We start from the raw sequence: 288,358 nt of genomic DNA on the forward strand, positions 1-288,358 counted from the left end.
TTTATGCTGGAATAGATATAATTGTATACTTCCACTCAAATTGCATGCTAAGTTCAAAGTCTTCTTTTTGATGTACATTTCTCTGTCAGGAGACAGATGCCTCATCTGGGTAGTGTCTGTTGGATTTGGGAGACAGATACAATTGCAAGGGCATGAAATCTGCCAGTGGCAAACTGAGGCATGAACATATTGGCCACTCAGGGCTCCCATAGGAATTCAAGCAGTTGGAAAGAAGTCTTCAAAATCACTGCAGGATATTCTCCTAGTAGCCTCCCACATCTCCAACTTCACTAGTTTACTATTTGCAGTACCTGTCACTCTGCTTGCTGCTGCTCTGCTACTCTGGGAATCTCCTTTCCCATGGGCTTGTGCACCTTCAGGTTCCTTCGATGGTCTCAAACCTGATCGTCTCCTACTACAGGTGGTTCTTCATTCTCCCAATCCCTGCCTTTGCCTTCTGTGACTTGGGCGGTGTGGCTGGAGCACTTGCCAGTGAAGACTGAGTCAAAAAAGTCACTGAGTACCTCAGCCTTCTCCGTGTTCCGGGTAATCAAGTCTCCCATTTACTTCCGGAGAGGGCCCACATTTTCCCTAGTCTTCCTTTTGTCACTAACACACCTATAGAAGCTTTTCTTGTTGCCCTTGACATCCATGGCCAGATTTAATTCTATCAGGGCTTGGCTTTCCTAACCTGATCCCTGGCTGCTTGGACAATTTCTCTGTATTCCTCCCAGGGTACCTGTCTTTGCTCCCACCCTCTATAGGCTTCCTTGTTTTGTCTGAGTTTGTCCAGGAGCTCCTTGTTCATCCATGCAGGCCTCCTGGCATTTTTACCTGACTTCCTCTTCATTGGGATGCATCGCTTCTGAGCCTGGAGGAGGTGATCCTGGAATACTGACCAGCTTTCTTGGGCCCCTCTTCCCTCCAGGGCTGTATCCTCCAGGTACTCTACCAAGCAGGTCCCTGAAGAGGCCAAAGCCTGCTCTCCTGAAGTCCAGGGTAGCAAGCTCGCTGTGCACCCTCCTTGCTGCCCTAAGGATCTTGAACTCCACCGTTTCGCGGTCACTGCAGCCAAGGCTGCCCTTGAGCTCCACATTCCCCATCAGCCCCTCCTTGCTGGTGAGAACAAGGTCCAGCACAGCACCTCTCCTTGTTGGCTCCTCTGTCACTTGGAGAAGGAAGTTATCATCAACACATTCCAGGAACCTCCTGGATTGCTTGTGCCCTGCTGTGTTGTCCCTCCAACAGATATCAGGGTGGTTGAAGTCCCGCATGAGGACCAGTGAACATGAGGCTGCTCCTATTTGTCTATAGAGGGTCTCATCCACTTGGTCTTCCTGGTTGGGTGGCCTGTAGCAGACTCTCACTGCAATGTCAGCTGTCCCTGCCCTCCCTTTAATCCTGAGCTTTCCCTCATCCATCCCCAGGCAGAGCTCCAGGCACTCCAGCTGGTCACCGACCTAGGGAGCAACACCCCCTCCTCGTCTCCCCTGCCTGTCCTTGCTAAAGAGCCTGTAAACTTCCATTCCAGCACTCCAGTCACAGAAGCCATCCCACCACATCTCCGTGATGCCAATAAGATCATAGCCCTGCAGGTGTGCACACATCTATCTCTAACTCCTCTTGTTTATTCCCCATGCTACGTGCATTTGCATAGAGGCATTTAAGTTGGGTCCCTGATGAAGCTGACGTACTGGCTGGAGTGGCTGAAATTCCTTTGTGCTGCTCCTCAGGTCCTCTCCTGCTGACCTGTGATCCCTCTTCAGGCTCTGGGCATCTACTGCTGGAACTGGCATCACACTGGTAGAAGTGGGATGGATTGAGGTTCCCCTGCCCTGGCAACTGTAGCTTAAAGCCGTCTTCACTGGCTTGGCAGGCCTATGGCTAATCATGTTTTAAAATCAGTGCCAGAAAATGTCTGTAATTCTGAAAATCCATTTTATTCAGCCATGCTAATAAAGAGTTTCCGAACTGTTGCCACCTTTTATCTTGTCTTTACAGTCATATTATCATGGACATTTAATACAAAACTATTGTGCTGCCAATTCAGTGCTTTGCAAACCAATTAAAAAAGGCCATATGAGGTATAAGTCAAAAAAGATGATGGTTCTCTATAGGATTGGTGTTACTTTTAATAGAGACATTAGTAATTCTGCCTGTCTTTGATTTTCAGTCAGGAGGCAAGAGCAATTTTTAACCATTTATCACAACTTTGGCATTGAATCTTTCTGCTGAAGATATAGAGACAAATTGTGTTCTCAGCCATGTTCGTGTAGATCCATTACTCATCTGATTTCACAACAGACACTTTGATTTATGCTGGTCTTATCAAGAGCCAACATTGACTTTGCCTCCCTGTCTAGGAGCATTTCTAGCAAGTGACCAGTTACCAGTTCCCCTTCAGATTTTTGGGAAGGATGTAATTCCCTCGATTCCACTCCACAAGGAACAGCTGCTGCTATTACCTGTGCACAAGGTTTCAGAAAGTTCAAACCATGGCACCCAGGGATTTTACAGGAAATGCCTGTCCGTCAGTCCTTCCCGCCACAACACATTTTGCCTGAGCTATGCTGAGGAGGCAGTTCTTACAATTCTAAGAATGGACAATAAAAAGGAGAGACTAAAGCTTATCCTTTGAAAAACGAATTGAAGAAAGAAGACTTTGAGGGAACTCGCACATATTTTGTTTCAAACAACTACATTACAAATATTTTGTGAAAGGGAGTACATCTCTGCAATATTTCATTGTTAATGTATTATCAACACACAAAATCTTCAAAATTGGTAAAAAAAAAAGCTTTTTATTTCACTAAAAGAAACTGTGTATCACCATTCTACTTTCAGTGACTGTGATCTCTTTCATGGATATGGGAATAAGTTAGTATATAAACAAAGTAATAACTGTGGCAATTTTGCAGAATGCTTCCTGCTTGATGGCAAGCCGGAACTGTTGACACGTGTTCTTATGCTAATGTTGTCTTTTATGTAGATCACATGCAGAAAATGCAAACCTACAGCTCATTTAAACTCAGAAATTTTAAATTTTTATAGTATGTCCAAAATGATGTGTTGTACCATTGTGGGACTATATGACAAAGCAGTAAATTACACGATAAAATAGCAGCCTGTTAGGACATTATGATATGACATTATTTTAAAAATAAAAAAATAAATAAAAATTTTACAGAATAAATAATGCCCAACAGTTTTTTTTTTTTTAATTTTGCTTTTCTTTAAATAGAATCATTGTTTTAGAAAAAAAATAATTTTTAGGGAAGCTTATTTGAAACTGATACTATTCTGTGCAAGAACCTTACAATGAATGCTGTTTGCCCAACATTTTTCCAACTAGGTCTGTGGCTATTTAACACTTAATCAGCTGGCAGAATATCTCACTTCGTTGAGTAGAGGCCTATGTTTTTAGAGAAGCAGACATTATCACAGTCAATACTGAAGTCTCAAGGAAAATGTCACTGTTACAGTAGCACAGATTTTATCCTGGAAAACCATGCAAACATAAAGATGAGCATACATATCATTATGCACATACACACATACGTATGAATATAATGGGTATATAATTTTTATCATATTTTTGTTTTGTTTTGTTGTAATTGAGAAAGCACTATTGTCTCTGTTTCACAAATGGGAGACTGGAATAATGATCCCTTATTCATTAGATCAAAGATGATTTAATGGAGACGCCTGAGCAGTCCTTTGAGTGAGGAACCTGCCTCGAGGAGGGGCAGCCTTAGTTTTGATCCCTGCTCAAAGGAGGGCTAATCACGAGAAGCCAGTCATGCTTCTTCTTGTGCCTTCCCGCCAAGGGAGCTCTGTGCCTCTGCAGCAGGCAAGGCACTTTCAGCTGAGGTTATAAGGAATCCTATATGTACCATGCTCACAACCATATAGAAAGGTTAAAGAAAACTACCATTCAAGAGCCTTATCCTGGGAGCCCCAAACTGAGACTAAACTGTGAAACTCTGGATATTGCAATGACAGCTGCTGCTGAGCTCCTGACATATGTATGCTGCAAAAATACTTAAAAATATGTAAGATGGGCCATTGGATGACGTGCCACATTTGGACATGGAAGGCTTGGACTGTGTTCCTGTTCTGCTACTATTTTATTGTGCCAGTTCTGGACAGTCATGTCATCTGCTTCAAATTCTTCATCTCTTGTTTCATAAAACGACAGACTCTTTGGGATAGGTTTTGTCCCACACGTTGTTGCTGCACTAGCCACAAAGACAAGGCAAAAAGTAAGCCTGATGTCAACAGTGGACTCCAGCTAGCCAGGGCTAACCATGGCACCACGCGTTCAATCACTGATGAATTTGTGAGTTTGGGACAAATACATTGCGAGTTAAGTATTAAACAGAATTAGCAATCATTTAGGGTTCTTCAGTTATGAGTGTACAATATAAACACTGTAGCACTAGCAAGGGAAGGCTTGGTACCACTCAATAATGAACACCGACCACTGGTTCATTACAATGATTTAATAAATTGTTTATGTGATTTTTTACATCCTATACAACAATGCAAGGCTTTTTTTTTGTTCTTTGTGATTAGTACTGGTGATGTTCATTATGTGAAAACAGGGAAAAACAGGCCGTCCATGATACGCTGAAACTATTCGGCAAGCTCAAGTAGGTAAGTCCAGTTTACTGTCAGCAGAGGGCAACATAGGCCTCATTAGTGAATAAAACCAAAAACGTATTAAAAAAAAAAAAATCACACCGACTTTTTACTGTAATTGAGAATAAACCGCAGCATACACCTGTACATTTGCTGTAGAGCCGAAGTTCTAGAAGTTTACAAAATAATTTGGAATGTCTATGTAAGATATATACGAAAGAGGAAAGCACTGCAATAAAGGCAATAATAAATACCTTCACTTTGACTGAACTACATCAACTTTTAGGTTAACTTATTGCATAATCTGACATGTGCAGCATACTTCATTATATCCAAAAGCTGTTACCCTATGAAGTACGTCTTATAATATATATCTTCTTTAACTCTCTGTATACCAATAGCTCTGTACGTCATTCAAATGACTAGTTGGTTATACCAAAAGTAATGCAGTACAACGTTGAAAACGAGAAGTTTTACAATGTTTTTTTTCTGTTCTCCGTTACCCTTGGGTATGGCACTTATTTACCCCACCAGGTGTGTCGCATTGTCTTTCCCCAGCTGTGTTTGCTCGAGAAGGACCATGTCACGACTGAGGTCAAAGTTGAAGATCACACGAATACCATCTACTTTTTCATCAGGCTCAGGGCCGAGGGGAGCCGAAGAGCTTTTCCAGCTTTCCCAAGCAGAGTACTTCCCAAAGCCCTGCTCGCAAGGCCTGTGTCCAGCTCCCGCCCCATCAGCACGGCGGGCACGCCGGCGGGACGCTGTGCCCACCACCAGGGGCCCCCGGGCAGCAGCCCGGTGCCCCTTTCACCCCACGGCCATGTCAGACGCCCGAAACGTGGTGGCAGCCTCAGCGGAAGCTGTGCCTTCACACCCGAGGCTGCTTAGGAGAGCAAGTTATCCCCACGGCTGGTGCTTTCTCCGGGGTGCGTCCAGCCTTGCGGTGGCCCCGGGGCACATCACAGGAGCTCACACACTGAATATGCGCCCCCCCGCCATGGCCGTGGGGACGTTACTCCTCTGCCCGGGGGCAGCTCCTGCCCCTGGACCCCCGGCCACAGCGGGAGCAAGCGGCGCTGCCCACGCTCCGAGGCGAGTGCCCGCCTCGGGCACAGCGCCCGGCGGTCACAAGGAGCCGCCGGCCGGAGCCAGCGCGCCACCGCTCCCCCCCCCCCCCCCCCCCCCCCCGCCGCAGTCCGGCCCGCCTGTTCCCGGAGATGGCGGCTGCGCGGCCCGGCGCGGAGCAGGAAGCGGGAGGCAGGCGCCATGTTGAGGCTCGCTGCGGAGGTAACGGCGCTGGCCCCGCTGCCGGGGGACGGAGCGGGGTGGTAGTAGCAGCGCTGTGTGTTTCGCCAGGGGCAGCGGGAGGGAGGCGCGCAGCTCCCTCCTTGTCGGTGTTGCCCGTCAGGGGATGCCGGTGAGACGCTTCCCCGTGCCCTGGCGCTGGGGGTGAGGTCCGGAGGGGCGGCGGGAGCGAGCGGTGCTTCCCCGCAGCGCCACGAAATGGCCCCCCGCGGCAGGCGGGACCCCCGTGCGGCCTCAGCCCCGGGAGAGACAAACCGCCCCGCTTCTCCCCAGGCCCGGTCTGCCCGTTCGAGCGGCGCTAGCCCCGCTCAGGCCGTGGGGGCCAAAGGGGAACGAACGGGTGCAGCGGTAACAGCTCCCTGAGGAGTCGGGTAGGGCCGTGCTTGCTGCTTCTTCTGCTTTGGGTGTGCCAGGAGTGTGAGGGGGGGGCGACACTTTGGATCGGACTTAAGCTAGATGGGTCCGAGGATGTATTTCTGTATCAAAAATAGCATGGCCAGCGGGAGTAGGGAAGCAATCGTGCCCCTGTACTCAGCACTGGTGAGGCCGCACCTCAAATGCTGTGTCCAGTTTTGGGCCCCTCACTGCAGGAAAGACACTGAGGTGCTGGAGCGTGTCCAGAGAAGGGCAGTGAAGCTGGTGAAGGGCCTGGAGAACAGGTCTGATGAGGAGCGGCTGAGGGAACTGGGGTTGTTCAGCCTGGAGAAGAGGAGGCTGAGGGGAGACCTTATCGCTCTCTACGGCTACCTGAGAGGAGGTTGTAGTGAGGTGGGGGTCGGTCTCTTCTCCCAAGTAACAAGGGATGGGATGAGAGGAAATGGCCTCAAGTTGTGCCAGGGGAAGTTTAGATTAGATGTTAGGAAAAATTTCTTTACTGAAAGAGTGGCCAAGCATTGGAACAGGCTGCCCAGGGAGGTGGTGGAATCACCATCCCTGGAGGTGTTCACGACACATGTTGATGTAGAGCTTCGGGATATGGTTTAGTGGGCCTGGTGATACTAGGTCAACGGTTGGGCATGGTAATCTTAGAGGTCTATTACAACCTTATGATTCTGTATGTAGGAGGAACAGACATGGGGAAGTTTTAATGAAGGATTTGGAGGAAAAACACGGAGCTGGTGTACACATGGCATTATTGAGTGGCGTTTTGGAGCGTAGTTATGCTGTGAACTGGCCCAGCCATTCTATGGGAGCGATTGCAGGCTGCTCTGCAGGTCAATCTCCACCTGTTTTTTTGGGCCTGTGTCTGAGGTGCAGGTTACAGGGGTGTTGGTCAGCTGCTGGCGTCCTGGGGCTGACTCCAGACTTCTTCCAGGCAAGCTGTCATCTGTGGCTGGCTTCCAGGTCAGGCAGAAGTCACCTGCTTTCAGAAAAATATATACAGCTGGGCAGCTTACCATGCTGATTTATATCATAAGCAGCTATAATTCCTACTTGCAGAAGAGGGTGACCTTCACAATTGCAGGATGGATATCTGTGATGGTAGTATTATGGGAGTTTTTTAGATATTTATTATATTGGTCTCCATGCAGCATTGATGTCTTGAGATAAGTCAAGTGCTGGCATAAACATAAAAAGAAATTAGAGAATTCACACTTTACAGTACAGTATTGTTTTTAAAAATTAAACATATAAAAATCCATTAAGTTTCAAGTGTATTTCACATCTTATTTCAACTAGTATGTCAGGTATCTTGATCAAGAATCTCAAATGTTTAGACATGTATTTTTGTATTTAAGTATTCTTGTTCTAGCAGAAAGAATTTTAGCTGACAGTACTATCTTATAAACACCCTTTGATTGTATCATACCCTTTCTCTGTAAAGGGGTCAGGAGCATATGTGCTCTTCTGCATACAAAGGATTTATTTTTAAAGGGAAAAAGTTATGTCATTTTTCAGTGGAAAACCTGTAAAAGAATGATAAAGCAATATCTAGTGTAAGTACATCCCAACAATGGAATGGCAAATAGAAATAGTATTGAGCCAAGGCTTAACTAGAAACTGAACATTAAAGCAATAAAAAGTCTATGTTCATCTGACAAATGATCAAAAACTCACAGAACATGTTTTTATTACTTACATGTTCCATTTTTATAATAATTTGTCAGCACAATTTGCCATAAAAAGACACGGCAGACTGAACATTTACTTTTGTGGGTAGCGTGCTAGAATTAAAGTCTTTGCTAGCTCTGTATGAATAATCTTTAAAGCTGTTTTGTCAAGGAAGTGTATTCAAGAGAAAGAATTGCTTGTTCCTTCCCAAAATGATTCATATTTTGTTTCTAAAGTATTAAGTGAACAAATGTACTTTGAATAGATACGTCTTAAGTACATTTTCACTTGATTTAGGCTCCTATCTCCAAGCCAGTCTATTTTGTTGAACTTCTGTGCCAATGCAAAAGCCTGCTGAACAGCAACAAACCTGATGAAGGGTCTAGAGCACAAGTCCTATGAGGAGCAGCTGAGGGAACTGGGGCTGTTCAGTCTGGAGAAGAGGAGGCTGAGGGGAGACCTTATTGTTCTCTACAGCTACCTGAGAGGAGGTTGTAGTGAGGTGGGGGTCATTCTCTTTTCCCAAGTAACAAGTGATTGGATGAGAAGAAATAGCCTCAAGTTGCACCAGGGGAGGTTTAGATTGGACACAAGGAAAAATTTACACACCAAAAGGGTTGTCAAACACTGGAACAGGCTGCCCAGGGAAGTGGTGGAGTCACCATCCCTGGAGGTATTAAAAAGATGTGTAAATGTGGCACTTTGGGACTTCAGTGTTGGGTTTGGCAGTGCTGGGTTAACAGTGGGACTTGATGATCTTAAAGGTCCTTTCCAACCCAAACGATTCTATGATTATATGAAAGCTTTGTTTAGATTGGGGCTGTCCAGGTTTCAAATCAGTACATCTGCAAGAGGATATAAACAGCATTTATGGAGACTGAAAAATAAGTGGACGTGCAAGAATATCAGATGAGATCTGTTGCTTAAAAACCAGTTTTGAATCTGCAGCTCAACAACAAGTTCTTCACTACAGTAGGTTTAAAAAACCCCACCCAATTAATTCTACCTAGGTAAACGAACAAGAAGTTCAAAAGAAAGTTAGAAAATGTCGGAGGAAAGCTCTAATACCAAGCAGGAACATGAGAGGTAACATCATTATCGGTGAATAGAGAAAGTATTGTCAGTCTTTTACAGTTACAATAGAATGCTCAAAACTGATTTTTTTCAAGTACTGGTCCTTGAAGCCATGTTGTACATGATAGTGTAATCTTTTTTTTTTTTTTTTTCCCCAATAATGTGGACTAATAATTTTCTCTGTGGAGGAAAGATGGGAACACTGGAGGCTTACAGCATTAAAGAAATGCAGAACAGCTCCCAGTTTTTTACTTTTAAAAGCATTATAGTCTATAAGCCACTCTCAGTGTATTGGGAATTTTGAATCATGATTTCCCAGTGTTTGGAGGACAGCATTATGAATGCTTCTTGTGCACAGACATTGAGCAGAGGGAGCAGTGTAGATGTCTGATACAATCCCAATGGTGGAGGGAGAGAGAGAAGCGCTTCATGAACTGGAACTGTTAGCATTGCCTATATAAGGCAATACAGCTGATGTATGTTGAAGAAACCAGCTTCCCCTTGGAAGAGGTTGCAGCCTTGATGAAGTTACTCTGCTGGTTTGCTGTCCTAAGTGATTGGAAATATGAATATGACCATTTGCATCCATCCGGATGAACAGTTTAGGAGACTAAACTGTATTGAAGTGATTTAATAGTAAATTAATAAATGATGACACTAAGTTGCTTAAATCCTGTTGGTATTGCCTGGTATGTTTCTTGAGCGAGGAAGAATATTTATGGCATCCTCTTGCTGAGGGAAAATAGTGAAATATTGTTCACATTGTCTTTCAAATTTAACAATAATAATAAAAAATTCTTTTTGTTTTAAAATCTGTTACTGTTGGAAAAACATGAACATTAGGAAACGAAGCAATCGTTTTACAAAGAACAAATATAATTTCACACAGTGCAGTTTTGGGTACTAAGGTAGGTGATGCTGTGGGAATGGTATTGGCTTTTCTGCTTGTCACAGGTTAAGCTTTGCTCTTTGTGAAGAGCGTTGTTGGGAAGATGCCCAAGCTTCTAGCAAGCTTGGAGTTTTTGCGCAGGTAGATAAGCTGTACTCTTTAGTTTGCAAGAGACTCCGTTAGTTTATAATGACAAAAATTACTGTATGATTTTTGAAAGATGGTGTGCTGACCCCCAAAAAGCCTGAACACCTCGATAAACTTCACTCTAGCAGGTCAGCTTAATTAGTGCAAAATACGTGTGTCACAATCTGTGTCCCTACCATAGCTAGGTAGCATTAATTCATGTCTGAATCATCTGCTAAAATTTCATTCAACGATATTTTTTTCCTGTGCATGTTTGTCACTTGTGGCCAAAAAGGCAGTTCGTGTTTTGAAAATGAACCCTGTGTGTAAAAAGCCTGACTTTCGACCTGCTGGAAGCTGCAGCTAGTACCTCGTACTGGCAAACAGTGGAAAATGGCCAAGAGAAAAGGTGTTCCTCTGCCAGCTTTGATAAGGCTTCGTCATAAAAATTTGAAAAAAAAGAGAGCCCAGTGGAAAATTTGTGTGACCTTGTGCCCAACCTTGAAAGCATGGTTTTGAATAAAGTTGATTAAGGCTGAAAAAAAATCTGGTGGAAGATTAGAGAAACCAAGTGTTTCTTTATGTGAAATGATGCAAATTTTAAAGCAAATAGAAGCACACATTATGTATACATAATTTCCAATGAAAATGGTAATGACAAATCTCTCTGAACCGTACATACATTTTGTTATTGCACCATTGAATTGTAATGTGGTGCATTTCACAGTGCACAATACTGTGAATCTGTATAGCTGTCCTATTGTGGAAGAGATTAGCTAACACCTCCACTTGACACATGCAATCTGTAACTTGTTACAACTAAATTTTGTCTTTTTTTTTTAACTCCTTAGAAGGATTTTATTTAAAAGGTGAACAATAACAATAGAAGTAAAGATTTCAAGTCAGTGGAATAATGCATTACTTGTAACATTTTCAGGATTTAAGGTGTTTGTCTAACTCAGCCAATTAGTTCAGTAGAAAAATTCACATGGGTAAGGCAGACAAGATACAGAAAAATCTAAAATATCTTCCTGTGAGAATGAGTTTAGTTCTAAATTAAATTATTAAAAGAAACTGTTAGTGAAGTAGCATCTCTGCTGGGATGTGTCTGTCCACTGTAACATCAGCTGGACCTCCTAGGACCCAAAACAGCTGTAGCCGTTCAATTTGTAAAGAATTTTCTCGGGTACTCTTTGCCATGAGACAAGTCAGAGGTGCTACTTGTCTGGTGTAGCTGTAATATTTTGAGTCTTTCCTGAGCTCCGGCTTATATTAGGAGGTCAAATGAAGCCAGTGGCTAAGCAGTTGGCGACAGTTTTCCCTATCTCATTAAATCCATGCGTGTTTGTTTGATCTTACTAGAAAAATGTGCTGACAACTGTACTTTGGGGTTGATCCCTGAGGCTTGATAACTTCATTATGCAGTCTATTGATTTTTTTTTAATGATTTTTAAAAGGAAATAAGAATTCTATTTTAATCAAAAATGGGGGATCTAGGAGAAGCAACTCCAAATCAGGATAAAAAATTTGCCTTGTAAAAGAGGCTACAGTGTGGATCTCCACATGAATGCTATGTACTCTGCACTCCCTGCCCTGCAAACTCCCTCTCTTGGGGAGAAAGCTGTGGGGAAAATGGTTCCAGTGAGGTAAACACAGGGTAGAGACAATATAGCTCCAGATTAGTTAAAAGCACTGTGGTTTAAGCAATCGCTGATGTAAAAGATGCAGGACAAAGCTATGTCAGACTACGGTCCATTATGCACAAACTCCTGCACCAGATGTTGTCCTGGAAAATTTCTTGAAACAATGTTTTAAGTAGTATTCTTAATTAACTTTCCTTTTCTTGCTCACTGTGTCTCCGTTCTGTTGTGTGCAGAAGAGTAAGAGATGCATTTTGCCTCTGGCACTACAGTGGATAGCGTTCTGCACGTGAAGTAGAGATTTTTGGGGAATGGTTTTGCAATAATCCTGAGCTCATGGACTCCGCTCCTTCTGGATCTTTGACCCAGAGGTGACTCTCTTGGTCAGTGAGGTGTCAGTGGCCATGGACATCTGGCAATAGTACTGTTGCATTGTCTCAGTTGTTATTGTGTTGACTTAGCTTTATTCTTGTGGCTGTTCTTTGGAGGTGAATTTCTATATAGTTTAGAAATTTTTAGGGGTGGAAGGCAGTCTTGTGAGGCAGGAAGAACTCTAATTTTTGCCAAGATGGAATGAAAGCCTCAGAAACTGATTCCTTGGTGACATCTTTGGTATGCACTCTCCCACTGTAGATAGGGCAAAGGAATGTTTTTGGGTCTGCAGGCTGGCTGTGAGAATTCTCTGATTTCCTCTTAGGCCTTGAGTTTAAAGTAGAATTTGATCATTTTCATTGTTTATATGGAATTTAGTTTGCCCAAAGCGAGAAACCTGGTGTTTCCAGGACTGTGCTGTGCACCATCTCTGCTAGAGCATTAACCACATTTTTTCCAGTAAATTTATTACACCATTAGGAGTACTTGGCTTCTTCTGATCCTTATCTTGGCTGTGGTCTGGATTTTCTTCTGATTACATAGAATTCCTTGGAGAAAAAAGTAATTACATCTGAGGTTGGGATGAGGGAGAAGAGGACTGGTGTTCAGCCTTCTCTACCCTTCCAAGACATTCATCCACGCCTACTTGGATGTGTTCTGGGTTTGTCTGGGTTTATCAGTGGGAGTTATCCACACCAAGGCAAAACAGGCTGTGGCTTTGTGCCAGATAAGGCGTATGGCAGACACAAGGCATTTACCCCAAATGGCTTTGGAGGGGGCAGTGTTTTTCCCTGGGGCTGGTTTTGCAGTTAGCAGCAAGTGTCATTTTACTGCTTAAAAAAGTTCTAATTCAACTTAGTATGATTACAGGATCACTGTATTTTAAACCTGAGGTAGCTTGACCTTTTTTTCGTTAGGAACAAACTGACTTACAAGATTTTTATTGATCACCATTGTTTCTTCTTGTATACACAAGTGAGTCATTATAGCATGGGGTCAGTGTGAGAGCTCCTAATGGTTTGGCAAGAAAGTACCTCATCAGCAGAGTATTACAGAGTCTCATTGTAAATACGAGTCAATCTCTACCTTGTAATCTTCAATAGACACCTGGAATTCAAACGGATGTTCTCATGCATTGCTGAAGTTAAGCAGGATGGAAATGCCTTGTGTACTTGCAGGAGGGATGAGGATGTTTATTTTGTACTGCACAAAATTGTGATACTGTCATGTGTACTTTTGGTCTTGCATCTCTACAATAACAAACAGACACTGTTCATTTCATAACTTAAGAAAAAAAATCCTTTTTCTTGGGTTTCTTACCTCTTGGAGCTAGGAAGACAACAAAACAGTGCTGACTGAGTACAGTTCAGTTAATTTTACAAAATTAATGTTTAAGCATTTGCCATGTAGCATTAGATCAGGTAGAAAAGTGGTCAAATTCCAAACTTAAAAAATGTCAAATGAAAGAGCAACAGGACAACGATGAATAAGGGATGCACTCTTTCCCTCCCGTCTGTATCCCAGTACCTTTGGACTTACAGGGTTTTTTTTGCCAAATTTAGGCAAATAGGTACCCTAAAAATGTGAAGCCTTCTGAAGGCCATAGGAAATTGTTTTGACTTTTTTCTTAACAGGCTGGAGTTTCTCATTATGCACATTTCACAAGACTTCATGGGTTTGCTATGCTACAGCTCCATCAAGTGGTAAAATAATTTCCCACTTGGAATTGCAGCTTGGTTTCTGTGAAACACTTGTCTTCAGAAAGTTTTGAGGCTTTCCCCAGCTTCCTCTCTGTTCTGTGTGTGTGTCTGTGCCTGTCCCCAAATGTTGAACGTTATGAACAGCTGCTTAGGGCTGTGGGGTTGTCAGAGAAGCAGAGCTGTGGGTTAAAGGGTTATGATCATGATCTTCATTGTGCAGCTGACCTGTTGAACCAGCTTGGGCAGGTCATTTCACCCTGTAAGCCTCACTTCTGCCATCTGGGAACTAGAAAGAATGATAAATACTGGTATTTTTTTTTAAAAAATAACTCATTTCAGTCGGTGATTTTGCTTATCTGACATGGCAGAAAACTCAAAAATCCTGTGTCAGTGGGCAGTCCGAGATTTGGCAGGCATCTCTGGTATCACAGACTTCCACTGTTCTTTCTACAAAGTAACAAAGCAAAGCGTAGACATACCTGCAGGTTTTGCCATCGTTCCACAAAACACCAAAACCCTGATTTACAGCAGAAACATCAGAGTTCAAGGAACAGGAGTCAGCAGGAAAAAACTCAAGGCTTGCCACACTTAGATTAGAAAATACACTCCAGTATTACCACTGCCTTAGTAATTTCTTGTTTCTCTCTGTAAGAACATGAAAAACATGTTTTCTGCAGTTGTCTGAGGAAATCATGTCTTGCCTTGATTGGAGAAGCAAAAGAGGTGCTTGACATCCAGACTTAATATGAAATGCTATGCAGATTCCCAGTATTAAAGAAGAGCTCTGCCTCATCCTTTGAAGGAAGCCAGCAGTAGTAAAACGAACCATTTCATAACCTAGTATGTTCTTCATAAGTTGAGAAATCTCAGTTTAATTTCAGATCCTGTGAAATAATGGACTCTGTCAAACTTAGTGATAAATCAAGTTGTTGCTTGATTTATGGGGCAACAAATGCAGAAACAATTTTGGTGGTCTTTTTTTTGTCCACCACGCTGCCCTTTGATTTGGAAGCTGAGATGAAATTAATCATTGAATAGTTAGTGTAGTATTTCAGACATATGTATTACTTTTCATCTTGAAGGATCTTAAAATCCTTTGCAAACTAGGTACACATAACAAAGCCAGTGCCATTCCAAGAATGCTTTCCCTGCAGAAACCTCTCAATTGTCACTGGTAAAGCCATGTTTATTACCTTTATTATTTATTATATATGTAGTTTCTCTGCTGGCTGTTTCTTGTGCTTCTGCCAGTTACCAGTAAACATCCCACTCCATTGAAGCAATTAATTATGGATTTGGTTCCGTTCTTGCCATATATTTTTGATGACTTATTTTTTTCCTGTTACTTTTACCTACCTTTGCTTAGTAAGTTTGAAGGAAGTCACTCAGTCCTGCTTCTTTGCTGTATGTTATACATGTTGAGGAAAGCATTCCCCTAGAAGTGATTGTTTTGACTTAAATGGGACTAGTCTGTTAGGTAGTTGAATTTCCAAAATTATTTAAAAATCATTGCTCGTATTTTGATGTCCATATTTTGTTTTCAGTTTATTTAACTGCTGCCACAACATTTATGTACTTGAATTTAGTGTTGCATAAACTTGAAAAAGTCAATGCATGACTAAAAAGATCTTAAAATTTCTAATAATTTAATTTATTGCCTTAGCGCGCGTGTGGAAAAAGTCCTAAGGTAGAACGGATGTACTGCATTTAATCCAATCTAAACCAGCCTTTTACATGTCTGGTAGAGGGTTAAAAAAAACAAAACCAGGTTGTCTTAGACCTGTCTATTAGAAAAAAAGCATCTTAGTGTGGGGTGATGATTGAGCATCTGTCAGCTCCTTCTTGGTAGCTGTAGGAGTCCGGTAAGTGTAAGGTAAAGGCAAGCGTGTGGCAGAATGGCTGCGTTCTTGCTGCAGATGCCGATGCGTGGGCTCCAGCTCCCCTCAGAGGCTTTGTGTTGTCAGCTGTCAATGCCGCTCACAGATGTGGAGCTGAAGGAGTCTTTCTCAGCTATGATTTTTTTTGTTGGTGAGACTGGCCGCAGAAACAGACACGTCTTCACCTTGCCACCGTAGTGGGCTGTGTAGGGTCAGGTGGATAACCACAAGCAAGGACCGCTACCGTAAAACACATGATATCCGTGGACTTCATGCACCATTTCTTACCTACAGATCCTCACCTTGCAGTATTGGAGAGGAAGCTTTCTGTGAAACATAGGCCTCAATGAAACATCAAAGATCGAAGTACCTCGCTTTTGTCGCAGGGTAAAAGCGTATGTATGGATGAATTATCAGCAGTTGTGGGCAGTGATTTCTTTGCATGTCCACAGTCCTGTATATTAAATATTGAGAATTCATGAATTCGTTTTGCATTTGGATAAGTGTATTTTATGGTATGTATAGCATAATACAATACATACATAGATAGGTACAAGAACTGAAGAAAATTACTTTTGGAGTATGCTGGAAGGAGCAGAACTGATTCTAAGGCATAGGGCGGTCATACTAGTTGAGCATATAACAGTGTCACCAGCTCTGCCCTAGATTGCATGAAAAACAGTGAATCAGCAGATCATCGTTTTCTAATGTCAGCTACTTAGTGTTCAGGAGACAGGGAACTGTCCTGCTGTAGCCATGGCTGCCCTGCATCAGAAAACACCTCTTTCCAGTCTCAGCCTCTGCATGTTCTTGCAGCAGAACAGATGAGCAGATGCAATTATCTGTGCTTTTCAGTGTGACAGTGCGTAAGAGTTCAGTATTTGAAAAATGCCCCTTGTTTCTCTGATTCTGAAACTTCTTGAGTGGGACATGAGTTTCCGCAATAGCCGTTACTGAGGTTTCGCAGGACTTCAAAATGTCCGGCAAGAAGGAGCTGTTTAAATACAGGTTAAGTGAATGCAGAGAGCGTTCGCTGTGGACGTCTGTGGTTCGGGATTATAGAAACAGATGGAGGTTTGTGCTCTCTTTCTCTGTCCTTTTCTTTTGTGTCGCTCTGAGGCCCTACCTAAAGTTTGAACTTACTTCTGTCATGCAGAAAACAGATTAGCTGGGCGGGTGGTCATGGAAAGCTACAGAGCGTGCAAGTTACCCAGCTGGGACACTTGTCCTTCCTCTCCCCCCATTCTCAGGAGATTTCGTCATGGAAACAGTGATGGTGCAAGAAGTCTGCTTAAAAGTTCCTTTAAATAAGGACACGTGTAGCTAGCCTTGTGTCAGTCTCTATCAGGTAGATGACTCTTTCTAGAGTAGAATCAGGATGTATGCAACTTCAGACAAAACGCTGGTTTTGTGCACAAATTTAGAAGACCAACCTCTAAGAAAAGAGGAAAGCTTAACACTCTCAACACACCATTCATTTCTGCGTTCTACATTTAACTCTCCTTTTCAACAAACAAAGGAGAATAACGTTAGTAGCATTAATGCTTCTTGTGTGTCAATTTTCACATAGGAATGCACTGAGCATTTTTTGGTCAAAGGGCTTGATAAAAAGGAATCAAAAGGAAATCTTAGTCAAGCCATGAGACTCTGCATTCTGAAATCCCCTTTTAATTTAACACGTCAGAATATACGGGAGCAGGCTTTACTACTGCTACGGCTGTAAGAAAATAGGTATTTCTTAGGATATGGAGGGATGTGTCTTTAACTTTTAAGAATTTCCAAAAATAGCAGTTGGGAGCTTGTGGCTGTCACTGTTTTGAAACTATTTTGCAGGTGCTGCTATTTTTGAGCTGCCCTGCCTTGATGATCAAACTGTAATATGATGTCAGAGCTAGCAAGGGAAAGGGTAGCAGTGGGAACCTCAGTTCAGTTTTACTAGTGAGACTTGCTTCTCTGTTAGCAGCTATAAAGGGAAACTTTTGGAAGAGATACAATGTGATCTCTTGCATAAGGAGTGAAAGGTTGAGGGTCATGTAGGAACCGGGATGGTGGTTTGGGCTTAAGATCCACGCAGTTATATCAGGCTCACTTAAACTTGCTGCAGAGTAGTCCCAAGCCTTGGCTTTGCAGCTCCCAATAAAATGTGTTCAGCTACTTACTGTTTAGCCATTGAAGAAATCCCTAATATCGAGTTCTGGTGGCATATAAAAATTCCTCAAAAGGCCTGAAAACTGACATCTTCACCGGATGCCTGAAAAAGTCAGCTAGGTCAGTGGCTTTAGTTCAGATACCATGCCCACATTATCTCGTTGATTTTATTCTTTTGAAGTAGCAAAGGCTTGAGGAAATGAAATGAAAAAAACAATTCACAGGTATCTCATCTGTCTGCTATAGAAGTTAATATTAACTAAAACAATGTGAGTGTGCAAGTTTTCTTAAACCTTCTAATTTTGTATATTTTATGGGTCATTCTCAATGCATATACCTAATTTCTGCATATGTCAATGATTCTCCATTATACAGGCTACAACATACACATGACAGTGGCAAAACCAAACAAACGTGTGAAAAACATAGCTATGCTACACCTTGCTCCCTGCTCCAAACTAGTCTGCTAATGCCAAAACCTATGTAGTTGATTTTAACTGAAGAGTTTGTTATGAGAATCCAAGTGGAAACTTGCAGATTTTATTAAAAACAAAACCATAGATAGCCAAACATCTCAGCATTTATTCTGAGGATTTGTGAAAAAGTCTTGGTAAGCCAGGGTATAGTTACAGGAATGACTGATTTAAAAACACCCCACCCCACCCCAAACCCAAAAGACCAGCTAAACACACAATCGCCCAAAACCAGCAACCAAAAAAAAAACCTTACGATATGTGGAGCCTTTGGACCCACTGTGATTTTTCTATTATTCTGTATCATTGCAACTTGTACCGAGTTCGTTTGTAGTCAGATGCTGGAAAACTGTGAAAAATGGAAAAAGAGGCTTAAATACAGGTTTTCAAAAGTTGAGACGTAATTTTTTTGAGGAGTGTTATTTTGCGTATGCATTCTGGAACGATGACAGCAGTGATCTCCCTGGGTTGGGAGTCTTGCAGTAAACTTCCATGTCATTGTGGCTTTCAGGTTAAATTAATGCAGTGTTTATTTACAAATCTGCCTTTGGAGATTGCCGGGAAGCTCTTACACAATGTATTCAACAGTGTGAGATCATTTTGTTACTCAAATAGCTGTTATAGCAGAAGGTCCCAGACATGGTTTTTAATAGACTTTAAATTTCTGTGATAGAAAAAAACAAACTGTTTCTAAAAACAGCATTCTTACTAACTTCAGTTTGTCGACACCAATACTGTAAAACCCCTACTAATATTTTTATTGTTGCTCTGTATGTCTGAGGAGCGGGAGGTACATTGCCTGTAAAGTCTCCTTTTTATTTTTTGGAAAGCACGTCATTTGGTAACAGTGTCTAGATCTCAAACGTCAGCAGGTGATCATCTGGTGCTTTTGGTGAAAAATGCTGAATTTCAGAACTCGTTGATTCTTAGTAGGCCAGCGGTACTAGAGTCTGCTGATGCACAAAGGCTGCCTGTAATCTCATACAGCAGAGTGGTTGTGTGGTTACCTGCCTTTGTGTAGGAGCCGGGAATCTCCCTGTGAACTTCTGTTGTGGCGTGCGTGTGTAGAAAAACAAGTACTGCAAACATTGTTATTATGCTAGCAGTGTCTTTGTTAGTGTGTTTTCTGGCAAGACACCATGCTTTGCCCTAAAAATTAGTGTCATACTCTATTTTTTAAATTGTTAACCCTACCCCAGCAGAAGGCCCTGTAGGTTCTCCTCTCCACCAGTATTTCCCTTGCACAAGTTAGACTAGCATGCCCACTTGCATTTTTCCAGGGCCCAGGCTCCTCTGCGTTTTGCGTTTGCTCCACTGACTCTACTGTACGCCATTTCAAGGAAAAGCTGGCAAAACCAGTGATGTATACAATAAAATAGTTTAAAATAACAAAATAAAAAGAAAACCTTGTGAGACTATACAGAAAATGGATTAATGTCGTAACTGCAATAAATATGATAAACATTTTTTTGCTTTCAGGTTTAAAAATGTCTGACCAGAAAAATATTGTTCACAGAGCCTGTCGTATTGAAAAACTACTGTCTGAGAACAATTTCCAAGATATTGAGGATCATCTTAAAGAACTTGAAGGTGTTGACATGACTATAGAGTATCTTCAGGGGACGGAAGTTGCCAAGGCTGTATACAGAGTACTCAAGAGCTGCCCTTCAGTAGAGTTGAAAAAGAAAGCAAAGCAGCTATTATCAAGGTGGAAAGCACTTTACAAGAACAATGGTGTTCAGTCAACACAAGTTAAAAAGTCAATTTCTGTGTATGTGAAAGAGGAAATTGAACACCTCGGAGAGGTCCCTAAAGAGCAGTCCCTGTCTGAAGGACCATGTCAGCAGGAGGCATTAGATGCCACTAGTTCTAAAATTTTGGTCCCACCACAAACTGTTAACAATGTAGTACGTAACAACACAGAAGCCAGCATGAATCAGCTTTCCTCTTTTGAGGGACAACATACTGATAATGAAGATTCTAAACCTCTTGTTAACGAAGCAAGTCAGCAGCAGGATCCGATGAGAGCTCTGAGGTGTAAATGTACAGATCTTCTCTACAAAGCTTTGGCCGGTTCTGCCAAAGACGAAGAAGAAACTGATAAATGGCTAGAGCTATATAAAGAAATCGAAGAACATATTTTTGCTCTTCATGCTAAAAATTGCAAAAAGTATAAAAATTGTATCAGAAGTAAAATCTCTAATCTGAAGAACCCTAAAAGTTTGCACTTAAAACATAACCTTATTTCAGGGACGTTGAGTCCAAAGGCTTTTGCCGAGATGACAGTGATGGAAATGGCTAGCGATGAACTGAAACAGCTCAGGGCTCTGTACACAGAGTCATCTGTTCAGGAACATCAGCTTCCACGAGTTATTAATGGCACACAGACAAACAAAATAAAGTGTAGGCGCTGTGAGAAATTTGATTGCACTGTCACTGCGATTGCCAGAGGAACTCTCTTTCTTCCAGGTTGGGTGCGAAACACAAATCCAGATGAACAAATGTTGACTTATGTTATTTGTAACGAATGTGGAGAACAGTGGTATCACAGCAGATGGATTTGTTTGTAATGCTGTCCTTCTTCAATAAGTGGTTTGAAACCATATATATGAGAAGGTATCTCTGTTGAAACTGTGTAAATTAGGGTTTGTATTGATACAACGTAGATGATGCCACTAAAAAGTGTGAAATCAGTTTTAAAAAATTGCTAAGATATTTTTGAAGGTTACTTGAATCTGTGTGTTTTTAACTATAGAATCATAAGGTTGGAAGAGACCTCTAAGATCATCAAGTCCGGCTGTCAACCCAACACCACCAGGCCCACTAAACCATATCCCGAAGCTCTACATCAACACGTTTTTTGAACACCTCCAGGGATGGTGCCTCCATCACCTCCCTGGGCAGCCTGTTCCAATGCTTGACAACCCTTTCAGTAAAAGAAGTTTTTCCTGATGTCCAATCTAAACCTCCCCTGGTGCAACTTGAGGCCATTGCCTCTTGTCCTATCACTTGTTACTTGGGAGAAGAGACCGACCCCCACCTCACTACAGCCTCCTTTCAGGTAGTTGTAGAGAGCGATAAGGTCTCCCTTCAGCCTCTTCTTTTCCAGGCTGAACAACCCCAGTTCCCTCAGCGACTCCTCATCAGACCTGTTCTCCAGACCCTTCACCAGCTTCACTGCCCTTCTCTGGACACGCTCCAGCGCCTCAGTGTCTTTCCTGCAGTGAGAGGCCCAAAACCACACACAGTATTCGAGATGCAGCCTCACTAGTGCTGAGCACAGGGGCACGATCCCTTCCCTACTGCTGCTGGCCACACCATGTCTGATACAGGCCAGGATGCTGTTGGCCGCCTTGGCCACCTGGGCACACTGCTGGCTCATGTCCAGCCGGCTGTCGACCAGCACCCCCAGGTCCTTTTCTGCCAGGCAGCTCTCCAGCCACTCACCCCCCACCCTGTAGCGCTGCATGGGGTTGTGGTGACCCAAGGGCAGGACCCGGCACTTGGCCTTGTTGAACCTCATAGCATTGACCTCGGCCCATCGATCCAGCCTGTCCAGGTCCCTCTGCAGAGCCTTCCTACCCTCGAGCAGGTCGACACTCCCACCCAATTTGGTGTCATCTGCAAGTACTGTCAATATGTAAAGAAATAAAGCAAAAAAGGGGAAAACTGATAACACTGTGTTTGAGAGGAGTATTCACTAGTAAATCCATTAAAAATATTCCAAGTGCTACAGTTGTTTTCCCCAAGGTAGTGAGTACTTTCATTATCTTCAGCATGAGTTCTTTCGGAGAACATAAGTGTCACTTACAGTAAACAAAACTGTTTCCAAAACTGCATTTCACATACTTGCATGCATTGCAGAACGTTCTGCATGGACTCACTCCTTAATTAAATCCCTTTTTGCAAGTGTTAGATTATTAAGTTGGTTTGAGAGGTAACATCTAACAGGAAAAAAAAAGTATGAAAAATAGAGTGTAAAAGGGGGAGAGAGCAGCTAGCAAGTAAAAGCGAAAATGAAATTCTGCATTAGCTTTTTCTAGCTATTAGGGGGAAAGTAGGACTTGTGACAATGTTACCAGTTTGCAGTTCAGACTCGCAATGTAAGATGATGTGTCCTGCAACTGTTAAGAAATCAATGCAGGATCAGACAATGGTTTATTTCAGAAAAATATGTAAATATATTATTAAATTTATCTTTCTTGAATAAATAAAGGCATGACGTTAATAGGAGTTAATCACTTTCTGAATAGGTATCCTTTCTTGAACTGGGACATCTGTCCTGAACTGAGAAAATTAATATTTTTAAATAGTGCAAGTTTACCTAGAAAAAATGAACAGAAGGAAATCTAATAGCTAAAGCTTTTATGTGTGTTTTTCTTCAAAAGGCATCAGGATTCCCACTGGCTGTATACCAGAAGCGTGTATTTATCAAAAAATACCACCTTAGTGTTCTTCTCACTCAAGTAATAGCCCTGTTTGGTTTTTTTCCTGGAAAACATAAAATTACTTCAGCTGTCTGAATGCTTTGAATGGAGCATTGCCTGTGTTTAGCTCATACCTGGGGCTAAACTATAGCAGTGATTGTATCACCTGATGACCCTAGTTGAGAAGGGGAAAAGGAGAAGAGATCTGAATGTTGAAGCAAAGCCAGATTTAGTGAAACAGCAAACAAATAAAGTATGCACAGTCATACTTGGCCTAGAATGTCTGACCCTCACAGTCCACAGGAATAGCCCCAACCAGAACCACCCCCCTTCCTCAGCAAACCTTCCCCCTTTATAATGACCACGACATTATGGTACGGGCTACACCCGCAGCTCACTCAGCTCAGCTGCCCTGGCTGACTCCAGACTGCTGTCAGCCTGCCCAGCGTGGCTGGGCTGTGATTCCATCCCTGCCAAACCAGGACAAGTATCTATCGGAAGTCAGGGAAATGTTGGTTCTCTGAACTGGGAGAGCCCCCGAGGATGGGTATTTCTCACAGCTCGCTATTGCTCTGTAAAAGATTATGTTCATGCTGTGTGTGCCTATATTGGTTTCTTCACTGTTGTTGAGTTACTGTGAACTTTTAAGTAAGAGAAGAGGCATCTTGCATCTGGTCCTGATTTTCCGAGCACATGAATGTGTCAGCTCACGGACCTAAGGAAATGCGGTGAAGAATAAGTCTGCCCTGCCTGAGAGGTTAGGGCCTTGCAGCGAAGCAAGAGTACTGTTTGGAAACGTAACCTTCATAATGAGTTTTCCTGTTGGAGTACGGGCGAGATGGTGAAATGGGTCAATAAATTGCCAAAGTCGTGCTTTAGGCACAGAGGGAAGTGTTTGGTTTCACCCTATTGTATAAACGCAATAAAACTGCACGCTTGGCATTGATGGAGATAACCTTTCACGAATGCACGGCAGGCATTTTGCAGTTCAAGGCTAAAAGGCATCAGCTGAGCAGAGAAACCTGGTGAGTATTTGCCGGAGGAATTAAGGACAGTTCCTGTGCCCACCTCGCTGTAACACAGCCGAGGCTGGTCAGCTGCTCTGGGCTGAGGCACTGCTCTGGAGCTCTTCGGCCACATGGCCTGTCAGAGAAAGGAGTTAGGGGCCGGAGATGAGAAAATAGCTGTTAGGGAACCGAAAGCCAGACAGGACCAAGAAAAGACAGGCCTTTATCTGTGTATGGTGAAAACGGTGCGTAACCTGATGTTACAAAGAGGCACTTACTATTGTTCTACTGGGGAAAAAAAAAAAAAAACAACCCACACAAGAAAAATCTTTTCTATTCAGTGAAGTGTTAACAGTTAACTTTCAGTGATTTACTGTGACATTACCTAGATTTTTATCATGTGAAAATGTGTTTTGTGTGGAGTTGCACTGATGTAAAACAAATACTAAAGCATTTGGCCAGACCCCACCCCCATGCAACAGCGTAATCAATCAGTTAATGTCTGACCTTCCCTCCCAGCCTTTAGCCATGTGCTGGAATTGATGCGTACAAGTAGTCCTGCTTGTTTAAGTAGAAGTACTTCTGTGTAAAGTATTATTTTTAGCTTCCAATGGAACTGTAGGAAAGCAAACACTTCTGTGTCACTGGCTCACAGTAAGCACAGAGTTGTGTGCCATCGTTTTGGAGGTCATGGTCCTGTTGAGGAGAGCTGTACGCCAGTACCGTGCTGTGTCAGAACACTGTGTAGCAGGAGACTTTATTTTAGCCGCGAACAACAGACACTTATAAATAATTTCTGCCTGCAGATGGTTTTGAAGCCATTCCAGTAATACACAGCTCATCCAAGTTTTGTCTTGGCAAAGGGAAATGTTACAAGGCATGGACGGTGGTTTTGGTAGAATATATTTCAAGGGTAAAATTTGTAGCCATAATACTGCCTACGCTTGTGACATATCGTGTAACATCATTTTCTTTCGAACTGCTCATCACTAAATGTATAGTGCTAAACTATGTGCCCCACCATGACTAGGATTTTCTACAGACCTGTATTTCCCAAGCAGCTAAAAAACCTGAACAGCAGATACCCTAAAACTTTTTTGAATCGTTATGCCAGCCTGCCTCGCTGCAGGTCTGAGCGAGCCGTGCCTGCAGCAGCAAGATGGTCATTTGGTTCTAGCCTTTCACATCTTGCCCTTTCTGTAAGATGCGGAAATAATAAAGTCCCGTTACTAACGACTGCAGTTGCAGGTTATGGTACGGAAACAACTGTCAGTAACCACAAATTGTCAAAAATGGATTGTAACCATGCCCCTTTTACAACTGACCCTTAACTTTCTGGCATCTGTTTCAAACCAAGAGCCATCAGAATTCTTAGGGCAAGTTCTTGGTGCCCTCGCAGTTGTAAACTCCGCCTTTTGAAGCAGTTTACCATGGTAATACGTTGTGAGCAGGTATTCCTCCGTTGCCTTCCTTCCCAGTAACAGTTGAACCTGAGAGCTGGCGTTGTAACACATCCAGTTAAAGCCAGACATTAAAAGCTGAGAACGTAGTTGTAAATTTTGTGAAATCCAGTAATCAGGAAAAGAATTTCTGTTGCTATTGAAAGAGATGGAACCCTTACCTTTATTCAGGAGTTACCCAGTCTAAGCTGCTAGCTGCTGGTTCAGCACACACATAGTTGCTAGGCTGTTAGTATTACCTGAAGGCCAGGCACAAAATGTGCTCCTGCTTGCCCAGATAGTCTGAGACAAGGAGATCTGGGAATACCGGCTGAAAGGAGCAGAAGGTGTTGTGAGGCAGGGAGAGTGAACTGGGCCCGCTCTAAGTATCTTGAGGGGACAAATCCATAGGGAATGAGGCTTTGTTGTTCCAGGGCTGGTGAAAAAGCTCATCTGGGTTCAATTTCACTTTATGCCTAATTCATGCTGATGGACATGCTGCCGCCACTTCACATTTAACCGTTAGTGAAACTACAAAATCATGAATTCTTTTATTACCTTCTTGATTGTCTGAGGCCATGGGTTATTTCCACCTAACACAGTTCATTACCACTTTGGCAGTTTTTCCACCTGTATTTGTATCCAATCCTTGTTACTTGAAAGGTTTCGGAGCAAGCAGATGTCGTCTGTAGCATCATGTGCCACTGTATATCAGAATACTCTACAGACATGAAGTGCCAAATTGGAGACAGTCATTCAAGTAAATCATTGCTCTTATTTAACAAGGTGTGGTCATAGTTTCACTCAGCAAAGTACTGCTCCAGGCTACAGTCTGTCAAAAGGTTATATTGTCCCTACCCAGATTGTGTAACTGCGCAGGCTTAAAATGTTTGACCGGATAAGGTTGTATGTTTTGGCTCAAAACAGCTCTAAAGAGTCAACTTGCAGCTCCACAGCGTATGCGCCAGCAGGAGGGTCTAGATCACTGCAGTGCAGGGAGTATGAGAGTCCAGAAACAAGAATACAAGGAAAGCTTTGAAAAGTGAGATTCTTGTATGTTGTTGGAGTCGTCTTTTTTGCAGTTTGTTCCAGATGGGAACAAGATCTCTTAACCTTTTTTAAGCAGAGGCAATTATTTTTGGTACAATGTTTAGCATGTCCAGGATGCTGCTCCACAAAGCTGCATGACGCTAGAGGTGATCTGCACACACACAGGACAAATGTATGCCAAATAAGGCTAAAGTCTGTATTTGTTTTCACTGGGTTTTCCAGAGATGCTGTAAATTCAGTTGCTTCTTGAATCCTATGATTTAATAATAACAATAGGGTCTTAAACGAGGCTTGCACTCAAATCTCAAGCAGCCTGTGGCTGCAGAACTTGTAATATGTGTCTTAAGAACATGAGAGGTAAATTAACAATGAATTTCACACACCTTTCAATGTAAAAGCAAAGATACTATTCTGAGAAGTGCCCTATTAATTGGGAGTCAATGTTGCTCCCTTAACTCCAGTGACAGAACTCCTTCTGGTTCCTGGAGATCCAGTGCCGGATCCATTTCATTCCATGCTGTTGAGGGCCTTTTGTATCTCCCTCATAACCCTCTTACTGTAGCACTTTTCAGGGTCGTACTCGGCTGCCATTTGTGTTTATAACTCTTTCTTCCTTTCCAAGCCAAAAGGAAATTTCTGCTGTTTATTGTTTATTTAGAATGTGCTCCTGTCAGTCTGCTGTGCTAGGTACCTTTGTTACAAAAGCCAAGAACTGCAACTCTTTAAACAAGCAAAAGGAAGCTCTTCTGGCAAAGAGAACAATTACCTGGTAACAGGCTGTGGTTAAGGAGCAAATATGTTGAGTTACAGTCCTTCAGGGAATCTTCAGGGTGTAGTGGCCCAGTTCATCGAGTGCCTGGAAGACAAGGAAAGAAACAAGAGCACTTTGGTAATTTCTCGGATTGTTGGGGGCTGGCTTGCTGCATTCTATAACAGAGCCATAAAGGCAGATGACTTCATATCCCCTTATTTTGTACTGCTGTGATTCAGCCAGGAGGTGACAACACCATGTTTTACTGAGGCCATGTCATCACTTGCCAGGATGGGACAAAGTCTCCTTGCCAACTGCAGATTGTAAAAAGCATTATTCACAAGCTCTATTATACTAGAGCTTTGCTGATACAGAACTTTCTCATACACACGCACAAAAAAAATGCCCTTTATTTGCCATTGGGATATCACTTGTGCCACTTGCTAGCACGTCACATAACAACAATTACCTCTTCATGAAGGCCGCTCTGTGAATAAAACCCTTAAGGTGCAAAGTCAGCTTTCAGATGAACATGCACGTGAGGGAGCAGCGAGGGTGGGTTGCTGCTCAAGAGGAGGCGAGCCAGGAGTGGAGGGCGGGCAACAAGGAGCACAGGGACAGTGACTTCAGTAAAAAAGGTCACCCTCCCACAGCACCCAAACGAGAAGTGCAGGGCAGGTCCGGTGACAACAATCAGTCAAAATTCCAGCAGGCACCAGACAAGTCCACAGGGAGGAGGCCGTGCTGAGGTGGGGCCAGCTGTGAATGGGGATTAGGGCACGAGGTGGGGTGCAGGACCGGGGCCACTGGGCTCGGACAGGGCTGGAGCTGAAATATGGCTCCCGCTGGTGGCAGGACCCTGAGGCAGCTGTCCCTACCAGCCCTGCCCCAGCCCTGCTCACCACCACTGGGACGGTCAGGCAGTGGCCTCGGGCAGGGGCAGAGACCACAGCACCCACCATCGGGACACTACGCTGTCTGCAGGCTTTAAAACGGGAGTGATTTTGGTGTACGTGTTTCAGACCACATCTTAGCTGGATGTTTTCTTCTGGCTGTTCCTAAGAACTGGCAGATACACTTCATGTGACCAGCCCTATCAGTGGCATTATTTGTTCTAGTTTTTGATCATTCTACATCAGCTATTGGTTTTGTTACACACATGAATAATAGTTACAGGGTGGACACAAGGGAACAGGGCCTTGAGTTCCTGATCCTCAAGCACACGTGTGTGTTTTAACCATAAGAGCAACTCTATTAATACTCCATGATGCCTATAAACTCATAAGCACAACAGGCCATGGTTACAGCGTGGTCCTTTTCTTTTATGTTCCGTGTAAAAGAAATAAAAATACATCATATCTCAGAAGTTTAAGAATTTTGTTTCTAACTAGAATTTTAAAAATTTGAGGGACCTGGACAACCTTGAGAAGCGGGCTCATGTGAACTTCATGACATTCAACAAAGCCAAATGCAAGGTCCTGCGCATGGGTCAGGGAAAACCCCAATATCAGTACAGGCTGAGGGATGAAGGTGTTGAGAGCAGCCTTGCAGAGAAGGACTTGGCGGTACTGGTGGACGAAAAGCTGTATATGACCCAGCAATGTGCACTTGCAGCCCAGAAAGTTAATCGCATCCTGGGCTGCATCAAAAGAAGCGCGGCCAGCAGGTCAAGGGAGGTGATTCTTCCCCTCTGCTCTGCTCTGGTCAGACCCCACCTGCAGTGCTGCGTCCAGCTCTGGGGCCCCCAGCACAAGAAAGACATGGACCTGTTGGAGAGGGTCCAGAGGAGGGCCATGGAATGGTCAGGGGGCTGGAGCACCTCCCCTGTGAGGGCAGGCTGAGGGAGTTGGGGTTGTTCAGCCTGGAGAAGAGAAGGCTCTGGGGAGACCTTATAGCGGCCTTCCACTACCTCAAGGGGGCCTACAGGAAAGGTGGGGGCAATCTTTTTAGCAGGGCCTGTTGCAATAAGACAAGGGGTAACGGTTTCAAACTAAAAGAAGGCAGATTTAGACTAGATGTAAGGAAGAAAAATTGTTTACACTGAGGGTGGTGAAACACTGGCACAGGCTGCCCAGAGGGGCGGTAGAAGCCCCATCCCTGGAAACATTCAAGGTCAGGTTGGACGGGGCTCTGAGCAACCTGATCCAGCTAAAGATGTCCCTGCTCGCTGCAGGGGGTTGGACTAGATGGCCTTTAAAGATTCCTTCCAACCCAAACTATTCTATGATTCTAAATTTCCTTAAATGTATCCAAGTGTCTGAGAACCAGAGTTGTCTCAAGAAAAAAAGATGGTAGGTTTATCCCACAAGGTATCAAGTGCAAAATAGAGCAATTATTTCCTTCATTTCTAAATGCAGATTTTTTTTTTTCTTTTTAAATCACAAAATAATGCCATAACTGACCAGAATTTATGTCTTGGAATTACCATCATTTAAAGAGGTCATTTTTCTACCGCTTGTATTTTACTTGCTTGTATTCTACTTACTTGTATTTTACTTTAGCATCGGACGAAAGCAAATCCCAGGAAAAAAGTGCTTAAAAATGTTAAAGTCCAGCTTTGTTAAATAAGAATGGGTCTAGTATCATCAGGTTTGCCTCAGGCATGGACTGCCTTTTAATAACCCTGCTCCTGTCAGTAGGAGGCATTTTGGTGATACTGAGATCTTGTTTTCCATTCCTTGGGCCATGTTGTAAATCTGCTCCAAAACAAGATGACTGCAAGTGGCAATTCCAGTCTGATTGCATCTCCCTTGTGATCGGAGGCGTGTGATGACTGCTTGAGCAGTGTTTGACGGGTGTTTCAAATGCTCTTTCGTTATGCCTGTCATTGCCTATTGCTCTCGATGATGTGGGAGCTTCTTCAAATACACTTAAATAACTTCTGCTTAATTACATTTTGCCCTGTCGTTGTGATGAATTGTAAGAGCAATGAATTCTTTAGACTTTTTTCCCTGTAATCTTGTTTAGTCATAGAATTATAGAATCATTAAGTTGGAAAAGACCTCTAAGATCATCAAGTCTGACTGTCAACCCAACATCGCCATGCCAAGTAAACTATATCCTGAAGCGCTACATCTACACGTTTTTTGAACCCCTCCAGGGATGGTGACTCCACCACTTCCCTGGGCAGCCTGTTCCAATGTTTGACCACTCCTTCAGTAAAAGAAACATTTCCTGATGTCCAGTCTAAACCTCCCCTGGCACAACTTGAGGCCATTGCCTCTCGTCCTATCACTTGTTACTTGGGAGAAGAGACCGACCCCCACCTCACTACAACCTCCTCTCAGGCAGCTGTAGAGAGCGATCAGGTCTCCCCTCAGCCTCCTCTTCTCCAGGCTGAACCACCCCAGTTCCCTCAGCCGCTCCTCATCAGACCTGTTCTCCAGGCCCTTCACCAGCTTCACTGCCCTTCTCTGGACACGCTCCAGCACCTCAGTGTCTTTCCTGCAGTGAGGGGCCCAAAACTGGACACAGTATTCGAGGTGCAGTCAAGTTGACGTTCTGAATTGGTACAGAAAAAAGTGCCTGACTACTCTTATTAAATAGCATAGTCCGTATTTTGGGTTGTTCCTTCATTGACCCATGTGTATTTTAAAATGTCCCTACCTGTAAATCGAAGCTGCCGTACAGCCATGAGTTCGCTTACCTGGGGCCTTTGATGCCCACACCACATGTGAGGCTACTGCCTTTACTAGGTGGTTCTGACCCGCAAATACTGTGTAACGGCGCTTCCGAGCTGCTGAACCCGCAGCGCCCCAGCGCCCACGGAAGCCTCCTCCTCCTCCTCCTCCTCCTGCAGTGGGGCAGGGCGGCTCGCCGGCCGTGTCACACCGCTGGTGGCCCATGGGGGTGCGGCTGGCCGTGAGCCCAGCCCTTCCCACCACCTGCTCGCCAAGGCCAAAACCTTCTCGTAGCCCCGCGGTTGAACAAACGCGCCCCCCTCCCCTAGCCTCTCCGGCCGGGGGCGGGGCCGCGAGGGGCGGGTGGGGCCAGCCCAGCCCCGCCCCTCCCCTCCCGAGAGGGCGGGGCCTGGTGCCCAGGGCTCGGCTCACGTGATCACGGCGGCCCACGCCCCCTGCCCGCTCCGCCATGTTGTTTCTTCGTTCCCCAGCGCCCGGTGGCGGCTTCGGGCGGTGGCGCAGCCGGGGCTCAGCGGCGGCGGCAGCAGGAGCAGCAGCAACCCCCCCACACTTCCCGCGGGCAGGTATCGGCCGGCGTGGCGGGATCGCCTTCTGCTCGCCGCGTCTCCTTCCTTTTCCCCAGCAGGCGCGGGCGAGCAGTGGCCGGTGTCCCGGGGAGGGCGGCCCGCGCCGGGGGCTTTCTCTTCGCCCGCCGTTGGGGCGTGAGGGGGTAGCTCTCTCCTGCCCCGGCAGCCTCGGCGGGGAGCGGGGCGGGGGGAGGCGGTCTGGAGCTGGCTGGGGTTTCGTTGTTTTCCTTCCCCCCTGACTTTCCGCTTATCGCTGCGTTCCCCCGCCGCTGGCCGAGCTTGCCGACTCCCGGGCCCGCTCCCCGGTGCTTGCTTGGTCACTGCGGGCCTCGGGGCAGCGGGACGGCAGCCCCGGTGGCCGGTCGCCCCGCGGAGCGGCCCGTGCCGGTGCCGTGGCGGGAGGGGCCCGCGGGCGCTCCCGGAGCCGGTGCGGGCGGCGGGGCAGTGTGGCGTGACCGGGGATCCCGTGACTCCGGGCAGGCGGCGCCTCCCGGGGAAGCGGCCTCTGCCAGGCAGTTCCCCGCCGGCGCTCGGCCAGTCCCCGGCTCCCCTGTGCTTCCTCGGCACCGGTAAACGGCCCCGATCCGTTTGGGTGAAGCTCAGTTTCGCACCTGTCTGCTCGACGCTTTTCAAACAGAAAGGAGGAAAAAAAAAATAAGGATCCGTTTCTTGCCTTTTCCTGTTGGTGCCTGCTGAAGAAGGGCTTCTGTGTTCCCAGGGGGACCCTGAGCGACGCAGTTCTTGGTTCTTCTTTTTCGAACCAGGGACTTGATTTAGCTCCTCCGCCACAGCCGGCTGCTTTTCCAGCAGTGGGAGGGGGCCCTGCGAGCTTGGGGGGGGGGGACACGACACCGAAAGGATGGGGTTAAGGTTGTGGAATCGCTTACGACTGAGTGGTTAAGGAGCGGTTGCCAGTGTAAGTATTCAATGTTAAATGTAGCTTGTGCAAAATAATTGAGTGCGTAACAGAATAGTGCAGGAAACCTGGTTTTACAGACCTGTGTTAGTGGCCTTTATAGCATGGGTACCTATAACTAGATGCATAGAGAGCTCTTAATTTTACTAACTTGGGTGGGAGAGGCAAGTAGGGAACTCCGTGGCTAAATTCTGTTTCGCAATGAAAACGCTTGTCTGCAGATAGCTGTCATGCAGCCTGCTGCCCTACATGCTGTTTTCCTTCTTGTCCGCAGTAATTTACAGCTCTACTAAATAAGCATGTGGGTTTCATTTGTCTTAAAGTGTTGTACAACACCGGAGTTGTCAGTGCTTGCTTCTCTTTTTTTTTTTTTTTTTTTTTTTTTTAAGAGCAAAGGTGGCTGTATGTGGTTGGGGTTTAGGGGGCATTTCTTTGTGGGTTTTTTGTAGCTTATACTGTAACAAGCTGCAGTGGCAGACTGGAGGGAGAGCTATTTCTCAGACGTACCCAAAATAAATACAGAACGTTTTTTCCTAGCAGTTTTATTTCTAGAGAAACCTAAATAAAGGATGGTGCAGCTACATCTGTGTTTCAGTGCTAATCTGAAATGTATAATGAACTGTTACTTTTCTGTGTCTTCTTTCAGGTCGTGTAGAGCTGTGTTTGTTCCCTTGATTTAAGTAAAGCATTTTCTGTTAAGTTAAAAATAGGGAGTGTGTAGTTAAAAAAAAAAAAAGGGCTCTAGGAGTCCTTGTTTTGCTTTTGAGTGCTCAAACAAACCATGTTTCCTTAAATTGAGAATAGATGGGAAAAAAAAAAAGCAGAGGGTCAAATGAGGTATTTAGATTTCAAGCTGTATTTTATTTTGAATGTAAATTTAGTAATAAATCGTGAGAAACAGATCTTTCAGCTCCTTAGGAGTGGAGTTTTATGTAAGTGTTTCACAAGGGATAAAAACTTCCCGGCAAAAAGGCTTGTAAGAATTCCCTAAGTTTTGGGGTTTTTTTATAATATTCATTCTCTTTAGTGTTTTGGTTTTGTTTTCATTCTCTGCCGAGCAGACAGTACATTGGCCTGGTACAGCGTAACCCACTTAATCCCTTAGGGGTGGGCTTTGGTCACACAAGTATTGGGAAGAATATGAATGCACAATACAGCCTGACCAGTAGAGGCTGCTACTGTGAAGAGTACCCGGAGGAAAAGGGAAACTAATGCGAGGGAGAAAGATGAGCACATAGGAGCAGAAATAATTGCTGGGTAAGTTATTGGAAGAGTGGAAGCAGTAACACAGAAGTAGGTTGCAAGGAGAATGTCAGTTAACTCATGAATTGTTAGAAATGTCGGACCAAGAGCAGCAGCACCTAAGGGTGTTTTGAAGTTGGCTGGAAGTAATAGGGTATTTATGCTGGGAGATGCACAACTGTGAGCTGCTGAGAAGTGTCAACTGATTAAATCTGAATAAGTAATAGTTTCCTCATTCTATTTGAATATGGGGAACAAGATGGGAAGTGAAGGCTGGGTTTCTGCAAGATTAAACTAGCAGAGGTCTAAATATAGGTATTTCTCCTGACAAGTTTTGCTGATTGAGTTGGTGGCTAGATGTAAATTAGAATAAATTAAGTGATTCTGGCAGTAGGTACTGGGATGATCTCATGATCCAAGGGTTATGTGGACTTAAGGATTCCTTCCCTTGGCTGCTGCTTCTTTTGTAGTCCTGAGTCACGCCAGGCAACTGTTTGAACTAGAGTCCTGAACTACATGGGAATTAAAAAGAACCTTATAAAGAAACACCAAAATAGAACTTTCTGGTATACAAATGAGTGGTGACAGCTGTATGTCAGCTCAGTTTGGATTGTGTTCATATTGCAAATCATTATTATGAATAACCTCTAGCGATACTCTGGTGTTAGATAAAGCATGTCTGGGCTGCTTACAACTGGAGGCAATTTTCAGATAACTTGTCATCAAAGTATCAAAGAGCTATCCAACAGAAAACACACACTACCTTCGTAGTGCAATGGTGAAAGCATAGATAAGGAAGCCTTGCAAGATGGTTAGGATCTCAGTAGGTCGAGCCATGTGATTGAAGGGTTTCCAGGCTTCTGGAGAACTAGGCAGCTAACAAATGGCCGTCAGTAAAGGGGTGTTCCTGATCCACAGCTCTTGCATTGGTGCCTCGTGGAGGGGAAGGTCAGCTTGAAGGCTGACTAATGTCCAAGCTTGTAAGGCATTCAAAAGTACAAAGCCTGTAGCATTGTGACTTCGTATCTGTATGTTTCCCTTTGAATTGAGAGCAAAATCTTTCAAGGTCAAACAGGCTTGTGGCCTCTTACGCACTAAAAAACTGTTCTTGTGCCACTTAATTGGCCGGGATGGAAACCAGTACTTTCTAAATACAAGAACAAGGACTGGCTAAGCAGAGAGAAGGGAGGAAAATTTGCTTCTGTCCTTTCTTTTCAGATTTCTGGAAACTTGCAGATCTGCTGTAGGTGACAAGTATAACTACTCTGTAGTGACTGAGGGCTGAGAGATGTAAAAACTCCACGAACAGTAAGTGTAAGTGTTGAAAACTACTTTATATAGTACTGGATTCTGCCCCTGCTCCTGCAACTGTGACAGTTCTTGGGACTTTGTTTTTCAGACATTTTAGAGAAGTGATTTATGTCACTTTTTGATGAGGTGCTGCAGCTAACAAACCCCAGGAAACAACTTTTTTCTAGGCTAGCCTGGTAAATACTGTCAAATGCTTTCTTGGTGTTAAGGAAAAAAAAATTACCAGTGAGGGAGTAAGTTTACATTATGTTATTGAAAGGCCGACATTTTTGTCAGACAAAATACTTGAAATGTTTGTGTGACTTTTTAAACTGTTAATGTCTCATAACCTGTGGCCTTAACAAAATAAGGTGGCTTAGCAAAGAAAACTGTGAATAAGCTTCAAACCTGAAATGGATGTCTTGTATATATGTGTAAATTTGAGGTTAGGAAGTTATGGAGCATGGTCAGTGTTACTGTTATGCTAGTTATGGAACTGCTAATTCTGCTTGTCAGTAACTTTGAGACAGTGTTTTTTCTTAAAACTTTTTAACAAAGGTGGCCCCTTCTTTAAGAAGTCTTGGCAGAAGCATATTAGGCTGTAAATAAACGTGATTAGTTGGAACAAACTTGAGTTTGTGTTACTTTGTATTTTTTTTTCCTTCTCCAATTCACATGGGTGCTCCTTAACTTCAGTTAAAGGACAGTGTACCATGTGTCTTCAAGGAAACCTTTGGGTTTAGTCTTTATTTTATATAGCAGGTGGCTGAAAATGGTGATTGAAATAAATTTTCTTGCCTGCTTCCGAGTTAGAAAGTAGGTACAAGTGGAGAAACAATAGTCTGGAAATTTGAAGTGTCCCTTACATCTGTTTCTTAAAGAATACTGAGGGAATTCAGTGCTATTGCAATAGACCCAGTTTTTGGTGACTTTTATTAAAAAAGGTGGGTAGAGCTGAGATTTCAATTGCTGTGTGGCTTGGTGCCTCTTTTTATGGTGTGCTGCTGTGCCTGCTATCAGTGTGGTAAAAGTGAAACTATAAATTGGTCCAATTGACTCGGTTTGCTTAATAGTTTGTGTGCTTGCTGACATCATAGATACAGTGCAGTTATCGTGTTGGTTAACAGTATTTTTCCACAGCCCTAACTTGAGTTCAGCACCCGTCTTCGGCCTTCAGTGCTCTGGTATAAGCAGGTCCTCCTTAATCTATTAAATGACTTTTAATAGCAAAAAAAGACAAATTCCTAGGCTGAGTTTGTGTGTTGCTGCTATGGTTTTCTAGACCAAATGAATCTTGTGTTTAGTTGAGTGCTGCTGCCTCAGTGCCTAATTGCACTCAAAATAAAAAGGCAGCTATGAAGCTGACGGTCATGGAATTAAAATCCAGATGGATAGACTGGACAAGGCACAGTGTTTCTCTAAGCTTTGAGGGGCTGGGAATCAAATATTTTGTAATGCACGCTGATTTTTTTGAAGTTGCTTAGCATGTTGTTTTTAGTCGGGCCAGCGAATGTTTGGGCTGCTAATGGAAGTGTTTCAGACTTGAAACTCACTGTTCTAGAGGGAGATTCTGGGAGGTGACAATTAAATTACTATTTGTATTACGGTTTAGGATCATGTTAGAAATGGCACTTAGTAGAAACCGTTCCCTCCCTTTAACAGGAGTGTTGAAGGCAGTGGTCTGAGAGCTTGGGTCCTTACAAGTTGGTGGAGGCAATTCAGAGATGGTTATCAAAATGGGCTTGGGTGGGGCTGCTTTTTATTTGCTCCGAGTTTCTTTGAATTGAAATGGTAGTGGAACACAAGGGAAAAATCTTCTCTTTACAGACTACTCTGTGTACTAGGTTGAGACTACTCTGACTGCGCTGCACAGTTTGGTGTCAGAGATAACTGGAACAAATAGTTACCTGTAATTCTGTGGTGTCTGGCAGTTCCCGATGTTGGTTAAAACAATCAGATGCACATTGGAAATAACGTTTTAGTTTTGTTTTCAGATGCTGAATGATGGTTTAAGCTGAAATATTAAGGTAATAAATCTTCAGAAATACGGTATCAGATGTTGACTGTTTCTTCCAAAAACATTGCCAAAAAGCACATTACACAGCTAAGTTCAAAGTATGTAATAGGAGAAATAACATTAATTCTCCAGCCATCTTAAGGATTTTAATGTTATGTTATTTGTTGGGGTATTAAGGCTTCATAACTTAGAAAAAAAAATGACAAAAATTGAGCTCTTTAAAAATCTTAACTGTAAGTGGAAAAAAATGCAACAACCTACTGAGCTGAAAACTACCATCCTAGTTCTGCAGATACTCAGAGACACATAATCAGTGGGGCTACAGATGAGCCCCTTGCATAGTCAGAAAAACTTCAGTTGTGTAAAGTCTTTGCTGCTTTCGAATAAAAATACTTCTTTATGCCTTTAAATATGCTGCTTTGCTGTTTCGGATACAGCAAGTATGTATTTAAATGGCTGAACATACATCCCATTTATTTTGTATTAAAAACTTTATGAAAACATTAACTACTAGCTAAGCATGACAGCTTCTGCTGAGGCAGCTGAATGTCCTGATGTTGCCTGCAACGTCAACATTGACATACTTGCTTATCAGTCCTGGGAATAGTGTTTCTGTAGCCTTTGTGTAGAAGGACCAGTTTGGTTCTGGTTGAAAAGCCACTTTCAGTGGTTTGTGGCTGATCTATAATTGTCTGCCCAGCGAAAGTATTTTTATGGTCATCAGTCTCCTAGAACCTTACTGTAATGGTCCATGTAGCTAAAATTGTGCAAATTAACTTCTCGGGTTCTGGATGTGGGAAAGTACTAGATACTGTTAACAGAGTTTCCTTACTTGTATGTTGTTTGAAATGTGGCTTCATGGAGAATTTCATGGTAACAACTGCAGTTCTTCAACTGTAGAAGCTAAAGAAACAAGTGTATAGTACCAGTCAGAACTATCCAAGTCAGTTCTTTATTCACATTGTCTTCTAGGGAACTTGTGATTTCAGTAGGACAGAAAAAATAAATAAATTGTAAATTGTTCCTACACTGAAGTGGAAGAACAGGGACACATTCAGTACTCTCTGTTCTCATGAATGCATTATTTAAGAAGATGCTACTATCTGATGGTGTAGCTCAAATAACTTACTTGTTAACCAGTAGTAAGAATTGGGGAGGTAAGACACTGGATCACTTAAAATATTTCAGCATGAACATGGAAATTGTGTGCAAGTAGGCTGGTGACTCTGATAAGGCTTTTCATACACGTAAGAACGTACGTGCTCATATCCCGAGCCATAGCAATTATCCCATAGCTCTGTGAGAGGTAAATGAACAATCCACTTGTAGCTTTTATGCAGTTCTAACGTTGTTGTGATACAAACATGTAGAAATATTAAGGATTTATAAACGTTGTTTTTAATTTTGCAGTATGAATGAATAAGATTCCTTGCTATGAACATATTTTTAACAGAAGCAGCCACTGTTCCTTACATCTTGAAATCTCTTTGTGTTGAGGCTTCAGCTGTAGATTGTGTCTAACAAACGTTCAAAGATGGAAAGTTAAAGACAAAAAAAAATCCTGAAATGTCTTGCTTCCAACTTAGGCCTTGATTCTAAGGCAGCACAGAGTCATATGACTCTCAGGCCAGCTTGTATCAGGTGTTAATTCCATAACCACGCTCTGCGGGTGACGTACTTGCCAGCAATGCTAATTACAACTAGCAAGACCGCATTCCTCCCTCCAGAGGAGGAGACGGACTAGGCAACTTATGACCCATTTGCATTTTAAACAGACACTATTTTCAGAGCAGCCTGTTTTGGCTGAATTACTTTAAGCTCTTTTGGTATCGGCCAGGTATAGGAACAGCAGTTTTCCTCATCCAGAAACTGAAGTTTGAGCTCTTTAAAATGAAGCTTTACCCCTAAGCAATTAAAACCCTTACAGTATTAGGTGCCACTACTGTAATGAGGGCACGCCTTGGGCTGGCACAAAAAAAAAAGAATCCTTTAAAATCTGGCAGTAAAAGAGCTTCATGGGTGCCGCTAACTCACCGTCCCTGTGCTGGCAGCCAGGCTCCTCACTAGCACTTCCAGGCTTTCTGACAGTTTTACCACGGGAAGTTGACACCTACTGACTGAACTGTCAGCACGGGCTGGGCCTCGGTATTTGGCATCTTGAGGACCATTTGAAGTAGCAAGGGTGAATTTGACTTTGTAGTAGCTGTAACAGTATTCCATTCATCGCGGCTGTCCTGTGAGGAGTAAAGTACTGAATGTTTTTGTACCAGTACCAGATCACCCGACACTTTTTAAAAGTACAGCATTTGCTCTGTAGATAACTCTGTTCCCTGTGAGTTGATCTAAAATTCTGTGTCTGGTTGCAGTTTTGGGGGAAGCGTGGCAGCTCTTCCAGTGCAACGGATAGTGAGTGTCCTGCTTTATTCTTAAAACTTCATTTTCACTTTTGTGTAATAAAAAAAATAACTTTGCTAATGAAACACAGCCTTGAAGTTCAAGGCATGTGCTCTGTAAAATTCTCTGGCTCCGCTTTCTTCCATGGATCTTTTTCAGCGAACATAAATGAATCTGTGCCCTTGTTGAACGTGATGTGATACTCCTTCCGCACAAACCTTGGAGGGTTTGAAGTTTGTAGGTGTTTTAAGTGACAGACCAGAACTCGTGCAGCGTGCTGCCCAGACTGCCGCACAGACTGCAGTCCGTGGCAGAGACCTCTCTTAAGCGCACACTGTTCTTGACTGGGTATTCTTACCGTGTTATCGATGCCTCACTCATTTAGCATAGTCCTCCTGCTTCTGTACAGCAAACTCAGTGTTGGTGGGCTTTAACGCTCTCTAGATACTTACGTGTGTAAAACTTTCTGCTCACAACTCCTTCCTTTTTAATGATTTTCTTAATCTTACAGGTCTAGGAAACCAGGAGGGTCTATTCCCATAACAATGGCAACAAAATCGTCACTCCTTAAAGTAATACTGCTTGGAGATGGTGGAGTTGGGAAGAGTTCCCTTATGAACAGATACGTCACCAACAAGTTTGATGCACAGCTGTTTCATACAATAGGTGTGGAATTCTTAAATAAAGAGTTGGAAGTCGATGGACATCTTGTTACAATGCAGATATGGGACACGGCAGGTCAGGAACGTTTTCGGAGCTTGCGGACTCCTTTCTATAGAGGTTCTGACTGTTGCCTGCTAACCTTCAGCGTGGATGACTCTCAGAGCTTCCAAAACTTAAGCAACTGGAAGAAAGAATTCATTTATTATGCAGATGTCAAGGAGCCTGAAAGTTTTCCATTTGTGATACTGGGTAACAAAGTTGATATCGATGAAAGGCAGGTGTCTACAGAAGAAGCCCAAGACTGGTGCAGGAATAACGGCAACCATCCCTATTTTGAAACCAGCGCAAAAGATGCCACTAATGTTGCAGCAGCCTTTGAAGAAGCCGTTAGAAGAGTTCTCGCCTCTGAAGACAGATCAGATCACTTTATTCAAACAGATACAGTAAACCTTCATCGGAAACCGAAACCCAGTTCATCTTGTTGTTGACTTAACTTTTTTTTTTTTTTTTGCCAAATTACTTTTGACTAGCTTGCTCTATAAAAGGACCGGGAAGGTGTAGTAGATAAAATAACACACGGGTTTCACTCTAATATTAAAAATCTTAATATTCTGCTGCTTTCTTGGGGGAGCAAAAGAAAAACTTCCATTCCTGAGTGACCCCTTACTGAATTAGTGACACTTTCTGGTTAGGAAGGTGTCAAGTAAAAACATTAATATAAGAATGTAATTTGCCAACTTTATTCAAATGATAAATACTTTGAATATAATTAAAACTTGAAAGTTCTAGAAGCACTACTTTGGAGAAACTGTTCTGGAATTCAGGCACAAAGATACTTTTATATGTGTATATTTTTATGAAATCAGCATTCCATTTTTGTTTCATTAGAGGTCAGTTTCTTAATGCTAGATATTAAACTTCAGTCTCACGACAATCCTTTTGCTGTGAGTGGTACTTCATCTCTAATGTGTTTATTATAAGTTAATATAAATTACCTTCAGGTCTTCTCAGATTGCCTAATGTTGCTACAATTTGTGTAGGTTTTTCAGTAGGAAATACATTTCCTTCAGGTCTTCTTGGATTGCGTAATGTTGCTGTGGTTTGTGTAAGTTTTTCAGTAGGAAATACGCTTCCTACATACTTAATGTCCGTTTTCCTTTCATTTACTCTTCTAATGCTGTACTAATTTTTCTAGCAGTTTAATGCAAGATACTGATTTATTAAGTTAATACTTGCCTTAAGTCCCATTCTAGCATGTTTCTGATAAAGAAGGTAAAAAATCTGAGTAACTGGCGTTATAACCATTTTCAGTTCTGAAAAAGATACTCTTTATTCAGTTGGCTTTAATAGCACTTGCAGGGATCCACGTTATGACGAATTTGTAGAAATTTTGTATACAGCCTTAAAGTTCCCAACTCCTTGCTCCTGTTAACCTGAGCTACAAATGTGTTTACCAGTCATCTCCGCACTGTGAAGCGAAGGACTGGCAATACATGGAGAACTCGGGAAGCTCTTGACTTACAGTAGATTGTGACAGCTTTCAGCCCTAATGCAAGTAAATACCTACAGCTAGTGTTTGAGCTGAATTTCATTTCTATTTAATTTGGTGGTTTAGGATATGGACTTACACATTTAACACAATATCTTTTGTATTACCCTACTCCTGAGACGATGGGGAACAGAAGCAAATACTGTATTTAATGGACAGTCTTTGTGCAGCAATGCAGATGAAACCACAGAAGGTGTATTTGAGGCTCTCCGTTGCAGCTGAAGGGCAGAATACTCACATGAGTTGATGTTGGATGTCGGCTCTCGGAGTACCCGCTGTCCTTGTACAGCACTTGGTAGCGCGCTACGGCTTCGGTGTGTAACCTGACTGCCAGCAGGCACGCCCATGCACACGTCGTGGGCTTCAAAAGGAAGTCCGAGGCCTGTGGGACGGGCCATGTTATTCGCTAACCAGGCTCTGCTTTCTGTACAGCAGCTGCTTTGCTCCAATAGAAAAGCCTTTCTTGAGAGTACAGTAACAGCAAGAGTTTTCACGTATCTGTATCAGGGGTGTAATTATTTGGAAGTAAAGCTTGCAAAACAAACCTTGTTGCTCTTTATACACTTTTTGGAATGTATTGTATTCTTGCTTGAACCTGTCCAGGACAACTTTACTCCATAGATCTGCTGCTCCTGCTTAAAAGTGGCATCTCTTCACCTTTTGGGCATTCCTAAGTCTGATTCAGTCTTACAGTCCTGCATGTACGGCAACAGAAACATGTTTTAAGTTTGTCACCTAACAGCTAAGTGTAAGTTGAGCTGCTCCTTCTGTTGTGTTTAATTTCTAGTCAGTGAATGAAAAGATATGTGAACAAGATCTTAGCTAAATTCCTCCTTAATCTTAGGATGAGAGAGCAAAAAGCTTTGAAAACAAAGATTGCTTGTGTTGGGGGCTACTAAGCTAGTGACATGAAATTGCTGTAAAACTACTACCTTACTACTAAAAGCTTCATTAAACATTCAGTTTAGAAGAGGTTGAGGTTGAAAGAAAACAGGATGAAGTTACTGTAACCAGGGTACCAGAGAAATGATTCTAAAAGGAACCAATTCAGGCTGAGAACCAGCGTGGTCTTTCTTGTGCCCAGTGTCCATCTGTGTTTTCCCCATCTGTCCTCTTTCCATGTAACATCATGGTTACCAAGCCTCCATCTGAGAAGCAGGTTTAATAAAGTTAAATAAAACTTAATACAATAGAAGTGTATTACTTGTGCCCTGGGAGCTGCTGTGCACACCTGCCCACTGATCACAGAAGGGGCTAGTAAAGATAAAGGGGGGTGGGGGTGTGGGTGGGTGTTACATGCTCGAGTAAGTAAGACAGTATAGGAATTCTCTTGAGCTCAGGATTTGGTCTCGGAGGGAGACTATCAAGTATTTGAAAGAAGCAAAAGTCCTGTGACAAGCAGATGTAGATGAGAGGTACAAAAAAAATTCATAATGCTTAATAACCAACAGACACTGTGTACTTTGTGGCAGCTTAGTATGTGTCATTCAGCGTGGAGGTATGGTAGGTACTTGTGGCTTATGCTCCAGTTCAATGACTCATTTCAGGTACTGGTGTACCTCAAGTAGTGGGGTTCCTGTTAGCAGTAGTGAGAGTTCTGTGGAGTGACAGCATACTGTATAATGTGTAGGCAAAGTTCCAGATGTCCTTTAAAATGAGGAGCAAAAAAATACTGTCATGGCAAATGGGTGGCATTGATGAAAGCTGTGTGCACTAGAGCAGACAGCAGAATGGGCAGGGGCAGAAGGAACCAGCTATGAGAGCTACCGGCCCACAGGACAGCAGAGTGTACAGGTGCTCAGCGTAGGACTGCCCCGGAACCAGGCTGCTTGCTTTAACCATTGCTCTGTACCTCAAACAGATCTTACTTTAAGTTAGGTCATATGACAGGTTACCTAAACAGTAACGGAACCTTGCAGAAAGTTGAGTCTTGCATTTCCAGCCTAGATTGATTAAGGCTGGTTCATGTTCTTAGCTTGTGCTGATCTTCTCATTTCCTTGTGCTTGATTTTTGTACCATCTAGGGTCATTCCAATCCGTTTAACTCAACTTTTTTTGTTGCCTTTATTGCATAATACAGGCTATCTACCTGCTGCTTTCTTGTACTGCAAAAGATTTCATTTGAATTCTTATTCCTAAGCCTCTGAGGTGGGACGTAATACTTGCAAAGGAGGTCTCCCGCCTGCCTTGTCCACTGAGGAGCTGTTCACTGTCAGATACGTGCTAGAACTGCACCTTTCAGGCCTAGAGCAGACGTGTGACTATAGTTGATCACAAGGTGGCTTCACCCATCACTTCCGGAGAGCAGTCTTCCAGCTTACTGTAAAGTCACAAACCAAAGCATAAACCTAAAGTGTTCCTCCATACACAGGGACGTCGCAGCCAAGGTCCTTCAGAATTCTGTCATGAGGCAGCGTTCCTCGCCGCACGCTCTATAATGGTTACTGTAACGAGTTAGCACATAATCCTCCCTCGCCTGTGGCCAGGTCTCTGTTTTCATAAAGCCTAAACAGGCGTACAAGACCGCGTTTCCCATTTACAATTCCTATACTCAGCAGAAAAGGGGAAAGACGTCTGTGGGCATCAGAGCAGGCACCGCCTGGCTGACTGCCTGCAGAGATCAGGCAAGAGAGAAAAATGCTTTCATTTTACATAACCCTGCTGTGTGCTGGCAGAACAGAACACAATCATCAAACAACCCACAGCTTCTAAAAGTGGTGGAAACTCTTGGCACTAATCCTTCATCTTTGCCAAAACTTTTCCTACTGCCACATCTATGATTACTTAACGTATTTCCTCAGTGAATCTCCACTGTTAATATTTGTCCCAACCATCGTGCTGCTGGGGAGGAGGCAGAAAACAGCACGACAGCTCTGACTGAACGGCTCCTTCTCATAGGAACGAGAAGAACGCTCTACCTCAAGTGTGTTTCTGTTGCATTCATGTATATAGCAAAAACCAAGCGAACAAACAGACCCCCTAGTTGATATACGTAAGATGACATGACATTATCAAAATGCATTTTTTATGAAATACTACTGCAAAGAGAAGTATTCCCATCTTCATGTGCCACCCCACCAATAAAGGCAGCCTTGCCGCAATCATCTAGTTTCCTCCTAAATCATTTCAGGTACTCAACAGGCATCCATACTGCATCATTCCACACTTTATTTAAGGTAAACATTGCAACCTTTATACAGTGTTCTTTTTCTCATGGAGTATTTTACAGTGACAGTTTAGCAGTAAGTGTAAATTACAAAGAAATCGCGACCGACTGTGCCTTTAAAGCACGTACGCACCTGGTCCCTTTAATTACACAGACTAGGCACAATGTACCTCCTAGAAGAGCATGCCGCTTCCTTTGGGAATTACTTTTCAGGCATTTAAAAAAAGTGGCCAAGAGGATGGCTTATACAGACTTGCTGCAGAAGGAAGCAGACTACTTAAAAAGAGTATGAAAGCAACCGAAATATTAGGGATGTGAATGCCCAATGACCCGTTTAAAAATTACTGGTTTGGAATGACGGCAAGTTTCGCAGAAGGGTCCCTAACTACAATTTACAATGGAATAGTAGCCAGACCGGCCAAATAATGCCTTTCTGAAACCTCAGTAGAGTGTCATGGTTCAAAAATCCTACTCTTAAATGCATTTTCAAAAATAAAATTCCAGGACTTGCAGAGATAAGGGAAAGAGGTGGGCTTAAACAGGTACGTTTAGTTTGGTTTTTCCATGTGTGAACTGGAATTGAAGTCAGGGCGGACACAGCTGTTGTGGTGTCCTTCATTCATTTCATGGATGCAACATTGCAGCTAAACATGTGCTGCACTAAACATCTGTTAAATTCGAAATTTTAAGCTTTAAAACTTTAATGTTTTTTCTCAAAACTTCTTGAAATACTGAAGACAGAGCATTGCTGATATATCCTCTTTTTATTGAGTACTTTATAATACACACACTACCCGTTACCATATAAGTACGACCTGATTTAATACCAGAAAGAGTAAGGTTAGTCTGGTTTGTCTGCAGAGTAGAAGTTCTCTAGCGAAGGACTGTTAAGTAGAAAAGCTTCTAACAAAATTAACCACTTAGGCCCAACAGTCAAGAATGCCCTTTTGCTCATATATCACATCACATGACAGAGATGTCTTCTGCGTTTAGATCCCATTTCCTCCCACCCTGTATCAGAGGCCTACATTTTGCATACGCATTGACACCCGCGTGTCTCAGTTTGTACCTATTCCACCCCTGACATTTTTAAACTTAGTTGTCATAGCACATAAAGGGAAACTTCTTAAGACACACGTGTTTTAACCAGAGAAGCTTGGCTGTTCTTATCTGTATCGGCCAAAAAAAAAAAAAAAAAAGCTGCTTCAGCATCCAGTTTGTCAATCTTCAGAAGATGAGTATCACACATGCTGAGAACTAACCAGAAGAACTACAGTGCACATCATCAGGAAAGTACAGAAAAAGCACTCAGGGAATTTATTTATTCAGCTTAAAAGGTGTTTCTTCCCAAGGAACTGCACTTTCCTTTCAAAGGCGCTGGATCGAATAGGAGAATTGAGTTCATAAAATGGATTCATTGCAAACTGGGGAAAGAAGAAAAACTCATCAATAAGCACAACGTCGAGCACTGGAAAAGGTTATTTCAAATGCCAATTACATCATTAGCTTTGACCCTATTTAGTGCCACTGCAGAGCACGGAGCGCCCAAACAGTCACTTGCTTTCCCGGCCCTTGCGTTCTCCCCATACCTGGGCACAGCCATCCCTTAGCACCAGCTCCTCAGAGCAAATCCATCGTGACACTGCTGGAAATCTCTGTTTTGGAAATCGGCGCCATTGGAGCCCCCGCAGGAGCCGGCATGGCCACCCCCTACCAGGGCGAGCGGGCGCCCCATCTCATGGGAGCATCGCCAGGCTGTGAGAGCACGGGCCACTCGTTCCGAGCGCCGAGCACTTCAGCCAGGCTTCTGTAGGCCGGTCCTTTGCTGTCATTATCCCCATTAATGACACACCACTGCCCCAAATCACTGGATTATAAAGAGAATAAATTCTGACAGACCACAGTTTATAATAATTGCTAAAAATCTATTCTGTAATGGAAAATGCAGCCTTTACATCACCCATTATCAACTGTGGCTAATGTGGACAGCGTGGGTGCTGCTCCACTGCCACGTAGGCCCCTATGAGAAAACACGCTAATACAGGCATGCCTGGGCATGTACACAGAACGCACTTAAACCTACTGCAGTGAGAACACAAGAAGCGGGTCCTTACCTTTATATACAAGTCATATACATCATTAAAGAAGTTCTTAATTCCGTCTTCTTGCCTTACATCATGAAGCATTATAAATCTCATATGTAAAGCAATTAAGGAAAATTCAACTTTTACAAAGAAGAGAGACATTTATAACATAACCCGAGATAAGAATTTACACCTAATTCTGTGTACACTTGCAATGTTTAGCTGTACACGAAACAGCAGTCACTATAGGGGGAAGCATAGAAAAGAAAGAACTGGAACAGTGACATTTAGAAAGCATTACCTTTATATTTTAAAAGTCCCCTATTTGAAAATAAAAATAATCCCCTCTCTATTCAAGGTTATTCTGTTTAAAGCTAGACAGTTCTGAGCGTGGGTGATGCTCTCAGCACCTCTGCCGTACACCCCAGAAGTTAAAATGACCTTCAGTGTTACTTCTATTTCTATGTACGACACGTTTAACTACAAACACTTCTAGAACTACCTGTACATAAGATCAAGCCTTGACACCACATTTGCAAGACTGACACCACGCATGTTTATCCCTGCTCCTCCCCTCTAGCACTACCAAAGGGATGGGGACAGAGAATCATCTAAGCTTGCTCAGACACTCTCCCATTATTCCCCTCTCATTCCTCTTTCCGTGAGCTCCACATGTCATTAGGCTATTTCAGCTCCTCCGAAAGGAAAAATCTGTCTTTCCAATCGGTCCCAATTTCAACAACCGCTGCGCCTCCCCACTTACTGCATCCTGAAGCTGGTGACACTCCAGCAATAATAATGGTGAACAGCCAGAGAAATCTGTTCCCAACTCATTTCACCTAACTTGTCCCTTTCTGGCAAAAGACTTTCCTATATAAGGAAAGAGAAGAGGGAAGGATATGTCCAGCTGTGACAAAAGCAGAAACAAACCATTCGTTAAACTTGTCCACAGTCTTCAGGTACATGTTGTTCGAAAGCCACATGTTCTCATCTACGAGGTCAAGAGCAGCATGGGCAATGAACTGGTTGAGATGGCGATGATCGTCCTAATGTATTTCAAGAAGAAAGAGGATTAGTAATTCAGTGAAAGGAGTGAAATATAAACAATAATTTGCTCAAGTTACTAAAAAAAACTAGTGCTCAAGTTATGTTACATATATAAATTTACATATACCCTTTTTTTCTGCCACATACAGGCCACCCTGTAATTAAATGAAACTAGTATATACTGTCACGATACTTGGTTTCAAGGGAGAAAAAAGGTCATAATAAAAAGGTCATCACAAAAACAGTCCCAAGAGCAGCAAAACAAATAAAGCCTCTATTTATAGCTCAGCAATGAATTCAAGCATGAATTCTTTTGTTTACCAATCTCCCACTGCAAAACAACAGAGGCCCTGATAAAAGTATTTCTCTCTGCTTTCCAGTCAGCTGTTTTTGTGACATTTACAGCAAGTTGGCATTTTTGGACCATAACGCCTCTGTCAAATTTGACAGAAATTGAACAACAGGTTACAACATGTAAAAGTTGGGGGACAGATGGGGAAAGCAGATATATGCAAGGGACAGGTATAGTGAGGACATGATCACCTTAAGATTCTGTTTTTTCAGGTTATTTGCCTAAAAACCATAGGATTGTTTTATTGTTTTGGGACTTTTCTTTTTCCTGAGAGCTTAGCACAGAAAAACATCCTGAAACTAGTATTAAATACATGCCTGCAGAGGTAAATTGCACCTCCTCCTCTTATAATAAACACGACCGGCCTTCATAAAAGTGATCACTAACACTACAAGAGCTGGGCAGGCAAAGAGCCATTTACTTTGCCTATGAACTAGAACACCGGAGGATATCTGCCAAGACGAAACACGGGACTAAACCACTGCGGTGGTGCAATTCCCCCCGCCGCTCCTGGGCCGCTCGGTGCAGCTCCCCCTCCCTGGGCCACGTCCCAACCCGGGGAATGTCAGGTGGGGATTGGGAAAGGCAGCGCACCAGAGTGTCACCCCGAAAGCACCTCCCCCACCCCCCCACCCCCCCCCCGAGTACCTGGCTCCTGCTTCCCCTATTGTCAGGGAACAATAATGACAATCAGTCACCCCCTGACAGCCCAGTACATCTGTACCTGGGTCATGGCCCAAGGGGGGCGATACCAGAACTCCAAATCTGGCAAGCTCTGGGCCTGCGCAACTGGCGGGAAGTCCCAGAGTATTTCATCACCCGAGTTGGGCTGGAATGGAAAAGTACCCGACGGAAGCCAATTGCCTCGGACCCCATAAATAGTGACCCCAAGCGAGACCCTCTGAGCTCTCCGGGATCGCAGCGGGCTGTGACCAGCACCGCCCCTGAGCTGGGACGCCTCCCGGGCACAGACTCCTCGAGGTTTGAAGACCGTCTGCTGGCAAAGGCAGGACTGGTGAGGGCGAGAAGTCAGCCTTCTCAAGAGGCTCAACCATCGCCCGCTGCGGAATGCCAGGGCGTTGTGAGTATTGACTCTGAACTGGAGAGGGGGGAAATCCCAACTACAGGCCAGCCTCTCCCACCCACCTCTCTGCCTATCTACCTGTTCGAGTACACACACACAGGCCTTCACCAGCGTGGGTGTCTAGATCTCCTTTCACTGGATCCAAATATTTCTGTCTGTCTGTCTGTGTGTTTATATATATATAAACTCTGATTTAGGACACCTTGTAGTAAGTTAGTGTCAATCTTGTCATTCTCCAATCTGTAATTAAGTCGCTGTTTTAATTCTAACATATTCTACTAAATCACCCTGTTAATCTTTAAATTGGTTAATGATTAAGTGCTGCTAAAATTCAACCTTTTGATCCACTTAGCACCATTAATAAATTTTGAGTTGCTGCTGAATCATAACGGAGTCAAAATATTTCATCCATGACAAATTGGTGTTGTCGGCAGGATCCTAAATCAGGATTCCCAACAAGTGATTTAAAACACTCATCTGCACAAATTGGCATAGTTGGCAGGATGCCCAGTAAAATCACCAAATACAAAAACATGGTATCCAACCAAATCCCACCTTCCCAGAGGATTTGGCTTGTAACAACTGGCATAACTGGGAAGCAGCAGAAAAGCAGTTAACTAATGCTAGAGGTTCAACTCAAGTTGGAAAGGAGAAAGGTGTAATTTGTAAAATGTAGGGAGGGTGCCTAAAAGCTGCCTGTCAGGAAAGAGGAAGACTTACACATAAAACACAAGACTTACAGGATGAGATTAAGGGACGCAAATCTATCAAGCTGTTGTTATCAATTAAAATAGAACAACTGCAAAAACAACTTAAGGAATCTCAATTAAGGGAACAAAACCTGGGAGAACGCATTGAAATGATGCTAATGCAATCTCCAAAATCCCCGAAAATAGTTCAAATTAGACAATTAATTCTGACTCCTGAAGACTGGGATGGTAATATTTGACAAAAGGAGCCCCTGCTGCACTCAAACCTTGTCTCATTGCAAACCAAGATGAAATCCAGAGGAATTTAAATCATAATTAACTAGTAAACTTAACACAGGCCATTAGATAGTGAGGAAGAAGAGTTAGAGCGAGAGGAGGTCCCCAGCTGGGCAGTGTTAACGCATGAAACTACAAATGTGCAAGAAATGGGATGGGACAAAATTCCCAGTGGAACGAAAAACACAAGTCGCGCTGTCAGGCAAATTAAACAATCACATCAGAACAGCTCTCAGGAACCAAAACCCTCTGACCGACAATTAAAGGGCCAGGAATGGAGAAATGAGCTATGGAAACAAGCCGCGATGCAGAGACAGCCTACCGACAGCCTACCAGCATCACTCGGAGTCTACTTCAAGTGTTTCAGAAACACAACACTCTGAATACTCCAACTCCGCTGCCGCCGGCTCCTAGAGGGAGAGAGAGAACCCTTTCTCTCCTCATAGGGATCAATTACAAGACACAAATCCCAAAAACTAATAGTGCCTGGATCGCAAGTGGGCCTGCCTGTCTGGCCGGTAGCAGCTTACCAAAGGCTAAATGAGAACGGCCCTTACATTTTAATTCCAGTTGGTCCTCGACAACAATTAACAAAATTTTTAGTTGATACAGGAGCACAAATTTCAATTAATTACACAACAGGATGCAAATCAGCTGGGCCTACAACCTGGAATGCAAAAAGTTAAAATTACTGGAGTTACAGGAACTCGTGTCACGTGCCAAACCACAAAAGGTAATTTATGGCTCCCTGGCGAAAAGCGTACGACATCTTTTCACTCCACAGTCACAGATCACTACAGAAATATCCCAGCTTTCGACCCTTTGAACGGCCGGACCTGGCGTCTGCCAGACGGCAGTTTGCGGTCTTTCTGTTGGAACGCCAGCCCTAACCCCAGTAAAAATGGATGAACTGCCACTGCACGGGTGCTGCGTGCAGCCCCAGTACTTCCCGAATCAAAGGTCACTAATGTCCCGCAGTATCCAACTTCTGCTGCGACACGGACTGGAATTTCTGTTGTAATTGCAGATGTAGAAAAATGAGAAATTATTTCTAGACCTCATTCCCCATACAATTCACCAGTCTGGCCAGTCTGTAAACTGGCTGGGAGATGGTGGTTAACATTTGATTATTGGCGTTTAAATGCCAATCCAGCCCCATTGATGGCTGCAGTCCCCAGTATGGCAACTTTGACAGCTACATTACAAGCCACCACACATCCTTGGATGGTAGTGCTAGATGTGAAAGATACGTTTTTCATGGTCCCCTTGCAGGACGAGGACAAAAGAAAAATTTGCTTTTACATGGGAGGGTATCCAACATACCTTTAATAGACTCCCACAGGGATATAAACACTCCCCCACAATTGCTCATGCTGCACTCGCTGAACTTCTACTGACCATTTCTCTCCCTGAAGAGGTACAACTATATCAGTATATAGATGGAGGAACTTCCTCTGAAAAGGTGGGAGAAGCGGGAGCAAGTTTTGGCAAACATTGCATGAAGCAGAAATTGAAATTCCACTTGAAAAATGTCAAGGACCAAGCAAAGACATGAAATATCTGGGCACTTGGTGGATTGCCAGAAGCACAGCAATCGCACCGCGCACTCTAAACAAAAGAGAACAATCACAGATGCCCCAACCTAGAAAAGAATTTACAACCACTAATGAGTTCTTTAGGGTACTGGAGAAAACATGCACCTAGATTCTCCACCATTGCCTGTCCACTGTGTTCACTTCTACGAAAGCAAAACCCATGGAGACGGGACTCAGAACATGAAGAGGCAGTCAAAACCCTAACATAAGAACTAAAACCATACCATTCTCTAGGATATGTCCATCCTCACGACCCTATTATAGCAGAATGGGGTTCCGCAGAACATGGTACTTACTGTAATCTATTTCAAACTGGTCCTTGAGGGACCAAAAAGACCTCTGCTGTTTAGCTGGACTGCATTTAAAAAGACAGAACAAAGGTATTCCGAATGGGAAAAGGGTCTTTTTTCTTTAGTCCGTGCAGTTAAACAAGTTGAGAAAACACGCCAAGAACACGCCGTTCAGACTAGAGGTCCATTTAATTTATTAGAATACTAAAAGGGACTGCTCCTCCAGAAGGAATTGCACAAAAACCTACATTCAGGAAATGGTGTGCCTGCCTCGTGGGAGTAGCAGATGAAATGCAGTTGACTGAAGGACCTACAAAAGTTTCTAAATCACAAATGCCTATCAACACTGACCCACTAGCATTACAGCCATTTAAACCTTCACCACTTCTAAATGCAGCCCCCTCACTGAAGACGCACCGACTGAGGGAATTTGGTTTACCGATGCCCCAGCAAAGAGGGTAGAGAATAGACGGTAATACAAAGCTGTCGCATCAGAAATCAAAACTGGTAAACAAGTTAACAAAGAGGGGGAGGGCATCACCCAAGTAGGAGAACTAAGAGTGGTTGTTTTAGCAGCATAGAATAAAGCAAAAATCATGTATGTGGACTCTTACACTGTTTGGGCAGGTAAGACACAGTGGCTTTGTCAATGGGAAGCCCTAAATTGGGAAATAAATAGATCCCAAATCTGGAGAACTGAAGACTGGCAATTACTACTAGGCACAGCCTGGAAAACACCATTCCAAGTAGGATGGGTGAAAGCTTATGCCAATGACAACAAACTGGCCACAAACTGGAACCAAAGGGTAGATGAACTGACAAAAATCAGGAAAATAAGAATTGAAGATTCTTTAAACCCCACATGGTATCGACTAGGAGAATGGTTACATCAAAAATTAGGTCACATGGGCAGTGAGACACTGGAACAGGTTGCCTAAGGAAGCTGTTGACGCTCCATCCCTGGCAGTGTTCAAGACCAGGTTGGATGGAGCCTTGAGCAACCTAGTCTAGTGGAAGGTGTCCCTGCCCATGGCACGGGGGTTGGAACTAGATGATCTTTGAGGTACCTTCCGACCCAAACCATTCTATGATTCTATGATATATTTCACAGCTCAAAGCCGAGGCTGGCTCCTCAGTAGAAAAACATGTGAAACCATCCTTATCGACTGCCCTCAGTGTAAATTAAAGTTACAAAGTGCTAAAGCACCACCGTTGCACATTAGCGAAGGAAAAACTTTATGGTCTACTTGGCAAATTGACTACATTGGTCCTTTAAAATCCTCTGCCAGGTACAAGCATACCTTAACAGCTGTAGATATAATATCTGGACTCCTTACAGCTACCAAATGCTATGGACAAAATACCATCTGAGGCCTCTCCTCATGGGTCTCAATTTCACCTGTTCCTGACTCCATCCAGAGTGATAACGGCTCACAGTTTATTAGCAAAGAAGTACAAGAACGGGCAAAACAAGAAGGAATAAAATGGGTATTTCACACACCTTATTATCCACAATCTAATGGTATAGTCGAACGAGCCAATGTGACTACTGAAAAAATATCTCAGACCACATTCGTGGCAATGGGACAACCATCTTTCTAAAACTTTACAACAACTAAATAATCAATAGGTCCCTATGGAAGTCCAAGTACTCCAGCCTTTTTAACGTCTCCTCTGGGAAAGACCCTAAACAAGAGGCATACCTGATCTTGAATAAAACTAGGACAGCCTGTGATGGTAAAACTACCGCCTGTGGGAACAATACCAGTAATGCTAATTAAACCACAAGCATCCCTAGCATGGGATACTACTGACAACGATGGAACAGAACAGAAATCAGTACCAGATGGATTTATTCTGTATCATAAAAGGGGTAACCAGCTCGGCTCTCTCTACCAAGACCTCTCTTTCTTTCTTTCTCTTTAACAGAAATTATGGATGCCACCAATGACATTGTGGGAACAAGTAACACATCTAACCATCCCACTATTAGCATCGTGAAAGGAGTCCTCATCTTCGACATCGGCATCTTCACAGCATCGTGCCTACTCTTTCTCTCCCTCACTGCTTTGATCTACTGGTATATACATCAATGGCAACGACGACGATGGCTATACACTCCTTCGCCACTCTCTCTTTCCCTGCTTATTGGGGTGAGTATACTCACAACAGCCCGAGCACAAGACCCTTGGGACCATGCACTACGAAGATACACTGGAAGCACTGGGACACCACAAAGCAAGGCAAAGCTAAACCTTTCTACTTTAGTTTTACATGGGAATAAAGTATACTCAAAAGATGAATGGGGTTGGGACAACTCTTTTCAGATGGCTCAACTCCAAGCCATGCCAGAAGAAAAAATACAAATTGGGTGCCGGGTAATTAATGGATCTACTTACCATAGGCCAACGAAAATTAAAGTATTTTATACCGATTTTACCAAACCAAAACACAACAATAATGACTGTTATAAAATAACAGAACCAAATTCAGATTGTTGGTATAATTTCACCTTTACCAAACCTATACTTGCATTTTGTATTTGGGGCTACAAAAACACAGACCTACTATTTGATTTTACAATTGGCACACGCAATATATGAAACTTGTCACAACAGGATGACCATAAATCCATATTCGTATATACTATAATGGATATACACCCAATACTTCTCCTGCCAAATCTCCAAATTTGTAGCGTTATGCAATAACTTTGCCTTCCACGTGCAAAAATTATTTATAAAAGATGAAGACTGGCAAATTCCATCTCTAATAGGCAAGAGTGGAGACACCATTTCAGTAGGATGTCGAATTGCAAACCTCACTGAGTGTGCAACAGCTTTACACATTGCTGTAGAATACGCTGGAAACAAACTCAAACACGATTTTGACCACACCCAGGCTTGTCCCTATGGACACGACTGTTGGTATACCTTTACCATATTCCGCTCAGCACTCATAACGTGTTTTTAGGCCAACCTCCAATTCCATTCCAGCTTGGCTCTCCAGTTCAGAATCAGAATTCAACAGCCATTTTTACCAACTCGGCCTCCTGTTAAACTGTCTCCTCACATCTATAACACAGGCCCTCACACAATTAAAAATACAGGACAGCAGCGTGTTCTTTTTAACCCAAGCTGGCCTCTAAAAAGGGTGGAGCTAGTGCTGCACATTAATGTGTCAGCAATTAAATCAGACTGTTCTGCCTTTTGGGGAGCTGCTCACACTGGCTGGCTAGCCTGGTTACATGGACAAGCTTTAAAACAATCCTGACGTACATGACGGGACACCACCGGGTTATTTGGAACGGGATTAGGAGTACTGAATAGCACAGACACAGAAGTTCTAATGAACTAAGTAAATAACTACTACTACTGACGGCTTAACCGAATTGGAATGCCCACTAAAGTCTTCTTTATCAGCCTTAGGAGCAAGTCAACGGCTCCTATCAGACATTTTACCTCATTGGGAACAAACTGAAGAAAACGATCATCAATTAATTACAGAACCAACCCAAGGTAATACCTCTCTTGCCTTGAGTTGTATCCAAGCACAATTGTGGATACAGTCTATAGCAGCAGCCATTATTAGAGAAGAAGAAGGAGAAGGAGGAACCCTACCCACTGAGCTTCGTAAATTGTTTTGGGGCAGCACCTCAGAATTTGAAAAGGAGTTTCAATCATGGTAGCAACTTCACGTATCACACTTGCTAAAAGCGCTAAGACTGTCGCCTTTGTCCTCACCATATGCAATGCTTTGGGATACAATATATACCCAACTATTGCATTAGGACTAAATCACAATGGAACCAGACTCTACCCCTTACAGCACAGAGTGTGGGCCCATCAAAAGGAAGGAAAGTGGCAAATAATTGATGTAAATGCATGCATTGTGTGAGAACAATAAGGTTTCATTTGTGAAACTAATATTCTGGAAGCTCAAAGCATCTGTTTGGACACGGAAGAAAACATTCGCCACTTTGAAATCCACCCAAACGAGGTTCCTGAAACTGTAGTCATATATGTTGGAAAAGGCTGTATCTGCATGTGAACACTATGTAAACCCTTATTGATAGACGACCTTATTCACAACATAACCATCAGTTCGATCTAGGTGTATGTAATTTATCTACGATTATCGATTGTGATTTTAATCTCGCTGTATCAATAACTACTCACAATTATTTACCTTTCGACTACACACTGTATCACGAGCTATAACCTACACCTATCAGAATGAATTTAACTATAATCAAACAACTCCTCCACCACCCTGATTTAATCAACCTTCTACAACCAGCACAAGAAAATGGACAAAAGACACTTATGACGGTCCAGCATGATGTTGAAGAAAACTGACTGCTAAAAAAAGTCAAAAAGGATGGAGAGCACCAATGGTGGGAAGTCCTGTTTGGATGGCATCCAACAGCAACTGGTACACTGAACCTGATGTTGCGCCCCATCGTGATTTTACTAACTGCTGTTGTACTGTTTAACTTGGTGTTAAACCCAGTTTTATATCTTAAGAGTTTGGAAAATGGCTGAAGAAGTTACACTACTGAAAAAATTTCCCCACATACATGCTTCCCAGTGTGTATATTATCACTTAAACTACATTCAATGGAAGTTTAATTAATTAATAGAGGCTAACCAAATACAAAATTTCCCTCAAATTATAACTGGATTATGGTATTATCGCTTTATAGGCATAGAGGCAAGAGGGAACCACACTGCCACTCTATGGACGAGATAAATTGACTTTAGTCTCAGGGCAGACTGCGGTGGTACAATTCCCCCTGCCGCTCCTGGGCTGCTCGGTGCCAGGTCCCAACCCGGGGAATGTCAGGTGGGGGTTGGGAAAGGCAGCGCACCAGAGTGTCACCCCGAAAGCACCTCCCCCCCCACACACCCCCCCACACCCCCCCGAGTACCTGGTTCCTGCTTCCCCTATTGTCCGGGAACAATAATGACAATCAGTCACCCCCTGACAGCCCAGTACATCTGTACCTGGGTCATGGCCCAAGGGGGGCGATACCAGAACTCCAAATCTGGCAAGCTCTGGGCCTGCGCAACTGGCGGGAAGTCCCAGAGTATTTCATCACCCGAGTTGGGCTGGAATGGAAAAGTACCCGACGGAAGCCAATTGCCTCGGACCCCATAAATAGTGACCCCAAGCGAGACCCTCTGAGCTCTCCGGGATCGCAGCGGGCTGTGACCAGCACCGCCCCTGAGCTGGGACGCCTCCCGGGCACAGACTCCTCGAGGTTTGAAGACCGTCTGCTGGCAAAGGCAGGACTGGTGAGGGCGAGAAGTCAGCCTTCTCGAGAGGCTCAACCATCGCCCGCTGCGGAATGCCAGGGCGTTGTGAGTACTGACTCTGAACTGGAGAGGGGGGAAATCCCAACTACAGGCCAGCCTCTCCCACCCACCTCTCTGCCTATCTACCTGTTCGAGTACACACACAGGCCTTCACCAGCGTGGGTGTCTAGATCTCCTTTCACTGGATCCAAATATTTCTGTCTGTCTGTCTGTGTGTTTATATATATATAAACTCTGATTTAGGACACCTTGTAGTAAGTTAGCATCAATCTTGTCATTCTCCAATCTGTAATTAAGTCGCTGTTTTAATTCTAACATATTCTACTAAATCACCCTGTTAATCTTTAAATTGGTTAATGATTAAGTGCTGCTAAAATTCAACCTTTTGATCCACTTTGCAGCATTAATAAATTTTGAATTACTGCTGAATCATAACAGAGTCAAAATATTTCACCCACAACAAACTAGCAGGATCCTAAATCAGGATTCAAGTGATTTAAAATGTTCATCTGTGACAACCATACTCTAAGCTTCTAATAGACTGGAAACATAAGTAGACTTGCACTGTTTCTCACAATATAGGGATGCTATTAATGCTACATTCACACCTCTGCACTACGTTTTTCCCCCAAATCAACTTTGTCTTAGAGCATTAACAGCTTTGCAAGTTCCATTATACCATACTGAGGAAAAGACTTAAGTATTGAAGTTTAAGGGGCAAAAGCTTGTGCTGAGGTACCACGTAGATTATGCAAACCACTTGTATCAGGCAGCTGTGCATCTGCACTGAATTCACTCTTAAATGGCATGTCTCAGAAACAGAAGCAATAGTTGCCAAACTTATCAATGTCTACTGGTTCTCCTTCAGTGTACGTCAAGTTCAGATTCCCTCTTAGGATAAAATTTAGTATTTCAGCCTCAAAGAAGCTTACCTGAGACAAGTTACTTCCATTAGCAGAATGCAGAAAATGAATTTTTCCACTGACACATCCTCACACTCAATACGTCTAGTCCGACTAGCCTTTTTTATGATCTTTTATGGGACATCAGCTCAAAATATAGATGATGCAACACTGTTCAAATCAGTGACAGCATATACTTTTGGACACACTCACAGACCCACATACTTCTATTCTAAAGTCTATTTTTTCTTTAGACAGAAATGTTATTTTCCCACCAGAAACACTCCTTATGGAGTAGCCTTACATTTCTCACATTTTCAAAATTGTATTTATCAATACAAGTTTTAAGCGTTTCTTACTTAAAAGCGAGTATGACTATTGAAGATGAGTAAAAACCAAGATTTTTTTAAGCATAAAAAATAAAGCATTGAATAGGGCTTTCAAATTTATTTTCCCTACTTTACCTTATTACTGTATACGTATGCCTCAAAATAGAGAATGCCAGTAAGAAGCATTAAATAATGAACAGTTATTATAAAAGCTCTACACACTAAAAGCAATGACTGAAGCATGACTAGCATATTTCTTCACCATACAGCATCAAATATTTAAGGAAACCACGTTTTATGCAGAACTGGTATGATCTGGCAAAGAATTTTTAAGAGACTCCAGAGTCTACTCCCTACGACAAAGTTTCTGTAAGGAAAAAAAGAAAACTAGATAGTAGTAACACTTTGAACAACATGCTGGTCATGCTTCTAAGACACTGTAAAATTATCACAGAAAATGCATCATAATTATATCATAGGAGTATCACAGGGGAAAAAACACACCTTGGACTCTACTTTTCCAGGAGGCAGAAATTCCATTTCAAATATGGGATTATCATGATGACCAACTATCACAAAGTAGAAACTTCCAGACATTCTTCAAGATAGTGCTCCTTACAAGAAAAGACAGACAGGCTTTACTGATGAGTCTACGTACAAACGCTTAATCCACCTGAAAATGCTCCTAAAAATCAGCCAACGTGCTTCCTAATCATGTTTGCCATGGGCAAGAGAAACACTTTCTTAAGTATGCACATTTACACTAAAAAAAGGGGGAAAAAAAAGCCCTTAGAAAGTGAAGCATCACCTGTAGGGGACTCTAGCTGCTACTACTACCTAACCCCCCCCACTCTACAGCTGCCTGACGACCCCCTGACAGCCCCCTCGGGGACCTGGACGGCAGCGGCCCCGCGAAGCACCGCGGCGTACCCGCCTCCTCCGAACAACCTCCTCCCCTGTCTCTCCCCGGCGGCCTTACAAGCGGGCAGCAGACGGCGGGCAGCGCCGTCCCTCGCACACAGCGGGCGTGGGGCAGCCCCACGGCCCTGCCCCATCCCCGGGGACTCCAGTGAACCGCCCACCCCCCCCCCCCGCCGCCGCCGCCGCCGCGCCCCGATACCCGCCCGGGGCTGCCGTCTCCAGGGGCAGTGCCGGACGCCGCGGGGGCTGCCCGCGGAACGGGGAGGGAGGGGAAGGGGGAGGGGGCAGTCCAGGCCCGCCGCGGTCCCGCCGCGTACCCTGCTCACCGCGCTCTCCAACGGCTCCGCGGCCGCCCGGAAGCGCCCGGCCCGGCCCGCCCCAGCATCCGGCGCCTCCGTGACGCCGCAGCGGCCGCCGGGAGCCGCCGCCGATCCGGTCCGCGCTCCCCGTGCCCGGCGGGGAGGGCTGCCGGCCCCGAGAAGCGCCCGCCGCTGCGCCGGCGGGAGCCGGAGGGTCGAGGCGCAGCGCCCAGGCGGGGGGCCGGGCCCGCCGCCCTCCCTGCGGGTAGGGGGAGGCTGCCCCGGCAGGGCCCGGGCGGGCGTGAGGGGGAGGCGGGGGCAGCTTGGGCGGTCGCCGAGGATCGAGCTGGGAGTCAATAATGTCCTTTTTTATTTATTTATTTATTTTTTTTTTTTTCCTCCCCCTGATATTGTATGGCAGGATGGCTTCGTTTGAAAGGGAGACGCTGTCCCAGGATGAACTCCGGAAAAGGCTCTATCAGACTTTTAAGAACCGAGGTGTACTGGACACACTTAAGGTGTGCTTTATTTTCAGCAGGTGCTACCTGTGATTCGCTGTGCTACTTAACATCGAAAGCAGTGAAAGTCATGTTTTTCCCACAGCCTAATTCATATTGAGGTGGTTTTTTGGGGTTTTTTTTTTGGCCAGGTAGTAGATTCTTCCTAAACAGAAGTGCTTTTCGTTGTGGATTGGTTGCACAGTCTTTTTCAGGAAGGTTAAAAGCCTATATCAGGTCTTTTAAAATTTCTGTGCTTGAAAAAATAGTTGAGCAGGGGAGAGAGGAATAAATGAGAGTACAGGATTGGAAAGGGTCTCTTAGGTCACTTACCTACTATAAGTAAGCACGCTATATGAATAATCTTCCTAAAATATTCCAGTTCTGTTTTAAAACTATTTGAGCTGTTTTCTCTCCATCTGCACCCTGAGGAGAATGTCTTAGACTGTGGTTGTGTTCAAGAGTGAAACTTTGTTCTGATTTGTAGCCTGGGTTTATTTACTTATTGTAGCCAGGTTGCTCTGGCTTTTTTTCTTGTGCTGAAAGTATCCTTCAATTTAAATAGCTCTTACTCCTCTTAATGATTTATAGGCAGCAGTCATACCTTTTTTTCAGCATTCTGTTGTATCCTGATAAGCAAGTCAAGGTGCAGTAGTGTCATTGCTGGTTAGCCCAGCCATCCCCTGCATCACTCTGAAGTCTTCCCCCCCACCCCCCTTTTTTTAAAGGAAGTAGGTCATGATTGTTGTGAGCTTTCCTGGCAAAGTTTAGAATGGTATTAATTCTTCCCTGTTTTGGTGGGAAAGGCTGTGGAAGGCTGCATATATATCTTTCTGAGGCACGTTACACTTGTAGTGCTAGTCATTGTTTGATTGACTCATCCACATCTTGCGTTTCCTAAGCAATAAATCCCTTGTGTTGTAGCAGAAATTCCTATTGGGCCTTAAGTGCTGAAATATTGTATTTCATGCAGTTTCAGTTTTGCTAGTCTTTAAACATCATCTGATGGAGTTTTTTTATGATGTCTTGATCTTTCTATTACTTCTATACCCATCTTTACATCACTGGCAAATTTTTTTAGGTCCTCCTTTTTATGTCAAATTAATTGAAGTCAAAAAAATGTATAAAAATAAAGTTCTACATTCTAAGAATACCATTGATAATCTTATGGCCAAGAATTACCTGTTCAGGACAACTTGTTTGTCCCTCAGTGATTTCCATACGAAGCCTGCAATTCTTGAACCAATTCTTTTCTTCTTTGACTTAACTAATAGTCTATCAGATGGCGTGCTATCTAAGTCTGTTTTTCTGCTTCGTTTTCCTTGTCTAGAAGATTATACACCACATTAAAGATTTTGTACCTTTTCTGAGCTGAAGAATTAATATGGGTTTCTTACAGGTTCTTAAGGATTTCTTACGGATTACATCTTCTAATGAGAATACTCTCAACTTTCTTGTGGTCTTATCTGACTGCCTCTGCTGGTAGGAGGCAGAGCGGCTCTGGAGCTACAGGTGTGCTGAATGCCAACATAGAACAACCTGTTCCTGCCTTCCTTTCCCATAGTAGGGATGGGCATTTAGCCCTGTGTTTTCCACCTGCACTTTGTCACAAGAAGTGTAAGAGGTTGCTGGTCTCGGCTGTTTTTGAGACAACGTCGACTCTGTCAAAGTTGGTTGAAACTGGACAAGTTCAGAAATTAAAAAGGAAAAGACTTCTTTCAGTTCTCTCTGCTTCTCTCTATTGCCAGCCTAATTTCTGTAGAAAGCTGTGCTAAAGTATCAGGCTAGTCTGATGATCTAGATTTGTTAAGTTTTCTAAGTATTTTGTCCCATTTTTGGTAACACACCTCGTCTTTAATCAATTTTGTCGCTGTTGCGTACCGGCTGTTGTAAGCTTAAAACACTATTTCTCTTGTGATCTTTTAGTATGCTATAAACAACGTGTATAATTATAGAATGAAAAGTATTATTTCTTCCTTTTACAGGAGGGAGACGTTCTGATTTTAGGTTACTTTTTTCTCTATCATAACTCTTGGAATGCAAATAAATAATAAAAAATGCAATTTAATTATTATTAGTGCCTGTAGGCTTTTTTGATTAGTACACCTTTTGCTTCCGTACAAAATAATTGATATTTAAGACATTGGATTTCCTGTTTATTTTCCCATCTGCATTTGCGGTGGCATTGGCAGCTTCTTGACGTGAGACTCAGAAGAGGACTAGTGAGTTTTCCAAGTCACCTGAAATTGAGGCCGCATCAGGCAGGCTTTATTTAAGCCAGAGAGGAGAACAGGAAAGCGGTGGTCTGAAAATGAAGCTGGGGGTACTAGAGTGGACTTCTTGACTGAGAACAATACTTCTTTTCAGTCCTACATTCGATACATCTTGAGGGAAAGTCGAAGATCACTGTAGTCATCATTAGAGTGTTTTGAAGAAAGGCACAGTGTCCCAAGCACTCTTCTAAATTTTGTCAGAGTTAGTCTGACCATTTCTGTTATGTGGGTTGTAATATAACAGGTACAGGTAAAATGAGATTCCCCATCAATTTTGAAAAATAAACCCTCTCATTGAGTAACATGTAAACTGAGAATGTAATGTCTTTTCTGTACCAGACACAGCTCCGAAACCAGCTAATCCATGAACTAATGCACCCAATTTTAAGTGGAGAACTCCAGCCACAGGCTGTTCCAAGTGATGACAGTCCACTTTTGATCACAGCTTCCAACAGTTTGGTGGCAGATCATCTACAGAGGTGTGGCTACGAGTATTCGCTTTCTGTTTTCTTTCCAGAAAGTGGATTGGAGAAGAAGAAAGTAAGTTCAGTAATTTACCTCTTTTAAGACTTCTAAGGGCTTTGCTTTCTGGGGTTTTCCGTATTGCAACAGAATGGAAAAAAAATCTGCTTTTGTGATAGTGAAATACAAACATGAGCACAGCTGTTGCTCATCTCCATAGAAGACTTCATTTGTGAGCACCATTGTCATGAATACTTTAAGCTGGCAATAAGCTAATGGTGCTGTTCTGGAAAGGCAGAGCACAAGCCTCTGAACCTCACACTTGCCTCACCTCTAGCCGCAGTCTGGCACGACTGTTTGTGAGGGTGTGTGGCAGGGCACCTGGGGGACTGATCCTGATCAAAGCCAGCCCCTTGTTTGGCCATTCAGCTCCCTGAAAGTGTGGCTCGTGGTCATCAGTTTCAGCTATTGTAAGGATAAGCTGTGGCTGAAAAGGGCCGTTCTTGCCCTCTTTGTAAGTGTGTGATAGGGTGAAGCTGATTCTAACTGAAAATTAATTTTTTGACCTGATGAGTAGTTAGTTGTTATTTGGGTTAGTGAGCTCATCTGGTTGGTATGCTGGATCAAGGAAAGTGGCAAGAGCATGTATCCAGGGTGGGGAGGAAACAGAACTCTCTCTTTTCACAGCTTCAGTTGATCATGAAACTATATACTGGCTGCCATATGTCTTCTGAAAATGGCCTTACAAGGCGATAAATAGATTTTTTTCCAATGGAAAATATTCTACAACTGTAAAATAGTGCCTGTTACGTATTTGAAATTATTTTAAATTAGTTAACCTTTTCTAACTTTTTTTTTCTTCTCCAAAGCTGTGGACTCTGCAAGACCTTCTTCAATTAATGAGGATCAATCCAAAATCCAGTCTTCACAAATCCCTGGTAAAGTTGTTTTGATTTTGAAAATAAGCTTAAATTACAGCTCTGATGAAATAGACTGGCCAAAACTCTTCTATTTCTTACAGACTTCGGGGACTCGGAAGGAAAATAAAGGTACGTGATGTTTATACGTGGTGCAGACAAGGTTAATTGTCACTTCATTTTTATTAGATGCGAGCAATAGAAATTCAAATTTCTTGAGTGTATATTGGTATGGAACAATACGGATTCAGTCAGGTTTTGAAACTTGCAGTACAGCAGGATGATGAATATTGTATTTCAGGATTATCCAACTCTTATTCGTGGTGTGGATTAAGTGTTAATTCACCTACGAAATAAATGACTAGAACATTAGAAATACGAAAAAAAATTACAATCGGGTATTAAATATAAAGCTCTTTGGAAACTTTTCACGCTAACTTTGGCAAACTCAGGTTTTGGTTCGTGTTTATAACTGACTGTTAGCTTGCGGAATGTACTTCAAAAACTAGTTAAAGATTTAATGGACTTCCCATTGTTTTGTATCAGAAATAATTCTTTATGTCTGCATGATGAAACCTAGCCATACTGTATAGCCTAAAGTAGCTTGTCTTCAGAAACCTCTGTTGCCTAATGACCTCATAATTAAAGTAGTAATAATCTGCTCTCTCAAATGACCTTGGAAGTCAAGGAGACAGAGAGACATGGATGAAAGGAAAAGTTGCAAAGGGACAGGTTTTGCAGAATGAGATGGACTGGATTGTGCTTATAATAAAATCTTAATAGTTTACTAATTGATTTGTACTTAAATACTTGGATCTTTCTGTAAATCAAATAGGTTTTGTTGTAGAGTGAAAATTACTTCATTAACTACAGCTCAAATTTGGTTTTGGTTCGACATCAGGACTAACTGATATATTGGATCTTGATAGGTTTTCTTATGCAGATTTTAATGGGACTTACAGAGCATCATGTAAGTAAGGAAACTCATGACACAGAAACTCAGACAACCTTTGTGCCTCCTTACAGAGAATCTCTTGGTAAGTGCAACCTCTGCAAGCAAGTCTCCCCAGATATTTTCATATTGCTAAATGGTATGGATTTATAAATTGTACAAATGGTATTCATTCATCGCTTGCTCAAATGCAGCCTGAAGTAATAATAAGTAAAGGTCATACCTGTTGCTAGTACACTGGCTTTCTAACCTTTCCTAAAATAAGGCAAAAGTCCGGTTATGACTTTTTGTTTATTTGTTTGTTTTTAATCACTCAGGTGTTTTCTTAGGCATTTGGCTAAGAGCTGTAACATCTTAGATGGACATTAAATGTTACGTGCTGAAATGTGTTCTGGAAAACATAACTGTAAATACATTCCTTGCTGCTCTTTCTGTGCTAGCGTTTCAGTGAAAGTTAGGCATAGACTGGGAGTTCTTGAAGTATAATACGTGTGCTATTAGTAATACAAAACCCCTGAAAGTTGCATGCAAAAGGAAATTCTTGTCCATCCGTGATAAAGAGGATGAATCACTATGTAATACCACAAATAGTGCCTGAACAGCAAAGTGCCTCCTCCTAGGTATACGGGGTGTGGCATAAAGCTGGTAAATGGCACTTCTGTGCTGCCTCTGCTCTTGTGCCACACAGGTCTTTCTGTGATAGTGCTACTTAAGTAAAATAAGGAACTTCCTACAGAGAGGCAGGTTCCTGCAGTCTTTGGTGGGATAACCGTGGTGACTGTTTTTAAATTATGGTGGGTATGTTGCTTTTTTTGTAGCTAAGAAGCTTCAGCTGATTGATGAACAGTTTGCAGACTCTTATCCCCAGCATCAGAAATACGAGTCTTTAGAAGTAAAACTTCATGAATATAGAAAAGAAATAGAGAAGCAGCTTCAAGCAGAAATGTGTCAAAAGGTATAACTCTGGTCATTGAATTTGCGGGAGACATATGTTAATTTTGACTTTGCTTGTTACAAACTTAAGGTAAAATGAAAGAAAAGATCTAGTAGTGAATTACAACAAAGGCAGAAGGCTAAGTTAATCCAGTATCAATTATTAATTTGATGATACAGCATGTGTATATTTTCCATTCCCCTTTTTTGTTAAATGTGCACAGAATGTTAACCTTTTTATTCTGATGTTAATTTGTAACACAACTTTTTCTTATTTAGGTAAATTTTATTTACTCTTTGATTATTTTGTTTTATGGAGAAATGTTTTCTCTGCTTAGTCATACTATTCATTTTGCTTCCCAGGTAAGATGTTGAAGCTTGAAATTCAATGTAGTGCATAGCAACTGAGAGGGGTGAATTGCTGCTGTGTGCCTTGACAGTTGAGATATTTTTTAATACTGATGAGAATTTGCATACTAATTCAAAACATTACACAGATACACTAAAATCATAACAGACAGTATTAAGAATTATTTCTGAGTTTTTTTCTTCCTAGAATTGAAGACAGCTCTTTTAGAGAATTTGCCTTCATTTTGGGAATAGAATTAGAATTTTTTTTGTCACATAATTTGTCGATAATCCTTATGTCCAAGAAATGGAGGAGGGAGAATATACTGCTGTTCATTTAAATACAGGGTTTTTTTCCCATAAATTTCTGTCAAGATGAACAGTTTATTTGGATAGAAAAAATTAAATTAACTGTAGTTCATTTAAATATGTGGTTTTTTCCTTTAATTTCTGTCAAGATCAATAGTTTATTTGAATATAAAAATGATAATCTGATAATCATTATTCCCAGACGCACTTTTAAAGGCACTCATCTGCATATAAACTGTTTGAGGAAATGAATTTAGTTATATTTATTCAGCTAGACAAGTAGAAGGATGGAGAGTTAAAATTACTAGTGTATTTTACCTTCATTTTTAATTTAGTCTTTATTCCCCAACAGGCACTGTCTTTTTAGAATGTAAAACATGGTAATTCGTGTGTGTCAAGTTTGTCTCACTTTGAGCAAAGCCGTTGCAACAAAGGAGATTGGAATCTTAACCAGATATAAATCACTTCTAAATTCAATTAACTTTACGTGGATTCCTTAGCAATGTGACGTGAATTGCTGTAAGACATTTCTAACCCAATTTGTATGTGTACAAGTGATGCCGCACTGTCTCACCATTTCTTTAGTTTTCCCACAAAATTTATGCCCACAGACCTGAATTCCTTGATCAGACATTCCTACTGTGCTTTTTCCCCTCTTTAACCTCGTTCTCTCCAGTCTCACAATTTTTCTATAATTCTCTTTTTATTCTTTTGCTCATTTTCTCACATTTTGTCTTGTACGCTTGATTTTCATTTTCTTTCAAATTTTTTTTTATATTTCTTTATAACGCCTTTTGTTCTTGCACATGTTGCACTTCACACGTTGTATGGAGGCATGTTCCCTACAAGTCTTCTGTGCAGTTGCAAGATGCATGCTTTCCTGTTTGTATGCGTTTACTTTTTTTTTTTTTCAGTTGTGCTGAGAAGTCTCTGAATCAGTACTTCTCTTTCTGTAATGCTCTTTATGTGGAGTTACGTATTCGGCATTTTTTTTGTATATTCAGCACTTTTTTGTGTCCAGGTGATTTTCTGTTCTTCCTGAGCGATTCAGGATGGGTCTGCTTCTGCCATTTCTTGCATCACCAGTCAAAAGTGGTTGTTTGGGAAAGGGGCAAGAATAGAGTCAGTGTCAGAGGGGGAATTAAAGAGTGTGGCCATTCCTCAGTTGCAAGCAGAGTGTCGCTCCTGCAGTGTGTTCTTCTTCATAGGCCTCTGTTTTCCTTTTGTCTAAAGCTATTAGTTTTGTGTAAGGTCTGCTTTGAGATGCCAGATAATGCCTGAAAACAATGTGAGACATGCAAATAGTATGTGCTGCTAAGATTCTTTTATCACAGTAATTTGTTTTCATGGAATTATCGTTTCCTAACAGTAATTTCTAGGTGAAATTTAGAGTTGTCTAAGGAGGGACTGTCTTTGTTGATTTGAAGATGGCCTTACTTAACCTTCTCTTCTTCCTTTATGGAAAAGCTAGAACATTTTAAAGAAGTTGAAATAGCAAAGATTAAAATGGAGGAGAAAGTGCAGACCCAGAAAGAAATCTCTGAGCTGCGTCGTGAATTAGAGAGGACACATCAAGCAAAGTGTGAAGCCTTGATTTCTCGTGAAAAGAATGCTATTGAGAGGCTTCAAAAGCAACAAGAGGTAAAGTTCCAAATATTTTTTTTCTTAATCTGGTACAAAATGGTTCAGTGAGTTGATTAAACTGTTCTTTTATCTCTGGAAGATATACCTTCAGATCTTCCTTGGCGTATTAGTGAAACTTTGAATTTACTTTTGTTCTCATAAATAGGGGAAGGCATTTAGCAACTGAAAGAATGAGTATGGGTAAACATCTAGGTAGAGTGGGCTGGAAAAGGAACAGTTCTGCAAGCCAGGATTGAAGGATTTAAGTGTAATAATTGCTTTAAAATCAGTTTTAATAGCTTTTCTGAATTCATTGAGATTTTTTTTTTTTAACAGAAAGTTGGACGTAGCTTTTAGTTTATAGTATGAATTCTTTCAGTTGTAATAAGGATTCTTAAGTGGAATGTGTGGTCTGTATGGTACGGATATGTCATTTCTGTATGTCATTATATGTTAAATACTATTAATAGCCACTGTCTGTACTGTAAGCTAGCATCTCATTTTGTTTCTTTGAACACTTTTTTTGTTGCCGAGTTACTCCTTTGGGCTGTTAACTCTTGGTGTTTTGTCGGAGTAGTAACTGTTACTGCAGGGCACAATAATTTGTATATAATTCTAAATTGCTTCACCCAATCTCTGTTACTTTGTGGGTTTTGGAAGAATAGTTTGCTTGGGGCTCTATTGCCTCTTTGCCTAGCCACCCCCCTGCTGTCTGTCATAGACCTTCCTATCCAAGTAATGCTCATCCATAAACGCTAATCACATTTTTGCTCTGGTGTGGTGGGGTTTTTTTTTTTGGTTTTGGGCTTGTTTGTTTTTTCCCCTGAGAGAACCTGGTAATCATACAGGTATCTATATAGATTGTTATGTACTGATCTCTACTGTTGACCTCCTTCTAAACTGAAAATTAAACATTTTATCACTGTGCTATGAATTTCTTTCATGGTTATGTCTTTAAAAGCTTACAAGAAAACCATCTGTTTTAAGCTATCAATCTTCTTTTGTGGGCATGAAATTAATTCAGTAATTAAAAAAAAAAACCAACAACCAAACAAGCAAAAAACCAAACCAAAACACAACTAGATCAACATATCCACCAAGTATTGTGTGTGAATATTTGGTTGCTCTTGTCAGTGTCTGTCTTTATTTACCTGGGGACTTTGTTGTTGTTGTTGTTTTGGGGTTTTGTTTTGTTTTGTTTTTTTTTTACAGAGACCAGGAGCTCTACTGAGTTAAAGTATATTTACATTAAAGCTAGAAGGTCATTTAACCCTTTACTAGATAACTTTATGCCCAGGAAATACAGCTTGACAAACTCTCTGTTTTTTTGCACCAGGTACAGCAGCTGAGTCTTTCAGCACTGTCAAGTGCACATGACTTGTGAACTTGATATGAGCACCCATACAGCAAAATCACAGTTTTCTTCATTTTAGGCAATTACTATTTATTTGGAGAGAAATAATGCCTTGTGTGCTTAAGGACAAGAACAGCTGTCTTTTTTATTAATAAGAAGATATGTGACTTTTGGCATTAGCGTGTTCGTCACTTGGAGAATCCCTTTTACAATTTCTTTGATTTCTGTTAAGTTAAACTGCGAAAACTGGAAGGCTGCTGATTGACATGTCTTATTGTGCTGAAATCATGGTTTATCAGGGTTTTTTGGCTTTTGTTTTTCCAATTTTGTTTTTATGAAGAACCTTCAAAACTATTGTTTTAAAAAAAAATCAGATGTTTGAACGTGCTTATTCTGTAATTTTTTAAAAACAAGTTTTCTTTTTACGTAAGTTTTAATCAGTGCTATTTCTTAAAAGTGTTTACAGGTAGCCAGTAGTCGCTCCATCTAAAGCATTTTTACTCAGAGTAAAAGGAGAAAGGGAATTAAAAAATATAATTACAGTCGATTCTGGATGTTACCTCAAATTATGACTATATAAATAATATTTATTGGAGTAAGACCAATACCTGAAGAAGATCCTTGAAAGTTTGAACGTGTTAAACAGTAGATACCTGTATGAATTGTGAAGTAAAACTAGAGATAATATTTTGTGATTCAGATAGAAGCCAAGGAAGTCTACGCTCAGAGACAAAGTCTACTGAAAGATATTGAAGTCGTAAGGACCAGAGAGGCAGAACTGAAGCAAAGAATTGAGGCATTTGAAGTGTAAGTTGCTGAAGGGCCGTATCCAATATCATATTATTGTCCTTTTTCTGGAAAGCACGCTTTGAGGTGTTGCTGCTTCTGTGACATCGAAGTAGATTATATGTCCCAGAAGCTGTGTTTTACATTTTGAGCAGTATTTTATCATGTCTCTATTAGCAGGCATACCTCATACGAAGAGATGTTTTGGGTGTTTTTCTATTCCTTCTCATCCAACCAAAACAGGGCAGCATCACTTTGGAGGCAAGGAGCCAGATGTTTGCTTTGAAGTGCTTAAATTCAAAAAAAAAAAAAAAACCAACAAAAAACCCCACCAAAAAACCCCCACAAAACCAACAAATCCCAGACAACACAGTATGTAATCATAACACTCATGAGGCATGTATGTAATGTTTTGCTTGTGTAGTCCTGGGTTTTTTTTTTTTTACTTGTCCTTAGTAAGATCAGTTTTCTTTGGTTAAATGAAAAAATAACTAAACCATTTTTGGTCAGGTTTTCAATGGTGCTTAATGCCATTTCTTTGTCATCTGTTTTCACAGCAAAATGAGTATCCTGCTAACAAAAACTTGTGGTTTTTTTAACAAGCCAGCAGAGGGTGCTGATAGAGTAGCATGCTCAGTACTGTCTCCTCTGAAGCCTTTCTGGTGTGGGAAACTGAGCTAGGGTTAACCCGGGCTAGCTGCATAATTGATTAGTACTGGATTTTAAATAGGGCAATTTAGTTTGTGTCACATCTCCTCGTTCTTAATGAATTACAATGACAAATTCTGATGATTATTTTAAATTGCTACAGTGTTCCAAGCAAGCACGTTACTCTTTGACATCTCTGAATGTTATTTTAAAAAAACAAACCCAAACTCTAAAGTTTTTGCTTTATAACTGGTCATTGTCTGTATGTTTATGGTTATTTCAGCACTCAAAAACTTCAGGAAGAGAAAAGTAAAGCTATTGATGATGCACTTCGACGTCGGGAGGTTGCTGTGAAGAATATAGAGGAGACATACGACCAAAAGCTTAAGACGGAACTCTTGAAGTAAATTTTTCTTTTGTCTCTAATAGGACACATGCTACTTCCTATGAAAACAGAATAATAAATTCTATAGGATTTATTTTGAAAAGTGTAACAAAGCAAGGACTTTGAAAATGTGTGCTTGTGTTTTTGTTTTAATCAGCTTGAATTCTTTTCATGATTGCTTAGCTCTTTGCTAGTAAGACAGAATGTTCCGTCAGGTTCAGAAAAAGCTTGCTATAGAAAATAATTCTCTTTTGATTATAGGTATGTTATTGTTGCAGTTTAAATTCTGTGGTGTTATCTGGGAAAGAGATGTGACATTAGTTGTATGTTTAGACAAGAGCAGCAGTATTGGTGACTTCCTCTGACCACAGTTAAAAGAAGTGCCCGTTTTACGAACGCGGAAAAGGCGTGGAGGGAAAATTAGCATTAGAGAGATGTTACATGTTTCTTAGAAAAAAGGTGAGAGGCACAGTAGCCCACTGAACAGACAGATTGGCTCTTCCTCATTTTTGCCGAGAGATTCTTTGTTATAGATCACCCTCTTTTATGGACTACCATCTGCCTGAATGTGGTTTCAGAGAATTTGCTTAGAAATGCTCTTTGAAAGTGTAAGGCATCATCTGTGACTGGTTTTGAGGTGTTGCAGCAGGTATATTCTAACTTTGCGATTCTACTTCCTTGGAGTGCCTTGGTCGATTGAGGGTTACTGGCCGCTTCAATGGGGGCACGTGCTCTCGGCCTGTTATTACTCATGTGCGTTGGATGGCATGAACCAGTCTTCCAGTCAGGCAGTTAAACCACGTGACTGATGTATCGTTACTCTTTATTGTCAGCCAATGAACAATAAGTATTATCTGTGTTAGTGTGTTTTTATTTAAATTACAGAGGAGAGATGCAAAGGGTAGATTTTGATAAGAATGATGCTGCAGCTGAAACTGAGTAGATTTGAGGGATTTGTCAGAGAACAGTGAAATCCAACTAATTGACCCGCTGTGGTGCCTCATTTTATCTAGTCCATAACAGATAGTTACAAATAATGCTTGTAAAGTGCTTTTGGTTCATGAGGAGAAGCAAATTATTTTAAGGGTGAACTGCTGCTTAGGTTATTTTATCAACATGCTAAATATTTTAGACATGCTGCAAATGCTCAGAAAGATAAAATCCTTGTCCTTTTGTCCCAAATCCTTGACGAAAAGTAGCAAGGAGCTCCTATTTATCATGTGGAAATAATGATGCTTGTTAGAAAAGGATTTTTTTTTTCTCTCTCCAGTAAACATTAAATGCTGTAATTGGGATAAGGGTCTGAGTGGTCTGGACCATTTGCAAAAATGCAGGAGAATGGATAAGGCAAGATCTGAAAACATTTACAATCTATGTCCCAGTCATGCAGACTGCTGAGCTTTCTTAGCTCCTGTAAATTCCAGTAAAATTGAATGGTAAAGTTGGATGACCGCTGGGCTGTGAACAGCGGTGCACCTGGGCAGTGCTCAGTGTCTAGCTGGTGGCTAGTGACGAGCAGAGAGCCCATGGGGCCAGTACTGGGACCCATACTGTCCAACACCTTAATTCGTGATCTGGATGTCAACACAGGGCATCCTCAACAACTTTGAACATGAGGCTTAATTAAGGGGAATGGCTTCCACAATAAATGGCAGTTTCAGTTCAGACAGACTTTGATAAGCTTGGGGATTGTGCCAGCATAAATCTTAAGAATTTTAACAAGGAGAACTGCAAAGCTCTGCGCTCGGGGCAGAATATCCCTATGAAGTAGTATAAATGGGGAGGAGGAATTGACTGAGGAGCTGAATTTCTGAAGAGGGCACGGGAGTCACAGTGAATGCCAGGTTGACTGTGAGCCAGCAGCATGCTCTGGCAAATAAGGCAAACAGCGTGATGGGTGACATCTGTAGCAGCATGGCCAACAGTCTGAGGGATGTTATTATCCCCTTCAGGTGCTGGTGAAGGCTGTGCTAGGAATACTGTGCCCAGGTTTGGGCTCCCCAATTTAAGAAAGTCGTGAAGAAACTGGAGAGGGCTTAGTAAAGGTCTGTGAGGATAGGGATGGGACTGTCAAATGTGACCTCTGAGTTCGTATGGCAGGGGCCATAAATTGTGGCTTGGGAGATTCAGCTTGGACACGGGGGGAAATTTTTTTTTTTTACTGGGAGAGTAGTGCAGCATTGGCACAGGTTGTCCAGGGAGGTGGTGGAATATACATCTTTTGAGGTGTTCAAGACTTGGCTGGGAAGACCCACAGCTGGCCTGCTCTAGAGCTGGCAGTAGCCTTCCAACCATTTCAGTGGATCTAATTTTGTCAATAAATAATTGTGTGATTATAGTTTAGTCTGGGAAAGACTGAAGTTCACACAAATGCACTTGCATGTGTGCACACACATACTTTGGGAATACATAATTCTTTTTACTTCTAGATATCAGCTTGAATTAAAAGAAGAATACATAGCCAGAGCCAATAAAGTCACTGAAGATGAGAAAAAAAACAAAGGTAACTGTCCCTCTGAGAAGTAGCTGTTTATCTCTAGAGCTTTTACTAACAGGTATCAAAATACTGTTGTTACTAAACAGTCATGGTATTCAGTAACAGCTGTGTAAGTGACAGAAAACCCCCCAAAATAGATTTTTGAAAACGTGTAGCCGGATCCAGTCGTGCAACTCCTTGCTGTTCAGAATGCAGTGGGAACCATGAACTGCTGCTTCACGCAGAGGCTGCAAAGCATTTTGCTTTTTTTGGTTTCCCATCTCCTTCTGAAGTTCTACTAGCTCATTCATTCTCTCATTGAACTTTGGTACAGTCTGGTACCCTGCCCTTGAATGGTTGCCAGTTTCTATATTTGTTGTGCACAAGATGTTTAATTGGAGCTTGAGGAAGAGAGCTGGGACAGATAACATGTTTGGGCTTTTAAGTTAGGGACATGTGAAAGAAATGATATATCATGTGCATATGAATTTGATTTACTTAATTCTAAAGGAGTGTATGTATGCGCGTGGATATATACACACTGTGTGATTTACTTAATTTTGAAGGAGTGTGACATTCAGTCGTTTTTGTCTTGAATTAAATTGAATGTTGGGTTTAGCAGCTTAAACTGGTTTTTGCTGGTACAGTTTTTAACTGTAATACTTTCTAATTTTAATTTGGCATTTGTAATCCTCCCTGCAGAGAAAGCTATGCTTTTGCATGAAGAAGCCATTGCTGTTAATTCAAAAAAGGAGGAACTCAAGCAAGCTGTATCACGCACGAAAGAGCTTGAGGTAATTGTAAACATGAATTTAAGGAGGCTGTATTCTAATCAGTGCATTTGTGGTACATTTAAAAAAAAAAAAAAAAGAAAATGTGAAATAAAATAATTGTGAAGTAGTATAGCAGTTCATAAGTTTCTAAACTCTTCTTTATCTGCAGCTGGATTTGGAGTCAGTGAAGGCCCAGGTTCTGTTGGTAAATAAACAGAATCAGTTGTTGACAGAAAAACTGAAAGAGGTATCAGACTATCCTTTGCTAAAGGAGGAGAAATTGGAGCTCCAAGTGCAGAATAAACTACTTAAGCAACAGTTGGATGAGACTCGCAGTGAGAACCAGCATCTTCGAGACAGTCAGTGTGAACAATTTAGTAATTTTGTTGTGTTTCCCTGCAAGTATTTGTTTAGAAATAAATTTTCATTAAAATACATTCTTTGTATTATGTTTACTAGTAGTTTGCATTAAACCCCAACTAATGTTTGTATAAAATGAAACAGTCTTTGGCATTACAAGTTTGTTTTCTTTATTACGTAGAAATCCTGAATTAAGTGGTAGCTATAATGATATCAAGAATATACTTTTCACCCTTTGAAAAAACCAGTGCAATATTTCTAACCATAGCATCAGCATGGTTAATAGTGGTAAAAGAACACTGCATTATTATTTTTAAGTGCTTGCTTGACTATAGTTATAAAATGCCGAGTAGTTAATGTGCATTTGAGATTGCCAGAGAGTAGAGATGTACACCCAGTTATGTAAGGTAGGGATACGTATTTTTCTTCCAGAGAGTCCGGGTCTAGTTCTTAAATGACTATGCCAACAAAAATGTCAATCCTTTGTAAAAGAAAGGAAAAAAAAAAATCCCCGAGTACTTTATTTAAACAAAGCCTTGTATGTTCCTAAAAACAGATCGGCTTTACATTTTGAAGGGGTATCGTGTAGAAAAACGCGCACTTGTTACTCTGCAGCCGAGTCTCTAGTATTTCTCTTTCTGGGTAGAGCTGTCCCAGCCCTCGGCGGAGTACCTGGCCTGCCAAGTGGAGCTGAGGAGAGTGGAACATTCTCGGAAGCTGGCGCTGGATGAGTTTGAAAGTCATAAGCAGATTTTGGAAAAGCAGCTACAAAGTGAGGTAAATTGTTCTTTCTATATAATTTGAATCCTTTTTTCTGCCTCTCGTCTTGTTCACGTTTATCTTTGTACGTGTGCAGGCCGTTTAGCGTGTAGTTACAGGGACTCTGCTCTGCTTATTTTTGTGTAAACAACCGTAAAGAAAACAAAACACCACCAAAAAACGAGAAAGCAAACTCCAACCCGGCATAACCAAAGTAAATCTCCCCAGGTCATGAAGTTGTCAGCACTGACTTTCAGTAGGGTACTATGTCTATATGGTTTGACTGGACCTGAAAAACATTTAGAAACAAGTATCCAGCCATTTGAGGTTTTTTTTTTTTTAATTATGCTGTTTTCTGTTTTTCTCTCAATCTATAGGTTGAGCGTTGTGCCCAGTTAAAGACCCAACTGTTGGACTCCGAAGCTACTGTCAGGAAGTTAAATGTGCAGGTTGAAGAACTGAAACTGCAGGTGAAACAAACACAGGCAGGTTTGTATCTGACACCAGAGCAGTCCTCTATAAAGTTCACTTACCTAACCAGCGTAAGAATTTCCAGAAGCTTAAAAAAGCTGCAGTTACATAGAACTGATACAGCACCAATGAGCAGATTTCAAGTTTAAAATCAAAATCTATTTAAAAGCCCAATTTAAAAACCAGGCTCATTACAACTTCCCTTCCTTTCAGAAAACAAACATATAGGAGGAAGGGAAAACATTCCTCACCGATTACTTTCATGTTTTTATTGTCTGTTTTCCCTCAGTACGAAGACATTAATGTTTGGTGATAACATAATCACTGTTTTCGAGGAGGCGAGTCATGTTTTGATGCGTTTTGATTCTTGAATGTTCATAATAAGACTAATCAATTTGAAATTATATTGCATACCTCGCAAGTTTAGATCTAACTTTTAAACAGTTGAGGTTGAGGCTAATAACTTAGGCACCTTGTATGGGCATTAGAATGAGAGAGGCACTTGCTTAAAGCCATTCAGTCTGCTGAAGAAATATAGTTCTAAAGATGCCTGTCTGTCAAATTGGTAATATCAAGTAGGATAAATAAAAGTTTGGGGATGTATATTTGATCTAAACATATGAAACTGAATTCTGCAATGATTATACATTACGTACAGCATGTGTTATGCTGTGGTTCAGTAGATGCAATATTTTATTGACTAGACCAATATGTACATTTTCATATATGGTACAAATATCAGTACCACTTGGAACTGGAAATTTGTTAGTGTCAAAACAGCAAATATATATTTTAATGTCTGAAAGTACTGCAGGGACTTTTATATTGCATCAGAATTAAGGATGTGAGCCTGCAGCCCAGAAAGCCAATGGCATCCTGGGCTGCATCAAAGAAGTGTGGCCAGGAGGTCGAGGGAGGTGATTCTCCCCCTCTACTCTGCTCTGGTGAGACCCCACCTGCAGTGCTGCGTCCAGCTCTGGGGCCCCCAGCACAAGAAGGACATGGACCTGTTGGAGAGGGTCCAGAGGAGGGCCATGGAATGGTCAGGGGGCTGGAGCACCTCCCCTGTGAGGACAGGCTGAGGGAGTTGGGGTTGTTCAGCCTGGAGAAGAGAAGGCTCCAGGGAGACTTTACAGTGACCTTCCAGTGCTTAAAGGGGGCCTGCAGGAAAGGTGGGCAGGGACTCTTGATCAGGGAGTGTGGTGGTAGGATGAGGGGTAACGGTTTCAAACTGAAAGAGGGGAGATTTAGATTAGATACTAGGAAGAAGTTCTTCACTGTGAGGGTGGTGAGACACGGGAAGAGGTTGCCCAGAGAAGCTGTGGCTGCCCCCTCCCTGGCAGTGTTCAAGGCCAGGCTGGATGGGGCTTGGAGCAGCCTGGTCTGGTGGAAGGTGTCCCTGCCCATGGCGGGGGGGTTGGAACTAGGTGATCTTTGAGGTCCCTTCCAACCCAAACTGTTCTATGATTTTATGATTCTATGATGTCATTCAGGAACCATTTATGTAGAATAAAAACAAGGTGGTCATTTTGCTGAGAAAGATACAGCCCTATAGATTGGTCTTTTGGGTTTGCTGAAGCATACAAGTGCAAGCCAGGAAGCAGACAGCCCCAAAACATTCCATTTCACTGACAGTTTTGAGAAGTACCTTTTTAAAAAACTAACATTATCTATGTGCTATGTTGTTTTTCTCTAAACTTCCTTTTTGATTTAAATAGAAGAAAACTGTTTATACTTGTGGCCTGCCCTGTGCCCTCACCCTTTAAGAGCATGATTGGATATAATGGGTCCAAAGTGGTGACATTCTCGTTTATATTTATATATTTAAACGTAATTTAAGAAATAACATTGTAGAGTGCATACTTGAGGAAGTTTTACATGGAAGCATTATATAGTTAAAAAAAAAAATTATCAGTGACAATTTGCAGCTATGCAGCTACATTAAAAATACATTTAAATCAAGCCATTAAATTCTCAAAATTTAAGCCAATTCCATGTTAAAATAATGGAGGGGGCAGCCACAGCTTCTCTGGGCAAATTTTATTAAATTGAAATTTAAATGTTGTGTTTTACTGTTTCTGTTCTGTTATGGCTTTCCCTCTCTCCCTCTTTACTCTCACTCGCTTTCCCTTGCTATCATTTAGCTCTGGAAAATGAAGTGTATCGGAATCCAAAGCCTTCGCTTGTCGATCGCTCAGTCCTTGAATTCACTGGTGACAGAATTGTACCTCATGATATTTATGTGGACAGTGCATTCCTAAAGAATCAGGTTATGAGTGATGTGATGAAGGTAAACGCCGTGCCAAGAGTCGGCTATCGTGAGCAGTTATGGCCACGCAGCGCTTCTCCGGATTCCGACCTGGAGTGTATGGCGCAAACCCGGGCTAGAATAAAAGAACTGGAAAAAGAGGCAGAGTATTTGGAAGAAGCCTACAGGAACTACCAGCACAGAGTCATGCAGGATGCGGCTGCAAGCAGAACGCCGAAAAAGATGCTGTCTCCTTCACTGCTACAGTGCGCTGTTAGTAGACCCCCCTTGACTACCCAGCATGAATTTCTAGAGGATAATCCCATCTCCCAGCATTCTCCCCTGAGCAGTCCAAGAGGTGAAAAATACCTCAAAAGAACTGGGCAGGTTGATACCTTTAAAAACCCCTTAACACCACCCCACAGAGGAATGTCTTCTTCGAAACGCCTTTCTTCTACTCCCGTTTCCAAATCGGAAAGAGATCTCGGGAACAAGAAAATGTCAGACGGTAAGTCACGATTGTTAATGTGGCGTGGTATCGGGCTGTTGCTTATTGTTCCTCTTGTGCTATGGGACAAGACAGATTTAGCAGTGATAGTCTTTCACTCATTTGTTAGTTGCTAAGAGGTAGGGGAAGTCAGAGACAAAGCATGGTAGCTGCTTGGAGTATTGCTTCTTCATGGAAACGAGCACTGGAGAAGTACATGGAGGGAGGCTAAACCTACTGCACTTAGTTCAGGTAGCTTTAAAGAGAAGACTATGCCATATAATTCACTAGGGGTATAACCTTATGATATGCAGACTTGCATTCAAAACTTGCTATTAAGTATAACTACTTTGCACCATTAATTGGAATTTCCTAGTGTTAATAACCCTCCCCCTGTATTCCTGTCCTTTCATTGAGCTGTTGTGGTTAACATGTGTGTGCAGCAGACGACTGCTTCGTTTGGCTTCTCTTAAATTGAGTTTTCCGATCTGAAAGGCCCAGATTTGCTTTTATTTGTTCTTTTTGCTGTGCCATCTTTATCAAATATTCCTTAGCAATTGTGAGCGGGAGGGGATCAGTGTTTGGTCATGACGGGAAAATTGTAATTTGCTGTTTCACAGTGTCTAATAATTATGGAGTCTTTTTTTTAAGGGGCAGTACTCAAACAAGCAAGCAAAATAGAAAATAAATTTAAAAACCATTATGTGATATCAAATCTTCAGTACATCTACTTCTTGAGTCATGCAATTCTTGTCACCCTAGCTGAAAATGGATTTAATAGGATGGAAAAAAAGAGATAGTAACAAAAAAAATTAAAACTATCAGCTTCTGTATGAAGGAAGGTTGAATACAAGAAGGGTAGCTTAGTTTGGAAAAGGGTTGGCTGAGGTGGGCTGGGTGTGGGAAATCTGGAAAGCAATGAGTGATGTGGAAAAGGTGAAAAGGGATCAATTAATCACTGCTTCACAGACCCCAGAGTCCTGTGAAAGGGAATGGAAAGAGAAGGAAGTACTTTTTCATACCATGACTAAGTTGTGGAATTTATAGCTTCTCTGACAACAAGTATAGATGCAGGAATAAAACTTCCCTGTCAGGAAGACCCAAAAAAGTATTGATTGAGGAAAGGTCAGGGTGGCTGTTCCCAGAAGTAAGATTTGAGTAAGTATTCTTTTTCAATTTCAGTTTAGTTTTGTTTAGTAATGGGCACTGTTAGAAACAGTCTGACCTATTGTGGCTGTACCTGTGTTTCTGCATGTAGAATATCATGCTCTGTTACTGAAAACATATTTGAAAACTTGCACTTCCAAAGCAGTCGTCCACATTTTAAGTTTCCCTGTCAGCTTCTGTATAAAGTACTGACAGACTATTTGTTTAATACTGTACGTGCACAAGATCTTTCATGAAAGTAGGGTTTTGTTGCAAAATTAGGAAATGTAAAAATTGAAGTTGTGTGCATAACTGTAAGAATCTTTCCCATCTTTGAACCTGTCAGAGGCTGGTTATGTGATGGCTGATTTGTTTTGTCCATTGGGTCTGTTGTTTGCTTAATGCGCTGGACTGACTTGTTCTGGAGAGGGATAAGAGTTGAATAACCAAGGAGGGCATTACCTGCCTTAGGTGTTACAGAAATTGAGTGGTATGTACTGTGGGAAACCAAGTTGCAGCAGGTGGTATGTTCTCAGGGTGAACTGGTGTGGTACTTGCCCCAGTAAGCACAGTAGCTTCAGTGCCTACGTGGAGTGATTTATCTGCTTCCAGTTAGATTGCTTCCCCACTGATAACATTACCTCTGTTCCAAGAGTCTTCAGAGAAGGAGTGCTTTTATACTGGTGTATATATGTTTATCCTTTGTGCTAGAGATGGCTGAAGCACCAGATGTGTTTTTGCTAGAAAACCTAAGTCATTCTGGAAGCTTCCATGGAGCTTTTCAGTGCTATCGAAGATGCCGGTCTGAACAGCTCAGGATAAGTTTTAGGAGGTAAAAGGTACCGTGCAGGTGAGCCTGCGATTTGTTTTTCCGTTAAGTGAGGTATACCTCAGTGACAACTGCAGCTCAGTTGTCAGCACCTGTCTGCGAAGCATGAAAGGAAGAAGAGTGTCCTCGTGTAAAATACTTGCACTTGGCAGATCTAGCAGCTGGTTTACCGCATGATCTGCCAGTGGAGATGTATGTGGTTTTCTCTGTTCCTTTAAATTGGCTCATGTATTTGAGTGTTTTCCTTCCCAAGCCCATGCATGCTGGACATCTTTCAGGCTTTGACTTTCTGCTGGGAAGGAGTAAGACCATTTCTTTAAAAGCAGCTAAAAGTAGGACAGGATCCTTTTTGGTTTTCCCCTGCTCGCTGTCTCTGGGCAGTAACATGGATCAAGAAATAGTTACTGAGAAAAAAAAAAAAATCAGCTTGCCATCTGACCCATGCTTCCTGTTGATCAGTACTTTTCACCTTGATCATGACTTGACCGAACTTCATACCTTCTGATGAGAAAAAGCGAGGTTGGTGAGCCTTGCAGACAGCCTACTGTGAGCCAGAGGCCTCAACTAGTTGTCTTCTAGTAGAAAAATCAGTAAATTCAATCCTAGATAATCTCTAAATAGTAGTAGTTTGTAGTAAATTACTGTATGAGATGGCTGGCGTGCCATCTCTGTCCCGACATGCGGTATGTGTTACACCGAGGAGGTGCATGCAGTAAGTACCACGTGCTGTTCTTGTCCAGTTGTTCTGCATGTGAGAATTTGACAAGTTATTTTATAAAAGATTGGAGGTGGGTGGGCTGAGGGTTCCCACCACGAACAGGTACTGCTGATACGCGAGTACGACGTAACTGCTGGGTCCCATTCTCTTAGCACTCAGCTTCCTTAGAGAGTGTTCGTCTGCGTTGCACGGGCGTAGGGGCTGTCTGGAGATAAAAATCCGTGGGCAATCCCCGAAGCATCCTGACATTTGCAGTGTGATGTGCACCATGAACAGGGTGCGCTTCTATACAACCACCTGAAAGAACTTCAGGTATGGGAGTGTTAATAATGGCTTTTCGTCTATCTCTTGAGCCAAATTAGCAGCGATTATGGTAAAAGTTGTTTAGTCAATGAAGAGAAGAAAAACAACAGTACTTGCTTATGGAGTGAATACCCTATCTTCTGGAAAAAATAATAATTTACAGCCTAGTAATGAAAGACCTGTGCAGCTGCATGGGAAATGAAAATTAAGATTGCAAAGCAAAACGTAACCCGAGCGCTGGACTTTGCAAGTGTGATTAAAAGCCTTTTTAATGCAGGGGGTTTGTTTTTACCTTGGTTTCTTAGGAAACTCAAGACTTCTCTAGTCATACTGTCTGTCTGTTTCCTTCCCTGGTAGCTTTACAGCTGTTGATAAGAGGATAAAATCTTGGAAGATTTTCTTCTTTGCTTCGTCACCCATTTTCACAAATCTGTAGAAAAGGAAACCTCCAGGTTAAATTTCCTAATGAAGAATGGCCTTTGGGAGACCTCAAGCATTATCTTTTGCTGGCTAGTAAGCACATCCCTAGCTTGAAATCCGGGTCCGTAACTGCTTCCTCTAATGCTCAGCATGGGAGAAATTATTTGGTGTTTGGCAGAGGAGCTGCAGTCTGTGGGGAACATGGATGTATTATGATAATCATAGCCTTTGTGAGGAGTAAGTTTATGATGGTGAAGGCTTACAGAGGAGCATTCCCATACAGGAGAGGTAAAAAAAAAAAACACAAAACAAAAAACAGTACAGGAAAGTTCATGTTAAGGTCTGGATATTAATTGCTCTGTAGTGGTGGTGCATGCATGGTCCAATTATAAATGTGTTGTAAAAACCAGCCTTGTCCCAGAAATGGTAGGACAAATAACTGACTAATACAACTTGTGGCATTTTTATTCTGCAGACATCAGTGGCTCATACCTTGCCTCTTCACAGCAGAGTGTTGACCAGGTGCTTTCTCCTATTTCAAAGCCACATCTACTTTCATCTTCTGAATCTGTTTCTTCCTCACCGTCTAGTCATGGCCAGAAAATCAGGTAATACAGTTTACAAAGCAACATTTTTAATCTGCTTTTCAAAGAAACATTTATCTAACTGTTCATGGCAATAGCTGCTTTTACAGTTCAAGTAACCCATTAATTTTGTGAGAACTTTTCCAAAGATGGAGAAGGATTTCCATTCTTAAATATCATGCCTCAAGAGAAACTTAGTTATAAAAAAACCAATCCCCCCCCCCCCCCCCCCCATCCCAAATCCACCTTTGGCAAATATGATTTGACATTTTCACCTCTGTTACATTTGTGCTTCCTTACAGTCCAGTTAAATACTTAAACCTCTAGTGCATTGGAAACTTCAGATGAATGCAGAGTTTTTTCAAAAAAACCCCACTGTCCTATGATTTGATTGATTTACGAAATGTTCTGTAGAGTCATTTCGCTGTTATAGTAGAGCAAGAATGAAAGGTTATTCTGAAGATTCCCCTCTGTTGGGGCAAACAGTAATGGCAGCACTAGCTCCAGAGCCCAAAAATTCCACCGCCATGGGAGAGTTCTAGGGAAGGCACTAGGCGAAGGGCTGAAAGGCCTGGAGAGTGAGAATGTGAGGCATCCTAAGCACGTGTTGGTTTGATGCAGATAGAGCAAATTGATAAATATCCATCACTGAACCTTAGCTCTTTAAACAACTCTTCTGCTGTTTAAGGACATTAATTAATGTTTAGAGCTGTGCTTCTCAGCACTTTCAGTCTGTGCTACTTCAGCCAACGCGTTGCTTTGTTACCATGTGTGGCTTTGAAGATGGGAGGTGGTTGGTTTGGTGTGAGCTGTCACCACTAGGGCACACCTGACAGGTACAAGTCATACAGAATTCAGATACTCCTGGGCTCGGTGTCAGGCTGGTTTACTTTGTTGGTTTTCAGACTGCTGTAGATAACTCCACAGATACAGCTCTAGGTTTAACAATAAACCTTTGCTTTTGCCCCTCTTTGCTTTTCTACTTTTTATGTGTCAATGTTCTGATAAACTTCTGAAAGCGAGTGTGGTGTGCGTTCTTGTATTTCAAGCGCTGCAAGTTCTGCAGCGCTTGAAATCTATTGTATCAGTGTAGACCTTCTGTTTTGTTGTATTTCCTTACACGGTAGACCACTTTCAGACAGCTGAATGAAACATTCCTTGTTAATAAATAAATATTCCGTTAATCGCTAATTTCAGAACGCAAAGTTTCCTAAAAAAGTAAACTCTGTTCCTAAAAGTGAATCTGAGTTAAACAACCACTGACTTGCATGCCTGTGTGTAATATCCATGAAAAAGTCTTTCTTTTTGAAACATCTGAGGAATGTATGCATATATCCAAGATATATCTGACTTTTCCTGGTGTCCCACAACTTTGGACCATATTGATAATTTAAACATTTAGACTGTATACATTTTTTGAGCAAGAACAATGTCTGTACTGTGTCGCAAATGGGAATGTGAAGGTACTACAGTGGCCAATTAACTGTTACTTGGCATCTGTTATTTACAACAATCCTATCGGACATCTCACCCTCGTATGAATTACCTGAACGTGAACATATTTTTAGCAGTTTGCTGTCATGAGCTCTTTTGGGACTTCCCAGTTTTGGTTCCTCTAGATGGCTTCTGTGCCATCCGTATAAATGTGATCCTGATAAGGCTAACAAGAACTCTTGCTGGTGTTGTAGACTAATGTGAGAACAAACTTCATTTCAGAAGACAGAGATGGGTCTTTAGAGGAGTGAACTTCATTTTTTTCAGTGACTTGAAGTTATTTTTCAAGAAGGTAAAACTACAAGCTCATTGCAAGTTCCTGTCCAAAGTGGTGATAGTCTCTTATCTTTCCCATATCGAAACAGGCCTTTTGCGTATGCTTGATGTTCAAAAGTGTATCGATACACACAAAAACCCTTAATAAAAAAAAAAAAAAGGTCACTAATTCGTTGAGCAAAGCTACGTCTCTTTTATTGTGTCTCTGTTTTTCACATCTGTGATAAACAGCCTTTGCTGATGGAAGCTCGGTGGTTTCTGCTGCCTGTTTGAGAATTTAAATCAAGGCAGTTGTACGTTCTCACTTCACTCATTAACAAGCTGTAATGCCAACGTTGGTTTTTTTTCTCTGAAGAGCACGTTCATGTGCCTGTATAACTGTTTGCGGAATAGGAATCTCCAGTCTCCTTTGCATCTGGGAATGCGATGGGTAGCAGAACTTTTTTCCTTTGGTTTTGTTTTAAGATCTCTTTTAAGTAAATGAATAACTTGGCAGAATTAAGCTGCATAAAAATGACTTCTCCTTCCTCTCTGTATCTCCTGTTTCTATATATGAAATTCTTCCGTTCTTAATGGTCACTGGTGCCTCCAGTCTCCAAAACCAAGAATCCTGAATAGGCGTCTTCAGAAAAAGCTCGAGTATTTAATTTTTAATGTTTCTTTCCCAAGAAGAGGCACTTGAATTGGCCTTAACCTGCTAGCTATCATTCCAGGTTTGATGGCTGAAGAAAGACAGCTTGTCCTGAGGCACCTCTAGCAGGCTTTCCTGCGAATTTCTTGTTTTGTTGTATCGAGTCCTCGATAAACATTTAATGTAGAGGGGATCTCTTTTGTGGTTAGAATTTGGGGAGAGCCTTTATGTTCTTGGCCTTGGAAAGAAGGTGTTGGGATTTCTAGGGAGGTTAGTTCCTTTAAGTGGCTGTTTCTTCTTTCCCTGCTCATTCACATTCTCTCCAGTATGTCTCAGATTTCCTGTATTCCTGTGACAGACGTTAGGAAGTGGAGGTTGGATGTTAACCTGCATGTTAAGGTGATATGGGGAAAACGTTCTAATCCGGTGAGGGACTGTACTTCTTCGATGGATGTTGTAAAGTCCACGCGGCCTCATGAGTGTGAGCAACTTGTGTTGCAGAGAACAGGCCAGGGTCTGGGCAGGCAGCTATGGGTTGTAGTTGCTTTCTTGGGTTCTGTGTGACAAAGCAAGGGTATGAGGTCCCAATAATTTTCTTGAACTCGATGCTTTCCCAAGACTTTCTTAAAGGGAAAACATTCTTTCATTGAGTGTTTCTTAATTTCTTGTGCCTTGGACTGTTTTTTGTTACATAAAATATTTGAGAAATGCATGTGTGGGCTTTTCCAGTTGTTTAGTCTCATTATTAGGCAAATGCCACATCATTGATGTGTATTGTGGAATTAGTTTATGACCTGTAGATTTTAAGTGGCAATGGGAACTTTTTTAAAAAGAAAGGAAAATACGCTGCTGTAACAGCAGTAAGCCATTGCAAGTCAGACCTCTGTCAGTGGGGAAGAACAATTGCTTCTGTGACTACAGGAGCTCCTTGTTTATTTATGTTTCAAGATATGAGTGGTATGAAGGAAGCCAATAAACACAGACAGGAAGACTGGAGTTATAAACCAGATTATTATCTAAACCTTTCCCTTTTTGTTTAGGGCTGAAGAAACCAATTGTGAGGATTGTTACTAGTTTTAGGCTAAAAAAATAATTTCGGACATTAACAACATAGTTCAGATGGTGGTGGTTGGTTTTTTTGTTTAAGCTTTAATGGTAATTTTAGGCATAACTCATGCAATTTGATAGTTCGGTGTTGGTTGGCACACTGGTACTGCTTTATGGAATATCGACATTAGGTACGGCCCAAGGTTTGGTTGCCAGCTTTGTGTGATGGAATGAATTTTGAAAACTGTTTGGAAATACATGTTTGCTCGTCTTCATGAGGCAGACCTCTTCAGTTTGCTGAATCTGAGGCAGTGTATTGACTGTCTTTCTAGCAGTGTTGCGGGACACAGTATTGAAGAAAGTGGCATGCATGTCCTTGAAGTTTGCATCCTTAAGAATTATTTAACACTTAACCGTTTCTGTGAAGGAAAGACTAAACCCATGAAGTAGACTTCCAAAACCTCAAAGTTCCATTTACTCCATCCTGTTTAATTTACAAGGTTGTTTTTTCCCCACTGACGTTACTGAACTGTCCTTCTGACAATGCAGATTTATTGGCTTGTTCCCAGATTTACTTTTTTTTATTGAACATGTCTTATTGTGGAGGTATGTTTTGTTCTGACCTGAATTCCTTAGAAATTTGTGCCGTGGTGAAGAGCACCAGCTGGTGTGAAGTAAGGTCCTTTATGAAGTGCTGCTGCTGAATTTCATTAGTGACCTGCACTCCTTTTGCTGTTCTGGTTCTGGTCAGAGTTTAGTAGCTGGGTCACGTGGGAGATACTGTTCTTTCACATTCTCTTTCTGATGAGATAAATGGGGATTTAGAATGAGGGCACTAACCCCATTTTTCATAGAACCCAGATTTTCACCCCTGTGTATGTGTTTTGCCAGACAGCTAATCCTAATAGGTTTCAATGACATCTGTTAAGATGACATCAAAGTGGGAATTAGGCTGTAACACAGAGCCTAAAAAGGCAAATTTCTTGATTTCAGTTGACTGTGTCACACTTGATTGTATTTCTCCTTTTTTTTTTTTTTTTTTCCTTACTCCTTTTTATGCCTTTTGAGAGTGTATTTTGTTTTAATATAATGCCTTTATGTCACATATAGGCCTTGGGGAAAGGCTGCAGGGAGATGGCTGTCAGGGAGCTGGAGCTGACTTCTGGTAAAAGTTGGAGAACTTTATTTAAATACTTTAACTCTTGAGTCAGGAAGTTACAGCATTTTGGTTGCATGGATTTTACGTTTCGTTTAGTCTGTTGCTAAGCGTATGAGTAATCCTTGTATTTAAATCTCGGATCACTGTTTGTTTAAAAGTTTAGCATTTATCTTTATTAAATTATTTATGCTCTTCCCTCTTCTTTCAGACTTCATAATCAACGGTCAGATAAACAAGATTTCAGTGATATCCCCAAACCAGAGAAACTAATGTACGAGGACCTTGAAGAACGCATTTCTTCTCTTGAATGTAAGTTTTAGTGCATTTTAGACAGTTTGTTTAACACCTTAGGGCTTAACGGTTTTAAGACAGTTGTCTTGATAGTTTAAGACTGTAGTTGGAGAGAAAAAATTCTGACTGATGTTGGAAATACGAACAACAAACTGTCTCAGATGATGAGGGAATTGTTTTCTTCATATTTGCATCTTTAGAGGAGAAGGGTATGTAGTAATAAGTAGACACTAAAATCTACTTGGTTCTGAAATTTGGGAACATGCTTTTGTTCAGAAATCTTCCATTTTGTTCAAAAATCTTCCGTCCTGCCTGGGGAGGTGGTGGAGTCACCATCCCTGGAGGTGTTTAAGAGACGGGTTGATGTTGTACTTATGAACATGGTTTAGTGGTGTTGGTAGAGCTAGGACAAATGTTGGACTTGATGATCTTGAAGGTCTCTTCCAACCCAAACTGTTCTATGATTCTATAACCTTGTTTTGATTAATGCATGTGGGTCTGGCAGTTGTTTCAGAATGCTGTTAAAAAAATCCTTCACTATTTTAAAGCAAAGTCTACCAGTAAAACTCCAAGGACTGTTCATCATGGACCAGTATCAGAGCAGTATTACCAAGCTGTAATTCTGAAGATAAGTGTCTACAGCCATTACATATACTCTTGTTGATTTTTTCCTTCAGCAACTGAGGCTTAAATAGTATCATGAATTAGAAGTTACTTTAGAAGTTGTGTAAACGTGTGAAGAACACTTGCAATTGTGCTGTCATTAATCAGCATCTCTGAGTAGTTTTGGAACATAGAGTTCAGTTACTGAAACATGAATTTTATCCTAATTTTTTTTGCCCCCCTGAGGTCAGCATTTTATTTATTTACGTTGCTGCTCTCTATTGATCGCAGGAAGAACTTTATCGTTATGTGGTGTTTTGCATTGCACGCTATAAAATGTTTCCTTCTCTCTATATGCTGGAGTCAAGCTTGCAGGGTCAGTTTCCAAAAGTTTTTGAGGTAACTAAGGTACTGTAGAAAGAGGAGGATACTACAAGTAAATGTCCTTTATAGCTATTTGTATATGGAGAGAGACATGGCAGTACAGTTACTGGCTTTATCTCCTAGTTTTTCAGCATTTGAGTGACATCTTAATGTTGGACCTGAGCGGCCTTATCTCCCATGAAACTGGGGGCTTAAAGGAAGGGAGATTGTCCCTGAGAAGGATGTGAACAGCAAGCTGAACGCCTTCCCCATTTCCAGATGGGTCTGTGAACAGAGAGACTGGTGGGGATACATCGTTGGGTGGTATAATTAAAGTCATAGTTGGTGAAGAGGTGGTAGTTACTGTGTGGGAGAGTTAGAATCGCTGATTTCAAAGAAAACCTTCCTGAGTGGTGTGTCTTCCTGGGTCCGGGACTGGCTTATTCTTTTGGTTGTGGGTGGGGTGTGCGGAAGCTGGAGCGATGCCCTGGCTCGCTCTCCAAAACCTGTGAGAATATGGCTTTCCGTATTTTAAAAACAAACCAACCAACCAACCAGAAAAGATACTTCAAACAGCGAATGCTCTGATGGCGTTTAGTGATAAGTAGCAGAAGCTGCTGACTTACCTATGCATTTCTCTGTGAAGTTTTACTCAGTACATTTGTTGGTTTTTAGTTTATCACATTTCGTTTTCTTTCTTTGGATGCATTATTGGAATGTGAACTGAGCCTGTAGCTACTAATGATTTCTACTCATCTCCTATTTTAATTAGATTTGGATTTATTTGTTTAATTTCATATTAGAGACTTGTAGGAATACATTACGTATTTCACTTTTATTTTATCACGTATGAGAACAGACTGGCATTTTCCTGGCAATTAGGCCTGAGTAGCTGCTGTGCCCAAGTTAAGTTGCCACTGTACCATTTAGTGACGTGTGGTAGTTAAAAGAGCAATTTTAAGAGTTTGCATATGCTGCTGATTTCTCAATCAGCAGTGCTTTAGCCGGGTCAGACTGCACCAAAGACAATCTCTGTATGTAGAAGGGAATCAGAATGGCTAAAAAGGGGAGAAGGTATCCCAGAAGAAATTAGGGGGGTGGAATAAGGGTGTAAAAATCTAAAGTAAATGTAGAATAAGATATAATGAAGGCAGAAGTTGATAGGAGTAAAAAAAAAAAAAAACAAACAATGAAGTGAAGGTGATACCACAAAATGTGGAAGCTTTTTTAATCCTACTGTGAGTGAGCTGTAGCAAGAGAAGATTGGGAATTCTGTTGGCAGTAACTGCTTTTAGTTGATGTGCTCGTCTTAAGGAAGTAACGCTTCTCTTGCCGTCTGCCCTTACGTAAAGGAGCGAAGGTGTACCAAGAGTTGTTACCTTTTCTTTCCTTTGCAGAATGGTTAATGTAAAGATTATTGTTTGGGGTTTTTTGTTTGTTTGTGTGGATAGCAGACCTTTAGAAGTTAATGTTTAACAGGAACCTATTTGTGAAAGGAATTTTTGGACTAATTCAGTGTTACATACCCTGAAACATATGGGTGCCTCATATGGAAATAGTGGTGGTGTTGTTGATAACCTTATAATTTAAACCTAAAATTGAAGAGGGAGGAAGAAACCAGAATAGATTTTCTTTTGAGTGTGGTGATAGCCCATTATTTTGGTCTTACATAAAACATATATATATAAAATTTACTTTCCTGGGTGAAGCTGGTAGGACTTCCTGTTGCTTTTGTAAGAAACTGAAAACGTTCTCATAACTTAGCTAGACTGACAGTCTGGCAGATATTTTCTGTGATGCTTTCGTCTATAATTCCTTTAAAAGAATTTTAATTTGGAGAGATTCAGACCATTCTGAGAGAGGGGCTGATCTGTTTGGGTGTTCTGTTTTTCTTCATGCAAAATATTTCAGTTTTATTATAAAGTGGAAAAGATAATATTGGAGGATGATAATATTTGAAAGATGGGAAGTTGATATTTTCTAAACCTTTACCCAAAACTTCAGGAGATATATAAGGTATCTGTACTACGTTACAGTAAATTCTTGGGAAAATGGTCCTGCATATTTCAGGTTGGCTACCTAGAGCTAAAGGCTACATCTGACTTTTTACCTCTTTTTGCTTTCTCTCATCAAATTGAGGTAATGGCAGTCTGCCTACTTTGCACGTAAATAATTACGAAGCAGTTGAGTATCATGGCAATGATCACAGAGGAAGTACGGTAATTGTGGTTTTGTAAATTTAGAGCCACCTTGCACAGGGAGAAGAAAAAATAATGTAGAATATCTCCGAGTTAGCAGTATCCATCCTGCGCAGTGAGGGAGGCACGGATCCTAGCAAAGACATAACAGCACGTGATCAAATAAGTAAAGGTTGTTTTATGTGCATAGGAAGGGTCAGCTAAACTTGAACATGTAATTTTTCTGTGACCTGTGTCTTGAGTATGTGAAGAAATCAAAACATTTTGGTTTTCTATTGTGTATTTATTCATGAATAAGTTTTGGCTTTGTAAACAGATGTGTTCCAATAGCTAATTTCAAAACTAACAGTTCTGTAATTAAAGAAGCAAGCCCAGCCTATAATAATTCTTACTCCTCAGGGAAATGGTCAAGTTGAAGGGAAAATGCTCAATTAGTGCTGATCTTTGTGTTCTGAATTTCAGCCATTCCCACACTTTGTGTCCATTGCTGTGCCTCCGCTATTGTAATTACAAAATAATGAAGCCATTGTTCAAATTTCTTCTCCAGATCAGGGGGACATTCCAGAGCTGTGCGAAAGTGATGCCTTGCATCCATCTGGGGACATCGTCAATGGAAACGATGTCACAGCCGCTGGGCCAGCAACAGCCGCTTCGCTGCAGGACTTAAGTGAGTTCTCAGCTCGGAAACAACAGTGAATACCCTTTGTAACTTTTTCACCCTGGTTTTGCTTCAAGTTGTTTTTAATTTAAACGCTTTTGCCACCCATCCCACCCCCCTGTCAAGCTTCTGGAGAGACAGTTTTGTTTTTTTCTTTTGTCTTTCAGATAGTTATTAAATACTATTTCTGCTCTTGATAGAAATAAGACTCGAAAGGGATTTTTGGGGAGTTTTTAAAAGTGTTTTATGTACTGCTTGTCTGGATTTTTTTTCATTTTTCTTGACTCTGTTCACAAGCTGTACTACCACAATGCTTTTTTAACTCTGGGGAGAGGAGGATGGTTTCAGTGCACCATATGCTGCTTTTCTAACTGTTCTAGATAGGAGCACTATGACTATTTTCTTCAGAGAAGAGCTTTCTAGCTTCTAACAATTCCCAGTATTTAGATTGCCCATCTAATTACTACCTGAACGCTGTATTACTTACACAGCTTTTCAGATATACCGGTCACATCAGCAGCGTGTCCTGCAGTAATTTTTGAAGGTTTTTTTTAAGTACTTTGCTTTATAAATATAAAGAATTTTATCCCACCATATTGCAGAGAGGGAGAGAATATAGCAACATGAAATTCAGGGTAATGGAGATTTAATGAGGAAGTCCGTGGTAGGAAGGAGCAGTGCCTACAGAGATTTGTCGACTCTCTGGCCTCTACTTTGGCTCCGCTATTTCACTCTTAGTGAGTCATGTATGAGACTAAAACTGTTTAGAGGTGGGAAGAAACATTACCAGATCCCCAGGAATTACTTTGATAGATGTATAAACAGTATGCCCAGTTGTTTTTCATTTACTGTTAACGTTACGCAGGAACTCGTTACGTATTTGTAAGCTCCCGTAGTAGATTAGTGAACTGCACACAACAAACCACAGATGTTGAAATAATTTTTCACAGCGGTGCTGGATCAAAGACAGGTTGAAGAACCGAATAGAGAAGTTGAGAAAGAAGAGGAAAGGAAAGCGAGAGAAGAAAAGAGAGAGAGAGAACAACAGGAAGCTTTGGGAAGAGAGCAAAAAGAAGTGGAAAAGCTTAACAAAGAGGTGGCGATTTAGTATTTGAATTTCTGACAGTAATGCAGCTTTGTAGTGCCGTGTATTTTAGGATTGCTCTGTGTGTTATTTGGTTTAAAAATTAGGTTTTATTCTTTAAGTGAAAGTAGTAGAGGCCAAGTTCTCTTATGTGCTTGTGTGATTAACCCTAGAGTCTCGCTAGAGTTTCTCCTTAGGCCAAGTAACTTTTTCACTGGAAGCAGATGCTTTTTCTTCCACGCTTCCTTTAACTGGAAGCTACAGTTTTATGGCCAGAGCTCAGAAGGCAGCTGTCACCACGCTGTTGGAACAAGCGGCACGTTCGCTGACCTTCTGGTCTGAACCGCTGCTGGTGAGACACCACCAGGACACGTTAACGTCCGTCCAGCCTGTGTCAGGGGTGCTTGCTTGCAAGTAGAAGTTACAAGGAAGGAGACCTTAACGAGTTTGCTTAAATCCTTAGGAGCAGGTGTTGAAGTCGTCTCCTGGACTTCTAGGAGCTGTATAAAAACTGGGTTTTTGCTCCCTCCCATTTTGTCTTCCCCTTCCCGCCCTTAAACCTTGGTGTATTTGATGCAGTGTGGTGGTACTCGTCAGACACGCTCACGCTACCCTTCGCACCAGCAAACCAGGCCCTTCAAGAAACTTGCATGCCTGTCTCAGCTCACCCACCCTCTCCCATCCACACGTCGATGTCACACATAGAAGCCTCAGGCCTCAGAGCTTCCCAGACATCCAGGCAGGGTTACAGTGGGATTTCTCAAATGCCACTTTCTGAACCGAAGCAATAAGTTCACCTTTCATCTTGAACCGCGTGCAATGAGTTTCATCCTGTTTAGGCTGGTGCGTTTTACCCAGGTTAACATGAAATCCTGCATGGAGTGCGGGTATTAAGGTATAAAGGTATTTTTCTTGAGCTGATCGGTATTTAATGTCGATTTTGTGTCTTAAAGTGGATCCAAGACTCAGTGAAAATAGATGAAGGAAAAGAAGATAACGAGGGGGTAAAATCTGAACACAGTAATTCTGCTGCTGAAGATAATGTAAAGGAAGCTACTCCAAATCCATTAGAAAAATACATGAGAATAATTCAGCAGCGCAGAGAGCAGGAACTGGCAAACAAGGTGATTATTCTCAAAAATAGGTCCCAAAAATATTATTGACTGAACTTGTGTCTGCTATATGCTTAGAATGAAAGCAATATTCTCGTTTGTTCTTCATTCAGAAGCTTTATGTAACAACCCGCAGAGATGAGTGTTTGGATTTGTATTGCAAAAATGTGTTGATTCAAAAGAAAAAAACCCTGAAAACTCTTCTGTAAGGGTGTGTTCTGGTATCCTGTGAGAGGGGGTTGGTTTGGTTGGTTTTTAGGTACTAGGGCAGAATTCAAATTTAAACGTCCTCAATTGTTAGTTTAAACTATGTTTAAATACAGTTTGAATCTACACAGGTCAGTTTGTGTTCCGCTAGCACAACTGATAGAATTTATTCTGGCAAAACGGAAAATTTGACCTTAAAGAACAGGTATGTACACGGGTGAACGTTACTTTGATGAAAGAATGCAGCATACTTGTGTTCAGGCATCATCCAAACCTGATTTTTCCAAAGCATCATTACGGTAGATGCAATGTAGTATTGCATCAATGTAGGGTTGCTCCTTCAGAAGGTTTTTATTTTCAGTCAAGTTCTTTGAAATACTGATAACTGTTATTAGATCACTTAAACCTTGACTTAAGAACCAGTTACAAAAAGTGGATTTTCCTTTTGGCTTCCAGGATTCAAAAAAAGAAGAAATAGGAGAAGTATCACTGACAGAGGGCCTTCCCTCTAGTGAAAAGGATGACAGGTAAGGCTCATATGTTACTATTAATCACTTCTATTACTCTATATTAATAAATAGTTATAGTATGAATTATGGTTAAGAGACACCTGCCTCCTTAAAAAGCAAAATAAACACCGTGTGGGATTCAGATCCGGGAACTCCAGTCCAGGAGCTGTTTCAGTAGCTGTAGCAATTAGAAGTTTTTATCGGCCCCTGAGCAGCACCTCGGTTCCTTCACAGTGAGCTGAAGTAGGAGGGGTTCTTCTTGGGTGATGACCCTGTGAAGGTTTGTCTGTCATTAGCAGTGAGTCTAGCTGTGATCTACCAGTAGCACTGCGGACTTCTAACAAATTCGTTCACGCACTTTTTCCAGTGCTTTTGGCTGCCTGCACTTAATTACCGCAGCTAGGGCATCTCCTCTGGTTCTCTAGATAGGGATAAATAAGGGTATGTAGTTACTGCAGAGGGGAAAAATCCCCTCAACAACCCTCCATCAAATCTTTCCATTTATTTGAAGATGTAGAATTGAAAATATATGTAAGCAAAAAATATGCAGCAGTTAAAAAAAAAAAAAAAAGCTCACTGTAACTGCAGCAGTGATCGAGCACTAGCTGGGCCTTTAAAGTGCTGTTCTACGTGCCAGACCCTCCCCTTGTGCTCCTGAGTTGGTCTCTGTGTAACGCTCTTGTCACTGTTTAAGCACGACACACGTCGTGGACACAAAGTACTGCTTTTTGATAGATCCGAGGTGGCGTCCTGTTAGTGAAGGCCCAAATCCTCACCCTTAAAGCCTTGCTTATTTCCGCCAGTTCACTGGAACAGCAGGCGAACTGCAGCATAGGCAACTTAATACTTGTTTTAAGAAGGTTAATATTAAAGAATTAAGGTAAGAAGCTACTTTGTATTCATACCCCTTTCTTAATACAGCACTGCAGGCATTTCTCATGGAGACGTGGATGAAAACTTCTGGTGAACAACAGCTACTGATTTTTTTTTTAATTATTATTTTTACGATTAAAATTTTTTTAAAGGGGCTTTCTGCCTGTAAAAAGTTGTATTAACTGTTAGGCACCAAGGTTGCAGGCTGTGTAATTATAAATTAATAAAGCTGAGCTTGAGCTGTTTCGTCACTTCAGTCATTGACTTCAGAGCGAGCCCTGACGTGTGTCGTTAATCCGGAAGGAGGCCCCCCAAGTCGGGTGAGAGAAAGAAGTGGATGGGTGTGTGCAGGTAGCTCGGCTTTGGCACTGAACCCCTATAAACTCTGGCAGCTTTTCAAGTGGTGCCCCCAACCCCTTCCCCCTTCCCCACCCCCAGCTGTTACAAACTGCAGGTCAAAGTAAATGCGCAGGCAACAAAAAATTCAGTCGTCAGCGCTGGTTTTTAGAGGTGTCCCGAGGAGACCCTGGGCTTGTGCCGTTCCAGAGAGCAGAGCGTGACAGACCCAAGCTGACGTGTCCCTCTCAGCGCTACGGCAGGGGAAGCGAACGCTTCTGAAAGCAGCTTTATCTCCTGGATCACCTTGTTCGTATTGACCGGCCCAGAATGGAGAGATTCAAATAAAACTGCTATTTAACTCATCTTTATTTAAGCTTTGTATTTTGTAGGTAGATTATAGGCAAGATCATTAAACTTTATTTACAGTATAAAATACAGTATTTTTTAACCAATGAAGTGATTTTGGGTGGCAGCATATATTACAACTTGCACCGCATTTGAGGCTGCTCGTCTTGACCTAACTACAGGAACATGAAGCCAAGTTTGACAGAATTTAGGGGCAAAATACCAAAGCTCTGTCTTGAATTCACTGGATGTTGAAACGTGACGTACCAAAACCGTGACAGAAACAAACTCTGCGTTTGGTAATTCAGCTACAATGTGATTTGGGGGCTAGTCTAATTTTACACGCCGCTTAACTTGGTCTGGCAGCGGCGCCGGCCTTTACAAAATTTCTGAGCGACTCCTTCTGTTTGGTGTCCGGACCGGGACGGAGAGTGCTTGTTGCGTGATGCTGGCCTGGAGCAACTGCCAATACTTGACGCTAGAAACACTCGCTGACTTCCCATGCTGAAGCGTTAAAACCTACGGGGCCTCCCTGCCCCTACAGCAGCGAGGGGAGGGAGACGAGGGAGCAAAAGGTGTTTCACTTCCGACAGAGACAAAAAGCACAGAGAGATGCGCTCGTGCGGAGCAGCTGTAGGTCTGTTTTCAAATAAGCGTACACAAGTGTTGGCTATTATCTACAAATATTTATTTTAACACTTGGATGTAACTACAGGAAGCCCTTGGCACTGATAGAAAATATTGATTCACTGTTAGGTTACAAAAATTTATACATAGCAAAATTTAATGCTCTTTACATAAAAATATTAGACTACTTAAACAAAACTTCAAAAACTCCCAGTAATAGCTACACTGAATTAGAAAAGAATTAGGCTTTAAGACACTGCCTCCATTATTATTACCCTTATGCAAACACTGGGCTAGAACATCACCTGCATTGCTGTAGAAATGTCTCCTTCATGCAACAGGTAGGAACATACACTAGGCTATTTTGTCATATTTGCTCTACATTGATCAACTGTGCCCCTTTTTCGAAACTGTCAAATGAGACTTCAATATTTAACAGAAAAAATTAGGCTTGAAGTTAATAACCCCCCCCAAAAATGCCTTTTCTTTTAATACTGACTTGAAGAAATTTGTGCTTCCTTGGACTTATATTCAGCAAACAGTCAAAACTATCAAACCGCACGTCAGCTTAACATGGGTATGACGCGAATATTTATTTACTTTTTTCAAATGACTCCTGTATTTTACTTTTTCCCCCCAACATTTATATATATATATATCATATAGAACAAACACCAAATATACCATCACTAATACTCAAGATATCACTGAATGCTTCTGAAAAAAAACAGTAATTAATTAGAAGGCAGACTTCTATGGGAAATTACTTCAAAATGGCACCGGTTTGTTGTTTGTTTTTTTTTTTTTCTGAACACCACGTTTTTCTTAATGTGCTAATTAATTTGTAAAAAGGAAAACACGTAAGCACTGACTATAAATTTGCTAAGCACCAAGATAGAGAAAGGTGGACATCCTGTATTCTGGTTTATGGCTGTAATTTTTATTGTTTGTGTAAAACTCTGCAAACTTTCTCATCCACTCGTTTGGAAGAGTCAGATCAGTGTCATTTTAACAAGGTAACACTTTTCACTTACTTAAAATGTAGGATAATGGTCTCCTGCCGCTATATAAATGCTAAGACATTTATAGAAAATAAATATTAAGGCAAAGCTGACATTTATTTTCAAAGGAGGGGATCATTATCCAGATCCGGGGACCTACATTCCACTAGTTAGTTAGGTAAGAAAAAGATTAAAACTCGGGACGTCTGCTCAACACTCAGGTAAGCTCAGGAGCGCGACTGCTCCGCCATAAAAAAAAAAAAAAAGCGTGGCACGGCAGCGGAGCGCTGTCCCTGCGGCCCGGCGGGACAGGCGGGCAAAGGCGGCCCCGCTGCAGCCCGGGCACTGCTGCGACCCCGCCGTCCCCTCGGCGCGGGCTGCCGGGAGCCTCGCGGGGGCAGAAACGGAGACACCGGCCGTAGGGCACGTGCCTTTGCCTCAGGGCTGCCCGCTGGTCTGGAGCCCCCGCCAGCGTTTTGTGCAGGACGTCATGCTGCAGGACACGTCAAATACCAAATACCGAAAGTCTCGAAGAAGAATTAATTTGGTCACTTATTGTGAAGTGTTGCCTTTTAAAATGCCTGGAATAACCTCCATGCTCTGTCTGAAAGGATGGAAGATTACCCGTGGGAAGATTTCCCTATGAATGTGTTCCAGGAGCTGGAATGTGAAGCTTTTGCACTTCTCTCTAATTTTGTTTGGTAGACACACACATCTGTACTGCAGAGCAGCTATTTGTTGATTTGTCAGAGCTACAGAATTCTTCTGCTGAATTACTGTGGCAAACATTTATGTGTAAGAATTGAGTTGCTCTTTTGACCGAGACTGGATATCCTGAAGCTCCTGCTCTTCTTTTGCTTTGATATCTTGGTAGGCCTGCATTTTGCTTGCATCCTTTAAGTAGGCCCAGTTAGAAGACAGTATCATGAGGAAGTGGATCTGGAAGAGAAGGGTGAGCATGATGGCTAGTGAGCATGTCAAGAGGCAAAGCAAGCTGCTAGTTAGATTAATAGACGCTCTTTAAAATAACGACCAAAAAAAAAAAAAAAAAAAGTTACTCTACGTTAATAAGCATTCTGTTATTCAAACAAGCACAGAGGCTATCTTCAAAGATCTCTAGAATTTGGCATGCTAATATTCCAGTTGGTTATTCACAATTTAGAGGAAGTTAGTATAACAACAGTAACAAAATGAGCTACAGAGTCGTACGGGTCAATTAAAATGCAGAATGGGGGGGGGGGGAAGCAGGAAAGAAGTTGTTTTGTACGTGGCACTTTATGGCATCTGTAAACCAGGAGGTGCTCAGAAGAACTGCTCTCTAAGGTGGTGGTGTTTATGCATAGCCAAGCCCGGATCCTGGTAATTCTTTTCCCCCGAACAAGCAGATGAGAATTCCACCCTCCCCCTGGAAAAAGCCTGAAACTGTAAACGGTTTTATTTACGTCAACAAGGCTACATTAACATATTGAAAAATTAAACAACAAAACATGAGTCCAAAACTAAGCAAAAGCATGCACTTTTTGGGTTAAGAAGTCTTAAATCGTATATTTTTATAACTACATTTCAAACTTCCATTGTCCAACCTCAGGTGAAGAGTTTTATAGCATAGGTAGCAACTGGTGCTTTGTTTTGTTATTATTATTGTTGTGTGGATTTTTTTCTAGTCTGTGCATTCCTCTCTTCCCAACTTCTTTTCACCATACTTCATGCAAAAAATCTACATCTGAAAACACGGATTCTCTTCTCTTTTTTTCTTTCTTAATCCCAACAGTGTAAAAAAAGTCTCTGTGATCTATGCATGGTTTTGCTTCCCGTGCAGTCATACTTACAGTTTTGAGATCTGGCTACTGAGAAATCAGTTACTAAAGTGCAAGCATTACAGGAACAGAAGCTATTTATACGCCGTTTCTTACTAGTTCAGGGTCCAAAAGAAAGAATGTGATTGTTTTACGCAGAGCTAATACAAGGATGTATTTCCTGCCAGAGAGAGCGTGATGTGGCAGGTACTTAACAATGAAGAAAATAATCAACTTTATCACCCGTGCGCTGGAAATACAAGCCAACTGATTCGTTATACCTGGGCTTCTGATTTCTGCCAAGAGAGACTGGCACTACTTTACTGTTCCTTTTCTTTTGTATCATACGTTTTGTATGCTCGGGGTGGGGTGGGGTGGGTGGTGGTGGTGGCAGCGTGGTATTTGGTCTTCAGGCTGAAGAATAACTGAATAATTCTGACCCTGAACTGTTCCAGTATTCGTTTGAGAGATGACTGTTAGAGAGCAAACGGAGACTCGAAATGGAAGCCTCCCATCTTCGGAAGGATGATTTATGAACACCCCCACAGTAACTGAATCCTCTCGACATGAAAAAATAGCCAGATCTCGTCCACATCATAGTTCATCATATACAAGAAGTCGTTTTATTAATCTGATGAGCTAAATGACGCTTACTGAAGCTATTTACAATTACTGTAACAAAATTCAGAGAGCTAGACTTTTAGCCTAGGGTGTCAGTGGTATTTCAAGCTACGCAATGCAGCTCTTTACTGGGCTTATACAATTTAGAATTTAGTGCAGCAATCTTCCCGACTCTTAAACTTCAAAACAGCATAGTTATATGTAGTAGCCATCATGTAGATCAGCTGGTGGAAGAGAACAAAATACAGGAGAGTAAGATACAACAAGGTGACGGCTCAAGCCCTCTTGGGCAACTGTCGACACTTTTAACACAGACGTTATTCTGAGCTTCTTCCAGGGTGAAGATGCAAGATAAATCACTTGCCATTTATCCGGGGAGGATAACCTACGTACAGACCTAAGGGTATTTTGTCAGCTAAACAGTGAGTATTACACCTGGATCTGGCTGACGTGAGGTTAGGAGCTGGCAGCTGGAGGAAGCGTTAAGACATATGAAGCAAGTCATCTTGTGTTAACGTCCCTTTTCCCAGCTGCTACCTGTAACTGGCGCTGCAGAGCTGCACTAGTCAAACCACCTGGGTCCAGGCAAAGAAACCCAAGAGGTTACAAGCGACTGATCAAATAAAACTACCAAAACGAAAAGAAATAGTGGACGTACAAACAGAAATCGTGGGTAGAAGTAGGGTTTTCAAAGGGCATGCGAAGAATTTTTGTCTAAAGATGGGGGGAGGCGGGTTAAGATGACTTCTGAAAGCAAAAGTTCGGGACCTGCTGACTTGTAATGACCAAGCCATCGCAGCAGATAATGGCGATTACAGCTCGCCCTCTTTAATGTCTAGTTAATCACTATTTTTAAGATACACAAATTTAAAGCATCTTAAACCTGAAAGGAACATGTTACACAATAAAACAACAAAAGCCACTACCCACCAGTGCTATGACCGTGGCACCAGCTCCAGCACAAGCCACAATGAACAGGTGGTAAGACATGTAGAACTAGAGAAAAAACATGTTAAGAACATTGAAGCAATCGAGGATAAAATGCATTTCAAGTGTTCTAGACAATAAGCATAACAAAACGATTTTTGTAGCAAGGTATTCAAAGCTTTACAAAATAAAAATGCTCTGAAATAATTTTCATTTTCTGGATGACCTAACACAGAATTATTTCGTTGTTGTGTTTAAATCAATCTCTTTATACTTTTAGTATTAGTTTTCTCCAAAAACTGTCATCAAGTTAGTTACTACATGGTCCCCAAGTGACTTGGAGGCAAAAGGTGCACACGGGTTACGCGTCTGTACCTCATTGGTGTTGCAGATGTTCTCTAAAATCGGGCCACAGGCTTTGCCAGGGACAGCATTCCAAGGGATAATACCTGCAATACCACAGCAAAAGAAACCACTAATTTTAGCAATCAACACACGCTTTCTGTTCCTCGCTCATCTTTTCCGCCCACTTGCCAGTTGTGTTCCCATTCTGGGCATCCGCACGTTGACCAGTACAGCTTCGAGTTGGCAGGAGGAATTACAACAACTCACTCAAGTTGTGCCTTCTCCCTACACCGAGGCTTGCTGCCAAGGCATGTTCTCAGATGTGGTTTTCCCATATGGCAGCCAAATGGTCGGTTGGTTTTGCACTTCAGGTCCAGTCACATACTGCCTACTCCGCCACTCAGCACTGAAAGGGACGATCTGCACCTCAGAGGTACTTGGCACCTGTCAGGACAGCACTTGCTTACTAGATTAAGTTCGACTTGAACGAGGAACTACTGTAGAAGAGTGTGAATATGGAGCTGGAGGGAAGAATCACAGAAGGATTTTTGCTGTTTTAATTCCAATAGGTGAGAAAGCCGTAAGTGAACAGTGCTACGAGAAAATTTGGTCTGCCGTAGCTCATGTACTCCCAATTACTTTTCTTACACGACTGAAAAAGCTGCAAAGTTCACAGGATCTAGGAGGTTTAAAATAACCTAAACTTTTAGGCCCGTTAACAGATGTAACACTTAAGCAAAAGCCATTTGAAACAGGAGAAAACCAGTTTGTCTCCCCCGTACAACTCGCATTTCAAACTCAGGCTGGCTGGAGTTGGCAGCTCCGTAAGGGGCAGGTCACTGAAATGATCTCAGGACGGTACAGCTTTCCAAAAGATCCCACAGGGTTTACTTTAAAGCCACCTTCTTCTCCGCAACTGCAATATACGCTTGAAGCCTTTTCGCTACCGCTTCCACCCAAAAACGCGAGGACAGTTCAGTGACGCAAGTTGCCTGCCGAGGACCTGCTCCCTCCCATCGCTCACGGAAACCCGAGAGCTTTTACTAAAGATCAGCGGAGCGGCACAGCCCCACAGGGCGCTCGTACAGCTGCGGAACAACGAGGAGAAGCAGCAAGGCAGAGGAGCACACCTTCTCCCTGCAAGCCGCGGCTCTGCTGCTGAAGAAAACGTCTTCCCGGCCTCGTGCTGTCGGTTGCTAAAACAGGGCGCAAACGTTCAACTGATCTGGGACTTCCCGCTTGTAATATTAGTCTAGCTTATCTTCTCCCACCGGACTTACGGCCCGGATAGGAAAGCAACCCCAGGCTTTCTTACCTTTTCAACTCTGAATTTGTTTTCTCAGCTTTGAATGACTTAGTCCAAAGAAAGAAACATTCCTGGAAAACGTTAGCTGAAACGAAGCTGAAAGTAACAGCGACAAAAGCTCTTTCTGCACAAGGGAAGCTGAAAGGATCAACTTCAGGAAAAATTCACCTTAAGGAATGAACTACTTGAAAAGCCTGACCCTATTTTAAGCTCTTGTCCCCACTCCTCTGCTACCTGCACCCCCCCCCCCCCAGATTTCTGCGTGTCATCAGAAAGCAGCGTTGTTAATGCTCATTAACAGTTAAGGCAGACTCTTGATTGGAGGTTTTTGGTCTTTTAACTGAAAGTAATTGTTAGAGGGGGAGTTCAGGTGTTAACTTCCTATTTAAATGTAAACCCAGCTTTTTGAAAGGAAAGAATGTAGGCGAATGGGTTCAAAAACCAGAACCTGGTTATCTGTTTCTCAGTGCTGTTTCGAAGCAGTTTATTTTGAGGCTGATCTATTTTTAAACCTAATATTACAGTATTGGAAACCACTACAAAATCATTTTAGATAAATGACTTGCCAGTTCAGTTAAATTGATTGCATCTGGAAAGAGATCAGTGTAATCTGAATTAATTAGAAAAGTAATAGCACAGTCAGAGATAGAAGATGCTTTTGCATTTGGTTCTTTTGATAAGGCTGACACAAAACCACTGAAGACAGACCAAGGAGAAAGGATAAAGCATTTAATCAGGATTAAAATAAGTACCGTATTGCCTGATATCCACGCAGATCTGGTCCCCTGGAACTGTCACATTTGTCTGAAGAGATTTGATGACTTCGCAAGTTGACCATATGTTATAGAACATAAAGACAGGCACAGCAGAGAAGCCAAAGACCCCAAGCCAGGCCACTCCAAGCACATAGGTGACGAAAACAAACTGGGCAGAGAAAACACAAGCACTTCACGTTTATTCTTTGAAGAGAGTACTTGAATTTTCCTTAAAAAAGCTTCAAAATAACCTTTAAGCATACTTTCAGAAATCAAGTAATAAAACATTTGATTTCCAAGCACAAATAAAATCAGTATTCTCGTTGCTTACAAATACTATGGTCATTTAAGTGCTACTGAGAAAGTAATTCAGACATTTCCTTTTTCATCAGCCTGCTTGAGCGAACAGCTTGCCCTCCTGAAGTCCATTGATTTCTGAAGATACTCAGCTAAGCACAGATGCTGGTTGCAGGCTAAAACCAATAAAATTCCAACAAAAATCAATTTAAGGAGGTTTTTTTAATTAACTGTAACACACTGGCACTTCTACACGACTTGCAAATCAAAACAGTAGAGTGGCTCAGTGTTCAGAGAGCTCTCCCATACTCCCTGATTTATTGAAATCAATTTTGAATGCAACATTTGAGAATACCTATTTTTGAAAACATACCACGACTGTTACAGCAGATCAGAAAGATTCAATTGATGTAATACACATTGACAAGAAGAAAATTAATTACTTCACCTTAGAGAATTATGGATTTTCCCAATTTGGGTTTGCTCTTTTAAAAAAAAACCACAACAGTTACATGCATTTTCTTTGGTAGGATTATACAGAATGGCACTTGTTGCTTTGGAAATCTCCAGCTTCCCCCTCCCACTGGACCTCTTCCCTTCTCCCTCTTCTTCTAAGTTTTACGGTGAAACAGTAGCCCTGGCATCAGCTTCCAGCTCCCTCCTCCTGGTGAGGCTGGGATTTGGACCCTACTGGGAAAGTCGGGGAACGCTGTTCCACCTGCTGTGCTCGCTTTTCACTGTTACTTAACTGTAGGTGGACTGGAGAGGCTGTCCTTCCAGCAGAGCGCCGACGCTGTACTATCTCACTTGAAACGCGTGTGCCAGAGAAGAACAGCAAGGATGGGGAAGGCTCTGAGGGGGGAGGTTGTCTCAGCCTGACCCAGGACTGACAGACTGAAGTTTAAAGGATTTCTATAGATCCACTACACATAAAATGCGAGTTTGCAGACGTGTCCGTGGAAGTGGGCACAAGAGGATGTACCCAAGGCCTTTAACTCCTAAAATAGCCAGGAAAAACCACACTCGCTCTCACGCTTAATGCAGTACCTGTGGGGAATGGCTATTCTGCATTACCACAGCCAACACAGATACTTTAGGAAAGCTGGAAGTCGGGTCTTCTGAAATAACCTTACGCAAGATGGAAGGGACTCCGCTCGGTAATGTAATGGAGGAAAAAAGCAGAGGAGCTCTTGATCAAAAAGGCAAAAAAATAAATAAATCACTGTATGTCCAAAAAGCTTGTTGTCTGTACCCATCTGCAGCTAACTGGTCTGTTCAGATACTGTTATCTCCTCACAAACTTTGTTCTAACCCGGGTGGTTTAAGCAGCTCTACCACTACGCAGCGGCATACGGGCATTTTTATGCCATGACTGTCACCACCAAACACTGATGCACCTTACCAGAGCTCCAAGCCACACTCAGCTGCTAAATTTTCTCCTTCGTTGTGGGGACAAATATGGGCAAACATGAAAACACATTTTTCTGTCATATTTCCATGTGTCACACTGGTATTTGTATAAGCAGCTGACAGTCACGTGCCTGCAACTACTCAACTGCACAAGCAATTGTCCACGCTAATGAGATGCACGTATGTGTATGTTTCTACCGTATTTTTGATCTTTGGAAAACACTGCTTTAGATCTAGTTTTGCTCCTCAGTGAAGATCATACTTGCTAGGAAAAAAGCAAGCAAATAGCTGCTTAACTGGAAAATAATCAGATGTCTTATTTTTATTAGCTCTTGAAAAATGCAGCGAGTATCCAACAGCACAGTCAAAAATGGTTAACCCTCTTGAAAATAAACATGCATCTCTTTTGTATTTAACCAGCTGAAAGTACATATTTTTTAAGTACAGGATATAGATTGTGTATTAAAATGCAACAATCACATCAAAAGCCTCTTCTCTTTTCACCCACACTCTCCCGTGGGCGATCTGTCATACTGCTTCGCTTCCTCCGTAACTACGAGCTTTGAATTCAGATTTTCAGAAATAGCTTTGAAATCCTGTCTCCGAAACATAGTCGTGTTTCTGCTCTTGCAGGGTGCGCCCTAGGGGGCAATGTGGGTGAGAATCTGAAGTTTTATTTTTAGTTAAACTTTGTTTAAAATTTTGTTCTAATACAGAAGTACACTGAAGGGAAGATGGCTTGGAACTTGAAGGCTTTAAGCGCTTCAGCTTTGTGAAAAAGACTCACTATTGTATCTGTATGCCTTCTGCCATCTGCAAAAGCAAGACAGCAATACCTGGTGCAAGTGCAGAGATGTTGCGCAGCTTCATTCGCTACTGTGTGTCTGAAGGACCCAGACATCCTCAAGCAGAACTGACTATGGAAGTCAGAGGCATTACAGTTCGTTATTTAACCACCTCTGCAAACCACAGCCATTTTACAGTCTGCCTTTAGGCATCACTAGTGTGGCTCCATGTTTAAAAGCACAAATTCCATTTTGTCTCGCACCGTGGTTTAAAATTAGCAGTCTCCCATCAACTTAGTTTAGACCAGCAGGTTCAGCTTTATGACAGGGGAGGCCACAGCAGAATTTGGATTTGACTGAGCATCCTCAAAATTCAAAGAAGGACCAGCTACAGGGATTGACCACCCATAAGGAGTCAAACAAAGAAGGCGGCAATACAGTGTTGTTCAAAACCACAGGAGTCAAACCAAACCCAAGGGCTCTTAGCAAACGAAGGCTGCTGTTTCCATGTCTGACGCTACTCACCATTCCACTGATGCAGCGGCCACAGGCTGTCGTTTTGAACTCTCCATGCAGCTCCTTCACAGCACTTGTTGTATAAAAACCTTCTGCCAAAAGGATTATTCCATATAAGAAGAAAAATGATGCGATGCCATAAATTACATACTGCATTAGCTGTATTCTAAAATGGAAAAGACAAAAGATATAATTAGATTTCAGTCCTATAAAAACAAATCCAGTCCTCCGAAATCATCATAGGTATGAGGTAACTCCTTTCCTAGAAACACGGGAACAAGGCTCCTTAATGCACTTGAAGCAAGCGGGCTGCAGGAGAGCGCCGGTACGACTGTCCCGCTTCTGCTGGTAAGCAATGCATGTAGTAGTGCTTTACACATGTATGCACCACTGGCATCTGCTCGAGCACCCCCCGTTTGTGCCGCAGTTCTTACACCGACTGGTGTTAGTCGCCAGGTTGAAGCTGCAATTTCATGCCTGCACTGTGGAGATTTTTTTTCTCCTGCTATCGATCCTGACACCTAACTCAGGGAATGTCTGACAGGGACAATACGTGGCTTTGAAATGGCAAAGGCTGGAGCTGAACTACTGGCTGAACTACCAGGCTCCGTGGTGATTCCTTCGGCTCAGGGAAAGGAAGCAGTCCTCGATATTCAGTTTCCACCTGTAAAACCCAGTTAATGTACGTTTGCAAAAACTTGTAAATTCAGTGATACCTGTCTGATCCGGAACTCGGCAAATGTGCAGTGACTTCTCCTGAGGAGGAATGGTTTGCTCTGCAGCCTAAAAGGGTACTTCCAAGGAGCAGGTAGCTTCAGTGCCTTAAGTCACGGCAGCGTTGAGCTCCCCAAAGTGTAATTAAATTTTAAAAGACTGAAATGTATATTCAGGAAATGCTTCCATTTGAGGTACTCTGGGAACATCCAGAAGAAGATCTCAGGGCACGTGATATAAGCACTTCCCCTGGATATTATTTGAGAAAGTTCTTGATTCCTTAAGAATCTACCATCTGCAGTGACTCTCTTACGGTATTTCTACTTTGGCTAGAATAGGTAAATGGAAAGAATAATTTCTAAATGTTATCAATCAGATTCAGTATCTGAAGCTAACTGGTTTGGAGGACCAGAATGTCAGATCTTCCATACACCACTACTTCTGGTCTCCAAAAGTCATAATTTGTTATTAGCACAACTTCTCCAGAACTTGTGCCTTCTTAAAAATAATTTGATTGTTGGGATGGTTATTTTGGATGAAGCTACTCACAGAACAGAGATTAATTTTATACATCCATACTGCCAATTTTCTAAGGATAAATATATTTTTCCTCAGATGTTTTTTTCAATTCTTACTACTCTCCACTAAGTAGCTGCTAGCGTAGATCTCCAAGGAGCATTTGCATGTTTTAGCTTAATTTAAAGAAAATTGATGACTACCATTTATGGAGTTAAATGTTATCCAGACACACAGCACATCCCTTGTATCAAAATAGGATAGTGCTCATTTAAAATTATACGTGGGAAGTGCTATGTTTGTTTTCCAAACTGATTAAAAATAACAGGATAAATCTGTTGCACCTGTGCTGTAAAGCATGAAAAAATTAAGTCAGGATTTGAGAAAGCATGGAAGAATTCAATTCACCATCAATAATAGTCTAGGAGAGACTCAATGCATGTCACCAGAACTTAGTAATACGAAACCCAGTTAAAAAAAAAAATCTATTCCAAAGGGTGCCTTACTATCATATTTTTCATTTATTTTATGTCTCTGTGGCCTTAAATTACTTGCCCCTTTCTAGCACCTCTTCTCCCTTGCCTTTCTTGTTATGCCTCTACAGAGTCCAAGACCTCAGCTGCTTTGGTGGGAATTAGTGTTCTGCCAGCTGGTAATGCTGACTCGACAGGAAACATTGTCAATAATTCTCCAAAATTTCAAACTTGCTGCTTGTTACAGCTGCTTCTGCAACTTCTTCTATTTTGCTCAAACAAAGACTGATACAAGAACAGAGTGTTTTGTTACTCGGTTCCTGAAGAAAAGCTGCTTACAGTTTCTTGCTCAATTTTGTGGCTAACTGCAGGGTCCTCAGGGCTCATACACTGCAGCTGGGGATGCAGTGCCCAGCCACAGCCAGGGTGTGAGGGTAGGTGGCACTGGGGTGGGGGTGCCCTGATGGGGTGCAGTCCAAGAGCCACGTGGGCACAGAGAGTCCTGCAAGGGGTTTAGCCCCTGAAACGGTGCTGTGGGACTGGCATCAGTGATCCTGGGGGACGGGAAGGGGTCAGTTGTGCATGCAAACTGACGGGTCTATGTCCATGAGCATATGACGAAATAAAAGAAAAAGAAAAAAAAGAGAATTAAGAGTGTTGGGTTGGACCCCGATACCAAAGCCTTCAAATAATGCCCTAAAAGCTGGGGTTTAGGGGCAGGTAAGCAAAACATGTGCACACCACATGGGCCCCCTCCTCACAGACGAGCGCAGCCTGCACCGGGACCCCTCCCCAGAGCCCTCGGGTGGCTTTCAGGTGGTTTCAGCTGCCCTTCCTTATGCCGCCCCCCTGCCCCGGGACAGAGATGTCTCCAGGGGCCAACTGCACATCGGCCCGGGGGCCAGTGCCGGCCCAACATGGTAAGCAGCCGGCAAGAGGCCGAACCCAGACCCAGCTGGCATCCCAACACCAGTGCAACGCCGCGTGAATCACGACTTGCACAAAATGCCCGACTGCCGTCGGACAAAAGCCTTGTCGAAGCCTGGCGGCCCAGCTGGAGGGGCCATGTAAGGCCCAGTGTGTTCGGACCATGGGCCCAGAGCCTGGGACCCACGTGTCCCTCAGCGCCAAGCGGAAGGAGAGGCTCACGCCGGTGGGGCTGGGTGCTGAGCGCGGGCCCACACGCAGGCCTCCAGGCCTTCCCCTGGTGTCACGGTGAAGCCTCGGGAACACAAAAGCCCCAAATATTTCACTGGTGGTTATTTCCAAAGGCTACGATTGCAGAGGCAAACCTTTAAGTTCTTTCCACACTTCTCTCTCTCTTTTTTCTCATTTGTACAATACCATTCCACCTTCTGAGGGGAGATGGACAAAACAACGCTTCCGTGTTATTCCTGTCATCCCTTCATACTTTGTGTCAACAACAAACACTAAATCTACCCTCTTTCAGATTAAAATTGTTACTTATTGTTCTGTCACTACAGGCCCTGGTGAAAAGCATTCTCCATCATTCTTATAGGCCCCCTTTAAGCACTGGAAGGCCGCTATAAGGTCTCCCTGGAGCCTTCTCTTCTCCAGCCTGAACAACCCCAACTCTCTCAGCCTGTCCTCACAGGGGAGGTGCTCCAGCCCCCTGATCATCTTTGTGGCCCTCCTCTGGACTCGCTCCAACAGGTCCATGCCTGTCTTGTGCTGGGGGCCCCAGAGCTGAACACAGCACTGCAGGTGGGGTCTCACCAGAGCAGAGCAGAGGGGGAGAATCACCTCCCTCGACCTGCTGGCCACACTTCTTTTGATGCAGCCCAGGACGAGACTGGCTTTCTTGGGCTGCGAGTGCACATTGCTGGCTCATATTCAGTGTTCCATCCACCAGTACCCTCAAGTCCTTCTCGACAGGGCTGCTCTCAATCCCTTCATTCCCCAGCCTGTATTGATACCAGGGGTTGCCCAATCCAGGTGCACGACCTTGCACTTGGCCTTCTTGAACCTCACGAGGTTCACAAGGGTCCACTCCTCAAGGCTGTCACAGTCCCCCTGGATGGCACCCCTTCCCTTAAGTGAACTAACTGCACCACTCAGCTTGATGTCATCTGCAAACCTGCTGAAGGTGCACTCAGTCCCACTGTCTATGGCTCTGATGAAGACAGTACTGGTCCCAATACAAACACATTAAGCAGGATACACACTCTGGTTCCTTGTGCGTGAACCCCAAAAAACCACTGAGTGCTGTTGGACAAACAAGCAACCTAATACTTGGGGATGGAGACTGAGGTTTGAATCCATCTCTACTCATTTAGCATGAGGGTGTTATGAGGAAAAATGGAAGTGGGAGGCATACTTACACTTCACTCAGCAAAGCATGGTCACTGGCAGTCGTGGAGAAGTGCTGCTCGAGGATAGACACGGTTCCCGTGAGCGCCACGTGGCCGCAGCCACAAAACAACGCTACCCCCGAGAAGCAAAGAATGGTTGCCACGAGCGAAGCATATGGCACTCCTCCTAGGCACTTAATGCAACATTCAAAGCAACCTAAGCAGAAGAGAGAAAGCAAAAGAAACATTATGAGCAAAAAAGCAAATTATGAGGAAAAAAAATATCCGTCCTCCACTTGGTAAAAGTCACAGGGACTAAAAGTACCCAGGCATTGACACGCTAAGCAAAAATCTATAGGTGGTGCAAGACAGCATCACCCTCTAAAGCAGTGACCTACAGATCTGTTGGTATGGACTCAAAGCCCAGAAAGTGGGCTGAGTGCTCCTGTCTTTACAGGATCAAGGGGAGATCGATGAGACAGCCTATGAAATGGAAAAAGGAAAAAAATCACTTGTCTAAAGTGATCCATTGCGATTCAGCTGCTCATACAGAGCTCACCACGTTTCAGCATTACTAATGGCAGGAGCACCAGCTACACTGGCACCATTCAGGAAGCCAGAGAAGCAAATACTCAAGACAATGAAGCCTTTTGGCAACGTAAGAGATACTTACAAAGTAAGAGGAACACATTTAGGTCTGCAAAACTTAACTACCCTACACTCTCCCATGGGTCCCAAGCATCTTTTTGCATAAATCCGTATGAGGTTATAGGGATACAGATATTTTACCAACAGAAAAATTGAATGAGGGTCGAAGAGTAGCAATTTTTATCGAGAGCAGTGAGATGAAGCTGTATTACACAGACAATACATTTCCAGCTTTATAGGATACACTGGATTTACAGTGATCCCTGAATACAGCCTGCAGTAGCATAATCACAGTTCTAATGAAATGTATCATTTAAGCAGTCTGAGTTAACGAAATATCCCCCCAGAACTGCTGTTCTACAAACACTGTAATAAGGAGGTTGCAGCTGAATTGCCAGGTTCCTCCCGACCGCGTGGCCTGAAAACCCATCTGCTTGCAGGGCTGGGAAATGTAAATCAGAAACAAACACAGCTTTTAACTGCGCTATAATGGTAATGGCAATCCATACCAATTCATTACTTCAGGGTGATGGCATTAAGCTGTCTCCATTAATGTGCATTTCATACAACTGCGCAAAACACAAGCCATTAAGGCAAGGCTTAATGGAGCGACCAGTGCTGCACGTCGCAGGAACAGCCCAACTGCTTCTGTGGGAAGGTGCTAAATGGACAAAGCATTTGAAAGCAGGGAGACAGCTGGCAAACACGTACATCACATCTTCCCGCCCCAAAAATTCCTCACAAAGATCAGCAAGTCTCCATCCGCCACACGAGGCAAGTTTATTTTTATCCCCCTCGCTTTCCCACAAATGAATGAGTTGCAGAGCAGGCACTTCCGTGAAGCACTGGGGAATAATATGCATCTGATAATTGAAAGCTTTCCCATTTCATAAGTGGGGAACTCTTCTTTTAGAAAGTCACTAGCAAGTATCCTAGTCAGGCTTAAGCAGCTATTGCCACCAAAATGACTTATGAAACACCACTTCACTAACTGCAGACAAGATTTAATTGTACAGAAACGAGCCTGGGAAGCTTTTATAGTCAAGCCCACAGCTGGAGTCCACTCAGGAGGAACTATCTTCATGACAAAAATGCTGCTGAATGAACAAACACTGCAGAGTTTAGCAGTGACGGGGCAAACAAAATCCAAAGGCACGCTATCAGAGGAAATCATCTCTTATCACAGAGCTCCAGAGTCAAGTTCAGACCCTAGACCTTGCAGAGCAATCCTGTGCTTTGGGCAAGCCGCCTGAATGCAGCTCACAAGCCACACACCAGACACAATGGCAGTCGTACACGTGAGGCTGGCTCGCCTCCGCAGCATCTGCTCCCGGGTCAGGCCCAAACCTCCGAGAGTTAATCCAAGAAACGCCTGCACCTGGTGCAGGATTAGCAGTGAAGGATTATCCAAGAGTAACCATGCTGTGATCCAGCAGGCAATGCTCCACACACATGTGGCCACAGCCCAGCACAAAACAAACGGCCTTCTGGGCCGCACTCCTGAAGGAGAAGGTGACTAAATGCTAGATCGTTGCTTGGTGTGGAGGATGTTGATCACCCAACCATGCTGATCCACAGACTGCTTTGCGGAAGGATCCCATCAAAGATAGGAAATAAAAATAGCTGGAAGCAAAACCAAGGGACTGACAAGGTCTGGAAGAAAAGCTGCCGGTTTCAGAAAATGGGAGCAGTCCGCTTGACAAAACTAAAAATTGGTGTTGACCCAGGATTGAAGATAACAGCCCCCAGCGAGGTACTTGTCCTCCCAGTATGGCATACCAGCTAGGTACTTGTCCTCCCAGTACAGCACAGCTGCCTTTCCAGGCCACTGGTAGAACATTTGCCCCGCAGAGCTTGTCGGATCCCTTACCCACACATGTGACAATATCTGCCACTAACCCACAGACCCTCAAACACAAGCCAAAAGTGGAAAACCCCCTCTCACCTCCCAGCTACCGGCAGCTGCATGTAGAGTCTTTGTACTCTTTATGTCTTCCTCTACAGCCCAAGTAAAAAGGCATCACGATATTTGGGTGGCCTTTATTTTACCAGTGCAGACCACAGCCAAGGGATGCCCTAAGAGGTGTCTAAAGCAACTACACTCTTTTGAGAGAAAACTGCCCAAATGTGCAACTGCAGTAACTACTCGCCCTTGCACGAACACTGAGGCAGGAAGCAGAGGGACTTCAGTTCACAGGGAAATAGCACACTGCCAGCTTGCGAGCACAGGAGGCATCCCAAAGCAGCACGCTTCCAAGAGACAGCATCCATCCATACATGGTCGTTCTGCACCCAAATCGACAGCAGAGCTGCACAGCCCCCTGCTAGAGGGTAGCTAACCGCAGGGCACAACCTCATCACGGTGCTGGGGCTGCCAGACCGCCCCCAGATCCCACTGTGAGCACTCTTTATGAGCAGCTTAAAGCCATGCCTAGCCTGAGCAATATAGCTGGTTTTATAATTTTGTTTTAAAGCAAATCTGAAGCAGTAGTGCCGCCAAGAGCAGCTTTCAAAACCAGCTAAAATTTGAAGCTCATCAAGCACTAAGATACGCTTACCAAGCTTCCCAAACAAGCACTGAAGCAAATAATTTGATTTCTGAAAAAAAAAAAAAAAATTAGAGTTTTCCAGGAAACCTGGCTTTATGATCTTTCTTTGTAACCCCAAGGCAGCAAGTATCTTCATACAATACAACTGAAAACCCATGATGATGTTTGCCTAGTTCATGTTCACAAAATAACTTGCTAACCCACTGGTGAGAACTGCAGGCTGAAGGCCTGTGAACTCAAGCTGATAAAAATAAGTACTATTAAAGTAAGTTTAGTTCCAATTTTTTGCTAGTTTTTACTTTCCATATGGCCAACATGCTGAACTTTTCAGCTGTATATCCACTTGCAACACACCAGTGCAAAACGATTTAAATATGAAACTGTACAGCACAAACACACATCACCGCACCCCTTCTTTCAATGGCCATTTTGTGCAAGGCATCACTAGAACCTTTTGTGCAACTCAGCAGAATAAAAACATTTTTTGTCCTCAGGCTGGCGAGCAGCAGTTGCCATGGAGGCAGGTTAATAACAGCCCAATGATTCGCCCAGAGCTGCCTGTGATCTTGGCTACAGATTTAACACACTCTCAGAAGGAGGCCAGCTAAAACAAGGACTGAGATTATTCTCTAGGGAATGAATGCTATTAAACACACACACACAACACAAATATTCTTGCTAAAGGACAAAAATAAAGAGAAGAGAAAAAACAGGAACCGGCTATTCTTTTAATCTCCTGGAAACTATCAGTCACAGGAAATTGGTAAAGGATGAACCTACATATGTACACAAATCGGCAACTGGTTGCTAAATGTATGAAGAACCATTATACAATCTACCCAGCAGTGTACAGGCTATTGCATACATGCAGGGGCTTAGTCATTCAATTTCCCATGTCAACTGGCAATTGTGTGGCTAAACCTTCTTTGGTACTTTAAGAACGGCTTTAAGATTTAAACTCAGAAAAGCAAGGTAATGCAGAATTAATGGAAAGCGGTCTTAGAAAAAAAAAATAAATAAAAGCAATTCTCAGACTCTAACTCATCCTACTAAGGTCAAGACGGAGTGGAACGACAAAATCTGTGCTTCGGAAAGGACAAAAGACAATGCAATGGGATCAGGTAGCTGTCTTGAGTATTCCCAGGCCTTGCTCTAGGAACTTCACACAGCAGCTCTTGAAACCCAGACTTGAAAAGCTGAGCCAGACACACGTTCACAAAGCTGTCCCTCAAAGCGAAGCATGGAAAATATGATGTAAGGGAGGAGTGTTCACACCTCCTGGACAGAAAACCAGCCTGACCTCTAATGTCCAAAACTCCTCCTAGGTTGAACTAGTGCCTCAGTGTATCTCAGGTACGAACCACTGATCCCATACTCAAGGTCACTAGGGAACAAAAAAGCAAGGAACAAAGAAAACCTGAAAGGAGGTTTGAAAAGTTCTCTATTTCAGAGAGCTAAACCTCCAGGCTCCTGCAGCCATTTTCCGAGTTAGTTCCTACTCTCTTCTCCTTAGAAGTTTAATTTCTTCCCCTCCCATAAATCTGTCTTGCTGTTCTGAAAGATGAAGCAATGGGCACCATGTTCTCTCATCACTAACTTCCTATAATTGTGTAATGCATTTTTAGAAATCCTGGGCATGTTGGACACCTGTCCAGTTAACACACGGTAGAAATTACATGGCATGTTCCACCACAGAACCACGGTCTCCGTTGGCTTCAGCACCACAGTTCAGGAAGCACATGTGGAGGAACTGTTTTAACAAAAAAGAAGGTTGCAAGAGACCCAAGGAAATAAAAGCACTAGATAACATCTTAAAGGAAACCACTAGATGACATCTTAAATGCAGCCATTGCACGTAAATCAGGCTCATTATTACACATCCATGGGAGCCTGGTGTTGGGAGCATTACTCTCAATTCACAAATAAATCTAAGAGGAAATCTAAGAGGAGAACTCAATACTTTACATTCACCTCCTGTTGCCCTAGTGCTGAAGATTACCCAATACTAAGTGTGCGTAGTACTGTCAGAGTCCTCAAACACCACGGATCTTTGTCAGAACATGAACTTTATGTCAATGAAAGCAAATGCCTATTTTACTTTCCGCCACCTATTGTATTTTTTAAAATCTCCATTCTGAACGGCTTATGCATGCTAGGATGTACATTTTCATACCTTACAGCATGATTGACAGCTACGGGGGAAGCAGTGAGGGATGCGAGAATACACACTAATACCTCAGAAGCAAAAATGGAATTTACCTCCTTTTTCCCTGTGTGAGAACAAGCCAGTGCCTGGCAGTAAGATAACTTTACTTCTCACATCTATCACCGACACGAGCAGCCAAGGGTCAGTGGCAACAGTACAATAAGATAAAACATTTAATCTTACAAGAGTAAGTTTAAAGCATGCAACAAATTTCTCTCCACACTTTAACAGGGGCACTAAAATAAAAAGGCTGTGTGTTAAATCACTTGGAAGTCTTTGTTGAAGCTCTATGCTTTCCTATTGCTGTTCATCAGAAATTTTGCTGATTTACAAGCCATAGAATCATAGAATCATTCAGGTTGGAAAAGACCTTTGAGATCATCAAGTCCAACCATCAACACGACACAAAGCTAAACCTCTGCTATTAATTACAATACACTTTTGGATTAAGTATATTAAACAGACTAAAGTGATGAGCTCAAATAAAGAAAATCCTTTATTTTCCTCCCACAAACCTCTTAAAGCTCTTCCACAGGAAACTTCCTTTCCGTTCCACCTTCCCTAATTTTGCCTTTTTGTCCTCCCCAAACCAGAAGTTGTGAAATTAACTCATACTGAAAATGCATTCTTCATGAGACCCAGAAAACTTAACACAAGGGTACTGTAGTCTAGCCAGATCAATCATCTCCCCCTTGCATTCACATGCCCCTCTTCAAGAGTTATTAATCAATAAATGCTCCTTCCTAGACAGCAGAAGACGACACGACCTTAGGAGACCACAGCCATCAGGGTTGCCACAAAGGATCAGACGTGAAATCCAGCAAGACCGCTGCTCTCATCCTTCACAGTGGCTAACACGAGATGCTTCATTCAAGTGAAATGCAGTGAGATACGGTGTAGACTGATCCTTCCACTAAGTCTCATCCCAATCTCTACCATTTAAGATTAGAGATTCCCTTTTGAAGGTTATCAGCATTAATTGCAACTTCTCCAGACATTCTTGATACATATATGAGGTATCTAGTTTCAGCACTGTCATACAGCTAGTTCCCTACTTCCGAGAAGGCATTTATCCTCTGTTATCAATTTTAAGCCTGGCATCTTTAAACATCATTAGATGATCCCATATTCTTCTGTAGCAGACAACTAAAAATCCTTGCTCATGCCTCCTGTGCTGGAACCGGCACAGAGAAACCAGGAGAACTGGTGCACACTAACAAGCATCTCACAGCCTGGAAGCATCATTAGGAGACCCCTTTTTAAATCCACAAAGCACCAAGTATCTCTGTGGTACACTATGAGTAACAATAATAAGATGCTCCTGAATACTCCAGCAAAAATACAGTAAGCATGGGTTTGAAATCAAGCACATTTTTTTCTAACATGATCAACGAAAAAAACAACCGAAAACAAACACCCTTGCAGAAGTTATCAATGTTCATCAACAGCAAAAGCTATTTTTTTTCCTTTCACTAAAGAAAACAGACATTCAGATTGGAGAAAAGGCTGTTTTACCAAGGAAAGACTTGTCTCTTCTGGATGCTTTTAAACGACACAGAGAAGACTCTATTCTTAGACAGCAGTCCCTCTTTTTTCTTCAAATCTCAGGCCCAAACCAGCACTTCTTATAGAAAAAACAATTTGCATTCCCACTGCAGGAATCAGACCTGTTTCATGCGAGGACAGATGACTTGAACAGTCTTTTACAGGCTTTATCTAATTTATCTTCCTCAAATTTATTGAAATACACACACTCCCCATCTATATCATTCCCAAGGCTCATTAAGCTCACAGGTGTTCTGAAGGCATCGTTTTTCAGACAGTGCAACCTACGAAATATGAATTGCTACATCCATGCTCATTGCATGCACCCATCCCATGCGGTTGCTGTGTGACAGCAAGGAGTCAGACCTGCAGGGGAAGAATGCTGCTGCCCCACGAGAGAGCGGGACAAGAGAACGGCTCCTGTCCAGCTTTATTGCTCTCGGACATAGGTCAGGCAGAACTTTGTTTATTTTAATTCATGTCTTCTCTGTTTTACTTTTGGCCTATGAAACAGTGAAAACCACAGCAGAAGAAAAATACCTAACTTATGCTTTGGAAAAGGCCTTACTTCAAACAGGTTTATATGGGAATCCCGGAGGATGGGTATTTTTCAGCTGTAAGCTACTTCTGCAGAAAAAAATAAAATCAAGTTGGTGATCTGAAAAAAAGGGACAGCTCAAGCAGTATTGATATAAGCTTTGGTGTTATTCCTCCTTGAGACTCGTTTGATAGTGTTTTACTATCCAAAACAACCATTGGGACTTTTGCACAACCTCAGCATGTGGAAGGGCTCATTGACACACAGAGCTCAAAGTTCAAACACATTGCACCAGCAAGGGCAGCCACTGGTCCAGACTGTGGCTGTAACTCTCAGCTGACATATCGACAACTCACCGCTCAACGTGCCTGAAGATGTTCCTCCTTCCTGCCCTCACCCTGACCTCCCAATCCTCGCTTCACCTATTTTTGCCTTCTGGAGACCTCAGTAGGGTCAACATGGAAGAACTGCTGCTTCAGTAGGTGCCAGCCCAGGTGATAATTTTGGACAAACTCAAGCCAAAGAGGCAGAACAGATGAAGCAACGGGCAGACTGCCAAAGCTACTCAAATGCCTGAAGGTCTAGACAAGTCCACACAGGGAAGTACAAAAGCACTTAAGCATTTCAGTCCCATCAGCAGTTCTGTGAAACCTTCTGTAAGGACATTTGTGTTTCCTTGATTCAACCATCCTCCAGAGCCACTTGTACTTGGCTGACATGATTTCTAAAGCTGACTTTACTTTAATCAAAGGTGAGCATCTTACCTGTAAGACTGGAGTTGAGACTCATAGCTCCACCCTTCTGGCAGCTGTAACTCACCTCACTCTCCATCAGCCTTCAGCACTCAGCACGAGAGCAAGACTTTAGCCACACTGGATTTCAGCCACCGCTACCGATCGCCTCCCCAGTTGACTCCTCCCTAGCTACAAAGAAGCAAACAGAAACACAACCTCTCTCCTAGAGCTGAGGGCCAAAACCAGAGTGTGTGTGTGGACTTCAGCCTGACAGTTGTAAGATTCGAAAGGTAAATTCCCCATTTCAGAGATAACTGAAGATGCCAAGATCTTACCAGACGTTTACCCAACTATGGGTTTACCCAACTATGGAACTAGAGGAGCACTAAGAAATCTGAACCACTGCTGCAGTAGTCCTTTGCCCTGCAACACCTTTCATGCAGGTATTTCCCCAATTGAGTCCCCACCACACCACTTTCAAAATTTAGGCTTGCTTCAGTAAGGAAGCAGGCTGATTCAGTGAGATACTCCACATTCGCATGCCTCTCTGCGCTCAAAAAGCAGCTGAAACACCTCCCAGCATCTGGAGGAAGCAAGCTAAGGAAAAAAAAAAAAAAAGCAAAAAAGCTTGCCATAAAGCAAACAACACCCACCCAGCCTGGAAGAGTGCCTACAGCTAAGCTCATGTCAAACAACCATTGCTAAGTTTCTCTTACTAAAGAAAAAGATGGTACTTTGCTTCCTGGGAAAAAATGGTTTTCGGCATTTTGAAAGGCTCATTAAGCTTGCAGGTGTTCTGAGGATGTCTTGGCTGCAGCACCACAGTGAATATCCCACGCTGACTCTTCCCTTGCTGCTCAAGTGCTGGATTAAAGCTTAAAATGTGGAAGGGAGATCATTGTCATACGTCACCCTGGGAGAAGAGGTGGATGCCATGAGGACTGTCACAGAGGTGCTCTCCTAGCGATGTCCATTCGGACACCGACGGAGGAGGCAAAACAGAAACATCCGTACTGCAAAGGCACCCAAGAAATAATGCGGCTTGTCAAAGAACCAGTTTATCTCACCACAACAGCCCATGCCACCCGGCAGTGGGGAGCTGTATGCCGGTAGAGAAGGGAGGCATGTTACAGCTGTGACTAGGTTGTGGAGTCTCCTTCTCTGGCGACATTCAAAACCCACCTGGATGCGTTCCTGTGTGATCTACTCTAGGTGGTCCTGCTCTGGCAGGGGGGTTGGACTAGATGATCTTTCGAGGTCCCTTCCAACCCCAAACATTCTGTGGTTCTGTGATTCTGTGACTGCAGTGACACCTTCCCTCCAATCTAAGGGAAAGGAGCAAAGACCAGTATTTTCACCATGGCTAATCCATCACTGGCAGACTGGCCTTACTCAAGACCTGTTCGGAGCAGTTTCATTGCTGCCCAAAACCCTTTTAATTTCTTTAAGTGCAGCCATTTAAAGCACCTTCCCTTGAATTGGCATTTCTGGGCTTTGTTGGTGAGGTTTTTTTATCCCATCAGCAAGAACCCTTTAATCTTCGACTCCTCCATGATGGGCACCACATTTACCCACATGTTATTTCAAGAAGATTCCCAAGGCAGCCTGAATAGGGTTCAGCTGCCGAAACAAGGTTTCTAGCACCATTTTGGGTGCCAGACTCCCAGCTGCTGTGGCAGAAGGCTGTACGTCTCCTCTGTGTCCTGGCTCATTCACGCCAGCATATATGGACATGTCTCATCACTGGGGACAGCTGAAGGGGCAGTATGACCCTGATAACCAGACACCTGGCCTGCTCCCTCCATGTCCTCCACAGCCCAGGAAGGCAGCATTCATGATCTGTCGCTCCTTCCTGAAGCATTTTTCATGTGTATAAAATACCCCACATGCACTCATCTGAAGTCCAGGAATGTCTTCTGGCAGCACCGAGTCTGTCACCCAGGTCATTTATCATAAAATATGGCCAAAATGAAAATTGATATTGAAGATGGAGATCATGATTCGCAACCTAAGTATTTGCAAAAAAGCACCCAAAAAACCCAAACCAAACCCCTCCAATTCTGAAACATAAACATTTGAATCCTAAAGAACAAACGAGAGAAAATATAATGGAAAAGGGAAGGATTAGGCAGCAAGCTTTGGTGAATATTTCTCTGCAGCTGCTGTTAAAGTCTCTGATGCGGAGGCAGGCATCTCCAGCAAACAAGCTGTCAAGCAGGCTTCAGTCAATCAGCTCCATAAAGAGAAGAGGATTGCTGGATAGAGCTAGCTGCAAATGCTATCTCTGAGCATTTATATCCTTCGCTGTGCTAACTCTCAGTCAGACTGGAATTTTCCAGTGAATCAATCATGTGCTTGATTTCAGGTGCCTCTCTGAGATGGTTCAAAAGTAAATTCCCCCTAAACTCTTAAAATGAAGCTCCAGGAAAACAAAACAGGATCTTTTTGAGGACTCAAGCCATACATTGAAAGGACAGGCATGTGGAATCACCAAACAAAATTTAAAGCCTCAGATAAAGTCCTCCTTTAGACTCTGACATAGGCACTTACTGCTTTTAGCAAGGGAAAAATGCAAAAAACCCCCATGGAATATTGTCTAGGAAGCATATTGTAGGAGACCAGTGTATCAGATGTGCTGTCACTGCTTTAGTGTCAATTACTGCATTTGTGCTTGATCAGTTTGATAGATTCACCCGCATGCAAAACCCATATTATGTCATCTCATCTGTAAACAGTTTTGAAGCAATCGGGCAGCACAGTTAGAAGGGAGGTGTCCCTCATCACACATTATTGTCTTTCAAGCATTAGCAACCAAATTTAAATTTATGTCAAGTATTCATACAAAAGAACTAGATTCCTTACAGCCTTAACAAAACAAGAAAAATAGAAGAACATTTATCTTAAATTGTTAGGACTAGTGCAAAGCATTAAGTTTATGCTACTACCGTTTCTGAACTCTCCATTTCCCTCTCACCCAGCCCTTTATTTACCTTGAATCCCCAAAGGACTAATATTGCCTCTCAATGCTGGCACATGATGGTACTGGTGTGGCCTTGAACTCCTGTACATCCAGTGGTACCTGCCAATTTCCATTTCTGGTCTGGTGATCACTGCCAATTTTAGGTGGTAAAAAGTCAGTGTCACCAGTAAGTTTTAGTTCAATACTTTTAGTCATTTAACTTTAAAAATAAGAGCCCAGAAAAACACGCTGTAGTTTCAGAACCAAACCAATATAACCTTACAGAGAAGGGAGGGGGTGGGAGGGATGACCAACAGGGAATGCTCACACAGGTGTTAAGAAAGGCTGAATACCTAAAACTCCACCTAGGATTTTAATTAAACACGTAAGGAAGGACTCTCTGTTCCTTCCCTTCACCCATTCTCTCATCTTCCTCTCTTTGTCCATGGAGAAGACCTCTGCTCCAGAAGTGAAGGAAGACAAAGTCATGGAAAACCACATTACCTGTTTTTTTAAAAGATTCTAAATCTGTCAAAGAGAATGGTTATTGTCATGTGTAGAGGGTAGAGCAAACACATGAGTTTGCGCCGTTACTTTCTTACATTAAAAAAAACAAAGTCATGGGCTTTGTTTCACATAGCTCTGCTCACGTCCAACCAAGTAAGTTAAAACAGATTTGTTCCAGGTTTACAATGAAGGAGAGCAGTTATCCTTCCCCTTGCCTTTTCAGAGGACAGATGAAGCTCAGCAAGCAGACCCCACGCACAGTAACACACCTGACCTGCTTCCACACTCACCGCACACTCATCGGCACAGGCCTTCTGAGCCCCGTGAAAGAGGTCACTGGCGAAACAACATCAAACCGCTTTTGACCCTACGTGCCCCCCCTCGGCACCGCGATGGCTTTGTCAAGGCTGTCAGGGGAAGGCATACAGATCTTTATTTAAAATGCACCAGAGTCCCACTCTGCAGGGGCTAAACGAGAAAGTAACCATCATCTCTGGCCAAAATAAATCCGATTCAGCAGCGTTTGGGCATGTGGAGGAAGCGAGGGTTACAATACTGAAAACCCATCTACTGTAGACTAGATCAGAGATAAATTTCAGGGGGCAGGGGGAGTAGGAATGCCATAAACTTCTGGCCTTTTAGGGGCTAGGAAGGTCTTGGAACTAGTAGTCTCTCGTGTGGTTTTGCTGCTGATGCAAGGAGGAGTTTGGCACAGTTACATTTGCATATGTCAAGAACAGAAAAAAAATCTTGGCCTTGAATCCAAATCTTGGATCTGGAGATTTGAAACAAGAATTTGTTCATTTCCTAAATCAGCAAATGTACTCCAATACGAAAACAGTCTTCCGGGTTTGGGATGCAAACTCAGCATCAACGGCTCTCTAAAGGATACTTTGTGGCTTGGTATTTCTCCCCTCTCAGCGACTCACACACAAACCAGCAAGCAGCTATCAGGTAGTGTATTTTTCCTAAAAGACATTATTCTGTTTTGTACGGCTTACCCTTCCTTCCTTTTAGGAAAGGAAAATTCCACATCTTATGAGCACAACCAAATGCAAAATGTGTTGTTCCAAAATGACTCTGCAGGCTCAGGATGACATCATCTCCTTCTGCTCACACAGGAACAATCCCGTCTATGAGATCACAAGGAACACCATAATAATTGATGCAATATTGGTGCAATAATTCCGTACAAAATGGAAAATAGCAGAATTCCTTGCTAGTACTGCATACTGCCTCCCCTCTCTCTCCCAACTGTCTCCCTCCTTTCTGAGGCTATTTATTAGACACTGGTAACGGTTAAGATTTAAAAATAAATAAATTAGAAATAACCCGCTGCAAAGACTTCCAGGAAGAAAAAGTTCTTCATTTGTACTGCGGCAGAATCTAGACCAAACCCTCAGCACCAAAAGGATTTTATCCTACCAGGCCTGAACCCACAATTTGACATTTCTCCTGCAGTGGCTACAAAAACTACTTGCTCAGAGCAGCAGAGCAGGCAGCTGCCTTTCTCCCTTCGCCTGGGGGGACTCTGGTGAAGTCACCACTATCTGCTGTGGGACAAATATCAAACCCTGAAACATGGAGATAGCATGTAAACATTGTAGCATCATTTCTGTAAGCGAAAATAGTCGATAAAGTTGGGATTTTTTAATTAGCAATTTCTGGTTTTGCAATAACAGGGCTCCTTTCATTAGGAACCGGTTCAAGCTCCATAAGGAATCTCAGTTCTCCCACTGCTCTGCAAAGAGCCACTTAGCAATGGCTGTTTGGTAGCCCTTACTGCATGCCTGGCACCACTTCTGAAGCTGAAGAGTATCTCTTGTCAACTTCGCTGGGACACACCCAGGCCCGCTGGTGCAAAATCACCAACAGGTCAAAAGCCCCACAGGCTTTGGTGCCGTAATATCTACTGCACACAGCATGTATGAATTAGAGTTTAACTCCGTACCCCAAATAGTTAGGAAAGGAATGGGGTTTAAACGACCTCTTTATCTTTTGCTTTTTGAGGAACTAGCTACGCTAAGTGCATTCCCCGGTCTAGGTTACCACGCTCTCCACGCACAGCCAAGCTCAGGCAGCTCAAGGCCTCCTCTCAGAACCAGGTCTTACTCGATCCCGCACAGAGGCAGCAGCTACAGAACCGACAACCTTTTCGTGTCACACCATGCAGGCACACTGACGGCGGCTGTGGCGTTCCAACGTTCAGCATCCTGCACGCCTGTAATAAAAACCCCAGTGCCCAACAGCCTCACGCTTCCTGCCTTTAGCATATGGTTTTAGAGGAAACAAACAGTTATGACATTCATCTGTCGCAGCTGACGACGCAGTCCACAGGAGCAAAGAGAGGCTCGTCATTTGGTCGTTCATGACCTGGCGAGCTGGTGACGAATACTGCATTAGGAGCAAGGCTGGCCAGAAAATGGGGAAGGGTCAGAGTAAACAGAGGGCACTCCCCTCGGCTTTGCTCCCCTCTTTAGCCCCGTTGCTCCCACTGCAGAGTCCATTGTGCACATACAGTGCCATCTGTGTTCCCCTCACACCCCCTGTTACCATAGCCTTTGGCACATATGTCTAGGTTTTCTGCTTTCACGAGGTCATTCAGACCAGTATGAGTACGTTCTCCGAGTGTTTTTCAACCCACTCCTATTTAGAAACCAAATCCTATTCATTAAAACCTAAATCACTAAGCCTGCCAAATTATTATCCCCAGAATATCGCGTGTCCCAGATTCTCCCTGGGCTAGACCTCTTCCTACAGTCATATTCTTCAGGGACTTATACTTAAAGCAGTTACTGTCTTCAAGGGATCTGAAACACCAATGAACTGCTTGAAATGGGAAAAAAAATACGCTGCTTGACAACTCTGGTATCACTGTGTAAGCGTAACATTAAGGGGGTACGTTTGAAAAATTTGGTTAATAACCATAATACGTATAAAAAGGTGGCAGTTTTTTCAATTTGCTGTAATGGAAAATACATCTATCTGTGATGCACCAAAATATCATAAGGTCACTGAATAAAAAGAACTTCACTAAAGTGAAATAAATCGCACATAAATCCACTCCTTTCTCACGTTGCACTTTAGCACTTTATTTACACTTTCACACACGGTTGTACAGTTCTGTTTAAGAGAAGTATTTTCTTTCTATTTTTGACTATATACTTGTGTATTTAGAGTTTAAAAGTTGAAAGATCGCTTCATATACAATGAAAATAATAAAGCTCACAGCCATTCCTGAGCACGAGGTCTTCTTTCATCGAGAGCACATTAGTAGGGAAGAGCCAATTAGAAGGAACCTTCAGTACAGCTGCTCAGGCTGGTTTTCATTATTCCTCAGCACAGCATATGCAATTTGAACGTCATGTGTATTCACATGAGGAAACTATATCCTAGTGCAACAGCTTTCTTCCATCCTCCCATGTGTAACCGGTGAATTCACTATGGTCACCCACGGTTGGGTTTTATTTTCTTTTGTTTTTAGAATTTTGCAACTTGGTAGTATTTCTCATAGCTAAATAAAAAGGGAAACTTCTTGTCTCTGTTAATGTGTATCAGGATCTATATCCTTCACTGCTGATGCAAAACGGCATTTCGTTTTTCTTATTTATTCCACCTCAGTAAATCTGCCTGCCCAGTCCTCACGTTTTGATTTAATTTAATGCCTGCAAGATAAACCCTGTCATTTGTAATAATTTGTAAACCTTCATCTTTAAAATGCATCCAATCTGTCCTGCAGCCCTGTAAAGTATCTGTTAAATATTTTGCTTCAGCTTGCTCATGGTGTTCTCCTCTGATAAGGGCTGCTGATACACAGTATAAAGCTGACTTATTTCTTATCTCCATCAACATGGGTGTTGTTCCATTTCCAATTAAAAAAACTGGGGCAGCAGCCACTCATCTGGGTGCAGAGAAACAAATGTCTGATAAACACTGAATCCATCAGCCGAGCAGTATCACTGCCTGAATCAGGCAGGGGATTCACAAAAACAAATTACTAAAACATAAAACTAGAATTCATATACAATTTAATGAACTTTAAAAAACTAAATGAGATCAATCATTTTCATTTATGAATCAGTAAATACCCAAAAAGCACATTAGCTTGTGTAAATCGTCTCAGCTACCCTGCAATCCAAAATAGCTGGCCACCCACATGTGCCACAGCGGGGATGGGACACACAAACCGTACCTATGCCACACCACTGCTCAGACCCGACTGTATTAGGTGCTCAAACTGAAAATAGATCTCGCTGCTCATCCCAAGTGCTTGGGCAGTATTGCTCTCCAGTGTTCTCCTCACAAGCACGGGGAGCCCTGTATATACACAGAATGTAAGTCCTAGCCCAACTTCCTCCAAGTATTTATTCTATACAATTACAGTAGATCACTGAGGAGGTCCTTGCATTAAAAAACACAACCCAGAAACCTGTCGTTTAAAATGTCTGGTAAAGGGAAAAAACCTCTTAGCTTAGAAGTATAATTTGCTATTAGTTAAATGCAGATACTTTCCCCAGATGTTGGCAGTGCAAAGCATACTGTGTGTAAACATGAATACCCAAAGTGAAATGCTCAGGATCTTCTCTTGCTCCATCTTAGCAATAGTGACATCCCCCAAACTCCTTCAGATGTTGGTTTATCTCCTTGGACTTTGCAATTGCTTTCGGGAAGGAAAAGTTAAAAGACTTTGTGATAGCACTTCCATGGCTTCAAGCTGCGGCAGTGGCCTCGCAATCACTGGATCTAGGGCATCTCATAAAGGACGGCCATTATACTAAGTCCAGGTGGGATTTCCAGTGAAGAGGCAAATGTTGCAAGCCTGGCAACCATGTCAGGCATAGCAAGCAGGATATCCAGTCCAGACAGTAAATGGTCACATTTTTGAAGGGGACAGCTTCTGTTTTAGACGCCAAAATGAAGCAGCAGCGTTTTCCTGGAAGTTTCTTCACACAGAGAAAAAGGTCATTTTTCTCCATGAGAGCTGCTCGTGAAAGAACCCTTTTGAAAAATCCTGCCATTTCAGAGGTACCTGATGCTCGCTGAGCCCATCTAAAAACCTGACTGGGCTCAACAGTCTTGGCACTTTGCAAAATCTGTCCCCCAAAACCAAACATGCCTCCTACATCACCACTTCAACTTTGCAGGGGGATCTGGGCTATTTATTTTGCTATTGAAACTAGGAGTAGGACTTTTTGAGCTTTCTGCATTTTAATTTGCTGTGAAATATTTTGGGCATTTAAGTGAATAGAAACGAAGAGCATAATGTGAGAGACCACATGTTACTTTCGGAAATTAGGGAACTGGCACGAACAAAGCCCTGGAGTGTTACATACGTATATACCTATGTAACAGATTCAAAGTATAAAATTAGCACAGAAAAACTAGGAAATGGTGGTAAAATTAAGATAGGAAGTTCCTCCACTTGCATCCTGTGAAAGCAACAGATAGCCACCTTGACTTGGTAACAGATTTACTGTTCTACATGTTGTGCTTTCATCCTTGCCAAAATAAAAGGGAAACCATAAACTCATCGTAAACACACTCAGCAACACATTTTGTTTTGCACAGCTGCTAATGAATATGGGATAACTTTCTTTGGTGTTTATTGCACCTGAGTTCTATCACTTTAAAAGAAACTCATCAATCAGAAGAAAAAATTGCTGTAAATTTTGAAGAATGATCTGTGAGTTCAAGGTGGGTTTATAGTCAAGGTATTTAGGACATTTTGTACATTACATACTCAAAATCTGCAGCGAGGTGGGTTATTGTCCACATACACTAATGGCTTTCAGAGTTTAATCTCTCATCAGTGGACCTCCTTTTGTGAAATCCCTAAGGGATTATGTAGTACTATGTCTAATCACTTGACAAATTTCATTTACTTGAAACTGAAGCTAGGTTTGAATTCTACAAAGCATGCAGAAAGAATCAGATTCAAAGCAGGAAAACAAAATCTGGCACTGGACAGTACCAGGATTTATTATTACATTCACATCTGAACTGTTTAACAATAAATGAAACAATTCTACTTGGGGAAATGTGTTAGCTTTTATCAGCTGTATTTGCCTGTGAGATACACAGAGTGCTCAGAAATGACACACAACAGGTTCAAAAGTATACGACTCATGTAAAAGGGAAGAGTAATTTTAATAATTTTGTTACTCCTGTATCATTCAGCAAAAAAATACTGCTATGATCTGTACAGCAGTCTGCTACACTGAAGAGGGACATTTATTTGTCGTAAATTATATGCTACAGAAACAAAGCAGTCCTTTGCTAGTTGAATTTACCCTCTGAAGTTCAGCGCTTCAGACCAAAGAAATCACCTGTAAGGCTGGGATGGATGAAGCGCTGTCTCCCTACCACAGCAGCACGACCACAGAATCGTTCTCTCCATTAAGCAGCAATTCTCAGTGATTAAGGCATCCTGAAACCTAATGTTGTGAAACTCATTGCATTATTCCTCATTATCATAGCACAGACAGATCTCTACATAGGCAAAATTCGCCAGACAACACCATAGCAAAGGAAAAGGAATTTAAAATTAAGAGTAGAATTTGGCACAGAGATAACTACACAAAGGTTGTGTGCTATTCTAATCTATTATATGTTATTGTAACCCAGGTCTCCCACACTGCACTGCAAACCCTTGCTACACGGCTAGGCTCAATGAAAACACCAGATTATGGCTCTGAAAATGACATGCAAACACACAGGCACACGCTACCTCTGGAAACCAAATTTACCGAAATCCAAAGACACAGCAATAGCAAGACTTCTTTTACAAATACCATTTCAGGTAGGGTTACGACAGATTCAGAGCAAATACAGACGCAGACAGAAAGATTGCTGCTCTATTAATTTGTTGTCAAGCCATGCAGGAAAGGACGGCTGAAAGCCCGAAGATGCAGTAATGATTGTTTAAGAGCTATTCGAAAAAGTGACAAAACTGGCCTAAACCTCTTTAAGCCCCCAGAATGAAAAGATTTAAACAGGCTATTGTTAGACCCCTGGGTACCTTTTTTCTCTTGGCTTTGTTCTGCATTTTCCTCCGCTGCAGTTTCCATGGCTGGCTTCATACCATCCACCAAAAATGCCGCCCCCCCCTCCCCCCCCAGCAAGCACTTTTTCTCTTCGCCTCCTTTCTCACTCCCTTCCGTCTCCTATTTACGGCGGCGGTGATTGAGCGGCTCTGTTCTCCCCTACAGTAGATTACAGTCCTTTCCAAAACGCCAGAAAAGTCTTGTCAGCTTCAATTTCGCTCTGCTGACTGGTCCACGAGGAGCCGTGCCAGCGAGCGCTCAGCCATACGTCACCATGGTCCCCAGCTATAAAATAGCCATCCTGCTCCCAACCGTGCCCCGGTTCGCCGCGTCGTGGGGACCAGCACCACCAGCTCGAGCCCTCTTCCCCTCACCCCCTCTTTCCCCCTGTCTCCCAAGGCTCCTGACAAATGTTAATCAATTCTCCGGGCGGTGAATGGATTGGTGACACCGGGAGGGGAGATGCAGGCGAGAAAGAAAGGAGCCCCCCGGCCACCATGGGGTGAGCCCCCCGGCTGCTGTCTCTAAGGGGAGTGCACGCCAGCACACAATCGCTAGGCTCCCTTTCCCATGGGACCTCGTTATTATGCTTTGCATTTTGATTTATTCCACATGCCCTCTGCTCTTTCAAGGGGCGGGGGGCCACGGGTCTGTTCTCTCTGTTTGCTTTCTTTGCTGAGTAAGTTCCGCTCACCCACAGCAAAAGACTGTGTGAGAGAAGCATAACAGCAAAAGTGGGTATATATATATATATATATATATATGTAGATGGAAAATTTAAATTCTTTCTCTTACTAGCAAGTATGATGGAAAAAAAAAAAGCACAAAAAAACCCAAGCCAGCAGAAAGGAAGCAATCTCAAGTGACCTAAAATCCACGTGCGATACTTCAAAGAATAAAATGTTTAAGAAAACACAGCTCGGGTTTTAAAAGGATGTCTGCCATTAGAGACCTAAAGCCATGCTTAGAAGCGAGAGCAGAGTTGCTGTTCAGCATGTGTTTGATCACTCCCCCTAAACCCAGATAGACTGCAGCACGATCTAACAAGCTGTGCTATCCTGGCTCTGGGAGCAAAAAAAACCAGGACATGTCTACGTTGCGCTGTGTGAGCTGACTTCAGGTGTCCCCAGCCCGCTCTGAGTGGCTCCGTGCTGGGGAGCCACAGAGCAGGGCAACACCACAGGGGGGTATTAATTCACCTTCCAAACCCCACGATAACTGACATATTTAAGGCTGCACAGTACCGAGGCTAATTAACCTTGCCTATCACTTTGCTTGTCTCAACGGCCTCACAGTGCGCCCCGCTGCACAGGGCAGACATGCCCAAAGGCACCCCTTTCTGTGTGTAGGATGATGGAGCAACCAGGGAGTAATGGCCTTTGCGGTCTGGAAGGCTTTGCTGGTCCAAGCCGCCGCTGCCGGTTCTGCAGGCTGCAAAGATGCCTAGCAGATTCAACAAATGCTGGGGATGTTAAAACCTACACGCTCCATGTTCCATATAACAGATTCAACCAGGAGAGTGGGAAGAGGGAAGCAGTCCAAAGATTTGTAGCTGCAATCCAGCCTCTTCTGGTTAAAGTTACTACACCCACAATTTTGCTGTGCATTTTTATTTCTAGAGATGCCTAGTGAAAAGCACAAAAAACCTCAGACCCAACCTTTAGAGAAAGTTCCCTTCTCTTGCAACATACCAGTGCACAAATCCCCTTCTCTCACCACGGTCACCATAGTTGTTACTTTGCTTTGGTCACTACTGCTCAGACATATGCTTCAGCCCAGCGGCCAAGAGGTCTTGGACTTATCCTAAGGTTTCATATCAGAGCATCAAAATTTGATGTAAGCATGTGCCTAAAAAGCTTCCTTGGAGCCCAGGAAAAGTCTGCAGTTGAAGCTCCCACCTCAGCAGAGCTTTTTATGAGCAGGATTTAGTTAATTTTTAGAGGAGATGAAGTATCCTCAGGAACCGACACGAGGGAACGGTTTGGATTTCTGAAGGCAATCAAATCAGCAGCTCCAACAGAGACCTCAACCCAGTTGCAAGGTGTGTTTCTCCAATCTCCTTCTCCAACGGCCACGCATCAGTCCATACACATATTGAAACCCCTGCCCGTCAAGACCATGTACTGCAAATGCATTCCCTGAAGGAAGCATCTGACGGGCTGGAAGCATCTAACAGGCTGGGAGACTATTTCCCCTACTTTCTCCCACGATAACCCCTTCCCCAAACAAGCAATGTAGAAGTCAGTGCACAATACCAGAATCAACTTCACACGAGCTTGAACTGAAGACTTCAGAAACCGTCAATCCCAACTATTCCAAAGTATTAACTCTACCTACTAAATCATCCTCTAAAAGCTTCATGTGATGCACGAGTGTAAAGTTCTCCCCCCTCCCTTCTTACTACTTTCCAGATTACTGTAATATATGATGGGTTTTAAGCACTTATCATCTTAAGCCATTTCTTAATCTCCAAACCTCTGTCCCATCTTTGATAAACACAGCAGATAAACTATATGCTATTTCCTCCAGTGCTAACATGGGCGCTGATCTTGCGCTTCAAGCATTAATCTCAGCCAGCAATTTGTCTCATCCAGTGCTCCCTCCCTTAATCAGATACATCCTTTTCATAATATGTGATGAGAATGGCAGACATTAAGACTATGCCTATGACAACATGGCAAAAGACAAAGCCACAGAGGCAGAAATTACAAAAAAGTATTTAAAGACTGATATTCAGCAAAAACCTGCTGTACAGACCAGGCTGATTATGACAACCAGCAACCAGGGAAGGTGGCTAGTTACATTTCAGGAGTTCAGGCCAGCATTTTGTTTGCAGACCAAAATAAAAATTAAAATGAGGAGAGGGGCTGAGCAGTAAGGGTTTCTGCTGCTAAAGCACAGCTCTGAGACTAAAGCCAAACCTCAGGATGAATAGCAGTGGAGCAAGTATGTGAAGGCACTGCAGACCAAGGCACATGCACTGCAAAAGTTTTTAAAAGAGAGGTTTTCATCTATTTTATCTAGGTTTTAAATAAACATTTAACCCATTTGCTCAGTCAAGTAAAATAGCACAATTGCACAAGTTAAAAAAGGTATTAAAAACCCAATTCTGTTCATGTGCCAATTCCTTTTGAACATCTATCTTTAATGTCACTGAATCTAGTTTACATTCCTGAAGGCTGAGGAGCTCAATCATAAGCTACAGCAAATTCTTCACCAGCTTTCAGGAGATGAATACACACTTGCCATTTCTACAAAGGCTTCACAGAGCTGTAATAAAGAGTGTTCTCACATACTTCAAGAGCAACTTGAGATCAGCCTATGAGATCCGAGATTCAGAAGTTAAAATACAGAGACTGTCCCTCAAACAAGACTGACATGTATTCCAAACAACTAATTTTAAGGACAACTTGTGGAAATTTTTTTTTTTTTTTTTTTTAGAAAATATGCAAAAATATTCAAGAGAAAGAACAAACACACATGCAGCTACTTGGTGCGTAACTGCTTATGTTCAGCCCAGCTTTAGACCAGTTACCTAAGACTTGAGTATAAAACCCAATCTGAATGCTTATGCAAAAGCAAGCAAATTTTCCATGTGGATAAAATCAAAGCATGAAACAAAGTTTTGGTTGTGCAGCATATACCTGGCAAATACTTCAAAAAAAACCTGGGGCCCGTTCTTTCAGGCATATTAAATTACTAGGAAAATGAAATCTAAATTAATGAACAAATAACAGTGGAAAAAACCTGCACTTTTACCACAGTATAAAACATAAGACTATTAAAACACATCAGTCTGCACTTGGATTTCTGTAGAAAGGGCAAGCGTGGATAGTGGTTATCTTTGCAACCAAAGGAAATCACTGAGTTAACTGATGCAGGTAAGTCCAGGGTGAGCACACCATAACAGAGTGAAGGTGCCAGTCCTGTGACCCCCTGATAAAGGCACATGAAGATGGCAATAACTGCTGCCAAGCCAAATGCCTGGAGGCAAGCAGGCAGCCAAAGTAGAAGTCGCTCCGTTGTTGGGTTTCATACATTCCTCTGGCCGGCCTGCTAGCTTCCAGCTGGACCACTGCTTTAGTCCGCTGCAGTCACGGCCACCGGCAAGAATCAAAGGCGATACACAGCCTAAATCCAGAACATACACGGATGGCTAACCTTTATTTGGAAAATAAAGCGGAAAAATAAAATCCCTTGAAGAGTGAATAGATGGTTCTGTACGGCTTTTCCAATAGCTAAGCCTCATCGAGTCCTAGTCTCAAAAAATGGCAGAGATGTGAAAGCTACCAAAGAAAAAAAGCCTGAAGAGCTATAACCAAAGTCAAAACGAAAGCAAAAGTTGACGATGTTCTTAAGCAGCTGGGAGGTCCATTTCTGCTTAGGAAAGACGGTGAACAGTGCAGAAGTGATTAAAAGAAATGCCAGATATTATTTTTTTAACCTAACTGATGGCTTTAGTAAGGTTTACCTGCGTGTGAGAAACTTGTATTTAAAGAACAGACCTAGGGAAAATAATTCAGAACCCTGACAGAACATGGTAATCTCAACCACACAGAAGACTTTTGAGGAAAAGCAATAAAAATTAGAACAAAACTGAGCTGGAAGCTACATCACCTCCTGCACACCTCTCCTGCGAGGCTGCCTGGAGTAGCACCACGCTCTTTGCAAGCCAGAAAGAAATATGCTGACAAATTGAAGCCCATTTTTACTACAGCTGAAAGACCATGGAAATACAGGAAACAAAAGCAAAACCATCCTAGCGTCTACCTCAGAAGCAGCTTTCATTCAACAAGCAATGTTCAGGGCACCAGCCCTGATGGTTGTCTTCAGCTTCTAATCCAGCTCAACCATTTTATGGCGGTATGTATAGTTCCCTGCAAGTGTAATGCACAGCACTTTTCAAATGCTTTAAATTTAAAATCAGGCAGCAAAACAAGGCTTTGAGTTACCCAACCTCATATACATTTTCTGTTAGCAGTGGCAACATGCTCACATAAATTACTAATATATGAAACCCTTCAACAGTGCTTCAAACGGTCCTCCATCATTTTAAGGGCTAGGTTCTTGGTTTTGGCACATACAACCGCCTTTTTTTTTCTCTCTCTGTCACCTTCACAACAGAGAGGAGATTCTCAGCTGTCATGCTTCTGTCTCCCGTCCTCTGCCTTGAGTCACTCATTTGGCAGAAGCAGGAACGCTGCAGTGCAGCAGGAAAACAGCATGCCCAGGTCTTTTGTCCTCATTCCCTTAATTCTAGGCCTTGAAGACAATCCAACCTACTTAGCTTTTGCTATGAACCCTCTTCTCCAATATTGTTGCCAAAGCCTACTGCCATCTCAGAAGACTTAACAAGAGTTCCTAAATACTTGGACATACTGAAATAGCATCCTAGATATTTATGTCACACTTGCTAGCACTTAAATAGAAGTGCCTCTTGTACTTGTAGAAGAGCTATTTCTGCCAGCATTTTAGAAGGCAGCAAAGGTGTTATCATAATACACTCCTGCTAATACAGCTGCTTAGTCTCAAAACATATGAGAGTTTGAGACAGGATTGGTATTGGGAGGCTACCTGTTGATTTTTTTTCTCTATCGATCTATAAACAAATTTAAACTTCACTGAGTTCAGCCTTGACACAAACTTACTCTTCTGCTCCACAGTCAGATTTAATCAGACAATCCTGTGTTAACTTTATATCCAGTTCTGATTTTCAAAATTGCCCTCCCACTCTTCACATAGATTTCAGCATCCCACCTACAATCTCTCATCTATTCAGTGCTCGTTTTGTTCTTCAGTCTTGGCCTCAGTCCAGTCTTTCCACAAAGCGTGGAAAAAAGCAGCGAAATATAAAGTAGTACAAAACCCTATAGCTCCCCAAAAAGAAACCAGGGGCACTCATTATAAAAAAGTACCCCACACTGGAAGGGCATGGGGAGAGATGGGGATGAAGACTCCTCCTGGATTTCATGAGAGATTCCACGCATAAATCACAGATACAGACGTGTGTGTTTGTGTACTCATGCAGAAAACATGTATGTGCGTGTATATGAATGTACATGAAGAAAACATATGCATATAATTATATACATATTTTTACTGAGAAGAAAACCTTACCAGCATCATTGGAACCACAACGAGGTATGCAAACTCATTTATAGAGTCATGCAATAGGTATTCAGTTTGATAGTGAACGCACGACTAAGGACCATCCCAGTGCTGCAGCCTCCTCCAGCTCAAGATTTTGGGGCCAAGAATCAAGCTACCCAGATTGGAGTTTGCAGCAGAGCTAAACCACACAGCAAGAGCACCATTTCTTAGGCACCATTATCCCCTCACCTCAGTATCCTAGGTTGAAAGGCTGGCCCCACCAATGCTAGGCTCAGCCACACGTCACCACAAGACCCACTCATGGATTACTGGGGAGATGTGTGTCAACATTTTGAAAAGCCCACTTAATTCAGTAGTCAAAATGCTGACATAAAAGAAAGCATCAAAATAACGATTGCTGAAAGGTACTGAAATTCATTGTTTAAAGTTTCAGCAAGTCACCATTACTGTAGCTGTTTCCCCGATACTGAAAATTCCCATTCCAGCGTAATTAAACTATACTTTGGGAAAGATCCTGGACCAGTTCTGTCGTGCAGCCCTGGACCCACTAAATTGCGAATATAGTTTCTCTTCGCACACAAGACACTAGTCATGAAATCCTCAGTTAAGACACTAACGAAAGGGTCCCCAATTAATCATTGTATTCTTTGCAAGAGCAGATATCCTCATTAGTAAAGCGGCAGGACATTAACAAGTTCCACTTTGAGGGTGTCCAATTAACTCATCGACTAAATATGTGCCAGGCAACTTCGACCGGCCTAGCTTTTCCAATCCCCTCTTTCTAGCTGCATCAATTGGGATCCCAGTCATGTATAAACTAGCGGTTCTTTCCGCGCTTTACAATGCCTTTGAGAAAGCCGCCGGTGGACAACAAACAACGGCCGCTGAAGTGTTTAACACGTCTTTTCACTCGCGTCCATAAAAAGTTAAGTGTGCACTCGGGGAGTTCGGTGCAATTAAAAAAAAAAAAAACCCACCCTCTACCTTATAAACAGGGGATGACTTAACCTGCCAACAACGAGCACGGTTGGAGGTTGGAGCTCCGTCTGGATCATGTCACGCCTCGATTTTTGCCGAACCTCAGCAGTGGGTGATCCTGCATACAAAGAGCTCCGAGACAAAAGGGCTATAGGGTGAGTTAAGGACAAAGTAGCAGCTTTCAGCCTGGATTCCCACATAGGCTGTCAAGTAAAATCCCTTGCCAGGGCAGGATTATTCCCTAGAGTACAGATTTCCAACACTGTGTCTCGCCTAATTTTTTAAGTGTCTCGAGCTTAGAACCTTTCAGTTGTTTCGCGGGAAGAGCCATTCTGCAGCCCGGCAGGTTTTGAGGCTTGGCACAAAGGAGGGCTTGCACAACGGCCACGCCCCTGCTGCAGTCAATGCAAAAGGAGCAGCTTCTCCGGGAGCAGGATCCCGGCCTCCTGTCCCGCTGCCTGAAAACCACCCAGACTCTCTTTTGAGTGATCCCACCCTGACACCGCCTAGTTACATCCCCATTTCTCTGTTTCTTTCCAAACATGACGTACACTTATTTAAATGGATGAAAGGCGTCGTTTCTGCACTGTCATGAGTCAGAGTGAAATTCATTTAGCATCTACTTTTCTTCACCTGTTCTTGTATCATTCCCATACCATTTTATTTCTGCTCTCTGGGTTTCGGCACATTTGTAACCATCTCTCTTGCACTCGGAGCTTCCCAAGTGTAAACACTAAGCGTTATCATTATGTGCTTGCTCTGGGGACCCTTGCATTCGTTACTCAAAATGGCACTGGCCATTTTTGCTCTCAGCAGTACTACAGACACATCTTGTGTATCTACCGCCTGATCTATCACTGACTCCTGAAGCACCATCACCTGCTCCACCCTTCGGCATCATTTTGGAGAGGAAAAGAAAGATCCTGAAGAAACAGGGAAAGGGAGAAAGGATGTGTATTGAAAAAAAAAAACCAAACAATAGAGAAAAGCACAAGGCAGAAACAACACCCAAGCCTCTGGCTAAGGTTCCTTCTTCGATCCGTAGGAAGAACTGTGTCTCTGTATCAAAAAAACGTACTACGTCAAGTGTGTGCTCACCATCCTGGAGCATGTTGCTCAACATGGGATAGAGCTCCTCTCATTGCAGATCAGAGATCGCCTACATGTTGCAAAAAAGAACGCAGCTTCTCGTGCCCAGCCAAAATCAACCAGCCTGATGTGCCTGTCCACAAGTTTATTAGCATAGGAAAGAAACCGAAGACCAACCACAGCTTTCGAAGTATTTCTACACACTTAATTCCAGCTATGGTCCTCAGAAATATTGAAACTAATTGTGTGTTCAAGTGCAGCACATACTTCTATTGCAGACAGAACATCACCAGATTGCAAATGCAATCAGAAGCCCATTTTCTTAGTTTAATTTGCCATTAGCACACTGCAGGTTTATAGCGCCAAACGAACAACTACAACTAAATTCTCATTGCCATTTCAAACCATTTCCAAGCAAGTATCATAGCAACATTATCAGAACCTCGAGTTCATTTAATCTGAAATTCTCTACCATAAAACAACATTAGCACCTGTTAAAAAGAAAACAGAAAATACAGTCCTTCTGGGTAAATCAAGCATCTTCTCAGCTCCAGATCAACCAGGCCAGACTCCTGAGACAAAACTTGCCATTTAAAGTTCTTTCATGACTTCAAAAAAAGAGAAGAAAAAAACAAACCCTAGGTTTTTACATATATATATGATGCCGTATTTAAAGAGTAGTGTTTACAGATTTTTAATACACACCAAACACTGATGAATGTATTTATTTCAACCTAAAATATAATCATATAAATGAATGGTAACAGACTAAGTAGCATTTCACAGATTCCCTTCTGTTTCATAACAGTGAAGAAAAAAAAACACCCCAATTGCAGCAGCACCCATTTCCCAAGCTGAAGGCACCTCTTTACTGAGGGAGCTCAGCCAGCAAGCACCACTGCCCTGCAAGCATCAGCGACTGGGAAAGAAAGCGACGGAGGCCTTGTCAGGGAAAATCAGTTATTTCAGCATAAACTGCGCTTAAAGTGAACAGAAAGTAGCTGTCCGCGTTACCCAGAAAGACATACTGGGTTATACGGCTGCAGGACGGGGGTTGGTGGCGGGCGCTTGCAAATCTTGACAGCAGCCCCTTTGCTCCTGCCCTGGCCAGCGGCGGGGTGGCCAAGGCGGGAGGGGACACGACACACAGACCCCTGAGGACCCCTGCCCTGGCAGCAGTGGCGGGGGGTCCCGGGGGCAGCCGGCGCCCATGGGAACCCGCGCAGCCCTGGGGCTTCACGGGTGACCGGGCTCGTCAGCCCTATTCAGTCCCGCTCCCCGCGCACAATAACCAGCAGCCGCGCTCCCATAATAGGGGCCTCCCCCTTCTCCCCGCTTTTATCATCCTTCATATCTCAACGATGACAGGACTGAAAGGGCTTCTGATGGGAAATGTGCTTCGAATTAGCATATTTCCCTCTGCGTACAATGGAGGCATTAAGCTGCTGCGTTTTGAAAGTCCAAACAAAAGCAGCCCGGGCTGTTTTTAGCAGCACTGTTTGAAGTTTTATTCCCCCTCTCTCTCCCGAGTTGCAAGCACATTTAACAAATTTTCACTCTTTCTGGAAAGAAGGAAGGCCGACTGATAAAATCTTTTTAGTAAATTATATTATTTGATCCCTTTCAGACTTTAAAAGGAAAAAAAAAAATTAAAAAAAAAAAAAGACAAAGCTACTCTTTCGATGTGGCAAAGAGTAACATGGTGCCGGGCAATGTTTCCACTGAACCACAGACTCAGGGTCTGCTCCCTGGTGAGCTTGTCTCGCTGCCCCCAGCACTCGCATGGACCCTGTCATCAAGAATTTTGGAACTCAAATACATTCACAGTAACCCGATATAAAGGGTCCTGTACCCACAGCTCCATTTTCCCCCATACCAGGATCACACTGATGAAAATATCAGTTTTCAACGAGAAACTAAACTGCTGTGATGCAAGGAAAAACAATCCAGCCACCCCCCACCCCAGGATTATCCTTGGGTTTAACTTGAGCGTTATGAACAGGGGAGCTGAACCTCAGAAGTACAACCTTTATGAAATGCCTTCAAATCAGAAAGTGAATAGCTGTTTACCAGGGAAAGGAGGGCAGGAGGAAGGAGATGGGAACGACAGGCGTTCAACACAGGGAGGAGAGGAGGAAAAAGCACTCCCGTATCAAAACATCTTTGAGCAACAGCTGCTAGGACGGCAAATCTACCTCTGCTCTGTGTGTTGGTCTGTAATTGCTCATTAGCACAGCTGGACCATTAGGAAGCCAATTTGTGGCCTTCTTGGTAGAGAGGCTTGTCTGCCTTCCTCCTATGTTAAACAGGAAGACATAAGATTACACCACCAAAATGTTTCTCAGAGGAAGGGTTTGGTGGTTTTTGGTGGTTTTCTTTCCTTCTTCTTCCCCCTCCCAAGATTTCCAAGGTATTTATGTAATCTTCTATATGCGGCACAGCTAAGAACAAAAATCACACTCCTTAACAACATGAGATTACAGCAGAAAAGCAGAATACCAATGAGATCCCAGGCAGGCAGCTTGCAAGTGAAGTAGATATAAAAACTGTTCAGAAAAAAAGCCTGGGATGCAGCCTGCAGAAGGAGTGTTGTAGGAGAAATGTCTGCTTTGTTCATACTCTTCTGTTCCATTTCAGGAACTTTTCCTGAGGATCAGGATCCATCTCCACTCCTTGATTTCTTTAGCAGCAATACTCAAGATACTCAACAGTCTCTGCCATGCACAAGCACTTCACTCTCAACCATCCACTTTCACCCTGCCATGTGCAGCGCCATGCTCCCTCCCGTAGAAGGCCAACCCACTGGTTTTTGCAGATCTGCATTACCTGGCAGGAGAGGCGTTTCACTTACTGATTTCCACCAGAACCAAAGAGCTCCTGGTGCTGATGCAGTAGGGTGTCCACGTGGCAGCTGTGCAGCACTGACTAAGGTCTAACCGTGGCCATATTACTCCCTCTGGCAGATGTTCTCACACCCTTCTCACTAAAACACCCCCTGCAGCATCAAGTGCCTACAGCCCAAGGGTCTGTCCGCTAATGACTCGCACTCTCCTCTGGTGCGCCAGCTCAGCCAGTAATGAGCCAACTTTCTGCCCAGGAAAGCTTTTTCATAGTCTCCAGCAGCCACACGTTCACTTTAATGATGTGTTTGCTGTACTTGGGACCATACATGACTAGATGGTGACTTTCTGACTAAAGGGGGCTAAAGAAATCTGGCTGGAGAGCACTATGAATTATTTGGCAAGATTTCTCTACCACCACCTGTAAATTGCCTTTAAAGGCTGGACAGGCATTTTCCCATGCTCTGAGGCACTTCAAAACTTGGTACCAACACAGTGGACAAGACCTTCACATGTTACCACAGAAAGGTCTCACGTCAAAGCAAAAGGAGGAAGGATTTATGATGCCTTTCAGAGGCCTTCATTCAGTTGTTAACAGAAGGATGACAGTAAGAAAGCAGTCTAGGCAGGAGACACAGGAATTAAAGACCAAAATGAAGACAAGTTTTCTCACTCATACTAGGATGAGAAGAACTCCACTTGGTAAGCACTCCTTCCAAGATGAGTCTTTGGAAGTGCTGTTCAATCAACTGCCACCACAGCTTGGCACAGAAAATGAAATAAAATCGATTTCAGCTCCCTTTACAAATGGATGTACTTGCACCGTACCAGTTCTTACAGGTCACAAGAAGGTGATGTTTTGGGTTTGCGTGTCAAGGTTTAGGTAGCAGCGGGACTACAGAGGTGGCTTCTGTGAGAAGCTGCTAGAAGCTTCCCCTATGTCCAGTAGAACCAGTGCCAGCTGGCTCCAAGATGGACCCACTGCTGGCCAAGGCTGAGCCCATCAGCAACAGTGGTAGCACCTCTGGGATAACATACTTAAAAAGCGGGAAAAAACTGCAATGCAACAGCAATTGCAGTGGGAGAGGGAAGTGAAACTGTGAGAGAAACAGCTCTGCAGACACCAAGGTAGTGAAGAAGGAGGGGGAGGAGGTGCTCCAGGTGCCAGAGCAGCAATTCCCCTGCAACCTGTGGTAAGGACCATGGTGAGGCAGGCTGTCCCCCTGCAGCTCATGGATGTCCACAGTGGAGCAGATATCCACCTGCAGCCTATGGAGGACCCCACATCAGTGCAGGCGGATGGGCCCAAAGGAGGCTGTGACCCAATGGGAGGCCCGTGCTGGAGGAGGCTCCTGGCAGGACCTGTGGACCCGTGGAGAGAGGAGCCCAGGCTGGAGCAGGTTTGCTGACAGGACTTGTGACCCCATGGGGGGACCCACGCCAGAGCAGTCTGTTCCTGAGGGACTGCACCCCATGTAAGGGACCCACACTGGAGCAGTTCATGAAGAGCTGCAGCCGGTGGGAAGGACTCACGCTGGAGCAGTTCATAGAGGACTGTCTCCCGTGGGAGGGACTCTACGCTGGAGCAGGGGAAGTGTGAGAGGAGTCCTCCCCCTGAGGAGGAAGGAGTGGCAGAAACAATGTGTGATGAACTGACTGCAGCCCCAATTCCCTGTTCCCCAGTGCTGCTGGGGGGGGGGGGGGGGGGGTAGGAGGGAGAGAAATTGGGAGTAAAGTTAAGACCAGGAAGAAGGAAGGGGTAGAGGGAAGATGTTTTAAGTTGTTTTTTTTATTATTATTTCTTATTATTCTACTCTGATTTGATTGGTAATAAATTAAGTCAACTTTCCCCAAGCTGAGTCTGTTTTGCCAGCGACAGTAATTGCTGAGTGATCTCCCTGCCCTTATCTCAACCCACGAGCCTTTTGTTATATTTTTTGTCCCCTGTCTAACTGAGGAGGGGGAGTAATAGAGCAGCTTTGGAGGGCACCTGGCATCCTGCCAAGGTCAACCCACCACAGGTGGTAAGAGAAATGTCCACTAAAAAGGCCCAGTAAACTCAGCAATAAGATTTTAAGCTTCTTGGGGATGGGATCTATGAATAGAAACTTCAGGTAAAACAGTCTCATAACTTTGAATTTAGATCAAGAAAACTGAAAACAAAAGCCCTCCAGTGATCAGGAGATATTAAGTCTCACCTGTGGAATTTTTCTTCAGGATGGTTGGGGTGTGGAGAAGAAAGGATATGAAAGAAGTCAGAGCGGGGTAAAACTGTGCCTTCCATGTTGCCGATGCCCCAAACGGACCTGACCTCAGCGCTTTACTAATCAAGGAAATATTCTCTAATTCCAGTTATTCTTCAGATTCACTAGATTCAGACCGACGATGAATACACAGCACATGCCGCCATCCGCTGTGGCGTTCTGGCACAGGGCAGCACCCTACCAACAATGGCACCACTCTTCCTTTCAAAAAGCCCCAGAAAGAGCGCTCTGTATTCTCATGTGATGAGATGGGCTTTTACAACTCGGATCACTACAGGCTATTGAACCCTGACAGTATTCCCACCGAAGGTTCACTTGCTTTTTCTTAGACCTGAACAGGTACGTATGATATCTAAGCTAAAATAAACGATCCTCATCACATTCATTCTGGCATCGTGAGTCATTATCTTGCTGAAACAAAACCATCTTTTCACCTCCACATTGAGTAAGTGCTATTAACTTTTCCAGTATCCCACCTACTGCTATATTCTTCTGTGCAAGTGAACAACATAGAAGTATCTCAGAATACGCTTCAGCTTTCAGCGAGGAGAGAAAGCCACAGAAAACATTCAGGGCATACTATGCTTGCTCCTGCAGACAGAATTAGTTTCTGGCCTTCTATATTAATCTCATGAAAAAAGATACCCCAAAACTACTGGCACTCAGAGACTGATTTGCTATGAAGTGGGACAAGTCCCTCATGTCTCTGTTCCTGTCCTTTTAACTCAGTCTAACGAAATTGGCTTCCTGGATCATTACTATTTTTACTATTTTCTAAACACTGCCCTGACTTGGGGAATCTGGCTGAAGGTATCAAGGCAGAGGTGATTTTCGGTCTTCTCAGGATATGGTAGAAATTTGCTAATCTAAAATTTCTGCTCTAAATGCAAGAGCCCCAGCACTTGTTCAAACACAGACATATGTTAAAGAAAAAAGCATCTTGGGCTCTCAAGGCTAACCTGGGACAGAGGAACAGGGCCCCATAAAAGAGAAAACTCCTTTCAAGTCAAGGCTGGAGAGCTGGGAACACAAAATACTGGAGCTGGGCCACCAGCCACATCGTGACCAAGACCAGAAGAGTAATGCAAGTAGGCACAGAGCAGGGCGAGAGGAGAACAAAGTGGTTTCCCCACATTTCATCCTACTCCATCCTAGTTGGAGTGCAGTGACTGGATGGAGGCCATCACTCACAGCACTGAAGTTTCCCACAGGGATCCTTTATGGTCTCAGGCATGCTGCACAAGCTGATCCCAAACTGGGGAGGAATATCCTGTGTCCTGATAAAGAGGGGCTTCCTCATAGAGATGTTACCCCTGAAGCATAACAACTCCAGAAACGCTCAAGTGTCTGCATGCTTAAAAACATAAAAACCCTTCTCTCCCCAAAAGCCATACTCCTCTTTCCTTTCTACCTACGTTATACCTGCAATATAATATCACCACAGATGTTGACAAAATTTCATCTCTCCTAAATATTTCAATGAGAAAGTGTTTGGAGCTTCGTACAAAAAAAAAACCCAAATTAATCCAAGATGTAGCGACCAAATATGTAAGATGTCCTACAGAAGTCAAATGTAATTTTCCCAGTTTTGAATCGTTTGATGTAGTGTTAGATGTGCTTGTCCATCCTGTTAACTATTGTTCGAGACTTTTCCTGAGGACACAAAATACCTACTAACAATACACAGAGGGTCCCACTTTCCACCCCTACAAATCGAAGCACTGTTACGAATATGGTGTTCAAATAAGCCCTGTGCAACCCCACAGAAAAAAAAGAAATTGCACACCTAAAGCTGAGCAGATATTTAGAACTGCAATAGAGAGGGAAGACATAAAAGCAGCTATTTCCATCTTGAAATATTCTTTATTTCTCTGACACAACTTGTCTTTTTCTTTTCAAAAAGCCTTTCCTTCTCAGTGCTGGTGTAAGCCTTAAATTTAGAGACATGGGGAAAGAATTTATATTGCTCTACAGGTAAGCATTATAGAATGAGTTTTTGTCTCCATCTCTCCTTTGGACCATATTTCAGCCTGAATTTAACCTTTCTTTGCTATGCAGAATAGTTGATGTGCTGGTAAGTGACTGAGATTAGAAAGGCAAGTATGTTTTTGCTTGGAAACATGCCATTACAACAGAGTGTTGGAAAATTACGTAGATAAACCAAATACACTGTCCTTTTTGTGTTTGCTGAGATACTTCACAAATGTAAGACAGGTGTATTATCCTTTTTAATGCATAAACTAGGCCAGAAAAATTGCTTTCACAAGCATTAAAATCACTTTATTGATCTTTCACAGTATATGCCTAGATTTCCAGATGTACTCTAAACTACAGGGGTCAATTAGATACAACAGTTATCTTTAAACATTTCAAGTTACCTGAACAGAAAATGTTAACAAATAAAATAGGTTACCATTCATGTGTGCTACATCTTTCAGGAGCAGGAAAGCTACTTTCAAGGAACATTTCAGTAATACTTCTCTGAATTTTTAGCTAAGCTATTTCTTTCTTTCACATACTATTTTTGAAACTTCATAAAAGTTTCCTAAACTCTTCATGCTAATTAGATTCTAATCCAATCCACCAGATGTGGGCAGTCATCAGCACTCTTTGCATTAAGGACTTGTGAGTCAAAAAAAACCCGAAGTTGCTTCAGTTCTTCCTTGTCAAGGGAGCGCTCTGCAGCATTTTCCTCAAAAAGAAGTACAAACCAGGGTCTGAAGTCAGCAACACGGGTTACACTTCTGCCTTGCACCAAGTTTCTCCTCTCAATAGCTTTTGTACCATTGACCATTTATTTATGTTTGTGCCTAAACGCAACATAGAAAGCACAAACTATTTTCAGCTGCAACAGCGGTATTTTCTCTCTCACCAATTTATTCCACTGTTCCTTTTTAGAGAGGATTTTACAGAGCCAGAGGCAAATGGAAATGCAGTTTTAAAAGTGAGATGGTTAAGACTCATACTGCACTTAGGAAATATCCATGCAGCAGGGACAATAACTAGCAATTATAACATTACATTTAAACACTGGTACCCAATACTTACTCATTAGCATCCTTTTGGAATTCTGCTCCTTTTAAGAAGTTTCATTCTTTTGCCTTCAAAATAGCTATGATTTGCTAATACATGATACGCCTTAAACCCACTCTGACAAGCTCTACTGACACAGTCATATTTTTCCCACTTGCATTTTCACATCGTTTGAATGCATGCCTTGCCAGCCTCCTCTGCTTCCACCTCTCCTTTCCCACATTATGCGCAGCACCCATTTGTTTCAGATTATAAAAAGCACTAGTGGATTCTGAAGCCACTAAAAAGAAGTAGCCGGCATATGGGATCTGTGGGAAATTTGATCCGGTAAGTGAAATGAGACTCAACTTTAGAAGTCACAGATAAATAGGAGAGAGGTTTCAAATATTATTACTATAGGATGGGCTGCCATCTTCCTTTTAAAGTTATACAGAAGAACTGTGGCCACTGCCCTTGCACAAAACTGCAAGAAACCTGTTTGGCTGGGGTTTTTTTAGGAATGAGGCAGATGGCCCTGGCTTCAAATATAGAAGACCTTCCTACACAAAATAGAGGTGCTGGCACATGATACGTGGGTAGAAGGATTTTTCTGGGTACTTTCCCAGGAACGTGTGCACCCAAGAGGTGAAATATCAGCATAGGAGAGAAAAGGGCGGTGGGGGGGGAAACAAAGCTGAAAAGGAAGAGGGAAGAAGGAAGCACCAAAGCAGCAGGCTCAGAAGGCCTGGTGACACCCTGTTTATGACAGAGGAAAATGCAAAAAGCACAGCTTTCTGAGCAGATGGGGAGTGCAAATGTACCTTTACATGGGGATTCAGATTACTACATCGATCACTATTTCTGAACAACTAAAGGGAACTTGAGATGGTGAGCACAGAAATGACTTTGGTTCAGATGCAGGAGGTGGCAGAGCTCTGCCAGACTCCATTCACCTCCCACACGAGTGGGAAAGCAGCACTCCAAGTCCTGCAATCAGGCAGGGTCGTGCCAAACCCATGGTGGGTTTCACTCTGTGACTGGACCACTTCAGGAACCCAAAGTGGAGACTCTCCCATCCAAACAGCGACTATCAGTAGTTACCTTCTTGCTCAGAGTCTTCCTCCCCTGTCGCCTGTCACAGCCGTGGGCTCGCTTTCTTTGTCTGCCTCCTGAATAACTCCCCCTGCTTTCAGCCTGTGCTTAATCCTCCAGGAAACCTCACTCTCCCGAGAAGAAGAGTGCTTCTGTACGTAATCTCCAGACAGCAGCTGTGACCCCGGCACCCAGAAAGGGGATCATTGTGCAGAACCGTGGTATCAGGGATGAACTTCCCCTCTCCCCCCCACCATTTATTTAAGGGCTGCTGGAAGCACGCTGTTAGTTTATGCACAGACACTGCCAGCAGCGATTTTTGCCAGCAGCTGTGGGGTGCTTGTCCCTTCGCCCTTGTTGCAAGCTACCCTCAGAATCTGCACAGCCATCTATTTTATTATTTTTTATTTTGCATTTTAAGGGACTGAACTTCCCACCTGCCAACAGAAGGAGCACTTGTTTTTTGCATTCGGTCCTTGAGGCTACGGCAGTATTACTGAAAAGTCACTTTGTCCATTTTTAATATCCAGAAATACAGAACATCTGTGCTTTCTTGTAGTCCTTTTGTGTAAGAGTAGCTCAGAGACAATACTAAATTCAAGGCTGCCAAGGCTCAGACCTGAACTGCCAGAAAAAAATGCCTTTTTTTTCCCCCTCTTTTTTTTTTTTTTTTACATTTTATACTAGTTCTGAAGACACACTATCCTACCAGCACCAGTCAGTAAAGCAACAGGTGTTATTTTAAGGCAGAAGAACTTCAACAACCTAATTCTTCATGGCAGGCTTATCAGCCTTTCAGCACACTCAGCTTTTATTATTCTGACACAAGATAAACTTACGTAACACCACAGAACGTACTAATTTATGAGATAACAACATGGATGTAGGGTTTGGAACACTGCACTTTTGTTTCAGACTGTGGATATTTCCCATACTCCTACGAAATGCATATGCTGTGCAAACACTTTTAAAAGCATCCAAGTGGAATTCAATATATTGAAAGAAGCTAAAGTACTCTGGAGTGATTAACAAATACGCTTCAGCAGAATGGCACAGAAGGATAAGTAAGCAATAAACCCACAGAGATACTAAGACAACTAAAGTGTCTCAAATTTCTTCTGCAATTGATCAGCAAAGCCCACTTGCCCATTGATGGTGTACAGGTCGACGTAAAAGTGGTTCCAGATCAGTGCAAGTAACTACAAAGCTTCCCATCTTCTAATGCAAATCCTCACTTTTGGAGGATTTAAGTGCTCCTGTTTGGAGACAGTAAGGATATATGCGGCCATGAAGCTGAACAATACTTCTCTGCCTCTTTCCTTGGCTAACATTTCTCCCTCATGTGCAGATGAGTGCTGGAAGCCATCCACCCAGGAGCTGGCTGCTGGCAGAGTAAGAGTCAGAGCAAAAATGGTATTAGAAAAACAGAACTGTTCAAAATGGCAAAAACGCCAGGGGGAAACAAAATTGCCAGGACTTCTTAGTTTTCCAAAATTAGCCCGTTTGACCAATCCTTCATCCCAGAGGATAAATACAAAACACCTCAAGGACAAAGAAATACCTTTTTTCCTCTAGGTCAATAAAAGTTTTCCAGACTCTGCCTACGCAATCCAAGACATCACCTCCTCACTGAAACAGTGCAACCCTCGTGAAAGGTAGATGGTCATCCTTCATCCTACCGAAATGGATCACAGCAAAACTATTTTCTTTGCTCCAGTCTTTCCCAAAGTCTCCTATTCGCTCCTTGAACTATTGTTGCTATCAAGTCCTCAAGCAAAAAAGAAAAACAACCAAAAAGCACCCACAGTACTTTCTCAAAGGCTGAGACAGATTTCCAGAAGTGATTTTATACTAAGCTACTATTTGCCCATCTTTAAAACACACTTTCCCTTTCCTCCTTGGAGAAAATTATACTTAAAAGAGGTACATGCATGTACACATTCCTGCTAGCTTTGGCACAGATCTTCAGGATTTGTGGACCTGCTGATGAAAAACACTTTGCTACCATGGGCTGGAGAAAATCTCCCAGCTGTAGCTCCACGTAGGTGAGCCCTTCCCACTTACACCTGCTTCCTTTCTTCCTCTAAAGAGAAGCACTTGCTTATACAGTGACATGGTAGCACTGCATGCACAGGCTGCTCTGAGTATCCAAGCATTTATACCACGATCCAGCCCTTCTACAGATGAGGTGCCTCCAACCAGTCAACAGGCCGAGGACCTCATCCCACAGTGACAAAACGCTGCAGGCAGCAATAGGCCACGAATATTCATATATCGCTATATCTGTTCATGTATCATTAGGGAGCATCAGTGCTACTTCAGGTGTCTGGCACCAGCACTGCCTTCCTCATCAAGCGCTCTGCAGTGAGTAAGCAGCTCTGAGGCAGATCCATAATCCCTGCAGGTGCCGTTTGCCTGTCTTCACCATGTCTACACAAGTGAACATACGGCCTTCTAGCACAAGGCCAGCTTATATAGTCATTAATTAGATATAATTTCAGCCTGTTCAATGTATCAGATACAAAGCCTGTCCTCTGGCAGGAATGCCCTTGCGCTGTAGAAACTTTCTCTCTTTGTGAATTGGCTCACCTGATGAGAAAGAGTTTATTCCTTTGCCCGTGACCAGATAAATTTCTGTTTATTACAAATGCAGGTATAGCAGCGCAAACACACCTGAACTTGCCAGTGGGTTTCTTCTCACCTTCTCTGGTTCTCACTACAAGCAGAAGATGGGTGCTCCCCTCTCTCTATCCAGCATGCAATACCTAAGGTATTCTCCAAAAGCAGCACCGCAGCCCAGCAGCAAGGCATTACGATGCCAGCAATTCAATCATGCTGCCAGGCTCAGACAGCTAGTCACCAAACTCAAGGAAAGCCCACAGAAGTAATCATCCCATATGTAGACACACCTCGTGCCTCTGTACACCAAAGCGGACCTGGTGAATTGCTGGAGTTTGCTTGTTCTTAAGTGAATAATCAGAAAGAGGATTAATTAAGGCTGAAGACTCAGAAAAGTTGGTATGCAAAAGACATTTTTGGTAAAAGAAAGTAAAATTTTGCTTATATTTTGTCTCATTGCTTCATTTTCTCACACAGCAGCACTAAACAGGATAAGGGACACACACAGCCCCAGGCTGGGCTGCGACTCAGAAGTAACCAGAGCACATGAGAACCTCACTGGGGTTTCCATGCAAAGGAGAACTTTAAGTCTTTAAGTCGCACGCTCTTCCTTCATCCCTCAGGGCACCGTGCGAAGTTCGCAATGCAGCACTGTTTGCAGAAAAGCATAGCAAATTCATGGGGTTTGTGAGAATTCCCTAAGATCAGGTGATGTGCAAACTGCCCATTTACAAGGAGAAACACCCAACCTACAGGCACAGCCTGGAGTTAATGGAGGAGACAACCTTCCATGTGAAACACAGGGAGTTCTCAGCAAAGCAAAGCAAAGCAGGTATTTTACAGAAATGAGTGAGGATTTAACAGCAACAACTAAAAAAAGGCATGAGGGACAGCATCCAATTCAATTACTCTTCTTTGATGGTACTGAACTATTCCTGAATTACTATAAAAGAACTTTTTAACTTCTCTGAGTAGCTCTTGATTAGACACCAGTTATAGGACAAAAAGGCCCCAACAATAGTGGCCCTTCGAGATACAGTGATGGGTAGAGGTGCTTTTGTGTGGAAACAGATGGGCAATAAGATCTTTCCTTTAGAAGGTAGCTGGTTCACTGGTTTCCCCTTGAACCCTGTAATGTTTGCATATGCTTATTTTTAGCTGAGCAAATAAACTTACTTGAAAGTGCATTGAACCCCTGTCTCATGTGAACCTTGCTAGCTTTAGTGAATTGTTTTGCTAGAGACACAAGTCTCTCACAGAGCTGAGTAGTCACGAACTACATGTAGCTACTGATTATTATGAGAGGAAACTAATTCTAACTTCTTTGTTTTGTTTCACTGCAATGGATTATTTTTTAAGACTGACTTCCAGTAGAATCTCAGCATGGTATAGAAATAATGCTGTGCTTATGTAGTATATTCATATTTTCTCAGTTCCTGATTTCCAATTGATTAGGATTTACTTAGTAGTCACTATTTTAATATAATTTTTCACCATCAGCTTCTGAAGTTGGGAATTGCTGCCAGCTGATCACTGTTGGCAAGCACAGGCATTTTCCTTATGCCTCTCTCCAGATGAGGTACCTTCAAGCAGAAACGAGGCAGCACTCGGTGGTCTTTGTACAATCTAGGATTCTTATTTTTACTTATTTATGTCCATAGACTGTATCAAGATCTCTACAAACTGAAGAGTTTGTAGAAGTGAAGAACCAGGGGAGGTTCGGGCTGGATATCAGGAAGAATTTCTTTACTGAAAGGGCTGTCAGGCAGCGGAACAGCCTGCCCAGGGAGGTGGTGGAGTCACCATCCCTGGAGGTGTTTAAGAGACGGGTAGATGTTGTACTTAGGGACATGGTTTAGTGGTGTTGGTAGAGTTAAGACAAAGGTTGGCCTAGATGGTCTTGAAAGTCTCTTCCAACCGAAACTGTTCTATGAGTTCAAGGTTTGTTTGACATCTTTGCCATCTCTATCCCGTCCTCAAAAGAAAGCTGCAAAGAGTGATGACAACAAGCTGGTAATGAAGAACCACTGAACATGATTGATATTCACATGGAAGGCTCTAGAGAAAGATTCATCACCTGGAGATCTCAGTCTGCCCTAAAAGGCTGGAGACAAATCACTGAACTGGACCAACACCTGGTGATAAAGTGCTATAGTAGGTCAGGGTGTCACAAGACAGGTAGGGGGGACTACACCAACTTCAACATCAGAAGGTAACTTTTTTATTGGCATTTAGTTGGAGGTAATACACACCACATAGAGACTTTCCAAGCTAGACAGAGTCCGGTACCCCCAAAACCTACAGGCCATACGCTTAAATAGTACTGCAGAGTAGTGAAGAAAATGAAGAGAAAAGATTCGGAGTATGAGAGATCTCATTTTCCCTTTCAACACTTGCATGGTCTACATTTTGCATCTCAAACCATGCCATGAGAGGAGCAGAGCCCCCAGGAAGTCAGGGGTCGGGAAAAGAGGACACCTAAATCAGCATGAGCTCAGCACCCATTTGGCTGTAAAGGACAATGATATTCAGCTCTGACACCTGCAAAAGGGCACGAGCCCCAAACTGGCACAGTCTAAGCAAAGAGAAGAAAGGCCTGCTGGGCAATAGGAACATAAAAGCAGACAAATCTCCCATCTCTAACCTTGCTAAGTCCAGCAGAAGCTACTCTCAAGCAGTGACACATACAGCTTCAAACAACTCAGAACTGTCAACAGAAAATACTACCCAATTTAGTAAGCTGCTTCTGAAAGTCTCCTGAAGAGTAGAACTTAACTGCACGTAAAAGCATCCACGATCTACTCTTGCCCTTTCTTCTCCACAGGGCACTGATCTGGATTTCTGATCTGTATTTTCTCTTGTTTCCTCCGATGCCCAAACAAATGCTCTGCTAGAACAGCTTAAAATGCGCATCATCCATTCCTGCGGTGAAAAGACTATGAAGCAAGCCCACATTTCCTTCCACTGCCAAGACCACTTAAACAGTTTGGCAATGTAGAAAACATTCTTTATGTTAACTGGCAGCTACTGTCTGACAGCTGTTCAGCAGCCTATCTGAAAAAAACCTGATGGCCTCACTCCAGTTCCTGACAGACTTATTCCAGATCACAAAGCTCCCAAATTTATATTATAGACCACGAGACTTCATCCAGTGAGTCCTCCATCATCTCACAGTCTTCTACCTTTGCTACAAAGCTATACCATTTCCTCCGGAGAAAGACAGCTAATTGGATGTCTTTAAAGACTTGGCCAGATGGGGAACCTACCAAATTTATGCTTTAGTTCTTTCATCAATGAATCATCAGCATAATAAAGAGTATTACTTATTAGTAGCATGCATTTTGTGTTCCAAATTCCAGACATCAAATCTTGTTATGCCACTGCCTTATGAATCATATCTCTCTCCACTGGTAGAATCACTCTCCTGCATAGAGATTGACCTGGCAAGATCTTAACCTTCTCTGGGATCAAAGCAAAAGCTCACTCTCTCACAGCTTTTCTAGACTTACTGTTCTCCTTGCAACTCTTGTGAAGGAAACACTTTTATGCAGTACTGAGTCCTCATCACTCCCGCAACCAGGGATCAGCTGCGTTCCTTTATCCAGTACTCTACACTGAGAGCTGATGTTTCGTTATCCATCACAAACCGTATGTACCTCTCAAACTGCAGTTCTTCCCCCTCTTGGATTGTGACCTACATTTGCTTTCTAGATACAATCTTTTCCAACTGTATTGATACTCTATCTTTATCAATAGTCTATTTCCATCACCTATGGCTGGTTGAATTAATTAAAAAAAGAGATTCTCCTCCCCCATCCACACCCCCAAAAAACCCATCTACTTGAAGCCCACTGGGTTTTTTTATTAAGCCATTTGATGTCGTGCATAATTAACTCACGATCACATTTATTTACTGTTTAAATGGTGCCACCAAGATCTTCTCATGCATTTTTTTTTCTTTATTGATTAATAAGAATGTAACAGTCACCCTTAATTCCACTTGTTGGACTATGCAGCTCGGGTACTCTATGGACAGCTAACACTGAATTACTTTTCCACTGCTAGGGGTGATGGTAGGGAGTAAAAAATCCAGGTATTGCTTTTTGAGTCACAGCTACAAAGATTTTCACCTCAGCTCAGCAGTGTGACAGTTTTAAATGGCTTCTGTAACTGTGCACAGTATGGAAGATACATCTCAACACTACTTAGCTGAGTTCTTCAAGAAAAAAAAAAAAAGATTCTTTAGAAGTATCTCAAAACAAGAGACTTTGTCTTTCAGTGAACATTGCCTAGTACTTTCTCAGATCTGTACTCTTTCTCAAGTCATCTACTGCTTTAAAAAATAAGCGTTAAGGACACCAACATGCAGAACGTGACAGGAAACCAAATTCTGTTACCTATCTCCTTCCAGCCTGGACCACATACATAACTGATTTAGAATTCCTTTGACACTGATGGCCCAGAATGTCTATGGACCCACATCAGGATAGCACTGACACATCCGTTATAAAGCTAAGATACCTGAATTAATGAATGACTTCAGAATAGCAAGAAAGGAAACATCTAGAACAGAGAGCACAACATTTTCCGGAAGCCATATTTATTTTCTGCTGAAACCTTTAAAGTTAGTTAATGCCAAGGAATTTTCCCTTTCTGACCTATTGGGTTGTGAAGCATCTACAATACCATGACTTTTTGCTCATCTTTAATCTCTCTGGCAACAGGCAATCAATATCCTCTCCAACAACCATAAAGTAAATCAAAAGGCTTACAGAGGATTAGAACTGGATTTCCCTGCTACTTTATGTGTTTAGTTTAAGCCATGTGAAAATTTAACATTTAAACATGTTTTGAAACAAGTACTTACTTGGAAAAAGTCCTGGAATTTTGCTGGGAGGAGACAGGTGTTTGAAATTGCTGCTATTTGTTTTTCTCAGCATTCAGAGACTAGCACTATGAGACCGGATTCTTCTAAACCGGTCCTGGCAAAGGGTCTATACTAAGGAAAGTAAAGCTATACAGTATGTCACAGGTTGAGGCTGGGCCAGCCACTAACAAACAACAGACGCTCTCTATTAACCCCTCTCCCCTCCCAAATGGGAAAAGGAGAGAGAACAAGAAAGAGACTTTACGGTTTGGAAAAGAAAACTAAAACATCTTTAATGAAACAGTAAGAATAAAAGCAAAAGATAATAATAAGAAACTAATGAAATATATACCATACGTACAAATATATCCAAACAGATACAAAACCAATACCAAACCCGACCTCCCCCCCACCCTGATGACGATACGTCACCACCGATGCTGCAGGGCTGGCACTGGGGCAGTCCCAGGCTGGACTCGGCAGCAGACTGGAACCAGATGCAGGAGCTGGACTCAGGCACCGGATTCAGGGATGCACGAGTCGGGATCAATAACAGAAGAACAGAGGCCTCCTCAGATGTTGGCCATCGAAGAAGAGAGATTGACTCTTGTGATCCCTCAGCTTTATACTGAATATGACGTCTGTGGGATGGAATACTCTGTTGGTCAGGTTTGGGTCACCTGTCCGGTTCTTTCCTCCCTGCAGGTGCGACCTTTTTCGAGCTTGTGTCCCTTTTCACTCCTGGCACCCCAACAGGGAGTACAAGATTTAGCAGTGACCTTGGTCGCCATAAGAACAAGTACAAGCAAGGGCCTCTCTGCACACCATTCCTTGGTACGAACTACAAACATCAGGCCTTAGCACTGCTAGGAGCAGTCACTGTCTGGAAATACATGCTGCTGTTTCAGAAAGTGCCGTTAGAGGAGACTTAACCGAAAGGTTAATGCACTGAAACAGAATTAGTTCTGGTTTAGCCCAAACCAGGACACAGTACTTCAAACTTACTATTTTCATTCACCAATGCATTTTTACATACATAACAAAAACCAATCCTAGGCACACCTCTGCACAGCTACTTAGAACATGACAATCCTCAGACAGTTTCTGAGGAGTAACGTACACACACACACCCCATTTCACAGCCACTCACCAACTAGTTGCTGTTGTAGAAATCTGATCTCTACCAAGATCATCCCCTCTCCATTTCTTTGCAGTTGTCAGCAATCCTACAGAAAATACAACTGTATAACAGAACGACAAACTCATGCAATACCATAGATATTGCACATAGAATGAAGATTTAATTTCACAGAATCATAGAATAATTTAGGTCAGGAGGGATTCCCAGTGGTTTCTAGTCCAACATCCTGCCCAAAGCAGGATCAGTTACAGTAGATCACTCCCAGCTTTGTTCAGTTCTGTACTGAGTATGTCCAAGGATGGAGTGTCCACAGCCTCCCTGGGCAACCTCTTCCTGTGCTTAACCACCCTCACAGGAAAAAAAGTATTTCCTTGGATCTCATTGGAAATTCCTGTGTTCCAGCATGAGGATGTGGTTTCTCATCCTAATACCATGCACCTTCAAGGTGAGCCTGGCTTCTTCTCCAAACCCTTCCACTAGGGCATAAAAGTCTATCCACCATGGAAAAAAAGAATATACTTGCTTTCTTTCCTCCATTTAAAACATTTTAGCCAAGTGCAAAACTGATACAGTCTTCAAAGCATTTTGCAATCACAACACTTTTATGGAGGAGCTGAAAATATTTGTAAAAAAGTACACTTTGAGACGATGCTTCAGAAAGAGCCCCATTAAAGACCTTATTCTGTGCATTCACTGATTTCAAATGAAAACTGACTACTCAGTATTGAAGAAAAAGCAGAGAAGAGGGAGAAAAATTTCCTTTGTTAGTGCCAAAATCTTCAACTCTTTCAAAAAAAGGAAATCACATCCTGTAGTTCTAAAAGCTGCAGCAAGAATCAACACGGTATTTTTTCTTCCAGGAAGAAGAAAGTTAGTTTCCCATCAGGCGATCACGGCTAAAACAATTCATCCTCATTGTGATTAAATGAAACTTTTAAAATGTACTCAAAAGCTACATTCATTCCTGTAACGAAGAATGACCTCCCTCATAATGAACTCTGAGGCTGGCAGCCAGCTTACAGAGGTTTTGTAATGACCAGTTTTGGCCTCAGAGTAGCTGGTAGCTTCCTTTTGCATGTAGCATAGCAGATTTGGAGGCCTGCTGAGACACTGAAGAACCAAACTCCAAAGTCTGCAATTGGGGCTGCAAAATACTATTTTTGTATTTAAGTAATATACTATAAACATCAAACTCAAATTTTATTTTAATTTTGTATCTTCAGATAAGCACTAGAACTGGATTACTTAAGGTAATCTCAAATGCTGAATTTTAAAGTAAGTGTGACATCAGAAGAAAGCTCCTGACATACTAAAGAACATGAGTTGGATCAAGGGATGGACAGCACCCCTGAATGCAGTTTGCCTACTAAAATCCTAACCCACGTAAGAGCCAAAAGACATCTTACCCGCACCAGAGCAAAAGGTTACCTGTGAGCAAAGCTGAGGAAAAGCTAAGGTGATGGACAACAAGACCAAAGAGTGGCACAAATCTGCTGCAGCATGGACCCGCTACGCAAGGCGCACAGCTGGATCTCTCCACACCCCACCACTGCGCAGCTCTACTCCCAGCACTGCCTCGCTGCTGGTAACACAACAAATTGAACAATGAAAGATGTATAGCTGCTGTAAATGGCTACCAGCTGCAGCTGGTCCATCCTGGCCTAGACAAAGCAGCAGCGCAACTTCTAGGTACCTGGCTGGATTTCAGTTCTTTGAGCTAGGCAGAGGCTCTACAGAAGATGGCTGTGGCATCCAGGCTGGCAGCCAGACTGGGACATGGAAGCATGATCATGCCACGTGACAAGAAAAGAACCTCGGCTCTAAGCTTTTTCAGATCTTAGGTGAGGACTTCTGCACACTCCAGACCCAGGTGCAGAAAACTCTGTCCAAGGAAAACTTCTTGAGAACCTCTCTCCCAAAACCTGCTGCCCACGTAAAAAGGCGGCAACGGTGGGGGTGACAGCAGTGGGAGTCACTCATGTACACAGCAAGAACACATGCATGCATGTGGGAGCACAGCCCGCATCTGGAGCTCTGCCTCTGTGCCCTCCTCCTCACCAGTGTTTTAGAAGAACATAGTGGCCATCAGTGCACGATGTCAGGTATCCAGTCTCAGAAACTCACATTCATAGGAGACGTGTAAACTCTCTTCTGCATCCCTCCCTGCCTTTGGTACAAAGGATCAGGATGAGGAACAGGGACTGAACTTACCCACAGCTCCGGATTTAAACAGGAGAAAGCTCCCTTGGTTCCCCTGCACAAAGATGGGGTCCCACAAGTTTTCTGAATTTAACTGGGAAGAGATTTTCACATTTGTAAATTTAGCCTTAGGTAGCTGAAGCCTCTTCTGGTGTGGGGTTTGGCCTGAAGTTACTGTACCTTACAATAACACTGCCCGCGCTGCTACAGCACCAGTTTTTTTTTTCAGATTCAATGTATCAGACACGCTATTGCTGCATTAAAATCAAAACAGAACATACAGAGCTCAGACATGAGTGCAGGCAATACAATTAAATGTTGAGAGTTCAATAACCATCCCATAGATGGATGCACAATTGGCAAAGTTGGGAACGCAGTTTGCTACTGAAAGACCTCTTTGAACCAAACCTCTGTACCTTTGGGATCAACATCAAACCAACAATCCTATGCCAGAGACCCTTTTAAAAGGATATGCTTGTTTAATCTTAATTATCAAGAGGGCATTCCATTAATTCAAAAAGGATGAGAACCAAAAAAGCTTTGTTTGCATTCTAATACTCATGTCTATGTTTGTGGGACTCCTGCTTACAACAATATAACCAAGGTAAGAACATAACACGAGTAAACTGCAAGGGGGGACAACTGGAAGAATTCATACTGACCTATACAGTTTTCATACCTTTTTCTCTTCTTCTCTGATGTTATTGTCAGAGGCACGATGGTAGCACAGGAAGACATGCCCAAATTAGATTCTCTCTAGCTAGTGTAGTTATTAACCACAAGCCAAGTCACAAGGAAAGAGATGCAAGAACAAGCTGTACAAATTCAAGTACATGGGCATTTCATCTGAAACGAAGAGCAAAACACCACAATTTCACTGCAGCCCCCATGAAACCGAATCTACTTTGAGTCAGTCTCGCCTGCATTTTCTCTACAGCCATATTCAGCTACAGGGATCACCACAGCCCTTCAGGCATGCTGTCCTTCCCTCCACTGGCCTATATCTGCATCTGTGTTACTAGTAATAGAGCACAGTCATAGAGATAAGAAGAATATAGGCCATTTTCTTGCCCCTGTAATTTAAATCTACTTCCAGGCTGCAACAGTCAGTGTATGTTAAACACATAAGCACTGTAAAAGCCCTAAGACTTAGCCACAATGAACTCAAGAGAAGAATGGGATTCTGCACTGGTACAGTATGCAATTACAACGACTACAAATATTTTATGCAGAAGATTTATTGGCAAACCTCCACAGGGCCTGTAATCCCTAGCACAATTTCCTGTTCTCTTATTAAAGGAAGATATCCTTTAGGCAATTGTTTTTTTATAAGTTGACAGTAATTGCTCATGATAAAGAGCATAATTACAGAAAGACAAAGCATTTAATTGAAGAAAATGTCAGCAAAATACATTCTGTATAACTCTTAATTTTTTAAATACTCAATAAAATGAAAAAAAGGTCTTAGATTTAGCACAAGAAAATATCTAACAAAACATAGGATGTGAGTCTGAAAACACTTTCCAGCCAGCTGCAGATAGCTAGACAACAGCGTACACATATTCGACTTTCCCTTGGGTCATTTGTGGGTTTCTTGTTGGAAATGGAAGTAACTGTGATATACACAGACTTCTAATGAAATGTTGTAATGGAGTCCTTTGTTACCGTGTGACTGGGACACTGCATGACCGCGTGCTTCACTTTACTCAGAAATGAAGCCTGAGGAATTTTAATCAAACACAAACGCAATACAACATAGAGTGTGGCCAAAAGTAACCCGAGGCATCTTGTCTTAGACAAATGCCATCCTAAAAAGTTAGCAGTTTCTAGCCTTGAACAAAAGAACCCCCAAACCCCACATGGGATAAACCGAGAGGCATACAAATATGAGGATTATGAAGCATGAAGGCAAAGATAGGCAACAACTGCTCCATGCCTGTAGGTGCTCAAGAGTTGCCACAGCAACACGAGATAGGCTGGAGGAGGCAGGAAGCAGTAAGGAGATATCTAGAACTGCATTGCTCACGCCCTCCCATCCCGCAGCTTGTACACACCAAGTGTTGGCAGTTCTGAGACATCTGAACTGCAGAGGAAAGATCACCAGGAAATACGCAGACAGACCAAAAACAACAAAAATCCAGCAAATATTAAGTGGACTTTGCACTGTTTTAACTGCTGCAAATACCAGCTCCTGGATCAATTTCTAGATACTTCTACGCACCAAAAGCAAAACATAGGGTTAAGAAAAGGGGCACTAAACAGCACACCTCAGCCAGCAGTTAAGCATGGATCCTGGCTCTGTGTCAGGTCGAGCTTTCCCCACCAAACCATACACGATTGCACACAGGTGCCATCAGGAGCACGCTTGCACAGAGCACCTGGGAGGGGGAGACGTGACATTGGAGTGACATCCCAAGGTCCCTCTTAACAAGGAAGACCAAGATGGATGCTTTGAACATAACTGGGCAGCCAGAGAAGTGACAGAACACAAAGGCTAGAAATATGGCGAGCTGTGACTTGTTTGTGTTCTGTTGCCTCTTAATTACATGTAGACAGCACACGCTAACGAAGCACTCGGGGCTCAAAGCCTTTTCAGGTAGCAGCAACTGCTGCTCCAGGGTAGCGAAACAGAGTAAAGCCAATCCATGTTTGTAAGCGGAAGCCCTAGGATGAAACAAAAACAAGCAAAGCAACCATATTGTTCCTTTGGCTGCAGGGAAAAATTTAAGAAGAAAAACTCCCTACAAAACAAGAAAAGTCAGGAACAGCGAAAGGTTAACTCATCCCAGAACAGGAGCTGACATGCTAAGAGCTCCCCACAGCTGACGACTACCTGCAGGGCTGTCAAAGAGAGTGAAACCGGCCTGACTTGGGAAAGCACCAAACTTCAGGGAAGTAAAGTCAAAATTACGCAGCCAAGATCTGTTTTTCGTTATTTAGATCCTGAATTGGCAAGGTGCGAAAGCACAAGAATAGACCTTAGACACTTCAGACACTTGGGTCAGGCATGTGCATAGGCCTCACCAGCAATGTAATTCATGCAGTAGTTTATGCAACACTTAGTCACAAATAGAAATACCACCATGTCCACTACGTATCCGGCTGACTGGAAAATTAATCTTAGGCACACCTAGAGGTAACAGCAGATGCAGACAAATGTCCCTTCCTGGGTCCCACTAAGACGAGGTACTTGCCATGAAGCGCTCATCACCCCAGGAGGGGTGCTGCTCCCCCAGGTCTGCCACTGCAAACCCCATGGGAGCCAGGAGCTCCCAGATGAGCCGCTGAGCGGAGAGTAACAAACATCTGGGTGCTGGTACGTGGCTTGTGGACAGGGCCCACATCTGCCTCTGCCCAAGGGGAATAAACCTTTCATGGAAGCATTTTCTCCAGATGTAAAACTACTTTCAAAAGCCAAAGAGAATGCGGAAATGTATCTCTTTGCTTGGCCTGGCCTCAGAACCCAGTGCAAGAAGCTCATGACAAACCTGGGCTCATGCCAGCAGCAGTTCGAACACAGAGCTTTTTCCTCCTCTCCACAGCAACCAGCCTGAGAGGTTTACACTCACGATCCTAAGCATACACGGATACAAAAAATGGAATGAGGAAACCAACCTTTAGGACAGTTACAGAAGGGGGCAGAAAAAACTGGCATCTCATCCATCCTCCTGCACGGCATCACCAGGTCTTTGAGAGAATGAACGGATAATCTAAAGCAACATGCAAGCCTTGAGACAACATGCATTTCAAGTGCATGTACAGACACAACACTTTCAAAGGACCAAATCCAAGCCCTGCCGAAGCCCAGGTGAGTCCTGTAAGGCTACTAACAGCCTTTTGCACACCTGTGAACAACTTCAAGCTCTAGCAAGACTTTGACCTACAACAAAAAGAAGGAATCCTGCTCATCTCTGTGTGAAGTTTATCAGTAAGGGCAGGCAGTCATATAAAGCACAATATTGCGTATGTGTCCAGCTAATTTTCATTCAGCTGCTTTCTTCTGACTAAATACATTTTGTGTTCATTGGAAACTATCCAGGAAACAGGTCATAGATAAGCACTGTTACTAGAAACCACAAGAACAAGATACTTCTGAAATACAGGATAAATATTTCAAGGCCTTATTACAGCACATGTGCACGCACACGTACACGTATATGCAGAAATTATTTGTTTAGGGACTAATCAGAAGTAGTAAATAATATCTACACAGCACTCAGCTGGACCGAGCGCTTTTCAATCCCCCTCTTTTCCTCCCCTCCAGTCAACAATCTGTTCAGAGTAATTCATCAAGAGGGATGCTAGTTGAAAGAGGAGACAGCTAAAACGCTTTTTCCAGCTCTGAGGCATACCAGCCAGCACAGGACAGCAACACCCTTGGTCTGCATGTGGTACTCTGTATATCAACTGGGTAATGCATGGCCCAAACCTGAAAAGCCAGTAGTGCAGAAGTCACTTGCACCATTTCCTACGTGAAGAATTTGAAGTTTGGCTCCCGTGAATGAACCTCCACTAACAGAAGCTTTGAAACAAAGCTACAGGAGGTTGCAGAGACAGTTTCACAAGACTCTGTTTGCCTAATTGGAAAAAGAAGCATATTTTTCATAGCAACTGACATCTCATGAGACTCACTGCTTTCTAAAGTACAAAGCATGTGTGCAGGGAAATACAAGGTCTGTCATATGACCTTCACGTCTTTCATAATCATTTTGGGGAAAAATGCGTCAGCCCTTGGCACATCAGGTATTCTTCTGACTAAAATGTTATGTCTGTTTTGTTTTCTTTTAACAACTGTAAATCATCATCCTTCCAAGCTACTGGTGCCATACTCATCTTTTTCAGTGTCCTTGTCACTTGTACCTTAAGTCTCTACAGAGGTAAAGCGACGGAAAGTAAGTCTGTGGAAGTATCAAATCCATTGCTATCCCCAAGTCAAACCAGTTGACTTCATTTATACTTGCACTGAGCTTAGCTCTCCTCCTCAAAAACATTAAACCAGCATTTTAAATTATTTCCCACAATTTATACTGTGCTAGTTGTCACAAGCACTACCAGATTTCTTTTTGAAACACTACCCTGCAAACTGGAAGTGGCTGAATGAAGTATTTTACTTGCACACAGCCTGGTCTTAGATTAGAACTTAATGGCCATACTCCTCCACTGTTCATATACTGTGTGCTGAGGCAATGCTTATCATAAAATGGCCCACACTTAAGGCAAATGGCGAATAAAATAGCCATAAATTTAAATGATGTTCTAACTGTGCAATTTAAGATGGGTTGTTTATGAGCCTTCACTGAAGAAACAGGCCATGGTTTTAAATACTGAAAAAAACAAAGAACTGCTTAGGAAACATATTTTCCTTATTTTAAGGGTAGATTTTAAACATCTGCATCTGATAAATATTTTATTTCCATGGTGCAGCATACAAAACACTAATGACAGATCCAGTTGCTGTTTTAATTCACTTCAGGGCTTTAAAATATGGCCCTATTTTGATACAATAACACATAGTCACGTTTGTTAGGAAGATCATTCACAATGCTAAGGGAGTATTTCTATAGCTCTAAAGCAAGTGTTCAAGCTCTTCAAAGCAGGTAAAACATGTAACATACTGGGTTGTTCATCTTTACATCAGCAAATAATGTTTCTCAGTAGGCTACCATACAACTTAACCATCATCCAACTTTTTGTTTTGGCCACCATGATGATCTATTGTCCTCATCACTCTAATTCCACTCTTCTGGAGCAAACAGCGAGTACAGCTGCAGTCCTGCAAGTCCTCTGAATTACTCGGGGGGAGGCTGGCACTCCAACAGATGGTGGGTAAGGGACACCTCCACCTCAGATACTCTCAACATCACTTCAGAAGACTGAACCACCCAGGAAGCAGACGAGTAGCGGGAACGTGCACTGACAAGGGCTGAGAAGTCGGGCTGCTGAGAGATCACTGACTGTTATTTGCATTTGCTCTTGTCCCCACTGTTTGTTGCCAGTCCCCCCCAAACCAACTGACACTGCATTGACAGCACAGCCCTAGTCGGCACCAGCACAGGCTGATGGGTCGGGAGTTAAACTTGCTCATAGGCCAACACGGGTGTGAAAGGCCTTTACATCCAAGTGAGGTCTGCATGCACACATCTATGGGGACCAAAACACTGTGACATGCCTGTACTGGACGTCTGCTTGTTGAAACCACGAGTAAGACATGTCACTGTTCAGCCACTTGTTCATCAAGTTAAGAGAGGAGGAGGTGAGCTATCTTCACTTTCCTTACATTAACTTAGCACTTTTATAATGCAGCAAGTCAATACAGGACACAGAACATTACCATGTGCAAATGTGGCTCACACTGTTGAGTAATACCGCTATTTAAAACTCTTTGCTGCTAAGCAACACTGACAGTATGGTTAGAACATTTTGGAAATACCTAATGCTTCAGTTCTTCCCCCCCTACACACATACAAAAGCTGTTCCCGCACTGTACATATACCCAGAAACTGTGCAAAGATGGGGCTTCAGTTTTTATCAGGCTAGCTCTCCATAGCTGTCCTGGTTTGGGTGGGATTGAATCATAGGCCAGCTGCGCCACACAGACTCAAGTCAGCCAGAGCAGCTGACCTGAGTTAGCTACAGGTGTAGCCCATACCATAATGTGTGGTCATTATAAAGGGGGAAGGTTTACTGAAAAGAGGGAGTGCCTTCTGCTCCTTCTCTGGCATCTGCTATGGACTACTCTGCAGTAGACCCTGACAACAGCATATTCATTTGGCTAAGAATATTTCTATTTGTATTGGTGGTGTTTTCATTAAATCTGTTGTACTTTTACCCACAGGTCTTCTCGCCTTTTTGGTGATTCTCCTCCCTGGATGGTAAGGGTTCATCAGGTAACAGACCAACTGTTATAGTTTAGCACCGGGTACAGGCTAAATGCAGACAATAGCGTTGCAAGGACACTGGTCATACAAGCAGCCCTCTAAGAGATGCACAAATGTGGCCCCTTGATTTGTATTTAAGCATCCCAAAGGCACCATTCCTGAAAAGGCTCGGCAGTCGGCTGCTTGTGTCGGACGCTCACAGCTAACAAAGAAACAAAAAGATGTTCAGTCCCCTTAATTCGAGAACAGCATGGGCTAGGATCACCTCCAAATATCATGCTTACCTGAACCGTCCCAAAAAGGGCAGTTTACGTCCCTTCTTTTAAGAGCCAGAAGAGTATTTGTGACCAGCACTACAACCCAAAGAGTAATTGCTGACTGCTAAAGTGAAGAATTTCTAATGCTTGCAGAGCAACAGGGACAGAAGAGAGCATGGGGAAAGTACAACATTTAACGTCTTAGGAGGCAGCCAAGATATGGGAGGCCTTTGGTGAAACTACACTTACTAAGCTGACAAACACTTATTTTAAACCTTGCTATTTACCTGCATTACAGTAGGGGAAGGGGTGAAACCGAGCTTGGAGGGCCTTAGCCCACGGGCTGCCAGCAGTTTTTTTAGTTCCTTTGAACTGATCTCACTGCATGGAGGGCTTTTGCACTCCTCTCTTTAACAAGCAAGTGGCACAGAACAGCCTGGTGCCCATTAACTCGGTTTCCTCTTGGATGGACTGTTTCACAAGGCTTGTTTGTGTTCCCTCAGGCAGAAGTGTACCTCTGAGATATGCCTGATTAAGAAACATTGCCCAATTTTGACAGAACGTACTGCAAACTTTTCATAAGCTTACTCCTCTCATTGTTATTGTAATTTATTCAAGAGTACTTCATTTTGCCACAGACATTAGCAAGGTTACAAATATTCATGTCTCTCCAACTATTAATTTTATGGCATCTTTCACTTCATCATATATTTACCCGTCTATTAACTTACATGGATGATTTCATTGCTAATCATTTCTACTAACACCCTTTTAGACATTTGTGACTTCAATACTGAAGATGTAGGTGGCTGAAAAGACTTGTTTGTCTTCCTCCTCCCTCCTGCGATCTAAAATTAAAATGATGTGACCAGGACAGCGTGCCTCACACATCCTATACTTCTTTGACAGATAACACAGGTCTAGACCCAATTTCCATGCAAAAAGTGAATCACTGAAGAATGGCAAGGCAAAGCTTCTCTTAAGCAGGCACATTATAGCCTCCTGGGGAGAGAGCAATGCAAGATAGATGTAGAACCCAAATCTGTGTATCATAAAGGTACCATTAAGTAAGATGCTTTGAAAAAAACTGTGGTTATCTTCCAGTTGACTGATTTTTACTGGAACAGACCCTAATTTGGTCAGATGAGAACTAAAGCAGCGGATGATTATGCTGTAGTTGAAAAAGGTCTTCCTACCTACAGAAATGCATTTAAGATTGAGTCTGTTCAGACCATTCTTTTCTTATTCCAAAATAAGGTCCAGCAGTCCACTTTCCATAATTAACAGAGCCTGGTAATCCTAGTCCCACCACATATGTGTCCCTGATCTGCAACGTGACTATCTGGATCAACTGCTGTGGAAGACACCATCATTCAAGCACAGCAGCCTTCAGCCTGTGGTATTTAAAGGCCTTCTTCAGCTACCGAAAGGCAACTCTCTTCTCTCTTTTCATCATGACACACTGCAAAACACAAGACTACAGCATGACTAATGAACCCCTGAGTTCCCATCTGCCAACACAAGTCAGTCAGTGTTTCACCCGCTCGCCCCCAACTACTCAGTGCTCCGAAGCGTCTGTTGAGTGCTGCACCTGATCCGCCTCAAAATGGGATCGCTGAGCACTGCAGCACATGCCACGCAACCAAATCTTTCTGGCAGGGCACCGGATACCTCTCACTTGCTTACACCGTTAGACAAAAAGGGTATTTTTGATAGTGTTCTCTTCTCTTGTTCCACCGTCAAGTTTCACTGGCTGTAAATCACAGAGGACCACCAAAAGAGTTCATTTTCATTTCCAAGTCCAGTATCAAGGTTTACCTTCACGACTGCTGGACAGGCACAGATTGTGATCTAGTATGTAATTTAATTACTTGCTTGCAAATTTTCTGTTCTCTTTAGAAGTCTCTTCTTTACATTAAAACCCTCAATGCCAAAAGAAAACATGCTTCTTTTGGAGCATTTCTTGCCAAATTTAAATGTCAGGATGAAAAATTGAGCAATTAATTTAGATATACTTAAAACAATGTACCTTCAAGGTCCAAACTATTGAAAGGGAGGAACAGAGTGTAAGTGAGGGAACTCATTCTCCTCTGCCTATTTCAGCTGTCACTCAATGGCCTGGTTTGTGAGCCCAGCAAGTCAAAATGATCCTCATCTCCTCTGTTCTCTCTCCCTTTTCCTCAGTCTACCAACAGTGGGTCCCACCAAATCTGAAATCAAACACCACTACAACTTTGCTGACAGGTAAAACCTAGGGCACAGATATGCAATAACAGCAGAATGAAAATTGACTAAAAGTAGCATGGAGAGGAATCCACAGCCATTTGATGCAAGTCTGCTCCACCTGGTGAAATGCAGAGATGCAACCGGCCTGCTGAGGGTACCTTGCCCACCTGCAGCTCTGCTGTGTGAGGGTATTCTGCTGAGAAGCAACCATATGCTGTAAGCTGTCACGATCAGCAAAAGCATTACCGCATTAGCACCTACAAGGCTCAATTAGGGAGAAGGCTCCTGCTGTGCCAGGCATGTCAGAAACGAAGAAAGCAGACTGCTGTAATCCTAGACTGGATTCTCTGCCATATAAACAAGTTGCAGGAGCTGAACAAAAGAAACAGATGGGAGGGAATATCCCTCGACTAAAAGGATAAAGCAATAGTGAAATGAGGGCACATTTTATCAAAATCTGAGACTTCAATCAGATGTTCGAGATCATGGCCAGCCTGATACTAGGCACACTGTGGAAAGCGATGTTTAGCTAAGCATCACTTTTCCAGGCAGGGAGCTCTTTCTACATGCACATGGCAGCACTATGAAGGACCAGAAAGTGTGTGCCAAAAAATGCATCACGGAAGTCAACGGAGTTGTTTGAGTAAGAGTTCATATCCAGACCCAGCTGGTGTCAGAATACCTTCTTTGTTCACATGCATAAAAAAGGGAAAACAATTTAATCAATTTTCATGCTTTTGGGAACTTACTTAACAATCCAGCAGCAGGTTAGCTCAGAGCAGGCAAAAGTCGGCATTGTACCACCATATCTCATTACAAAATCCCGGTAGTGTATGAACAGGATACTGCAATTAAGAAAGGAGTTGGTTTTTTCCCCTCTCATCACTGCTTGTTCGCAAGGATGCAAAGGTCAAATGTGGCTTAAAAAAGTAGCAACTGCTCAATGTTGTCAGAGAAAAAGTCAATGGGAACACACTAGTCATACTGCCATGAAGACACAAAGGACACGGAGAAAGACAATGGCAGTCATTCATTTTTTAAAATGACGTGTTGCAACAAGACTTTTAGGCAGCGCTTCCTTCAACAGAAAGCAGCAAATATGATCGAATACCCTTGTCCCCCTTCTTTCACTTGATTTTCCAAATAGAACAAACAACAAATGTTAAGTAGCATCACCCATCCTTTACTCCTCCAAAAACTCTTCTAAGAGCACCTGGTTATAGAGAATGATGCCTGTCCTTTCAATTTCTGATGCATCATAACCAAAGCTGTCACAGAAAAAGAAAATATTCTTCCTATGAAACTGGGAACAATTTGTTTCCATGGCAGCAAGGACAGTGATGAGCAGCTCTGGCAAATAGCTTGAGAATTATTAGTGGATCGGATGATTTACATACAACATAAATAGTGCAGGAGGTGCAGGAGGTGATGAGAGCAAGCAGTAGCCTCTGAAGTACGAGAATGATAAAGCAAAATCAGATCTAGACTTCTGTCCTTCCCTTTCATCCCTGTGCATAGTCAGGAGAAAACTGTAAGCACAGATGGATAAATAACATTGGAGGAGATACGATGGCATCTCTGAATTGTAACGCTGTAATCCCAAAGTGGGCTTGAAACAGCCAACATCTGCGTGAGAACACCAGCAATTTTAACAATTTGCAAACTGAGGTGTAAACTGTGTTTAATCTACGCTCCGCAACGCTGTCAACTGTTACCTGAAACAGTCTGACAGACACTGTACTACTCTGTTTGTGGAAGCTGCATATCTAAAACAACATTCATACAAAACCTCTTTTCATCAGTGAAATTCGCCATCTTCATCTCTGAGGGGACTGACACGTAAGTTCAAGGTGACACAAATCCATGAGGAGAACCCAAGTCAGGCTCCCAATCACCTATGCTGAGCACAGGATTTCACTCCCTCCCTCCACCTGTTTGTCCATAAATGCCGTAAGTTATCAGAGGGTCCCACCTTAATATTGTCATGTCTCAGCTCTTTATAACTTCGAACCAGAATTTTGGTTCTCAGACTAACTGAACTAGACACACTGATTTGTCAACCAGCTGCAACAGTTTCTGAAATGGGACATCTGCTAAAAAAACCCAAATCCATAAGTTCTGAAGTACAAAAAGTTGCATATCATTCAGCTAAAAATTTCAACACTGTGATAGAAGATTAAACTCCCTGTAAAGTTTTTCTACATGGATTCACTTCATTTTGTTTACTATTAATACTGAAGATTGCTAGCAGGCACATTTTGAGAACAATATTGCTAACATCATTATGACGCTGCAACCTTGAAGACTGAGTAGCATTGCAGCTATGCCAGGGCTAATCCACTTAAGAAAATCAAGATGAAATTCCTTGCTTGACACCTCTGAAAACAAGGTGACAAAGTTTTACCAAACCTATCATTGAAGGTTCTCCATATAGGACAACTCAGAAAGTTTTCATGGAGATTATATCCAGTCTCCACTATAGATTATATTCATGTAGCTTGATGCAAATACCTAACTGAAAAAATTAGGTAGAGCAATTAGATGGAGAAAACCATTTTCTTCTATGTGGAACAACAAAACATTCTGCTGTCCCCTTCACGTTCCTCAGCCCCACATTACACAAGAAACTTCCCCTCAGCTAATGAGAAGCGTGCCGGAGACAAGCTTTGAAAGAAGCTAGACCTGACATCTCCCTGTTCAGGGAGTAATATTTTGCAGCCATCAACTAGTCTTGAAATAATAGCATGGGAAGATAAGCACTATGAGGGTGCATCCATCCCCCAGGAAATGTATACACAGAGAAAAAATATCTATACTATGATGTTTGTGGGAACATGGGAACAGGAATTTTATATTGCTTAAAAATGTAAGTAATGATGCCCAGCTGTGTCAGAGCAACAGCCATCTAGCCCAGCATTCTGCCTCAGAGAACGACAAATGCAGATGCTGTTTAGAAAGATCATGCGCGTCTGGCCATTTTTGGCAGCTCTTTCCCCTTATATTCCCTAAGGATTTGGAATTGCTGTATTAAAGAAGCTAGTGGGCACTTTGAACTTACCACTGAAATTTTCTCTGAAATCCTGAATCCTTTCCTACCTGTAAATTACAGCTTTCCAAAATTAACCCTCACTGTGACAGATACTGCAGAGCTTAATCAACAGCAGAGCACAGATTTCAGTGACAAAAAAGCCTAAAAACAAGACACAGGCAGGTATCTGCAACTCTTTAGTATCTATAATGATTTTTCCTTTTATTATCTGTGTATTTCAAAGAGAGAAAAGTCTTCCTTTAAGTTAGTTCAAATCCTATTTGTTCATTTGGGAGCACTTAAAGTTGAATTCAATTAAAAATTACTGAAGCCAAGCCAATGTGCACTGGGGATCCTGGCAGAAGAACAGAGGTGCCGTCTTTACTTCCTTTCTACATGGCATGAAGGCCCTTTCCAGGAAAGAACATTTTTACATTTCATTGTCCTATTTTAACCCACCATTTTTGTAATTGTTCCTCCTGACTTCACACTCTTAGACCACGTTTCATTGCTTCCACGGTATTATAGCACCACAAGGGACCAAGAGGTCGCCACCACCATATCACGCAAAGTCAAGCTCAGACACCTGAGTTTACAGCAGCTCTGAAGCAGCTGCTACCACCACACTTAGCCTCAGTCAAGAGTCACTAACAAACCCCAGGCCTTATTCTCTTGAAAACTTTCACGTAAAGTAAGACTGTTGACTTCTATACAAAAAAGCCACACGTTGAAGTTAGATTCCCACCCTTGCACTCCATGGAAGAGGTTGCCCACACAGCAAGCAAGCTGTTTAAAAGCTTATCCCTGCTCCACTTTGGTTTACTGTCTAGCCAGGAATTGCTTCTATCTCCCCGCCCTCAAAGGACATAAGTGTTACTCATGTTTAGTGAGAACCACCATTATTCTGGCTGAAAGCAACAAAACCTCACCCTTGGAGTATATAACTACAGGAAAGCTTTGGGGTGAGAAGAAAAGCCTAGGAAAAAAAAAGACATATATGTAAAGGGTATAGTTACCCTTCGATCTGTGGAGAAAGATCTTGCTTGGGACTGGATCCTAGTTAGAGATGCGTAATATCAGCACATGCTGATACCTTTTTTAAGCTTGATATGGAATCACTGTGGTGCTATTGCACTGCCACCAGACTACCATAAACAAGTGACATGTGACATTGGCTCCACAGAAACCTCTTCTGGCAGCAAGTGTTAGCTGAGTTTTGATGTATCCGGCAAGCCCAAGGAGGCAGGGTCTTAAACATTTAAATCTCAAAGCACTTAAACACAAGCTTATGAAGTACTGCCTGCATTAGCCTGATGTAGCACACTGAACAAGATCAAGGGTACCCCAACACCCACTGGCAATGCCCTCCTTCATAGCATGCCTGAACTGACTCAGGATAAAAGCTAAGCACAGAAGCAGCCAGAAGGAGTTGAAGGATCACTTGAACTCACCAGGGAAAGCTCCCTGGTTGCTGTTAGGCCAATGATGCCCTTGTGGTTGAAACGGGTTGGATTAAATTGAAGCACATCAGTCAAGAGGCCAGTCCCTTCAGGCTCTCTTGACAGCCAGCACTGCCAGAGCATGGCTGACACCATCTGCCATCTCCAAAGGGCTCTTCTATGAGCTCCCTCTTGCCACCCTGCATGGTTAGCTACAGAAAGCCTCCTCAGCTATGAGGCTAAAGTTAGCTGGTAACATAGAAACGCGTTCTCACTACCCACATCTCCAGATGTCAGATTAATTTAAGCATATTTAACCATATCCAAAATCCATGCGTTGCCAGGAAAACAAGTGCACTAATTTGCGCCTGTGAGAACTTCAACTGACAAATCCAGAAGCAACACAGAAGTGATAAACAGGTTAGATAGTGGAAATAATCATGCATTTAGTCTTGGCTGTAATTTGTCAATATAGGGCTTTTAGCAAGCAAAAAGCATTTGCACAGAGAGCTAGAAAATGAAGCACTGTCAAAAAGATCAGCTGCTAGAAGCAATACTGCCATCTCATGATTTTACTTGAGTCTCATGATATTCAATGCTTTTATCAGGGCTTCAGCTTCTCAACTGTTAAACCTCAGCTGTAAGCTGTTTAAAAAAACCAACAAACAAAACCAAAATTTTCTAGCCTCCGTGTCTTCTAAGAAAAAGCATAAGGATGTAACCTTTAACAATTCACAAACAGGCAAAACTGATGAACCCAAAGCACACAATTTAAAAACAAGCCATGTGCTTTTTTGACTTTCCAACAGCCCAACCTTTTCCATCAGACCGCCATGACATGAGCTAGCCATGAATAGCTGGAAACCCAGCAGATGAGTGCACAGACTGATTTGACAAGGTCTGACCTTCTGCCCTATCAGCTCCAGAGCTCAACTTTTTGGGCATCTGAAGGGAAAAAAAAACACCTTCAAAGATAAGAGTCCACACTTTTGCTGCACTACAACTGCCAGAAGGGACCAGCACATCTCAGAGCCCGGTAACTTTTCTAGTTCCTAGCAAAAACTAAACACACCTGATGGACAAACCACCCACAGATCCCCTCTCCCCCACTGACAATTTACTGGCAAAGAGCAATTTACTGGCAAACTGGCTGTGGTTTGCTGTTCACAAATGCATGAAGAGTCACTTAAACCTGAAGCAAGGCGGCCTTTTGCTGTTCAAAGCAATGCCTTGCTCTTCAGCTGAAGAGGATGGAGGCACAACCTAGACACTGACTCCATTTCTCACCCCAGCTCCAGCTTCTCCCCACCGTGCAAAAGCTCTCCACGCTCTCCCTGGCACGCAAACCTGCTGACATGCTTTCTCTTGCCCAGAAGGAGCAGGGAAGAGCTCTGTACCCACATCAATTCGAAGCATCCTCTCAGTGATAAACACAAGGTTTCTTATGAACAGCTCACGGCCTCTCTTGATTTTATCCATTTTATTTCACGCACAACAGCTAGAAGGCTTCTAAGCGGCTTTAACTACCTGTGGGATTCAATTATTTCGGAAGGGCAGAAAGAGGTTAGGGGAGACTGCAGACACTCCCGAACCAAAGCAAGCAAGCCTCAGCAAGAAGCACACAGGGCACAGCACCCCAAGTCCCCCCGGCTACCCAACCCCAACTAGCCCATAGTTACAACCCAGAGCCAAAGCTGGAGGGAGCTGTGCTGTGCTTTGAGGCTCAGGACAAGTTCCTCCCAGCCCACATCTTCTCATGGAGGCAACAAAACCGTAACGCTCAGCAGAGGAACGCATGCAGCTTTGGGAGCTATACTCTCGGAGGTAGGTCTTGATTCAAAGGGCTCCCCTCAAGAGCAGATGCCCCAGAAGGGCTTTTTTCATATCCCCCCGCGCCCCCCCCAACTTCACTTACAAAGGAGGTATTTTCCAGACTATTAGGTTTCTGAAGGAGCAAACTCAACAGCAGAGATCGTGGTTTCTTTCCTTTGCAGAGGAGCACCAGTAGAGGCCACCGCAAACCCAACTGAGCAGGTTTTCAGTTGCACAAGCAGCTATGTGGGTTCACCCACACTGAGGGGAAAAGGGACTGGAGATGGTATGAGGGCTTCAGCTACATCTCAACCAGTGTTTGAACAAGGCATCAAAGCAAGCCTCATCACTGACAGCTGTCAGAAGCTCTTTATGTATTATTCACAGGTTTGGTTTTATTCCTCTCTTCTTCAGTTTGAAGCTCATTACACTCAGAAGAACACAAGTGAAAAAATGGTAACTAATACGACAGTATTTCCTAGGCATCATGCAAAGTGCTGTGGCACTCAGCAAGGAGAAATCCCTGCAAATCTTTACCAAGAGAGTCCGGGGATAAGCTGTCATCCCTGTATCCTCTTGTGGTTCACAATAAAGCCTCATCTACTGATGTCAAATCCTGTTTCTGCTAGGAGAAACTAATACAGGCCAGCTATTTTTTCTCCCAGTTTTCTCCCCAGTTGAGTCATCACCTCAAACTCCTATACATATAAAGGCCCCCATCCTTATACCCACTTCTTTCCTAGTAACAGCTACTGCTGAATAAAGTACACAGGAAACATGCAAGGGGCCACATGGGTACTACCAAACAAGGCTGCTTCAATTTAACAATTATAAATTGCCACTGGACTAACAAATGCAGTGTGACCAGGCCAGCTCAAGCCAAGGCTTGTTTCAGAGCTTAAACACACCAACGTAAACTCCAGTGTGAAATGGAAGCTAATTTTGCATGGTCACCAAGTGTACATTTTCTGTAGGTGAGGAGTTGTGGAAGGGAGGTATACTCAATGGATGTATTTTTGGCTGATGCTCTTGAAGGAAGACAGCTGGAGTTAAGGGCAGGATGACTTGAAAGAAATAAAATTAAAAAAGGTTAACTAACTAGCTACAAACAAGGTGATCTGGTCCTTGTTATTACTGAAATAACAGTTATGTTAAGCAACACTGCAGCTTCAAACACTGCAGCAATCTTCCACTCTCCCTCTTCTACCAATGTGCACTTCCATATTGTGGCTTGAGGAAGGATCAGCAGATGAGCAGTATGCCTGTAAGTTTACAGAGCCCTTTATTTTACCACAACATCTGAATACTAGTCCTTTTTTCTTACTGCTTTTCCATAACATTTCTCACACAAAACAACTCCCTTCCTAGTAATATTTTTTTATTTCTATTATACGATTGACTATAGATCCCAAATAAGACAAACCTAAGTGTTGATTATTGCACATATGGTCATTATTTACAAGACATGTCTCAGCTGTAGGTGTCAAAGCGAGGAGAAGTCCCAGTAATAGTTCAGAGACTGTTTCCTGGGAGTCTTGGTTTTTATGGTAGGACAGACCTTTCCTCAGCATCCATCAACCCACAGTAACCAGGAGATCACAGCGCAGGAGATCACTTCCACAGCTGGAAGTTTCAGCACCCGGAAACTCCAGTCTTGGGGCTGTGCTAGCACAGGTCACACACAACACCTTTCAGTTGCTTGCTACTGCGGACCAACAAATAGAAACTCCTAAAATTGTGTGCTTTCCGACTTGTGCAAGAAAGCATCATCCAGCAATCTCTTCTAAAATGTACGTTGTTTTTTTTTTAAAGTGTGTGTAAAAAAGAAAAGTAAAACCACAACAGTATAAAACTGTTTAAATGCCAACAGTGCAGCTTTACACAATCAGTGGCAGGTTCTGCAAAGACACTGCATAGAAAACATTCTCCAGTGGGTGCATGTATATGAGCTCATCGGGCTTGAAGGAACTTTAAGAAGATCTTAAGCTCTCGCTTAATCCAAAAGCTTTAATTAAAAAGGTATTTTTCATGTCCTGAACAGGAATGCTTTCAGGCAAGGCCATCTAGAACTTCCGTAAGCAGAATGCACCTCATTATATACTTTTAAAAGAAACCATAAACCCACAAACCCTCAGCCCTGGCTCTCCAGCACTGCCTCTGGATCTTGGATGGGGGCACTTACTGGAACCAGCAGGCCCTTTTGAACCAAAACAGTAGAAAGGCCTCTCTTTCCCCTTTGCACTCCACAAAAATGAGAACAGCAGCCTTCAAGTGAAGCCATATTAAAATCCCTGACTCTGGCTCAAGCAGAGGGGTGTATCATCACAGATTCTGTGGAGCCTGACTCAGGCTTCAAGAGGTGCTCACGTCCGGGCTGGGTGCACCTCAGAGTCACAAAACCCGGCTATCGCAAAGCAAGCCCACCTTTCCAATTCACCCACAGGCAGTGCTTGGACCTGACAGGCAAGAATAAACCAGTAACTGTAGCTAACTCCTGCTGCCAGCTATTTTTAATTCATTCCGCACTGTCTAGTTACGTGCTATTGAGCATTACGGGTCATTAATTGAGCATTACAGGTTAAAGCCACGTAAATCAAGGTTAGAGTGATAAACAGGAAGAAAGTGTACATGTGCTTTCTCTGAACTGCTTATGCTACATATTTGCTACTGAACACACCCATGGGTTTGCAGATAATCTTAATTTTTTTAGACTCGGATAGGCCTCCATCTGTCATTAGATCAGTAGTCTATAAAAAAGAAGGAAGCATGACAAAAGATTCCGAACATCTGAAAGGTTTCCGCAAAGAGGATGAGAGCGTATCATCCTTCCTATTCACCAGGGACAGACAGTACAGTTGGCTTAAAATGATGACAAAAAGAAGTTTAAACTGGTTATTAGGAAACTGTGGGGACGCAGCGGTTGAAGGAAGAGGAACAACAGAAAATCCAAAGACAGATCCCTGCCCCAGGTGTAAGGACCAGAACAGGTCACCTAGAGGTGCCCACAGTGTCAGTCCCTGGAGGCTCTTCAGAACAAGCAAGACAAATGTGTGCTGGGAATTGCAGGGAGAATGCAAGGAGCCGGGGAAGAACCAGCGGGATGATACATATCAGCATGCTTTCTCACAGTGTCACAACTACCAGATTTAATTCACTTTTTGTCTTACAAGTGCTTTCACCAACAGCCACATATCTATTAGATAGCTGACAGGAGATCACCACTTAGAGAAAATGCATTTACCTGAGGTGAATGGCAATCTAAGACTTTTTAAAAGATCTGAAGAGAGGAGGAGAAGCTCTTGCCTTCAACAATTCACCACTGCCCCCTCTCATGACTTTGAACTACCCCCTTGAAAACACCTCCTGCATTTCAAAGCAATGCAAAGATCCATCCTAGGGGATTTGACAGGTTTTTAGGAACAGGGATGTCGAAATTTCCTTTTTGATCCAAGGAGTGAGAGGGAATAAAGTTTATTTCACCAATTTCAGTTATCTTTTACAGGATGATACGTGACAGAAAAGAATAATTCCTTTGTTATTTTGTTGTTCAGTCATAAAGACCATATTTTGAAAGCATATCAATTATTTCTCCAGGTCAATAAAACAAGGTTGATCATGCTGGGTTTTTTATTGACTCAATACAGTACAACTAAGCTATTTTCTTCCCTCTTCATGCTCATATATATTAATCCTTTAAAATGAAATTTTGTAGAAGTTGCTTTTCTTTGTTTAACTATGTAGTTAAATAAATGGTACCGTAATGCTCTGGATAATGCATAACAGCTTTTATCCACAGATTTTTGGCATCCGTGTCCTTAAAGCTGTCACAGAAAGCAATAGAAAATTTAAAAATAATACTAGGAATTTCTGAAAACCTTTTATAGTTCATTAGCGACCAGATCTTTCCAGTATCTCCTAAGACTTATGCAATTCTTTCCACACGTTGGTATTGGCTGCACTCCACAAATGTAACTACTCAACATATGTATTTGTTCTGTTTGGCCATCAGCTTTTTAGAAGCAATTTTCCATTCAGGAAAAGTCCAGTTATGAACCTACAATACAATAACCTTAACCACGTAACGATAAGTATCAATGACAGTTTTTGCCTAAAAATCACCAGATGTATTTTAGAATCACTTTTACAAGGAGTTAAAACTGAGAATGAATGGTTCAAAACATTCAATATCTCTCTTCAATGTCAGAAAACACTTAAATGAGTATCTAAGGAAACACTTCAAAAATCTGTACTGCTTTTAATCCAGTAACATGGAATAATTATTTCAGACATCTTATGTGTGCCTATAAAATATGTTACATTGCACACTCGTACATGGAAGTAGTTGTAGAGTTGGGCGATTCTATGGTGACAGACAGAAGATCCAAAGAGGGCCGAGGACCAAGATACACCCACAGCTCCCTGGTTTCTCCCCTTACTAGCTAGCTAAGGTGCTTCACAAGAGAATGGTGGCGCTGACAATTGTGGTGTAAGGGAGCACAGTCCTGTTATCATAAATCCTTGATACACTGGGAATACACTAATAAATATGTGATTGAGCGGGGCTAATGAGTTCTGAGCTCCCAACTACCCTTCTTCACTTGCAAACAGCACTGCAGTAGGCATCCTGTTTGTTCTTTTTTTTCGTTTTTGTTTTTAACTGAAACACAAGAGTCACTGACTATTCAAAGTGGCAGAAAGTAAAAATCCCTTAGCTTAAACGCACTATTTTTCAAGCCGGGGAAAATGCCTGAAACTGGTTGTACTATTGATTCTGGCTTCCTAAAACAGTAATCTGATCCTTGAGCAAAGACAGTAACAGGAGAACTAATTAATTTGACTAGCTAATTTATAAACAAAAGATTAAAATTTCATCAATCCTTTAAAATAAATGCTTGCTATGTCAAGGTGAAAATGGAAAATTGTCTTGCATTGACTCATGCCACTTCCACCTTCCAGCTAAGGTTGCCCAGTCTGTATTATGCAGTGATCACATAGTCAACCATAAACTCTCATAAAATGGCCTGACTCATTAAATAATGCTTAAACAGGCACTCATACAAAATCTTCCATTAATGAACTATTCAGAAGGTGTTGGCCATCAACAAAAAATAGTAACAGGCTATAAGACTACATGGTAAGGGTGGAAGAGAGGACAAATGTGTATTAAATGAGAGCTGAAACTTGACCTCATTTCAGAGTCTTCACCCCACAGCACAACATTGCAAAAAGTGATGGATGACACTACCTGGTCACATACAGCTGCTAAGAGTTATAGGAACACATTCCCACTGATATTTAATATCTATTTAAAATTTTACTTGAGTCTTATTAACCAAGAAAGTCGTGACAAATCACAGACGAATTAGGTTTCCCTGTAAAGTTTGGCAGTAGTTTGAAAGACCAGTTGTCTGATGGGACCTTCTCAAGTAACTCAAATAACAAGCATAAAGTCTTTTTCATGCCAGGGATTTCTCTCCCACACTTACCTATCCATATTTCCCAGAAGGGGGTGCAGGGCAAATGGGGGAAGAAACAGGACCATACACACCCCATAAAAGTGTGTTATGAACTCTACAAATTAATCCAGAGTCATTTGGAAGGGACCTCGGGAGGTGAACGAGTTCAACCTCCTGCTTATAAAAGGGATAGTTTCAAAATTAGACCAGGTTCCTCAGGGCCTTGCCCAGCTGAGTTTCGAAAATCTCCAAGGTCAGAGCTCCCACAACCTCTCTGAGCAACTTCCAGCACTCAACCACTCTCGTTGCAGTTTTTTTCTCCTTATGTCCAATAAAAAAATTCTCTTGGTGCCACAAGTGACAATTGCTCCCTGTCCTGTTGGTGTGCACATCTGAGAAGTATTTATCTCCACCTTCTCTACAATACCTCCATTACGGTTTGGGGATTAGACCTGCCCCTCAACCCCAGCCTTCTTCCTTCCCTCAGCCTCTTTTCTCATATGCTCCAGTACCCTAAACATTTCACTGGATTTATGATGGACTTCACCTCTCTGACCCCTCTATCCAAGATAAAGTAGTTACAAAGAAGTGGCAGCTCAAGGAGCAACAAGTCATTATTAATCTGCTTTGAACATTTTAGTGGTTCTTACACTGACAGGACACGGAGAGAAGCACAACAAATTTTTTGAACAAGCAGTGACCATAAAGTACCGAAAAGGCATGCTCCTCTTTTCCTGCAAGAGAGGTTGGTCAGCAACTTCAGCCTCATTGACCTCTTGCTATAAGCCACCACCCTTGTCAAAAGTCTTCTGCCATAACAGAAAACAACAAAATCTAATTGCACTGTAAAAACAATCAAGATACACTAAGATAGCATTTGCATAAAAGACAAGCTTTCTTGTCAGTGTTTACTTTTTTTAATTATGAGCTGTAACAGACACCTAGCAATTCCAACACGAATTGTCGTAAAATATTTCAGCAAATATAACTTACGTGTATTTCATGTTAAGACAGAAGAGAGGGATTGCAATACTAGATAAATACTCTGCCCACACAGAAAAGGTTTTTTATATTTTTGTGTGTGTGTGTGTGTATGTATATATATGGGGGTGTGTGTGCACTTAAGTGCATTAAGTAATTTCACTGGCTTACAGGAAGGAAAACCCAAAGAAGTCTGTGCTCCAACTGATTTTACAGAAGTGGTAGTCTCCTGCAAACAATTACAATTTAAAAGTCCAAGCTGCAACTCAGCTCCACAAAGCAATCTGAGAAACAACATTCTGCCTCCCTCCCAATAAACAAAACATGACCTTCCACATTGCTGTAGCATTCTTTAAGCTCAGAACAAAAAAGAAATTTCTGTATGAGTACTCCTCTTCACATGAACCACCTGCCCATCAAGAGCCTGCAAAAAGCATGAGGCTTCAAACTGACCTACATCAAATGGAAAGCATGTAGTAGTCATTTACGGGCTTTTTACAAGTAAAGTACTTTTGAGTGATTAGTTTAGAAAGTGCATTTTAATCATGTAAGTTAGCAGTTTGCTAACCTAGTTATCTATGTTAAGTTAGCAAAGACAGGAAATAGGTAAGTGTGTAATGCTAAAGATATCATGGGGAATGCACTCATTGAGGCAGAGGGAAAATGCCTGCACAACAGAAATGACTTTTACACTAGTAGAAAGTTTGTCAAGAAATTACTGTGCAGAGTGATACAGGTCCAGAGAGGAATTCAAATACGTAGCTTCTTCCATATACTGCTTGATCAGTTTTGCTCATGGGAGTACAAAGCAAGCACATCTGTGTTTCCACTTCAACTATCCATCTTCCCAGTGGTACAACCAATAAACAATTAGGTGGCTTCCTCTTTGCTGGAACTGGATGAAGTATTTTTCAAAGTCATTTTAGAAGGCAGAATAAAATGGAGAAGGTTTTTAGATAAGACTATATAGACAAACGGCAGCAAGTTCTCCTCCTGCATCCTAAGCAAAAGGCAGCAATACTGTGCAACAATTCAGGTCAGGTGATAAACAGCAAGTTATCACCACCCACACCTCCCCTGGTCTCTCTAATACTTAGCATCAGGTTTGACTGGCCCCTCAAAACCACTTTTTCTGTGCATATTATCCAGAGAACTGATAAAGCAGCAAAATGATAATTACAAGGAATCAGCTTGCACCTGCTGGTTCTAGCCACGAAGCAGGTAGGAAATGACTGGGGGGAGGCAGGACAAAAAGCATTCTCAAGCAGTCAACTGGGAACTGAGAAAGAAAAAAAGTCCAACAACTCACTGTAAAAGATATTTTGTACCTTTTTAAAACCCCAGAACACTTACACCTCCACAATCAGGTAACTATCAGCATTCAAGTTCTTTGCTCAAATTTAATGAATAAATGATACTTCCCTCTTACAACGATTTAAAATCAAATTAAGACAGGTTGATCACTATTCAAGAAAAACAAAGGAGCCTGATCCTCTTAGAAACCGCAAATAGTAAAACAGGTACAGCCTTATCTTCACTCAGAGGAGATGCAAGATGCAAAGACACTACCAATGACAAGATCAAAAGCTGAGCAGAGTCAAACATGCAAGTGTGGTGAAAAGCCACCCTCCATTTCTCCTTCTTCGCTTACGCTTAGAAAGAAATATCAAGACCTAAGCCTGCAAGGAAAAACAAGACCTTTCAGTTTATTATTTTAAGTCTTGAAAATTGAGCTTTGCTGAATCTGAGCATCACCGATATCCACGCCAGATCAGGAATTATGTTCGCACATTGCCTGCCCCGAAAATGGCCTTACTAATCAAAACACACTCAAGTGCAATTCTATAGGAAAAAAAAAATCTAACTTTGCTTGCCCAGAATCAATTTCTGGCTCTCCCAGACAGTGAAAGTCACTTTTCCTAGTTTTATTTCAAGAGGACTGAAACAGATTACAAAAGCATTCCTCAACTGCAGAACAGACAAGTTGCTGATACTCACCCGCAAAAGTTCAAATTTTCATTCTTTTCAATTTCTACAACTGCCAAAAGGTGTACAATTAAATTTCTGTTTCAGTTTCTTGCTTTAATTACATGGTCCACATCTTCAGCTTATGTAATGATTATATACTCAGCAAGCAGATGCAAAGGCTAACACACAAGTTGCAGGATGTCAGACTCTGTGTGAGTGGTGGAAGAAGGGGAAGACACATATCAGGATACACAGTATTCCCATAAATCATTTTCACAAAGCAGTCACAAAGAAAGCATTTATCTGAAACTGAGTAATTTAGTGCTGTGCTGTTTGCCTTCCAGCTGCAAATTAAACTCTAGCACCAAAAGGAATGTACTAAACCTGTTCCAAAATGACCAGATGTGCACACTCAAACACCATTTGCACCACTCTGGTGAACAGCTGGAGCCAAGTTTTGACAAGGGCAACACTGCAGTTCAGTACTGACAGACAGTATCATCTGAATTATAATCAAGTGATATGCTCCAGCCAAAAACAAACAAAAAGCTAGAAACATTGCAGGAACACTAATGCTAAATTGAACGGGCAAATCAGCACTGTCCTCTTACAAAAATGCACCAGGATTGAACGGCTAGGGAGCATCTATACTACAAACCCCTAAAAATTACTATTTAGACGAAATAAGTGCACTGCCAACACAGATCTCCCAGTCATCCCCCTTACCATACCTTGTCCCACACTGCGGTGTAGACTCAGAGCACACAAACCGGCCTTCTTAACGAAAATAAACCAAACCGAGTGCTCTAGGAGCACACAATGTGCCCCGACTGTGTAAATGTACTCAGGTTTCAGGCTCAGACCAGAGCTAATTTGACATGACCCTCTACCCTCCAGTAACATGTTCAGCAAGGACACTGGGACCTTATTAACAGTGGTTTCACCCCACAGATCCAACCCTAATGAGCCACACTACTTGCCCGTGTAGGACATGGCCACCTCAGGCTGCGTCTACCGGTTGTGCACAGCCTCCCCTCCTTGCAGACCTGCACCTGGTGCAGGAGAGCCACAGCTCTCATCAGGCCGAGGAAGAGATGCAGGTTTCACCTACTGGGCTGCAACAAGTTGTGGTACATATCCAGATTGACTAAAAATATTGAAGTATTTCCTTTAATATTCTACCTGAATAAGGTCTCTAGAAGCTCAGAAGCTGTGCTCCAGCCTATTCAACACCACCATTTTAGCATCGCTTCATTGTTTTACTTCCTCCTGAAATCTGCTCTACCAAAACTAAACACAGTTTAAAGAGAGAACTACAGAAACTACCACAAATCAAAAAAAGCATCAAATAGCTAAAAGCCAAGGCAAAACAAGTCACAGTAACTTCACTCTCTCGTGGCATACATTTTACCTTCTGACTTCTCATACTTCACATAGACCATTTCCTTGCCGCAAACACTACTCTGAAGCCTGGTCAGCTACCCAAGCATGGCTGGGGAGGGATGTACCACATAACCAAATGAAAAACTAAATAAAAGACTTTAGTTTTCCTCAAAAGTAAAACCACTTCTGAGCTTTGAAAATCCATGCTGAGGTTTACATCGCTTTATCATCTACATGATGACTGTGTATAGCATATACCCAAGCAGCTTATGCTTTCTGTCAGGTTTCAAAGAAAGACAAATCACATTAGCAGCAGTCATTAGCTAAGCACCCAGAACTAGAGGCTACCGAAGTGGCTTTATCTTTTTGATAAACTCTTATTTTCCTGCTCATTTATTTGCTAGCCCAGCCACTCAGAGTTGAGAAAGTGATGCAGATTTTGGAAAAAAAACAACCTTAGCCAACACCTTCACCCACGGGGCCAGGAAGTGCTCCCCAGAGCTGGCCCTGCACAACCCTCCCATGACAAGATCTTAATGAACCATCCTGTCAAAAGCAACACACCACCAGACGGCATCAGACAGCCCAAGTACAAGTCATCTAACCTCATCGACCCTGCAGCAGCCAGAAGTCCTCAGGAGCAAGTCCTCATGGCAAGGTGAGGCTGTGCCACCCTGCCCTGGCATGCACAGCCCACCTGCACTGCAGAAAGGAGAGGGACAGGGCTCAGGCATGAGCTCCCCTGCTCCCCCCCACCTCCCCTGGAGGGCTCTCCACCTCTCCACCTTTCCTCAGACCTGTACTTTCTCATAAAGACTTGTGTCAAATCAAGTGTGGATCGCTGGCAGCATGTGGGAGACCATGTGTGGGTTTAAAATACAGTGTAAAGGTAGTCAAGATCGATCAGATGCAACTATTTCAACTTACCAGCTACACATATTCATCCCTTTTTAATGTAGATTTGGCATACCGTTTTATCAGGGTTGTTCAGTCTGGAGAAAAGAAGGCTTCAGGGAGACCTTATCGCTCTCTACAACTACCTGAAAGGAGGCTGTAGTGAGGTGGGGGTCAGTCTCTTCTCCCAAGTAACCAGTGACAGGACAAAAGGAAATCGCCTCAAGTTGTGCCAAGGGAGATTTAGATTGGACAGTAGGAAAAATTTCCATACCAAAAGGGTTGTGTTGGAACAGGCTGCCCAGGGAAGTGGTGGAGTCACCATCCCTGGAGGTATTTAGAAGACCTGTAGATGTAGTGCTTAGGGAACACGGTTTAGTGGTGGGCTTGGCAGCGTTAGGTTAACAGTTCCACTAAATCTTAAAGGTCTTTTCCAACCTAAACGATTCTATGATTCAACCTTGTTTTAGTCAACTAATAAATACTGAAGGTGTTGGAGCGCATTAAAAGGGTGTGCACTTTATTCAAACAAAGTGTGACTTTAAACTGATTTGTTTAAAACTGATTTGTTTAAAAATAGTCATCCTCCATCTTTTAATAAATCTAAAAACTCAGATTAAATCTTTTCTTAAAATAGACCTGCATATTGCATGCATGAAACGTGCAGATTTATCACAAAGGCTATCTATAGCTCAGTCAACACGTTTTAAGTGGTCACTGGTGAACCAACTGAGAAATAAACTTGCTAAGTGACAGCAGCAGACTTGCAGGGTGAAGGGTTACTGCTGAGGTCTCAGTACCCACAGAACATGCACTTCCAGAGGAGAAGAGAGGAGGTGAGTTCAAGCCAGCTCTAGCCCGATCCCATGAACCGAGCAACACCTTAGTGGGAGGAACCCCTCCAGGTGTCCTTCCGGAGGGCACATTTCAGTCCAGTTTCATCCAAAAGGAACCCAGGTTGTGGACTCTAGGACTGCTCTGATATTCGAACCAATGCACAGCACGTAAGGATAAATGAGATTGGCTTCGGAGCCTCATCCCTGGGTCAAATGTAAAACACAAATGCAGAAACACCCACCATCTGTTATGGCCATTTACCTGACTACAGATTTCCCTTCGCTCTCTAAATTTAACATATCTGAGCTTATAGATTCCTTTGGTACAATTTTCACTGTGAAGTAATTTTGCCTGACGTTCAAAAGAATTGTAAGAATTTCCTTCAGCTTCACAGCTCTCAATTTTCAGCTTTGCCTGGTGACCCCAGCTCCTACAAGTACAGACCAGCTGGGAAGCACAGAGAGCTACCTCCTCTGTACTCCCTGCTCTCCTTCCCTCTCTCGTTACAGGGTCAGCTTATTTGCACACTTAGTCACGATTCCTTCCTCTTCAGAATGCAGTACTGGGTGCAGCCACTGCAGGACAGTTAGTTTTAGAAATATACCCTCATGTAAACCAGAAATTCTGCTCTGTAGGTAGGCTGAAACAACACATTGCATTAAATGTAGCAGATGAACATTTTTCAGCTGAGCAAAAATCATACCTTAATGATGATCCGCGATCAATCACACTCCTTGACCTAACTAAAATGGGGTACCGGAGTTGGGAAGGAGGTCTTCGCCTACTATTTCGTCAGTAAGTCAACCACAACCTTACCAACAGTAGGACAGTACTTTTCTTCACAGGTTACTTTCTTTCAGGTCACAGGATATATTTTCACAGATCTCTTTCAAAGAAAATAATCCTTTGAGCTTCACACTTCCATTTATCCTTTGGCCATTTAAAAAAAATGGAAAGCGGCACAAACATTAACGTTTAATAAAATACAGTCTTAACATGTACCTTAAAGTCTGTCAAAGCTTTACCTAGCTGCTATGCTACATAATAATCCGTATTACTCACGACAGCATATCTCCAATTGCACACACACACAAAAAAAGAACATGTTAGCATCCAATATTCACATGCTCGTGCCCGGGTTCAAAGTCCTGGTAAATGAGCATTCAAACATTCTGCTGAAAACTGAGCTGCATTCTGTACAAAAACTTGTGTTGCATCTACATTGCACCTAGTGCTAAAAAAAAAAAAAAAAAAAAAAAAAGATTTATACACATGTAAGATACTCAGGAGTGTGACTAACTTAAAAATTATGTCCAGCTCTTTTGACAAATTTGACAGCTCTTCTGGAATACATCTTTTCTCCTCTATTCATCCCTTCTTTCTTTCCCATTTTCACTCTAACAGATGCTTTTATTCTGTTTTGGGGTTTTTTGTTTCTCCTTCTCTCTTCAGTGGCAGCATCAGGGGGAGGGAGGGAGGAAGCGTAGGGTGCTAATGCACAAAGCAGTGCTTGTTAAAAACTGAACATATCCAGGCAGTTCGCCAAATTTAATTCCAAAGACCCCGCTTGTGATTCGATGCTAAAATGGAATATAGCATTGTTCTATCTGTCTGCAGGACACTGTGTCTTCTATGGAAGAAGGGTTAAAAACAAAAGGACAAAAACCAGCTTGACACTCCCCGCAGCCTCCAAACACACACTTCATTCCAGAAAATACCATATTCATTGGCATTCAGAGTTGTTAGAAATAAATCAAGCAGCAAAAAAACGGGATTATCTCACAAACATAATGAAAAAACATTACCGAAGTTCACAGCTTCACAGCGGACACAGCAAGAGCCAAAAAGGGGTCAAATTCTGCTGCTTTTATAAGATCTGCTACATTCAATGTTTGGATTTGGACCTTGTTGCAGTGAAAACTGTTCATTAAGAAGGGATATCAGAATCTGGCCTGAAAATACTGTGCCTTATGTCCTTGAAAAATGTAAAGTACTGACAAAGCTTCCCAAATTATTTTGAACCAGACTGTGAATCTCATATTTATTTCATAAGCAACTGTTACCTGAGGCTAGAGGAGAGGCTGCTCAGGTGAGAAACTGCTCATACATGTAAATCAATGGCTCTAAGGCTAAGATTGAGTTTAGTTTATGAAATGGAGGAGGGAGAAAGAGAGATATTAGTTATGCTTCACATCATAATAAATAAGTCACATGCACTTTCTCTTCCACAATTTGCCATGTAGCCCAATTTGTCCCAACAGATATTAAACCATAACTCCTAATAATGTAACGGTAAAAAAAAGTACTAAATTGTGAAATGGGCACAACGTGAGTTTAAATTCCAGATGATTTGTGCCACATTCCATTAATAGCATTACGTACCCAAAATAAAACGCATCTACTGACATCCACAGAAGTAGTAATACATTAAACTATATACGGAAGTCGCATGTGGAGATAAATCAGTATTTGACTGGCAGGATCCCAAGCACAAATCTGAACTCGCTTCCCATTTAGACCATTTTTTTTCTTTTTTAAATTCATATGCAAGAAGCGCTTCTTTTCCCACAACTTTCCACTTTTCCCCCCACGTGCAGCCTTTCCCATCTCTGCCGCAATCCCCCTGCTCATCGCCCACTCCCTCCCCTTCAACCTAGGTCACTCAGTCATCAGTTGAGCAGGGATTAGCGCCTTATAAGGGCTCAGGGCAGATGTTCCTCTTCCCTGCTCCAGCTGTGGGGTCTCTGCCTTCATTTGAGCAACTGCTAACGGTACAGCTAACTTTACTTGCAGAGAACAAGGAAAAATTCATCTTTAAACATGGGTAGGCAAAGCAGGAAGGGACTTCAAGGCCAGGAAAGAGTAGAAGAGCTTCTTCATTCAAAAGCCATCAAGCATGCAAACTCCAGGAAATTTGGTTACTCTTTCAAAAACCCTAAACCCTGTCAGTCAGCTCTTTCTCAGTCACGTAACAGAGGCAGAGGTTCGTCCATCACCTGGATGGCCATGCAACTCAGCCTCTCCGTGTAAACACAGAAAGTAGCAACGAGCTGGTTTACAGATAGAGCACGCTTATTTCTGAAGCTCCAGAGGTGGCAGAGCCACAGAGAGCTCCAAATCAAAAATCTGAATTGGCAATGGTTTTTTTTTCAGGGTTTTTTCTTGCTTAGTTTTTGGGGTTTGCTTTGTGGGTTGTTGGGTTTTTTTCCTTCTTAACAATAAAAAAATGGTAAGTCTTTCATATTTAGACAAACATACATGGAAAGGCAGGGAGGAAAGATAACATGCCACGAGAGTGTTAGAAGGAAACTAAACTGCAGGAAAAATTTTACATTGGTTTCCGAAAGGCAAGGCAATGCCTCTTTCCTCAGCCACAGCCCGTTCTTCTTCCACTCTTCTGCTTTATGGTTGCAACAGGAGAAACCGAAGGGACGGGATTTACGAGCCTTTGCAGACACCATTCTTTTGGAGGGTTCAGACACACTTTGTAGTTGAAAATGCTAAGAACAAGTATGAATTAAACTTGCAACTCTAACTCATGTTTTTTCCACAGAAAAATGTCTTCGGCATCACCCTCCATTTAGCCGCCGAAGCATTTTAAAGATAATAATTACCCATTAAGCATTCTGAATACATAAGCAAATAGAAGTGAGCTAAAAGAATTCAACTCATTTGCTCAAAGCCATAAAACCAAGGAACAGGTACAGATATTACTTAAAATAAATCACGTAAATCACATGATGTTTGCCACTACAGCCTATTGCCTTAATGAACAGCTTAGCATTTTGCTAAGTAAATATGCTTGCTCCTGTAAAAAATGTGCTTGGGAAGATTCTCGAGCACATTTTCATCAGACAGCGCTTTCTGTAGTCAAAAACATAATGCTCTCTCAATAATGTTAATATGCAAAATGGGCATTAAAAAGCAAGAGTGACTGGAAAGGCTTTACAGTAGCCCTAGGAATTATTCATCTGCTAGAGAAGATGTGTGTTCCTCAATGTTCAATACATGTAAGATCCACTGACCCTTCTCATTACTGTTTAGGACTCCATGCTCTTGGCAATTTTAGCTGTTAGGAAAACTTGCATGTTGTCTTCCGAGTCTGGTAAAATTACATTATCCTATTTAGTATCACATTTAATGAAGTTTAAATACCATAACAAAGGACCTATCTCGCAGCTCTTGTTCCAAATTCCCACAGAGCTGGCTGTTAAGGAATCAAGGTTTTTGTTAATTCAAGAGTTAAGAGAGCTGTTTCACACAAAGTGTTCATTTAGAGAGGACCTACGTTCTGCATCCTCAAGCATTTTCTTAAATGCCCTGTTTTGTAACAACACATTTATTTCCCAACCTGTCACACAAAATAACCTAGTTGTTCTTCAGCAACCCTACTGCATTCTTCTTAAAACAAACTTACTTGTGTAACTCTGATAAGATGGTGCACTCAAAAGTACTTTTTACGCTGCTGACACAGCACAGGTAGCTTGCAGACTAGAAAACCTGCTGTAACGAACAGAGTCTGAAGATAGGCAAGCCCTTTCACACATTTCTGACCCAAAGGAAAAACCCAGGAAGACTGGGCCACCATTGCTCATAAACCGGTTTGGGTTTGGTTGTTGGTTTGTTTTGGGGTTGGGTTTTTTTTTTGGTTTGTTTTCTAACAGTTCCTCTGATCAAAGCACATGACTGTTCTTTGTATCACGATTATGACTGTATAACTGAAGAACCCTAAAGAAGTTTCTCACTCTCAGAGGAAAGCAAAGGTTTCACCCTAACCACTTTAATGGTTTAGTCTAATAGCTGCCACCAGCTCTAATGACAGCTCTGTCTCAAAGGTCAGAGATATACACAGAGCTGAGTTTAAGTCTTCTCTGGCTTCCTATCCGAACCACAGCGGACAGTAGCCAGATACTACAAAGAAAGGGTCGGTCAAAGAACTTAAAGCAGCACATCAAAACGACTTACTACCTTTGCAAGTAAGCAGTGCCCAGCAAAGGACTGAACAAGCCATACGTGGAATTGCAGTAATCAACTGAGTTTAGAGAATTTCCTATCAGGGCATAGTGTTTGTTACTAGTTGAATTTCCATTTCAGGATGATTTACTTCTAAGAGATAATTCTGGAATTCTTTTTGAAACAGCAGCATATCTTAATATAGAGAAAACTTTTTTTCCCGATACTGTTCCCCATAATTGCTGCATATAAAAGGACATAGACCATATAATTAGGGTGAGCTTCAGGTCTACCGAGTGATACACGAACTCACGAAACAGTCCCTGCTTCCAAATACTTACACCCTAAGTTTCTGTTCTACACAGGCACACTCACAGACCAAACCTCCTTTCACAACAGTTTAATTGGTGTATGTATATAGTTGTACTAGGTATGACAGGTAAATTACTTGACAGCAGACAGCAAGAAAGTCACAGTGGTAGAAGCACAAAGTGACATCTCTCAGCTTTTATTATTTTAAAACCACATAGATGGTAGATACGCAACAGAAGAAACACGTTCCTGACCATTTAGACACCTAGATAAAAGATGCTATCAATAAAAAAGAAGGAAGTTGCTTACTTTTGTCTTCTCAAGGAACACATTTCTGGCAATACAAAGGCATTGCAAAATTCTTTCTTTTAAAGAAACAAAACAGCCACTACTGTGCACACTGCTGCATTTATAGTACCGCTTTATTTTAAAAAGGCACAGTTTCTGCCACCTAGCTGCTACATGTATGTAGGTTTATGTGTGCCTACATCTAAGGGAGTTTCAGCATTTCAGAGATGAAAGTTTATTCACAATATAACAGTCTTGAAATAGTATATGTATTACAGCATTAGTTTATACCATTAAATGCATGTATACAGGGAGCTATCTATACAAGAGGAATCAACCAGGAAGGCTGCAGTTAAAGTAACTGTTAGCACTTCATTACTGAAAAATTAACAGGCATTTGGGGTTGACCTTGTGTTTTTAGAAAGGACTGAAAAATGCATCTCTGAAATCACAACCAGCATGTTCCCCTGCAGTCCTGGCAATCAATTCAGAACTTCCCAACACAACCGTGACTCTGTCAGAAGCCCTGCTTTCAATTAAGTATAAGCACATTTAACATATTTTGCAACCATGAAACAGTATAAATTTTGCAATTTTACTCACAGTCACCACCACAAACCAATTCTTACTTACTACGATGCATTTGCTTGCTAGATGGAAAACAGTGGTAACAACAGCTGCAAAAAGAAAGTGTGCAGTTCTGGGAAAAAAAGTTCCAAGTCAAAGCTTCTACACGTGTTATGCCATTCTTGCCTGAAACAGCTGTTAAAAGCCAGTAATCATACTTTCATGTGCCATTTCTCTACATAAGCCTAATCATTTGTATCCAAGTTGCAGTGTACTTCATTTCCATGAGATCTATCTCCTACCTTGGTAGCCATCTTAAATCAGAATTTCCAAAGTCATGCTCACAGCATGAAACATGTTTTGTAGATCTTATTATAATCAGAAGTTGTTTCCTGGATTATCAAATAGCAATGCGCATTGCTGTAATTACTTACCTGAAAGACGAAGCTAAGGAAATACTTAGTTTAGTCTTTAAATGGAATGTGCCAGCCAAACCAAAATTATTCCAAGTCATGCTTTACAAACAACCCCAAATCATTTTTTTTCCCTACTTCTAAGTCTAATACAAATATCGCTTTTCCTGTCTTAAAGCAAGCAAGCATTTGCAACAGTAATAAAAGCGCTGCAAAGTCTCAAATCAGCTAAATGTTACCTGCTGTGTATGTGTATTTTCCTACGTGTCTTTTTAAGACAAACGTGCACATACAGACCCTGATCTAGCAGACCACTTGCACGCTCTGCAGCTAAGTACACCAGGTATTGCCTCCGGAGCTCACGAGGCTGCTTGTCCATGTATCTAGGGATAAGCACATGTGCTAGTGCACCTCTGAACTGGAACAAAGTTTCGCATTAATGACCATGTTCCACTAACAGATTGCACCCTGAAACACAGTTCCCCTCTGAGAATTAGTTATTTAAATATGCAAGCATTTGGCTTCACATTTTAGCTATTTTTTTTTTTTCAAATAGGCACTTCATACTTCATCTGCACCCACTGCCTCTCTACAGCTTGCCATGTAACGGGGGAAGAAGTGGTCAATGCTGAGCTTTATGACAAAACAACTAGTTCTAGGTCTCCAGAGATGAGTTATCCACTTCGGAATAATCTTTATTACTTTTAAAACTATTTGTGTTTGGAAGTTTCAGGAGAAAGTTATCCACCAATGTAACATTTTGTAGAAAACAACCCTCCAAAAATAATTAATACTTTTATTTTTTAAGCTCTTCACCAAAACTAAGGCAAAACCAAGTTAACTCTCCCATTCCCTGCAACATTAAGGCAACATAACCTGGCTCTAGATCCTCCTATTTTTTCTCACGGAAGATGTTGAATTACTTCAGAAGTCTAAAAAAAAAAAAAAACACACCATTTTTTTTCTCTTGGGTTCCTTTACAGCAACCACAATAAGTATCCAGTAAATCATGGTTAACTTTTAACTTTAAATACAGCACAGGCTCAGCTTGCTTTGGGTGAAGAGTTTAACAAACATCTATTAATTGGAAGAAGTTCCGCTGAATGTAAAATCTTCAAAGATGCCTGCTTTAGATGTCCATTGAGGTTCTTTCACCACAATGGACTTTTTAAAAATTAAATTGGCCTGCATGAAGCCTTTTGTCAAAAAAAAAAAAAAAAAAAAGACCAGGCAAACTGCAACTTCTCAGGACAGCCTAACACACAGTCTACAGCAGAGAATATACAAGCCATTTAGACAAGAAAGTCCAAAGCTTCTAGCATTTCTATCATAACATTAATTAAGCTTACTAGAGACTGAACAGGTGGCAGCAGCAAGATTTGAAAAAACAATTGCTTGACATGAAGGAGTCTAACACCTACGGAAGCTGTACAGGGCAAAAAGAAATCTATGCAATTATTTTACTGCACTAAATTAATTTTTGGGACAGTTTTATTGGCATTTTGCACCTTGTTGTAAAAAAGCTGCATGAAATGTGAAAGGAAATTCTCCTCTTCCTTCTAAAGGGAGTTTGAGAACTGTGTGCAAATCTTCGACAGCTGCTTGTACCAGACCACCAAAGCCAGGGTGGCAAAACGACGCTCTAACAGTAGCTATAGGCAGCTTCTCTTCCCTCGCTGTGGTAACTCCCTGACTGTTTTAGTAAAGGGCAGATGTTGTGCATGACCCAATTGAATACCCATTTTTATTTTGTTATGGCTTTGGGGAAGGAAGAGAGCGTTGCACGCAGAATTCAGCGTTGATTAAAAAGCACTAACATTTGGCTGAACAAAACCCAATTTAGCCCCCTGGGCCTGTCTGACCCACTAACCACTGCTTTCTAACTGCTCTGTTATGACAAAGTTTGCCTGAAAAATGCAGAGCTTGCACAGCAAAAGAAAATGACACTTACGTCAGTTTTGCAACATTTCCTTAACGACATTACTGTGAAAATCCCCATTCCTCCACCCTCAGATTTATTGGTTTTAAATTAAACATTTGTAACAAAGACTAACAACTGATGGAGCCTCTTTAGTGACCAAACAGAGAATGCACGGAAGTATCAGACAGACATATTACATCGCTCGAATGAGGACAATAAATTAATAGCAAGACCTCATTTCACTACAGGGAGAAGATGGGGGAAGAAGTGCAGAGTATTTTGAGAATTTAAAACGTACCATCCCTATGTTACGGGACAATACTTTTCCTGCAGGCACTCTAAGTCTATCCAAATAGGTATCATCTACCAAAAAAAAATTATGCCTGTTTTGCTTCCACAGTTTTCTTTCAGATATGCTTCATTAAAACATAGGTCTTTCATACTTGTTGCAGGTTCAGGGTTTGCCTGATGTTTGTGCTTTCCTATAGACGTGCAACAGGAAACCCTACACAAAAGAGAAGAGCACAAAAAGCAGAGGCATGTAGCATGGAATGTATTTAGCTTTTTCTCCCCAAAGCAAGAGCAGAGGTACGAGTGCCATGAAGGACGAGAGGCATGCTAGCTACACTTGAAGTGCCTCGTGCAATACCATCACTGACTTTGTCAGGATCTGGTGCCGAATTTAAGTCCCTGTTCTAAAGCATGCATGAAAAACTGCATCTTTTATTACGAAAAAAAAAGTCATTTCCATTCATCACCACATGAGAGCGAAAATTTGAAATAAGTACCAGCCACCAAGTGCTCAGAAACCAAACGCCAAACAAAAAGCCTCCAAAATAATAGCAGGTCTTGTGATTTTTTTCAGCTTTCAAGGACTACAACAGCCAACAGCTGGACAGGAGCAAGAACCGAGAGCACAGATTTTGTGGTGCCTGAGAACTAGACGCCTGCAGCTCTCCAAAGGACGCTGATCCACCTCCTGCACAGAAAGTAAGAAGACAGCAGAGAAAACGTCTTTAAATAGCATGAGACATCTTAACAGATAGTGGACGTTAATGGTATCTCACAAAAATGTGATTCTTGAAAAGGAAGAAGTGACTGCCACATTTAGAGATGTGTCTTATCATTTTACAGGACCAAAGAAAATTATGTTTAATGACCTCTAATTTCTCAGGCTTTCCAAAGATAAATTAGAACTTCAGAGGAAGAAACAGAAAAAAAATCAGCACAGCCCAAAACACAGCCTCTCTGTCCAACTCATACATTTGCTTTCCTTTCCAATCTCTCCCAAGCTGAGGGGATGTCCAATATAAGCCTTTAAACTAAGGATTGGTTTCATTTCACAGCAGAGACAATTCTTTCAGAAGAAAAAAAGAAAAGCAGCATACCACAATGTACACTTCAAACATTTTTTCCACAAAAGACATTTCAATTTCTTATGAGAGAAAGGCCTTTCTAGTATAAGTATCCTTCTTGACTGGATTAAAAAAAAAAAAAAAAAAAACCTACTGTTTTTTGTTCTTCTGCCAACATCAACTTCTTAAACACTGTAAAAACAAACAATGGTAAAAAAAAAAAAAAGAGAATATTCACTCCATCACCAGAGGTCACAGACATGGAGGGCCTTACCACACCACTGTACGGCACAGCAGAACAAGGCAGGGGCATCAGGGCATCCAGGCACTATACTGGGGAAGAATTTGGGAAACCATTTCAGCTGCTCCCAGTGGATCCTGTCTGAAAAATGCCTTGGAAAACAAGTAGCACAGCTGTAACATGAGAGACTTTGAAACTAGTGCTGCATAGCTGTGACCTGGTGACAAGACAACCTGACGCAAAAAGTTTCTTTTCAAAAAAGCTTTACCGAATTTTTTTTGATGAAAACACATGTTCAGAGTTTACCATCCCCACAAAGATGGTTTGAAGATACTCTTTTAAAAGGCATCATCTACATATAAAGAAAAAATAGGCACATCATCTAGCTCATGCAAAAGAAAACCATAAGCAAGGGACTCTGAGCCCTCAAACTGACAGAGCTTCCACGGTTTGAGATTAAAACTCGCTTTTTCCTGAATTTCCCACATGTACAAAAGGCAATGCCTTTAAAGCCCAAAGGAATCAGTTTTAGTGCAGTAACTTCAAGCAGTCCAATTTTGTTAACTATTTCAGATGCCCATGAGAGGAGTAGCATTCAGTACAGTTATGCACACAATAAAGTTACCTTTTCACTCCCCATTTTCTGCTCTCATAGTCCTCGCTTTCTGTAGATGGGCTAACGTGAGACCCTGCCAGCCACCAGCAAGCTCTGCAGGCACCACACCCCTGACAAGAGTCCCACCAAGGCCTGAGGTACATGTTAGCCAAGCCCTTGTTTTGTCTACAGAGACAAGGGGGTCTCATCTAAGAACATACTACCCCAGCGGACGTTACTGAGCTGACGGAGTGGCAGCGGAATGAACGACACGGAACGAAAGGGCAAGATTTAGCAAAGCCAGATACTGCTGGAGTTAATAATCACGGCCTAATTCAAACCAGGCTCCTCCAAAGCAGTTCAGGTTCGTTTTAATTACTACACAGGTTTTTTCTTGGCATAAGCCAAAGGGGTTCACATCAGAGCTGCAGCAACCACCTGGGAGGCACGAAGCTACTGTGCTTATCCTAGGAGTATCATGACCTGAATTAATCAGTACGTAGTGCTGCACACTTCCTTAAATCATCTTCAGTGCATACATTCCTGGTCTCTCATCCAGGGTCACCATAGCTATGAGGGAAGCAAAAGACGGTATGAAGCTTGCTGGCACTGCTGCCCTGCCTCTTCCACGTGCTTCCGCAGGGGCACAGCTGCCAGGGCTAACGTTTGGGAAGGTATTTCCTCGTGCAAACTCCTACCATGTATGCTACAGGTAAGCCCACACACAGCTTCACGAAGAGGCAGCAGGAGACAGAGCTTCTAAGCAAAGCTGGAAATTAAAAAGTCTGCACACTAGTGCGTGACGTGAACAGGCAAGTTTAGGTTATTATATGAACCCTGATGGGAAAGAAGCTACACAGCCCAGACAGAACACTACCAGACATGCACACTGAGCAATTTTTGACCTAGTGCATACAGGGCCTTTGTGACTACCCTCAGATGCAAAGACACCTACTCCTCTGGGCTTATTATAAATGAAGTGTATGTCAGCAGTACACACAAACACAAGGAGGATCCTTTTATGCAATATTACTTCTACATCTGCAAAAAGTATTTTCTATTGCATCCATTCCATTCCATAAACAACAACAAAACAAACAAAAAAGGCAGACATAAGGAAAGAAAGAAAGAAAATAGGAAGCTTGCCTTGTTTCACATTAAGCCCAGAAAAGCCATAGAAGCATCACCCTCAAAAACCCCTTGCAGAAAGGATCGCAGATGCCCAAGCCATGCCTTACACTTTGTCCTGCAGCCACAAAAGCCCCTGATCCTGCTCGTCTCCCACACAAAGGATACTGGCAGTGGGTACAGAGCTAAGAAGAGCTGTAATCCTGCTCTCCTCTCAAGCTTCATGTTTTGTATCATTAACTTCAGTGCTTAAGAGAAACACAGCTGTCTTGGCAGCTTTCTTCAAGGAAGAAAGGCGGTTTCTGAGATCATAAGTGCAAAAGCTCCTTAAAAGCCACGATGACCTAGGGGAAGGATTTCAAATTAATTGCCAGTATCTCCTAGCAGGAAGCACTGGCATGGTACATCCTGAGTGCTGTGGGAGGCCTGGGATGCAGTCTTTCACCAGGGTGCTCTTCCCAGCTGTCCCCTTCAGGACAAAGCAGGGCATGAAGCAGCTGCCAAGCCTGAAGGTTTTAAGCGTCACAGCTCCAGCCATGTCTGCCACCAAAGAGCGAAGGCTTCTGCTCCAAGTCCACTCGTGACCATCAAGGTCATCTGAGCACCCATTCAGCAAAAGCCTGAATGTCTCTGGGACCACATGTAGCAGCTCAAGATCAATCCAGTTTGGGGATACTGCTGTGATGTCAGAGATTTAGCCTGATAGAAGAAAATACTATTAAAATGGCAGATAAATGCAAGTTCAACAAGGCCAAGTGCAAGGTCCTGCATATGGGTCAGGGCAATCCCAAGCATGGATACAGGCTGGGCAATGAGTGGATTGAGAGCAGTCCTGCTGGCTGACTTGGGGATTTTGGTTGACAAGAAGCTCAACAAGACCCAGCAATGTCCACTTGCAGCCCAGAAAGCCAATTGCATCCCAGGCTGCATCAAGAGAAGTGTGGGCAGTGGGTCAAGCAAGATGATTCTGCCCCTCTACTCTGCCCTGGTGAGACCCCACCTGGGGGACTGTTCAGCTCTGGGGCCCCCAGCACAAGACATGGACCTGCTCGAGTGGGTCCAGAGGAGGGCCACGAAGATGACCAGGGAGCTGGAGCACCTCCCCTATAAGGACAGGCCGAGAGAGTTGGGGTTGTTTGGCTTGCAGAAGAGAAGGCTCCGGGGAGACCTTACAGCGGCCTTCCAGTACTTAAAGGGGGCCTGCAGGAAAGGTGGGGAGGGACTCTTGATCAGGCAATGAGGTGATAGGACGAGGGGTAAGTGTTTCAAACTGAAAGAGGGTGGATTTAGATTAGATATTAAGACAACATTCTTTACCGTGAGGGTGGTGAGGCACTGGAAGAGGTTGCCCAGAGAAGCTGTGGCTGCCCCCTCCCTGGCAGTGTTCAAGGCCAGGCTGGATGGGGCTTTGAGCAGCCTGGTCTAGCAGAAGGTGTCCCTGCCCATGGAAGGGGGTTTGGAACTAGATGATCTTTAAGGTCCCTTCCAACCCAAACCATCCTGTGATTCTATGGTTTCCCTCTTATGTTTAATCTTGGGTAAGGAGAAGAAATCTCTTTCCATAGAGATCTAATAACCAGATGCAAATGCAAAGCACAAGTGCTGGAGCAATGAAGCATATGCAATGAAAAGCTTGACATATTTTCTGAGTAAGGCAATAGAAAACACTTTATTTACAAGGTACAGGAGCTAACATAAGGGACATTTCACACATGCAGAAGAAGACAGACTACTGACCATGTGGGAAGTGGGCACAGCAGTCACGCTCACAAACGCATATGGAAGGAAAAATGCATGCTTCCCTCCTACTTAATCTTACCATCCTCTTCCCTAAAAAACAAAGGGTTAAGGATCAAGTATTTTACGAAGGATTACAGTAGATGAGAACTTAACCAAGCATGATGGCATTCTTTGAATCCATAAACCTGCCTTATACCATGGCAAAGGGGAAGGAATGCTTTGGGAACTCGTGTTTTGGCTGGATAACTGCTTCTCCCCTTCTGCGTCTTCTTACGAAGTCCGTGTAAGACTCTCCTCAGAACTCCTGCACAGGGACACAGTTAGCACGCCAGAGGAGTAACTAAGGAACAGAGGTAACACCTTTCTGAGTAGCTGGTAGGGTTTCTTTTGTTTCTTTGGGTCTTTTTTAACAGAATCTCAGGTACTGTTTTCATTCTCATCCCTCAGTTAAACTCCAACAACCGTGTTGCAAACAAGGACTATTCCTAATTCTCTAACCCATTTGAACAGAATTCTTTCTAAGAGGGTAGGTGAACTTCACAAAGTAAGACTGACATCCTACACAGCCTGCATGCTGACAAATTTGGCAAGCACCTCTACAAAACCCAGCAATACTATCTAGGATCAACTAATCAAGCATGAAACAAAATAGTGTCACCAACTAAACACATTTTGTAAGGAAGCAGCAGCTAGTGCTGACTGTAACTATGCTGATATTTTCCCAAATTTCTTCTTTGTGTGTTCTTATAAGAACAGAAAAAAGATTCAGTGTGCAGTAATTAACACATTTATACAGGTTTTAACAGCAGCTGGGACATTCCCATTAGCCTTGGCAACAACATTTAATACTCCATGTGTGCCATGCTCTTCTGTTACTGTGAAAACAGAAAGCCAAGCCTCCAACTTCCCTCCAGTAAAGTACTAAATTTTGCTTTAAGCGAGTGTCTCCTGACTTTCTGTTTATTTTAAAGGTGTTTTCTCTTTCTAGAGGGGTACACCACTCACTTTCAAACAGATAAAAGCTAGCAGTTATCACAGACAGACATTGTCTATGGAAAGCACACCTGCACGTGCCCAGTGCACCATCAGATGGTGTCACAGCCACACTCATCTACCACGTGTGAATCACACACACACAAAACCAGCAAGCACTCCTGGCCACCATTTCAGGATCCTTCAACAGAGGATCAAATGCCAAAAGCAGTAAGGGGGGCAGGCAACTATTTACCCACACACACCCCATGCCCACAAAACCTGGTAGAACACAGCCTAGAGGGAGGGAAGGACAAGGTTTGACCATGAGGTCCGGCACTTCCTCTGCACAAGGACGATGGAAAGAGCCTAAACCATGCTGGGGAGCTGACCATAATGGGGAAAACATTCAGCAGTTTTTATGACAACAGCCACGGGAAACCTACGAAAATCGAGAAATAAAATTTTACAGGAAAATAAATTCATTTTAATGAAGCCTGCAGACTGTTTAAGGCTAAAATCATTTGAGTCTTGACTCACGCTTCTACCTCATTTGTGTTTTGTTTCAGTTCCACCCACTCCCCAAACGCTTACCTTCAGTCTGCCATGGCTACTTTAAAATAGCATTTTCAAGAGGGTTTTTTTTTTACTCCTTCCTGGTCCTTTTCTGCCTCCCTGAGGTTTCCACTGAGGAATAAGAGGAATTTAATATGTGGTAGATTACAACATTTTCCCAAACACAGAGTTGCAAGCATATGAGCAGCAGATAAGATGAAAAACCTCGAAGAATTTCAGGAGGAGGTTAAAGATTAAGTATCTATTATATGCTTCTCATAGCTCAAGTTTGAGGAGAAAAACAGGTATTTTCAAACTGTTTAAAAACAATTTAAAGGGAAGGACTAAAAATTACAGGCTATAAAAAGCAAAATTACTTAACTGGCTATTTTTCATTCCATGTCATTATTTCTTTACATTTCCAGACTTTATCTGAAATGGGGGATTTTCATCAGACAATTATCAAGCATGAGAAATTGCCACTTCAATTTCAGCACGGAATCAGAGAAATGTCTATGAAGTGAAGGAATACACTGCATGAGGCAAATAATTACTAACAAGGACTACATCAGTCATAGATAGCAAAGACCTCTCTGCACTACATTCCTTGTATTTGCTTACATAAAATTCTGGCTCAGTGAAACAGTTATCAGCTTCAGTACCTCATAACTTCACTGGCTGGGAAACAGGCAATAATAGATGATGCACCAGATTCTGTTACATTCCCCTGACATGGTACGACAAATATCTCAGTGATTTCAAGGCTTTTGTACCAGCGCCCATCACAGAGACTAAGCAGATGTTGCATGAAGAGTTACTGTTCGTTACACCTTGCAAACCCCAGGCTTTTGACAGATGTGCTGGAGCAGATCCCTGTGCTTGCACAAAAAGTTCTCAGCTCCAAATACTCCCACTAGCCATCTCTCTCTCCTCCTGGCTTTTTTTTTTTTTTTTTTGTAATACATGCCTAAGCAGCTCAAGAAAACCATTTAATTTCCCACAAGGGAAGTTCCATGTGGCAAACTTATTTTCAGCTGTGTGGCTAACAAATACAACAACTTACTTTTATACTTTCGTTTGGAAAAGTGCACGACATTTATGTCAACACAGTTCTGGTAACAAAAGCATACGTTTACACACAGACAGCAATCATTTAAAACCTTCCAAAAGTTATTCCTAAAAAAAAAAAAACAAACCAAAAACAAGATACAGAAAACACAACCAACAAGAAAATGAAAATTACTTTAGTAGAGAAGTTAGGAAAATGTACTGAAGATCCAGCCAGAGCTCTGCACTAACTCAGACTTGCATGGCATTTGTCAGCACAGTGCATGTCCAGGACTTCATTCCAGCAAAACCTGACAGAGCTTCCCAGAACCTAGAACTTAAGAGGCTTTAAAAAGACATCTTAAAGTTGATGAAAGCACTCTCTTGGGTCACGAAACACTTGTGTCCCATCAGAAAGCAAAATGCATATAAATACAAAGAGTTTAAAAAAAAAAAAAGTCAGTGGGAAATGTCTTTTGAAGAGCTACTGAGACAACAGCAGCTGCTCTCCTGAGTGGGCTCACAAAAGGTGCAGGCAGGAGATGGAGGCAACCAACACTCACGTTCACCCAGCCGCTTCACTGATACACACGCATCACTGGAACTGAAAAGCCTCAATGAATTTTCTAACATGCAAGCTGACAAAAACATAGACTAAAAGGTAAAGTGAAAACCAGACATCAGAGAGTCCCAGTTAGCTGTGCCTTGCTGGCAGCATGAGGGAGTCAGATTCCTCCTCGGTCAGCCATCAGCAGCAGGCTCCACGGCTCCAGCTCAGCAAAACCACCAATAAGCCCAAATGTGTGTTTCCAATATTAAGAAAACCAGCACACTACTCAAAAAGTAATCCTCCCCTGGCCGGACCCTCCCATCATTTACTCTGTTTTTTGGATCTCCAGACCAGCTGCATTGTTTACACAAGGTGTCCCTTCTCCCTGCCAGTCCACAAACCAGCACCTGGAAGGTAAGCCAGCTGCTTCCTTACTCCTGAGCCACCAATGGAGAAAGTTTTGCCTTGTTTGCCTGCAGTGAAATCCCACTCTCCAACTTAGACCAGGGCAATTCTTGTATTTTCATTGGCATTGAAGGAACATATACAAAGACAGAGTTTTGGGCTGCAATATGCAATGATTGCTCTATGTCCTTAATAAAACAGTAAAAAAAAAAAAACAAAACCCACAAACCCAAAACTGCGAAGGCTGTATCTTGCATTGGATACTCCAAATCAGTTCATAACTACAGGAAATCCAGTCTTCTTCATGAACCAGGTCCCAGCTATCATTGAACCACAGTCCTTTTCAACATTCTTCCCCCGCAAGGGAAAAAAAAAAACCCTCAAACACATTCCTGCAAGTAGTTTTCTGTACATATAACTTTAGGCTAAAATTTCAAGTGTCACACACACTCAAGTATCAAAGCATAATACAAATACACACAAAACTGACGCACAGCAAAGCACTGAGGTTTGTACCATGCGACAGCTCTGCATTGGGCACATCTTTCTATTAATGAAACATAAGCTCCATTCACATTTTGAAATTGCTGCTAGTGGAACAGCTCCAAAAAAATGGAGAACAAAAGATCCTGAATTCTCACAGTTCTTTGTGTTGCTAGTAAATGTTCCCCAAGCCGCAACTCCACATGCAAGCTTTTGAGCCTAAAACCCAAGAGACAGATAATTACGGAGCGAGAGACTGCCAAAGCACCAAGCCAGAGCAGCAACAGAAAGTAACAAACAGCTGAGGACTAAGTGATACATACGATGGTATCTGTTTGTTACACTGAATGGTCAAATCTCCTCCACTGCTGTTCACTGTGTTTACAGGGGAGGGGTGACAAAGAATTTTGACGGGAACAGTCACCCTGACACCCCAGCTGTCACAGGATCACGCCTGCCTGCAGAAGAAAAGTTGGGAGAGGACCAGGAGACATGGATTCCTCCCCCAGTACCATCATGCCAAGTTCACTTGCTCCAAGCCACGGGATACATTGTGTATGGCCTGGAAGAAGTCACCTTACAAGATGGATATGATGGACAAGAGCCACCATGGCTCTGTTTCATCCTTTGCCCCCTGTGGGTATTGACTTTGTAATCCTCCCAGTGCAGGCTTCTGCATCTGCACAGAGCCTTGCAGGCTCAGCTGAGACCCATTACTTTAATTCAACATTCTTTCATGTCCCACATGGAGACTAAACTATCTTTCCTTACATTTGCTCACCACAACTCAAACCCACAGGCACTGGTACCCAAATGGATTTTAAGGAACCAGACAGCAGAACAGAAAGGATTTTGATTTCCCTGCACAGCTCAAACCAATGCAGCCACAAGCATGCTGAGGCGACCCTGGAGAACAACCCTCCCAGATGTGTCACCACGCACCCCACCAGACTGGCACCACGGCGGGATGCCGTGCACTCCATCAGGAGTGAGCCTTGACCCCGCGCTCCAGGGTGAAAAGCACCTATGTTAAACATACGCTATAAGCAAATACATACATCCTCCGCAGTGTTAACACAGTGGTACCACAGAGGGTTCAAATTTTTTGCAGGTGGACCCGAGCAACTTGCGGGAAGGAGGCTCCTATGGCTCCGTGCAAGCTGTCGGTCCCCCACTTGGAACAGCCTGAGGAGCTGCACGGAGCAGCAGGGTGAAGAGCCTGCAGGTGCTGGGGACGAATTCACAGGGACCAGGTGTGGAATGTCTGAGGAGGGGTGAAGGGCATACACAGCTGGGATGTACACAGGGGAGGTCAACAAGGAGAGAAATCCAGGAGTTTCAGTGGGAAGAATGGCCATCGTGGGGAGTGTGGTAATGTGACAACCCACAGCAGCCCCCTCTGCAAACGCCTTACCCCAGCGAAATTTCACTAGATACAATGCTCTCGCACTTCTGGAAAGATAACAAACACATTTACATCCAAATACCATCAGTGGAAGTACAATACAGGCAGTGATTCTGCGTCTGGCTGTACCAGCTGCATATCTCAGGGAAAACAAAATCCTCGCTATGAGAATGTGCACCCACTCAGGGACAATGTGATGCTGCTGCATGAGCAATAAAAAAAGACACCAAGAAGTGGGCTTTGCTGGGTTTATTTTCAATTTATTTTAACCTTATCCTAAAATGGTCTTTGGACGTATTTTTTAGAGTAATGACTTTAGGTATTACTAAATACTGCTCCAAGAAATTGCAGATGCCCCATCCCTGGAAGCATTCAAGGTCAGGGTAGATGGGGCTTTGAGTAAGTGAAAAGATGTCCCTGCCCACGGGAAGGAGGCTGGACTAGATGGATCTTTAAAGGTCCCTTCCAACCCAAACCATTCGACGATTAGACAGCATTAATCCTGAAAAACAAAGGCTATAGAAAAAATACTGTATAAAACCCCCGATGCTTGCAACATGGCAACCGCTGCAATAATAACACACGGAAGCAAACTTGGAAAAAGGTACCTGGCTTGAGAAAAATAAAGTCCTTTAAACATTGAAAGTAACCTGCAGATTTCAATTAGTTTAAGAAATTCTAGAAACACTCTGAAAAAGACAAGATAATCAGGCACTGCCACAGTTCAGCCCTCCCAAGGATGTAATCTGTAATCCAGTATGTTTTTCTGAAATGTAACATTTCAAGACCTATCAGACATACCATAATCCACACACGGGACAGCAGATTTCCTACATTACTGAATCACACATTTAGAAAGACAGCAAGAGGGAGACTCTGCAAATATAGAGAAAACACAAATTGTTTAGGATAATGGGAAATATCCGAAATGCACATTTTTCTCCTCCACCTCCTTCTCAGACAAGGAGGATTACAGTGAGAAGGCAAAATTAAGCACCTTTTAATAGCCTAAGCAGGTGTTGTGGAGATAGAGGAAGGGCAGCAGTATAAATCTTATATATCACAGGTTTTAAGAGAAGATAAACTTAATATTAGTTTCCTTTTTTTACAGGAATGAGGCTAAATATATTTAAGAGGTGCAAGATTTAAGAGAATATGGACTACACCATTTGGCAATTGAAATCCAGCCACCCTTAATGACCGATACTAATCAGATTTTACTATTACTGTGACATACAAAAGACTTCAGCTCCCGTCTTAACAAAGTACATAGCTGAACAGAAAGAAAGAGGACTGATTCTCTTTCAGGATTTGCCCCCAGCTGTTTATAAGAAGCAAGCCTGGTTTAGAGAATATATGAACCTACTTTGGACATGTTTTACATAAAAGCAAGAACCTTCTCTATGGCTGGTAAAAGGCCCTAAGGTAGAACTCCTGATGTCGCTGCCTACGAGGAAAGGTGGTTCACTCTGGGATGCGGGAAAGAGCTGAGTGGACGCAGGAGAAAGCACTGCTGAGGGAGCTGGATGTGCTGTAGAAGGCATGAAGGACAGGGGATGGCCCCGGCACGGCGTGATGCCCCTGGGAACTCCTGGGTTTGCAGGCTCCGCAAGGCAGCAGTTCCTACACAGGGACTGCAGAGAGATAGGATGCAAAATGAAGCTAGACATCATTTTGCCCCCTGTTTGTGCAGAGCGTTCTCCTCAGTACCTCTTTTTTAAAAAAAACAACCAACCAACACGTAATACATGTACTTACTCTGCTCCAACAACTCCTCCTATTTGAAAGCAACAGTTTGGACAGTACAAAGAAGAAAAGGTGTAAAATTATGAAAAATCACAGTTCCCAAGAAGTGACACTGTTCCGTGCTTTTCAAACTTTTGGGAACAAAAACCTTTTGGATTATTTTGTTCACTTTGTAAAGTAACAGCCCCCTTCCCACCTCCCAGACGAGACACTACGTTTGGGAGAGTGTGCGCCACGGTGTAGGACACCAACGGGTACATCTTCCCGCACAAGATGCACAAAGCACCGAGCTGGTTATTACTGATGACCCTTCAGCTGACAAGGCAAACCCTCACTGGTGTTGAGCACAACAGGCCCAACTTTCAGAAGCACTGAGGGAGCCAAAAGCCCAATGAACATCAATGGCCGTGGTGGGGTCTCAGCACCTCCAAAAAATCAGCCTCAGCAGGCCAGTCCTACACAAAAGTTTTGTGCGAGCAAGGACAATTCAAACAGTCCTAATGAGAACCAGTCATCCTTGCCATTGGATCAGGAAGCTCGACGCAACACCAGGGCTCCAAACAAGCCCTGGCTAGATGGTCACACCAGCCTCAGCCTACCTAATGCCAAGGCAGCAGTTATGCAATGGCACAAACAAAATGTTGTATTCATGAGAGACTGGATCTCCAGCTGACAAAGGCTTCTTTTTGTGACTTCTTTTTGAAGTATTTCATCTGAAATTTGTGCTCAAAGTCCCCTCTCCTGACTGACCATGCTGCCATTACCCAGTCAGGCACGGCTTGATCATTCAACAACATTTCTAAGCAAAGAGATCGACAGACCTTGAAGTTTTGTATTAGCAAAACATTCAAGAAACATTTTCTTCTCTCCACTCCCCTTTTCCCAACTGTTACATTCAGGACAAGACATTCTACACAGACATAGAACGTAGATTTCACACACTGATGCAGACCCACAACTTGCAAGACGAATTTCAGTGGTTTTCTAAGATTTTAGGATTAAAATAAAGATTTTCTTCTCCTCAAGATGAATCATCCACAAAGGTTTCAAAAACTTTTTGATTTCAAATGCCTTGCAACTTAATTTACGGAGGAAAAATCAATTTCATAGTCTTAGCAGCAAAGACACTTAAGAACAATTTTACACATGTTATCTGATAAATTTTATTCCCCCCCAAAATAAGATGTTGTAATGCAATACACTTATCTTAGCAAGCCACTTGAAAACATTCCTTTCTCTCTTTCCCTCTTCCATCTCCATTCCAAGATTTATTTGACGTCAATCCATGGCAGTAAAGTAAAAGTGTGCATGTTAACAGGACGATACTAAGATACAGACACGGGAGAGGCTGTCAGTTTTACAGTTTCATTTAATATCAAAAGTTCGCCTAGGGAAAGCGTAGTCTAAAAAGTGAGTATCACAATATGCGTGCAAAACGTGGTGCCAGTAATACAGCTGGTTTGTTTGTTTCAGCCTTTGGAGCTGCGGAGGCAGTAAGAACCCGTACTTGAATACGCATTGAAAGGGGTGTCGAAAACTTTTAAAAAAGCTTAGTAAAAAGACTGCAATACTACAGGAGTCTGATCTTCACCAAGCTAGGGAACAAACCAGTTAATAAGCATTTAGAAATTAAGGAATTAGGTGATGCGAATTAATTTAACAAAGTAGCAACCATAGGAATTCTGTCAGCTTCCTCTGGCTTTGGCTGAGTAATTAATTCTTTTTTTTTTTTTTCCTCCTTCTTAATTAAAAGCAGAGACAGTGCCAGCATCAGTATGTGCATATTAACACACGGGCATGCACTGATAGCTCTGCTTTAGCAGCTGCAACCTCTAAGCAATAACACGCCACTGGCAAACTGGACCAAAGATACAACTGTATTTTTCTATCTTTTCTTCTTTTCTTTTTTTTTTTTTTTTTTCCAAACCTCGTAACTTTCATGACCTCTTAATTCATTTGGGTCTATTGAGGGTTGAAAGGAAAGCTCGCAGGAAGCAGCCCCTGCTAAAAGGATGCGAACGCTGAACGTGTGTGTCGACTGCCGAAGCGACCCGTGTGCTCCACAAACCCCTGCCCTGGCCAGGGCCCCGCTTCTGCTCACCTTAACACACCCACCCCAGCGCTACCCTCCCCGTCGTTTGGGAACTGAAGCCGCCGCCCCCCCACCGCCCGGAGCCCCGGCTACACGAGGGGCCGGCGCACCACGTTACCCCTCCTTGGCCCACGGGACTCCCAGACGGTCACCCCCAAGCGCATGACGCCCGCCACACGGGCGCACTCCACGCTTCCCACCTCGAAAAGGCACGTCCACCCTCCTCCCCGTCCCCCGAGGTTATTCCTCCTCTCCCCAACCACACTTCGCCCCCCGCCAAAAACTGAACCGCACCCGGGGGGGGGGGGGACGGACACACACACACGACACGACGACCCGCGTTTGGCGCGGAGGGGCTGAGCGGGATCCCCCGCCTTACCCCGAGGTGGAAGCCGGGCCGAGCTCCAGGCTCTCCCCAGCGCCAGACGGCGGCACCAAGCCCCGCGGGGAGACCCGGGGCCGCCCCGGCCGCCCCTGCCCCGGCGTCAGGCGCAGCCCCCGGCCGCACCGCGCCCTCCCCTCCCGCGGCACCGGGGCGGGAGAGGGAAGACACACTCGGGCCGGCTGCGCACACCGCCCCAAAGAAACTACAGCTCCAGGACTCCTTAGTAGTAGTAGTAGTAGTAGTAATAATAAATTCTTTTTAAAGGAAGGGAGAGCGCTGCAGCTGGCGAGGTCCCGTCGCCCCGCCGGCCAGGAGCCCCCCGCACCCGCTCCCGCCGAGTTTCTGTGGCAGCGGCCCGGCCCTAGCGGGGCGGAGGGGCGGCCGCCCCCGGCCCGCTCCGCCGGAGCGTTCAACAGGCTGCTACGCCCCCACCCCGCAGCCCGGGACGAGGCCGGGCTGGGCTGGGCTGGGCCGGGCCGGGGCCGCCGCGACCCCCGGGGCTGCCCCACACCTGCCCCCGCTCTCACCCTCCCCGCAGCCGCGGCTTCCCCTGTAGCCCCAGAGCGGGGGCTCCCCCGCAGCCCGGCTCGCTTACCCATGGCTGGTTCTCGTCGCCCGGGCGGTGCGGGAGTGAGCAGGGCAGGGGGTCGCTCTGCCGTGCCTGGCTGGGCTGAGCTGGGCTGGGCTGGGCGGGAGGCGCGGCGGCGAGCAGCGGCGGCAGCTCGCACACTGGCGGGCTCCGCTCGCCTCCGGCGGCTGCGGCGCGGCGAGAGGGGCGGGGACGGCCCCGCCTGCCTGCACCGCCTGAGGGGCTGCCGGCCCGGCCCGGCCCGGCCCGGCCCGCCGCGGGGCAGGGGTGGCGGAGCGCCGCCCCGCGGCCCGGCGGGGGCAGCCCCGGAGGCCGCGCCGCCCTCGCCCGCCTCCGACCCGCCGCAGGGCCGGGGCTGCTGCCGGCCGGGCGGGCCCTGGGGCCGGGGGTGTCCCTGAGAGCGGGGCTCGTTCTCTCGTGTTGGCGCCTGTTTTCCTCCAGTGTTTTATCATCCGTCCTCAGGCGGCTGCCAGGGACGGGCACCCCGGGGCCAGGCAGGACCCCCGCCCCTCCCCACTTCAGGTGCTTGCCTGGGAAACGGGGCTAAGGGCGCCCTTGACCTTCAGGGGCAGCCGGTTCTTAATGTTTCTCTGTGGCGATGGCGAGGGCACTGTGTGCCCCGAACATCCCCTTATTTCATTGATACCTATATTGGTGATCGACACTGTGACTCGTACCTCCACAGCCTCTTCCGAACCCACAGCGCTCTATAGCACTGCGGCAGCTGCCGCTTGAATGATGCTCCAGCCACGCAACCTCGCACGGCTGTGCTTGCAGCAACTTTCTCTTAAACCCTGTGAGAGATGTATCTCAGCTTTTGGGAAAACCAGTGAAGGGCACCCCTAAGTAACAGACTGGGTAGTTTGGGGGAGTATGGGGTGTCTTCTTCACTAGGAGCTTACCGGTAAAACCCCTCCATACCTAGACATGTTGGAGGCAAAAATAATTGTCTTGCACAGGAGTAAGCCTTCACAGACGCAGACGATGGGTATGGAAGAGAGTGGCAAAGTCGGCTTTTTCCGTTTAGTTTCTTTTCTCAGTTGGATTTCTACCATCAGACTGATTTGATTGCTTCAGATGCAAAGGGCCAGCTCTTTAGTCAGAATAAATGCATCCACAGTGACTAGTATCAATCAGATTGTGCCAATTTACATTAATTGGGTACTTGGCATGCATTTCCTTTGCCTTTGTCACAATAATAGTATCCTAATTTTCCAATATTTACGTGAAGTATAAGGATATATTTCGTCTTCTCCCACGATTATTAACAAGTTGATCTATTACATTGTGTAATCATATTATTCCCCTCTAAATGAGATCGATTGCTTAAGAACATTAATAAAACATGAAGGCAAAGGAATGACAAAAGTGTGAACACTAATTTTCAGGGCAATTGGTTCTTTGCAATTTCAGGCCCCTGCTCCAGAACAAGCATGTGTCTGCGCTCACATATAAAGTTGCAATGTTAAGGCTGTGGTTTATTTTCCATTAAAAAAAAAAAAAACAAACAAACCAGTCTCTCAGGCCAAAATCATCTGAGGCTTTCGCACTGGTTAAGGAACATACATGTTTTTCCACTAAGGACTACAGGTCCAACACCATAAAAGCACTGCAGAATCAGGGAGTGAATGCCTCTTCTCTAAGAGGTAATAAGTGGATTGGTTGAGTAAGCCATTTCGTAAAGGTAGGGGAAAAAAAAATTCATACCAAAGCTGATCACTAGCAAGCTACTTCCATTCCCCACTGGGAATTAAAGTAGATGAGCTATGCACCTTTGAAAAATGAGATTAACTATGGAAATAGCACATGACCCTTAACTAGAGTGGCACTAAATAGCACTGAAATATGGCGGGAACTGAAGGCAAATGGCAAGATCACCCTGCTGTCCAGCACTATGTGCTGGCAAGGATATAAATTAATTTTACTTTTTAAAATAAATTATTTAGTTAAGTTTATATTCTGCGATGCTTTTGCAGCGTACTGCTTGATTAATATTAGGATCAGCTGAAAAATACATCCCAGGTTCTCACTGCACTAGGACTGACGCGTCACTTAGCATCGCTGAAATCCGTGGGACTCAAGGGAAGTTGGTCAGCATGGTCAGTGCTGTCTGGATTGGGTTTATATGCTTGCACCAAAGTATGGGGTAGACATTCCTACGGTAGTGCAGCAGGAGTTGTCCATATTAATACATATGCACTGAGAGGAGGGACTCGCTGTCCTTTATGAGCTTTCTGTCATCCTCAGAAATGCTGGTCGTTTCTCTCTCCGAAGTGTAAAGAAAAGAGCAGCTGTCCAAATATTGGTTACGGCTCAGCAGTCAATGGGGTTTCCACTCACAGAGATACCGAGTCTCTGAGAAGTGAAGAGAGAAGTTGACAGGGCTGATGTCAGAAGTTTTGGTTCCTAAAGCAAAACTACATTGCAATACTCAAATGAGGTCAAGAAGGCAGGAATACTTAGCTGGAATTTCTACTGGAAATAGAAACTAACAGTTTCATTTCAGAACTGAGATGTCTGTAGACACAGGTACTTCCCTAGTTAGGAAAGGCTTACAACTGGATTTTGGTCCATGCTCTTACTCATTTATCTAGTACATAACAGGAAGGAGAAAGGCTGCAGTGTGCCGCATTTCAGCCAGCCTCGGTAGCTGAATGGCTCCCTGGGTGCTACAGCTGGTAGCCATAAGGTAGGTCTAAAGGCCTGCTGTAAGTTACGCTGGAAGCCAGCTTGATCCAGGCAGTCTTGGCATCAACCAACCTAGTGCCATTGCAGATTCGATCTATAAAAGGGAAGGTGAAGGTTAGAATTCTGCATTGATTAATGTCATTCATTGTCCACGCTGGACACACGAAACCTTTTCCATAGCCTGGGTAACAACCTGCAAACATCCCTCTGTTTCTAATGTTACCGTAATACTAGTGTGATGATACCAGGTATTTCAAGAAACACTTTAATTCCCTGTAGCAATGTGCTTGGTGTATATCCTAACCTAGACTGGAGCAGTGTGTCTGTCTCTGGAGATGTTTCAAAGAGGCCATCTGATTTGCAGGAGAAAATGAAGCTAAGCTTCACTATCAAGATCAGTCAAGGAGAGGTAAGGTGGAAAGGGAGGGTCTCATCAGCTGTAACTGAGGGCATGGTCAGTCTGAAACCGTATTTCACCGTACATTTCACCATTTCCATCAATCAGTGGTGAAAAAGATTTTGAGAGCAAATGAAGGCTGGTTGCATATAATTCTTCATTTTTTTGTTTTATTTTACCAGGCTTCATCTGTCTCCCCACTTCTTCACTTGAAACCGTCCTGGCTCTAAAACAAATCCCTATTTTTCTTTGCGGATGGAACAGTGTGGTAATTGCTGCTACCTGTTTGCTCATCGCTGTTTTCCACTCCTACCATCTTTCCTCAGGCTGTCTAACTAGACAGATTGCCCTAGATACAGAAACCTACCCAATTAAAAACAGAGTCAAAGGCAATATGTTTCCACTTAATGTTTCAGCTTCGACTAAACATTTAGTCGCATTAAAGACAGTGGTTTAATAAGAAGATGCTCTTGTGGGACGCCTGCTTCGGTGGGTTCTCGGCTCACACGGTGTCCTACCGCTGGCTGTATGTGAGCCCCCCTCCCATGGCTCCCTCTGCTAATAGTGAAGCTAATGGTTAATCGTAAATATTGCTGCTTCTGATTACTACACAGGCACTGACAGTGGGTAGCAGTCATTGCCAGTTTCCAGGGGATTACAATGAGCATATAGGGTGCCACTCCTATGCTTGATTTTGCAAAAATCCTGCAAATCTCCAAAACCTTATAAAACCAGGGACTCGTAAAACTCCTTTTGAATGTTAACAGGAGTGTATTTTAGATTTAAGCGAACCAGAAAGGATAAAATCTGGGTTTAGTTGCAGTGAGTGTTCTCTGTGGCCTTTCTCAAGGGGGTTCATCCATCCTCTCTGTCTTGAGCTTCTGTAATTCCAAGTACAGTTGAGGCATGCTGGGGTTTTTCTCTCCCATGTGATCTCTGTTCAAAGTGACATTACAGAGGCCATGGATGTTAAAGAGAAATGAGATGACAATTGGATCACTTTACACTGTCATCTGCGTGCAAAGAAGAGGTGACCTTTTCTTGTTTTGAACTCAGCATCTCGGTGTAGATTAAGGGGAATGACTCATGCTCTCCTACATTGTTTGTACTTTTTATGTGAAGCTGATCCGCTTTAGACTCCAACTGCTGCTACCAAAACCCCTTCTTAGTGCTCACTGCAGAGAGCTGTTCGCAAAGTTCATCCAGCAAAACGCTGAACAAAATTGTTTAGATCATTGGTACTGTGTAGTCTGGGGGAAAAGAGAGAAAGGAAAAGATAAAATATGAGAAGTAATTTGATATAGTTTAGCCAGCATGTAGATATTCCTTCTGGAATTTAGCATTCAGGTATGATAGTGTAAGAAATAAATATTATTCAAAATCAAAAGTGTTTCTTATTACCAAGTAGGTCATATTTCTAGCAACTGTTTCTCAATATGTAAATATGAGCAGTGATTGCTTTAGAATAGATATAATTATATATTCAACAGAATGCATAATTTTTCCCAATGAACCATAGTTAATTTTATCTGAAAATTAGTGATTACCATTTTGGTGTTAATTACAGAGTACTAAATACATCCTCAGTGTTAAAAGATAGACTCATGCCTGTTTCGGATACCCCAAGTCACTTGTGAAATAACCAATGTCACTCTGTGATTTTAAAGGTACAAAAAAAGATAAAGTTAGAAGATATCACTGAAAATGAAGGACTAATATTTAGATTAGGATGTATGGCAACTAAAGAACCATCTTTCTCTTAGCTCTACATGAGGGACCTTACCCTAAGCACAGTATTTTGCACTTACGTATGTGGATATTCTGTGAGTGTCCATGAGAGATCCGGGTCCGGTGGGAGACCAGGGGGAAGAGAATGGTATTAGCTGTTTTTATTCTGGATATACAGACTTGCTTCTGTGCCTTTCTTTCTCCGTATGCCACATAAGTAACCCACACCTGGTAGGGAACCATGTAGGAGATAATATGAGGTCTGAAAGAGCGTGGACGGTCTCTATACATGATACAGAGCAGAAAGCTTGTGTGTGAAAGAATAGACTAACACCTCTGAAAATGGATGCCTGTTATACAGAAAAAAATACAAGTTGGCACAAGATTTCCTTCCATGTGCAGCCCACCTCGTTTCATCCTCCTCGATGGATCTGTGTGGATGAGAAATGCTGACAGCCCTTTCTCCAAGTGAGGGAGAGAAAAGTTTTACCTGCTGCTATGTGCGTCACGATAATACATGATCCTGGTGAAGGCTTTCTTCCACATGCCTCATTCTAAAACATTTAGGCTCAAAAATGCGCTGGAGTTTGGTCAGAGATAATGGATTCAGTCTAGCAGGCTAGGATATAAACATTTGCTAAAGTGCTTTGCTAAGTTCCTGTTGTGGGGTAGGACCGTGTGGGCTGTAGAGGCCAGCCTAGTGCCTTTAGAAAGAGCTGACTCAAATTTACGGGTTATCCAACATTTTCATTAGTGCCAGTGGGGAGATTTGAATGTGGAATGATTTGCAAATGAAGAAACCAGACAGGGGCAAAATGCATACCCAGGAAACATCAGTATTCAACTTCAGAGCAACTTCTGTGGGAGCGTATATGTACTCATTGCAATATCCTGAAAATAATTGCATACATATGTACGTTAGCCCCACCCTCCAGTGGTACCAATAGACTTAACCTAAGTTTTATGTTGAGTTGCAAATTAAAGGAATAGGCTTTATTTCAAGAGCGTTGTACACATGGCTGGCATCCAATAACTTCAGTATGGCACTCACCCAAGAAAGTGCTCCGAGGCAGCCTAATCAGGACAGAATTCCTGGCAAAAGTACATTTTGAGACAAGGCTCTCTCTCTTTTTCCAAAGTAGAAAACTCCTTTGATGGCAGGCACAGAGAGCATTTAAGAATGTTCTCAGGTGCCTTTTTTTTGCAAACTGAAAATCAAACTCAAAGAGCTGGGAAGGAAAATCGCAGGACTTGTTTTAACACTTTTCCTGATCCAGTTGGGCAGTGGAGGCTGAGTAACAGCCAGCCGATTTCATTTTAGTTCTCGTTTTTTTCACTTCTGTCAATAGGCACAAGCTCCTAACTTATTACAGAGGGTTTTAATTCTGCTCTGAGAACGTGAATGGTGCCTAAGACACTGTATCATAGAACTGAGTTAAATTCTCTCATAACGGGCTACCCAGCTTTAGTTTTCTACCAATATATATTTAAAAATGCTGTTTTGGGGTTTGTGTTGGGATTTCCCCCCTGCCTGCCAGACACACTGTTTTATTGCTTCTGTCCTGCTCTTCACGCTTCGCACAGTCCATTTCTAGCACACGGCTATACTCAGAGTTGTGGTTTGTGGCAAAAAAAAATGTAATGTGTTGGAGAAAAGATGGGAATGACTCTACAACTTGGCAGCGGTGTAACTCGCTCGGCGTGCCCAACAGTGCAGCAGCAGAGCGCACATGGGCTGCAGAGGATGGGTGTCCTGGGCTGCGGGAGCTATGGCGGCTGGTGCAACCCTGCAGGTTCTTCACTGGTAGGTAATGGAAATCGGACTAAGACACAATGTCCTCCATCAGCTCTGTGAGGTGTGGTTTTGGAAGGAAGGTATGGCTTCAGGTCTGGCAGCATCATGGAAATGCTTCTCCTTCTGACTTCACAGAAAGCCAAACGCGTTAGACCTGCCACAAATGTGACATTCAGGAATAAAAAAGCACAAGCCACTCTGGTCAGTCGAGTGAGAGCCCTCCAGGAAAGCCCAACCAGGATGAATGCAACTAAGGAACTTGAAAAATAACAATGAGACGATGTTTGATATTAAATCCTGGTTTTGGAAGACGAGTTTAACATCTCATTCCCTAGACTAATAAACACAGTGGTTTTTTTCTTAAAAAAATCCAAACAGCTATTCTAAACATAAGCATTTGCCTCCTGTTTTCAGTCCAGACACTGAATTTTTGCAAATGCATGAGCATACTATTACAAATAAAAAAGCAGAACACACAGTCACACATATATATCCATTTTCCAATTAGGAGAGATGAAAAAGTAAATAAATGAAAGCGTCAAGTATCTTACTTAGTAATCATTCTATCTTTCATTTATAGCCTAAATAAGATAGATTGGAGAGCTTATGTTTTTTAAATAAAGATACCTTTTTTTATTTTTTTTTTTTAGACTCTTGTTATCTGATTCTTGTTATCTTGGATATCATGTTCAGCAAGTAGAAAAAGTATATCATTCCAAGGGAGGAATGTAATAAAACTTTTTATTAAAGCCATATTAAACGTGGGCTACTGTCATAGGTGGGTTTGGATTTTTATTTTTTATACATTTTTTTTTCTGAAATAAATTTTGGGCCAAACACGAGTGTTTCTTAGCTGCCAGATACCCTAGAACATTAATTCTGGCCTCCGATGTTCCAAGGATATAACTTCTTTGTGTTTAAAAGGTGAAAGGGCCGCAGGCAAACCACACATCTCATGAACCTGGCAGACAAAATGACCCAGGACTGCTAAAGAAGTTACGGAAACTGCAGCTTGGGAAGTTATTCCCAAAAGACAACAGCACTTCTAACAGCCCTTGGGCCTTCCCTGGTCGGAGTCCACCTTGAAAAGGTCGCAGAAGAGCGTGCCTGGGCCTTGAAATAGTGTGTAAGAGCTCGTGCATATGAAAGCAGCAACGGGATGATGCTGTGATGAACTCGGAGGCGATCGCCCAGAACCCTGGTGGTAGGTGATGTGCAGGAGGACAGGAGACACCACCTAGCAGGGGTTTTCAGAGCTGCTGCCTTTCTGCAGGAGAAGACAAGCCGGGGCAGAGGTAAATGGGCCAGGCAGGCTGGCCATTAAGGCAACAAACCAATCAGGAGCCAGGGAAAGGTACAGAGAGGGAGAAGAGCTCTGGAAGTAAGTCTGCTGAGGGAAACAGGGAGAGGAAGTGATGAGCAAAAGAAGAGACAATGGTTATATTTCAGAAAGCAAAAAAAAAAATGTCTTATTACAGAAATTTTTAAGGCACCAGGTGCTGCTTCACCTGCAGTTACGTGCAGCTACATCTCTGTAGCAACTGGGTACATGTTCAGGGCTTGTATTCTTTCCTTCCTATGACTCCCACAGGTTTGGGGCCCTACTATTACAGATTTTCAGGCTCAACAATTCCAGTGGTAAAGTTAGAAACCTGTAACCATTGGAATAATGGGAGATCCCTAGAGAGAGCAAACACTGCTATGTAGAGAATTTATTAGCAGCAGGAATAGAAGCCTGTATCAGCACTTTACTAGTGGATAAATCAGTGGGTTTGCTAATGATGTTTCGGTTCTCTTGATTGAATTGGATTTGTAAGAGAGAAATGCAGCTGCAGACTGAATTGCTTTATATGACAAGAGAATAATGAATAGCCAATCCTGAACAGCCAGGGTTTCTGTACATATGGCATAATTTAGCTTCCGTTCTTCTTGTTATTATTTTATATGCCAATGAAATTATCAATGCCTTTACCTAATCGCTTCCTGGATCACATTTATTCTAGAGTTTTTGCCTGTTTGTGTGCAAGAGAAATTCCTTCCCCTCATTTTAGCCAGGGTTTAACACTAAATCCTAGTCCTGCTGGAGCCTGTGGGAGTTTTGTTATATTATAGATATGACCCATTCAGAGGACATTGAAAGCGAGCAGAAAATACTGGAACTGCCTCTGGTTATGGCAGTGCTATTGCTTATTTGGAGATAGGGCCCATTACCTTATGCTATTATCTGCATGTTACATGTGCTGGGTTTTGCATATTTGATGTTTACTTAACATGCATATCAGGTTCTTTTAACAATAGTGGTTTGGAGATTATCTGGCTAAGTGCCCTCATCAGCCTCTTGCTAGGTTGCTCTCTGGGGTTCCAGCCAGTAAATCTCTCTGTGTTTTAAGCTCTAAATAGGCTACTGCCCCCCTCTCTGAAGGATCATGCTGAGCTGAAGCAATGCCCGTTGGAAAAGCAGAAAACGGGATGCCAGCTGGCAAAGAGGGCTGAAAAGAGGGAAAAAAAAAGAGATAAAATCATTCTTAAATTGAGAAACTGCCTTAGCAACATCCTCATCTGCTGGGTGGGAATAGATCATGGTTGCCTGGTTGGTCTTTCAAACGGCTAAGCTCCTAAATTACAGTTACGCCTTGCTGTTGGAGAAATGGAGTTGACAGAGATGTACTGTTGAGACACACTATAAATTAAACAGATGGATGGTGAAGTCCAGGCTCTGTATCCAGTAATTGTTCCTCCCACTAAGGGAAAGTCTTAGAAAAGCTTCCCCTGGTGTTCAACAGGATCGTGGTGGTTTCATTGCACTGCAACTTTAGAAAGGTTTTGGTCAGTAGTTAAGAGAATTGGGGATATTTACTCTGGGTGACTGACAGGAGTCTACCCAGAGTGGGGAGAAATGAACTGGCAGTGACACCCTTCCCACCAATTGCACAGCAGTGAGGAGGTTTTGTGGTTTAATTAGGAAAAGAGGAGAGAATGATCTTCCCTCAGCCACCAACAGGTCAGGGACACCACTGCGGTAAGGGTCTCGGCACTCTCTGCTTTTATGGTGCCAGGGGTACTGATCTTCTGGTCATCTAGATTAGTCCTTCTCATTTGCTCTGCTGGCAAGTGTCCGGGCAACACTTTGTGCCCTACGTACGGGAGGTGGACAGGAGCGTAGGGGCTGAGAGATGAGAGAGCAGAATCAGGCTGCAGAAGACCGTGCATGGGGGTGGAGAGATACAAGCCAGGTAGGAGACTTTGTGAAAAAGCAGATGAGGAAGCAAGAAGAGAGCATGAACTGAAAACAACTGAGGTACAAGAAACCCTGGAAACTGCTCAGCTGGATTCTTGGAGATCTCAAGTATGACGGACATTGCCAGAAAAACGCATCACAGTGCATATCCACTTAATTCCAGGTAGCTTCATGGGGATGGCAGCAGTGGGAGAGGCAGCGTAGGTGTTTTTCCTACATTCAGTATGCATTCAGATGTTATTTCAAGCCACACAAAGTGAGGCTGCTAAGCTGTTCAACATTTTAAAGGTTGCTCAGCTAAGAAGTATAAAAAACCCCCTCAAATTTTATTTCTGGAAACCAGGAATTTAAAATAATATTGGATAATCAACAAACCCAACACAATTTTTTTGGACACTTTTTCTTCACAATTATGATAATTTTGAACACCTTACTAAAAAAAAAAAAAAAAGTATCTCTGTGGTACTTGAGATTCTGCTGTATGTTTCCTAGCATTATAGTGGGTTTCCATCATTTCACACTTCAAAAGCCTGGCATGAAGGAAGTTAAACTAGCAAAACAAAATTGTTCAATAACTGTTTTTTAATATGGTGTTTTAAAGTTTCAACAATATAAACTGTTGGTATGTTTTACTCCAGCAGGATGTGGCATCTTCTTGGACTGAAGTGAACAATTCTGTCACGCTGACAGGGACTATAGCACTGCAGGCTATGCCTGGAGTGACAGTTTCCACAATGTAACACAAGCCACTAGTGCAGTTAATGATAATCAATGTATTTACCACAAAAAAAAGCTTTAGCCATAGCCGTGCTTTAGAAACAAGATTTCATTTTGCTAGACTTGAATAATGCAAGTAACACTGCTAGACTAAAAGAGCTATTGAAGGGAAGAGGCTACAGTAAGGCAGCTCTTTTTCTCCTTCCAAACAAGATTTAACTGCTGTTGACAGGGAAAGCATAGGACATCTTTCTAGAGCAGGTCTGCACAGTAAAACATACTTGTGAAGGGCAAATAACTAATCTCTTTAAAAGTTCTCTGTAGAAACACTTTTGCACTCCAGAGATACATGTTTATGCTCTCATGCTGGACCGGTAGACGATCTGAAGAGGGATCTGCCCAGCAGAACAAGTAAAGGAGGGAGCACCAAGCACTTATTTTGTCTGTCATTTTCTCTATTTTTTTTGCTGGTAGAGGAGAGCAGTTCTGCAATAAGGACTTTCGGTAGCACAATGTTGCTGTTCTTTCTGGTATGCCCCTGAGATGAATTAATCATCTTGTGTTTATATCATGGTCTGTTTTCACAGCATCCAGTCATGTCATACATGCGAGACACTCAGCATCATGGCTTTCAGAGTGTGGTGGGTTGACCCAGGTTGGATGCCAGGCACCCACCAAAGCTGCTCTGTGGCTTCCCCTCCTCAGCTGGACTGGGGAGAGAAAATATAATGAAAGGCTCGTGGGTTGAGATAAGGACAGGGATATCACTCACCAACTACTGTCATGGGCAAAACGGACTGGACTTGGTGAACAAAAAAACTTAATTTATTACAAATCAAATCAGAGCAGAATAATGAGAAATAAACCCAATCTTAAAACACCTTCCCCCCACCCCTCCTTTCTTCCTGGGCTTAACTTCACTCCCAATTTTTTCTACCTTCTCCCCCCCAGCAGCACGGGGGAACAGGGAATGGGGGTTGCTGTCGGTTCATGGCACGTTGTTTCTGCTGCTCCTTCCTCCTCAGGGGGAGGACTCCTCGCACTCTTCCCCTGCTCCAGCGTGGGGTCCCTCCCATGGGAGACAGTCCTCCATGAACTGCTCCAGCATGGATCCCTTCCACGAGGTGCAGTCCCTCAGGAACAGACTGCTCCAGCATGTGTCTGCCGCAGGGTCACAAGTCCTGCCAGCAAACCTGCTCCAGCTTGGGCTCCTCTCTCCACGGGTCCACAGGCTGCCAGGAGCCTCCTCCAGCACGGGCCTCCCATTGGGTCACAGCCTTCTTCGAGCATCCACCTGCTCTGATGTGGGGTCTTCTACAGGTGCAGGCAGATATCTGCGCCACCACAGACCTCCATGGGCTGCAGGGGACAGCCTGCCTCACCATGGTCTTCACCACAGGTTGCAGGGGAATCGCTGCTCTGGCGCCTGGAGCATCTCCTCCCCCTCCTTCTGCACTGACCTTGGTGCCTGCAGAGCTGTTTCTCTCACCTGTTCTCAGTCCTCTCTCCTGCTGCAATTGCTCCTGCACAGTAGCTTTTTCTCTTAAACACGTTATCCCAGAGGCGCTACCATCATTGCTGATGGGCTCGGCCTTGGCCAGCGGTGGGTCCATCTTGGAGCCGTCTGGCATTGCCTCTGTCAGACACAGAGGAACTTCTAGCAGATTCTCACAGAAGCCACCCCTGTAGCCCCCGTTGCCAAAACCTCGCCGCGCAAACTCATTACACAGAGCAAGAGCAAGCCTCAAAATGGGCAGTGCGGTTTGCGTGTTCCGAGTTCAATGGACAGCAAAAGAAGATAACAAAGACCGCAGGGCGAGCACATAATCATAAAACCAGCCACCGTGAGTGCTGCTCAGCTGCAGGGCTGCTCAGAGGAGGTGCCAAGGAAGGACTTCATGTATGCCCCTGGAACACCCACGGTGGTGACACCAAAACAGGACCACAAAATCAGCCACGGCACTGCTGAGACACAGCTCTGTGGCAGAGCAGTACCAATGAAAACATCATGCTCAGGAAGAGTCAGTATAACAAGTATTTTCTTGTCTCTAGTGCAAGGTGATCTGGTATTACTGGAAATCCTAAATTCATCAACAGATACATAGAAAATTGTTAAAGTCATGAATATTACTATTCTCCCAGATGTAATAATTACGTAATGCCTATTATTTTTCTGATTGCTTTTGGTTTACAGTCCATTTTAGATTTACATTCTGCTGTCATGTAAGGATTATTCTGTTTGGAGCAACTCATCAAACTTTTGTGTTTCCAGTGCATTGCAGAATAACTGGCTGAAGTTCAACCTCACCATTTCGCATGAAAGGAGGATAAGCGGGATGAGAGCCTTCGCTTGTTACTCAACTACTTCATGGAATATGCTACAGACCAAAGTGTGGCCTTTGATGAAGTATTTCTTAAGTAAAAACATACTTCAAGCATTTACTTCTGTCACAACAGTCACTCCTTTCCTTCTGTCCAGGGGGAGGATATTACAGTATCATAATTAATACCACACCCCCCCACCCCCCCCCCCCAAGACACATAATCCAAACCTGTATTTATATTTTTGGAGCTCTGACAAAGGACAACTTAAACTTATTGCAGTCTTAATAGTTTATTATGCTTTGCAAGTGAGAAGCAGGCCATGCAGTCTTAGCTAGCAGAACTGGGGGTGACAGGAAATGGAATTTGTTTTAAAGTGGAGCCTAATTACTTTCTGAAACGTATTAGACGATGTGGTTGCCAGAGGTAGCAAAAACTAGACATGATGACCCAGGAGATCTTTTCCTGTCCCGTGCAAAGGATGGGAATAAGACTCAGCTACGTGAGAAAGAAAAATAATGAAATGCAAGGCACTGACTTTTTCTTGCCGGTTGCTTGTACGTGTCTAGACCGAAACAGTTCACGCTGAAGCAAAGGGTATGAGCCTGAATTGCGCAAATACAGTCCTTGGCATGGGGTCCGTAAACCTGCGAACTCAAGGCACCAACTTTTACACAGGAAGTAGCAATGAAAAAAGTCATTAGAAATCTTGCGATAAACCCTTCCGTGGGTTTGCCCAAAATGAGTGTTACCTTCTGTGTTCAGCAAGGAAAATAAGCGCATGCTTTTCTAGGTGTTTCATAGTAAGAGAAAGCTGGCTAGCACGCCTGACGAGAGAAATGCCAAGGGATTGTTTTTATACCATAGCAGGAAAAATGCTTGAAGGCCCTGAGTGCTACAAAAATGTGCAAATACATTCTCTTCTAGCAGTGGCAACATTGCCTTACGAATGCTCACGCCCGTGAAGTTTGCCACCTCTAAACCTGCTCATCTGATTGCACAAGTGAGTGCTTCCCTTAATCCTTTTCACGACAAATAAACTGGGTTACATTAAACAGCCTAGCAGAGGGCTCTTCCAACTCGACTCCTTTTGATCTACAGTGAGGGAGAGATGGCAGTAAGCTTTGGTGGAGTTGAGCCATAGGGGTGATTTCTGTACCTAGGAAAGAGGATGCATGGACAGCGTAAAGCTGAACCTCAGGACAGGTATTTCAATCTTGATCTTCTGTTTAAGCACGTGGAAAGATATTAAAAATCACTATAAACAGACCAGAAGTCTAGTTAGCTTCCTGTGCCATCACCCAATGGCAGCTGTCTAGAGGACAGTATAAGAAAATTCCAATAATAAAGATTTTTGTTATCCAGTAAGGTGCAGCCTAGGGACATCCCAAGACAGTGGTGTAACTTAATTTTTAACAGCCTCTGATAGAATTTTGCCTCACATTTTTATTGAGCCCAGATTTCAGTTAACTGTTGCTTGTATTTAAAACAAAATCTAAAACTTAAGGAGGACCACTTTGAATTCTATTTGGAAAAAACCCCTACCAATCCTTTCCACTTTTCTCATCCCTTCCTCCCCACAAAGGTCCGTCTTTGGGATGGCTGTAAACAAGTCATGGGGATTAGGAATTTTGTGTATTTTGGCTTTTCAAAAGGCTTTGTAGGCAAAAGATCTCAGTGTAGTTTAGGGAACCAGCAGTGGTATTGGCATCATTAGGATGAAAAGTATTTTCTTTTCAGAAACTACGTATGTTCTCACTTACTCTGCTTGCTTGCTTTCTTAGAAGAAAATGATTCATGATTAAAGGGGAAAAAATCCTTCTGTGACTGTGTAATTAATAGAATCCATGCACAGAGAATCTCGATTACACACTCAAAGCTCAAGATGAGCAAGTCTTTCTCCACTTTTGGTCAAGCAAGGCTTCTGCACTGCTCCTGCCCTGCCAAAATTAATAGTTGAGGCTGACGCCTGTACGCTCACCTACTTCAAAGAACGGACTGAGTCCAAGCAATTTTTCCACTGCGACAGCCAGGTCTCCAACACCTGAATAGCAATGTCACGGTCTATCACCTACCCACCCAGAGCTCCACGGCACGTGTCTCTGCGTACCAGCTCAGCAATTCCAGCTATGTAAGAATATACGAGGGGTGTGAGGCCTTGGACTTCACGCTCTAGCTATAACCACCCTTCAGGAGCAGCTGAGACTCCCTCACAGGCTGCTATTCTACCTAGGACAAAGCCCCTAAGAATTTCTTTCCTTTGGACTATCCAGGCAGGCTCACAGGAGACAACAGAGCAGGTTAGACAGGGTAGACGGTTGATGAATTAGCACACTAACATGAAGACAGAATTTCATCACTGCATGAATGTATTATTTATCAAATACTACATTCCCCAGTAACTTATGCTTTTAAGAAACCAGAAGGAAAGTAGGGTTCTGGATATTTCCTTTTGACAGACTGTATTTCACATTTTGGGCAATAATCTTGGCCCCTCTGTAATCCTTTCAGCCAAAATATTCAGAACAGCATGCCAAAAATCATACTTAAAAATCCCAATTTAAGCAGCTGAATCAAAACGTCTCGCTTTTCTCAGTTTCTATTTGAAGAGTTGGACTCTTGTTAATGCAACAAGAGATGACGATGCCAACATTCGAAGTACATTTCATATAATGAGTGAGTGAGCTTTTGCAAAGAAAAAAAAAAAAAAAGATGAGTGAACAAATCCATACGGATTATATACATGTTCATCCTTCACAAAGGCTGTTACGGAAATGTAGGTTGCTTTTTATTAAAGCTTCTTCTAAGAGATGTTTGCAGCCAGATTATACAAGACTGCCATCAAAAAGGATGAATACTTACCAATAAGGTTAATTAAAAGAACAGTTATGCTCATCAAAATTGTTTAATCTCTTCTCAGTTTGCCTGTATACACAAGCATACTAACGGTCATCTGCTTTATGGAGAAATAATTCTAAAAGGACGAGTGTTCTTGACAATGTCGCCAATGCATAACAGTAAGCAGTTTTTCTCTCGGTAGGAAACACAGAGGTCATTGCTTCAATTTGTATGTTAGACTTACACAGTGCCAGTTCAGAAAGGTTTTTTAATTTCTTTTAAGAATGCTTTCAGTAGAAAAGACATATTACCATTTTCCTCCAATCTTCAAAGTGTCTTCAACCAATCACAAACTCTTCTTCTGAAGATGAGGTTGATTTGCATATTTGCACGTAGCAAGCGAGGAAACCAGCTTCTGAAACTAAGACTAACTGTTTGCATGACAACTTGTACTTGTGACCTCAGGGTGTAATTCCTTCTCCTGGAGCTAGGAAAAGCTCATGAGAAACGGCACCACCAGTAAGTGAAGAGTTCCCTTTGGGCAGGACTGTACAAAGAGCTGGCGTAACTGAAAGCAAAGGTGAGACATTCTGGACAAGGAAGAACGAAGCCTGCAGCTTCACAGTTGTGTTCTGGTCAAGAGATGGCCCAATGTTGCATTTGGAGGGGAAAAAACCCCCTATATGGCCACACGATTGAGGATTGCAGCATAACACATACGTGCAAGAGAGGTGAACGTTCCAGTCATTGTGACTGAACAGGTATTTTTGAGTTGCAGTTGCATTGCTTCTGTGATCAGGTTTTTATGTGAGGTATTTCTTAGAAATGTACAATGACGTGGGAGATGGAGTAAAAGAACTGCAACACAAAATCTCCAAGTTCCAGAACGACCAGCAAAATGGGACAACTGGCCAACTACCAGCGACAGCCCATCCCCTGAAATTCAGGAGCAGTAATAGATTATTTAGCAGCAATTGTAAGCCTGCAGTAGTGTATTCCTCCCTTTCAGGCCTTAGCACATAGTCCTAGGGAACGGTTCATCCAGTTCTACTTCCAACCTCATGAAGCATATTAAACCCTCTTAGAAATAGTTAAAAGAACCAAAGACGAGGAAATTTCTCATATGTTTTATGTGAAGTAGGAAAGGAATTCAACGTTTGTCTTGTTAGGAACAGAGAGATCTATGCACGTTTATCTGGGACGGGGTTTTCCCCCAGCAGATGCAACAGGCCTCCCATTCATTTTGTACCATACCATGCGTGTGTGGTATTGACAGGCGTTCCGGTTCTCAATACGGTAAAACTGTCCTTGCTCTAACTTCAATCTTCCTTAAAGAATACAGCAGCTAGAAGAAAGCTTTAGCATCTGAGAACTGGAGTGAAGTATGGAAGTTTGTTTATTAAAAAAAATGTTAAAAATTACAAGGTATTATGAAGAGAATATATTTGGTCAACAAAACAAAACCCAAACAAAACACTGAATTTCTGACAAAACCCACCAAAACCAAGGGTGAAAACAAATGCAGGACTGTTCATAACCCTTTTGCCTCTCCTGTCTCACACAAGTTTTTCAGATCACTCACAACCAGTAATAAGTCTGGGAAAATGGTGGCTTTTAATTTCAGTGTTTAATTTAACTCCATCTCGTCACACCTAAGTGAAGGAGGTGGAATTGAGATGAAAATGCTGCTCTGAAAAGACATAGTAACTACTAGTAAAACCAAAGATACTCCAAACTGCACCACAGACTTACTTGGTGCAGCTGGCTGCTGCAGAGGGCACAGCAACTGCTGGTGCGTATTACAAACTACACGTGCTACAGAGATACACCGGGCACAGCGGGGACGAACTGAAGTTAGGATTTTAGTCGTGACATTCCTCTGCTGCCAGAAAGGCACATGAATGTTTGTCACAATCAAACCAGGAAATGCTGGCATGGAAACGCTGCTTAATACAAACTACAGCCCTTCAGCACACAATGATACGTGGCAGCAGTGTTTCACGGGAAGTCCTTGGAAGCGTTCAGGGAACTGTTTTCACCAGTATGGAGGGGCCAGTTCTGCCTCTCTTTTACAGACCACTTGTGTGCCCCGCTCTGCTTGGTCAGCTAGTAGCGGGGCAAGCTCAACTGGCCAAAAGTAAAGAGTGACAGTAGTGGAGCCAAAGAGCCTGCGCAGATGGACGAGTATGCACAGAGGCACATCTAACTCGCCTGTGTTTCAGCTTTGTGCATGTAATATGCAGGTGGGCATTGGAAAGCTGCACCTAAAATAAACACAGCCTTCAGGGCTAGATGGCTTCCACACCTCCACATACGGATGGACCCTTAGTCTATCAAACTAATACTTCTTCTTTAAAGCTTCAAAGTAATTATATACTTTTTATTAGAATGGCAAAAATCACTGTAGGCACTGGTCCCAAGCGCGCTTTGTCCTCTTAAGTTTCTCTTCTGCTAAACAGATCTCTTAACAGACAGGACCACATCAGGCTTCTCCCCCACTCCCCCCACCCCTCCATTAAAACATTTTTCTATATAATGTTGCTTTAGAGTCAAACTCCTGCCAGACAAATATCAGCCTGGAAGAAAAACTTCCTGCTTTATTATAAACCTTTGAAAAAGAATTCAAATGGCTGGACTACAGTAATTCAATATGTTGTATCTTGGCCAGTGGGCTCCTGGTTCTCAAAAAAATCCAAGATTAGCAGACATAACACTTCAAGCTCTGCTGTGTTAAACAGGATCCAAGCGCTACTATGTTAAATAAGACTAAAAAATGGGATCACTTGGTTTCTCAAATGCAAAGAGCAGACAATTCGTACAATCTTTTTTCTTTTTCGCATGGCTTTAATTTCCCCCAGTTCACTGACTATAGACATTGTTATCTTTCTTGCAAGCATGGTCAAGGCAGGCGGGTATGAAATGAGTGAAACTATGACATTAGACAGGTTTGATATTATTCTCCCTCCTATTACTACTTGAAAACTATACGTAGGTAGAATGGACGGTAACCATCGCTGACAGACAGCATAGAAGGAACACAGGGCAAAGAAACATGGTGCCCTTGCTGGCCCCTGTCCCAAAGCCCAGCCAAAACTTGCAGTTTGTTCTTTCAGGAGCACAACCTGAGGCACCTGTCCCATGTCAGAGCACAGTGCAGGTACTCACAGCTTAAGGGGAATAATGGGCCAGTATTTGGGCTGCTTTTTGTCACAGTTTCTATCAAAGATAAGCTGCATGGCAGCCTCCATTGCCTGGATTTTGGCAGCTTCAGCACCATACAGTTTCTTCATTTCTGCCATTCGCCTCTCCCCGGGTCTTTCTGCAGGCGGCTGCACAGAACGCCCCGTCCTTTTGTGAAGATCTTGATCAGCCTCCACGTACTGCTGCTCAGCTTCCAGCTGCTGCTGTCTCCCTAGATAAATAAACCACAAGAGATGTAAATGACTGAGCTATCAACAATCACATTTTAACTTTTGAAATATCATACATTCAAATTTGTGCTGGGTCTAGAGGGCCGAGATCGACATATTCTGGAACTTACAAAACGAATTGCACGTTACTTGTCTTGCTGTGCTCATTATGCATAATGACAAATTCCTACTAAATATCATGATAAAGCCAGGCTGGAAGGAGTGGGGAGAAAGGATGAAGATCCTGGAACTGAATCCTAAAACTGTAGAAAACCTCTGTATTAGTAATAACAAGTAAGAATCAGCATTGCTTCATTCTCCCCAATATACATGTGCCCTGAAAAGAAAAATTTAAAAAAACCCCAAACCCCTCCCCACCCCCAAAAAAGCCACCAGAGAGTTGTTTCCAAAGTAATGACTTCGCAGCTGAGATAAGGAAACAATGCGCAGGACAATGTGACTTTAGCTGAACCACAGCCAAGAGAAAATGTATCAGTTACTACTCTACGAAAATGAACAAATCAGCCTGTCGTGTGTCAGCCAGTAAGTGCATCCAACAAAACACAGCTGTAAGCATTGTGTTTAGATAAACTATCCAACCTCATCCATTTCTCAAGACTTGCGAAGTTCAAAACTGGCAGTCTTACTGCTATTGCTTTCAAGACAAACCAAAACAGCACCCAAGATAAATCCCAGCACCACGTCTTTTAAACACGATTTAAAACAGTTCGGCGAGAGGCGAAACATTTGGACCAATCTGTCATCAAAAATCCTCTTTGGGTAAGCCCAACGGGGAAGCGAGAACTTGATTTTGCGTGCCCAAACTTACCTCCACTTCCTGGGTGCTGCTCTGATGGAACAAATGAAGCTCTGCGCAGTTGAAACAGCAAAGTGCTGTACAAGACTCCCCTCTCGCAGAGACATTTCTATAAGATGAAGAAAATCATCCGAACTCCTTTGCCTACCCGCAACAAACGACAGTTCCCAAAACCACCTCACAGAACCAGTTCACCTCTAACGACAGCACTCCTGTTCTTTTTTTAAATGTGAAAAGGGACACCGTGTCCACAGGCCGGGAGGCATTAGTCACATACAGGACATGCTTCTCAGCATTCGGTGCCATGTACCTCTTCCCTCCTTCCCCCAAGACAGAGATTTAGCTTTCCACAAAACACATGACATCTGCAAACGCTAACCCAAAGTTAAGTATCCTGACATATCTGTGTCAAACATCTGCAGTTTATTTTTACACTGGAAAGTACTGTACAGAGCAGCCAACTGACTGTCTGTCAGCCTTCCTAAATGAATTATTCCCCGTACCTCATTCACAGAATACAGATATTTTAAACAGTGTAATCAGAAACTTCAATGCCGGGACACAGAAAGCTTTTGCCCTGTCATTTCAAACACCATCCACAGTTTTGTGTGGGTAGTCAAAGGGCAGGAGGGCTTGAGGGGTTATTGGCAACCTGCTCCAGAGAGACGTTTCACTTGCTCTGATTTCGCTTTAAGGGCACACCCCTGAAGTGGGCTGCACTGCCAGAATTCACGAGGAAACATACATTAGAGTCCATATGTGTTTTTGGAAGAGTCAGATTCATGTGGTGTCAGCCCATTTTAACCAGAAGGTCTGAATTAAAAGAATTAACATTGCCTACAGAGGGCCCAGCACTATGAGGACAGGCTATAGCACCCAGGCTGTGACCAGTCACTTGCACCCCATTGAAACAAAATTCCTGGGACACCAGACTGCCCACAACTAGGTGACATGCTTTTGAGCATAACTTGATGCCTATTGCACTGAATAGTGTTAGACAGAAAAAAAAAAAAAAAAATCTATACTAGAAAACCACTGTCTCCCACTGTAGTTACACAGCAAAACTCTGGCAGGGCGGTGAATTGAACCCATATTTGTTGACTCTCTTGGGCCACAAAGATAATTCCTTGTATTTCTGTATTGCCCATGGACATTTTTTATTCATTAGTTCCATAGCTGCATGCTAAAGACAGCTGCTTCCTCGCTTGCTTGCCCTAGAATGATCTCCGATAGCTCACTGCACACAGTAACACTCAAGAAAAACCAGTTTCTCTGGAGATAGATAATGAATTCTGCTGTTTGGAAATTAAAAGGGTCTCTAGCAGAAGCTTTATGATGGATGAGTGGATTACAGTTTAATGAGCATCAATCTCCATTTTGTAGCACGCAGTAGTTCATAAACCTGCAGATGCTAATGTTAACAATCAAAATAATAATACCAATTTAAATTCCATTCTCAAAACTACCTGACGAACATGTGGAGTATATGTTTTACTTTATGCTAATCAGATGTATTGCCCTTAAATTTCTAACCTTTTACTATCCGTAGGTAGTGGTTAAAAAATTCCTCAATATTAGGGTCTCAGACACTTAAATCAAGTCTACAGAGTCCAGGCAGATGCTGGGGACAGAAATCTGCTACAGGGACCCACAATTTTTTGTACCAAAGGCTGAGTTTGAGGACAGCACATGGCAGCTGTTGCTGGTAACACCACTGTATCTGTGTGGAACATGTTGCAGTTTCGAATCAGTTATTTGTGGAGAGATACTACCATGACAAACTCCACTGTCAGTCACGGCACTATTTGCTGTCACGGACAATCAAGGAAACAGAAGCCATGGAACTAAATGGGTATGTAAGCTGCTGCTTTTCCAAAGGGAGTATTTCCAGCCAAACATTGACAAGAAATAGATGACAGCAGAGACTTTTGTCCTGTTGAGATGCACGCTAAACTTTTTTTGGTGGAGTAGGGGCTGGGAAGTAGAACTGCTCTGATTTCCTGCAGTCTGGGTTCTTTCCATTACGTTGGAATTTACTTTAAAAACAATACAAAGCAATGCAACTTGAGCTAAATGTGCAACTACCTCCTCATCAAAAAGATGAGGACAAGCATCTGACAATGGAAAAAACAAACAAACAAAATTATAAACTGTCTATAGCCTTAAACCTACCAAGGCAACCAGAATTTCTCTGAAGCAACGTGACTCTGAAGTCAAAACACTAATTCTCAGCCTGCAGCAATGGAGTTCCCAGCTCATTCTCAAATCAGAGTTTCACACTCCAAATTCGTAAGCCATTGTGCTGCCAAGTTACAAATGTTAAAATTATAAATAATTTTTACACAATTCTAAGTGGTTCCTCCTTCCACTTCACAGAGTCTAAAATAACTGTGCTTCCTTTTTACAGCATTCAGCTTCAAATACTGGCAAGCTTCCCCCAGTCATGGAGCAGCATTTTGCAAATGTTCACAAGGCAGGCAGGCAGCTGCAGCGGTGGTTGGCTCCTGCACAAAGGAAAAGCATTGCTGAGATTTTCCTAATTGGTCCGTTCCATTTCTTCCCAAAGATGCTCTTCCTTTCATAAAGCTCTTTTCAGAATTAACTTATCCCTACCAGGTCCAGTTCTGCTGGGAAGTCATCATGACCTGGCCAAAACCAGTCGAGACATCTTTTTCCAAACACAGTAAATAGCATTTTTCCTTCATATTTAAGGAATACTGAGATCTCTACCTCACTTGTACTGCATCTGGGGATATCACCAGTGATTCTAGGCCTTTTGAAAGAACGTTTTGAGTTGTTGTTCCCTCCCCTTCCCCCCCATACTTTTCCCACCTTTTATGGGTTACTTTTAATCTGGGGTATGGTAGCTGACAAAAAAGTGAACAAATAGAGACAATCACCTCCGTCCTCAGGGACTGCCAAAAGCAAGATAAACAGCACTAGTATCTTAGCTATTCACTGCATTTGGGGCTTCATACGCACACAAACGCCATCTTACATACTTTCAGCAAAACTATGACCTAAGCCCTTCAAGACTTAAGCTATTTTCCCCATAGGCCCTTAGAAACTCAGATGTCTTGTTTCTCTGATTTTATAAAAAGGAAAACGTCATATACTTTCCGTAAGTTTGATCCACTTTGCTCTTATTTCTTTGTAATATCCTTTGAGAAGCTTAAGTAGTAATAAAAAAATTCCTCTCTGGAATTCATCCTGTTCTTATTAAAAGAAAAAAAAACAAAACAAAACAAAACAAGGAAAAAAACAACCTCAAAACCAAAATCCAAATAAAGGCCCTTATTTGGAAAGAAGTCTCCATGGAGAGACTTTTCAACATTAAAAGGAAATAAAAGTAGCGAGCATAATTATCTCTGTTGGATTTTTAATGAAAGAGTCATACCCAGCACTGTGTGGTTTCTTGTACCATTTTTAGCTCTTAATAGTTATACATCCAACCCTTAGCTCACTGTAGCCAGCAATCATATGCAATCTGACGACATTTCTTATACAGGTAGCCTTCTCCGCAGTTCTCTAGGTGCACACGCTTCGCAGTCTGCCACGTTCTGCCCCACACGATAGTAGTTATGGCAAGAAACCAAGGGCTTGCTCGTCGTAAGTGTCAAATGGCCTTCACCGACTTTCAGTTTCTTGCTTAGTTAGCACGTTATTCTTCAAGGAAATAACTGCACTTTCCCCAGCCTTGATCTGTTTTTTCTTTTCTATGATTTCAGACTGACCTATACCCCTGTTCACATATTTGTCTGCTTATTTCAAATGATGAATGATTTTCTGTTACTGCTGCAGGTGCACTTTTTGAGCTTTCTCATCTCGTGTTAAATGCTACCCGAGCTGATCTTGAGCAGCCCACACTAAGAGAGTTAAAAACACTACTTATTTCTACTGATTAAAAACTCCTAGTTCTCTCTTTGAATGCCACTTCCCACAAGCCTGTCTGCTGTGTTAAATGTTCTGCCCACACAGGCTTCTCAATGCCAAATGCCAGCTTCTTCATCTCCCTAGAAAAGCTAAGTACCTTTACTATAAACTTACATACAAGTTTTTCTGAAGTGATAGTATCAGATCATTTTATTATACCCGTACTTGCATGAACCAGGCATACCATGGGGAAAACCAAAATCTTTGCCTAAAGGAATTCCAACAAAATAAGGACTTAAATCTAAGGATCTGGAAACAGGATATTCAAGGAGTTTAATTTCTACAGAGCTGTACAGAGGGCTGACATCTCAAGCATTACTCTCTATCAAATTCAAAGCTTTGCAGGACAAGAGTTTTCATCAGTGGGAGCCTATGAGATACAAACAATCACGACTTACCCCCACATCTGTAAAGACAAAATGTCCCAGGTTGCTGAAAACAGCACAGTCTCGCTTCCTGGAGGGTTACTCTGGAACACTAAGCAATTTACAGAAATTGTGGAAACGTACTGAAAGAAAAGAGTGAGGATTTTACAGTGGAATGAACAGCCTCATTCTATCTGTAAGTTGGCTTGGGGAAAGTAGACTTATGTTTAAACTCCTCCTTAAATTTAAAACCTTATGCTTTGAAAAGAATTTAACAAAAGGATTACAAACGACACAGTGTAACTCCCCCCTTCCCATTTTTTAACAAGAGAAGTCTTATCTTCAAAAAGGGGGAGACAGCTAGGACATATCTTACTTCGCCAGCAGTCTGACTCTTGCAGAAAGATCAAATGCTGTAGCCGGCTTGAAAACACTGATTTGGAATAAAAGTGACTTTTTAGGAGAGTAATTGCCTGCAATGATAAGCTCTCAGTCACCAGAGTCACAACCACCATGAAACAGAACTACCAAAAATGCTGAAGGTATTAAAACCCCAAGTATCTACACTGACAAGTTTTCCATCTGCTAGTTGAGGAGGGAATGAGTTAAAATAAATTGAGTATTTCACCACATATATCTACAAGCAATGCAATATTCTCAAGAAAAAATAAAATGTTCTGTTACAGGCTTTGAAGTAAGAGCAGATGTGATTCCTTGGCAAGCTTGTGGCAGTCTGAAACCATGGTTCCATGGACATTTTTCTTTCCTCAGCTCCAAAACCAGCTTATGCAGTTTCTGCTCCCCTCCTTCTCCCTTAGCTCCGTGCTCCAGCTCACAGGCCTCTCAAGGGTGCCGCTACAATTGTCTAAGGGGCTACACAATGAATCCTACAAAGAAAATGCCAACCCAATCCCAACAAATTATATTTAATCCTGGTACAGTTCAGTGTCTTGGCAGCACTCAGGTGGAAGTAAACGGGCAGCACTGGAGCAGGAGTGAATGGCTAGGAAGAAAAATTGCTTAACCTGGCTTTGGCACCGAGACATGTTCATTGAGGCACAGCCTGACTGAAAACCTACTGGTAAAAGCAGAAAAGAGTCTAAGGCGAGAGAGCGTGCTCCCCAAGAAAGACGCAGTTGCAACAGGCTGTCAAACAGACAGCAAACAGATTTTGCAAATCTGAAGTACTCAGTTTGATACCTTCTCTTTCACTGTAGTACAGATTTTCTACACATTTTGAAAAGGGCAGCTCTGTAGAAACAGGGTAACATTACCTACCGAGACAGCAAGCAGAGAGAAACTACCTTTGAAATCAAAATTAATAGAAAGCCAGGAAGTAAGGTTAGAAATAAGGTGTTCCACTTCCAGGTTTGCCACTGGGTGGTATGCATCATTCTCAAGTTAATTAACCACATGCCTCACTGTAATGATTCTGTAAAATGAATCTAATACTTTCCTACCTGACAGAGTTTTAAAGAATTAATTATCTCACGTTATTTTGAAATCTGTGGGTTAAGTAACTGGCAGAAAGTTACACAGTTAACTGGAGAATAAAAAAATCATAGAATCACAGAACAGTTTGGGTTGGAAGGTACCTCAAAGATCATCTAGTTCCAACGCCCCTGCCATGGGCAGGGACACCTCCCAGCAGACCAGGTTGCTCAAGGCTCCATCCAACCCGGTCTTGAACGCTTCCAGGGATGGAACATCAACAACTTCCTTAAGCAACCTGTTCCAGTGTCTCACCACCCTCAGGGTGAAGAACTTCTTCCTTACATCTAGTCTAAACCTGCCCTCTCCCAGCTTCCAACCATCACCCCTTGTCCTATCACTGCAGGCCCTTGCAAAAAGTCCCTCCCCAGCCTTCTTGTGGGCCCCCTTCAGGTACTGGAAGGCCGCTACAAGGTCTCCCCTGAGCCTTCCCTCTTCCAGGCTGAACAACTCCAACTCTCTCAGCCTGTCCTCGCACAAAAGGTGTTCCAACCCTCTGACCATCTTGGTAGCCCTCCTCTGGACTCCCTCCAACAGCTCCATGCCTTTCATGTGTTCTGGACTCACGAGGGCAGAGTAGAGGGGCAGAATCACCTCCCTTGACCTGCTGGCCCCACTTCTTTTGATGCAGCCCAGGATGCCATTTGCTTTCCGGGCTGCAGGTGTACACTGTTGGCTCATGTTCATCTTATCATCCATCAGCACCCCCAAGTCCTTCTTCGCAGGGCTGCTCTTGAGTCACTCATTGCCCAGCCTGTATCTGTGCTTGGGATTGCCCTGACCCAGGGGCAGGACCTTGTACTTGGCCTTGTTGAACTTCATGAGGTTTGCACAGGCCCACCTCTCCAGCCTATCAAGGTCCCTCTGGATGGCCTCCCTTCTCTCCAGCGTGTTGACCGCACCACATGGCTTGGTGTTATCAGCAAACTTGCTGAGGGTGCACTCGATGCCACTGTCCATGTTGCTGACAAAGATGTTAAATAGCACCGGTCCCAGCACCAACCCCTGAGAAACACCACTTGTCACTGGTCTCAGAAGCTGATTTCTGTTTTAGAAATGGGATTAAAAACCAAGAAGGGTTGTCTTGTGGCCTCCAAAACAAACTGCCAAAGATCCTAGATGGAAACAATACAAGCCTTCATGTCCATGTTTACACTAGCAGTAGGCTACACTGGTTACCGCCCAACTAAACAACAAATCACCTTTCTTTTATTTTCTTCTATTATGTTCCCCAACGAAACCCTTAAGAAGGGACATTCTTATCCCAACCAGAAAATGAACTGAAACAATCAAACCCCATAAACATGAAGCAACCAGCTAGCCCAGCGGAAGCTCAAGTGAAAGCCTGCTCTAGAAATCTGAACGCTCTAAATGTAATTCATGATCAGGCACATGTGCATCTAGGGTAGGAAATACACAGGCCAGCCCAGCGTAACCAGGGGCCGGTACCACACCAAGGTGTCCAGACTTGTGCCGCCTCACAGATTTAAACAGCCAGGAAGCTGCTGACCGACGGCTGCTTAGAAATTAGTACAGGATCAGGCACTGGCAGCTGCCTCTAGCTAGGATCAAGTCTACAGCAATAAGCTTAAATACAGACCAGCTGACTCCACACTCCCATCCCCCAAAACAACTCCAATCTGTCACTGATGGCAACAATGCTGACGCCAGACAAAGGCACCAGTGCTAGAGTAAACAGAAGGATTACTTAAATCTATATATAACTGCATCCATATATACAGATGCATTTATGGCACGGTCAGAGGAGACTGAACAAGGAAATGTTCAAATCTAAAAGTGCTTCTTTAAAAGCAAACCAGCACGCTGAAGGAACACGAGTTTCACAACAATTTTTCACATGTGCCCTGAATAGAAATTAAGCACATGCACTTGGAAGAAAGCGTTCCATGATGTACAGAGTGCTAGACAGCTAAATAATACTGAAAGTTTGGTTCTTTCAGGCAAAAAAAAAAAAAAAAAAAATGAAGCGGCCTGTGTCAGTCTTCTAACTCAAACTCGCACATTCGAACTTTACATTGAAATTTCTTCCTTGACTCCAGCCAGACTACATTGCTGAATTCCAGTTTGGTTTACTGTATGAGAGGAGAAAGCAGCTCAGTAATATATGCAGGGAAATCTGCTACTTTATCAAAAACATTTGAAAAACAATTCTGTTTTTGAGAGCAACCTGTAACTATGTCGCTGATTTTCTGACAGGAAGCATACTCAGGCTACGAACTGACCTTTCAGTTAACTGGCAGGTCCATAATTTAGCATTACCACAAACATGCAGAACTAAATAACAATCTCTGATCCAGATAAAATTAATTTCAGCAATATGCATTTTTTCCATGCTGTTAGTAAACTACAGTGTGCTGCCCGACCAGTCGTTTTGAAAGAGACATCTGGAAAAAGGGTCAAACTAAAGGAATCAGCAAAATACATCGCAACTTGTGAAAGAAAGGGCTGAGGGGTAGCTTTGGAAACTGAGTTTACCTCTCTTCTGAGCTTCTCATTGCTCATTTCAGCATTCTAGTAAATTAAATGAAATATACTTAAACACATGAGGATAATCACTATTAAAAACACCATAAAAACCATCAGGAAAATATGCCAGAGAAAACCTGCAGATGTCTGCCTATCTGCAGGTACCTTCTGCAGAAGGGAAATGTTTGACACTAGAAATAATTCCAGAGCCGGTTGCTGAAGCAGAATTCTGAGCACTGTCTCCTTTCCAAAAGGCAGCTAGCACTCTGTCCTTCAGAAAGTTAAGTTGTACTTGTCAGCAAGTGGGAGCTCCATGTCTCCCCTCTGTCACTTCAATGGGGCAATTCACACATGAAGGAAGCGTGTAAGTGACTTGATGAAGAGAAGTCTTTATGTGAGGAAAGCCATCAGACTAAAAGCCCATCTAGCCTGACAGCCTGTTCATGATGGAGATCAGTAACAAATGTCAAGGGAAGAATGCAAAAGCAGGGAATGCAAGTAACTACACATTACCTACTGAGAAATGGAGAGATTAGAAAAAGGCAGATACTTCTTTCCATACTCCCCCAAAGCCAGCCAGATGCTCTGCTATCTACCACCTCAACACCTCCTCCACAAACATGTTCACACATGATGCAGTCTCCATAGTCCGGACTCTTCTACAACTTCTTCCTCCTTCCCACCATACCAGTGGCCAAAAATCCCAAAGCAATTACAACTGATGAATTTTAAAGCGAGTCTTCCAACCCTTCTGCTCAGCAACTACATCAGAAATGAAGGTGCTCTGCAAGGCTTGTGCACAGTGAGGGAACAGCAGCATTGACTTGTTTGCATTTTAACAACCATATTAAAATTGAGGCCCAGCATGCTCTTTGGAGACCTATGTTCCTTGGCAAAGTCTCTCCAACTTCTGTGAATACAGAGCTGAATTTTAAAGCAGCAACCACCACTTCAGCAACTACAAATGAAATTAAACCCAGGAGATTCTTATCCAGCTAAATGTGAACATTAACCATCAACAGTATAACACCCATGTTATTTATTTCAGTACAAACCTAATTATCCATTTAAGATTTATTCTTCATTTTACATTGCCTCCATGATTTCAGTGTACTGCAGAGCCGTGTTCTGACAACTTAGACATACGTCCTTGAAAATACCAGGGGGAAGCTCTGATACCCAGATAAACAGGTTTGGGTACTTTGGCACCCAGTAACAATTGGAACACCGAGGAACAGCTGGATCAACCTGTACTGAGCACTTCACATGCCTGTTTCTCGATATAGCTTCATATCAACCTTCTCTATTTTCCCAAGAGACAGGGAAGTGATATCAGCCATGTATTACAGCTCCAAATAAAAAGAAAATGGACAGAAATCCCTAGAGCAGGAGGTGCTTTAGATTCCTTGGAATGGGCTTCACAGCAGATCACATCACAAGGTGGCAGAGGTGCTCAACCCAGCCACTGGAAAAGATAAGAGTGACGATGTTCCCTTGCACCTTGGGGCTTAAGATGCACCATCCTTTGGGTATAAATGAGTAGCTCCCTTCTTCCTGGAAGACATGGTTGGAAGAGAGAGGTTATTATTTTCGATATCTGTTTCTAAATCCCACGTACGTTGAAAGTTTTTCTGGTAGTCCCAAATGGCACGTCCAAGGTCACAAAGGAAGTTTGTAAAGGCCACCCAAGTCTGAGGTGGGTAGCCTAACAGCCACTGTCTATCTGTCTCACTTGATTTTAAGCTTGCAAGGAAATGAGTTTTGAAAAGACCCAGGCAATGGAAGTCTCCGAACTCTCAGTTTCTGCCTCCACAGCACCAACATTCTCCTAATGATGATGGACACTAATTCCATTTGGATGCTTCTGATAAAACTGAGGCATGATGTGCCTCAGGGAGAGATGCTGAAAACCAAATGGTGCCTCTGAAGCCTTGGAATTAACAACACCCCGATAAAATTAGCAGGGGAAAATCCTGTGTCTCCAAGCAAATCTGTGCAAGAGGTTTGCTTTACAACAGAGACACCTAAAATGCCTAATGCTTGATGTATTTTGCTGCCATGCTCTGTTGTAGGTTCTAAGCAGATTTTGTAGCTAAAGAGCATAGAAAGCACATAAAATCATTACATCCATCTCCACCTTGGTCTTTGACATTTTCATAATTACTCCAGTGCTGTACACCCTGAAACTTTAAACATTCTTGCTACAGCAACAGATCCCCCTGGTAGGTACAAAAAGGGTTACGTTAGAAAACACTTAATTCATAGCCCACACTGTGACTGTCCACTTACAAGCTTGAGAGTATCACGCTAAAGGCGGATGAACTCAGATTTATCACCACAGAACTGAGACAGAGCTCTCTCCTAAGTAAAATCATTGAGAGATCCAGAAAAGCTGCATGTGGCACCTAGATGGAACCAGTAATCCAGGAATTTTGGGGGAAATGGAAAAGTGCATAAACTGTGAAGACAGGCTGCCCGAGTTGAGTGATTAGCACAGAGCAGCTTTTATGCCACTTTTCCATAGAGCTGTGTCTGTCAGCGTGGTCTCACCTGCTCTTTTCCACAGCAGCTGCAGCTGCTTTCACAGGCTCCCCTGCAGGGACAAAGAATGAAGAGAAGACTAGAGGAGCCACTCAGAGCAGCTGCAGATGCTAATGGCATAAGCAAGCAGGCAGACTTGCCTTCAAAAAAACTACCAGCACCAGTTCCGAGTGTAAGTAGTGTCTGCGTCTTCCCACACCAAACTGTTCCCACATGAAGCAATCTCCCGTTAACAGCACCGTGAAAGCTATTTTTGCTCTTAAAACAAGACAAGGATTCCTTGTTCCACACGTGGCCTCACAGCCCTTGGGTCCGCCTGGTGATTCTTTGCCAAAGGTTTGCAGAGCCCAGGTACGTCACAGCAATGCCCTCAAGCCTTGGAAACTGCACGGACACAAAACGCTGCAGAGGTGTTGGCACCCTGCTTGTCTGACCTAAAACTGAATTATTATGAATAACGCATGTATTTTCTTTGTAAAGAGAAAGTTTGAATAGCTAATCCATCACAGCAAACTACTGACCTGTTTCCACCAGCAACCGTCAAGAAACAGCTATCAAAAGCAGATCTAGCACATGGATGGTGAGGGGCAGGACAGCTGAGAGGAGCAACGATCTATCTCTGTCCTGCACATCTTATTCTCATATCCTCCAGACAAGTCCAGTCAGAAGGAATTCTACGACAGCACTGATTTACTAAAAGAAGCAACAATACAAGGGCACCGGACTTCTCTTACTGACTCATGAATAACTTAGGGATAATAGCTCTCTGGGAGAAAGGGTAGCTCAGATCCCATATTTGTTCAGCAAAGATGATGTTGACAGAATGTGTTTTGGTCACAGGGATAACATCTAACTTAACTGTCAAGCAAAAGGTTTGGAATGAATGAGTCTTCTCAGATCATATTGTTCATTCTTCTACCACTGGAAGCTTTTGCTGACTTCCTGCTAAGGTACTCAAAACACCTTATAAATATGAATAAATGGAACCTCTCAACAAGCCACCTGAGGTATGTACTATCTCCATTATAACAACAAGAATGTATTAGGCAGACAAATAAAGGGTGACGATTTCAAACGCAGGTTCCCAAAGTTGAATACATATTTTTATACTAAGACATCATTCTTCATTTCCGTCAAATGTAAGAGGAAAGAGTGGTGTTTGACATCTTGGCATTCCCCTTAAAGCAATGTCTACACTATAGTTAAACCAAACCACATGAGCTTCTTTTCCCATGCTCCTAGCTATAAACCTGCTGTTACTCAAACCGCAGTACTCCACAGTGCGCTTAGGAAGAACCGAGCCCAGTACAGCCACTGGCAGCCAGGGAAGTGGCATTCCAGGCCCCAGCTCTACCCGACTGTCCAAGCTGCACACATGGGAGAGTGGTCCACAGCATCCTCAGATGTCACCCACGAGGCAAAACCTGGGGCATCCCTTAGCAGGGAAACAAGCCTGGTCTTGCCCTCGCGTACTTTCAGAGGCTGCAAACGCTGTCAAGGAGTCTCAGCCTGAGGCACATAAACAGGAAAGACTTCACGTATCATTTCCAGTTTGGTATATTAACACTCACACAACTCTCCTGAGCACGTAGCAGAGGATACCCGTTTCTGACTGTATCTGATCCAGCGATACAGAAAGCACACTGCTTCCTCAGCAGCACCTCAAGCTTTCTAGTCTCTCTTCCGTTAATTCCTGCAGCAGCAAGTACACCTGTACAGCATAATGCCCATTCGCTGCAAAATGTGTTGGACTGATAGGAAAGACATAGGTCCACATAGCAAGGTGTACATTCTTCTAAGCTCAAATTCTGTCTCTAGTATGAGATTCAAGGACATTTTCTTGACTATCACATATTCTAGGAATGTCTGTGTTCCCAAACTGATACTCTTAGTACAACGATAACCTTGTCTCTTATGAAACGGGTGTAAAACTGTGCTCAACTGTTGCTCTCCAAATGCAATTCAGACCCTCTATTTTTGCAAGTACAGATTAGTTTTTAATATTAAAGCAGTGAAAATTATGGCACTTTTCCTTGTTTCTCTAGCAAGGAGGCACTTTCTCAGCTGTTGGCTTCTAGTACCAAATAACACAGCCTCTACATTGGACACAGAGCATACACTTGAGAAGATACTGCTGCTACATGATAAAAGGTTCAATCATCAAGAGCAGAAATGTGGTGTAAATGGAGAGCTTTTCACATTTCTCCTTCAGTTCACAAAAGAATGTGCTTCAAAAGCATCTCTCAAGCACCCACACATATTGCAGAGTGCACTCTTATTTCACAGGCATTTCTCAGAAGCTTCAGCAATTCAACTTCTAAAGATAGTGGTAGAAGTTCATGTGACAACAAGGCTGACAAAGCCAAGGAAATTGAGCAGATATTTAGGAGTTCACAATCCACACTGCTTTGACAGTTTAGGGTAGGGAAGAATCATAGAGTAAGAATCTGAACTACAGTCTACTCTTGATGATGAAGAACAGGGAGAAGCATTTACCAAAAGCGAAGGAAAGAAGAAAAACACAGTGGCAAAAAAACTGCAAAGTCTCTTTTCCAAAGAACCACACAGGCCCTTAAACAAAACAAAAAGCTTCACGGATTTGGTACTATTCAAACAAGTTTCAAAACATGGAAAATTCCATTATACTCCCTTCATGGAAGAGGTAGTGGCAACCATGATCTTTCAGAGAGAAGGAAACCCGAGGGAAAAAAACCCTACGAATTGCAGATTTGAAACAAACATCTTCATTCAGCATTTCCTTTCGAGGTTTTTTTTTTTTTTTTCTTAAAAAGTTTTCCATCTGGCATGAAAATTTTAAATTGAGACATTATTTTGGGAAAAGCTGGAGGGTATGTATGGGCAATACAAACAGAGGCTTTAATGGAAAAAACTAGTCATAGCATTAACAACTGACAGACTATTATCCTTCGGTAATGAACTGACATGATGGTACCACTTTGCTTTTCTTTGTTTTTAAATAAAGGATGCTGTCTTATTGCCTGTTGACTACTACCGAATGGTTCTCAATGTACTCGCAATGCTGTATTCACTCAATTACAGTAGTCACTTTCTCTTATATGTAAAAAGGGAACAAAGAAAAACTGCATAAGGACAAACTACATGTTTCAAAGCCTAAATTTAAAAGTATAATAGATATGTGCAATTAGACAATTTACAGAATTGTTAGGCTTGTGAATCTTCCCTTCTTGGTTTTTGCCCTTTTAATTCTTGCAAATATAAAAAGGCAAGTTACTGTATTCTGTCCTTTACATCTAGGAAGCTTGGAGAATTCAGTACACTTCTTAGGTCAGACAGGTGAAAAGTAACTACATGCTTTTCAACAGCCAGAGGGAAAACTTTAAAGGCAACTAAAAACATCCCCAAAAAGCACAGTATATTAGGATCAGCTACATGAAGTAACAGAACAACAGACTACCCTGACAATAAAACGCCTTAAACCCCAGAATCACTAGATAATTATGATAGCATATGAAGAAACAACTGAAGAGGAAAGAAATTAAAATGGGGGAGTTTTTAACCAAATACACCATATACCTAGAATATGAGATAAGTTTGTAGTGCATTAGTATGTCTGAGTTCGTACCGCCTCAGCAAAACTCTGCTCACAATAACTTCAGGGCATTCCAGGAACACATAACTTGACTGCAGCACATGACACGAATATAAAAATTAGGAAGAATTTGACATGAATTCAAAGACAAGAAAAGAGATTGTTTTAAAAGAGGTTGTTTGTGAACAACTGTATCACTGCTGAAGTGTTAAATCATGCAGCAAGGCTCAGAGTTTGCCAGTTTCAAAGGCTTTACTGTGCAAGTCTGCCAATCGCTGCAAATGGCCACTGTGAAAAGAAAACAAAAAAATTGCTCCATAAATTAGGAATCTGCTTGTTCTTCAAGTTTGTGGCAGTTATTGAAAACCAAAAAAAACCTGAAGTTTTTCTTCTTTGGCTAGCATGACATGATGGCTTTCTTGTCTTTCAAACTTTTTTCTTTGAAATTAGTATTAATGCTTCTATGTCACCATCCAGACACAAATGCCTTTCCCACCTGCATCTCACGCCTTTTTAACTGCTCTACAGTTAAAGGCTGCACTATGTTATCCTCTGATGTTTGTGATCACATTTACCTCCAGCAGACTCTACATCAGGCATCAGAAGTGAAGAGTCTGCCATCAATTAGGATTTGTTTTAGTCCATTTGATTACCCTTGTTGATGATGGTTCATGTGTTGGAACCAGCTATATCTTATATCTTACTTGGTAAATCAAGAGTCTCATTACGCACGTCCAAAATACCTACATTAATGCTGTATAGTATTTCCCAGTTTTGCAGGGCTTGAAAAACACCAGACTAATGCAAGTCATCCTTCACAAAGATAAATCAGACCTCCACCCTCTGTACTAGCATCCCCTTCCTTATGTGCCAAATTCCCCCTTCTGTTTATCCCATTGCTCTTCTTTCCCCATGTGTCTCACACTTCAGTAAGTCGCCAATAAAACACGCATCGAAACCTTGCATAGCGTTCACTTTAAAAGAAGAGCAAGCCGGGTGTCTTCTCACAAGTGCCTATCAAGGTGTAGGGGTCAAAGGCTGTGAACTCCACCCAGAGCCCCTCGTTTATGCCAGAGAAAGAGAACATGAGACACAGCCTTCCCCTTAACATGCCCTAACAGCTGGCTTAGACTCAACTGATCATCAAGGTCACTGCTGGTATTCTGCTTTGACATACCCCAACATTCTCATTCAGTTTAGAGAAAACTTAAAACAGTTACCTCAGCATTACATAAGTCTCTTCCAGACAGGGATCCCTAAATTTCAGGTATTTCTGAGCTTTATAGTGCCGCAATTTATCTACAAATCTGCTCCTGGGGTGTGTGTGGGGGGGTGGGGTTGCAGCCCAGGACATACAGCTTGGGATTAAAAGGAAAAGGCATCAGAGAGGAAATACTCAAGTAACTGTTAGTTCCTTTTGTGGATGCAGTATCTCCATCTTCTTGAGCATCGATACAGAGCGACAATCATTCTTCAGCACAGTATGAAATATGTAACATGACAGTGTCATTACAGATTGCAGCTTAATGAACCCCTAAATTTCATTTTGTTCAGAAACAGCAGCCAGGGAAATTAATAACACTACCTTCTAAGGCAGAATGATACTGCCTTCAACACAGTCTCCATACCAGCTCATTTCCACACCATCAGGGAAACAATGATTTTCCCCTCCCCCTGCTGGTTAAGTTTCTTCTTTTAGGAAACTTCAACACAATTAAAAAATTATTCTATTTTCCTTTTCCCCCACCACACAAGAAAAAATTATTTCTGAACAAGATCATACTGTATTTTTAATTATTCAGGAAATTAGCATTTCGATAACGCCATTCACCCAAGAGTTCTGTGGCACTTTTGAATTTCAATTAAATTAAGTACTTGTTTACTTTTTCATGCTTTGAGGAATTACAGATGATTATTATTACTATCCTCACGTTATCAGGGAAACTACTAAAGAAACTGAGGCATGCAGTAGCTATAGTCTAGATTCTGCTTAAATTTGCATGAAGAACTGGAATAGTGCCGCTGAAGTGAATGGAGTTACACTTACCCAGAGCTGGGCTAGTACATGGCACACAGCAGAGACCTAACTATTCCAAAAAGCTCCAAGTACCGCTGTGGCAGAAGGAACAAACGTAAAATCTGTATTCTGAGTCACAAACTTCTTCCCAATTCACCTGCTCATCATAAAGAATCCAATCATATTTTTAGCAAGAGCAGCCAGTGAGGGGTCAGGAAGAGATTAAATAGCTATACCAAGGTCACATAGGGTATTTGCAACAGAGAACATCTCTGAGCCCAGATTTCCCAATTTCCAGGACACCACTTTAATCACTCTAACCACCAACCATAAAGACAAAATAAATTCAAAGAAAATCTACTGCACTTCCAGAAGTAGCCAAGTATCTTAAAGCATCCTGTACCTCATCAAAGGACTATTTCAACAGAGAACTCCAAGCTGATTCTGCAAAAGCATGATGAGAAAGGGATGCATGTCAGCCACTACCACTGAGCTCCTTAACTCACTTTCCTGTGCTAACTAGATCAACTGTACATCATACTAATGAGAAGTGTGAAGTTAAGCTGAGGCATTTCAGCTCACTGGATACCCCCTGATCAAAGAACATTACACAATTTTTATCTCTCCCTCCCAATCGTTGCCTTTATCATGCATTTTTAGAACATCTCCCTCTTCTCAGAGACAGCAGAGAAAGCACTATTAAACATTCATTCTGGGTATATTACAGTCATGTAGGAGAGGTTATTTTCACAATGCTGCTTCCTTAGATAATAAATTTGCCTGCAACATTTGTATATGCAGTAAAGTGTCAATAAAGTGCAGCATAGTCTTTTATTCTTCTAAGGATTTCACAGAAACAAAGATGACCAATACCTCTGAGGATAAAGACTTGAGAAAAATCTTGAGTCTTTGGCTTACATTCCCTGCTTAAGGACTTGGGTCCAGATCAAGATGCAAAACAAAGAGAAACTTGTGGTATAATACAGAATGAAGAGTACCCTAGGGATGCAGAGGGAGAAGAAAAAGGTCACGAAATTTTACTGTAGGGTCAGCCAAAGAATAACAAACAAAATGGCTGCTCCATGTTATAAAATACATTGAGGCTTACTCTAGGGTTCAGTGATGTAGTAAAGCACTTCCTCTGGGTTCCCAGCTCAGACATAATAGCATGTTAACGAGATTTAACCATAAAAATTCTGGAGTGTTTCCTTCAGCAACGAAGAGGAATATTACCTTCTGATAAATGTGTTATGCTCCTCTTTGTAGTCATAATTTTCTCTCTCTCTCTCTCTCACCAGAAAACCTTCAAATGTTTTCTAAGACTTATTTCTAATGAATGGTACTTCAGTGCAACCATCAGTTTTGCCTATTTCATTCTGTTTGGCTTGCTCACTTGCAGTGCCTATTTCTGTGAATTCTTACAAAACCCGCAAATCACACAAAGTTATGGCCACCAACTATCAGAAAACACAGAACAAGCATGGACTTACGCAGTTCTTCCCGGTGCCTCTCTGTCTGAGCAAAAAACTGGCGAAGCTCCTCTGTGATCTCCATGTCACTCAAGTCATATTCTATCTCCCCTTCAGACTCAGAGTCATCCTCCATTTCAGAGTCCCTGTCAACATCCTCCTTCCCTTGGTGGGCACCGGTGTACTGCTGAGCTCCCCCATGGTACAGGGCTCTGCCATGTCGGCTATAGCTGGAAGAACAGTTTTGGGTATGTGGGAGATCATTCCCATCCCAATCTGAGTAGCGGCTACTCGGAGAGGCTGCAGAAGGATGCCACGGTAGGTGGTAAAAGGACTCCATGGCTTTCCTGTAGGCTTTCTGGTGTCTACGCATCCAGCGCATGGCTAAGTCATAGTGCTTCCAGTATCTTGCATACACTTGCTTAGAATACCATGGCTCAGTGTCTTCCTGTGGCCAAAACATGGAGGAGAGTGAAAGAACACCCCCAAAAAAAAAAAAAAAAAAAAAAAAAAAAGAGAGAGAGAAAACAAACAAACAGTAATTGAGGGGAGAAACATTGTAAACACAAGTGTCAAGTCTGCCTTTTAATCATTACTCATCCTTTTCTTATGATAAACCATACAGATCTGAAAGAGGACAAGTATTAACGCACTGCAAGTGCATTACACTTCATCACTCTTACAAGAGGTTGCTTTTGCATTAACAGAACCACCACTGAAGAATTAGCAACAGAGAAGATGTAGTGTCCAGAAGGTATTTTCCAAGTGTTCGTGCTACTACAGTGGGAATCAGTTCTTTTTAGGAAATATGCTGTGTGGATATATTCCACAATTCCTTAGCCGCTCATGTAATTTGAATGAACTGAATCATTCCAAGGTGTATGTATTACAACCTACACCTGATTTCCAAATCCGCAGACAGAAAACACAAGAGATTAAAATTCCTCCACATTAAACAAAGGCATTCATTTTATCCAGTAACATACTTCCTCCATCTGCTTGCCAAAGTAAGTTTCTCTGAAAAGGTCAAATGGCAATTCAGCCAAGTTCATATATCCATCATGGCCTCGATCAAAAACAAGACTGTATGCAGCCAAGTGCAAGCTGCCAATAAATCTCCCTTTTGTACTCATCAGCAACCAACATAGTGAAAAGGGGTAATAAAGTACCACCGATAAAGTACCTGGAAAAATCGTTCTATAGAACAAAACATACTGTAACACACCTTCTCCTGTCCTCCAGCTAATCTGTTTTCTCAAAAAAAGTTTCATGCTGTTCAGAATTCTCCAGCAAAGCCCCACAGTCCCTCTAGCCTTAAGCCCTCTTCCTAAAGGCCATTTCATCTCCCTCCTCACCCTACTCTCAAAGAGGGGATAACAGAAGATCTTAAAATTAAAGGCCATAAAATAAACTAGAGCTAGAACAAGTAAAATAAATAGCAATTTTTTTTCCTTCCCCCACTTCTTAATTTCCACAGAAAATCTTTTATCTGGGCCAACATGGAATGCCTGTACTTTAAATTGGAAGAATTTTAATTAAGCCATGTTTTGGCAAACACTCAAAACTATGGCAAGATTAGCTGAGGTTTTCAGAGACGAATGTGACATTTACAGTCCTTTATTAGCTGTTTTGTTGTTGTTTTTTTTTAAAAAAAAGGCATACAAGAAAAAAAATATGTTTCTTTAAGGACGTTTTCTTGATCTGCACTGGCACCATTTTGTAGCCTTAAAAGAATGATTCTCTGAAAAAAAATTCCCAAAACAGAAAACACAAACCTAAGAAATACTTTCCATCTAATGCTAACAATATTAAGAGAGGTTAATTTCATTTACTTACATTTGTTTTCACTTTCCAGTTTTCAGGCAAAAATGCAAATGCTAGAGAGTTTGGAATAATCATTGTAACTCTCATGTTTCCCTTCTTTCTGCAAAATTGAGCCCGTTATCCCAAAAGAGATCTATAAATGCTATCTCTTTTTTAAGGTCGTTGGTATCTATGTTTAGCCTACACCCAGGGCTAAACAGTAACAGTTGCTTCATCACCCAATGACCCCTCATCAGCCAGGGAGAGGAATCAGCAAAAATGAGACCAGACCCGTGGGCAGAAGTGAAACATTCAGTGAAACACCACCACCATCAACAGAGCTGTTACTCAGTCAAACGAACATCCAGTCATCACAATCAACGAGAGAGCAGTCCTTGGGAGAAGCCACAGCAGGAGGAATCCCAGCAGGAACCCCACAGGAGCTCCCCTTCCTCAGCAAACCTTCCCCCTTTATGATGACCATGACATTATGGTACGGACTACACCTGTAGCTAACTCAGGTCAGCTGCCCTGGCTGGCTTGAGCCTGCCTAGCATGGCTGGCCTACGATTCTATCCCAGCCAAACCAGGACAATTGGTAAGCGCTCTCAGAAACAAAACACCTCTGGCTAATAAAAGTCCATAAACCCACCACAACAAACACGCATTCCTTAAGGTATTTCTGATCAAAAATTGCACCCTATTTATGAAGGGCTGTAGGGCTCAGCTATGTGATTTAAAAGTCCAGGCAATTATCTTTCCGGAAAAGTAACAATTCACACAGGTGAAAATTCATTCTGATTCTCCTCTTGGTCTAACACCACACTGCTACAGGACCATGCATTTCAGAATATTTATTCCTAAAATGAGTGGGTGCAAGAAAAGCATCTGCCTTCTTTATGGAATTTCTTCTAAAAGCTAGGATGAACAATGTTTTATTTACTGTGCTTGCTTTGCTTAAGAACGTCACACTGAGTCCTTATCCTTCAGCAGCCAGATGAGAATGTCCTGTTGTCAAACCGGATACATTCACAGGTTACTTTTAGAGCATTTTGTCTATTTTTTCCACTACTTAAAAATCCGTTTTTTAAATATCCTTAAGCTTGACAAAAGCAGGTATCTCCTACATTTTATGTATTTCCAAAGAAGACAACATATTCTTTTAAAGCTCAGAAATGGTCTCCAGTTCTCCTAAAATGTTTCTAAAAAGGACCTTGATGACTTTACTGAAAGCTCTGGAATCCAGCTGGCCGATTTGTCTAGCTGACTAGCTCCAGTTGTTAATTTAAGGGAAAGAAAGACAAAAAGCCAGTTCATGCAGACAGAACTGTGATGCTGGTCCTTGTCCAACTACTTTTTGTGGCTTTTTTGTTGAAAGTGACCCTTGAAAACCCCTTTTACATTTGAATTTTAAAAATACATCTGTTAAAAAAGAAATTACAGAAATGTTTTACATTGGGGTGGAAAAGGGAAAGGAACACTTTAAAGTCTAACTTAGTTCTATGTCTGTGCTTTTTCAGCTGCAGAATAAATGGAAATAAAGAGGTTTCCTCAAGGAAACAAAAGCTATAAATCTAAGGCAAATGATCAGAGTCCTCTGTTATTTTCCTGTTATGTCTCTGGAGTCTTCCCAGAAGTAGATAAATCACTCTGTTGTAATCCGAATTCTATTTTCAAAGCAATTTAGCTCCTTTGACATTTAATTTTTACATGTCTACACTGACAGTTAATAAAAGTGTTTATATGCATTCTGTATACAAAATGTGACTAAGTTATTACATAGAAACCCATAAAGACCACTTACCATCTCTTGTGCAGTTTGTTCTGGTGATCAAGGTGAACTAGAAAAGAAAATAGTAGCTTTTTAATTCATAAAAATACATGTATTAAGATGGTCAAAATCATTGAATATATTTTGCTTAAACTTGAGTACTACGGCCTAGAGCTATTAAATTTCTGTTCTCTGTTGGAGCTAGTTGAAGTCTCTTAGTTATAGTTTTTGATTATCACCAGTAAAAATCCCATTCCTTAAAATTCCCCACTACAATACGAAGGTTAAAAGGCAGCCTTCTACACAACGCGACCTAAAATGCTGGGACTGAACACTTCTTTTCCCACTACCCGTTTCTATTTTCTCCCACACTTTATGCTTCTACAACCTTTATTTTCCAAATTAATACCAAACAAAAATCATAAACTTAAATGAAACACAATGTTCTCACTTTTTAGTCATGTCTGCACAGAGACATCTACAAAAGAAGCAATTACCATAAAATGATTAAACCCATTTTGACTCCAAGTATTAAGATTTCTGTTTAAACCTATGGTGCACTTACAACCGCATACAATCCCTTCTTTCACTTTATTTCTCTTTTTTTTTTTTTTCAGACCTCTGATCCTGCCTCCCATAAAGAAAACACAAGCCAATTTGGGTTGCAATCACATCTTTTAAATTTGAGGAAAAGGCTAAAGGAAGAGGAGCAACCGGAGAAGAAAAAAAAAAAAAAAGTATGGGAAGAGCAGTAGAACAAGAGATCTATAACCATCAGGCAGGATTTATAATTACCATCATTTTCAGTGTGATTTATCAGCATGAATCACTGAGAAATATTCTGAGTCCTCTTCCTACCTGACAATTATTTTATTACATCAAGACGTCAGCTGCTTCATCCACATATTTCACCTGACACTCATCCACAACTTGAACTTTACGTTAGGTGAATGCCAGCGAAAGGTAACAGCAAGTCAGTAAGCTAAACTACCATTGCTACCCCTAAGACATGGCCAAATGCTATTCCCAGCAATGCTGGAATACAGCCAAGACAGCACTTACAACTGTTGTAGTTTTATACCAGCATAAAGCCAGGATTTTTCAAAATGCGTATGAATACAGCACATACACCACTCGTGTTCTGCTTCATATTTAACAATACTGATTAAACGGCAACTTTTTGCCTCTTAAGACAAGCTGTATTGTATGGAAGGAGCATAGGGATAGGTCGTGTTCAAAGAAAATGCAAATCACGCAGCTCCCACAAAGGCAAATTACTGTCCTTTGCAAAGCCCACCCTAAGCTCAAACCCATAGACCCTTGGTCACCCCAACCTGTCTACAAGAAGCCCTACATACATGAGCAGTCCCATGGCATCAATGGGACGTCTCGGGCAAGCAAAGGATTGTAGGATCAGGCGTTAGGCAAGCAAAGTGTGTGAGTTCATTGTATTCTCCCCTGGCTGCTTGGAGAACGAAGAAAACCTACTGCTGAAGTCGGTGTGAAAACACTGCGGTGACTTGTAACGCTTGAAACCCACACATACATGAAAGACTCCTGGGCTATCCCTCTTTGTTCATTTCAAACATCTCATTTCCCACGCTAGCCCTATTCAAAACTTTCATCTCCTCTCTCATGACGTACACATATACTTTTTGTCCCTTTCCCATACACATCTGGATATTGTCAAGGTTGCCGTAACGGCTTTTCCTCATACTTAGAAACCTAAGGCCATGGTAGCCGATTCTTCCATTTTCCACTTCAGAAAAAGTATGTGTATTTCATTTTCTTGTTCACTCTAATTGCTATACAACAAAAGATTCTTTGAACTAGCTTTGGCATAAATATAAATCAGGTTCAGAACTTAAGGAAACACAATTTTTAAAGCAGAAAGTGGTGAAGTCTGATACTTTATTATTAATATGCAACATGTACATGTGCTCTCTGAAGGGCAGGGAGGGGAAAAACCCTGGCAAAACTATCCAACTGCATTAGTTTACCAAATATGAAAAACCTGTTTTGCCAAACACAGAAACTTTAATTATTTTCATAAATTATTTATGAAACATTAGATTACAAATATAAAGCAGAGCATAACAATGTAGAAAGCCGGGACACTAAATTAAGAATGACTTTAGTTTTATTTTCAGCTGAATTACTCTTCCAAAACAAACTACATAAAATACGAAACACCACAAGAAGCAGAAAATAAATCTGCTAACTCTACTTCTATAATTTGTACCTTTAAAAATAAAACATGGAACCAACCGAACATACAGAACTCACCAGCAAATGTACAATTTAAAATGAACAGATTTGTTTGCCTATGCTGACCATTAATAATGGAAAAGTCATTTTTTGATAAATGTTATTACTTCCTTTTCTCAGTTTCAAAATATTTCCCCACTGATAATTAAATATGGACGTACTCTCTTTCATCAAAACATGCCTGTCTCCTTACCAAATTGGGGCAAATAAGAATTAGTGAAAATAAATCTGATCAAAGCAATGACAGCATTTAATTCTATTGGAGTCAAAAGATGTCGAGTCAAGGTTTGTCATATTGTAAGACACAACCATGAAATACTGTTTTTCATAACTTGGTAATGTAATTCATACTCTGGGAGCAAAGCTCTCTAGTGGTGCGTTGGATAAAGTGCTGCCACATGGCTGCCATACCGGAGGCAACAGGTACAGCTCAGAAACACCGACCGCTGCGGGATCAAGGAGAGTTTGACTTTATTCAGAACACCGATGAGCACAAGACTAATTAACCTGTTGCATGGTATTAAGGTAAAAATGTATTATTAAAGGAAGGTGAAAACCAAGGTTTCAGTCTTTACCACAGCAAGTGCACCTGCCACAAGTATTAAGAGATGCTCAGTAAAATATAACAGAGTATGCAAACAGGAATTACTTTTCCAGGTAAATTTCTCCTGATTTCAGCAAGTCGCAGTGCAGACACTTTTTTCAGCTCCAAACCGCTGCTGGCATTTAAAGCCAGAATGTGTAATTTCTCTGAACCCAGGAATAAATACTAAGTGTTTCCACAACATCCCATGGCAGAAAGTTTCACAATTTAAGGTGTTAAACTTGTGCTGTGTATTTTGAACTCACCCTACTACACACTCTTTAAAATACCTGAAAAGTTCAGTAAGAAAAGCATGCCACATAACAACATCAATAGTGTGCATCTTCCCACAAGCACCTATTTCATTTTATACTTCTTATGCTTCCTCTTGGTGCAGAATTACGGCCAGAAGAGGGAAATGTCTGGAAAGTGTTTTGACACTGTGCTTCAGCTTAATACTGAGCATTGCAGGTGTTACGATGTTAACTTTAATACTGAAGTGCCCTAGCTACAATCATGCAGAAATATAAGCCTGCGATTGCTGAGACAGTTGGCAGCACAAATTATTACCCTTAAAAAGAAAAAAAAAAAAGTAAAAATTCCCAACACTATACACTGCATTCTTGTTTGTGAATGGCTGTAAATACAAGACCTGTCCAGCACTTAGGATACAGTTATGGCTGCTCATCGTCCCAAGAGGAGACTCAGTTGAGGTATGAAGACCTACCTATCGCTATGATGTCTTCACAGCAATGTCCTTACACCAATAGTAGTAATTCCTGTGAATGGAAGGGAAACAAATTACACATACACCAGAATTACGTTCACTGCAGGGACAATCCACATTTAACCACCAGACCTGCAAACATAGCATGCAGATCAAACTTTGGCATATGTATGATGACCTGAACAGAGCCTGAGACAGTGCAATCTTCTGCTGCTCCCAAAAAGAGGGTGCTTCTTCTCTGACATCCAGGACACAAAGCCAGAAGCTATTTGGGCCAAAAATCAGAGGTCAGAAGTGAAGTGCTGAAAGGTGTACAATTATTAGTAGGCCCAGTTAACTTGTGTTTCATAGATGGCTTATCAGTTTAGTTGTAAATGAGGAAGAGGATGAAACTTCCATACTATTGCTTCTGAAGCGAAATTCATTTCCTGGTTCCACAGATGCGGTGCCCAGACTCTGGTCAGGGACTTCAAGGATGACAAAACCGATGAGCAGTTCTCGCCTCTGCCAATTAGGGCAAACAATTAAATCTAAGGGCTGGCAGGAAAACAAGCCTTTATGCCCAGGCTCACCTCAGCCCCGACCCCTCTCGCCTCAGCTCCCGCACTCCCGCCTCAGGCCGGAGGCCGACATTTTGCAGAGGAAAGGCAAGGGAAAGCCCCGAGCCCGTACAGCCGATTTGTCTGACATAAACACCACCTCTCCGCCCCTACCAAGCTCCGGGGCTCCGAAAGCAAACCCCCTCCCGAGGTGTTCCCTTTCCCGCTCACGCCACCGCTCGCCCCGGCTGTCCGTCCCTCCCCGCCTCAGTCGTCCCGCCGCGGCCCGGCGAGGCGAGAGGCCTGGGCCGCAGCCTGCGCAGCGGCACCGCCATCCCCGCACCCACCCGGGCAGCCCGTAGCTCCGGCAGGCAAGGGGAGCCGAGCGGAGCCCCCTCCGGTGCTTCCTCCCACCCTTCCGGCGAGGACCGGCGCGGCGCGGCGAGCGGACGTTCCGCCCGCCGCTTCCGCCTGGCCCCTCCCCGGTCCCGCGGCGCCATCTTGTGGGGCTGCGGGGAGGCGCCGGCGGGGGTCAGGCTCCCCGACGGCGGTTATGGCCCCCGACGCGGCAATCTGCTCTTTCGGGGAGGGGGCTGCCCCGCGTAGCCACCTGCCCCTCATAGAGCTGGTGGGGCGAACTCCTGCTGTTCCGTCCACCCCCTCGGTACCCCCGAGCGTGTCCAGTACTGGACAAGTCCAGTTGTCCCTCAAGACCTGGGTGTGCTGTGGCGGGTGGCACTGAGATACCTTTGTCCTCTGATTGTTATTATTTTTTCCCGATTTCTAAACACCCTGTTCAGGCTTTGTACTGCTACTGAGCCAGTGTTTTGTCCGGATCACATGTGAGCGGCCGGCAGAGCAGGGATTGCCTGTTCCCTTGGGTAGCATTGTACGTGGTCTATCTATGTTAAATTTGCCTGCTATTATCCAGTGCCGTAACACTGTTCTGTGTATCTTCGTGGACAGTAAACCCCTCAGCTTTACCGACCTGAATATCGCCGTGCCCTCACCAGCACCTGCCACGCCACCATCCGTGCCCTTCTCTGGACAACACACGGGTGGGCTGTACAGTGAGCAGGGCTCCCACCACTGATCCTGGCAGGAGGGGCTCCACTGGGGCTCCTATCTCACCGTCAGCTAATGGTTATTCCTCCTCTCTACTTTCCTTGCTTTTAATTAGGACTTCCAGTTATGAGAAGCTCACATTTTATTCCCATTTTTCAGCTCTTCTGCTATGCTTGCTGCCCTAGCTGCTTGCCTGCTGAAAATCCCAGCAGACCATATCGAGACAATTTCCCTTCGTTACCTGCTTGAATTAAAAAACTCCATTGTGAAACATGTTGAGTCACCATCCCTTAATGTGTTTAAAGGTCATTTAGATGTGATGCTTGGAGATACTGGTTTAGCGGTGTACTTGGTAGAGTAAGGTTGATGGTTGGACTTGATGATCTCAAAGGTCTTTTCCAACTGGAATGATTCTATGATTCTATGATTTCACTTTAAAAAACACACATGTTAGGTCTCCTTCATATAGCAAATTTCTACATTTATCTCCCATATATCTACTGAAGTTATTCTTTGAAATAATTTCTACCAATTTGCCTAGTATAGGTATCAGAATGAATAGCTCATGAGATTTTCAGATTTTTTAGGAACCTGTTTTACTAATGTTGTCGTTAGCTACCATGTGCTTTTGTACTGAGAACTTTAGGTGATGCAACTTGTTGATACTTGAGTTCAAGAATAATTCAGAGTTAATTCAGTTTTGTGTTCCTTTGAGAATGCTTGGGGAAATACTCTCTGGTCCTGCAGATCTGCTGTCGCTCAATTTCTCTGTGTTGTCATCTCCTTTGCAAACAGTTCAGGTGAGAAAGATCCTCTCAGCATGCTATCATAGGAACTTCTCCAAGTTTCTCTATGATGAATACAGATGGGGAAAAAAACCAACCAACCAACCAAACCCAAACCAGCTAATCCAGCTATTACTTACTAGCCAAATTTTGTGAATGTTCAAATTGGAGCAGGCAGCAATAAGGCACAATAAGCCAAGATGTGAATTGATCCCATATTTATTGCTGTTGTATCCTTTACCTGGTGTATTTTTCCTTCCCAAGATCGTTCTGATCCAGTTTATGGCTCCCACAACAGCAAAATTGAAACTTTGAATTGTCTAATCAATGATACTTACAGTGGATAGATCTAAAACCATTTGTATCTATGTACTGAATCTGATCACCTTCCCACCAAGCTGCATGGTGGTGCAGTTGCTGGTCATGACATTGAGGTGTACGTTTTTTCATGAACAGCATTTTTATAATATCATTATATCTAGACACTATATATAGACAAAATTGGGCAATGCTTTATTTGCTGTCATCAGTATAAAGCCTCAAATTCAAAGAAGTATACACTTTGCTGCAGCAGTTTACTGCTTTAGCACTAATATGGTAGGAGTGCTAGAGGAGGCATTCTGGCAATGATGTCCCTGCAGTAAAACACGCAAGGGTTTAATTATAAGAAGTAAATACACTGAACATTCTCAGCATGTTAAGAGCACTAAATCACCTCTCTTAAAACACTTGCAGCTTCTCCATCACCTCTGTATTCTTCTTCTCCAGCTACTGTGTCACTGTATGGTTTCCTGTGGGAATTAGGCATCCGTGTAGAGCTGGGAAGTGTAGATGCTACAGTGGAGTTTAACTGTGGTCCTGTTCAGCCCCTGCATCATAAATGTTTTGTGATTTCCCTGTGTGTGGCCAAAAAATTCGTAGACATCCTCTCCGTCTCCAAGGCAGAAGAGGTATATTACGCAGTTGCCAGCCTGCTTTTTCTCATAAGCACCCAATGCGCTCAAGGACTTTACCAGCTTTTCTTGCTCCCCTCTGATCTGTGTATTCGTACAGACAGATCTGGTTGCTTTGTGCTCACACGTTGCTGCTTCTTTTACACATGGCAAACTGACGGCTGAAAGTCAGGGACAGCAGAACATCTAGGTTAGCTCCGAGAGTCAGTAGGTTAAAAAAGGTATTAGGCAAATCATCCAAGGAGTATCTGTTAGTCATCAAGATACAGTTCTGGCTTAGAAAGTCCCTGTGCACTAAAGAAGAGCTGCTGTACGCTTGCCCTGTTCATTCCTGAGGACTCTGATGTTGGCCTCAGTGTAATGGAGTGGATAGAACTTCGGCTGGACTCAGTGAAGTGATCCTTCTGTTACATATGTTTTAAAACGAAGGCACGCAGTGCTGCTGAACTGCTGTACTTCGTACGGGAGGAAGGCACCAAGGCAGGCTGCACAAAGTATGGCACGTGTGTTGGTTTTATTGAGGCTATCAATCTCAAGCAAAGACTTCAAGTAACACTTTACTGATGCTGCTGTGTGGATTTTGAAAATGTGATTGTGCTGTTCTTAATTTTGTAATATTTCAGTTTAAAAGATTACTTTTTTGGGTAGTGTTACTTATCATGAAATGTACATTCTCTTTGTTCACTGCTTCCTGCGTATTCCCTTCTACCCACCTTACTTAGGGATGTTTGTGATTGCACAGATACTCTGTGTGTGTAAGCACATAAAAAGTGATCTATCTTATGGAATCTACACGAATACCAAATTAAACAAACCTCTGATTATATGCATTTTTGTGAGCAGTGAGATCAGTACTTTCTGCCTGCGGAGGACTGATTTCTTTCTTTGTGTTTTCACCTGACTGCTTTAACTGGATCCCTTCTGAATCTTTCACTTCACAAAATGCCTGCTGCTGTAAGAGCTGTATTTTCCTTGGAAGCCCATGTGGATCTTTCAGGATCAGAGGAGAAGGAGCAGCTTGGCAGAAAAGTTTACTTTTAAAGGCAACCCACTTACGCGATCTCTCACACAACCCAGCAGTAGAGAAGGTCTCACATTAATTCTTGATTTGTAAATCCTTTTCTTTTACACCCACAAAACATGAAAAATGTAAACTGAGTCTAGAATGAAGTAAAGACCCCTGCAGTTTCTTTCCCAAAGCTAACGCTGGTGAACAAAGGGTGGCTTCTGTTGATTCCAATGTGAGGTCTTCCCTCCCAGGTTTGGGACCAGAAGCATCACAGGGGAGGTTTGGTTTTATTGATCAGTTGTGCCAATGGTGTTCCATAATGCAGCACGTCCATCTTGAGTTACTTTCTCCCGCTGCTGTGTTCCTTGCAGCTTTCAGCGTTGCTCCAGTGGTTGAACATTAGTCTCGAACCAGGCTGAAAATAAGGATGATATTTCCTGGCAAGAGAATTAAATGTTAGAATAGAACAGCTGTTAGAGTGGGGAAATTTCCCCATAAGAAACAGCCTTTGCAGTTTCCAAGTCCAGACATCTTAGAGAGCATTTTTCATCTACTCAGATTCATTAATTAGCCAATTAATTTTAACTTATGCTTTAAGAAGCAAGGACTGTAATGACCAGAGGTGCAACACACTTTACTGCTTATATAAGCTGAAAAGAGCATTCTGGGCTTCCAATCTGAAAGAGTGGTAGTTTCCAGCACAGGGGGGATGATGATAGAAAGTCAGAAATTAGGCAATAACTTCTTTTTCTTGTGCCACTGTTCAAGAAATATACCCAAATGTGGGGTTCTGTTAAACTTGCGCAAATTTGTGTGTAGACCATTGTTTTTCAAAGATTGTGTTATTGTAGTGTTGCTCTACTGAGTTAAGTATAATTCGAAATAAGTGACCTTTAGAACTGTAGACTAATTATTGAGTGGTCAAAGCATTGAATTGATTGACCCTTGTTAAGACAAACTTTTTTTTTTTTTTTTTTTTTAGCAGATTTTCAACCATAATGCAAATACTATTTTTGGATTAAAACAAATTCTACTTAGGTCTAGATCTTGTGTAACCTGAAACTACAGTTCATAAAATGTATAGGAAAAGATTGGTAACACTTTCTGGGGTGTGTGTGTTTGTTTGCAGGAGGCTGCATGTGAAACTTCTCCTACTTTAGGTTTCTGAGAAGGGAAAGGGACAGGCTATGGGAGGCAGAGTGTGAGGGAGAGGTAGAAACATCTTAAAGACAATTTTACTGCCAAAGAAAATGAAGTGGAGCCGGACTGCTGGACCAAGTGTCATCATTCTTACCCAAAGGCAGATGTAGTTAACAGCTGTCTTTTGTAGCACCTGTGGCCTCATTGTGCATGGATACAAGTTAATGAACTAAAAATCAGCAGCACCTCTGAAGATTTTCCCCACTGGGTGAGGGGGTAGTGTTCCTTTTGCTGTCTTTCTATGCTTACTTACAGTGTGACAGTGATCTTCACACCCGAGCTAGTCACTCTTCAGATCCCATTACAGCCGCGGGCAGAGCACAGTCATACTTTTTGGGTGCTGTTCAACTGATGTATCTTGGTTATCTACGTTGGGGTGAAGTGAATCACACCCCAGAAATGCTTGTTTCTTCCACTGATTTTCGAGTAAGCCTGAGGAAATTCTCACGAGGTGCTCTTATTCCGAATGTGTACGTTTAGCCAGAAAAATCCCATCGAGAAAAACAATAAAAGTACAAAAAGTTGATAAAGGAAAATGTGGCAACACCGATTGTGAAAGATAAAAGCCCACCGAAGCCAATAGATGGCAGCATTGTAAATGGTAATGCAGAACCCTCTGCCTGAGCCAGAGGTGCCGGGAAGTCTAAACTGAATGCTCTGGAGGAGTAAAGGGTCTACCAAGTAGCCCTGACTCGTGTGCCTCTGGCTTGCTAAAATATACAGTCTTCTTTTAGCTTTCAGGTGGCACAAAGTCTCACTTTTTCATGAAAGCTAACAGAGGGACCTTGTGCCATCCGGATTTCCAGAGTCTGAAAAGCAAAAAAGGACTAGGCACACAGCTAATTCTTAAATTTCTATTTCTGGAGGCTTAACGCTGGAAAATTTGGCATAGCAGCTTACGATGATTTAGATCAGAATTTTATGTGGTAATTTTATGCAGTATACACACACAATAAAACGTTATAATGATACATTTTAATCTTGTCTTTGAATTTTATTCTGTTGGTCTGTAGTAATTGGATTTATTTTATGTATCTGTTAGTTTTGGCATTATTATACAGCAATAGCATTTAAAGTTTTTAGTTAGGAAATACAGGTGACACTGGGCTATTTCTCTTGTCTAGGAAAAAATGGAATTGTTTCACGTTTGTGATCAGTTATTTTTAATTCACAAAACTTATTAATAATGTCAGACGTGCTTTAAATGCAGGCAATCAGCAGGTAACATGTGAAGAGGCCACAGGAGGAATGAAGACTGTAAAGACATCAGAAGATGTGGCCCAGGTTTTGATTCCTTTGCCTAAGGAGAGACTCAATGCCCTGATCGGCTCAGGGAAGAGTTACGTAGCCAAACGGCTGTGACCACAGCAGTGAGGGATGGGACTGGGCCTCCTGGTAAACTCTGTGCTTGTTCTGTCCAGTCTGAATAGCTTTTCATCAGCAATTCTCCCGGTTTAAGTGTTGCTGTGTACAAAGTGAGTGTCTACTTGATACGAGTGCCTCACACCTGAATGCGGCCCCAGGAAAGTGTGTTGAATCAAACTACATGTGGGTTAAACTGGCACTGTACCTGACTTCTTTATTGCCCTTCTCCTTCTGGATTTTTTCGTGTTTTTTTTTTTTTTTTTTGTCTGTTTGTTTTATGTTTGCTTTTTTTTTTTTTGTTTGTTTTGTTTATTTTTTAACATTACTAAACCTCAAAAGGTTCCCAAAACCGTATAGGATGCACAGACATATAATGAAATACACCTCCCCCCTTATTAGAATGTAGTCCACAAAACTCATGATACCCAAGTTAATGCTCCAAACTAATATTTAATCCACTCTGTTGTATGTTAGAGTTGTAAGACTTTGCAAATGATTTCTGACTAGTAATGACTAAATAACATTCAGCATTTTAATACAGGGTGGGTTGGGGTTTTTTCCCTGCTTTGACAAACATGGCATATTAGGGATGCAGGTGGCTTCCTAAAAGAATTTTTTAGATTTTTGTTGGTTTTGTTTATATACTGAATTTCTTCATTGGTCTTTGAAATGTCATGAACTGCCTAGGAGGTATGGGTATACAGATTCCACTAAAATGAGAAGGCATGTAAGTGTGGAAGGTGTTTGTGCAAATCCCGTGGCTTGCGATCAGGTGTGTTCATTATTGTGCATATGTGAACTTCTGCATAACCTTAGAAATCAGCCTTCGATTGACCAGAGGTTAGTCACAGAAGTGCTGGATAATACTTTGAATTCAATTCAAATCACTTGGCTACGTACTTTGTCAGAGCTTGTAGCTGTCTGGTTTATTAATGTTGTCCTCTGTCAACTTCCTTCTTTTCTTCCTTTCTTCTATTATTTCTTGTACCTACCTGTTGTGTCCACAGCTATTAATGCTGGCTGCTTGTTTGTGAGCCATAGCTCGCCCTCACTTTGAGTTGTTATTGCAGACTGCCTCACTGATGGTGTTTCCACAACCTTTTGAATTTCCACAATTGTAAATGTCTGTGCTCAGTACAGTGGGTGATAATAACTCTACGCAGAGCTGCACCGAGATCCTGAGACAGATCACAGCATGCTGACCGATCTTCCTGCTACAAGAGGGCTTTGAGGAGGCAAAAGGCTTTCTCTGTGTTTTCTATATCCTCTGCTATAAAAGGCTTTAGTCACAGATACTTTGAACTGAGACTAGAAGTGCACTGAGAAGCAGTGCAGAATATAGATTAGGTGTGTACTCGTGTTGACCTGCCCCAAGTAAGGGGAGGCTGCCTGATTCTGCAAATGCATTGCTCAGTCTGCACAGGACTGAGAACGACAAGATGCCTGTTACACTACTCCAAGAGCTACAGAAAGTTCTGGATACAAGGACAGGAGATGGCAATGGCTCTTGAGATAGGTGCACAGGTGGACTGCAACCCAGCAAAGTCAGTCTCAGCAGCTTCTTCTAGCAACCAAGGACTTAGATGACCCACTGGCTGTGGGGCCAGCACAACCCTGAGAGGTACGGCTTTGATGGAAGAGCCACATCTCAATGGCTCATAAGTCTCCTGTAGTCAAGGAGCTGCATGTGGCTCTTGAGTATCACTGTTCCTGAGGTTTTCCAGGGTAGTTCCTTAGAGGTCAAAATTAAATCTGTAAAACTTGAAACTGACTCAGGAGTTGACTAACAGGGAAGAGAGAGAAAAAAAATACAGATGTAGCAGAGGACATAAGTGCATGACTTCTAGGTGTTTAATCCCCAAAGTGGGATCTAAAACTGAAAGCCAGGCCTGGGGTTTTCTGCTCAACCCAGGGGGGGCAGTTAGGTGCCCCAGAGAGTTACCTGAAGTACCTTAGTAGTGGTACCTGTGTTTATTCTACCAATGTTAAGCTTCCAGGTGAAGTGTCTGTGCTTCCTTTGTAGTCAGTGAAGACCTGCATCTCCAGAAGACAGAGGTCCTACCTAGCATTTGAGCTAAGCTCTCTGGAAATGGCTGCCTCCATTGACCTTCGACCAAACCTAGATACAAGCTTAGGTGCTTCTGCTGTGTATTAAAAGGTAGGTGAGAGGAAGGTGGAGAAACCACAGTGTGGAGACATCTTTATCTGCAGCTATTCTCTGAAAAAACGACATGTCTCTCTCTTTTATGTGGCAATGAAAAGTCATGATGAATGTGCCCCCCCAGATTATGGAATAGCTTGCTGAGTACCTCACTTCCTTAGAAAATGAGACATCTGGGTTTAATTCCCTTCTAAGCCTCAGAGGCTTAATGCTTACCACCAGGAGAACAAACAAACCACTTGCCTCTTGCTGACCTTGAAAGCCTGACACCTGTTTATAGGCCAACATCAGCACTTTGTTTTTCATTCCAGCTTTTGTATATGTCCACAGACATTATGTGGCAAGCCAGTCTGCTGGCTTTGCCGGAGATATTGCAATACTCCAGACAAAAATATTTTTGCCAGTTTAGAGAAAAAAAACAGGCAAAATGACTTGAAATTTAGAGGAATAAATACCATGTTTGTTGCAGTAGGAATGAATAATCATGAAAAAAAAATTAGGTAGGTTCAAAAATTTTAAATAATTTGAGCCTCAACAGGTTGTTTTATTTAATTGTCTAATCATTAATTGGACCCCATTTCTCTGTATAATTACATCTATTATGATATTTCAGTGAGAATGTTCTCCTGGGTTGATGTTTTCATAGAAACGTTTGCCATTGTTCTCGGTGTAGCTTGTTCTTGCACAGAAGTACCTGGGCACCCACCACAGTGGGGTCTCCCTAGGAATGGCATAAGAAGTGAAACAACTTTCCTCAAGAAAATTTTGCGTGAGGGCTGAGGGAGGTGAGTCATGTTGGCCTTGCCTTCAGCACACTCTTAGCTCTCGCCCATGGGATTTGACTATTGGTGATCTGTGGGAAGCTGATTTCTGCTTCTGGGCAGGAGAGGTGAAATCTGAGTCTTGGAAATGTCAGACAGAAGTATGCATTTATACCTTGTGTGGTAAACGAGCAGCAAGGCCTCTGCCTTGAGAAAGGTTAGACCCGCTGTTCATGGGGGTACCGCTGATTTGCTGATGTGCAGGAAAACTAAGGCAGCTTGGACTGATGAGATTTGTTCTACAGCGAATATGCTACTTCTCCAGCAGCCCTATCTAGTTCTGGAGTTGGCTGAGTGAGGTGGGTTATGCATAGGCAACAAAACCTCGAGAGCCTTCTCACATACAGCACTCCAGAAATTCCAGACAAATGGATATACCCCTCAGATTTCCTCCACCAGAAATTCCCGAATCAGAAAAAAGAGCTTGTCCAGGAGACAAAGGAGTGACCTAAATGCAACATGTAGATACTGATGATTTGGGAGATACAAATTCTCACTGAGCATCTGTAGAGAAATGCCAGGCTTGTAAGTGTCGACTTAAGCAAAGTAAGGGAATGTGCTTATCAGGCTCTGGACAGAGCAAGGACGAGAGCTGAGCAGCTTGCTCATCTGGCAAAAACCAGCAAAAGGATAAGAATGCTGGTATCTGCTTCTCCCTTCTTCAAACCTTGTGAGGGGACATAACAGCTGAAAGAGGGAGCCTTGCAGCAGCAAGACGGCTCTGTTTTGGCTAAAGAGTGAGGAACAAAGCAGAAAAACAGTTTCAGCACAAAACTTGGAAGGCCACAATGCTTAATTGTCTAGAAAATTAATTAGAGTTGACACCTCAGCATGTGTTACTGAGAATTATAGAGATCATGCTATACATGTATGACTATGTTACTCAACTCTCCGCCTAAATCATGCTGTATGTAACCTGTGGGAAGGGAAACAAAGAATTAGAGAAAAAAAAAAAAAGGAGAAGAAGGGGTAAAAATTGCGAGAAAGAGACTGAAGATCTAGAAGAGATGGTTGACAGGCTGTGCTCCTCTTCCTCCACCCAAGACAGGGACGCCACCTTGGTAAGAACTGCACCTTCGTCCCTGACGAAGAATACCTGGGAAAACTTGGCCAGCGTTATTATAGTACATTAGCTCTATTGCAGTAAGTGTGTTGATCAGCGGCAATTCCGTTATAACTGTCACCTTAATAAATTACCTATATTTGCAACTTTTCGAAACTGCCTCAGTGAAAAAGTCCCTGAGAGGGCTCTGAGAGGCAAACATCAAATCCTTACTCTTAACATGACAGCATCAGATCCTGAAGGCTTCACTTCACTCTGTCTTCTCAGTCCTGGGTTCAAACTGAGTACAAGTTGAATGAGAACCTCAGGATAGGGCAAACTGACACAGAGTAGTGTCGGAAACTCCCAAAATATTTTTGGTAAATCTAAATAAAGTGTCTTTGTACAGACACTGGTTTTGTAACATTGAAAGCAAATGTATTTTCCTTTGAGAATTCATTAATTGATGCTTCTGGGTCTCATTATCTGGGTTGCATTTGGCTGAGACATTCTGGCTTGAAGTCCCAGCTAAATTCTGAGGATCCTCAAGGATGCAAAAATGTGAACTTTGAACCAAACTTTTTAAAGAAGCTAGGTACACGTCACACTGCTGGGTTGGTGCCTGTTGATCCTGTGAACTTTTAAGCTTTCTACAACTTGAATAATTCTGGTATTGTTTCCTTGGTCTCTTTGATAAACTTCTTGCGCAAAGCCTGAGCATCTTTCTCAGAGACAGGGCTTTAATGCCTAGAAGGCTGCACTAGCCAGGAGCAATGGTGATCCCTTGGTGTCCCTTGCACACAGTTGCTCACTCTTTCTCAGAGCTCTGACTGTGTGGGGATGCAGTTTTGGTACGCCTTCCAGAAAACGATAGTTCTTTATGTTACTTTGCACAAGAAAACATAATCAGAGCATCTTCACATATATCTGTACTCCAGTTTTCTCCTTGCTCTGGAACTATCCTTGTGCTTGGTGTGCCCAGAATCCTCCTCCTGCAGCAATGACACCTCCTCTCCTTACGGGGTCTCTGCTCTGGCATGTAGCTAGCTTTCTGCCTTATCTCCTGGACTCACCTCTGCTTCTCTGCTTAAACCAAAGTTCCCCGCATCAGTTAAGACTTTTATTGGCTTTCTCAGACTATCCAGGTCCCCACTTGATAATCCCCTGCTTGGTTATTTCTCTCTTGAAATTTGGGTTTAGGAAAGCAGCTGGCCAGTGTGATAATGAACATTTTGTCCCATGAAGTTTCCATGTGAACAGAGGATGACAAAAATTTAATGACTAGAATTGTTTAGCCAGTCTGTGGACTGCATGCTGACTCCTTTCCTGGGAGTGGCCTGGAGATGGGGAGACAGGCTGAAGTGGGCTGGATTTGCTCTGGGAGCTCACAGCCCCCTTCCCTGCCATTCTCCTTCCTGAATGACAGAATCACAGGAAGTTAGGGGTTGGAAGGGACCTCAAAAGATCATCTAGTCCAACCCCTCTGCCACAGCAGGAGCACCTAGAGCAGATCACACAGGAACGCATCCAGGCGGGTTTTGAATGTCTCCAGAGAAGGAGACTCCACAACCTCTCTGGGCAGCCTGTTCCAGTGCTCTGCCACCCTCAGTGGGCTTTTCCATCATGAGACTGGGGATGAAATGTACTTATTGCAGCTGGCATGCTGAGGGCCTTCTTGCTGTGGTCTGAGATATGCATGTGAAGTCGCTTAGGAGACCTGATGATGCACGTGCAAAGTCCCATCACATGGCCAGAAGTGACGTATGTGAGGTGCACCTAGTGACCATGATAGCGGAAGGACGTTGTTAATGCGGCTAAGGTGCTGCATGTGTGACTATATGAGTGAGAAAGTTAGCAGTGAATAGCTGCTGAATGTCTCCATAACAGGTTGTGTGACACAAGCTGGCAGAAAGATGGCATCACTGCTTAGCTGTTAGCCCTGAATCACCATCCTTGGGAATTTCTGTACAAAATAAAAATGAAGAGATAAAACAACCAATGGAGAGGGCAGACAAACTGTGTATGAAGCTAAATTGCAGTCTCCACAAATTAAACACGGGGAATTCATAATATCAAGCTGGTTTTAAATCTTACATACAGAGATTCCACAAATCATTGCATAGCCATTTACAGCCAGTCACACTGAACTAACAGGCACAAGCTTTGAAATTCCTGATTCTTTTATCACCAAAGAAGCTGAGCATCCTTTGTACAATTTTTGTGAAGAAATGAATGAAGGACTAATGACCTGACTGTATCAGTCGTACTGGAAGGCATTGGCCAGCATTCAGTAGTGACCCGATAAAGACAGTAGAAGGCATACAAGTGCATGTACTGCCATAGCAAGTGATGATAAATTGTGGTGGCATTCATTCCCAAATAATTAATTATGAATTGTTCATCCATTTTCTGTTAATTTAAAAGCTCTTTGCGAGTTTTATCTTCCCAGTTTGGTATTCTATGATTTACAACTGAAGCATCTCCTTGTTAAAAGAGAGCTTGCTATTTCCAGAGAGACTCCTATAGAATGAATAATGAAGTGCTTTTTATTAAATGACTGTGAAAATCAAAATCTCACTACCCGTATTTCATGGAGGGTTTATCTTGCAAGGAGATGCACACGGGGTTGAGCCAGTGTGACAAGAAATCTTCAGGAGCAGAGATGATAATCTGCCTCTACAAAATGACAGAAATGCTGGTGTGATAAATAATACTCCCTTTCAAAAGCAAATGCAATATTTACCTGTTGAATTTCCCAGGCTTATATATACACAGACAAATTAGCTTATATATTACCAGACAAATAATCTGTTACTTCAGTTCTGTTATTTCATGTTATACTTACTGTATATTGTACCTGGAGATACCAGACAAGCTGTGATATACACTATACAGACACCAAATGCCCAAACCAACTAATCTGCTAGCATAGAAATGAATATGAATGCAATCCTATTGTGGGAAAGGAGATGGAGACTGTTATTTGTATTGTAAGTAGTTGGAAGGTGTTCAAATGCTGCTGTAATGGATACAATATGACATAAGTGGATAGATCCAGAGGTGGTTCCAGAGATTTATTCCTGAGAACTTAATTCCACTCTACACATCAGCATTCTGTGATACACTTAACGAAAAAAAAATAGAAATGCTTGTGCATTTGCATTGTTATTTTACAGCTTTATGAGGGCACTGTAAAACTCCTTAGTTGAGATTTTTTTGGTTACATTTACAATACTATTCCAAGGAAGTAACAATTAATTTATGAGAATACAAACACTGAAAAGCCTTCTCAGAATCGTTCTGACTGGCTTAGCTTATGAAGAATTACCAGGGTTTATTTTATTACTATTGGTTTAGTGGGGTCAGGCGTTCAGAAGATGTTTTCATAAACTAGCGCAACCATCTTCCTCATTTTTATCCTTTTTCAGAAGAGCTGTGACATGTCGTTACTGTGAACAAGAAGGAGGCCAAGCTGTCGTCAGCTAAGATCACGATAATTTCCCTAGTGTCTTTGCAGGGCTGAGTTAGTCTTCAGGTAAGGTAGCCACCTTTGCAGCCGCAGTCACTCTGAGCCTATGCCATTTACCTTGGTGGAAACACTCACTGCTTCAAAAGGTGTATGGGTGAGCCAATGCTGAGGATCAGGCAGGAGACAGCAAGAGGAGAGGCGTGTTTACTTGAAGCGTGAGCATTAGAGGAGGAAAAGGCAGCAGTATGACAGCGTATTTGTAGGGCAGCAGTAGGAGATGGCAACCGTTGGTGCATGGGGCGCTGAGATCTTCGCTGTGTGCCAAGGTCTGAGTTATTTGAGTACGGAATGATCCTCAGGACAGCTTGTTCTACCACACGCAGTTGCATGCTTGGACATAAATAAATTTTGGTGCATCAGTCTAGTGCCAGTCCTCTGGGTTGTTGACAGAATACAGTCTGCACTGCATCCTTTCATTAACTTTGCATCCAGGAGTTTCAGGGGCTGTGTAGCCTAAGGGTACCTCTGGTCACTTTGTTGGCTAGAATAAAGACTGCCATTTTGATGTACTTCTACACTACTACCAAGGATGGGTACAGCTGCAGTGAAGATGGAGTAGTGACAGTTGTACAACACACACTATGCTTATGCTGAGCGGTGGTAGTGCGTAGGGCTACTACGTCTCCCTGGTCATCAATCCAGCCTGGAGGTGCGTGGTCTTCCTGCTTTCAAAGGGACCTTCACCATTGTTTCTAGAACCAGTGGGATGTAAAAGTGGCCAAGGGAAACTCATGTCTTGTGTGAGGTTGTTCCAAGTGAGACAGAGCTTCTGCTAGAGCACCTCCTGTGGTCAGGAGCTGGCGTCCCCAAAGGTGCATTTAAAAGGCAGAAGACTCCTAGGGTGCTGCTCTGACTTCCCTGTAGGCACCTTCTTCCCAGAGTGTTTATTGTGCCATGCCTTTCTAGGTGAAAAAGTGCTGTACAGCATACACAAACATCTTCATACAATTCCTTAAACCTCAGACAATATCATTCAGGAATTCAGAGCAAGTTAACAATCAAAATAGTTGTGGTGGAGGAGCCAAAAGAGAAAAAATAAAAAGTATGCAAGACCCAGAAAGACGCTGGTAAACCCAGAAAAACTGCATTGTAAGATAAGGTTCTAAGAAATTAGTTTCTTCCCCTTTCATTCCTTTCATTTATCTCATGACTATTCTCATTGCTCTAGAATTTGCAGAAATCTGTAATTTGGTATTTTTCATTTTGAAGGAGAGTGCCTTGCCTTTTCTTGGCATCTAAATTCTATTTGAAATTCATTGTATTAGATTGTGTGGACATTGTTAGTAGGACATTACATTTTTCAAACTCTCAAGACACATAGCCTTCAAATTTTTTTAGTTTAGATTAATTTTGGCTCATTTTATCTTCCTAGCATAGACTTGACTGAAATCACAATGTCTTCATTATCTTGTAATGATTATAGAAGTCTTTCCTTAGCACATTAATACAAGTTATAGTCTTTGACACATTTATAAGGGTTATCAACTAATGAGATACAGTTTTCATGTGTATACAACTGGGCCGCATTCCGTCAACCTTCATTAAACAAGAAAAATAGAAAGAGCACAATACTAGCTGGGCCGTGCTGGTGCACAGCCAGAATTTTTTCTTTTGGTATTTTCTCCCTCTGCTGCTTCAGGAATTTTTATGACAAAGTTTGGAAGACAATAATATAAAGTATATTGAATCATAAACCATTTAAAAATCATTAGGAATACAACTTTTATTGAAAACATTCAAGTCAGGCGAGAGTGGGCAACCCCAGCAGTGCAATGGCAAGGCAGGGGCGGTGAGGGGCAGTGCAGGTGTAGGGTGGTGGTGGCAGGGGTGCACAATTCTGTTGTGGGATGTTGGTGTAGCTCGTGGGGCACCAGAAGTGGAAGCAGGAAGGGATAAGCCCCAATGATAGCTGGAAAAGAGTTATTTTTGGAGTGATCTGGGTAGATGTGGAGGGAGCTGGCTAACAAGTGAGAAGACACCGAGGTCTGCGTGAGGCAAGGTGCCAGGAACTCCTCTGGGAGGCTGCGGTCCTGACTGGGATGCGGAGAGCTGGGATGGACAGGGCTGGCATGGCTTGGGCTGCAAGGGTTTGCTTGGGATAATAGTTGCTACATTTAGGAGGGATGGGAGAGACCTTGCAATTTGGAGGGGCAGGAGCGTAGGGCTGAGTAAAGGTAACCATTTCTGTAAAGGACATGGAAGCTAATGCAAGGAAAGAGGAATGGGACCCTGCTATAAACGTTAGATAACTTTGGAAATAAAGTTGTCAGCTACTTAATGCTGTTGCTATAGCTGTAGAAATAATAGCCTTCGAGTTTTCATCAAATCTTTTCTTGTTACACATTGTGACAACAACTGAACTTCTGCAGTAGTTTAATTTCTTTAAACTGCTCATCTTGCCACTATCTCTTTGTACTTTTCAAAATGTGACAAAAACACCCGGTCCTTATGTAGGCTATTTTAGGTCAAAGACAAAACATCTGTAAACTCACATTGACAAGAGAAAATTTTCATCTCTGATGGTAATTCACACAAATTACTGTATGACCTTGCAGTAAGAATGGTCGTAAAACATGCCAGCTGTTCACAGCTGTTTCCTTGACTGTGAACAACAGAGCTTTTCATGATCATCCTCTGTAACATAACAAATAAGCTGAATTAGAAACTACAAAGACTAATGACATCAGATGTAGAAAATTCTTTCTTTTCCAAAGCCTTATTACATTTAACCTGCTGGTCAAGTGCTTGAAAACCATGTGATCTATAGCTAATGTCTAAATACCCTTGACCTGAGCCTTTGCTGAGAAGTGCATCAGTGTGTGCTCCTATGCGAAATTTGGGGATTATCACAAACAGACAAAAACCCCAAGGTGATTCTGCACCTAACTAGCTGGGGGAAAAGTTTCACAAAATATGTGTGGGAACAGCTTCCAGTCTGGGTAATGGGAAAAAGACATTTATGCACTCGCCATTTGAAGTTCTCTGTAATCTGCCTTCTGGTTTCTAAAGAGTTTGTCTGCAGCAGAGATATTACTGGGGCAGAATTGATAAAGTCTGGCTGTTTCAAAGCAAACACTGGGAATTTCTCTCACAGAAGGGTTTTTTTTGGGTTTTTTTTTGGTTTTTTTTTCCCCCCAGTAAAGGTGTTCAAACTAAAATGGCATATTTCCTTTTTGTGGATAAAAAGCCCAGAGCAATTAGAATTTTTTAGATGATTATGGTTCCTGGCAAGGACATCCTTTTTTCTTTTTTATATATTTCAGTCAGGTATAATCAGGCACTGCAGCAAACACTTGCAAGATAATCTTCTCTAGAGCAGTCAGAAATCACCCCCATCACGACATTGTGCAACACAACCTGTTCTACTGGCATTACCTACAGCAGTGGCTGTGGCTCATTTGGAAGTGCGAGTGGGAAGCTGAGGTACATTAGATATCAAGTGCTGGAAAACCTGGGTTATTTCCAAATGTTGCTGTGCCAAGTAATTGCTCTGACTGTGCTGTGTCAAGGTCTGGTTTTTACTTTTGTTTGTAATGGGTGATTATTTAAAAAACCCCTCCATTTGCTCCAGGTAAGCACATCATTGATTCTGAAGAGCTCCAGTTTTCCACCCAAGCAGGCGATTTCTTTAATAAATATTTGATTTACTTTGGCAAACATAAACATTTAAATGGCAATCCCTCTACATCTATAAAAAGCGCAGCAGCTCAGGGCTTGTTTTTCTCCTATGTCCCCTCCTGGACCTATCCTACTTTTTTCTGTGTTCTTGCCTTGCTTCCCTTAGTAATAACTTCTACCTCCTCAGAAAATAAGTCTCATTCCGCCAGTGTTTCTCTCTGCTCTTTAAAGAGGGAGGAGAGGCCATAGTCAGCACAATATACAGCATCCTCCTGAGCAAACTGTCTTGACTGCAAACTGTCCCCTGCAGCATGGAGGCACTTGAGAACGGAGACGCTGATGAAAACAGCACGGCTGAGTGCTCACTTGGAAGTGGGAACACTGAAAACGGGCAAGATCAGGGTCTGGGAGGGAATAAGATTCATGTCCCCAAATGCGTTGGACCCACTCTTTTGAATCTTGAGTTTTCATTTACGCTATAAGAAGGATGTAAAATACTGAGGAGCTGACTTTCTTCTTACTAATACTGATGAAGAAAATCAGAACCAGACCTTTATTACCTTACCATGTTAGATAAATAATTTTGCTCTTGACCAGTTTTTGCTATGCTTTGTTGTGATAATTACGGTAAGAAGAAGATGATGGGAAACTTTGCCTGAAGCATTTTTCTCCCTTTGTTTTTTTTCTCACTCTGTTTGGTTAGCACCTTTCTACAGACACTGACTATTACATGCTGAATTTTAAACAGCCAAAGAAAGCCTTATTTAGCATAGGAAATGTCAATAGAACAGTATTTATGTGGCAGAGTAATGTATGCCTGTTCAATAAACACTCAACCAAAGGTTCTGTCTGTGTGTGGAACAGGGGTAGATGGAGATGCTAAAAGTTCAAAAGTCAAGAAAGATCCTCTGAAGGCTGCAAAGCACAGTTTTTTGAAAGCCAAGAATTATTTTCTCCTCAGCTCTCCACAACAACTTTAAGAGTGGTATTAACCCTAACAAAATACTTCTTTAAAAATGCAATTTGAGAGAGAATGTGAGGAGCTGTGTTTACTCACTCTGCATTTATTTTAATAGCATTTCACTTCTCCCATGAGTACTGAAGTAAGTGATTCTCCTTCTTGGTGTTGGATTTGATTTCACCTGCTCCCTAAAGAGGGAGTTCAAATTTATCTTAATAACATTTTGACTTGAGGACTTCATATAGAGTCCAAAGTACTTTGTGTTCTCAAGAGCTGATCTGAAATCCAAGTAAACCAAATGAAATAAAGATGACCTTGCAAATAATCTTGTGACACATTCAGCTGAGATTTTTTGTCTGGTTTTGATTTAATTTCTTGTAGAAGCTCTGACCATACTCCCAGAACTCAGCAATTTGGGCACTGCAACAAATGCCAGTATCCTGCACTCTCAAGCAGTGACTTGAGGCAGAAATTCATCCCCTCCTGCTCTCTGCCTTCAGGAGCAGAAATGAGTTCAGGTACAACTATGACTGGAACAACAGAGGTGGACCTTCTAGCTTTATCTGCATCAATTAATTGAAACTGCCTGGGAGTGCTGCCTGGTGCTATTCCTGAATGACATGGGGCGCACTGCACCCACACTGCTAAACCATCCTCTGTAATACAAGCTGCTGATGCCAACCGCCTGTCCCTGCTAATTTTTGAACCATAACTGGAAACTTTTGGGTAGTGTTAGATGAAATGGTCCTGAACTATACCAGGGATCACTAACAATTTAATGGTGTAAAGAATGGAGCCTGGCAGTGCTGAGTCTGAAATGTGCCTTGATGCTGTTTGATTTACAGGAACAGGCATAGCATTTCTGATTTTCACCTAAGCACCATTAAATGCATCATCAACTACGTGTTGGATTTATTTGGGCACGCTTTACTTCTGTACTCAGGAGCTTCCTGCCCTGTTTCTTTTTCCGTATATATGGCTCTGTCTCTTGTACACCCTAACCCCAGTTGACCTGTTCTCTTTTTACTTTGATAACTTCCTTAGCGATTGTTGAAGTAAGAGAATAATCCTTCTTCTACACCCCTTAAAGCATTGCCATGACCCGTGGATGCAGCTGAACTCTGCCCTTCTTTCACCAACAGTTGCCTGGTTCTCAGTTTATGCGAATGCTGCAAAACACGTATTTTCCTTTTCTTCTGTGGTGCTACTGAAGGGGAGGCTGAAAGAGGCAGAGACATGCCTTTTTTTTAGGCTATTATTTTTTATTGCTGATTAGTCTCATCCAGAGTGCAAGAAAAGCTCCCTTTTAGGACTTGAAATAAATAATGGCACTCAATGGCCCAGCCCATCATCATTAAGCACACTTTTCATAGAGGGTCGTGAACGCCATACTGGCCTCATTAAAGCTGTGGAATTCCATCAGTGCTTATGTTTCTCTGTAATGATTTAATTGAATTTTCTTATTGCCGAAGCTTATTGCTTGTCATTATGCCAGTGATTTTCATGCTGTCTCCCTAAACTCACAGAATTTTTGCTCAAGTCTAAATAATCCAAAATTGGTTTTATCAGTGTGTAGTCTGCTGGCAACGTACGAGGCCTGAATGAGCAAACTCTTAATTGGAGGGCTGGGGAATTTTCTTCTTTTTGTCTTTTTACTTAAGGACTTAATTTTCAACTCCTTTTTTTTTTTCATTCTTTCTTTTAAACAGGATACACAGTAGACTTTGCAACCTGTAACATAAGCCTTAGGAAACTCCCAACATGTAAACAGAAGAAGCTTGGACTCATTATCATGTACTAGGTAAAGCTGGATTTAATTTTGGGAAAAAAAAAAAAAAGGCATACGACAAGAAGCTGGGCGATACAGAAGTGTTAAGCTCTAATCTAACATTGTTCTGGGAAGGCACAAACCTATTCAAGACACAATAACTTCTACATTAACATGGGATTGTGGCTGAGAATTTAAATGCCGCAAAGCCGGAGGAATTCCCACAACAATCAAATTTCAGGCCTCTGTGGTATTGAAGATTAATTTTAGTCTGGGCAATGGTTTTGTATGATAAACTCATTAAAGGATTTGATGAGGAAAGGCAGCCAGGAGGTGGAGGAATTGGAGGACTTGGTGGTGACTTGTGAGCAAGCAGAGATCATAGGCGCAGGATACTGACACTGAGGTATATGTATGCAGGCACAAAATGCCTGTCAATGAGGAGGTGATCCCCAATGACAGGGTGATGCATGCCTCAGCTGGGCATGGCTGAAGAGGCAAACAAGCAAGATCAAAACCTACAGCCAGAATATGGCCCACTGTATCTTATGTCTTGGAGTATGGGCCCTGCTTTTCAACTGACTCTGTGTAATGACCCGTTCTTCATCTTACCTCAGCTCAGCTATTGTATACTGCTTTGGACACCAGTGGTACCACGCAAATGGTGCAGGAACAAATAGTAAATGCCAATCATCTTGCATTTGTGACTTAATGTTCAAAGGTAATTTTCTCTTTTTACAAGCTCCGTAATTTCGATTTTGTGATTTTATAAGTTGTAGTCTCTTCTCTACAGTACACTTGCTAGTTTTTGAGGGTAAAGCAACTTGTCCTGCTGAGCAGGTTGGCAGCTGTATTTTGTATCATCCAGAGTTTTCTTCACGACCTCTGGATACTGTCCTTGATACAATGAGTTTTATTTATGGTGCCTAGAAGACATTGAGTCCACAAATGATTATGGCCAGATTTGCAGGATGTCTGTATTTGACAACCAGACATTTATGACATCTGGGCCTTTGGGGTTTTTTTACTTGCTGATGAGGCTGGGGCCAAGCAGGTAACACCCTGGGAGAGAAAATAACCTGTGGCCGGAAAACATAAAATCCCACAAAACACTTTCTGATACTGTCCCGCATGTTCTGATGTTTTTGCTGTAAAAAAAACAGCTTCAGAAGGGAAGAAAGTGCTCTTTCATAGGAAAATAGAAACATGAGGAAGACAAGTACTAGGAGAGGTGCAGTGAAAAGACACCTGGGGTGAATACAAGGACTGACACAGGTCAGGGGATATAAGGTCACATTTTGCATACTGTTGCTCTTGAAGAAAAGGGCTGTGGGTCTCATAGTCTTCTCCTTCTGGCACACTGATGACAACCTGAAAAATGTTTCTGACTTCATCAAATGGGCAAAATACTGCTCCAGCTTTCTTAATATTATTAGGTTGTAATCCACGTTCTGTGCTTTCTTGTGATGATATAAGCTCAGAGTATCCACTGATTCCAGTTAAATTGTCCTGTATTCGCCTATACTAACAACAAAATTCACCCTGATATTTTTACAGGCTGTTATTTGGCAGACCAGCTTAGTTTTAGTGTGACTTGCTCTAACTGTGAATGGAACTTATTTGTACATTTTACAATTTCTTAATGTACAATGCCTGTATGTTGCACCGATTTAGACTGGCGATACTGGGAAAACCAAGTCACGAAATGAAACAATTCAATTAAAAACTAGGGAGACAGGATTGGAGATACTGCAGGAGTTATGTTTGTTTTACATTCATGCTACATATATTCATGCTTAAAAATAGAAGCAGAGGAAGTGGATGTTCAGTTTAGCTGATTGCCTTGCATCATTCCAGCTCTTTATGAGATTTTCACTGCAACAGTGTATTTTGTTGAACTCCTTTGTTAAATTTGTTCATTCTGTTCTGGGATTAAAGGCTTTCTTGCAGTGGCAGGAGCTATAAAGAATCCAGCCGAGAAAGACTGAAAAAAGCTTTGAATTATAGTTTTTCTGAATGTAAGATCTCAGTTTATATATATTACTTACATAGAATATATAAATATTTATAATAAATGCAGTTGTTTGTAACACGTATGACATAATGTTTAATCTCTATATAATATAAATATATGGCATATGTATATTCATATTTTATGGTGTGTGTATATATATACACACATATATCTTACAGGATTTATGAAAACAAAGTTTCACTATGTTGCCAGTAGTGCATCAGCTTTTAGTTTGCAGTTGGAGGCTGGAATATAGGCTACTTCACTAACTAACAAATTGCTCTGGGAAATGTATCCACCGTGCTGCCTTGGTATGGGAGATTAAGCAAAGACGAGCTATGCTAGATGACCTCTTAGAAGGCAGCAAATAGCACGTCCCTGGGAAAAGAGGGCGAGGGGCTCATCTCCCCACTGACCCCGCGTTTGGGGCTGGAAAGCAGCAGGACTTGCTTGTTTGGAGTTGAGGAAGCACAAGAAGGGGGCACCTCGGCGATGTGGCACCCACCAGAGAGGTCTCCTTGTTCCAAACTCAAGCAGACATGAACATTTAATGCAAAACTTTCAGAGAAGCACCTGCTGGGAGCCCACCTTCGCCTCTCCTTCGGACAACCGTCTATTCAGCGATGTGCTAGCACTCCCAAGGAAACTTTGAAGATTATTTCATCATTGCTAAGGGGCTTCCAGGCAGCAGGCGGAAGTTGGCATCTTCTTTAGTGCTTTGAATCATTCTTTGGGAGCCTTCTTTCAGGCCTGGCTCTTTCCACAGGTTAAGTAGCCCTAAGCTAGGTACTCTGAATTATTTTATTATTGATGCCTGCTGTGGCCAGGCATCTGGTTTTGAGATGTTCAGCGCTTGTGTTAGGCAACTAAAGTAGGTGGTCTGAATAGATGCCATTGTGCCAGAGGACTGCAGGGAGAACAAGTGCCAAATTTAAGATTATATTCTACAAACAGAAAGCTTATTGCTGCTCTCTAGCTCAGCAAGCCAATTCAAAGCCAATCCCTTGAGCCAAAAGTGAACCAGCTCTACTTATTTCTAATTTTGAGTCCAAGCACAGAAGGTAAGTAATTTATTTTGGACTTGGGTTTGCAGACGGGAAAACCAACGTACTGCATCTGGATGTTTACCTTACGTATTTGTAATTTTATTTATGAAAAGTTATGGAATCCGAACAACCAGTTTAGTGAATTGCTTGCAAAGCTTTCTTTAAATTTTGTGTGTATTTTATCTAAGTACCGAAGTATGGGTTTCAGCATGTTCCTTTTTCTGTTTTCATTGCTTTGATTTATTCTGTAAGAAATTCTGTTTGCCTGTCCTGTAAAATCGTGCATTTGGAAGTGGGTTTTTTCAATGCTCTCAATATTAACCTTTTGTTTTCTGTTTTGTGTGCTTATGACTGTAAATGTGCATTGTGAAAATAAACTGGCTTCTTCCAAAAGGAATTGTTCAGCCTGGAGAAGACTCAGGAGAGACCTTATAGCAGCTTCCAGTGCTTAAAGGAGGACTACAGGAAAGTTGGGGAGGGACTCTTGATCAGGGAGTGTACTGATAGGATGAGGGGTAACAGTTTCAAACTGAAAGAGGGGACATTTAGATGAGATATTAGGAAGAAATTCTTCACTGTGAGGGTGGTGAGACACGGGAAGAGGTTGCCCAGAGAAGCTGTGGCTGCCCCCTCCCTGGCAGTGTTCAAGGCCAGGCTGGATGGGGCTTTGAGCAGCCTGGTCTGGTGGGAGGTGTCCATGCCCATGGCTGGGGGGGTGAAACTAGATGATCTTTGAGGCCACTTCCAACCCAAACCATTCTATGCTTCTATGATTCCGTGACTGTGTCTTCTAGACAGCTGAGTTTATATTTAAAAATAGAAAGAAATGGAAGAATCGTCGTACTGCTGGGAAAGCTTTTTTTTTGCTGATGCGGACAATTCCCCATATACATGGGCATGGTAGCACTGGAACGTGCTATGAGAAGGCAAGTGCTATCCAGGAGTAACTTTACCAGCCTGATCTGAGGGATTGGTGAATGGGACTCACAACTGAATTTGAATGCCTGAATAGAGGGCTAATGTAAGGCAGGAAAACGTTGAAGGGCAAATCAGGCCTCGGACATAATCAAGAAATACTTTCCAAATGGAGAAAGAGTCTAATTTTTTTAAAGGGATCTCTGTAAAATCAAACCTTAACAACTTTTTTGGTTAAGTTTCTAGACATTTGTAGTCCTTTTAAAACCAATATAGCCACGAACTGTTGCAAATAAATTTGGGGTGAAATATGTTCCACCGTGGAATCAATAGCTGGACATTGTATTGTTTTTAGTTCTTTCTATGCAATAATTTGAAGGGTTGAGAAGTCTTGTGGTTACTCTATCGCTCTGCTGCCTTTCTAATTTGCTGTTGTGGGAACACAAAATTACTTGTCCGCTGTGTCACTCAATGTATAGCAAGTAGCTTGAAATGACTTCTATTGAAAAAGCAATTACCTCTCCAGCAGCACAAAAAGGCATGTTGATGTCATGGCCTTATTTCTAGGAAAGCTGCTTAATGACACAGCACATGTACATAAAAAAAGTCTATTTTACAGCCTTGTTGTAGACTGGACTTTTCAAATTTCAGAATTCTTACTCCTGAGGAGCTTTTGCATATGTGTGGGCGAATATGTGTGGGTGTGCGTGAGAATCAAAGGAACATGGTGTCCTTTGGTTTAATAGTTTATGTTATTGCTTTGTGTTTTGCAGTCCCTCTAGCCAATCTCCATTTATGAAGTGAAGAGAATAGGAGCCAGGGGCCTGATATTACAGTAAATTAGGTACTGAATTTCTACTCGAGTGATTTAGTTTTGAATTTAGCCTTTATTCCAACTAGTTAATGTACAAAGATATCATATTGGGAGTTAGGAGACTTGCCTCTTTCCTCAGCAACAAGGAGATGGTAGTCAAGGAGTGAAGAAGAATGCTTCCCTTTTAATCTCTCTTTGCTCCAGGCTTTCGGGATGTTTCTCAGACCCTTATATGGCCTGCCTCGGATGTTCAGTGGCCCTGTTGCTACGGCTACTGGGATTTTTAATTGTGAATAAAGCTGGAGCAGAACAATTTCTATCCACAGAGAGGAAAATGCAATGGCTGCACTTTTCAGATTCATTTGGAGCAAGAGACTATTTATGTTACCAGTCTCAACAAAAATTGTTATTCTTCGATAATTTTATTTTCTACTATTGCTGAAAGCAAACTGGGTTAGCAGAGAGGAAATTCATAGAGTTTACCTTTTCCTGTTTCACAGTTTATGAGACACTTATTCTGTGTTGGAAATGTGATCTGATTAGATTGCTGCTTCTGTTTCTTTTTCAGTGAATGTAGTAACTTGTTTACGGTCCTGAATTTATTCCGATTCCTAGGAATATAGGCTTTTTTGAGGACAATTGTGCTATGGTGCTACTGTGAGGGGTCAGACTAATCCTCTGAATAATTGCCTCCTCTTTTTATACTGTAAATATTGTAAAAGTAGCTGTGTCAAAAATTCACTACTTTTGATTTTTCAGTGACATTATGCATCCAGATTAAAATTTTCACAATATGTTGTCATAGCTATTTAATATAAAAATTGTTACAACTCTTTATCTTCTCACCTCCAGTCATCCTAACTGCTAGAGTTTATTGCCAACAGGAGGTTTAACTGTATGAGATTTTCAGGAATTGCAGCAACGTGTTTCTGCGGGGATGATCAGTGAGCATGGTTAAAAAAGTGTCATGTCATGTAACTGGCAGAGGCTTCCTGGTGCACTCTCAGGAATGCAGTCCCAAACTGAAAGCTAACTGCTTAGGTGAGAGCAGCCCTCTTGCTGCATGCGAGTGCAGGTGTCCCGGCTAGCAAATCCCCAGGAGCTGTCCCAGGATATCATCCTGGAACTCCAGAGAATGGCTTGAGCACCTGGAAGGTCGGGCTTTTCCTTCTTTCCAATTGACTTCCCTTGGTAAGAGCTTTCTGTTGTGTTATTTATTTTTCTGTTCAGAAGCCATGCTGTTTTGTATTAGCCTCAGTGAAAAATGACATCATATGTGAGACTGGCAACCCAAAGGAATTTCTTCATGACACCTTTATAGCCACAGTTACTTCGATCAAACACAGAAGACAGCAATAAAACATAATGGCTACGCAGCTGACGTTGAAACTGCTGCTTTTTATACCAAACAATCATTATCTCACTGTCTACTCATGTTTGCCTATCTGCTTTCAGTACCCAATGCAATGCCTCCTGTTACCCAAATTTCTTCTTTTGAAGCAGGGACTACATTGTTTCGTTATGTATCTGACGGTTGCTGTGCCCCTGTTAGGAAAACAAAGAGTTCCTAAAGGAAAACTGTAGTGATCTGTGCAACAAGCTGCCTAGTTTGTTGTGAGATTCTAAACCTATTGACACACCTGAAAAAATTTTTCTAAAACTTTTACTAAAACCAATTATTTGATCAGAATCATGTTGACTGCAGCTGAAAAGCGCTGGGGCTTTCTGATGGTTTATTTACTCTGGGGTGAATATGAACCAAAATTGCAATGGCAGCAAACTATATGCTGAGCCACTTTAGGAGGAACGTGGCCAACAGATTCAGGGAAGGCATTATACCCCTCTCCTTGGCACTGGTGAGGCTGCCACTAGGACGCTGTATCTAGTTTCAGGTCTCTCTGGTTCATGACGGACGTGAACAAACCGAAGAAGGTCCAGTGAAGTGCTGCCAAGGTGGCTGTGAGCTGGACTACATAGCGCGTGAGAGGAGACTGAGGGGGGACCTCGCAGCAGCCTGCAGCTACCTGAAGGGCAATTACAAAGATGATGGAGCCAAATTCTTTGTGGTGGTGTACAATGATATAACAAGTGGCAACAGCCACAAAGCATGGCTGTGGAAAATCTGTTTCACCAGGAGGGCAGGGCAGCACTGGAACAGGTGCCCAGAGAGGTTTTGTGGTATATGTCCTTGGAGATTTTGAAGACTGGTCTGTGTAAAGCCACAGATGACCTAATTGAGTATTGATGAAATTCCTTCAAGTAGGAGGTGCACGGGGTGACATCCAGATGCCCTTGAGTCAACACTTCTGCAATTCTGTGACTTCGTATCTATATCTACATTATATTTCTGGCGAGGGGTCCAATCCTGGAAACCCAGCATACTGTTAAGACCTGGCACCTGGCATCCACAATGCACTATAAAGTCAGGCTGTCTGCAGGTTTAATCTGTCCCGAGACAGACGATTACAGGGCCTTTGTAGGGAGGACTCCCAGACTCCTGATATGACATTGGCCATGTGATGTTTCTGAAAAGGCAGAATGAGGCTGTACAGTGTGCCCATGGTCTTCTCGTGTAGCAGAGAAGTGCAGTGCCACCCAAAAGCACAGGGCGTATTCAGGATCTCTTTTCAAGGAATATCATCTGGTTGGCCCACTCATGAGGGTGTGGAGAAACTTAACTAGCGTTATTAATTTCATACTAGAGGTATGAAACCTCTTCTAGATGACTAGATAGCGGAGGCTATTTAGCGTGGAAAAGACAACTGTGATGTGGAGAGAGAGGACAGAAATCTGACTGTCGTGGAGAAGGTGAATAAGGGTTAATTGACTGTTGGCTATGTTCCAACACAAAGACTGAGAGAATATGAAATAACATTAGTGAAGAGAAATCTTAAAATGAACAAATTCTGATAGTTCTTAATACCACATGTGGTTACTAGGATAGCTAGGGACTTCCCTGCCACAGGATGTTGTGGATGACAAAGGTTTACATAAGTTCAAAAGGAACTGAATAGAAGAAAAAAGCTATTGAGTCCTGCTGAGTATAAGTAAACCTTTGGCTCTGGACATCCTTGAACTGCGTATTACTGGAGTACTGGAGAATATACAGAGGAACTATCATTATACGCTAGCTATCTTCTTCTACTTTTCCCTAGGCACCTGATGATGGCCACTCCTAGAGACAGGATAAGGTCTGTCAGTAGGGTTAGGTGGGCTGTCAGTATGGTCATCTGTGGTCTTACACTGAAAGAGAACTACAGCAGTGTGATTTGGCCTTCAGCCTGACCTTCAAACTGCTCTAGGGCAGCAGTGGAAGCACTTGAATGGACTACCAGCGAAAGGATGAAGAAACCGTAGTGCATAGACAGAGGACAGCTATGTTGATATTTGAACAGCCACATGCAGTAAAGCAAGCCGCTAAGCTGTTCATGTGATGATGAAACTATTCAGTAGCTGTGAATCCAGGCAGGGAAAAGAGAACAAATGGCAGAACCTGAGCAATCCCTAGCGCTGTATGTTTAGTGATGGTGCTGTTCCAGTGGCCGTGACATCAGGGAGGTGAAGCAATCCCAGTCTTTTGCAGAGGACTGGCTATGGAGGCTCTGCACACAGTGCTCAGGACAGAGACACCTGTGTTCACAATGCCCTTATAGCTTCTGTAGGCTTGAATGCAGCCTAGATCCAATGCACCTAGAGTATTTACTCATTAAGTATCATTGGCATTGTTTCATTTTCTAGTTAATTCAGCTCAGACAAGCCAACTTGTCCACAGATGTCAGTGGCCTGACACCAGCCCCACACTTTGCAGACAGATTGTCTAAGATCATGCCAGTATTACTGAATTCAGAAGCACTTCCCATATCCTTTCTCCAGGTGGATCCTCAGGCCCCACCCCACCTGCTGTGCTATAAGGTTTGCACCAACCCCTCCCCACTCAAACTTCTTAATCCTTCTGTGGAAGTATGGCAAACTCCAGCCATAATGTGTGAATGCAAATGAATGAGAATGAGGAAGAAGTTCATAACAATGTCCCTCTCCCACCATCCATTGTAGCAAGATAAAGACTATCTCTGGGCCAAGCTTCTGAAGACATGTACATACCTAACGTGGCAGCCATGCTGCCTGTCTCAGCTAGTGGCTGCCAATGAACACTGCTGGAGGACACAGTTGTCTAACAGGAGGATTGAGTCGAACTATCCAGACTCTGATGGATGTGACCCTAGTGGTGAGGGTCAGCCCTCAGTGGTGACCGGGAGTTTGGAATGCCAATCTTAACTGGATTGGTTGAGAAAGATTTGAGGCCCATGGCATGTGTCTTATTCATGGAGGTTTCACAAGAGAGTGCTGTGATGGCAAATAAGAATGACTATTGAATTCCTCAGGGCTGCTTATTTTCCTTCCAGACATAAGCAGAGGGACAGACACAAAATAGTTGCATTTTGAATCTCACATTGGGAGCTAGTCTGTGCATGGCTGCCTTGCATGGGGTTCTTTTAATTTTTTATGTCATTTAAATGTTTGTGTTTTAGTTCATTACAGTTCCTAAAACAAGACTCTTAAAGAAAAAGTTGGGTTTTATCCAGTGACCTACAAAAAGTAATTGCTGCCTTTCCAGGCACTCTGTTTAAAAATTAATGATCAGAGTAGTCCAGTAGTGAAACTATTCTATTAAAAAAGGAGATAATTTTTTAAAAATGCACACCAGAGACTACTACTCAGGAGCAAAACAAGCCACTTCTTTTAAGAACTGCACTGAGAAATGTAAATTGCAGTACACAGTGCAGCCCCTCCTGTAAGCCTGCTTGCAGTTTTTGCTGCAGCACACGAAAGTCTCAGTGGCTCCCTCCCCGCTCCTTGGCAAGCATGGAAAAGCGGGTGCTGTGGCCCCCTGGCTGACCCAGCTCCCCTGGATCTCACTGCCTGCCCGGCAGGCTGTTCTCGTGGCTGCAGGCCATGCCCTGGCGAGAGGCATACGTCCCAAGCACGGGCTGAACTGTGCTTCTCAGTGTGAAGGATTTATACCTTTTCATAAAACAAAAGCCAGACACCAAAGCTGCCCTCTTCAATATTTATGCTGGAGTGAGTAAGCCCCAGCAGCACAGCAGGGCAGGGGATGATCCGTGCCCACGCATGGAGAGCTTTGCCTTCAACCCCTAGTCATGGACCCTGGCCGCTGTGCATAGTGGACCACTGCCAGCTCTGATCTACAGCAGCATCTTCCAGCCCTCCGTGGATCTGGGACCAAGCAAAAGGTGTCTTGTTTTCCTTGCACAGCCTCGCAGGGGAGGGAGGCAGCGGCGCTGGAAAGCAGCAGCTTTTCTACCAGCATGAGCCCTGGCTCGCTCTGCATGGAACGGGTTTCCTCTGGCCCCTGGTGAAGCGCTGCATATGCTTCGGCACGCTCCCGGCACCCCTGCTTGAAGAGGAGAGTAGTCCAAGGCCATCTGTGCTTTTTCTGTGCTATTAAGGGATCAGCAGCTGGCCGCGTCAGCTGTGTCTGCTCTAATAAATTAAGCAGTGCCAGGGCACATCACTGGACTTGATTATTTATATTGTTAAATTATTGAAATGCCCCCTGGCTTGCTTTTGGCCAAGTAGTGCTCTCCCAAATGATTCTCAGGCACAGTTCATAAGTTAGCTTATGCCAGGCACTGCTCCCAAGTGCGGTGTAGCTGCAGCCACCCTATTTTACAGGGTAAGAGAGTTTAACAGTATGGATACAGGCTGTTCCGTGCCACTTGGCCTTAGTGTCAGGGAGCAGCTTCAGGCAAGCTTCATTCAGCAATCTAGGCATACCTTTTGGGTCCAAACTTCCTTCGTGCCATCAAAGCAAGATGAGCTTAAAAATGCAGTCCTGAAAAAAAAATGAGTGATGTCATACAAACAACTGGGTGGATTTTTTTTTTCTCATTTCTGTCTGTTCCTGAAATAACAGACCTATTCACTTTATTTGAATACATTTTTTTTCTCCAACCACTCATATATTACTCTTCTGTTTCTAAGGGTCACACAGATGCGTTAGATTTTACTCTTAGTGTTTTAGGGGACCTCTTCCAGTATGGAAAAGGAAGTGCTAAAACTGCAAAAGAGTTTAAGTGTTTTCTCCCATCTTGGTAGAAAATCCATAAATAATAGCTCTCTGAACAGCCTGTTCCAAACACATTATGTATCCATACAGCCACATTATGTATACATTCATACAGATATAATATTCCATAATTTACTTTCCTTTAATGATGAAAAACATTTATGATCTCGATATTCCGATGAGCACCTTACCATCCTTAGACATGGTCACAGCTCTAAGTTTTTCTTGTATTTCCTTCTGCTTTTTATTTTGCTGTTAATTTCTTTTTCCAATGGATTAAATACTTCCCTGCAACACAGCCATTTTTTTATAAACAATAAATTTAATTTATTCTCCGTGGAATCAACCCAAATGTTCAAGCTTTGCTTTCTTGGTTACTGATTCTAGTCTTAATATTAGCTGTGAAAACTGAAGCCTTAATACCTGCTGTTTCTTGGATAATCTGAATATCTTCCTGTGTTCTGATCTAGAGAATACAAAGTAAGAGAAAACAGCTCTACTTGTATCCTTCCTCCCAGCTGGAGTGACAGAAGCAGGCATTGTGGAGCTGTGAACATTTTGATGGGAATTTCATCCTTATTTTAGGCTTACATTTAGAAAACATTCAACAATGGCAGAGACTGCATCTTCTCAAGCCACAGCAGATCATGCCCTTGGTCTTCCTATCTAAGACTTCTTCTGCCCTGTCCCAGAGGAAAAGCTTAGTATCAAAAACCCTGATGAAATCATTAAATGACAAGCATGAGCTCAGTTCCGGTTTGCTACATTTCCACAGAAGGAACATGGGTCTGAATAACAACGCTGGGATGAAAGAGGCCGCTTGGTAATTGCCTTGATTTTCTCTGGGTTCAGTTGAGAAGGGAAAGGTTTTTAAACCTACACTCTTGCTCTTTGAGTTCCCCAGCGTGTAACAATAAGGGTTTTCAACAGCCTTCTGATTTTGCCAGGAAGAATTATTCCATTGCAAGGATGGAACCAAATGTCTAATTAATTAAATCTTACTTATTTTTTATCACATCATATATCTTACTTTTGTTATGAGACTGATATTTGAAACCTTCAGAAACTACTGTCAGCTACTTGGATCTCATCCTGTAGTGCTTCTGCCCTTGGCAATGGCAGTGATGGAGGGTCACAGCAAGCAAAAGGTGAGGACTTCTGACAGCAATGCTGAGCTTGAGAATGACGTTCCATGCAGGTTGCAAGAGAAAAGCAAAGACATGAATCTCCTTTATAGTGCACTGGAGAGTGAAAAATATGTAATGAGACAAGGCAGAGTTTAAGACTGTTTGAACAAGCAGCCAGTTGTAGAATGAAGTACTTGGGGAGAAAAAAAAAATCCACAAAACCAAGAGCTTGCTTCAAATTTTGAGTCACACTGTGGAAAAAAAGTTATGCCTCTATTGACAAAGGGGAAGAGAGAGAAGGGAAACAGAGACAGAAGGCAGTGCAGAGGATTAAGAAGGAGTCATGTTCAACAGAAACCAATGAAGTCATATCACAGAGTAAATTCCAAATGTTAAGATAGTCTGAGGAAATTCACTGACAGAAAACCTTTAGAAACCTGTATAGTATACTCATTCTCACAAATGAAAACAGAATGAATAGTTTTATAATTTAGCAAAGAATTAGTCCTAGCTCTCTAGACCCCTCATAGTTTCCCTGCAACTAATTCACTTCATTTGGGCTCAGTGACAGTCATTGTTCACAAAAAAATATTGTTTCAATCTTTAAGCAATGGGAAAGTGAAACCTTTTATTTCCTATCAAAAATGCCTGTTATTGCATAATTTTGTCTTCCCTTATAAATCAGAGCATAGCCCTGTCTGATAGTAGATATAAATCCATGACATCCATTTATCTTATAAGAAAAACATAATGAAAAGACTAAGGAAAAGTATCACCGATTTTTATTGGTTGTGATTAAAAGACAAAGAAGGTTAGACTGATAGATTAAAAGCAGAAAAGCAGATAATTAGATTTTTCTGGCGCTGCATAGTGGGGCACTGTGTCTGTTGCTTCCTGTCCAATCCAATTCAGTCCCATCAAAGTTAATCCGCCCCAGTGGACATGTTGTGGCCATGGGTTGGGTAGGCAAATGTTGGCCTGTGGTGTTCAAGGTCTAAAAAATGTTTTTTCAAACACTGTTTTAATGGTAAGGTCTCTGACCTCCATTTTCCCACTGTGTATAAGGTCAGGACTGAGCTCCCAGTGGCCATGTGGCTCTTGCTGCTGGGTTCCTAGGTATGGCTACCTGCTCCAGGCCCCTCCTGACTCCTAGCTGGCATGGCATGTGTGCAGCTCAGACACAGCCAGTGTGAGCATACTTATTACAGGGAACATGAGCAACGACAAGTGTTGAGTCTTGACCTAACAGCCCTGGGGCCATGGAAGGGACTAAATGCAATGTATTTTATAGAGTCAGTAGGACAGTGGCCATTTCTCTCCTTCCACTCCCCCAGGTTTTGTTAAAATGACTAGCCAAAGGATTAAGGTGGAGTGAAGTGTGAACAGAGGGATGCTCTGAAACCTCCATTAGCAGAGGTGCTCTGCACCACATGATGGGGAAATGACAAGGGATTGTGCAGCCCTCATCCCAGTTGTAGGACAGCCAGAGTTGGCTACAGACATTCAAGTCTGTGGGGCAAACTCAGAGGGCTCCAGATTGGTAAAGGAAAGAGGAAAGAGGGAATATGGTGGGCTTAGATAACTCTGAGTACATAAAACAGATGTGTGGATCACTTAGGCAGGGAGAGAGCGGTGGAGGTCTTTGGAGGCTTGGAGAGCAGAGTTGAGGTCAGGAGCCTGAGGTTTCTTTCCTCCTCCTCCCATTTCCCCCTGGGATATGTGACTTCCACTTCCCCCTGAGATCTGTCAGACAGCAGAGTATCCCCCCTGCCTCCTGTGGTGACCTGCTCCCTGTCCAGTCCCCTTGCAGGCATCCCACACTGCTCTGCCACCTGTGCATCTTGATCTCCTGGGGAGGGAAAGGATGGGAAAATCAGAGATCCCAGAGGAAGGGCTAGGAAACCAGGGCTTTCTACTTCTCCTGTTGCAGGAAAAGGCCACCTTCTCTATTCCCGAACCCCTCCCAGAGCATCAGCAGGAGATGTCTTATCTTCAACAACTCATTTCTATGCCAGCAGCTGCCAATTTTCCTTTGTCTGAAGCTGAGGGCACCAGGGCAAAGGGAGTCATCATTGACTCTGGCAAGATCTGCCACCTTTGTAATGTGTGTGTGGGTATTTTTGGTTTCTTTCCTATCAGCAGGAGTTTGACTGTGTTTTGATGCTCAGCTGTCGAGCAATTTATTCTCTTAGAATAATGTAAATAGTCCCAAGATTCAGAGAAACACAGAGTACGTGCAAGGGAAAACTTTGTGATTATGTTTTGTGGACTGACAGAAATATCTTACAGGGGTGTTTTGAAGACTTAGAGTCTCGTTATTGTCCAAAGTAAAATCAAAGAGCATGTTGGTATTATCAGAGAACAGAACATTTACTGCTTTTCTCACTGCTTTACTCTTACTGTAAATTTTTACTGCTTCTCTCTTAGATTTGTAAGATAACAGA

At 42.6% G+C, this 288,358-nt stretch overlaps 6 protein-coding genes across 13 annotated transcripts; 3 read left to right on the forward strand and 3 right to left on the reverse strand.

Annotated features, from left to right (window-relative positions):
* Positions 1 to 5,901: 5,901 nt before the first annotated feature.
* On the forward strand, positions 5,902 to 21,034 carry TCEANC (transcription elongation factor A N-terminal and central domain containing). Its single transcript, XM_086461952.1, has 2 exons — positions 5,902 to 5,931; positions 19,780 to 21,034. The coding sequence occupies exon 2, from the start codon at positions 19,788 to 19,790 to the stop codon at positions 20,868 to 20,870; it is 1,083 nt and encodes a 360-aa protein (XP_086318078.1). The 5' UTR covers positions 5,902 to 5,931; positions 19,780 to 19,787; the 3' UTR covers positions 20,871 to 21,034.
* Positions 21,035 to 31,104: 10,070 nt separating this feature from the next.
* Positions 31,105 to 41,811, forward strand: RAB9A (RAB9A, member RAS oncogene family). Of its 4 annotated transcripts, none has more exons than XM_086477196.1 (3): positions 32,522 to 33,354; positions 34,558 to 34,653; positions 39,552 to 41,811. In XM_086477196.1, the coding sequence occupies exon 3, from the start codon at positions 39,586 to 39,588 to the stop codon at positions 40,189 to 40,191; it is 606 nt and encodes a 201-aa protein (XP_086333322.1). In that variant the 5' UTR covers positions 32,522 to 33,354; positions 34,558 to 34,653; positions 39,552 to 39,585; the 3' UTR covers positions 40,192 to 41,811. The 4 variants fall into 4 exon arrangements, with proteins under 4 accessions (XP_086333336.1, XP_086333322.1, XP_086333327.1 ...); XM_086477201.1 differs by having other exon boundaries at positions 34,558 to 34,647; XM_086477210.1 differs by lacking the exons at positions 32,522 to 33,354; positions 34,558 to 34,653 and adding an exon at positions 31,105 to 31,178.
* Positions 41,812 to 45,035: 3,224 nt separating this feature from the next.
* On the reverse strand, positions 45,036 to 59,674 carry TRAPPC2 (trafficking protein particle complex subunit 2). Of its 2 annotated transcripts, XM_086462063.1 has the most exons (5): positions 59,644 to 59,674; positions 58,910 to 59,019; positions 47,404 to 47,548; positions 46,533 to 46,618; positions 45,036 to 45,842 (listed from the first exon to the last, which is right to left on the reverse strand). In XM_086462063.1, the coding sequence occupies exons 2-5, from the start codon at positions 59,000 to 59,002 to the stop codon at positions 45,744 to 45,746; spliced, it is 423 nt and encodes a 140-aa protein (XP_086318189.1). In that variant the 5' UTR covers positions 59,003 to 59,019; positions 59,644 to 59,674; the 3' UTR covers positions 45,036 to 45,743. The 2 variants fall into 2 exon arrangements, with proteins under 2 accessions (XP_086318189.1, XP_086318263.1); XM_086462137.1 differs by lacking the exon at positions 59,644 to 59,674 and having other exon boundaries at positions 58,910 to 59,028.
* A 373-nt stretch (positions 59,675 to 60,047) lies between these two features.
* OFD1 (OFD1 centriole and centriolar satellite protein) lies at positions 60,048 to 95,414 on the forward strand. Of its 2 annotated transcripts, none has more exons than XM_086462334.1 (22): positions 60,048 to 60,143; positions 62,735 to 62,935; positions 63,727 to 63,795; positions 63,879 to 63,906; positions 64,704 to 64,811; positions 65,545 to 65,681; positions 67,784 to 67,957; positions 69,994 to 70,100; positions 71,011 to 71,130; positions 73,542 to 73,615; positions 74,291 to 74,382; positions 74,531 to 74,720; positions 75,368 to 75,498; positions 75,858 to 75,969; positions 78,096 to 78,707; positions 82,578 to 82,710; positions 87,502 to 87,602; positions 91,296 to 91,415; positions 92,357 to 92,505; positions 93,444 to 93,614; positions 94,266 to 94,336; positions 95,240 to 95,414. In XM_086462334.1, exons 1-22 carry the CDS (start codon positions 60,048 to 60,050, stop codon positions 95,283 to 95,285), a joined length of 3,042 nt encoding a protein of 1,013 aa, XP_086318460.1. In that variant the 3' UTR covers positions 95,286 to 95,414. The 2 variants fall into 2 exon arrangements, with proteins under 2 accessions (XP_086318460.1, XP_009952824.1); XM_009954522.2 differs by having other exon boundaries at positions 92,357 to 92,502.
* Positions 95,415 to 98,292: 2,878 nt separating this feature from the next.
* GPM6B (glycoprotein M6B) lies at positions 98,293 to 129,041 on the reverse strand. Of its 3 annotated transcripts, none has more exons than XM_009954518.2 (8): positions 128,981 to 129,041; positions 121,487 to 121,606; positions 110,307 to 110,493; positions 106,271 to 106,427; positions 103,251 to 103,422; positions 101,223 to 101,296; positions 100,851 to 100,916; positions 98,293 to 98,442 (listed from the first exon to the last, which is right to left on the reverse strand). In XM_009954518.2, the coding sequence occupies exons 1-8, from the start codon at positions 129,039 to 129,041 to the stop codon at positions 98,293 to 98,295; spliced, it is 987 nt and encodes a 328-aa protein (XP_009952820.1). The 3 variants fall into 3 exon arrangements, with proteins under 3 accessions (XP_009952820.1, XP_009952821.1, XP_086318714.1); XM_009954519.2 differs by lacking the exon at positions 98,293 to 98,442 and adding an exon at positions 100,064 to 100,144; XM_086462588.1 differs by lacking the exons at positions 98,293 to 98,442; positions 121,487 to 121,606 and adding an exon at positions 100,064 to 100,144.
* Positions 129,042 to 226,664: 97,623 nt separating this feature from the next.
* GEMIN8 (gem nuclear organelle associated protein 8) lies at positions 226,665 to 246,994 on the reverse strand. Its single transcript, XM_009961099.2, has 3 exons — positions 246,929 to 246,994; positions 245,964 to 246,390; positions 226,665 to 227,253 (listed from the first exon to the last, which is right to left on the reverse strand). The coding sequence occupies exons 1-3, from the start codon at positions 246,992 to 246,994 to the stop codon at positions 227,003 to 227,005; spliced, it is 744 nt and encodes a 247-aa protein (XP_009959401.2). The 3' UTR covers positions 226,665 to 227,002.
* Positions 246,995 to 288,358: the final 41,364 nt, after the last annotated feature.

This window comes from Leptosomus discolor, chromosome 1 (assembly GCF_034619465.1).
Source record: "Leptosomus discolor isolate bLepDis1 chromosome 1, bLepDis1.hap2, whole genome shotgun sequence".
NCBI lineage: Eukaryota > Metazoa > Chordata > Aves > Leptosomiformes > Leptosomidae > Leptosomus > Leptosomus discolor.

What these genes read in the sequence shown, in the direction of transcription:
- TRAPPC2 (XM_086462063.1), bottom strand. Translation starts at nt 59,002, where the DNA reads ATGTCTGGAAGTTTCTACTTTGTGATAGTTGGTCATCATGATAATCCC. An exon ending in CTGGAAAAGTAGAGTCCAAG is followed by an intron (nt 47,549 to 58,909) that starts GTGTGTTTTTTC and finishes GAAATACATTAG; the next exon opens with GACGATCATCGCCATCTCAA. An exon ending in TGCTTTTGTCACAGCTGGAC is followed by an intron (nt 46,619 to 47,403) that starts ATATCCTTCCCT and finishes TAATTGCTTTAC; the next exon opens with ATATGAGATTTATAATGCTT.
- OFD1 (XM_086462334.1), top strand. Translation starts at nt 60,048, where the DNA reads ATGGCTTCGTTTGAAAGGGAGACGCTGTCCCAGGATGAACTCCGGAAA. An exon ending in TCCTTACAGAGAATCTCTTG is followed by an intron (nt 64,812 to 65,544) that starts GTAAGTGCAACC and finishes CTTTTTTTGTAG; the next exon opens with CTAAGAAGCTTCAGCTGATT. An exon ending in GAACAAGAAAATGTCAGACG is followed by an intron (nt 78,708 to 82,577) that starts GTAAGTCACGAT and finishes TTTATTCTGCAG; the next exon opens with ACATCAGTGGCTCATACCTT.
- RAB9A (XM_086477210.1), top strand. Translation starts at nt 39,586, where the DNA reads ATGGCAACAAAATCGTCACTCCTTAAAGTAATACTGCTTGGAGATGGT.
- GEMIN8 (XM_009961099.2), bottom strand. Translation starts at nt 246,994, where the DNA reads ATGAACTTGGCTGAATTGCCATTTGACCTTTTCAGAGAAACTTACTTT. An exon ending in TTGGCAAGCAGATGGAGGAA is followed by an intron (nt 246,391 to 246,928) that starts GTATGTTACTGG and finishes TTTTGGCCACAG; the next exon opens with GAAGACACTGAGCCATGGTA. An exon ending in GAGGCACCGGGAAGAACTGC is followed by an intron (nt 227,254 to 245,963) that starts GTAAGTCCATGC and finishes TTATTTATCTAG; the next exon opens with GGAGACAGCAGCAGCTGGAA.
- TCEANC (XM_086461952.1), top strand. Translation starts at nt 19,788, where the DNA reads ATGTCTGACCAGAAAAATATTGTTCACAGAGCCTGTCGTATTGAAAAA.
- GPM6B (XM_009954518.2), bottom strand. Translation starts at nt 129,041, where the DNA reads ATGAAGCCAGCCATGGAAACTGCAGCGGAGGAAAATGCAGAACAAAGC. An exon ending in ACAAAGCCAAGAGAAAAAAG is followed by an intron (nt 121,607 to 128,980) that starts GTACCCAGGGGT and finishes TAAAATTGGCAG; the next exon opens with TGATCACCAGACCAGAAATG. An exon ending in ACATCTGCAACACCAATGAG is followed by an intron (nt 100,917 to 101,222) that starts GTACAGACGCGT and finishes TTTTTTCTCTAG; the next exon opens with TTCTACATGTCTTACCACCT.